The sequence below is a fragment of the Saccopteryx bilineata genome, chromosome 3, assembly GCF_036850765.1.
Source record: "Saccopteryx bilineata isolate mSacBil1 chromosome 3, mSacBil1_pri_phased_curated, whole genome shotgun sequence".
Taxonomy (NCBI): Eukaryota; Metazoa; Chordata; class Mammalia; order Chiroptera; family Emballonuridae; genus Saccopteryx; species Saccopteryx bilineata.
The window spans coordinates 147,201,991-147,490,348 of record NC_089492.1 but is presented as its reverse complement, the minus strand read 5'-3'; the positions used below and the strand labels follow the sequence as shown (position 1 = coordinate 147,490,348).

The 288,358-nt window shown below is 41.5% G+C and overlaps 4 protein-coding genes, 1 long non-coding RNA gene, 1 other non-coding gene and 3 pseudogenes across 13 annotated transcripts; 4 read left to right on the top strand and 5 right to left on the bottom strand.

Annotated features, from left to right (window-relative positions):
- Positions 1–19,524: 19,524 nt before the first annotated feature.
- LOC136330612 (DDB1- and CUL4-associated factor 6 pseudogene) lies at positions 19,525–22,344 on the top strand (annotated as a pseudogene).
- A 7,775-nt stretch (positions 22,345–30,119) lies between these two features.
- ZC3H6 (zinc finger CCCH-type containing 6) lies at positions 30,120–89,736 on the bottom strand. Of its 2 annotated transcripts, none has more exons than XM_066267669.1 (12): positions 89,689–89,736; positions 67,050–67,230; positions 62,203–62,325; positions 53,660–53,936; positions 50,392–50,525; positions 46,223–46,339; positions 45,515–45,626; positions 40,135–40,244; positions 38,922–39,175; positions 37,897–38,408; positions 37,351–37,584; positions 30,120–34,898 (listed from the first exon to the last, which is right to left on the bottom strand). In XM_066267669.1, the coding sequence occupies exons 4-12, from the start codon at positions 53,910–53,912 to the stop codon at positions 33,433–33,435; spliced, it is 3,192 nt and encodes a 1,063-aa protein (XP_066123766.1). In that variant the 5' UTR covers positions 53,913–53,936; positions 62,203–62,325; positions 67,050–67,230; positions 89,689–89,736; the 3' UTR covers positions 30,120–33,432. The 2 variants fall into 2 exon arrangements, with proteins under 2 accessions (XP_066123766.1, XP_066123765.1); XM_066267668.1 differs by lacking the exon at positions 89,689–89,736 and adding an exon at positions 89,358–89,496.
- LOC136332849 (small nucleolar RNA SNORA5) lies at positions 42,069–42,188 on the top strand (annotated as a pseudogene).
- Positions 89,538–136,271, top strand: ZC3H8 (zinc finger CCCH-type containing 8). 4 transcript variants are annotated; one of them, XM_066267676.1, is made up of 9 exons: positions 89,538–89,818; positions 98,886–98,982; positions 114,329–114,563; positions 115,865–115,998; positions 117,956–118,078; positions 119,333–119,446; positions 120,413–120,520; positions 121,711–121,762; positions 135,460–136,271. In XM_066267676.1, the coding sequence occupies exons 1-8, from the start codon at positions 89,538–89,540 to the stop codon at positions 121,738–121,740; spliced, it is 1,122 nt and encodes a 373-aa protein (XP_066123773.1). In that variant the 3' UTR covers positions 121,741–121,762; positions 135,460–136,271. The 4 variants fall into 4 exon arrangements, with proteins under 4 accessions (XP_066123773.1, XP_066123775.1, XP_066123774.1 ...); XM_066267677.1 differs by lacking the exon at positions 89,538–89,818 and adding an exon at positions 92,937–94,697; XM_066267678.1 differs by lacking the exon at positions 98,886–98,982 and having other exon boundaries at positions 114,334–114,563.
- Positions 109,243–109,931, bottom strand: LOC136328826 (large ribosomal subunit protein eL29 pseudogene; annotated as a pseudogene).
- Positions 136,272–152,139: 15,868 nt separating the features above from the next.
- On the bottom strand, positions 152,140–201,937 carry FBLN7 (fibulin 7). 2 transcript variants are annotated; one of them, XM_066267675.1, is made up of 10 exons: positions 201,748–201,937; positions 201,155–201,252; positions 169,807–169,857; positions 168,531–168,690; positions 164,644–164,814; positions 160,587–160,712; positions 157,352–157,489; positions 156,337–156,474; positions 154,688–154,826; positions 152,140–153,140 (listed from the first exon to the last, which is right to left on the bottom strand). In XM_066267675.1, exons 2-10 carry the CDS (start codon positions 201,227–201,229, stop codon positions 152,768–152,770), a joined length of 1,371 nt encoding a protein of 456 aa, XP_066123772.1. In that variant the 5' UTR covers positions 201,230–201,252; positions 201,748–201,937; the 3' UTR covers positions 152,140–152,767. The 2 variants fall into 2 exon arrangements, with proteins under 2 accessions (XP_066123772.1, XP_066123769.1); XM_066267672.1 differs by having other exon boundaries at positions 201,678–201,792.
- Positions 174,372–174,447, bottom strand: TRNAG-GCC (transfer RNA glycine (anticodon GCC)). The gene has a single exon. It is a non-coding gene; the product is annotated as a tRNA-Gly (tRNA).
- Positions 201,198–221,423, top strand: LOC136330611 (uncharacterized). 2 transcript variants are annotated; one of them, XR_010730344.1, is made up of 4 exons: positions 201,198–201,329; positions 217,918–218,088; positions 219,500–219,627; positions 221,168–221,423. It is a non-coding gene; the product is annotated as an uncharacterized lncRNA (long non-coding RNA). The 2 variants fall into 2 exon arrangements; XR_010730345.1 differs by lacking the exon at positions 219,500–219,627.
- TMEM87B (transmembrane protein 87B) lies at positions 220,550–284,722 on the bottom strand. 2 transcript variants are annotated; one of them, XM_066267670.1, is made up of 19 exons: positions 284,450–284,722; positions 280,862–280,922; positions 267,461–267,552; positions 264,243–264,374; positions 263,015–263,068; positions 260,269–260,359; positions 256,874–256,935; positions 256,127–256,310; positions 253,882–253,981; positions 248,927–249,020; positions 246,406–246,476; positions 241,267–241,376; positions 241,121–241,179; positions 237,728–237,831; positions 235,617–235,690; positions 234,235–234,305; positions 231,788–231,840; positions 225,965–225,995; positions 220,550–224,591 (listed from the first exon to the last, which is right to left on the bottom strand). In XM_066267670.1, the coding sequence occupies exons 1-19, from the start codon at positions 284,579–284,581 to the stop codon at positions 224,532–224,534; spliced, it is 1,635 nt and encodes a 544-aa protein (XP_066123767.1). In that variant the 5' UTR covers positions 284,582–284,722; the 3' UTR covers positions 220,550–224,531. The 2 variants fall into 2 exon arrangements, with proteins under 2 accessions (XP_066123767.1, XP_066123768.1); XM_066267671.1 differs by lacking the exon at positions 246,406–246,476 and adding an exon at positions 243,025–243,096 and having other exon boundaries at positions 241,267–241,375.
- Positions 284,723–288,358: the final 3,636 nt, after the last annotated feature.

Here is a 288,358-nt window from a genome sequence, read left to right as displayed (position 1 = left end):
TGATCTGGTCCAAGTCTTTCTTTTTAAATGATAAAAAATATGGCCTAGAAAGATTTAATTTTTTTATTTATCCATTTTTTTAGAGAGGAGAGAGAGAGAAAGAGAAAGAGAGAGAGAGAGAGAGAAGAAGGGTTGGGGGGAGCAGGAAGCATCAACTCCCATATGTGCCTTGACCAGGCAAGCCCAGGGCTTCAAACCAGTGACCTCAGTGTTTCCAGGTTGACGCTTTATCCACTGCACCACCACAGGTCAGGTGAAAGATTAAAATTTCAAGTCAGCTATTAGGTGGCTTCTGCCATCAGCCCATTCATTAACTAACAGTCCCCTCCTGGAAAGCTCTACCTGTGACAGTCCTCCTCCACATCTTTGCTCCAGCCAAGACCCCCACTTCCGACCCTTCTTAGGGGTCTCATTTCTGTCCTGGGCCTGCTGAAAAACAACTCTGAACCCAATGCAGACAATGGCTCCTGTGAGGAAGGGTTAGATCATGACCAGGGGCTAGCCGCCATGCCCTCAGCAACCCCCTCAGAGAGATGGGCCAGGCTGCTTCATTCTGCTGGTTTTCAGGACAAAAGCTTCTTACTAACCCAGGAGTGGCAGCTCTTGATGTTTTTGGACGAGGTTCAGGACCAAGTTAAGCAGTGTTCATTCTGGGGCTAGAGTAAGTCGCGGTAGGCACAGTTTGGATGCTTTACAACTTGCCACCGATTTCTTAGGGGACACTGTGACAACACTGTTTACCTATTCCTCACTCTGTCCTTTCTTTTAATACAGACCAAAGAGCAGCTCATTGCCTCTGCTAGGAAAGTTGCGACTGCTGGACAGAACTTTGCCAGGCTCGCCGGCATCGTTGCTAAGAACTGCGTAGACCAAAGGTGCTCGCGGGAGCTCGCATGCGCTGTGGAGCAGATCCAGACCATGAGCAGCCAGCTCCGCATCATCTCCAGGTAGACACTGCGGTGGGCCAGCTGTGGGGGGACAGCCAGCCTCTGGGTCTTGGGACCTGATAAGAGGCCTGGGGTGGGGATGAAGTTTCTTTTTTTGTTGTATTTTTCTTAATTGAGAAAGTGAGAAGCAGGGAAGCAGAGAGACAGACTGTCACGTGCGCCCGACTGGGATCCACCCGCAAACCCCTTAGGGGGCAATCCTCTGCCCATCTGGGCCGTTGCTCCGTTGCAACCAGAGCTGTTTTGGCGCCTGAGGCGAGGCCATGGAGCCATCCTCAGTGCCTGGGCCAGCTTGCTCCGGTGGAGCCATGGCTGCGGAAGGGGAAGACAGAGATAGAAGGGAGAGGGTGAAGGATGGAGAAGCAGATGAGCACGTCTCCTGTGTGCCCTGGCTGGGAATCAAACCCGGGACTTCCACATGCAGGGCCAACGCTCTACCACTGAGCCAACCGGCCAGGGCTTGAAGTTCCTTTTTTTTTTTTTCTTGTATACTCCTTTTCATGTTTTCTCTTCCAAGAGCTTACATTAATTTCAGGAATTTCAAATGTTGAAAATATACAGAATTAATACAAAGGACCGAAAATACATTTAAGCTGCTGTCGTTTCTCATTTTATGACAAATATATCAAATAATGTACATAAGAAAGAAAGAAAGAGTTAACATGGAAAACTCGGTCCCAAGTGGTTGAGAACATGAAGGAATCAACCATATGGAAGTTTTAGAAACCAACCCCTTCAGGGGTGACATTTCCCTCCTCCCTGCACAGCGTGGCACAGGCACACCAGTGCTCACACATGAGGCTCGATCTACAAACACAAGGGACTGAATTCTGCCTAATAATCATGTTTAAATTTTGGCCATTAGTTTCTATACTAATCATATCTAACCCAAAAAGCCAATTATCTCTAAAAATACATTAATTGGAAAATGATAGCATTTCCAGTGTTATCTGCCTAAGAAAAACGGTGCCAGCACATAGATTATGTTAAGATGAATTCATTTAAGGTGCCCAAACTCTGGAGTTGAGCCAACTCTGCTAGCTGTCTCTCTACCGCAGCCTTCATGTTGATAATACAGAACATTGTCATATAAGCATGGACCGGTTTCATTTCACCTGAGTGCCTTAGTACCTGCCGTGCACGTTGATCAGTAATGACATCTATTAGTAATATTCTGATATTATGGAAAAGCTGATAGTTAAAACTGTTATAAGTTATTGTGAGGCATCAAAAACAACATCACCAGGATCAGGTCACATAAATTGTTTTTAAACTAAAAATAAAACCTGGTTTCTGTATCTAGGAAATAATTTTTTAGGCACATGATCATTTTAAGAGTAGTTACTCAAAGTTCTCTACTTAAACTATAGGAATTTAGTTTGTGTAATTAATTGTAGCATTTCAGGTATGGGTATTGTTGTAAGGGTACTTGGGGTTTGTTTAAATCAAGTATGATAAGACACACAAATGTGGAAATGACTGCCATAAAGGAAGGAGACCCCTTATAGGTTCCTAGAACAGGATGCCATGCAGGGCCATGTGGGGCCATATAGGATCAGTCAAAAGTAGACACAGTGACAGGGAACTGGTGAGAGATTTACGTGCCTTTTGTGGGAAGGAATAGGCAGGGGAGGGTGAGGAGGCTAACTGGGTTTAGGATTGGTTAGTCTGAATAATCTTAGTGGGCTCTGCAGTACAGAGGCTGTTCCTAGTTGTCCCTAGCGTGATCAGGGCAGGGAACAGTGACCAAGTGGAAGAGCTTCACAGGAGGTGGTGGGTGTGAGGTTTGAGTTGGGTAATTTGCATAGGGAAGGTGCACTTGCAGGTGAGTCATTCATTACCTCCAGGAATTGGCTACCTTTTCCAAGGGGCAGACTTTCCAAGATCAGCAAGCCCCTGAGATGTCAGTCCATCAGAATACAGAAAAGAAAAGGGCATAATTCATATAAGTATATTTATCAACTTCAGTCCTTTCACCTGGATCTGAAAGTCCTGAGAGTTTACCAAAGTTCATTACCTAAGTTTCACAGCATCTTCACTTTCAATGGTCAACAGCTTGTCTTCCTGGATTCAGTTACATTCAGTTTTTTAAAATATCACTGAGGTATGTAATTCAATCAGGAAATACCAGCCTGATCTTTGATTAGAACTTTTAAGTCCTGAATACAATTTTATACAAAATGTCCTGCGCCCTTACGTTATATAATGATGTTGGTATTTATTCTGTACCTCTCTTCAGTTATTTTCATTAAAAATATACTTCTTGTTGCCTGACCTGTGGTGGCGCAGTGGATACAGCGTCGACCTGGAAATGCTGAGGTCGCCGGTGCTGGGCTTGCCTGGTCAAGGCACATATGGGAGTTGATGCTTCCTGCTCCTCCCCCTTCTCTCTCTATCTCTCTCCTCTCTCTCTCTCTCTCTCTCCCTCTCTCTCTCCTTTCTAAAATGAATAAATAAAATATATATATATACTTTTTGTTAATTTATAGATACTACCTAAGTCATACTTCCTTAGTATCCAAATGTACATTTTTATTTTAAAATGTCAAATTATACCATTTGAACATTCTTTCTCCAAATAGTCCCCACAAAGGTTCATACTGTAAATGTTCTGGTATCTGGTTATGTGAGTTTGCACCTCATACCTAGTGTACTATCAGCTGCTTTCTTCCTGTAAACCCCAAGTGTGAAGGCCTCCCTAGCAAGAAGCAAGTCCTCTGAGGAGCTCCTGCTGGGAAATGCACAGCAGCTCCTCCATGCCGTTTCCAAGACCGTGAGGGCCACAGAAGCCGCGAGTCTCAGGGTAAGTGCTGATCTGGAGAGCAGGTGCAGGCATAGGGCATGTATGTGGCACTGCATCTTGGGTCACAGTCTGAGAGGAACATGATAAACTTACACATTCATGAGTAAACCCTACCTTCTTCTTAGTTGTTAAATTCAACTTGATTCTGTCCCCGAACCTGCTGCCTGGTTGCCTGTGTTCCAGTTTGGTTCATTTCTGCTGACCTGCCTTCAGCTTCACTGATTCTTTCATAAGCTATGTTCAGTCTGCTGATGAGCCAGTCACAGTATTCTTTCTTTTACCATGTTTTTCTTATTTTTAACAGTTGCAGACTATTATTTCTAATAGTTTTCTTGTCTCTCTGCTAAAAATTCTCCATCTGTTCATGTATTTGGTCTACTTTTCCCACTAAAGTCATTCATATGTTAACCATACTCATTTTAACTTCCTGATAGTTTTAGCAAGTGGCTCATATCTGAGTCTGGGATTAGTTGATTTTTTATTTCTTGACAATGAATTGTTTTTCTGTGTGTGTGTGTGTGATAATATTCCATTGAAAACTGGACTTTGTGTGTAGACTGGTAGAAGTAAACTGAATAATATGCATACCTGAAATGGGCACCCCCCTTCTTTTAGGTCTTCTAGATTTGAGCTGAGTGTGGCTATTATTGTTATAGGCATCCTTGATGCACCACCAGCTTCAGAGTTTCTAGCATTACTGTTATGTATAGTTGGGAATTGGGTTTTTTTTAAATTTTAAATTAATATTTAATCTCATGGGTAAAGGCCTCATCAGGGGTGAGAAGCCCAAGTACAAAGCATAATTTGGTGTCCACACATGCAAGAATTTACATTGGAAAGGCAAAGTCATTTTCTTCCCTAAGATCAATGGGGCATTTTTTTTAAATTTAATTTGTTGGGGTGACATTGCTTAATAAAACTATACAGGTTTCAGGCATGTGATTCTATAATACATCATCTGTATATTGTGTTGTTTTGTCCATCACCCCAAGTCAAGTCTCCCTCCACCACCATCTATTTCCCCACAAGAGATTTATTATTATTATTGATTTTAATTTGTTGTGTTTACATAGTTACAAGTGTACCCTCAAATATATCTCCTTCCCTCCCCACCCCATGTTCCCCTTGATCCTCCCTTTACCCCCCACCCCCACCACCTTCCCTCTTTCTTTCCATGATTTACTATCCTACCCTCTATCTCTCTGTGTTATGTGTATATACTTTCACTAATGTCTTTCCTTCTTTGATCCCCTCCTCTCATCCCTTTTCCCTCTGACCACTTTCCCTCTGGACTCTTTGACTCCTTCTCTGCCTCTCTTCCGTTCCTCAGCTCACATTGTTCATTGGATTCCTCATCTGAGTGATGTCATATGGTATTTTTCTTTCTCTGCCTGGCTTATTTCACTTAGCATAATATACTTCAGGTCCATCCATGTTGTTGCAAAGGGTAAGATTTCCTTCTTTTTCATGGCATGTAGTATTCCATTGTGTATATGTACCACATCTTTTTAATCCACTTGTCTACTGACGGACACTTGGGCTGTTTCCAAATCTTGGCTATTGTAAACAACGCTGCAATAAATATGGGGTGCATTTCTTCTTCTGAATCAGTGATTTGTTATTCTTCGAATATTTTCCTAGAAGTAGGATAGCTGGGTCAAAAGGCAGTTCAATTTTTAATTTTTTGAGGAATCTCCATATTGTTTTCTACAGTGGCTGCATCAGTCTGCATTCCCACAAGCAGTGCAGGAGGGTTCACTTTTCTCCACACCCTTGCCAGCACTTGTTATGTGTTGTTTTGTTAATGAGCGCCATTCAACAGGTGTGAGGTGGTATCTCATTGTGGTTTTAATTTGCATTTCTCTAATGATTAGTGATATTGAACATTTTTTCATATGCCCATTGGCCATCTGTATGTCCTCTTTGGAGAACTGTTTATTCAGTTCTTTTGCCCAATTTTTGATTGGATGTTGTACTTTCCTAGTGTTGAGTTTTACAAGTTCTTTGTAGATTTTGGTTCTTAACCCATTATCAGGCATGTTAGCAAGTATGTTCTCCCATTGTGTGGGTTGTCTTTTTATTTTGTTCATGTTGTCTTTTGCTGTGCAGAAGCTTTTTAGTTTGATACAGTCCCATTTGTTCATCCTGTCCTTTATTTCACTTACCTATGGACTTAAATCAGCAAATATATCGCTGTGAGAGATTTTGGAGAGCTGACTGCCTATGTTTTCTTCCAAGAGATCATGGTTTCACGACTTACATTCAAGTCTTTTATTCATTTTGAGTTTATTTTTGTGAATAAGTTGATGGTCTAGTTTCATTTTTTTTTGCATGTATTTTTCCAACTTTCCCAGCACCATTTGTTAAAGAGACTGTCTTTACTCCATTGTATGATCTTACCTCCTTTGTCAAATATCAATTGACCATAAAGGTGTGGGTTTATTTCTGGGTTCTCTGTTCTGTTCCATTGATCTGTGTGCCTGTTCTTATGCCAGTACCAAGCTGTTTTGAGTACAATGGCCTTGTAGTATAACTTGATATCAGGAAGTATGATACTCCAACTTTATTTTTATTTTTCAAGATTGCTGAGGCTATTCATGTTCATTTTTGGTTCCATATAAATTTTTGGAATATTTGTTCTATATCTTTGAAGTATGACATTGATATTTTAATAGGAATTGCATTGAATTTATAGATTGCTTTTGGTGATATAGACATTTTAATGATGTTTAGTCTTCCTATCCATGAACACAGTATATACTTCCACTTGTTTGTATCTTCCTTGATTTCTTTTATCAATGTTTTATAATTTTCTGAGTACAAGTCTTTAATGTCCTTGGTTAACTTTACTCCTAGGGACTTTTTTTTTTTTTTGTAGTTGCAATAGTGAAGGAGATTGTTTCCTTAATTTCTCTTTCTGATAGTTCATTGTTGGTGTATGTAAATGCCACTGGTTTCTGAATATTGATTATATATGCTGCCACCTTGCTGAATTCATTTATGAGGTCCAGTAGTTTTTTGATTGAGACTTTAGGATTTTCTATGTACAGTATCAAGTCATCAGTAAATAATGAAAGTTTTACTTCTTCTTTTCCAATTTGGATGCCTTTTATTTCTTCTTGTTGTCTGATTGCTATAGCTAGGACTTCCAGAACTATGTTGAATAAGAGTGGTGAAAGGGGGCACCACTGCCTTGCTCCTGTTCTTTTTTTATCTTATTTTTATTCATTTTAATGCAATGACATTGATAAATCAGGGTACATATGTTCAGAGAAAACATCTCCAGATTATTTTGACATTTGATTATGTTGCATACCCCTCACCCAAAGTCAAATTGTCTTCCATCACCTTCTATCTGGTTTACTATGTGCCCTTCCCCTCCCCCCCCAAAAGCCCTCTCTCCTTCCTCACCCACCCCCCAACCCCCGTTACCATCACATTCTTGTCCATGTCTCTGAGTCTCATTTTTATGTCCCATCTATGTAGTTCTTAGTTTTTTCTGATTTACTTATTTCACTCCATATAATGTTATCAAGGTCCATCCATGTTATTGTAAATGATCCGATGTCATCATTTCTTATGGCTGAGTAGTATTCCATAGTATATATGTACCAAAGCCTTTTAATCCACTCGTCCACTGATGGACACTTGGGCTGTTTCCAGATCTTCGCTATTGTGAACAATGCTGCCAAAAACATGGGGGTGCATTTCTCCTTTTGGAACAGTTCTATGGTGTTCTTAGGGTATATTCCTAAAAGTGGGATAGCTGGGTCAAAAGGCAGTTTGATTTTTAATTTTTTGAGGAATCTACATACTGTTTTCCACAGAGGCTGCACCAGTCTGCATTCCCACCAGCAGTGCAGGAAGGTTCCCTTTTCTCCACATCCTCATCAGCACTTATTCTGTGTTGTTTTGTTGATGAGTGCCATTCTGACTGGTGTGAGGTGATATCTCATTGTGGTTTTAATTTGCATTTCTCTAATGATTAGTGATGTTGAGCATTTTTTAATATGCCTATTGGCCATCTGTATGTCTTCTTTGGAGAAGTGTCTATTCAGTTCTTTTGCCCATGTTTTGATTGGATTGGTTGTCTTCCTGGTGTTGAGATTTACAAGTTTTTTTATAAATTTTGGTTATTAACCCCTTATCAGACGTATTGTCAAATATGTTCTCCCATTGTGTAGTTTGTCTTTTTATTCTGTTCTTGTTGTCTTTAGCTGTGCAAAAGCTTTTTAGTTTGATATAGTCCCATTTGTTTATCCTGTCTTTTATTTCACTTCCCCATGGAGATAAATCAGCAAATATATTGCTCCGAGAGATGTCGGAGAGCTTACTGCCTATGTTTTCTTCTAAGATGCTTATGGTTTCACGGCTTACATTTAAGTCTTTTATCCATTTTGAGTTTTTTTTGTGAATGGTGTAAGTGGGTGGTCTAGTTTCATTTTTTTGGAGGTAGCTGCCTAATTTTCCCAACACCATTTATTAAAGAGGCTTCTTTACTCCATTGTATGCCCTGACCTCCTTTGTCAAATATCAGTTGTCCATAGAGCTGTGGTTTTATTTCTGGGTTCTCTGTTCTGTTCCATTGATCTATATGCCTGTTCTTATGCCAGTACCAGGCTGTTTTGAGTACACTGGACTTGTAGAATAGCTTGATATCAGGAAGTGTGTTACCTCCCACTTTATTCTTCTTTTTTAAGATTGCTGAGGCTATTCATGTTCTTTTTTTGTTCCATATAAATTTTTGGAATATGTGATCTATATCTTTAAAGTATGTCATTGGTATTGCATTGAATTTATAGATTGCTTTGGGAAATATAGATATTTTAATGATGTTTATTCTTCCTAATCATGAGCAAGGTATATGCTTCCACTTGTTTGTATCTTCCCTGATTTCTTTTATCAATGTTTTATAATTTTCTGAGGACAAGTCTTTAGTCTCCTTGGTTAAATTTACTCCTAGGTACTTTATTTTTTTGGTTGTAATAGTGAAGGGGATTGTTTCCTTAATTTCTATTTCTGACAGTTCATTGTTGGTGTATAAAAATGCCTCTGATTTCTGAGTATTAATTTTATATCCTGCCACTTTGCTGAATTCATTTATCAGGTCCAGTAGTTTTTTGACTGAGACATTAGGATTTTCTATATACAATATCATATCATCTGCAAATAATGATAGTTTTACTTCTTCTTTTCCAACTTGAATGCCTTTTATTTCTTCTTCTTGTCTGATTACTGTGGCTAGGACTTCCAGGACTATGTTGAATAAAAGTGGTGAAAGGGGGCACCCCTGCCTTGTTCCTGATCTTAAGGGTATTGCTTTTAATTTTTTCCCATTGAGTATGATGTTGGCTGTGGGTTTGTCATAGATGGTTTTTATCATGTTGAGGTATGTTCCCTGTATTCCCACTTTGTTGAGAGTTTTGATCATGAGTGGGTGCTGGATTTTATCAAATGCTTTTTCTGCATCTATTGAAATTATCATGTGGTTTTTCTCCTTCCTTTTGTTTATATGATGAATCACATTGATTGATTTGCAAATATTTTACCAGCCTTGCCTCCCAGAATAAACCCCACTTGATCATGCTGCATAATTTTTTCCATATATTGTTGGATCCAGTTTGCTAATATTTTGTTGAGGATTTTAGCATCTAAATTCTTCAGGGATATTGGCCTGTAATTTTCTTTCTTTGTGTTGTCTTTGCCTGGTTTTGGAATCAGAATTATACTCGCCTCATAAAAGGAGCTTAGAAGTCTTCCTTCCTCTTGAATTTTTTGAAATAGCTTGAGAAGGATAGGAGTTAGTTCTTTGAATATTTGGTAGAATTCACTTGTGAAACCATCAGGTCCAGGACTTTTCTTTTTTGGGAGTTTTTTGATAACTGTTTCAATCTCATTTGGTGTAATCGGTCTGTTTAGGTTTTCTGATTTTTCCAGATTGATTTTTGGAAGATTGTATGTTTCAAGGAATTTGTCCATTTCATCTAGGTTGTCTAGTTTTTTGGCATACAGTTCTTCATAGTATTTTCTTAATATATATATATATATATATATATTCTTTTACAGATACAGAGAGAGAGTCAGAGAGAGGGATAGATAGGGACAGACAGACAGGAACGGAGAGAGATGAGAAGCATCAATCATCAGTTTTTTGTTGCGATACCTTAGTTGTTCATTGATTGCTTTCTCATATGTGCCTTGACCGCGGGCCTTCAGCAGACCGAGTAACCCCTTGCTTGAGCCAGCGACCTTGGGATCAAGCTGGTGAGCTTTTTGCCCAAGCCAGATGAGCCTGCGCTCAAGCTGGCGACCTCGGGGTCTCGAACCTGGGTCTTCCGCATCCCAGTCCGACACTCTATCCACTGCGCAACCGCCTGGTCAGGTTCTTACAATATTTTGTATTTCTGTTGTGTCAGTTGTTATTTCTCCACTCTCATTTCTAATTTTATTTATTTGAGTCCTCTCTCTTTTTTTCTTGGTGAGTCTAGTTAAAGGTTCATCGGTCTTGTTTACCTTTTCAAAGAACCAGCTCCTAGTTTCATTGATCCTCTGTATTATTTCTTTAACCTCTGTGTCATTTATTTCTGCTCTGATCTTTATTATTTCCTTCCTTCTACTACATTTGGGCTTTACTTGCTGTTCTTTTTCTAGTTCTTTTAGATGCAGGGTTAAGTTGTTTATTTGAGCTTTTTCTAGCTTCTTTAAGTGTGCCTGTAATGCTATGAACTTCCCTCTCAGTACTGCTTTTGCTGTGTTCCATAAATTTTGAGTTGTTGTATGCTCATTATCATTTGTTTCTAGGAATTTTTTTATTTCTTCTTTGATCTAATTCTAATCCATTTGTTATTTAACAACCTGCTATTTAGTTTCCATGTGTTTGAGAATTTTTTAGTTTTTCTGTTGTGGTTGATTTCTAGTTACATGCCATTGTGATCAGAGAAGATGCTTGATATGATTTCAATCTTCTTAAATTTGTTGAGACCACTTTTGTGCCCTAACATGTGGTCTATTCTAGAGAATGTACCATGAGCACTTGAAAAAAATGTATAGTCTGCTACTTTAGGGTGAAAGGTTCTGAAGATATCTACTAAATCGAGTTGATCTAGTATTTCCTCTAAGTCCTGTATTTCTTTGTTAATTTTCTTTCTTGAGGATCTATCAGGTAATGTTAGTGGGGTATTGAAATCCCCTACTATTATAGTATTGCTGTTGATCTCGCCCTTTATAGCCATCAAAGTCTGCTTTATATATTTAGATGCTCCTATATTAGGTGCATAGATATTTATAACATTTATATCTTCCTGTTGGATTGCTCCCTTTATCATTATGTAGTGACCTTCTTTATCTCTTACTATAGCATTTGTTTTAAAGTCCATTATTCTGATATAAGTATGGCTACCCAGCTTTTTTTCATATCCATTTGCATGAACTGTTTTTTTCCATCCTTTTTACCTTCAATCTATGTGCATCTTTTGTTTTAAGGTGTGTCTCTTGCAGACAGCATATGTACGGGTCTCATTTTCTTATCCATGCAGCTACCCTATGTCTTTTGATTGGATCATTTAATCCATTTACATTTAAGGTTATTATTGATATGTAGTTGTTTGTTGCCATTTTATTCTTTAAAGCTTTATTCCTCTTTTGCTATATTCTTTTCTCTCTTTGATCTGTTTACAACAGGCCCCTTAACATTTCCTTCAGCATTGGTTTGGTTGTAATAAATTCCTTGAGGTTTTTTTTTGTCTGGGAAGCTTTTTATTTCTTCTTCAATTTTAAATGATAGCCTTGCTGGATAAATTAGTCTTGGTTGTAGGTTTTTGTTCTGCATTACTTTGAATATTTCTTGCCATTCCCTTCTGGCCTCTAGTGTTTCTGTTGAGAAGTCTGATGTCATCCTTATGGGGGCTCCTTTGTAGGTGATAGCCTTTTTTTCTCTAGCAGCTTTTAATATTTTCTCTTTATTGCTTAGTTTTGGTATTTTAATTATGATGTGTCTTGGTGTAGGTTTCTTTGGGTTTCTCTCTAATGAAGTTCTCTGTGCTTCTTGAACTTGTGAGAGTTTCTCCTGCATTAATTTAGGTAACTTTTCAGCTATGATATGATTGAACAAAGTCTCTGTCCTTGTTCTTTCTCTTCTTCTTCAAGAACACCTTTAATGCAGATGTTATTTCTCTTCATGTTGTCACAGAGTTCTCTAAGAGTTTCCTCAGAATTTTTGAGTCTCTTTTCTTTTTTCTTCTCTGCTTTCATGCCTTCATTCCACTTGTCCTCCAACTTGCTGATTTGATCCTCAGCTCCATCTATCCTGTTTTTAATTCCTTCCATTGTGATCTTCATTTCTGATATTGTATGTATATTTGTCATCTCCGACTGGTCTTTTTTAATATTTCAATATCATTTTTATACTTACTATTTCTTTATTTAGGTGTTCGTAATGACCATCCATTGTTGTTCTAAGATTCCTAAGCATCTTTACAATCATTATTTTGAACTCTGCATCCGGAAGTTTGGTTATTTCCATATCACTCAGTTCATTTCCTGGATGTTTCTCTTGTGGTTTCATTTGGATTACACTTCTCTGTCTTCTCATTATGTCTGTGTGTTTGGGTGTTTTGTTTGTAGAGCTTGTTGAGTCTAGGCTTGGTGTTGTCTGCCTCCAGTTTTCAATTGTGTTATTTCTAGGTCTTCTTGGGTTGGTATCAGCTATTATTTGTAATCCACTTTCGGATTTGGGCTGCTTTGAAGTCTTGATTTGTTTGTTTTCTTAACAGGTGATAGTCTTGTTTACTGATCTCAGCAGGGGGCTTATTTGAAATTGTATCCAGGAATGCAGTGGGTGTAACCTGAGACTCTGAAAGCCTCCTCTTCTAGTTACTCTTTCTGGGGACAGGGTGTTTTCCCAGCTTCAGTAGGGAGAGGTGTATCTCAGATCTCCATGGAGACCTGAGTTACTGCCCCTCCTTCCCACTTCTTGTTTTCAGCTGTGTCTTGTTGTGCTGATTGGAGCTGGAGAGATGTCTGGAGATCTGTGACCCAGAAGTACTTTAGTGTTATGTTTTGTGGAAGGGTCAGCCTCACCCCCAGCTATGGCCGCCTCCAGCACTGGATGAGTCAGCTTCTCAGGTCATCTCCTGCATTCCTCTGCCCCTCACGGTCTGTCTCTCTCTCTCCTCTTTCTTTTTGGAAGACAAGCCAGCCCTTTCAACATACCTCATTCCCTGGTCACCAGGCAAGTGGCTGTGAGCAGTATTTTCTGCTCTTTTTCTTGGATTGAGAGCCCTTCTGGGCTCTCAGCCTCAACCTCCCCCCCCCCCGTTCCTGTAAGCAGGGGAGATTCAGGCGCTCCCTACCAGGTTTGTTGTGGCTTCTTTTTTGCTTCTTGGTTTTTGAGAGCTGTTCTTGTAGTCCAGAGTTGGTTTTTTACGCTGATTGTTCATAAATTAGTTTGTAATCCAGTTCGGTGGTGTGAGCTAAGAGTCTGTGCATCTGCCTACTCCACTGCGATCTTCAGGTCTCTCCTTGTTCCTGTTCTTAAGGGGATTTTTTAAATTTTTTGCCCATTGAGTATGATGTTGGCTATGGGTTTGTCATAGATGGCCTTTATCATGTTGAAGTATGTTCCCTATATTCCCACTTTGCTGAGAGGTTTGATCATAATTGGGTGCTGGATTTTATCAAATGCTTTTTCTGCATTTATTGCTATTATCATGTGGTTTTTATCCTTCCTTTTGTTTATGTGATGAATCACGTTGATTGATTTGCAAATATTGTACCAGCCTTGCCTCCCCAGAAGAAATCCCACTTGATCATGATGTATGATTTTTTTCATGTATTGCTGGATGATTTGCTAATATTTTGTTGAGAATTTTAGTATCTAAGTTCATCAGGGATATTGGCCTATAGTTTTCTTTCTTTGTAGTGTCTTTTCCTGATTTTGGAATGAGGATTATGTTCGCCTCATAAAAGGAGTTTGGAAGTTTTCCTTCCTCTTCAATTTTTTGAAATAGCTTGAGAAAGATAGGAGTTAGTTCTTTATATTTGGTAGAATTCACCTGTGAAGCCATCAGGCCCAGGACTTTTGTTTATTGGGATTTTTTTATAAGTGTTTCTGTCTCTTTTGGTATAATCAGTCTGTTTAGGTTTTCTGATTGATTCTTCCAGATTGATTTTTGAATTATTATATTTTTAAAGGAATTTATCCATTTCATCCAGGTTGTCCCATTTTGGGGCATACAGTTCTTCATAGTATTTTCTTACAATCCTTTGAATTTCTGCTGTGTCAGTTGTTACTTCTCCACTCTTATTTCTAATTTTATTTATTTGAACCCTCTCTCTTTTTTTTGGTGAGTCTGGTTAAAGGTTCATTAATTTTTTTACTTTTCAAAGAACCAGCTCTTGGTTTCATTGATCTTCTGTATTGTTTTTTGGGTTTTTTTTCTTTGCCTCCATGTCATTTATTTCTGCTCTGCTCTTTATTTCCTTCCTTCTACTCCCTCTGGGCTTTACTTGCTGTTCTTTTTTTAGTTCTTTTAGGTGCAGAGTTAAGTTGTTAATTTGAGCTTTTTCTTCTTAAGGTATGCCTGTAATGCTATGAAATTCCCTCTCAGCACTGCTTTTGCTGTGTCCCATAAATATTGAGTTGTTGTATGTTCATTTTCCTTTGTTTCAAGGAAATTTTTGATTTCTTCAGTTATCTCACTGTTAACCCATTCATTATTTAATAGCATGCTATTTAGTCTCCAAGTGTTTGAATGTTTTTCAGTTTTTCTATTATAGTTGATTTTTAGTTTCATACCATTGTGATCAAAGAAGGTGCTTAATTTGATTTTAATCTTTTAAAATTTATTAAGACTTGTTTTGTGTCCTAACATGTGCTCTATTCTAGAGAATATACTGTGAACACTTGACAAGAATGTATATTCTGCTGCTTTGGGGTGAAAGGTTCTGAAGATAACTATTAAATCCAGTTGATTTCGTGTGCCATTTAAGGCTGCTGCTTTTTGTTAATTTTCTGCCTGGAGGTTCTATCCATTGATGTTATTGGGATATTACAATCCCCTACTATTATAGTATTGCTGTTGATCTCACCCTTTATGTCCATCTAAATCTGTTTTAGATATTTAGGTGTTCCTTTATTAGGTGCATATATATTTATAATAGTTATATCTTCCTGTTGTAATGCTCCTTTTCTCATTATGTAGTGACCTTCTTTAAAATTTTTAAAGCCTTTGTTTTAAAGTTTATTTTGTCAGATATTATTATTTACCCCAGCTTTTTTTTCCTTTCCATTTGCGTAAAATATTTTTTTCCATCCCTTTACTCTCAGTCTATGTGTATCTTTTGTTTTAAGGTGTGTCTCTTGTAGACAGCATAAGTATGGGTCCTGTTTTCTTGTCCATGCAGCTACCCAATGTTTTTTGATTGGAGCATTTAATCCATTTACATTTAAGATTATTATTGATATGTAGTTGTTTGTTCCCATTTTATTCTTTAAATCTACATTTCTCTTTTACTAGATTTTTCCCCCTTTGTTCTGTTTACAACAGGCCTCTTAACATTTCTTGCAGCATTGGTTTGGTTGTAATAAATTCCTTGAGGTTTTTTTTTTTTTTTGTCTGGGAAACTTTTTATTTCTCCTTCAATTTTAAATGATAATCTTGCTGGATAAAAAAGTCTTGGTTGTAGGCTCTTGTTTTGCATTACTTTAAATATTTCTTGCCATTTCCTTCTGGCCTCAAGTGTTTCTGTTGAAAAGTTGGATGTCATCCTTATGGGGGCTCAACTATAGGTAATGGACTTCTTCTCTCTTGCTGGTTTTAGTATTTTTTCTTTATCTCTTACCTTTGGTATTTTAATTATGATGTGTCTTGATGTAGGCTTTATTGGGTTTCCCTTTACTGAGACTCTCTGTGCTTCTTGAACTTGTTTGACATTTTCCTTCATCAATTTAGGAAAGTTTTCAGCTATGATTTCTTCAAACAGGTTCTCTATCCCTTGATCTTTCTCTTCTCCTTCAGGAACCCCTATGATGCAGATGTTATTTCTCTTCATATTGTTACACAGTTCTCTTATAGTTCCTACAGACTTTTTGAGCCTCTTTTCTTTTTGATGTTCTGCTTCTGTGTTTTTATTTATCTTGTCCTCTAAGTCACTGATTTGATTCTCTGCTTCATTCAGCCTGTTGTGGATTCCTTCTAGTGTAGTCTTCATTTCTGATATTGTAATTGTGATTTATGATTGATTCTTTTTATGATTTCAGTGTCCTTTTTGATGTTTGCAATTTCTTTATTTAGGTGCTCATTAAGTCCATCTATTGTATTTCTGAGATCCATAAGCATCCTAACTATCATTATTTTAAACTCTGCATCTGGTAATTTGGTTACTTCCATCTCATACTTTTCTTTTTCTGGGGATATCTGTGGTTGATTTATGTGAATTACATTCCTCTGTCTTCCTATGTTTTCTGTGTGTGGTTTGCAAGCTTGTTAGGGCTGTGGGTCTAAGGTTGGTATATGGAATGTGGCTTCTTCTCCAAATCTTTATCCCTTAGCCTCTGCTGGTTTTTCAGATTTTAATTATCCATAACTAGTAGAGCCATTTCAAAGTCAATTTCCTTGCTGTTTGTTTGCTGAGCCCAGCAGGGAGCTTCTGTGTTTGCTGAACCCAGTAGGGAGCTTCTGTGTTTAGGATGGGGGTAGTGGGCATATCTTGTTCTTTGACCCCAGTTGAAACTCTATCCAGGAATGTGATGGGTGTGACCTCTGAGAACCAGAAGGTGTGGTCTTCCCAGGTACTCTCTGGGGGGGTGCATTCTCCATATCAGAAGAGGAAGGTATAGCTCAGGTCTCCCCGAAACTTGAGTTACTGCTCCTCCCCTTTACTTCCTCCTTTCTGAATAGCCTTTCATGCTGATTGGAGCTGGGAGCTTCATGGAGGTGGGTCAACTAACTCCATGCTAGGCTTATGCTGGACAGATGAAGGGAGTGACCCCCCAGCTATGGCCACCTCAGTACTGGAGAATGACTCAGCTCAGGAATTCTTCTCCCTGTCTCCATTTGTGTCCCCATGCCTCGATCTCCCCACTTTCCTCATGTAAGACCAGTCCTCTCAGCCTTCCACACCACTGGAGCCCCAGGCAAGTGGCTGTGAGTGATATTTTCTGCACTGGCCCTTAAAGGCTGCAACTTTTTCACCAGCCATTTTCCACAGACAGAAATCCCACTCTTCTCCCCACTCAATGCTGTCAGGCTGTCTCCTCTAGTCTCCTGGTTTCTAGGCTGGGGCTCCAGTCCTGGGAATGAGGACTCCTGCCTCTCAGGGTCTCTCTCTTCACTATGAGAAACCTTCTGGACCCTCAGCCTCCCCTCACTCCTGGGAGTGGGGGAGTCCCCACCACATCCCCATACTTCCTACCAGGCTTGATGTGGTTTCTTCTGTGCTCCTTGGTTTTTGAGCCCTGTTCTTTTAGTCCAAAGTTGGTTTTTCAAAATGATTGTTCTTAAATTAATTTGTAATCCAGTTTGGTCCCGAGAGGTGACAGTCTGTGTGTCTGCCTACTCTGCTGTCATCTTTGAATCTCAGGGCTTAAGTTTTTATTAACATTCCTGCTCCACTTTCAGCTCAAGGCTTGCCTAGTACATGTACACCTCAATGTTGTTCTTCTCCAGGTTCTTGCCTCTCCCATAGCTTGTCACTTTTGACTCAGTACCTGGAGAGGAGAAGGTGGTGGCATTCATTGTCTCCCTCATTTAGCCTCAATTATAAGCAGGCCCACTGTCCTGGGTCTAGAGGCTGGGCCTTTCTCAGTGATCCTGCTCATGAATTCAGAAGGATTTTATTTTTTTTTTCAGGGTAGAGGCCTGTATTATGGCCCTTTCTCTACTTGCAGTGGTCTTGAACAATGCCTGAGGAGTGACAGGGTTGCTTTCCTTCTCTCAGTGACTTTGGGCTTCTGTTTCATAACGAGACAATGTAGGCAGGGCTTCATGCCTTTGTCACAGTGGTGGCTGCCTTCCTCCCCACTATAAGGGAGTCATCCCAATCTCCTGTCCTGTCCCAGATCCTTCTCATGACCCCAGGGGAGGTCCTAGAGAAAGTCTGAGAACAGGCATGGATTGTTCTTGGTTCATGGGTCTCATGGGTCCTATATACTCATGCTAGTGTATACTTGGCCATTAGCAATTTGTTAAGAATTTTAGCTAAAGTTTTCTTATCAGATTTTCTGGTAGCCCATCTTTCTCCTATGCTCTGTCCTAAACAATCCAGTGCTGTGTCCCTGACTCTACTTGGAAGTGTCCATCTTTTCTTAGATTTCAGGCTAGTTAAATGCCCTCCAACCTCCACTCTCTAATGAATTCAAAAAAAGTTACGATTTTGTGAATTATCTGACTTTCTTGTTGTTATAATGGGAGCAAAACTCTTTCCAGCCTTCTATGTCCTAAGTGGAGGCTGGAAATAGGAAGTATTTGAATGCCTAAAAGAACACCTGTCCTGGGCCTTGACCCAGGCTTACATGGGTGTTATTCTACCTGTGAGAAGCATTCCTTCTCCTTAACTTCTGCCAGATTTTCCCATGTCTGGCTTCTACTATCTGTTAGACCCAAACTTAAATTTCACCTCCTCAGAAGAATGAAACACCCTCTATATCTAAACTAAATCACACTCAGTTTTCTCTGGTCTAATGCCTTGCATTTATCACAATTTATAGTTACATATTTGTCTGTTTTTTCCCTTGCATTTCATATTTGTCTGGCTCTTTCATTAGAATGTAATCTCCATGAAGTCACAGACAGACTGGTGGGCTAGTGCATGGAGGTGCTGAGGGCATAAAGGGAGAATTTTCATTGCACAACACAACTAGTGAAAAGCATTTGAAAAATGTGCATATTTTAGCTATAAGTTCTAGAGTTTCTTGAATATAAAGAAGGTTGAGAGAAAAGCTTAGGCCTGGCCACTACAGAGCAGTGTCCCTCCCTCAAGCAGCCACAACCTACAGCCTCCTGCTGATCCTGCAGTGCCAGCTGAGGCTGAGCCAGTTCCCATGTCCCAGTCTCCAGGCCATCTAAGTGCAGGTAAATCTGACAGTGAAGCCAAGTGTACACCTTTGTTCGGCCTCTGCTCAGGCTGCTGGTCAGACCCATGGACAGTTTTCATAAAGCAAAATGAATAAGACACAATTGAAAAAGAAGCATAATTTGAGGTAAAGAGAGAGTTTTTAAAAATTAATTGCAGCCCTGACTGGGTAGCTCAGTTAGTTAGAGCATTGTCCTGATGCACCAAGGTTGTGGGTTTGATCCCCAGTCAAGGCACATGCAAGAATGAATCAGTGGATTTTTTATTGAGGAGGGCCATAGTTAAAATGGGCTGTGGGGGCTTCCAGTGCCTGAACTAAAGATGACGGCGTGCAGCTCTCTCGTTTTGTTTGGAATCGGAATCGTGAGCGACAGACCTCAGATCTCAGCCTCTTCTGTCTTTCTTCTTCATTTATTCATACGGAATGAAGGATTTAGCTACAATGGCCTAAACCCGCTTTTCTAGGCATCTCCAGTGCTATGTGAATACATTCTCCTTGTGAAATTTTAATACAAATGAAGCGAAAGTCTCGGTGATCCCTCCCATTCCAATTTCACACACACATCCTTGGAGTTATGTTTTAGGTCAGTGATTTGCAAATGTTTTAACCATGATCCACAGTAAAAATACATTGATATGGCAACTTGTGATACACACAACTAAAAGAAAAGGTTCTACAAATGGGATTTAGCTTTACTAGGAAGAAGAGAGTTTATCCAAAGATTAAAACTTGAAGCAACCCTGAATGTGCATGATGGCTGTGTTAATACAATCTGCTGGAATGAAACTGGAGAATACACTTTATCTGGCTCAGATGACACCAAGTTAGTAATTAGTAATCCTTATAGCAGAAAGGTTTTAACAACAATTCGTTCAGGGCACCGAGCAAATATATTTAGTGCAAAGTTCTTACCCTGCACGAACGATAAGCAGATTGTCTCCTGCTCTGGAGATGGTGTAATATTTTATACCAATGTTGAGCAAGATGCAGAAACCAACCGACAATGCCAATTTACATGCCATTATGGAACTACCTATGAGATTATGACCGTGCCCAATGACCCCCACACTTTCCTCTCTTGTGGTGAAGATGGAACTGTGAGGTGGTTTGATACACGCATCAAAACTAGCTGCACAAAAGAAGATTGCAAAGATGATATTTTAATTAACTGCCGACGTGCCGCCACTTCTGTAGCGATTTGTCCACCAATACCGTATTACCTCGCTGTGGGCTGTTCTGATAGCTCAGTCCGAATATATGCTCGGAGAATGCTGGGCACAAGAGCTACAGGGAACTATGCCGGCCGGGGGACTGCTGGAATGGTGGCCCGTTTTCTCCCTTCCCATCTTAACAATAAGTCCTGCAGGGTGACGTCTCTGTGTTACAGTGAAGATGGTCAGGAGATTCTTGTTAGTTACTCTTCAGATTATATATATCTTTTTTACCCCAAAGATGACACTGCACGAGAACTTAGAACTCCATCTGCAGAAGAGAGATGAGAAGAGTTATGACAGCCTCCAGTGAAACGTTTGAGACTTCGTGGTGACTGGTCGGATACTGGACCCCGAGCAAGGCCAGAGAGTGAACGAGAGCGAGATGGAGAGCAAAGTCCCAATATGTCATTGATGCAAAGAATGTCTGACATGTTGTCAAGGTGGTTTGAAGAAGCAAGTGAGGTCGCACAAAGCAATAGAGGACGAGGAAGACCTCGACCCACAGGAGGAACGAGTCAGTCAGATGCTTCAACTAGTCCTACGGTCCCGTCAGGCAGTGGTTTGGAAATAGGAGACACTGTGATGGAAGTAGACACCCCAGCTGAGCAGCTTCTACAACCTTCCACATCCTGCATGGCGCCCGCACAGGCACAGTCCGCAGCATCTCCTGCAGAGAGCCAGCCTCCTCCTCTGCTGTCCTCTCCAGATAGTGAGCACAGGCCGCCTGTCGAGGTGTCTGGGCAGCGCGCACATCATCAGCCTGATAACTCTAATGAAAAGCTGAACCCCAAACCAGGGACAGGTGAACCAGTTTTAAGTTTGCACTACAGCACAGAAGGAACAACTACAAGCACAATAAAACTGAACTTTACAGATGAATGGAGCAATACTTCCTCCAGTTCTAGAGGGAATGGGACCCATGGCAAACCTGAGGGTCAGGAGGAGGACCTGGTCCCACAGAGCTCAGAGCCACCTCCAGCAGGAGACAACAAGACAGAAGCTCCTGAGGAGCCATCAGAGGCTGTGACGACAGACCGGGAAGGGGCATGTGCAGAAGACCTGTCTCAGAGCCGCACAGACACAGCACGATCAGACAAGTTCACATCTGAGCCGTCAGATGCCAGCTCAGGAGACAGGAATGACTTCAACCCTGACAGTCCTCCCGGGGTTCCAAAAGATGCCGTCTTGTCTGAGGAAGGCAGAGAACCGGGGACTTCCGACCAAACCAGCACTGAGAGGGCTGCCCAGCACAGAGACCTCGACCCTGAGCCTCTGTCACAGACAGAAGCCAGCAGGCCCGTGCCCCCTGAGGAAACGTCGACCACTGACTCTGCTCTCCAGGACACCGATGACAGTGACGATGACCCAGTCCTCATCCCAGGTGCCAGGTTTCGAGCAGGACCTGGCGATAGACGCTCGGCTATCGCCCGCATTCAGGAGTTCTTCAGGCGGAGGAAAGAAAGGAAGGAGATGGAAGAGCTGGATACTTTGAACATTAGAAGGCCATTAGTAAGGATGGTTTATAAGGGCCGTCGCAACTCCAGGACAATGATAAAAGAAGCCAATTTCTGGGGTGCTAACTTTGTGATGAGTGGTTCTGACTGTGGCCACATCTTCATCTGGGATCGTCACACTGCTGAGCACTTAATGCTTCTGGAAGCTGACAATCACGTGGTGAACTGCCTGCAGCCACATCCGTTTGACCCAATTCTAGCCTCGTCTGGCATAGATTATGACATAAAGATCTGGTCACCACTGGAAGAGTCCAGGATTTTTAACCGAAAACTTGCTGATGAGGTGGTAACTCGGAACGAGCTGATGCTGGAGGAGACGAGAAACACCATCACGGTGCCTGCCTCCTTCATGCTGAGGATGCTGGCCTCCCTGAACCACATCCAAGCTGATTGGTTGGAGGGTGACCGTTCAGAAGGCTCGGGTCAGGAGAATGAAAACGAGGACGAGGAGTAAGCAAGCGGCTCGGAGTGGCCAGCACTTAGGGTGTTCTGACATTTGTACAAGACATTTATTTTTTTTTTTTTCTTCACAGAGCTTCAGTACAATTTTGAGGTTGTGGTTTTTGGAGCTTTCCCTTTTTGGGGGATAAGCGGACATTGGTTTGGAATGATTGTGTGCATGACTTCGGAGCGTGTGCAAAACTAGCAGAATGTTCTAATCCCTAGTTGCCATGTCTGAGCAGTGCTAGCGACGGAGTGCAATACCCCCAACTTCCAGACGGGGGAGCTCGGGTCAGTGTTGGAGAGTAACCCTCACGGTGGTGACAATATTGGCTCAAATAAATTTCTACACTTGCCATTTAAAAAAAAAAAAAGAATGAATGAATCAGTGAATGCTTAAATAGATGGAACAACTAATCAATGTTCCTCTCTCTCCCCTTCCTCTCTCTTTGAAAATCAATCAATAAAATTGACTACATTCTTAAAACATTTTATTGTGCTTCTCCTTTAAAAATGAGTGGGTACTGCCTGACCAGGTGGTGGCACAGTGGATAGAGCATCGGACTCGGATGCAGAGGACCCAGGTTCAAGACCACAAGGTCACCAGATTGAGTGCAGGCTCATCTGGTTTGAGCCAGGCTCACCAGCTTGAGCCCAAAGTCACTGGCATGAGCAAGAGGTCACTCAGTCTGCTGTAGCCCCCCAGTCAAAGCCCATATGAGAAATCAATCAATGAACAACTGTAAAGCCAGCAGCCACGGCCAGGGCCACTATCAAAGCAGCCTCCACGGCCATGCAGGTTTGCATTGGATTCGGACAGTCGGTAAAGAAACAACGGAGCCAAGAACTGATGGGCCTTCATCTTTAATCCTAGCTTGCACACGGCGGGCAAGTAAAAATACACACTGGGCTCCAAAACCCAGTCACATTCAGTGCTCACAAAGCCACTGACTTATCCGAGTTTCCTAGAATCAAAGGTTTCTAGCTCACCAGCCTTATTCTCCTCAGTTCCGCATCTCCTTCCTTATCCCAGATACAAACTGTACAAACTGGCATCTCACTCAGCACTCCACCATCTTGGCTGCTTCTCCTGGCCTCCTCCACATGGCCTTTCTCTGCTCTCCTCTGCTCTCCTCTGCTCTCTCTCTTCTAATGATAATCTCAGGAACCAAGAGGGCAAACTCCCGTTCCGCCCCCACTTTATACTGTAGCTTCACAACCTCTAATCCAATATACGAAATAGGGAAGTCTCTAATACAAAGTCATTTCTCTGAGGCATGATTGGATTGTACCACCCCACATCAAAAAGGGTGGGAAAGGCTTAATCCCAAAACCAAGCCCCAGGCTACAAGGATTCTCAACACACATTAATATCACCTGGGCTACGGCCTCCTCGTGGGCAGCGTAATCTTTAACAAAGTGAGCATAATACATTTTATCTGCCCAACAACAACTAAGGAGCCACAACAAAGAATTGATGTTTCTTATCTCTCTCCCTTCCTGTCTGTCTGTCCCTATCTGTCCCTCTCTCTGACTCTGTCACAAAAAAAAAAATAAAAAATAAGTAAAAATGAGTGGGTACCAACCCAGAGGACCTCTCCAAACACTATTCCTTGAGCTCCCTGAAATTAGGGCCAGAACATCAGAACACCAGCCCAGCCACTCAGAGGAATCCCCCGAGAGCTCGGGTCAGCAGACATTGGGAAAGCATGCATGGTATCACCCATGACTTAACTAGCTCTCTCTTCCCCAGGGTTTGAGGCAGCTGTCCTCAGATCCAGAGGAACTGGAAGTTGCTGCCTTCTGCACTCAGTGGAGAAGGGATCTGCTCCAGCACCGACTTCAGGAAGCCACAAACCTGGACTGCGATGAGCTGGGCCTGCGGAAAACAAGCACGAAAATGCCCCCGACACTTGCGGCCCTGGTTCAGGAAGCATTATGAAAGTTGAGAAAGTCTCCAAGTCAAGCTCTCTGTTGATGTGGGCGCTGGCCTTGAGACTCTGGTCGCCCATAGAGATCAGTTTGTGGAGACACAAGGTGACAGGTGTGTTGGGTGGGTGTTCGTTGCAGTTAATTTTCTATCTAATCTATCTGCATCCACGTTGGCTCAGTTTTGTTCATGTCACTCTTTTCCTTTCACTCTGGGGCGATGCGTTGCCACATGTCCAGTGTCTGCCTTCCTAGAAGAGGATGACTGACACCAGCTTCTAGAATATCTAACGAGATAGCTCCACAATAAATCCTGAGATGTGTATGAGAAGTGCACACCCTTTGGGACATCTGGTGGATAGGAGCCAAGGCCTCAGAGTAAACACTGACAGGTCTGCCATGGTGAGCTCTGGGCACCACAAACCCCAGATGCTTAATGGAATGTAGGCCACTCCTTACAAGAGTCTATGGGGCTGCGGAGTTAGCTCACATTTCAGATGTAGAAAGGAGTGGTTTTTATACCTTGATGGCATTGCAGAAGGGGTAGGGAACACTGTAGCTTTTTTGCTGGTCCTGGGCTGACCGCTTGTTGATACCCATTATTCCAATCATTGACGACAACACCTGCTGGCCTCTCGTGTTACGTCTATACGTGGGTACACTGTAGCCCATTTGTGGTTGTACTCCCTGGGAACACCTACCAAGAAACCTCCCTCACTGACTTTGCTTCTCCTTAATTCTTAATGGCTCAGGACCACTGAGGGTCCTTCCCTGATTTCTGCTGCATGGTCACCTCATTTTGCCAGAGGGCACCCATGCCATGGAGGAACTGAGAATGCCCTGGAGAATCAGGATGTTGAAAAAATACACTCATGTGAGCTCAGCTGCTGCACAGCAGTGATGGGGCCTCTGTACTAGTCTCTACCCTGAATCTGAGATGGGGAACCAGAGCTTGCATTATCCACGACCCCAAGAAGACAATCTGGTCACACAGCTGATTGATTCACTATCAGGATTCTCAGGGATGACAGGAAAGAGTCCTTTACCTTACTCCATCCATCAGCCCTGTCCTCTTCTGCTTGGCTGTCCTTTAAGTAAAACTCCAGTAATGATATATTGAAGGGAGGATAAGGAAATTTAGACAATCATTTCAAATGAGATTATGGTAGGTCCACACTGGATTCAGGCAGATGGCAGAGGAACTGTGGAACCGGAAAGCACTGGGCCATTCCCATTTATTAGATTCTCTCAACGATGGGGCAAGCAAACAGGCAGGAGGAAAAGCACTTCTTATGGCAGTGGCCAAGCCATTGCCAAAGGGCCCCTTGCAGTGACAGGCAAGCAATCTGAGCTGAGGGAAAGCACCTGTAGCCTTACATAGACTATACACATGTGGCTCTGCCATGTGCTCATGCACTAATCATGCAAAGTGTAAGCAAGCAAGCCTAATGCAGCTGTTTTTACACTATCCCTTGTAACAAACTCTAATATCTCTTTCTCTTCTACTGTCCCCATTGGATGGATGTTGCCAGCAGTTAAGACAATAGTTTGTAAACTCAGAAAGAAAAAAGAGAAAGTCCATTAATAATCTTTAAAATAACACACCTTCTAATGACTATTTCTGATGCTACTTTGGGGCCAGAGATGTAGAGATGTAGAGAGGCCTCACTCACTTTTGGGAAAGTGCTCCTAAGACTAGGTAAGGACACTTAGGGACTCTTGCAAGACCTGCTGGGTTGCATGCCTATAAGACCAATGGAAACACTTGCTCATCTTCAGGCATAGCTGATACATCCTCTACTGGAACTGCACTTTGCTCTATAAGAACATGTTGGTCTTGTCACTTCCTTGGGTGCCATCCCCAGGACGGCAGTGCCCAGATCTCACTACTCTGACTCCAACTTCAGCAGTTGACTTACTGTTTTGAAAATCCCAGAAAAAGAACTATCAGCATTTTTTTCTTACTCATTAGGTGTTCTGCGCACTCAATGTCATTAAAAGATAACTGCACGTTTGTGAGCTTTTCCAAGTTGAAAGTAATTTATTCAGTCAAATATTTATTGAGCATTTTATTGAGTTTCCAAGGATATTGTAGTGAAAAAAAGTAGCCTGCATGGAAATGTCACTGTGTTTAATGATGTCTGGTGCTGGGCTGTATTTATTTGATAGAATTAATCTGGCTAGCCGGTCCCTTACCTTAGCTTAAAGTAAAATTGTAAGTTCTTGTGTAAACTTGAGTTCTCTATCTTTTCTAACCTTGATTACCAAACAGGTGTGTTTAAGATGTCTTGTCTGAAGTCCCTATCAACAGTACAAAAAACAAAACAAAAACCATGATTTTAATTCTTATTCACATAAAATTAAAGTTTGGTTTTTTTTCTGCTTGGAAATAACGTCTTGAGTGACCAGAAAGTTTGCTGTAGGTAACACTCTTTGGAAAGCCTGTGAACCTGTGCACTCACCTGAAATGGATCCTAATTGGCCTCCTAGGAAAGGTGGTGTGTCCCCTTCTCAAGTAGTGAGTTGGCCAAGGAGCTACTTACCATCCACTCCACTAAACACAGAATGTGATTCTGAAGCCCAGGAAAGGAGCCTGGTCATTCCCAGTTCTCATTTTGTGAAACCCGAGAACACCATTGTTTGGAAAGTTGTTTGGCAAAATGAAACCAAGTCTGAACTAAGTAACAATCAATATAAACACCTACCAAAAGGCATCTGCAGACAATGAATAAGGTCTTGAGAATTGGAACCCAAGTAGGGGGTCACCAATTTAAGTGGCTGTGGCATTCCTTAGCTGAGTACTGGAAAGCAGGGCATTGTTGTGAAGACCATGAATTTCAGCCCAGGCAGCTGTGTGATCCTAGCACTGAGCTGGGTGACCACAGACAAGCAATACTCTCTACACTGTTTGCTCATCTTTGCGAAGGTGATGAGGGTCTGCTTTCTTGGAGGATAGGTGCGCCCTGAATGCATACTTGCTGATGAATTATGAAATGATACATGCCAGTCCTCAGCACACTTCCATCACCCAACTAGCATGTGTGGAGGATGAAGTCAAGGGGCAGAACCACCTCCAGTGGTTCTGAATAGCAGAGGGTTAGAGAATAGCATGGTTAGATTTGAATGATTAAGTAACACTATGTTCACCATACTTTTCTTTTGTTTCTTAGAATTTCTAAAATGTGTCCTGTGTACTTGGGTCATGTGATATTCACCACAAAGCAGTGTGGTCTCATTCACTTTGCAGTAAGTCACTGAAAAAACAGTCCATCTTATCCATCTGTATAACTCAACACCTGTAGCATATGCTCCATGCTCAAAAGCCATATTTGAAATAAATGATGAGGCCCTAGCCGGTTGGCTCAGTGGATTGAGCATCAGCACAGCATGCAAAGTCCTGGGTTGGATCCCTGGTTAGGACACACATGAACAACCATCTGCTTCTCTCCTCCCCTTTCCCTCTTCTCTCTCTTTTCCCCTCCCGCAGCCAGTGGCTCACTTGGTTCAAGCGCAGGCCCTGGGTGCTGATGATAGCTCAGTTGGTCCAGTGCATCAGACTCAGGCACTAAAAATAGCTTGGTACTCCAGCCTCCACCTCAGACAGGGGTTGCCGGGTGGATCCCAGTTGAGGCGCATGCAGGAGTCTATCTCACTATCTCCCCTCCTCTCACTTAAAAAATAAAAATAAAATAAAAAAGAAGTTATGAGTCCTTGTGCTGGGATGAAGCAATGCTCAGCAATGTCCTGTCAGGTCCACTGCCACACTGCACAGGGGAGACTGTGCTGGCTCTCAGGGATGAAGTGTCCACACTCAGAGCTGCTGGACAATTAAATCGAGTCACTGACTAGACTCCCTCATTCAAGACTAAACATCCAAGAAGAGAAGCCAGAAAACATTTTCTAATGAGGCCTCCTGACCTTTGAGGGAAGCATGAGTCACCTCATTGTTGCTCCTGATCCCGGGGGAAGAATGGCTGGGCTCTCTTATAGCCTTTCCTACGATGAGATCCTAGTTTATTCTGGAGTTCCAGCCCTGCCCTAAAAGCAGCACATTTGCCAGCAACCTCTCAGGTTCAGATCCTCTAATCAAAAATTAATTAAGGCTCATGTGAGAGCTGCTCTCCAGAACAAAGGCAGTGTCGGGAAGTGGGGCTTTAAATGCTGTTAGTCTGTGGGGTATGCACAGCACAGCTCTGGGGGTACATGTGGCACAGCTCTGGGGGGTACAAGGCACAGCTCTGGGGGGTAAGGGTGCACTGAAGGACAGGCTCATGCCACCTTCTTCGTTCAGGAAGGCCAAGAGGGGCTTCCATTTAAAAGCTTGTATATGAGTACATGACTCCTCTACATTCTGTCTTTAAATGATGAATATTTATTAAGGCAAATCAATGCACTGCCAGACAGATATTATTAGAAACATTTTATTTAAAGTCAAGCAATAGAAAGGTGTCACAGAAAAAAAATTACAGGAACTTGCAACAACAGAACATAACCTGGGAAAAGTTATTAGTAAAGGAGAAGAAAGAATAGATTTTCCTGATGTTACCATGTGATTTGTTCCTCTTTAAGCAGAATAATTTATCAATTCAGCAAAATAGACCCATTGCTGGTATTTTTTGAACAGAGAGAAGATTAAAAATTTAATCTAATAAATTGGTATTTACTAAAACCTGCCAAAGAGAAACAATCAGGGTGACATTTCCTCAACATCTGACACACAACTCAGGGAACTGAAATAACAACACGAGGAAATTTTTAAAAATCCAACTTCATTCTGACTAGGTTTAACTTGGATTTCAGCCCATAATGGTGCTTGTAGATCTGACAGAAAACAGGCCATCATAAGTCTGGACACAGCTCCCGCCTACACACACACACACACTGCATCTGGGGACACAAGTGCCACCAGTACCCTTGTCACATGCAGGCATAGAAACCCTAGACCTAAAACAAAGTGACCTGGGCCCTGGCACCATGGCTTGATGCTGAGCCCTTTCTAATCATGGTGGGGAGCAGTGGGTTTAGGGCAAGAAGTGAAGGTATTTTAAAACTTTGGCAAGTTAAGTATACAAACAACTATTTCTTGATTGTCAGTTTTATAAGGAAATAGCATTCTACCTCTTGAAAAGATATTCTCCTATCTTATTTGACTTACCTCTCAAACATCTAGAGGACAAACTCCTATAACACAGAGGGACTAAAACCTCTTACCTGTAATAATGGCTAGGTTATTATTTCTCTATTTAAAAAGCATATACAATGTACAGCCTATCACTGACAACTAACCCTCAGCTATTGCTTGTAATGGAGGCTTGGGAACAGCATGACTAATCTTTTTAAAAAGTTGGGTCTTTATTTAATTCCTTTATAATAAACGATGTATCAGGGCCCTGACAAAATACTGGCTGATACACTCAGTCATCAATTCCAATGGAGACTGTAGCCAAGAAATCAAGAGAAGGCTGAGACTAGGAAGGGCAGCAATGGAAGAAAGGAAAGCTCAGCAAGAGCAAAGATGTGTCACTAGAGACCAAGGCTGAGACCATCCACTCCCTTGTATTCCCAATCATTATGTACAGATACCAAAGCTGGACAGGGAAGAAGGATGATAGAAAACAATTGATTCATCTGAACCACAGTGTTGGAGAACTGCTTCACAGATATCCGACCACCAGAAAGACGAACAAGTGGGTCTTAGAGCAAATCAAGCCTGAAACATCACTGGAGGCAAAAATGAGAAAATTGAAACTGTCCTACTTCAGGCACATTGTGAGAAGGCAGGGTTCTTTGGAAAAGACAATAATTCTGGGGAAAACATAAAGCAGCAGGAAAAGAAGAAGACCAAATATGAGATGGATTGGCTCCATAAAAAAAGCCACATGTGTGAGTCTACAGGAGCTGAATGGGGCTACTGAGGACGCAACACTATGGACATCACTTGTTCATGATGTCACCAGGAGTTGGAGACAACTCAATACTCACCGAGTAGTGAGCCCAGAAGTATGGGGCCCGATAATTCACAGAGCTGACTTTTTTCTAATATGCTAATTAGCTGTATATTAACAAAATAAATTCTAAATAAAACAACAGATTCAAGGATGAACAAAAGTATGATATAAAATACTATTCCAAGCACTCACAATCATATTTGAAGAAACTCAGTTCCATTGTGCCCACAATGATTTTGCCAGCTGTAGCAAGTGATTTTTCTGTTCCCAAGGAATTAGGGGTGTTTAGGGAGCAGACATGAGACCCATGACTTGAAAGGGTAAATTCCTGTTCATGGTGTTAGAAGAAAAAAAATTTCTTAGTTATTGGAAACCCACTAGATTAGGCATATCTTCATAATTTTCATTGATATTTTGAGGAGAAACAAAAGGGAAAATTATGAAATATATTTAAAATAAAAACATTAAGATTCTGGTTATGCAATCCCTTCTGGTTACAGAAGGGATTCCTTCGTACCTCTATAGGAATAAATTATTGATATGATCAAACCTCCACCATTAAGTAGTCAAGTTATCTTGTAGGTCTGGAGGACTCTTAAGAGTTGTGAATTATTGTAGAAACATTTAACTCCTAAGTAAAGCTGCCACAGCCCTACCTTCACATTGTTCAGTAGACAGAGAAGAAGGGAGAAGGCAGGTGCCCTGTGTCTCCTGGAAGAGGTATAAGTTATGAACTGCACTTTCTAATGCAATCACAGAATGGCTTTGCCATGTCTGCACGAATAGTTGACAGCACCTGTGAAACCTAAGCCTGGGTGGATGCTGGGAAGCCATGAGGAAGCAGTTAACAAAGCCCCCACTGTGTGCCCAGAACTAGGCTTGCTGCTGTAGTGAAACAGAAAAGTAAGGAGACACATATGGGTCCTGCCTTCAAAAGTGAAAGACACAGTTTAAAATGTGCTTTTTATTTAAAAATTAGAGTCTAAATATTATGATGATGTTAACTTAATGTCCTTTCTTAGGCCCATTGGGCTTTGTTACTCTAATGGGAGGGGAGTGATTATGTGTATGAAAGTTACAAAACAGTTTTATATTTACAAATACTTTAAAATAATTCATTCATTCCTTAAATCTAATCTGTGAGCAGTCAAAATTATCCCCATTTCACTGAAAAGGAACTAGATATGAGATAAAATGCCTATAAATCATATCAGAACAAAAATATGAATTCATGGACTTTAAACTTCCAGTCCTCATAAGTTCTCCTATCCTCCCTCTTTCTCTTCTAATTAAATCAGCAAAGTGGCTAATATGAATGCCCACAGAGGATTTATTTACTAACCAATCATTCTTCCAGTCTTAAAATAAGTAGAACTAAGGAAACAACTACCATTTGAAGTCCTATGAAAGTCAAAAGACAAACAGAAACCTAACCCAACATCATTTCAAATGTAGGCTGCTTTGGTTGCAGCCTAACTCTGGGGTTTTGCATGTACGGCTGGTCACAGAGTGGTCCTACAGAAACAGAGTTTGCAATCACTCTAACATTTGGTTCACTGTCAAGGTTCAGAATGAGGTCCTAACTGGGAAAGCTCCAGAGACAGGAGTTTGGAGCAAAAACTAAAAAAGACGTGAGAAAACATTTGTTCTATCTAAATTATGAGCATCTAGGTACTGGAAATCTACATCCTCACATATCCTCCTCTATTCCACATCAAAGTGAACAGGGATAAAACTTCTGTCACAAACCAGTATGAATGGTTATGTCACATCTCAACCAATAAATCTATACAGACTCTTTTAAAACATAAGTTACTTTTGTAATGCATAAATGTTTGGCTTCTAAGAACAGGGACATAGCATACTTTTTGGTGTAGTATAGTGTAAATCAAATTACATGGATTCTAAAAATACCAATTCACCTTAAAGAGGAAATTATTCATTGGGGAAAATAATTCTTATTAAATTCTGGCGAGAAAACAGGAAAAAAAGGTTATGAAAATAATCCAGGTTGACAGAATACAGAATATCCCCTAAGCTAATGTTATCGCAATTAAAAAAGCATCACAAATAGAAATCATTAAACATAAATAAGATATTTTCATATAAAATACATTGTTAAATTTGAAAGTAAGTCCAAATTTTCTTATTAAAATAGCTTTAAGGACCCTGGCTGATGTAATAGGGACTCAAGGATACTGAGTTAATGAACACTATAATTTGCATTAATGAATTATAATATATATTTAGATTCCCACAGAAATATCTACCATCACTTCTCAGGGGTAGCTGTTTTCACCCAAAGACTGATTTATCTTTTATGATGAAATGCTCCTTTTCAAGTTACTTCCTAGAACCGTTACCAGCAAACTGTCATAATCCTACAGTTCAAGACATGAACATTAGTGTAATACTTATTTTCCATTATAAATAATAAATGTATAAAACAAATAAGGCTGCCTCATTTTATACTGCAATAAATACACAAGAACAAATATAAATTATTTTTCATAATGCAATTTCTAATCAATTTAGGATATTTCCAAACTATGAGGACATGGAATATTTCCTCAGTTACAGAACACTAGTCATGTGAGATCTGAAAAATCCTTTATTGGTAGCCACACAGCTGACCACAGCATCTCTGTGTTTTCTTGCTACTGAAAAAAAAAAAGGAATCTGGACATTATCAATGCAATAACTACTACAGACTCTCACTAGATCTTTTAGAATTATGTAAAAATTGCCAAGGTCATGATGAACACAAGTACTGTGGCTACATCATTTAAAAAAGTAATATAAATTATGCTGCTAAAGACAAAAACCATTGAAACACATAAACATTACAATGTGACAAAGTAACTGATAATTATTTAATATGAAAAATTAAATTTAAAAAGTTATATTAGAGAACTTGGGAATTTTTCACTTTAACAAAACAATCTATTTATATATCTCTAACTTCTATGATACAGTAAAATACTTTTAAAAGATATGACATTCAAATGCTTCATTTACGCAATATTGCCCACACTAACAAGTGATACCCTTAAACATAAACTGCTTTACTAATTGTGATTAAAAAATGTTTTACTTCATTTTACATTTTTTTTGCAGTCAGCATTACATATTAATCAGTTATGTGTTGACAAATAGAATCCTAGTCAAAATACTGTTTCCCAAAAGTAATGTACATCATATTGCTTGAAACGAACAACCATATAAAAGTGTAATCATTTATCCAAACATTGATTATGAAAGACAACTGGCATATATTCAGGCAGAGTGTTGAATTCATGATGGTTTATTTACAATAAAAGTATTTTTACTGAAGCATGATATATATGTTTCTATGTCAATTGCTACAGTCTCTTAAATTTATAAAAAATATTATATAAAATACCACAGGCTTTAGAGGATATAACTTCATGTGGTTCTGACACTAGCAGCTGAAAAGTGTTTATAATTTAAAAATAAATAAACTATAGAGGTAAACCAGGTACAAAACAGCAGAGTACTGCAATGGTCACAAGACTGAAAAGAACGGCTTAATTACACAGCGGCTAGCAAAATGGTGAAGCAGTTGGATCAAAAGTTTTAAAAACATCTTTCAGAGATTTGTCATCTGTTTCTCCACTGGGGTCATCATCTGGGGTGGGGCTCAGCTGTCCCAGCTGCCTTGACTGTCGTGGATCACTGTACTGGGGTCTAATTAAGCCCGTTAACGCCTGAACAGGAAGGCTGTGCACTGCAGGGCCCTGCGCTGCACAGGAGCTCCTGAGAACATCTGCCTGTGGGTCGGCTGGCCCGTCAACAGTGACTTCCACATCTGGAGTGGTTTTCTGTGGCAGGATTGCTTCTCCAGGGGAAGGCTCATTTTTGTCACTACTTTTTAAATCACCACCTTTTTTCTGGTTCTCTGACTTATCTGTTGCTAGCTCTGGTGTAGATGATGAACCATGTTCTCTAGGGTCATACAAACTGATACCACTGAGGACTGAACTGGGAGTCCCCAGTGGAACACTGGCTGAAGATGAGAGTTTCGGGGCATATGGAGGCAAAGCCCCAGGCCCAGAGTTGCTGGTTACTGGTACCGAGGGCTGCGGTGCTCCAGGGCTTGACCTGGCTAAGTGAGGGGGTCCCTTTGATGCACGTGACTCCTTTGTACCTGCTTGCTGAGGCGCTGTACTGTGCAGTCTGTGAAGTCTAGGATCACTTTTTTTTTGCAGCCTGGGGTCCCCTAATTTACTTGCTGAACTGTGCAAGTCCCCAAATTGTTCCAGATTGCCTTCTCTGTTTGTTGTGTTAATTTTCACTTTGGCTGCTAATTTTGAATCGATGGGCACTGTGCTTTGATGGAGATCACTCTTCTCATTCCACAACCTGCTGAGCCTCTGGTCAGCTATGAGGGGCGGCAGAGGTAAGCTGATTGAAGATACAGGGTCGGGTTTCGGTAAAGGGACTGGAAGTAAGTCTTCCGGAGCCCACACAATGTGTTTTGCAAAGTTGGGCTTGGTGAGTATAATATCCATTTTAATATGACTGAACTGTCTCAACTGCGACCTCGGGTCCTGGAGCACTGCCCCAGGGGGCGAGTCCAGAGGGATTAAGGAAGCCTTCTCTCTCAATTCTCTTTCCGTGTCCTCCTCCTCCTCTTCTCCTCTCTTGTGTCTGACATTAGCACTGGTATGTGCATGTAAATCACACTTGGCTGCACCAGCAGAGCCCATGTGCCCACTTCCATGCCCCCTTAGTTTCCTGGGGTCCCACACAAGTCTGAGACCCTGCGCAGTTGCCTCACAAGATTTTCTAATGTCTTGCCTTGGGATGATCCGAAGTCGAGGGTCAACAACCTGGGTTCCTTTACTCTTTTCTTTAGCAAGTCTTGGATCAGTAGTACTGCCTAGTTCCAAGGAACATTGTTGCTGATTCCTTAAAGTTTCAGTCTGTTTCTGTAATGTTTTCAGTATTGACTTGACACTGCTCCCTTCTTCCTCTTCACTACTGGAATACCAGTTAACAGTATCATCTAAATACAGACAAAAAATTATAAAAAATGAAACATTCAGATTTGGCCTTAATTAAGATTAAAAAAAAGCACATGTTATTTCTAAAATAAGTGTAGTCTAACTTCAAGACAATGTATCATAGAAATGCAGGGTTTCAACACTAGAACAAGATAGGATGTAGTATGACAATGATCAAATCAGTTACTCTAACTCGTCCAGGAGACAGAGCTTTGACATTAGAACATGCTCTATGTCCTTCCAGCCAGAGAAAGGGCCTTTCATTCCAATTGGCCAGAGGGAACTCAGAGTGTATGTGGTATAGCAGAGTTTGGAGAGAAGGGAAAATACCCTGGGAAAGGAATACAGTGGTCCCTCGTCTATTGCAGGGGTTAGGTTTTGCGATAGGCGAAAATCCATGAAGTAGTGACTTTATATTTATTTTATTATTTATATATTTATTTTTTAAGGCTTTATAAACCCTCCCACACTCTTATAAACCTTTCCCACACTATTACTAACCTTTACCATACTTATTTTGCTTATTTTACCACAAAAATAATTAAAATAATAAATATTATATAAAAATATGTAATATATCACAAAATCCCACAATATAGCGGAAAATCCACGATACAAAATTAGATACATACTAACAGTTTGTATCTCTTTAATTCAATCAATCCTTAAGCTCTAAATTTATCAAGACAGCAAGAGATAGATATAAATTATATATCTGGAAAGAAAAAACCCATTAATAATAACAATTAAGAAAACAATGGGAACTGAGGGGTGAGGTGGAGACATTTAACTTATATTTTACTACCTTTTAGATGTTTGACCCATATGTTACTATATTAGTTATTCAAGCATTAAATTAAAAATAACAAACAAAATGAACACCCGAAAGTTTATATACTTGACTTTTATGAGACCATTCTGGGCCTAACTCCTAAAGTCTGTTTATCCCTCAGGTGTCAGACACAACATTAAGAAGCTCAACTCCCAGAGGCCCGCTGTCTAGTTAAATAGAAGGTATGATAGGGTGACTTCCTTCCTCTCCATTAAAATACACACAGGCTGACTCTGAGTTGGATACACACACACACTCTCTAGAATATCCCAGATCAATAAACCATTATAATAAATATTCTCATTTTACCCCCTTGTACTGCTTACTAATGTGATTCTACTACATGGAACACTAGTGTTATACAAGCAGTGCCCATAAAACAAGCTTTGGTATTTAGGGTAGAGATGGAGTTGAATAGAGAACACACAATGGTAAAGATTTTACTGATATCTCAGGATCTGGGAAAATGACTTCTAAACACTATCTCTCTTTCCTTCTTCAAGCTGACCTCTAGGAAGCCTAGAGTGGGGCTTGCAATTCACTTTAAGTATTTCTGTAAAGTAACTTCACTCCTCATAGAATTTGTTACCTGACCCAAATAGGTAACAATTTCATATCAATGTATTTTATAGACAGTCAAATCCCTTTTGGAATGAGAATGAATATAGAACAGAAGGAAAGTGGAACAGCAGAGGCCAACAGAAAGCAGATATTAGATAGGAAATTATAGTTAACAGCGTTTTATCAAAGGAAAGATAAGATTTACAAAAGCATTAACATTTATAAAAATAAACACACAAGAAACCCCCAAGCTGGCCAAGACTTCTCCTGTATACAAAAAACAAAAACAACCCTCATAAAACGTCACCAATTATATAATATTATAGTATAAAATTTTATATCACATAGAAAAGTCTTGATTTTATTTTTACGAAAACATAAAGCTCTGTAAGACTTTATAGAAAGCTTACCATTAAATAGTTGTTTCTTAAAATTAAGTTTTGGCATTTAAAGGAATAAACATAAATTGTATAGGAAATTAAGTTATCAGGAAGCCCTTATTTCCCTGTGATGTTAAATAAGTGAAGAGTTAATGCTACCTTATTTGAAAAGATAACAAATAATGTTTATATAATAGCTTATAGCCACCTAGTAGTATACAGTTTTACATAGTTAGTCATAAGTTTTATATTTAAAAATGGCCAAATATCAATTTTGTAATTCATAAAAACAGTATATAGTCTATGCCCATAAAAATTTCTCTAGTAACTGAATCATTTTAAACTTGGTCTGGAAGTTAAAATTCCTGAACTGGAAGGTGTCCCATTCCTTTTCTATTTCTTTTATTCCAAAGCAGAAAGTCTTAATAGCAAATATGTTTATTTAGGCCTCACACTTAATTTCAGATCTAATCATTGATTCAAGTCAAACCTTCTGAATTAATTGCTAATACACCCATGGCACCAGAAACCTGACAATCCCCAAGAGAGGAGCTACAAAGTAAACTGGAAATAGGACAGACAGTTCAGAGGAATTCATTTTTCAAACTTGAACCTATTCAAGATTGTTTTAGGAACTGAGTGATCCAAATAGGTGAGATGCTAGTGAAACACCTGACATACCTTCTTCCTTGCTGGGTGCCCTGTGAGGATGGGTGCTGCTTGGTTCTTCATCTTCATGGTATTTCTGAGTAAGTCTGACAAAAAGAGCTCTCTGCACCGCAGGGAGGAGACCTGGTGCGGGCAGAGGGTCTTGGCCCTTCACATTGCTGTTGCCATCACCCCCACTCCCACGGTTAGGTGAGTCCGGAACAATGGGAGGCTGATGCTGAGCAAAGTCACTAGGCCACATCCCATCTACACACATAGAAAGAGACAGACATTGATTCAGCCCAAAACTCCACTACAGAGTGCCACTGAGTTATAAGACATTGACACTCTAATAGTAATCACATTTGATTAGTAAATTATGTGGTTGTAAATATTTTTAAAAGTTATCTAAAGTTCTATTGTTAAAAATGTTTGGTTAAATTTAAAACATATTATAAGGTCTCAATTTCATTACATTTTATTTAGCTTTATTTAAAACATACTTTCTTATGCTTCAATAAAAAATAGGACTTTAAATATTTAAAATTAGAAATGAGTTATTCTGAAAGGTATACTTACCACTAGAGTTATTGGATGGCTGAAAATTAGGTACAGCATGCTGTGAATAGTAATTATCATAAAATTCAGCTGGGTTTTGTAGGGACTCATAACTGGTGCTGAGCTGCATTTCTCCAGAACCTTGCAGGTGTGATGATCCTGGAGAACAATGATTCTCTCTGGATCCTTTCATCATGTGTTCTGGAAAGCCTGGGCAATGGTAGGTACCACTCATACCTTGTGCTGACAAAGGTGCATCTGGTTGAACAAGTACTCCAGCTTGGCTGTGAGAACCTACAACTCCATGTGGACCAGGTGGCAAAGGTGGGCTCTGTGGCACTGGTACACCAGGAGGTCCTGCACATGGACGATGTCCAGGGGAGCCTGGGTGCATCACAGGACTACTGTGTCCCTGAGACATATTAGGTCCAGAACCTGGACTGGACCCAGAACTATAGATATGCTGAGGATGCGGGCTGCCTTCCTGAAATTGTGGTCCTGGTGGTGAGGTACTGCTATAAAATGCTGGTGGCCTATAGACAGAAAGAATAATATTTACTAGTTCAAAGAAAAGAGAATGCACATTTCTAAATGGATATTAGTTACATGGAATACTCTTGTTTCTAAGAAGCCATTTATTCCATATTATCTATTAACTAAAAGCACCAACATGTGCACTTGCCTTCATTTTAGCCCACAGTTTTCTTAATTGCTGTTCTAAAAATTACCCATAATTGATATTTTGAAAAATACAGAAAGTACAAGGATAAATAAGAACCACCCCAATCCCACCACCCAGAGATAAATGTTTTGACGGGTTCTCTTCTAGTCCTCATTACTGTGGGGAGAGGTTTCGAAGCTGAGTAAGGGTTCTGTGAAAAAGCCAATGGGAGGCAGTAGAGGGCAGGGACATGAGGAGGAGGTGCACACCAGACAACTGCCATCTCTGCCTGAGCTTACTTGCATGACTAACACAGATACAAGTTAGTCTCTTAATAAGAATTTCTAAGGGGAAAATGCTGCCATTTTTGAAAATTTTAACTTACTTCTTCCCAATCTTATGTGCTAAATCCACAGTAGGTTTTACAACTATTTCAAAAAGAGATGGAATTTTCTTGAAGTCATCAGAAAGATCTGTCTGAAAATCATCTTCAGGATCAGAAAAGGGAAAGTGCTCTGGTGGGGTTGGCAGGAGCCCCACCCCAGGAGGTGGTTTGGGAAGAGGGGTTATGCCACGCTTCCTAAGTTCTTCTAACTCTCTTTCATCCTCATTTGTGGATTCCTCTTCAGCGTTCAACACCTACAATAATTGGCAAAGATTATCACATTAAAACAAACTTTCTTCCTCACATTTAAAACTGTGAAGACTTTAATAGATTAGTTCTATTAATAGAAAAATATTAAGTTGCAATGGGTCATAGCTAACTCATTAAAAATTTTTTTAAAACTATTGATTGATTTTAAAGGAACAGGAAGGGAAGGGAAGGGGGGAGAGATAGAGAGAGATATCAAGTTGTTGTTCAACTTATTTATGAATTCATTGATTTATTCTTGTTATGTGCCCTGACCAGGGATCAAATATGCAAGCCTGGCTTATTGGAACCATGCTCTAATTAGAACATTGAGCTACCAGGCCAGGGCCAGCTAACTCATTTTTGATAAAGAGAATGAGGTTCAAACAGGTAAAGGATATTTCTCAAAGTATATTAGCTTTTTTTTTTTTTAATACAGGGACAAAGAGTCAGAGAGAGGGATAGATAGGGACAGACAGACAGGAAACAGAGAGAGATGAGAAGCATCAATCATCAGTTTTTCGTTTTGACACCTTAGTTGTTCATTGATTGCTTTCTCATATGTGCTTTGACCGCGGGCCTTCAGCAGATCGACTAACCCCTTGCTCGAGCCAGCGACCTTGGGTCCAAGCTGGTGAGCATTTTGCTCAAGCCAGATGAGCCCGTGCTCAAGCTGGCGACCTCAGGGTCTCGAACCTGGGTCCTCTGCATTTCAGTCCAATGCTCTATCCACTGCGCCACCACCTGGTCAGGCTCAAACTATATTAGCTTTTTAATGGCAGAACAAGGATAAGAATAAAAGAGTCCTAATTCCTAGTCTAATACTTCTGTTTTTATAACACACTGAATTAATGAAACATGACATAACAAATCTTTGACTTCTCAACAGTTTTATAAAATATGATTCAAGTCAAATGAATTTGTAGAGAGATCTTACAAATAACCAAGATACAAAAATATTACTCACTTTGTCCAAAAGTTTCTTCGTTTCTTTAGTCAAATCATCATGTGAAAATTTACACTTGTCTCCTTGGTAACATTTTGCTCCACTATGATAGAACTTGCATGGAAATTCATGTAAATAAAAATGTTAAGGAATAGACCAAATAAAATCAAACTCTAATATTTTAAACCAAAAAATGTAACTGCTGAATCAATAAGACTCTATAATTATATATTAAATTTTCTATAATCACGTCAGATAATTTATTCTGATATTAAATGTTAGTTATGCAGCAAAACATTAAAAAAATTTAAATCTCTTACTCTATTAAAACTACAAAACAATTTTGTTTTTTGGTGACAGAGAGAGAGAGAGGGACAGATAGGGACAGAAAGACAGGAAGGAGAAGAGAAGCATCAATTCTTCGTTGTGGCTCCTTAGTCTCCTTAGTTGTTCATTGATTGCTTTCTCATATGTGCCTTGATGGAGGGGGGGGGGGGGCTCCAGCAGAGCCAGTGACCCTTTGCTCAAGCCAGTGACCTTGGACTTCAAGCCAGTGACCTTTAGGCTCAAGCCAGCGACCATGGGGTCATGTCTATGATCCCACACTCAAGCCAGCAACCACACACTCAAGCTGGTGGGTCTTCCACATCCCAGTGCGATGCTCTATTCACTGTGCCACTGCCTGGTCAGGCTACAAAACATTTTTTTTCTTTTTTTAAAAAATTATTTATTTATTTATTTATTTATTTTTGCATTTTCCAAAGCTGGAAACGGGGAGGCAGTCAGACAGACTCCCGCATGCGCCAGACCAGGATCCAACCGGCACACCCACCGGGGGCAATGCTCTGCCCCTCTGGGGCATCGCTCTGTTGCAACCAGAGCCATCCTAGCACCTGAGGCAGAGGCCACAGAGCCATCCTCAACGCCTGGGCCAACTTTGCTCCAATGGAGCCTTGGCTGTGGGAGGGGAAGAGAGACAGAGAGGAAGGAGAGGGGGAGGGATGGAGAAGCAGATAGGCACCTCTCCTGTGTGCCCTGGCCAGGAATCAAACCTGGGACTCCTGCACGCCGGGCCGATGCTCTACTACTGAGCCAACCGGCCAGGGTAAAACATTTTTAAAAAAAATATATTTAATAGTTATGTTTAATGGTTATGTAAGCCCTGTTACTTTCCACAAAAAATAAAATTTTAGATCAACAATTTTTTGTAGCAAGAACTTATATCTCTGAAGAATAGGGGCTTGATATGTCATATTAAAGTCAAACAACCCAACAACGAGAGCTACAGGCTAGTGTGACCTAAAAGCTAGTCTCATTTAAGGTTTGGAGACAAATTTTTTTAAAAATATGTTAAACCTACAAGTATGGTGAAAAATACACCATTTTTAGATGGTGTATGTTCAGAGAGAATTCCTGGATGGTTTCAGGAAAATTATTACTGCAATCATCACACTGAAAAGGTCAAAAGAGGAAAATTACACAGCCATCCTAGCAAGTACAAATGGCAACCGGTAAAATTCAAAATCCTCTTTTGATTTAAAAAACTCATAGTTAAATAAGAATATACTTAACTTGATTAAAAAAAACTATGTTAAAATTATAGCCACAAACTAAAGCAAAAGGACATCATTAAAATGTGTACTATGTCTATTTAACATTATTCTGAACATGTAGCCAATACAATTTTTACTATTTAACATTATTCTGAACATGTAGCCAATACAATTAAAAAAGGAGGTAAAATTATTATTATTCACAGATGGCACGACTGTGGGAAAAAATGTAAAGATAAACTGAAAGCTTTCAGAAACAGTTTAATAAGGTATCTGGTTTCTACATAAATATGTCAAATCTGAAAAAATTGTTCTTATTTCTTGAATAAGACAAATTTACTATAACATTTTTGTCAAGAAAGGAGGATTGTTCTGCAGCCAAGTCAAATTCATAGCAGGGGCTGCAGCCAAGTCAAATTCATAGCAGGGGCTGGCCCAGATGGCTGCTACAGCAAGCTCCACCACTCATGGGCTCCGGGTTCCTGCCCTGGGACCTGGGGATAAGTTTAGCTGTGGACATGGGAAAAGAAAAAAAAAGAAAAAAAAAGAAAGGAGGATTGTTTGCCCTACTAAATATTAAATATATTTTTAAAGAGGGGAATGGTCAACTAGCACCGTGTAGCATAGTTGTATAGAAGCTGAACTGTGCACATAGGAAAATGTAGGAACTGGTAAAGGTGTCATTTTAAATCATTGAATATGACACAATGAGTTAACCAATTCAGAAATAATTAGGTCCTTACTGAACATCATATATTAAAATAGAATCTATATGAAGTAAAGATATAAATGTTAAGTAAAAATACAACCTTCACAATCATAGCTCGATCACATTTTTATAAAAATTAGTGTCAATGTATGCATCCACTTACAAACGTTAGCATAGAAAATAATCTGAAAGACTTTATTCCACATTGTTAGCATAATTATTCCTAAAGAGTGAGACTACTTAGAGTTTTTTAAGTTAGCTTGAAAATTATCAAACATATACCAAAGTAGAGAGAATAATACAAGCAGCTCTCCCATGCTGGCCATGTAACTTCAACAATTTCATCATCTGGCAATTTTGTGAGATCTATACTCTCCTCACAACTCTCCCTCAAAAACCACTGGTGTGAATACATTACACTGGTGTGAAAAGCATATTCCAAATACATTTAATCTGTGAATATCACTATGTTTATTTCAAACACATAAGGAATACTTTCTTTATCATTGATATGAAAAATTAATGCATTAATTTCATCTGCTAACCTGTCAATACATAAATTATTCACCGTTACAACAAAAGGTCTTTTTATAATTGCTTTGTTGAGATCAGGTTCTACAAATTGCATCTAGTTAACATACATCTCAAATTCCTCTATTGATCTCTAGAGGTTGCCCTCTCCTTTGATTTTTATATCATGTTAATTTTAATATTTGTCATAGGTGTTTAAAGAAATACTCCCTACTCTATCACATCAAGAGACATCTAGCCTGACCAGGTGGTGGCGCAGTGGATAGAGCATCAGACTAGGATGCAGAGGACCTGGGTTCGAGACCCCAAGGTCGCCAGCTTGAGTGCGGGCTCATCTGGATTGAGGAAAAGCCCACCAGCTTGAACCCAAGGTCACTGGCTCCAGCAAGGGGTTACTCGGTCTGCTGAAGGCCCGCGGTCAAGGCACATATGAGAAAGCAATCAATGAGCAACTAAGGTGTTGCAATGCGCAATGAAAAACTAATGATTGATGCTTCTCATCTCTCTCCATTCCTGTCTGTCCCTGTCTATCCCTCTCTCTGACTCACTCTCTGTCTCTGTAAAAAATAAATAATAAAAAAAGAGACATCTAATGTCTAGTTGTTTCTGCTAAGACTAATCAGTTGGTGCAGCTGTTGTCAGCCCAATTCATCAATTATAAAGTTTCTCGTCAACTTTTCACCTAATGATTTTAACAGCCATCAGTAATTATTGCTGAAATCCATTAATTCATCAGAATTTGCAAAATGGTAGGACTGCTACTTCAGAGAGTGAACTCATGTGTAATTTTGCCAATACTACCCAACTCCCCTCTGCAAGGGTGCATCACTCAGTAAGGTCTGAGTGTGGCCATTTTTTTCACAGCCTTCTTTGCTAACAAACTTTACTGTCTTTTTTTTTTTTTTGCAAATCTGATGGCTGTACACTGTACAGTATATGGTATCTTGGGCATAAATTAAGTTACATTTCTCTTATTAGAAGTAGGATTAAGCATCTTTTCATATGTTTCGGGCCATGGCATTTCTATGAATTATCTTTATCTCTTGCCCTATTTTTCTTCTCAATTTTTAGAAAGTTTTATATCAAGCTGTTACATTTTTGTAAGTGATATAAGTTGCAAACAACTTTTCCCATTTTGTTATTTGCCTTTTACTTTGTGTAGGTCATATTTTTGTTATGCAAATTTATAAATTTTTATACAGTCAAATTTTTAATCTTTTTCTTTATTGCTTCTGGATTTTAAGTCATATCTCTCTTCTAGATTATAAAGGAATCCATTCAAAATGCCCTCTGGTATTTGTATGATTTTATCTTTACATTTAGATCTGTAAAAACGGAGATTTTTTACTTTCTTGTTTTACATTCATTTTGAACTACACAAGACTATTTTAAAATTTATCTGGAAAAATAGAAGTGAGATTTTACCAAACATCAAGTGTGCTGGCGAGATGGCAATAATCACAGCAAAGCAGCACAGGTATGAAAACAGACCATGGAGCCAAACAGAAACTCTAGAACAAAAACATATATATAATATTTCATCATGATAAAGATGGAGTTTCATATCAGGGTCAGGGGAAGGCTCCATTAGTCATCAGTGGTAGTGAAAAACCAGCTAGATATTTTTGAGGGTGGTTAACATAGAAGGATAGACTATATTTTAGAATTGTGTGTGTGTGTGTGTGTGTGTGTGTGTATATATATATATATTTTAGGACTATAAACATATAGTGAAATACCAATTTGGGTGGCAGCAGGAGTACAATTTAGATATACAGATTTCCAAAGGAAGAAGTGGGGAAGAATATACAGTGATAATTGGGGGTAAGATTTTTATTATTTTTTTATTTTTTAGTGAGAGGAGGAGAGGCAGAGACAAACTCCCGCATTCTCCCTAACTGGGATTCACCCAGCAAGCCTACCAGGGGGTAATGCTCTGCCCATCAGGGGCCCTTGCTCCTTTGCAACTGGGGCCATGTTTTAGCGCCTGAGGCAAAGGCCTAGGAGCCATCCTCAGCGGTGGGGCCAACTTGCTCTAATCAAGCCATGGCTGCAGGAGGGGAGGAAAAGAGAGAGAGAGAGAGAAGGGAGAGGGGAAAGGTGTGGAGAAGCAGATGGGTACTTCTCCTGTGTCCCCTGACCAGGAATTGAACTCAGGACATTCACATGCCGGCCAACCTTCTACCACTGAGCCAACTAGCCAGGGCCTGAGGGTAAGATTTGATGAGACTTTGATTTTATAATATTCAACAATAATCTATTACTTATGAACCTAAGTGAAAAATAATTATCATAAAACAAATTATTTTTCCAACTACTCTTTCAGGAAGCACATGCTATTGAAATATCTCTAAACTGAGCATGTTAAACACAAAGTACATTTACTTCACAGACTTTCCCCAAAAGAATGTTATTTATTTCATTTTCCTAAAGAATAAAATGCTGTGCCCTCTTAAAGTACAAAGGCTGCTAAGACTTACTCTGTCACGTGCTGTTTTTTAAATTTAGACCAAACTAGGCTTTGTAGGTTGTACTTGTGATCTTTAAAACCCTCAATTATGCTTTCAAACCTTAGTATTTTGTTTAATGTATTTTCAGTAAAGGATATTATGCATGTAAATGCAGTTCTCCCCTTTAGTACAATATCCTTGTAAATAAAACTTGCATATCTCTTTCCTCTTCTCCAACTCTGCATCATGATCAAATTTACATTGATCTCCCTGTTCACAAAAGAAAAGACAGGAGGAAACAAAGAGGGAAAAAAGAAACATTGAAATGAATTTCTTCATGGCATTTATTTCATTGTAGAATTATGGATATATCTTCAGTCTTTAAATAATGAGCTAATAATAAGTCAAGAACAATTCCTTAGTGTTTTGCTCAAGATGGTAGGTGTGGCTATGTGGAAAGGCAGCACAGTGCCTGGCCTCACAGGCCTCTGCCCACTTACCACATCTAGTTGAGTTACTGCAGGGACTTATTTAACTCTCTGGAATAGCCATGTTTACAGTGAGTCAGTAATGGTAACTACTTCCTGGGGTTGCTGTGAAGTTTAATACATGTAATATAAGTAATCCATTTTGAACAGTACTTGAAACAGTCAGCATAGTGTTTATTAAATAAAATCTAATTTCAACAAATTATAGTATTGTCCTAAAATATAATTAAATGAGTTCTGATATATTTCCATCAAGATACATTTTGAAGAATCAGTTCTATTACAACTAAATGACAAATGAAAAAACTACTTCCCAAGAAGGCTTAATTTGAAAGCATATTTTGGAAGTAAAATGACTTATGACCCTCATGAATTTACCTTAATACATCTCCCTTCCAGAAAATATTTACAGATTTGTTTTCCTTTGTGTTCCACTGTGTGCTGATTAATAAATTCCTGAGTCATTATCTTCCATTTTTTCCCTGGTTTATTATACTGCAAGAAAAAAAAATTATTTTAGACAACATATAAAATATTAACTAGGTATTAAAATGTCCAGCAATTGGATCTGGAAAGCCATACAAACTGACTATTAAAAGTGGTCAAGAAGAGACATTCTGAGGCTATTAGTTTGCAAAGAATCCTATTTTATTTTAATGAGGATGTATAAGTACATTTAAAAAAAATTATGAAAAGCTTAAAAATGAACAATAATTCCCAGTTTAGGCAAAAGAACAATAAAATATGCACTCTCATAGTGTCAATAGGTATGTTATAAAAGACTTAAAATATCCATATGGTTTGACACAGAATTTGTACTTTATAGAATTATTCCAAAGGACTTATTGGGGAGACTCACAAATATTTATTCATAACAATAACTACTATGGAATTACTTAAATAGTAAAAAACAAAAACAAAAAGCTACAAACATCCTATACATACAAAACCGATCCCAATTTTATAATAATAAAGATAAAAGAATAAAGAATATACCTCCTTTTTTAACAGTATGTGTCTTTAGATGAATCTCTAAAAACTTATGGACTTTCTGGATGTGTGGGTATTTTGTACTTTCTTTAGAAAAATAAAACTCAGTAAGGATATATTACCTTTAATTTATAAATTTTTTAAAAATGAAGGGAAAAATGTATATGATGGAAAATCTCGCAGCCCTTCTTGTTTTCCTTGGTTCTCAGCCCCTCAGCCTGAGATGACTGAGACAACTGAGGCACAATGGCATGGTGCTTGGCCATGCTAAGGACTGTCCTTCGTGAGGCCACAAAATAGCACTGTTCTCCAGCACCCAGCATGCAGTGCCTGGAGCACTATAGAAGCACAGTGACTATTTGCTCTTCTGATTTGATTCCAGTTTTCCCTTTTCTCTCAATTTACTAGAAGACAGAGAACAATGTTGCACAACCTACTGAACATAGAAATTGCCTTACAGCAAACACTTGGGATAACAGATGGCTAGACTTAGATCTGATCCTCAGTGCTCACAACTTAAGTAGGTATTTTACGATAAGAATTCCTTTTAAAAGCACAGTTAATCCTAGAGAATCTTTTAAAAAATATAAGTATACCTAAATTGCCTCAGGAAAGCACAACAAAATTGCTTATACATACTCTTATAGGATTGTTTTAAATATCTTAAATCTATGTAAATTTGACTTACAAGCATTTTCTCTATCTAGGCTCACATAGAAAAGCAGATATAAATGACCAGCTCACATACACTGTCTGTATCAAGAATTGTGGCCATAATAAAATAGCCAAAGAGAGTTCACTATGCAAAGTCAGTGAGCCAACTTGAGCTGTATAACTCTGAAATGAAACAGTAAAAATATCTGGTGATTATCACCAAAAAATCCCCTGAAAAATGCACTAAGTAGCACCTATGTTTTATTAATAACTCACTCTTTGTTGGTCTATATTACTTTCTAATGATATGTCTCAGTGTTTTGTTTTTTTTGTGTGTGACAGAGATAGAGAGACAGACGGAGAGAGGGATAGATAGGGACAGACAGACAGGAAGGGAGATGAGAAGCATCAATTCTTCGTTGCGGCACCTTAGTTGTTCATTGGCTGCTTTCTCATATGTGCCTTGACTAGGGGGGCTACAGAAGAGCGAGTGACCCCTTGCTCAAGCCAGCAACCTTGGGCTCAAGCTAGGGACCTTTGGGCTCAAGCCAGTGACCATGGGGTCAAGTCTATGATCCCACACTCACGCCAGCAACCCTACAATCAAGCTGGTAAGCCCGGGCTCAAGCCAGTGACCATGGGGTCATGTCTATGATCCCACACTCATGCCAGCAACCCTGCAATCAAGCTGGTAAGCCCATGCTCAAGCCAGCAACCTTGGCATTTCGAACCTGGGTCCTCTGCATCCCAGTTCAATGCTCTATCCACTGCGCCACCACCTGGTCAGGCTTCAGTGTTTTAATATAGGATTATGGTTTGTTGGTTTTTTTCACAGCTTAGTTCTACTTAAATGAGTAGAAAGTATCTCAGTATCCATAACTATGAAACCTAACTATAATAAAGGCATTCTAGAAAATATAAGCAACTTTAACAAAATTTTAGGACAAAATTGAGTGCCTAGAAGATGTGATCTTTGAAGTTTGAGCCTACAGAAGAACGACATATGTCCTCTTATTATGTAAGAGCTGGAAGAACCACAGAAGTAATCTGGTTTGTCACCCTCATTGGACAAACATGAAAACTGCAGATTAAAGAAGTTACTGAGAGAATTTAGCAGAGTCAGGATAGAACTCTGTACTCTCACACACATCTTAAGAAAACACATATCAAGAAAGAAAGAAGTGGAAGGTGGAGGGAAAGAGGAAAACCCAAACCACTACTGGGTCATTTTGCTTTATTTACTCTAGAGGATGTATTATGTTGGTACAAGGAACAAGAACATAAACGATTTAAAATATGTACGTAAGGAGAAATGGAAGGATCTGCCAGGAAAAGAACACATATTTAAGAAAATTTAATGCCTACTCTAAAGACTAAAAAAACTTTAAGAATTTTATAGCCAACAAAATTAATTTCTTTAAAATCTGTTAAAAGTTTGCTTGTTCTGTGACTACCCTTGAATTTTCAGAGAAATTAGTGTAGATGTGCAGGTATCCCTGAATTTATCTGGCCTCTGGGGCTCTTCTGTTCCCTGAAGGCCAGGATGAAATGGATCTGTGCTGGCCACTCAGCATGCCCACTTGACCCTGGAAGGGCCTGAACATGAGCACTCTCCACCAAGAACACAAGAACTCCCTCATGACAACACATAATCTGACACAGTTGATGACCTATTTTAATCTTGATAAATAAAAGATAGTCTAAATCAAATTAATGCAAAAGAAATAATTTTTTCTGATTTCCTATTACACAATAAAGAATCTTTTAGTTGCAGCCCAGACTTGTAAAAATGTTAGTGCTTGAAGGGGCCCTTAAGAGTTAATTGAATACCGAATGTGCTCTCATTTTACTGATTAAGCAAACTGAAGTTCACAGACAGGCAGCAACTTGCCTGAAGTCATGCTTTCCTGGAAGTTTCAATGCATGTAAAAGAAAGTATTCATACTAATTTGGTCTAGGGAGAGCAAGACATTCTAGAAGTCTACTGGTATAGGAAGATGGGCAGGCAGGTTAGAATCACCCTGAAATCCTAGACTTATTTCAAGCTGCTATTCCATGGAATGTGCAACAGGCTTTTTTGTGCCTAACCTGCCCAGAGCTTTTAACATGTTAATGCTGACTGAGAAACCCTATGAGAAGAGTGTCGTGCTAGGCTTCACAAATTCATCTGAGCCCGCAGTTCCTTTTTCAGGCCAAACCTAGTAACATTTTCCTGAACAGTATATTAAGGAGTACATATAAAGAAACCTTCACCCATTACCTTTAAGCCCAGAGATCAGCAAACCAAGCATTTATAAGTACAATATATTGCTATGCCCTTAATCTCAAACAAGCTTGCAGCTTTATAACCCATATTTGTTCTGTAAATTCAATCAGGCTTCCCTGGAACTGTGGCAGAATACAGAACTGCTACACAATTAAAATGTATATGTTAGATTTCAATTCAATATATATTTATTTGATATCTACCATACACATGGTTCATAAATTCATATTTCCAACTATTTGTATCTCCTTTTCTTTTCTTTCAATGCTTTCAACTCTAGTAAATTAATCTACCACTCTCTCCTTTCTTGGCCTTGCCACATACTGAGCTATTACCATTCTATTGCCATTGTATCTGGGGAAGATGACTCCTAGGAAAGGAAAGCCCAACAGAGAACACATTTCTGCTTTCAAACATACCTATATTATTCTGAAGTCACCTAAATTTATATCTCTATGTTAGAATCATGACTAAAAAGTAATTCTTTTTTTTAAATTTATTTATATTCATTTGATCCTGAACTGGGAATGTTTCATTTACTAGAAGAGTAGCATTAAAATTATCATACTTTCTTTGTAGCCCAATAGGTTAAAAGATGGAGAAGCTACTCTCCTCATTATGTATAAACTCTCAGTACCTCTTGAAAGTCATCCATTCCTGAAAACATACTGGACCCTTTACTGACTCTTCCACCACGGTCTTTGCATTTGATTTTCTTCGGCAAAACTCGTCCACGACATACATTAAAACTTTTAACTCTCTGTTCAATACCTATAGAAGTTAAAATGTACTTCAAATATTACAGAAAAACAGCATACTTTTCAATATATTAGTTTATAGAAAACAGCTTATTTTAATAGTCTACAATGTACAGTGCATCCTTCCCTCTAAAGTCAATTAAAAAATTTAATTCAATCTTTATATTTTACTTCATGGGTACGCCTTATTCTTTTATTTCCTTAAATATTTTTATTTATTGATTTTAGAGAGAGAAGAGGGAAACATCAATTTGTCATACTACTTATTTATGCATTCACTTGGTGATGCTTATATTTGCCCTGACCAGGTACTGAACCTACAACTTTGGCTTATGGAGATGATGCTCTAACCAACTACCTTCATAAAGGATGTTAACAACATAAGAAAGGCAAGAAACAAGGATGTACATGGCTAGAGAACTCAATTCAGTTTCACACTTTTCAAATTTTCTTAGAACAAGCAATTAATAAGGCTTTCTCTTTTTTAGAGATTTAAATATTATATTCATTTCTATGAAAGATTTTGTAGGTATCAGTGGTTAATTTATAGTGAATTGAGTTTCTATTGATAATTTTGAGTATATAACACATATATCTCCAAGTAAAATTTATACTGTACTTGTCTTTTACTTTTGAACCCCTTGTTATTTAAAAGTATCTAAAAAGATACTCAAATAGCAAAAATTATATAATAGGGTAGGAAGTTAAATGACAACATGACTTCTTATTTACTAATGACTTCTAATTTAAAAAATGACTTCTAATTGAACTAATACATCTTCTAACCATCTTAAATCTACAAGAAAAACTTAAATCAATAAATACATGGAAAAATGTTTTACCTCATTAAAATAAATTAAAATTTAAAAATAACATACCAGCCCTGACCAGGTGGTGGCACAGTGGATAGAGCATCAGCTTGGGACACTGAGGATCCAGGTTCAAAACCCTGAGGTTGCTGGCTTAAATGCAGGCTCATCCAGCTTGAGCATGAGCTCACCAGCTTGAGCACAGGGTTGTTTGCTTTGAGTATGGGATCATAGACATGATTCCATGGTCACTGGCTTGAGCCCAAAGGTCACTGGCTTAAAGCCCAAGGTTACTGGCTTGAGCCCAGGTTTGCTGGCTTGAGCAAGGGGTCACTGCCTTGGCTGGAGCCCTCTGGTCAAGGCACATATGAGAAGCAAGCAATGAACAACTAAGGTGCCGCAACTATGAGGTGACGCTTCTCATCTCCCTTCCTTCCTGTCTGTCTCTCATGTGCTAAAATAATAATAATAATAATAATAACAACAATAACATACCAGTATTCACTTCAAAGAATAGTGTGAGTAGGGACTAGAGAGTTTAGTATTTTCACACACTAGCAGTATGTTATAAAACTGGTATCTCACCTCTTTGGATATCAACTTGATATATGAATCAAAAATCTTCAAATATGTGTCTATGTCTTTTGACTCAATTCTATATTTCAAAATTTATTCTTGAGAGAAACATTTCCCAACCCTGGCCAAGTAGTTCAGTTGGTTAGAACCTCATCCTGACATGCCAAGGCTACAGATTTGATCCCCAGTTGGGGCACATATAAGAATCAACTAATGAATTCATATATAAGTGGAACAATAAATCAATCTCTCTTTCTCTCTTTCTGCCTCTTTCTCTCTCTCCTCCTCTTGCTTTAAGAAATTAATTTTTAAAAAGAAAAAATGCTTACAAAAATGTTTTCTGAGATATATATAAATATGAATGACAGAAATTTTAAAAACTGGGGGCAGCTTAAATCTCATATAATTACTATCAAATAAACCTATCAATTTGTTAGACAAATTATGGTATATCTATTTAACTGAATAGATATGCAGGCATTAAAATCTATTCATTAACACAAGAATGAGATATAATTTGAAGTTAAGGAGAAAACACCAAATTACCACAGTATCAACAGTTTTTCCAAAAAAAAATAATTGTCAGAAAAATTCTGCAAGTGTACACCAAAAATGTTAAAGTAATTATCTCTGGATGTAAGAATTCAAATTATTTTATCTTTGATCTTTACTGGGTTATCTTATCTACACAAAGAAAATGTTTTCTGCATTTGACCATACATTCCTGTCATAATCCAGGGGAAAACAAATGTCAAAAATAAGACGCAGCACTCAGTTCTTTTAACAGCACAAACAGATAAAGCCCGACAGAAAAACCCCAGTAGGAAGGGATGAGGAGGTCTCCACATTCTTGCTACTCTCATGTGGAGTTATCTTCACACTACCGTTTGACTCCAGGAATAGACATAATTACAGTAGCAGATGCACAGGCACATTCCTTTCTCTTCAGCTCAGCAAAGCCTAGCTTCATTATTTTTCAAAGGAATTATGCTAGGAAATCAAAATTTAAAAAACATAGAAATATCCAAATTTACTTACAGCTGACTCCTTTTCTCAACAATAATAAAAGGATGGGCACACAGGGTTTGGGTGCCCACTATTTATCTTCAGCACCATCTTCCTTCAGTTTTCTTGGGCCAGATACACTGACTGGACATTTCTTAAGCTTGATTTGACCCTTACGCGACCCACAGTTTTTATGGCAATTTGCCCTGATCTCTCCAGGGATATGTCTCAACAGAGCAGATGAATAGGTGATGACCATAAATTTCTTTAGATTATGTTCTTATTTCCAATTTTAAAGGATATCCATAGTCCTAAGTACACTTGCACAGCAAAAACAATCACCATATTTTAAAGCCTAACAAAAGAATGGTTCCCAGAATTCTGTCCTTACAGGTCTAAAAACTATAAAGTAATATATATAGTAAGAGCAACAGAGACAATGGGAAAAGGTAGATTATTTTTTTTAACAGTATACTGATAACATATAGAAGGGAAGAGAAAAACATAATAGGAAAACTATTTTATACTTTTATATACTTTTTAAATTCTAAGTTATGTTTTAAATTCAAATATTAAAATATTATAAGATTGAAATATTTGTAGATTCTTGACCTCAAGGCCTACAAAATAAATAAAAACAAATTCAGGAACCACAAAAATAAGCTGATATTGAGAAGGGGCTAAGCAATGAAGCTTTCATTCCACAGCTACCTTTTAATAAGCTCTCATATTCAAAAAGATTGACAATTTCACTTACCTTGCTGGATTCCTTTCATTCTTTGTTTTTTCCCTGTTTCTTTAGAAAATGATGATCCTAAAGCAATACTGGAGGGTTCTTTAGCTTGTCTGTATTGTTTCAGACGACTGGCAAAATCCTCCTCTGTTTCTTGACTATAGTTACCGAAGTTGTCATCACTGTAGTTACCAAAGTTGTCATCACTGTAGGTACTGTACTCACCATATTCTTTACTTTTAAATTTTTTGTTTTGTTGACTCTTCCTCGATGTCATGTAGCTTCCTGGTATATGTCCATGCTAAGTGAAAATGGACAACACTATTAGGATTTTTCAGTGCAATACAGAAACTGACATCTTTCTCCCCCAGAAAGTTAGGAGAAAGAAGGAGATAGTTATTAGTTCTGCTTCTTGGTTACTACTCATCTAGCATACTATTTAAAACTAAGTTCAGCCCTGGCTACACCACTCAGTTGGTTATAGCTTTTCCTAAAGCACAGAGGTTGCCATTTTGATCCCCAGTCAGGGCACATATTGGGAATAGATCAATGTTCCTGTCTCTCTCTCTCTCTCCTTTTCTCTCTCTAAAATCAACAAAAGAAACATTTAAAAAAGTAAAAATAAATAAGTAAAACTAAGTTAAAAAAATAAATCCTACTCAGATATTATCAAATTTCATAATGTTCAACAATCCTTGCTGGTATGTTTTAGTCACTTTTTGCTTTCCATGTCCCATGTCTCAACATTTGTACACACAGGATACTTCAAAAAAATATCCACATCATCATATGTGAATTCATTCCCTTTCCAAAATAATATAAAAGGTCTTTTTGAAAATAAGGAAAAGACAGTAAAATAGCTTGGGAGAAGGGTAGGAAATATATATATAATCTCCTAATATTGAAAAATTCCCTAATTACATGCTTAAGCATATTATATTTAATAAAAAGATGTATGTTTAGAAAATTTTATAAGAAGAAAATGTTTAGGCCTGACCTGTGGTGGCGCAGTGGATAAAGCGTCGACCTGGAAATGCTGAGGTCGCCGGTTCGAAACCTGGGCTTGCCTGGTCAAGGCACATATGGGAGTTGATGCTTCCAGCTCCTCCCCCCTGTCTCTCTCTCCCCTGTCTCTCTCTCTCTCTCTCTCAAATGAATAAATAAAATAAAAATTTTTAAAAAAAAAAAAGAAGAAAACGTTTATATCTGAGGTCTATATACATTGGTTAGTAGGAACTATTACAATATACATTAACTTGATTGCTTCTTTTACTATAAAGCATATGAAAACAAAGAATACACTTTAGTCCTAGAAGTTTATTTAATGATAGTATCCAAGCCTATCTCTATCCACTGAAACATTTTAATTAGTTCTAGCAAATCTTCTGTCAATTTTTTATAAGAAAGCAAGAAAAAGATTGCATATAATTACACTTGAGAATCCAGAAAAACCCAGACCATCATTCATCTTCAGCTTAGTACATTTAAAATGTGATATGTAAATACTGCCCTGGTGGAACACCATCATGGGGCCATGTGTTTTTAATAAAATGTAGAGCAATATTAAGATCTTTTTAGTAATTATAAAAAAAAAAAAATGTAATTAATGCAATCAAGAAAATCAATTAGCTCATCAGTTTAAATTTTGAAGATACTCTATTAGATTTTCACTTGTTTTAATTACTACTTCTAAAGTTTATAAACTGCTCTCAGTCTAGCACTTCAGAAATTTAGAAGTGGAATCAAAATTATAGTCAAAAGGCAGTGTTTCTGATATTTTCTAAAAAACCAATTAAATAAAACAAAAAATAATTGCTTAAATTAAGTTAAAGATTAATTAGTTTAATGGTGCCTATACTTCCTTTTATAAAAATGTAATTAATTAATGCTTTGATAATATATTCCAATGCTTTAAGACTAAAAATTACTTTTATTGGGTGAGTATGAATTTTTCCCTAAAGATCTGATATTTGTGCCTGACCAGGTGGTGGCGCAGTGAATAGAGCGTCAGACTGGGATGTGGAAGGACCCAGGTTCGAGATCCCGAGGTTGCCAGCTTGAGTGTGGGCTCATCTGGCTTGAGCCAAAAAAACCTCACCAGCTTGGACCCAAGGTCGCTGGCTCGAGCAAGGGGTTACTCGGTCTGCTGAAGGCCCACGGTCAAGGCACATATGAAAAAGCAATCGATGAACAACTAAGGAGTCCCAACGAAAAACTGATGATTGATGCTTCTCATCTCTCTCCATTTCTGTCTGTCTGTCCCTATCTATCCCTCTCTCTGACTCTCTCTCTGTCCCTGTAAAAATAAATAAATAAATAAAAATTAAAAAAATTTTAAAAAAAGATCTGATGTTTGTCACAAAAGCTTTTATTAATTCAATTCTGATTTTTCATAATCTTCATATTCCTAGTTTTAAAATAGAATCCTTAGGTCTCAATTTATCCCTTCCCTAGTTTTTCCAATTGCAAATATTCCTAAGAGCTCCATAATCATGCAAACATCCTGTGTCAGGGCTCCTTGCGCACAGGAAGATTCTAATGTGGTTTCCTGAGGGTCAGAATGCCGTCCAAGCTGGCTATAGCGTAGCCCCATTAGTGCTATAGGAAAATATCTCCTTATGCTGCACACATTCATCACCTGAATGAACAAAACACACTCACCAGCAAGGATCTAGCAAGTGTTTTTTAAAGCCCTCCTGAAAAAAAAAAAAAGAAATGACAAAGACTATAAATTCTACCACAGGATATAGTTTCTTCTACCACTATGCTGACTGATTGTTAGGCCGTTTACACTGCCAGAATGTTCTTTTCTGCCAAACAGGAACTGGCCTATGGCAATCTCTGTGAACATGAAGTAAGGGACCAGGAGGCCTTGGACAAAGATAAGGAAAAGGGGAGATATATTAAATCCTCCAATGTTAATACTATATTCTATTTTTGGCCTGTGAATTCATAGACATATAATAGATACCTGTTTTATAAGAAAAAGGGGTTTTTAGGATGTACTTAGGGAATTTTCTAATCTTAGCAGGTCAACTACATATAAAGCATATGTGGATGAAATAAATGGTACTGAACTTTCTCTTTGCCTAATGGCAGACTAGGCAATTAATTTAGAGCAGTCCTCCTCCTAAAAAACATAGAAATGATAGACCATATATTTTTTTCAAGTCCATTGTAGCCATCAGAGAGCTAACAGTTAGTGTATGGGTTGTTATCCATGGAGCAGATGACAGACCCAAGTGAGCAGCATTTATAGCTATTATTGCTCTGAGAGCATCAGCCTATCATGAAATACCAGCTGAAAGGTCCAACAGCATTTCTGATTATTCTTTTGATCCATGGAAACAAAAGGGAGTCCAGAGTCTGGAAAAAGCAGAAGTGTTACCACGACCCCCCCATCCTCTAATTTTAGGAGAATCTCAAAATATGATTCAGAGGCTGCATGCAGTCCAACCTTAATTCATTAAGTCGCCCAGAAAACTCTCAAATCCTGACACTGGAATAAAGTTTTTACAGGCCACTAGGAAGTAACAGGAGCAAGTGAAAAGCCTCTCTGGAGGAAATGAACATCATCCTAAGGCCTGAAAAGATCCCTATAAAATGCATCGTATCAGCACATACTACAAAACAAAAGAAATAACAACCCAGGCATATGAGACATGATCTCATGAAAGAGAACCACAAAAGCAACAGGTTGTAGAAATATAGACTCCAGATATTTGAATTTATATGACATAGATATTAAAATATCTGTGCTTGTTAACATTCAACTAAAAGACATGAGAATTTCAGCAGGGAACTAGAAACTATAAAAATTATTTTGAAGATCTGAAAAGGAATCAAATAAATTTCTGGACTGGAAAATACAAAAACTGAAATGAGTAACCTAACAGATGGGTTTAAAGGTAAATTAGATCCTCTGAAGAGAAGAGGAGAGGAGAAGAGAGAGATGAAGGACAAAGCATCGCATGTGCAGTGAAATGTTAAGCACTGGAAATACCTGGGTGAAAGACACACAGGAGTGCCATGCTGGCAGCTATCCTGTAAGCCTTTATGACAAAATAAAAGTTATTAAAATAGAGTGAAACAATTTCCTAATAAATAAAAGCTGAGAGAATTTATTGACAGCAAACCTGCACTATAAGAAATGCTAATACAAGACTAAAGTGAAGTACTTCAGGTTAAAAGAAAATGATACCAGACTGACACTCAGAAGAGCAATGGAAATGAAATGTGGGTACCCATAAACAATCATCCTTTTTCTTAATTTCCTTAACTGAATTCTTGAAACAAAAATAATTATAGCCTTGGCCTGTTGGCTCACCCGTAGAGCATTGGCCAGCCGTGTGGAAGTCTCGGGTTCAATTCCAAGTCAGGGCACACAGGAGAAGCGCCCATCTGCTTTTCCACCCTCTTCCTCTCCTTCCTCTCTGCCTCTCTCATCCCCTCCCACAGCCAAGGCTCCACTGGAGCAAAGTTGGCCCAGGCGCTGAGGACGGCTCCGTGTCCTCCACCTCAGGCGCTAGAATGGCTCCAGCCACAACAGAGTGGCTCCCAGATGGGCAGAGGCATCGCCCCTGGTGGGCATGCTGGGTGGATTCCAGTCGGGTGCACGTGGAAATCTGTCTGACTGCCTCCCACTTCTAACTTCGGAAAAATACTAAATAAATAAATAAATAAATAAAATAATTACACTGTAACTGTAGGAATATATAGTAGTCAATATAATGACAATAACTATACAGTTTAAGAAAATATGAATCACTTAAAGTAAATATGCTCTTGTTTTTACATAGTCTGATCCTGTCCTTCACAGTGGTCCCAGAGAAGGCTGTGTCCTTATTACAGTACTTCTGCCACTGTTTTAAATATTCTGTATCTCCTCTTTTGAGATTACTTTTAGTGACAGCTTATGAATCAAGAGCTTATAAATCTCATTACCTGATATTTTCTGAAATAGCAATGCCCATCCAGAGCATTTTTCATTCATTGGAAGAGTCTCCAAATGACTTTAGACTATTTGTAAAAAATAAATCCAACTGCAAACAGTGATATTTAGGTACCATATCAGTGTTTGCTGAATTAGGACTAATTTAAAAATTTTGTCATTAGTAGTAAAAATAATTCTAATGAACAATTGTTTACATGTTCTGAGAAATGGCAGTACCATTCACTCCAAAATCACTAGACACATTAAGTATATACGTATACATATACAAATATGTATTCTAATACATATGTACTTAACTAGATAAAATTATTAACAAGGGTATAATTCTTTTCAAAGTTTAAAAGAAGACAATTTTATTAAAACCTATTTATTCAATGGTCATGGAGCAACCTCAACTAAAAAGACAGCAGTAGAGAAATTGAAGACAACAGAAAGAACTCTTAATAGACATAGTGTCGGGAGCCAATCCACTAATGCTGGTTGACAAAGTCACAGCAAAAGAAGATAGAGTCATCGCAGTGAAGACCAACAGCTGCGGGTTGACAAAGTCACCGCAAAGGAAAGGCACAACGATACTTCCCCCTTTAATCTTTTGAATTAATCTGGCCTTATATTCCCCCCTTTTCTGGGTGTGTGCTATTATTTATGGCACAGGGATAATAGTACCATGCTTTCCCTGTAGATCTGTAGTAATTTCTTTGGAAATGAGACAGAAGGTGTAAGTTCCACAGAAAAGCCTGTAAGCCCCTTGAACTGGGCTCATAAACATAAGAGGCTGGCCATGATATCCCTCATAAAGGGTTAAGTTTGTAGGAGAATTTCTTCTTATTAATCATGTTAGAAAGAATAAAGTTAGAACTTAGCTAGTATATGAATATAGTAAATAAATAAAGTTTAACTAGACATTAGAATCTTAGGTAAAGTGTAGTGGAGTGGCCTGTTGCGTGGCCTTGGATAGGAGTGCAGCTGGCTAGTAAAGATTGTTTTGTTAAAAGACTTGTTTTGTCACTGAAGACAGTTGCTGGGCTTTTCTCAGTAAAACATTCTCATGAGATTTTTGCATTTTCTAAGAATAAGGAGAGGAATGTGGTGGGATTCATAGCAGCAATAGCAACTAATGCCTTCTGATATTATGTTGCTACTACCTATCTTGCAGGTGCACTCTATGTATCTTTAAGTAAAAATTACTCTTAATACTATGTCAGTTTCTTAAATAGCAAGCCTTTTGTAGTCTTGTGAAAAAAGAATTAGGACACTACATGAACTCAAGGCTATTTGCCTGAGCAAGCGGTGGTCCTTTGCTAGTCCTTGATGATTTTGTCTGCTATCTCTTTCTGCGCCCTTGACTCACAACAGTAAAATAGAGTTATTAATTAGTACTAATCTTTTAGAAGTTTGTACCGATACTGTTATTACTATTCAAGTTATTGTATAACTGTACTTTGAATGACTTACCACCTGATTTGAAGCTTATAGATATGAATTAACTGTTATCTGGAAATATGTAACCATAGTGAAACTAAAACAATGATGTATTCAAAATACCATGTGATTGTAACTTAGTGTGTGTGCATAAAAAGAAAGCTAGACCAGCATTTAGCGGAGATGCCTGGCAGTAAATGCTAACCAGAGAATAAAGAGAAAGAAAAGAATTCGGCTCTCTCACTCGATTTCGCCGATGCCGTCTCTTCCTGTGGGACCCCTGGACCTCCCCCCCCGGGGCTGGACCCCGGCAACATAGTAATGTACTTTCTATGCTCACAAGAGATTGGAAAACTGAATTAGGTGAAAAAATACAGCACTTTCAGCAAGCATAGACATATTGGCAGAAACTAAACCTAAAAAGTCTGGGGTTTTTCAAATAGGAGCACACTGACCTGAACACTCCCCAGTGCTTCTGAGAGTATCCTGATCTTTCTAGTACAAACTAATTTTTAAACCGAAGACTTTGTTCATACAGCAACATACTTAAGAAAGATACATTTATCGTGTTGTTTTAAAATGTTTTGTTTAAAACACTTCAAATAATTTTTGCTTTTCAAGAGATAGATGTCACAAAACTCTGTTTAAGTCCTAACCCCCAGTACCTCACAATATGACTGTATTTGGAGATTAGGCCCTTAAAGTGTGATTAAGTTAAAATGAAGCTGTTAGGGTAGGCCCTGATCCAGTATGGCTGATGCCCTTATCAGAGGAAATTCGGACCTGCAGAGAGATACCAGGAGTGCATGGTGCACAGAGGGATGGCCATGTGAGGACACTGTAGCAAGAAGGTGGCCATCTCCAAGCCAAGGAGAAAGGCCTAAACAGTTCCTTCCCTTAACCTCAGAGGAAACGACCCGCTGGCACCTTGATCTTGAACTTCCAGCCTCCAGACTGTGAGAAAATAAATTTCTGTTGTTTAATCTACTCAAGCTATATTATTATCTTAAGGCAGCCGAAGCACACTAATACATGATGTATGATATTTTAAAGCATATATCTTATAGTCTGACCAGGCAGTGGTACAGTGGATACAGCATCAGACTGGGAAGCAGAGGACCCAGGTTCGAAATCCCAAGGTCGCAGGCATGAGCATGAGCTCATCAGCTTGAATGCGGGGTTGCTTCCTTGAGCGTGGGATCACAGACATAACCCCATGGTCACTGGCTTGAGCCTAAAGGTCGCTGGCTTGAGCAAGGGGTCACTCGCTCTGCTGGAGCCCCCTGGTCAAGGCACATATGAGAAAGCAATCAATGAATAACTAAGGTGTCACAACGAAAAACTGATGATTGATGCTTCTCATCTCTCTCCCTTTCTGCCTGTGCCTGTCCCTCTCGCTAAAAAAAAAAAAAAAAAAAAAAAAAAAGCATATATCTTATATTTTTTAAAATATCAAGAAGCAAAGAATAAACTTCAAAGTTTAATTTTTTCCACTTTTAAAAAAGCAATAGCTCAACATCATTGAAATGCATACCATTTCATACCCATTAGGAAGGCTATTATAAAAAAAGTATGACAAAAATGTGTAGAAATCAGAACACCTCAAGCACTGTTGGTGGGAATGTAAAATGATACTGCCTTTGTGGGAAACAGTATGGTGGTTCCTCAAAAGGTTAAGCATAGAGTTACCAGGTCATCTATAAATTCCACTCCTCTGAATATAAACCCATGTTCATAGCACCATTATTCAGAACAGCTAGAGGTGGAAGCAACCCAAGAGTAGTGGACAAACAAAATGTGGTACATACAATGGAATATTATTCAGCCTTAAAAAGGAAATTCTGACACGTGCTACATTACAATGTGGATGAACTTTGAAGAAATTATAAGTATGATAAGCCAGATATTAAAAGGACAAATGATTCCACCTATATGAGGTACCCAGAGTGGGCAAATTCATAGATACAGAGAGAACAGTGGTTCTCAGGGGTCGGGGGAAGGGAAATGAGGTTTTACTGCTTAATGAGAACAAAGCTTCTGTTTGAGATGATGAAACATTTCTGAAAGTATATAGTGGTGATGGTTGCACAACACTGTGAATATACATAATGCCAGTGAACTGCATATTTAAAAATGGCTAAAATGGTAAATTTTATGTTATGTATATTTGTTACAATAAAAAAGGCAATACCTGAGAAAATGGAATGTCATAATCCCTGTAAAAACCAGTTCTTTTTTTGTGGGAACTTTCTGCATGTTCAACATCTGAATCAAGGCTGTAGTCTGAACTGTCATCACTAGATGGAGAATTATGCTAAAAGAAGAAAAACAACAAATATATTACATTTGCATATTTGAATATTTAACCAGTAACTAGATAAGCTTACTTTAGCCAGAGGGGCTAACCAATAGATACATTATCCTAGTAAGTTCTGAAGTGTTAATTGAAAATTTCTTGCTCCAAAGGCCACTACCACTCTAATTTATCCATAATTTTCTGAGGAAAAGTGTATCTTCCCCTCATCTCTGAGACTTCAAGGCAGCATTTTTCTTCCTAATCCCTTTGGTCCAAGGATTTCAAACAGGAAATACTAAACCTCTATGCTCTAAAGCAGGGGTTGGGAACCTTTTTGGCTGAGAGAGCCATAAATGCCACCTATTTTAAAATCTAATTCCGTGAGAGCCATACAATATGTTTAACACTAAATACAAGTAAATGTGTGCGTTTTATGTAAGACCAACACTTTTAAAGTACAGTAAGTCTCTGAATTCTTTTTAATAATGTTGTTATGCTGTTTCTAACCAATGATGAATAAAGTACTTCTTACGATTAATGCGACTTCTGGTGCTGCATGGTTTTGCTGATGGCTTTTGTAGTCTGGTTGATATGTGGTGAGGTTAAGCTTCATGCAGGCGTTGAGACTTCCATCCGTTAAATGTGATTGTAGGTTGGTCTTAAATGTTCTTTTGATGTGAGAAAGACTGCTCACATGAATACATAGAGCCAAACGTTATCAGTACAGCAATACTCACATGTTGCAGTGTGTGGTATGTGATAGGAAGTGCTTTCCAAGTTTTGACAATCAGTTGGTCCGTGAGTTGAAGTTTTTTCATTTCTCCCCACTTGTGTTTGCTCGCCAACTCTGCTTGCTGTCGTGCAAGTCTTTCCAAATCTTCATTCAGTGACTTGAACTTATTCATTCACATGTCTGAAGCCTTCAGGTCAGCAGCTTGTAGCTCAAAATCTCTGATGGAGATACCAGGGATGTAACTCAGGTCAGCGCTGTCACTGCACACTCGTATGGATGGGTGATGAACTTAAAAAGACAAGTGTGCTCCCGAAATTCTCCAAAGCGTGCTTTGAATGACTGCAGGAGATTAGATGTGAAGCCCGCTAGCTGCTGGAGATCAAGATGTTGAGCAAGGTCACTTGCTGTGCATGCATCTTTAAACTCTCCCAGTTTTTCAAAGTGTAGTAAATGACCTGTTTCAATGTTGGCGATGAAGAGTTCCAGCTTGTTTTCAAATGCAAACACTGCTTGTTGAAGGGATAAGACTGTATTTCCAACACCTGAATTTTCACATTGAGCTGGTTCAGATGTTCAGTCATGTCCACGAGATAGCAGAACTTCAGGAGCCACTCAGTGTTAGCTAACTCAGGATGCTCGACGTTTTTCATTTCAAGAAAAGTCCGGATTTCGCTCAGACAAGCCATTTTGCACCTTCCCTCTTGACAACCAACGCACTTTGCTGTGCAGAAGCAGACCAGGATAATTACTGCCAACTTCATCCAGCAGTGTTTTAAACTGGCGATCACTTAAAACTCGGTCAACAATAAAGTTGACCACCTGAATGACCAGCGACATCACCTCACTAAGCTGCTCGCCACACATCTGAGCACAAACCGCCTCCTGATATAAGATGCAGTGAAAACTTAGGATGGGTCTCTTTTCATGTTCACTAAGAAGCGCTACAAATCCTCTGTTTTTCCCCACTATGCATGGAGCACCATCAGTACACAACAAAATAAGTTTATCCATCGGTAGATTTTTTTCTTTAGCGAATTCAATGAAAGACTTGAATAAATCCTCCCCTCTTATTGTCTCTTTCATAGACAAAACAGCAAGACTTTCCTCATGTAGTGTGTCACCAACAGCATATCTTGCAATCACGCTGAACTGGGATAAATGGCTTACATCTGTTGACTCATCCAAAGCAAGAGAAAAGAATGGTGCTGCATTTATGTCCTTCACTTGTGTTGCCTCAATTTGATTTGCCATCATGATGGTACGATCGTGAACAGTTCTTGCCAATAGAGGCATGTCTTTTATTCGTTTATCTTGTCTTTATCCGAAAAGTCGTCAGAAAGTTCATTGGCAACATCAAGCATGCATGTTTGGCATACTCCCCATCTGTGAATGGCTTTCTGTTTCTCACAATTGCTAAAGCACCAGCAAAGCTAGCCGAATTCCAGTCAACTTGTTGGGTCCAAACACGGAGTTGCTGCTGACTAGCTTGCACTCTGCACAGTAGCTCTTGACACGCTTTCTTCCTGCTGTCCCCCATTGGATATTCCGATGCAAATGTAGTATGGCATGTGTTGAAGTGCCGCTTTATATTTGACTGTTTCATTGATGCAATTTTATCATTGCATATTAGACACACTGCAGAACCTGCTCTCTCCACAAAGGTGAATTCCTCTGTCCGTTCCTGCTGAAAAGTATAATACTCCTCATCTTTTTTTCTTTTAGCCATCTTCTTCATCAAAAGGGTTTCTGCAATTAGCTAGCTGACTACTTGATTAAAAGGAGGGAAGTTTACTTCCTGACCTCACGACCCATATACATTACACATTATCTAATAAAAATTTGGTGTTGTCCTGGAGGACAGCTGTGATTGGCTCCAGCCACTCACAACCATGAACATGAGCGATAGGAAATGAATGGATTGTAATACATGAGAATATTTTATATTTTTAATGTTATTTTTTTATTAAAGATTTGTCTGCGAGCCAGATGCAGCCATCAAAAGAGCCACATCTGGCTCACAAGCCATAGGTTCCCGACCCCTGCTCTAAAGAGATCTTAGGTGTAATTTAATCTTAAAGGAAATAAAGGTTTCTCATCACCAAAAAGGGTCCCTAGAACATGGATAAAGTATGAATTAGTTTATTTTTACCTAAAATGGCTTACATTATTTTCTGACATAAAATGTTATCAAAAATTTTTATATAAATCTGGTTTCTTTTTTAATAAGGGATTTGATATTTTTTCCTAGATGACCGAGTGACATTCTCCCAAGTTCTTTTTATGCTGTGTGATCATAATTTGTATTGTTTTCTTAAAAATTTTTTTATCACTTTGAAATATTAGGTTAAAGTTTTTATGTGTTTTATGAACATTCTTTTCTGGAAGACTGTTGTTCTCTCTGTTTTTCTCCTTTTATAATATAACTTGTATGGAAATATAATCATGGCCCTATCCTGTTGCTCAGATTAAAAAAAGAAAAGAATGGGCTAGAAAGCTTTCCTAGCTGCTTCTGTGTTTAGCATGAAGCATTACAAAATATAGCTGTGTGTCTTCTGATATACGCCTCCCCTATTTCTTTCCTTGGCCCTGTGTGCTTGTCCTCTCAGTTTAGATTCTACTCCTAGCAGTCACCTCCTCAGTGTGAGACTCTGTCCTAGGAAAGAGATTGGGTTGGTGAGTATTAGGAGTTCATCAGGCCCAGACCATTCCAGCATATCCAATTTATATAGTGTTCTTACACTCACATGTGAAATGGGACTAGGAAGCCCCACTCAGCTTCTGCTGCTGTTCCCAGTCTGGCCCACAGGGTTTCCATGTTCTCTGGGGACTCTGCCATTTGAAGTTTTCTGGAAGTTCCTTGACCTTCCCTCTGCTTTATTACATAGTAGTTTGTGGTTATCTTATCCATTTGTATTTTTGACATTTGTGGGGATAATCTGTTGCTTCATTTATATGTAGATATTGCCAAAGAGTTTTTGGGCTTGCTATCTTAACTGCTTTGTTTTATGGGGGAAATTCCAGGAGTTTCAAAAAGCGAACCCATCCCAAGTTCTCTGTCACTTTAGGTTTCTCTTCTTCTCCGCCCCAATTCCATTATCTATTCAGCACTGTTTTCTTATTAGCATTTGTTTTGCATTGGTTTATTGCCTCTCTCCTTCCATTTTTAATGTAATTTCTGTAAGAACAGAGACCTCTTTACTTATTATTATAACCCCCAGCACACGGCACAGAGACTTCCTCAGAAAGCACATGATATGTGTCAATAAATGGATGGGAGGCCCTGGCCGGTTGGCTCAGTGGTAGAGTGTCGGCCTGGCGTGCAGAAGTCCTGGGTTCGATTCCCGGCCAGGGCACACAGGAGAAACGCCCATCTGCTTCTCCACCCCTCCCCCTCTCCTTCCTCTCTGTCTCTCTCTTCCCCTCCCGCAGCAAGGCTCCACTGGAGCAAAGATGGCCCGGGCGCTGGGATGGCTCCTTGGCCTCTGCCCCAGGCGCTAGAGTGGCTCTGGTTGCAACAGAGCGACGCCCCGGAGGGGCAGAGCATCGCCCCCTGGTGGGCAGAGCGTCGCCCCCTGGTGGGCGTGCCGGGTGGATCCCGGTCAGGCCCATGCGGGAGTCTGTCTGACTGTCTCTCCCCATTTCCAGCTTCAGAAAAATACAAAAAAAAAAAAAAAAAAAAATTAATGGATGGGCAATGCCAGTGCTGTTAATATACATCTGCAGAGAATGAAACTTTCTTTTGTTAAGCTTCAGCATCCTACAAACTTCCATCAACTAAAACAATTTACCAAGTATATATATTTTAATTTGCATCAGAGCTATCTTGATTCTTTTTTAAATCTTTAAGATAATTCATATAATATTCATGTTCAAAATGCATTAATTATATAAGTAGAAATATAAACTCCATGTTTTATAAGAAAAGAGGCAATAATTTATGCTTTCTAATTTTCAGTATTTTACATTTCATAAAAATTTACCACAAAATAAAGAGTAGATTCTAACAAACCTTATGTTTCTCACGTTTTCTCCTTTTGGATTTTTTTTTCTCTCTTTCTTTCTTGTGTTTCTTTCTTGATTTTCTGTAGGCTTTCTCATTTTTCTGCTTCTCATCTTCTTTTGCTTCCTGTTCTTGTGTTTCTTCAAATCCTGCATCATCTATTTCACCATCTTCTAATTCACCATCTTCTCTGTAGAAGAGAATGACCATTTCAATTTTCAAATGTCAATTCTAAAACAAATTTTCAGAAACATTTGCAAAAAAAAAAAAAGCAAGTACCAAGAATTTAAATTATATGAACTTGGATCAGGGTTGGCAAACTTTTTCTATAAATGGCCAGATAGTAAATATTTTAAATTTGCAGGCCAATGTGTTTTGTTTTGTTTTTTTATAGCCCTTCAAAAATATAAGAACCAGTCTTAGCAGCCAAAGTTTGCCAACCTCCGATTTATTTTTTTGAGTTTGTTTTTGTTCTTGCTATTTTTCTTTGTCAACCTCTGATTTAGATTAAGATTACTGACTCTCACAAAATAAATGCATGATGAAGTACCATCCCAACATATTGCAATAGTTACCATCCACTAAAATATCTTTTAAAAATGTGAAACTAAAACACCTTAGGAATAAAATACTCTAACCACAGGAAGGGATTTTTAACTTAGGGACGTATAGACAGTTATAATAGTTTTAAAATAAAAGCAATCTATAATCTATATTAATTCTTACCATCAAAGTAAACTTCAACAAGCAAATTTCAATAGGTAGACAAATAACAAAACCTTAGCCACAAAAGCAGAACAGTAAATTCCTCAACTTGAATCTATAAAAAATATTCATAGTAAAACCATAAATCTCATTCTACTTTCTAAATACCAGTAATCTTTGCTATTACAAAGGCTGAATCCTAGAAATAAACTTTTATATTGATTGACATTCCCAGTTATAGAAATCAAAATGTTCATTAATAGTATTTTATATGCAAATTAACCAACTGGTCTTCATGGGAAGATACATATATAAAATAATTTTAACATTTAATCTGCTTCCATACAGTTTGAAAAAAATGCAACTACAAATAGTAGATGGTAGTTTTTCCAGAAAGGTAGATGTCTTTGTGTAACTGAAAGCAAATGAGAATCACCCAAATTATGCTGGCAGAATTTAAGATACTTTCAAATTACTAGAAATGTGTGATTTCTAAAATACAAAACTAATCGTATCACTCTCCTGCTAAAAATCTTTAGTGATGTCACAATGTCTCACATCTGCCTCAAAATAATCCACTGGGGATAGAGGAGGTGGCCTCAATAAGACCGGCCATGTGCTGTGATTGTTGGATGGTGGGATGTGTTTATGAGGGTTCATTCTACTCTTCTCTTTTTACAGGTAAAGTTTTCCGTGATAAAAAGGCAGTATCAATGACCTGAGGAGCTTGTCAGAACTCCTCAATACTACCAAAAGGCTCTTTATCATCGAGTCCCCCTGCTTACCCAGCTACTCTCAATTTCTTCACTTTCCAAGCCTGAAACATAACTGAAACTATAAAGCAAAAACTAAATACTGCTATACACAATATGAATGAATCTTATGACATAATTATAAACAGAAGAAGCCAGGCACAAAAGACTCATTTGATGCTGTTCGTATGCACCAGGAATCTTTGTTTACATAAGTTAAAATAGTGATGACTTCCTGAAAGATTGTAACCAACAAATATCAGGTAGATACTAAGGAGTCTTCTGGGTGTTGAGATATTCTGTGTATTATCTATGTGGTGATTACTATATACACATATACATTTTTATATCTTAAAAACAGTAGTTCATATTCAGCATTTTAATAGTCATTTGAATACATAATACACTCAAGCTGAAATTGCTGCATACAATTTAAGTCCTCCTACTTTGTATAAATTCTTTCACTGTGAAATATGGGGCATTTATATTTTTATTAGACATAAAACACTGAAAGTTTTAAGTTTTCTTCCCTCTCCCTTATCCTATTTATTATTTCTGCATTCATACAATAACAAATTTAAACTTGTGATTTTATGCCTGGTTACAAAAAAGAAAAGAATAAAGAATAATGACCCATACGTCTATGAACTGCTTCTGAATGTTTTTTAAAAAATCAGCTTTGAACACATATGGAAATGATGTGTGGCATAATAGAAAGAGGAGACTTAATGGGAGGTAAGCTGGATTCTAATACTAGCTCTGTCACCAGAATAAAAAAGCTTCCTTAATTGACACCTACAGATGTATCAGACACTAATCTAGCTCTGTGGGGAAAAAAATGAAAGACTTAACATAAGTAGTCAAGGGTGCTTGCATGCATTCTCTAGAGTTTAAATTAGCTCAACACTATCACAAAAGCTGTTTTTGTTTTTTACTAAACCCAAGGTAATTTTAAAAATTTAATCAAAAAGTTCCTAGGTTAATTACATATGGATGACTTTTTATTAATGTAAGTGATTATGTCCTTTTTAGTCATATTTATGTTTACAGACATGTAAATAATTGTCCAGTTAATAAAAGTATTTTCAAAAGAATTTCTCTCTTAGGCAAATCCATAGACAGAATGGAGATTAGGAACTGCCAGGTAGAGCAGAGGGGAGGAATGGGGAGTGACTGCCAAAGGAATGAGTTTCTATTTTGAGTGATAAAAATGTTCTAAAAATAGACAGTGGTAATGGTTGTGCAACTCTGTGAGTATCCTAAAAACCAATTAATTGAATGCTTAATTTAAATGGGTTAATTTTGTCTGAATAAAGCTATCATTTTAAAAAATAAAATAAAAAAGGTTGTATCTCTTGATTTAAATATCTATATTGGAAACTGAAGAAAATTATAACATTCTATAGTATAAACTAAAGACTGAAATTGGTCAGTATACTCTGTATTGATACATTCCCATTTTGATATCATTACTCACTAAATCCTCATAAGCTGATATGCTTTGGCATACAAGCCTACTTTTCTCCATTCTGGTTTGGTTGACTAGTAAAATAAACTAACTTGAACCACTCAGTGTTACCTCCACAGACAGTTTCTGCTTCTTCTTCATGCTGCCCAAAGGCTCCTGTTGCAAACTACAAACCAGACGTTGAATCTTTAACAGCCTCAATGAAAGACAATACCAGTACTCCTGATGGATGACACTACAAAGACACTACTCATGAATACAAGCTTCTTGGGATAAACTGCTATGATTACAAAAACATTTTTCAGAATGTACTGACTGTGTGAGGCTATCCAGGATCTCTTCACAGTCCAGGAGCAGATAATATAGAGATGGCTTATTCTGAGACCAATGGACACACATTTCCTATGTGTTGGACTATGGCTCTACCACTTTTGTCTTCAGGCCTTGTCCTGATCTACTCTGTCATCGGTTCTTTCTGTGTAGGGGAGAGCTTCTCTGCACCAGCACCCTGCAACCTTTATGTCTCCACATCAGCTACACAGGCAGACCCAACCATAGATGTCCTGAGCCCTGGCAGAGCACCCTGTGCCCCCAGAGTATGGAAAGATAGGTAGTCCTGGTGGTGCTGCCACAAGACTTTCTCACCCCCCTCTCTGCCCTATGGGAGGCTGCAGGGAGGCAGGTTCTCATCCATCTGGCCCACTCTTTACGCTACACCTCAGGCTAAAAAAAAAATGCTTAGCTACAATACAAACTGTCCTTTGTGTTACTTATGACCATCTGGCCGCTTGGGTTTCAGAGTTCTGTTAGATGAGGGACATGAAGATCTTGCACTTGTCTATGTAAGTAATGAACTGGCTGAATCTGTAAGCAGGCTTCAAAGAAAGTTGCCTGGGTCTAGGCTTCATCTGCACCTGCCCTGGTCTTTCCCTTAACCAATGTAGCTTACATGTGACATCGTCTTGATTAAATCGTGACTCAACTCTCTACCTAAGACCTCCCCAAAACTAGGTACTTATCCTGAAGGCAAGTACTGGCTGGTCATACTGAGGTCATGACAGAGCTACCTGACATGAGCCTCTGTGATTTTCTGTTTATCCCCAACTAGCCTTGCACATTTACATCCTAGATGGCTTAGTGTATTTGTTTCAGAAAAAAAAGTTTCTTTACAAACCACCAGTGGTAAAATTTGGGTATCTACAATCTTCAAAGTGCTTTCGTATTTACCCTTTATCCAAAACATTTTGACACCTAGATGGCATCTGGTTAGCTGAAACTCAGTTTATCCCTTTTTGACAGTCTACAGTCATGGAGATTTTTACTTGGTTTGTTTTACTCAAGCCAATATTGGAATTTGTCAAAGCCTCAAGCCAAATACAAATTCCTTCAGGAATGGGACCTTCTTGTTTTTACAACTATATATGGCTCTTAAAGTCTTCATTTCTTGAATCAACATACTTACTCATATTTGCCCCATCAAAACCTAACTGGCATATACAAATAACAGTTATGGGTTAACATGTAATAATTAGACAATTATAGGTATTTCCTTCCTGTGTCCTTCAGGAAGCCATGCTTCTCTAGGAGTATCTAAAGAGACAGTGATCTTCTGGAGAAGAAACTGTTACTCACTTTATGCTAGAATCATAAAGGTCTATTTTCTTTTTTTGTATTTTTCTGAAGTGAGAAGTGGGGAGGCAGAGAGACAGACTCCCGCATGCACCCAACAGGGATCCATCGGGCATGCCCACCAGAGGGCGATGCTCTGCCCATCCAGGGTGTTGCTCTGTTGCAGCCAGAGCCATTCTAGCACCTGAGGCAGAGGTCATGGAGCCACCCTCAGCGATCAGGCCAACTTTGCTCCAAAGGAGCCTCAGCTGTGGGAGAGGAAGAGAGAAAGTAGAGGGGGAAGGGTGGAGAAGCAGATGGGCACTTCTCCTGTGTGCCCTGGCTGGGAGTCAAACCGGGAACATCCATATGCTGGGCCGATGCTCTACCACTGAGCTAGCTGGCTAAGGTCATGAAGGTCTATTTTCAATTATGGGAGTCACATAACTTAGAATTTCAATTTATCAAAAATTGACTATAAAATGCTAGCAGTACAACAAACTAAAGTCATTGATCCAACTGGTGGTAGGTAATAGCATAGCCCTAGATTTCTTGCTGGCAGCTAAGAGAAATCTCTGAAACAATTCTAACCACACTTGCTGCTGCCCACGGAGTAATGAATGCCACAGGGAAAGCTGACCAGTCTATATTCAAAGAAAAGAAATCTTGGCCATCAAAAGTAGACTCAGAAAGTCTTAAGATCTGATCTCCTGGTCAGAAAAGGGAGCTCTTTAGTTATCACTCTAAAATCCTTCCAGCATTTCCTTATAATAGTCATGGCTGCTCTTACTTGTCCTCTAATGCCTGGTCTCCAGAGCCAGATATGCTACTGCATAGCTGTCATTTTGTCAGCTGGCACAAAATTTTATTTTGCAACAGAATGAAAACAAAGGGACTGTGATAGTCAAGCCAAATATCAAGCAAGATCTTTGATGAGAACTCCCACAGAAATGTGAACATGTAACTGCTGCTCTATGTGAGTAGGACTAAGGGGGGACAGTTAAAATAGAACTCTGAGGCCCTGGCCAGTTGGCTCAGTGGTAGAGCGTCGGCCTGGCGTGCAGAAGTTCCGGGTTCGATTCCCGGCCAGGGCACACAGGAGAGGCGCCCATCTGCTTCTCCACCCCTCCCCCTCTCCTTCCTCTCTGTCTCTCTCTTCCCCTCCCGCAGCCGAGGCTCCATTGGAGCAAAAAGATGGCCCAGGTGCTGGGGATGGCTCCTTGGCCTCTGCCCCAGGCAGTGGTAGGGGAGATATACATCAAAGAATTACAAAAATAAAATAACCATACAAGTGTACAAGAAAGATAAAACAGTGTTATGAGCATACAAAGTAGAGGAAAGTCTGAAGGCTTTCCCTGAGGAGGTCATGAATGAACTGAGATGAGGAGTTCGCCTGAGAGATGAAGGATTAGAGTGGGACCTCTGGCAAACAGAAAAGAGGATGAGCAAAATTTGTGTATAGAACTGAGATAGGAACCAAGACAAGGCCAGTATCACTGGATCATAAAGGAAAGGGGGGGAGGAAGATTCAAAATTATGCTGGAGTGGCACTAGAGCATGCAGTTTTGAGCATCCTCAGAGAAATGAAAAAGCAGGAAAGGAGGTGATGTAATTAGGCTTCCGTTCTGACTGAGAGTGAAAAACAAATCTAGAAGGAATAGAACAGGTATAGGGAACCAGTTGGGACACACTACAAAAATCCAGATGAGAGCCCAAAGGAAAAGGCATAGACATGGAGATTCTGACACTTAGACACATCCACTCAGATACACCCACTATCACTGATGGGAACTCTTTTTCCCCAACAGTGTTGAGGTATAAAAATTAGTTAAAAACAACTAATAAAATAAATACGATATTATCCGTAAAGGTAATCCTCCATGAATATTACAAACATTCCCATGATTTATACCTTTAAAATCTTACTTCATTATTACTGCTGAGGCCATTCCTTTTAATAGGGTCAAGATTTTCCTTAAAAATAGTACGAATATAAATGAATAATGAATTTTCTGTAACATAGCAGTAAATAATCATAATCATTTTAGCCTCAAATTTTTCAATGTGAATATGTATACATATACCTGTACATGTGAATATACAAGTAATATATTAATGAAACATCTAAATTCAAGCAAAGTAACCTCCTGGTGGACTTCTCAGTATAAATTTTGTGCAGAGTATACCATTAAGTTATAAAAGGCCTTTAAACAAAGAAAAGAGTCCTTGGAGAAAGATTTACACTTTTATTTAAACACATTCAGAAAATAAAAAAGATTAAAAACAAATGAACTATACATACATTCAACAAAACACCTTGAAAATGGGCAAACCCAAAAGAACAAGAATGAAAATGATAACTATAAGGACAGAAATCAACAAAATAAATAAAACAAAAGAAAATGTAGATAAAATTCCAGGCTACTTTTTAGAGGCATAATCATCCACCACTCACTGTCATACCTCAGTAGTCCTACAGTCATTCTAATATAGATAACAATAGAAAATGTAAATTCCACTTCTGTTGTGCCTTTAAAAGAGGACAAGTTAACTATGCTGTTTTCCCCCACAAAGGCCAAATACTGCCTGGAACAGAACCTTTAAAACCTTTGGGGACATCAGAGGATTATAGATATGTGACTTTAACAAATAATTTAAAAACAATGCTTAACAATATTTATCTACATTTTTATTATCTAATTCTTTCACTATTTGTCTATCTTTGATTCCAACTGTATTCATAATAGAAGTCTAAAAAATAATATCGATTCAAATTTGCAGTAAGAATGTAAAAACTGCCCTGGCCGGTTGGCTCAGTGGTAGAGCATCGGCCTGGCGTGCAGAAGTGTCGGGTTCGATTCCCGGCCAGGGCACACAGGAGAAGCGTCCATCTGCTTCTCCACCCCTCCCCCTCTCCCTCCTCTCTGTCTCTCTCTTCCCCTCCCGCAGCCCAGGCTCCATTGGAGCAAAGATGGCCCGGGCGCTGGGGATGGCTCCTTGGCCTCTGCCCCAGGCACTAGAGTGGCTCTGGTCGCAACAGAGCAACGCCCCGGAGGGGCAGAGCATCGCCCCCTGGTGGGCAGAGCATCGCCCCTGGTGGGTGTGCCGGGTGGATCCCGGTCGGGCGCATGCGGGAGTCTGTCTGACTGTCTCTCCCCGTTTCCAGCTTCAGAAAAATACAAAAAAAAAAAAAAAAAGAATGTAAAAACTAGTGTGATAATAATTAAGAATTATTAAGCACTTACTATGTTGCCAGGCATGTTGGATCAGTTCATTTCATCATCATGTGAACTCTATGAAATACTATTATTATCCCCATTAACCAGGTGAAAAAAGGAGACAAAGAGCTTAATTAACTGCTAGCAGATGGCAAAGCTATAACCCAAACGCCAGGTACTCCGATTCCCAGGTCCATCATTTTAACCAAGTTGCTGTAATAGCTACACACGTCTGTTCTTGGGAAGAATCTGGCAAACAGCCAAATCACCTTATAGCAGCTGATGTAAAGATTACTTAAGAACCTCATCAACTGATAGAACACGGGGGTGTTTATCATAAAGTTCTCTTTTTAAAAAATTGACTGGCCCTGACCAATTGGCTCAGTGGCACAGTGTCAGCCCAGTGTGTGGATGTCCCGGGTTTGATTCCTGGCCAGAGCACACAGGAGAAGCGCCCAACTACTTCTGCACCCTTCCCCCTCTTCTTTCTCTTTATCTCTCTTTTCCCCTCCAGCAGACAAGGCTCCACTGGAGCATAGTTGGCCTGTGCGCTGAGAATGGCTCCATGGCCTCTGCCTCAGGCACTAGAATGGCTCCGGTTGTAACGGAGCAACTCCCCAGATGGGCATAGCATTGCCCCCTAGTGGGCGAGCCAGGTAGGTCCCCGTCAGGCGCATGCAGGAGTCTGTCTCTCTGCTTCTCACTTCAGAAAAATACAAAAAAAAATTGATTGATTCTAGAGAGAAAGAGGAAGGGGGGAAAAAGGGAGAGAGGGAGGCAGGGAAGGAAGAGAGAGAGAAAAAGAAATACCAACTTGTTCCACTCATTTATGCATGCACTGGTTGATTCTTGTATGTGCCCTGACCTGGGATCAAACCTCCAACCTTGGCTTATAGGGACGATGCTATAACCAACTGAGCAACCCAGCCACGGCCTTGATAGTATTTTTTGAAATGCTCAAAGAAAATCAGTCAAAAATATGTTTTAGTCAAAATTTTTATTGTACAGATATATATATTTTTTATTTTATTTTATTTATTCATTTTAGAGAGGAGAGAGAGAGACAGAGAGAGAGAGAAGGGGGGGAGGAGCTGGAAGCATCAACTCCCATATGTGCCTTGACCAGGCAAGCCCAGGGTTTCGAACTGGCGACCTCAGCATTTCCAGGTCGACGCTTTATCCACTGCGCCACCACAGGTCAGGCACAGATATATTTTAAAAGAGGTAAAAAGATTTAAATCATGCAGAGATGAAAAATAGGTCTTCCTATTTCATTTCAGGATCTCAAACAATTTGATAAAGAGTGGTGCAGGGAAGATAACAACCTATTGGGTGAAAGCCTACACATCAAAGTCAGAAAAGGGAAAGAGAATGCTGGAAGAAGTGAAAATTGTTATTATTAAGATTTTCCATTTAATTAAAACAAAAAGGAGCTAAGCACCAATATCCAGATTAGAGAGTGAATACTAATAAGGTTGCCAGAATAGCAACTTCCACCTAAAGTTAAAGAAAACTCAAAAAAAGAAACAAACAAAAAACTCTCAAAAAACAAACAACCCTATTATTTAATGAGGACTCAGGGTTCTGGCAAAGTGAAGTCACCTGACACTGGAAGTTAAAGGAGGAGTGGTAAACAAGAACAATAACCAACAACAGATTTATTTAAAAAGACTAATTAATGCTTTAAATTTATGGCATGTTAAAACTGAATACTATGCCTGACCAGGTAGTGGCGTAATGGATAGAGTGTCAGACTGGGACGCAGAGGAGCCAGGTTCAAAACCCTGAGGTCGCTGGCTTAAGCGCAGGCTCATCCCGCTTGAAGCATGGTCATTGGCTTGAGTGTAGGATCATAGACATGATGCCATGGTTGCTAGCTCACGTTGACTTGAAGACCAAGCTTGCTGGCTTGAGCAAGGGGTCACTCGGTCTACTGTAGCTCCCAGTGAAGGCACACATGAGAGAGCAATCAATGAACAGCTCAGGTGCCACAATGAAGAACTGATGCTTCTGCATTTCTCTCCCTTCCTGTCTGTCTGTCCCTATCTGTCCCTCTCTATGGCTCTCTCTGTCAAAAACAAAACAAAACAAAAAACTAAAAACAAAACTGAATACTTAAGAAACATCGTTCATAGTAGGGTAGAACAAAAGCTCTAGAGCTGGTAAGATCTGGGTTCAAGTCCTGCTTCCCTGTCTTATACTACCCTATATAAACTTGAACAAATTATCTCACAACCAATACCCGGTTTCTCATCGACAAAATAGGATTAATCCTTTTGAGTAGTACGAACGTTCATGTACGTCTTCGTGCCTCCTGACCATCCAGATAACAAAAATTTTTATTTTAAAAATGTGTAAGGCAACATTAAAAAAAGGCAAATGTATGTTCTTGTTTTCATAAATTGGTTATCAAACAAACATGATTTAAGTTAATAAAACTGGAACTGGAACTAATTTCATTTTTTGAAAAAAAGTCTGAGGTCGCCGGTTCGAAACCCTGGGCTTGCCTGGTCAAGGCACATATGGGAGTTGATGCTTCCAGCCCCCCCCCCCTGTCTCTCTCCTCTCTCTCTTTCTCTCTCTCTCTCTGTCTCTCTCTCCTCTCTAAAAATGAATAAAATAAAAAAAATTAAAAAAAAAGTCACTCGCTAACTTTCATGTTAGCAAGCATGAAAAAAACTCTAGTGAGCATGAAAGAAACTCACTACTCAAAGGGTTAATTAATTTACCATTGCTGAGTTAAGGAATAAGTGAGATCAAGTTAGGTAATCACTCAGCACTGTACCTAGCAGATAGCCTTCAACTAAAGTTTCCTTTCCTCTTGTGATTTACTTGAAACAGATAGATGCATTTGAATAAAATGGGTATGTAAGACTACAAGTACTTTCATTGAAATTGGGGAAAGTTAAAAATTCAAGAGACCTATTTTCCTTCAGAGAATAAATAACAATGAAAAACTATACAAAATAAGGAAAAGCAAAAAGGAAGCTACCGTGCACCAAGTTTGAAGTCTTTTCATGAGGGCATTTCTACTATCATTAAGCAACAATTAACAGTGGGTGAAAACTGTATTTCCAAAGTCTCCTGACTGCAACAACAAAACACCATATGGAATGTAACATCTTGAGTTCAGAGTAACTATGGTGACAACAGATTTATGATGACCCAAAAGTAACTTAGTAAAGGATAAACCAATAACTAGTAAGATTGAAAGCACACCATGTATTTTATTTACAAAGAGTTCCTTTGAAAATATTGACAATAAACTCATTTCTCATAAAATGTTATTAATTCTCTACTCCCATTCAATGCCAGACAGAAGATTGCTGTATATTAGGCAACTTGTGACAAAAAAATAAAAATATATCCTAGCCTAACTGTTGGTGGAGCAGTGGATAGAGCTTCAACCTGTGATGCTGAGGTCCCAGGTTTGAAACGCTGAGGGTAGGCTTGAGTGTGGGCTCATATGGCATAAGCAAAGGCTCATCACCTTGGGCGTGGGTCGCCAGCTTGAGTGTGAGATCATCGGCATGATCCCATGGTCACTGATCCCAAAGGTCACTGGCTTAAAGCCCAAAGTTGCTGGCTTGAACCCAAGGTCACTGGCTTGAGCAAGGGAATCATTGGCTCAGACTGAGGCCCCCCCCCCTCAAGGAACGTATGAAAAGCTATCAGTGAACAACTACTGACACAACTACAAGTTCCTGCTTCTCATCTCTCTCCCTTCCTCTCTCTCTCTAAAATACATATATATGTATATGTATTTAAATTTGCATAGATAGTTGATATGAAGGAAAAGAATTCCATTTGTCAAGCATCCTTTATGCCATAAGCAGAGACAGACTATTACATAACTCAAAACAAAACTGTGAACACACTTGCCATAGATTTTTTTTTGAAACTACATTTTAGAAATTCTCTTTATATTTCGTATACTGTCTGAGATACCTCACTAAACTAAAATTCACTTGCTTTCATTCCCTTTCAATTTATCCTCTTGATTTAGGCTCTTCAGTATAGACAGGAGAAGCTAGAAAGTCTACAGAAACATTTAGAATTTGAAAGCCAGAAAGCAATCTTCTAGGTATCACAATGTCAAAGAAAAGTTGAAAAAGTCTTGTTGGAACAATCTATACTATGCCTAGCATAAGTACTTCTGACCCAATATCTACAAAGGACACTTGGTCTGTATGTATCCAACTTCCTAAATTAACTGGTTAACTATAATATGAGATACTGGGACTTTAGAATTTGGGGAGTGTGATGGGATTATTATTTTTAAAAGATGTTCCAAAATTAGGCTTTGGCTTAAGTATCCAGCTAAAGAATATTTCTCCATTATGTCCTGGCTGGCTTCAAGTCACTTTTGGTGTCCCTGAGTGTGACATTATAAGAAATTGCATGACCATTATTAGTTCAATATTATACAATCAGTGTAACAAGGTCATATATGAAAAAGCCATGTCCTTTGTATTTACTGTATTTGCACATTCATTTTATAAGTTAAGAAGGTGTTTTAAGTACAACTTAGAATGAGAATCTGCATATGTGCTTTTATACATACATCCTATCAGTTAGATGAAGTATAAATGTACATTAATGCAAGAGAAAGATGCTGCAATTGATGACTATAAGAGCTACTTTATAAAGAATACAAACTTAAAATTATCAACTAATAAAAAAACAGAGTACTGTAGACTTCAGGAAAAATATATCCTTGAGCTGATAAATGATTAAAAATTTAAATGAAATATACAAAGCCGAATAATATAAATTTTGTCATAATCCTAACTTTGTTCAATTATTTAGCATACTGGTATTTATAACATTCAACAAAGTAACTTCTAAAGACAATGTTTAATTTTTAATTATTTAATTCCATAAATCTTTCAAGAAAAATTTTATTTGGGAATTCGTATCTTTTGTGTATAAATTAAAAACAGTAAGTTAACTTTAACTTTGTTACCTCAAAATTTCATAAGGAGAAATGCTCCAAAGTTATGTGCAACGTATTCAATCATTCTTACTAAAGATGCTTTAAAAACATAAAAAAATATTAGTGAATTAAAGTTCCAACTCTTATTCTACTAATCTTAGTTGAAAGTGGCCCTTCATTCAGTATCAATCACATGCACTACAGTAATCACAGGAGTAACTTAGAAATAGGCAGTGCTGAAAACTGTTACTGTACTGTCATGTCCTATTTTTAAATTAGAACACTAAAATGTCTAATAACAAATAATAATAATTTGAAGAATATTTAAGATTTATTCACATATTCCAGAAGTTTAATATGTGATGAAAATATTGGCTTCAGCTCCAGCTTTGGTCAAATATTGGTTTTCACACTTGGACATTTGGCATTCAAAAAACTGTATATTTGCTGCAATATATTTATATAGCCAAAAGATGTAGGTATTTCTTACTTAAATGCATTATTCACTTTCATTTGCTCACCCAAACTATAATTTTTAAACAGACTCCTGTGTTCTCCAAGGGCATACAAATCAACTCACCACTTCCTTTATGAGCTAAAGAGTAAAGGTTATAAAGAACTCAACCCCACACATGTACCAGTGACCTAACATTTTATTGTCAACTTCCAGTAAGCAAGGAAAATATAAGCAAAAGAAGTATCAGTTCTTCTGATCTCTATGCATTTTTAATGAATTCCCTTAACAGACTGACACTTGTGTTTTTTATAGCTAAAAATTTGGGGATGTAGGTCAGTTAAATTTAACTTATCCCATATTCTCTTAAAATACGTGAAAAATTAATATTCTTTATAAATTCAATTTTTAATGTTTTAGGTTGAGAATAAGCCTGTCATATAATATGAATTTATAATGAACTAGGATGAAATTGACTATGATTAAGTAATACTTCAAAAAAACAAAACAAAAACAAAGAAAACCTTCTTAAGTGTCCAAAACCCAACCCAGCATCTGATACCAGATTTACCATCAGTATGAGGCAATGGAAGCAATGGAGAGTACTGAAACCAAATGCCAGTTTTCATTCAGTTGTTTAGTTACCTTGGACAAGTTATTTACCCTCTGAATCTGTTTTCCTAAACTATAAAATTAAGATATTAATATCTATTCTGTCTTATGGACCAAATAAATTAACGTATGTGAATTATGAACAGCAATATATATCAAGAATTGAATATCATGAGATCTAAACTTAGGTTCTTTATTTTTCTACCACTCTTATAAAAGATTGTGATTTTCATATGGTTTTTATGTATAACTTTAATGATAATTAACTTAGGACTCTCTCTAAAAATTCCTTGGAATTTGCTTTGGTCATTTATTTGCCACTCAAGAATGTGGCTATGATTTATGAAAGTTTAAGTATTAAAACAGTTTATTTAAAGTAGTAAGCCATGAACTCACATTATAAACAAAGCAAAGCATGTGCGCGCGCACACGTATAATTTTACAGTAGAGAAAGGCTGCTCTTTCCCAAGAGTAATAATCATGTTTTGAAGTTGCTTGTGCTAATGTCGTCCTAATGCATGTGTTGGTACATGGCATCAGTGGTAAGTAGTAACTTCCAGGTCCCAAACACCTCAATAAAGATATTGGAAATAAGAATGCCCTCAGTAATTTCAACCATAAAACCAAAACAAGATGAACCAGAACAGAAATTAGGAAGTCAGATACACAGGACCAAATAAAAGATAACTAAATTTAAGATAATAAATAGCCCTAGGCAGGTAGCTCAGTTGGTTAGAGTATCAACTGGCTAAGCCAAGATTGTGGGTTCAGTTTCTAGTCAGGGCACATACAGGAATCAACCAATGAACGCATAAGTAAGTGGAACAAATCGATGTTTTCTTTTCTCTTTTTCTACCTTCCTCTCTAACAAATTAATAATTTAAAAAAAAAAAAAAAAACGGTATTAACGTGCAAAAAGCAATGTATCCATCAGAAAGGAGGGGTGGTTAGCAATGGAAATGATGAAAAAGGAAACATGGAGACACAAATGTGGCCAGTGCCCATGGAAGCACTGCCCAGGAGAGATGATACCTTGTAATGCAGATGGATGCAAGAATCTACTTGGCAGATATATTATGGAGATGGAAATATCACTTTATCTGAGCCTGATATCATTTAAAATTATAGTCATTTACTCAATTACCTTGTTCTAATCCCATGCTCTTGTTTACTAGGCAACTTTTAATAATTTGGTTTTCCAAATATCATTCTACATGAGAATATCCAAACATCTAATCCTCATTTTACATGACCAAATTGGCATTCTGATTATCTATATATATTCTGATACACACACATTAGCATTCTGATTATCTATATATATTCTGATACACATACACACTCTCTCTCAATGGGGGATGTCTACCCTCCAATGAAAGTTTGAGCTCTAAAGTCAGATTATTTTCAGATTATTTGAGTTCCTTTTGATTTAGTCTATGACCTTAGAAAATTTATCAATTTCTTAGTGTCTCCTTCCTAATTTGCAAAGATGGGAAATACTTCTTAGGGTTGTTATGAAGATAAGTGAAATAATTCATGTACAGCATTTAGAACCTGTCATATAGTAAACACCAGATAAATGTTAGCCAGTTATTATTTTTGAGCATAAATTAAAATCTCCAAGTCTTCTGCTCTGAGAATGATCAGTTTCTAAGTATGGAAAACTAAAGTAGGGCTGCTGTTATACAATTCTAGGGGGCATCTATGAACAAAAGACTATGGCTGGCAGCCTTAAAGTCAAAACTTGACCTGGTGAATTCAAAGTCACCATCTCTGTGAGGTTTTTGCTAGCCAGTCTGCCAGTTTGCCCAGGTGAAAACGTAACTTCACTGTGTAACAAGGGGTCACAAACTCAAATTCCTAAGTGGCAAGCCACCTAGTAATTGAAGCAGAACTTGTGGAGAAAGTATGAGTGACAGTACTGAGGTTGGAGAATACAAGTTAAGTCTGATGGCATTCAAACAAAACAGGCAATCCACAATGTGGGCAGATTTTAGGCCTGAAGTCCACCTGTTTGCAAATTCTGCTGCATTCTTTCATAAAAGGTTTTAAATGTCCTAATTTAGTATACTCTTACTTTCCTTTACTTACTTTGTGATCAGCCCTTTCTTAAACTTCCTCCTTTTGCTCATTTCAACTAACATGTCTGCTGAAAACTCCTAGATCTTTATTTCCAGTTCTATCAACTTTAATATATCACAAATTTTGACTTTTGTCTGCTTTCTTATTGCCAATGTTGTTGACCAGGAGTTCTTACCCAATTTTTAGACTTTTACAGTAGCTTTGACTCATTCCTTTCATGCCCAACCTGCACACAGTAGCAAATTCTACTAGTGCCACCTCAAACCATATTCAAAATCCAACCATTCTCACCTCCCTGGCCTAAACTCTGATAACCTGTCACTCAGATTACTGCAGCAGCTTTCTTGTTACCACTCTTACTACAGCATAACCCCTCCTCTGTTCAAACCCTCCAGTGGCTTCCACCCCATTCAGTAAAATCCAAGTTCCTCACAATGGCTTACAAAGCCCTCACAATTGCTCTGTTGCCCATCTAACTTCATCTCTTACTGCACTCCCCCTTTTGTTCTTTACTTTGCTCCCTTGTTTTTCCTTAAATGACACAAGGCTCATTGCTGGCTCCAGGGTTTTTCCAGTCTTCTGTTCCAGTTATCTGGAATGCTCTTCCTCCATATATACTGGCCTAGATTGCTCCCTTGTTTCAGAGCTTTGCTCAAATGTTACTTTTTCAGTAAGTGCTTCCCTAAACACCATCTTTAAAACAGAAATAGCCTCCCACACCCACAGGATGCCCCATCTCCCTTTCTACTTTATAATCATCTAACACATTTGTTTTACACGTTTATTATCTCTCTCCAAAGAAAATGTAAGCTCCATTAGGTAAAGGATTATTTTCTTTACTGTTATCTTCCTTGAGCCCAGACAATACATATTAAATAATTGGTGCTTGATAGTTAATAAAAGTGACTGTGAAAGCTTTTTAAACTTACCTTCACCTACTGATCTCTTTCAGTAGTCCACTTTGTCCTAGCCCCCAGAATATCACACCCAAAAATGTATCTGATCATTCTCCCCCTTAAAAAACTTTGAAGAGACCTTTACATCCTTCAGGGGCTGACCCTTAATTCATTTAAGTCTTTTCCTCATTGCCCAAACTATGTTGTACATGCTCTATATACTAATACTTTTTACCATTCTTGAATCTATTATGTATTCATTTCTTCCATGTATACCTGCCTCTGTTTAGCCAAAAAAAAATTTTTTTTTGAGAGACAGACGGAAAGGGAGAGAAATGAGAAGCATCAACTCACAGTTGTGGCACCTTCGATGTCCATTGACTGCTTTCTCATATGTGCCTTGACCAGGCAGATCCAGCCAAGCCATTGAGCAAGTGACCCCTTGTTCAAGCCAGCGCCCTTTGGGCTCAAGCCAGCAACTATGATGTCTTATGTATGATCCGTTGTTCAAGCCACAACCTTACACTCAAGTTGGATTAGCCCGTACTCAAGCCGGCGACCTTGGGGTTTCAAACTTGGGTCCTCAGAATCCCAGGCCAACACTCTATCCACTGAGCCACCACCTGGTAGGCTGCTTAGCCAAAACTCCTTTTCTCCCTCCAGACCTGGCTACTCACGATGTTTCCCTGCCATGCCCATTTGTGCCACCACTGCACTCAGTTCACAACTCCATTATATGTGGTGCCATCGATGTGCATTTACCAATTTGTTTCTCCTACTGGATGAGGTCCTGGAGAGCAAGTTCAGTGATGTTGTAGTCAAGATTTGTTTCCCCAGGGCTTAACTATACTTGGCACATAAATGTCTGCCTACTAAAAAATTAATGGCAAAAATTTAAAAGTGAATCAAATAATTTGTTTACAAGGCGCTAAAATAAAAATGTTTTCCTAAGAGTCAAAGTGCTTTCCAACATCAAATCTGAACATGATGTCTAATTTGAGTTTCTTCTTCTAGAGAAAAACTCATCTGATAGATTTAATAACAGTCAAATCAGCAGACTTAGGAATAAAAAATAAATTGATAATAATTTCAGTTTTGTAAGAGGAAAGAAAATTTTGGAGACTGGCTGCACAATATGGATGTACTTAATACCAGTGACTGTACACTTGAAAATGGTTAAGATGGTAAATTTTATGTTATATATATTTTTACCACAATTAAGAATAAAATTAATTAATTAATGGCCTAGTAAGGAAAGTCATTTACTTCAGTAAACATACTAATTTACAAACCAGATATTGTATAGAGTAGTGGTTTTCAACCTTTTACACTTGGCAGACTGGTAAAAATAGACTTATTTCAGGGATCCCTAAAGTATAAATCACCATGAGCATAAGCAAATTTGACTAAGATCATTGGGGCTATAGTCTTCATACATCAGGGTTGTTAACTCTTTCGGACTGGCACAAAATTTCTGGCAGCCAGTCCTTGGACTAGCAGTTGAAAATGCTGTAGAATATCACTGGTGCAGAGCATCAAATAAACTGTTGATGTAAGGAACATCTGCAATTTAATTAAAATTACTGACTAATTAAAGTGGGGAGATTAGAAATAATCTGGTTCAACTACCTGATTTCACAAATATGGAAAATAATTATGGAAAAAAGAAGAACATTAACCAAGTGAAAGGAAAAACTAGGATCAGAACCCAGGTTTTATTCAGAATGCAAGTCTCTCTTAAAATATCAGCACATTACAATCCCAAACAATTCAAAGTGAAGCCAAGCACTTACTGCATTACTTCCCTGTGAAAACTTAATGGAAAGTGAAATAACAATTCAGGTAGGAGTTTGCATACATGGGTTCTTATCTAGGTTCTATCAGTGAGAGCTCAAACAAAAATGACCATTGTAATGCTAATAACTCCCTCATGGGATTAATGTGAGAATCAAATGAAAACCCTAATACAAATGGAAAGTAATCCTCTCCTCCACCCTCTTTCCTCCAGATTCTCTAAATCTCTCAGCTAGGTTTCCATCAATCTGTGGGGAAGATGGAGACGGGGGAGAGATATAAACCCCTATTATTTTATGTGGCGTTCTCTTGTTCTTGTTTTCCTTTTTTATTTATTTTTTATTTATTCATTTTTAGAGAGGCGAGGGAGAGAAAGAGAGAGAGAGGGAGAGAGAGAGAAAGGGGGAGGAGCTGGAAGTATCAACTCTCATATGTGCCTTGACCAGGCAAGCCCAGGGTTTCGAACCGGTGACCTCAGCATTTCCAGTTCGACGCTTTATCCACTGCGCCACCACAGGTCGGGCCTTGTTCTTGTTTTCAATGAGGAAGAAAAGCAGAAGAGGAAAAGAAGATAGAAAGGTTGTACACAATAGGCAATAACCTCCTCCCAAAAGAAAGGATTATCCATACCTATCAATAGACTCTAAGAATCATAAATTCTTTATACTTTTCATGTTAAAACTGTTTTCCGCAGTGAGGGCCCTGTAAAACTTTCTATCTTTAGCATATTTCAGGAAATACACAATAGTTACTTGGATGTATATTTATTGTTCCTAGCCTACTGCATGTGTCCAAAGCAAGGCCTAAGTATTTGGCCTGTAAGAGTTGTTTGTGAATTGTCTTAATTGGGTCAATATTCCACTGTAAAATAAAGCTAGGTGGCTGGAGTTGTGCCTAAAGGAACTGGATGGATGGAAAGAACTAAATAAAAAATGAAACAAGAATTTCTAAAGACCTAGGCAGAAGGCTTTTACTAATGTTCTATGTATCAATACATTTATTTGTAAAATACATGTTTTTGGCTCCAGGCATTAAAATATTTAGAGGAGAAAGTACACCAAATGGGTAGATTTTTAAAAAGCTAACTCACTTGACAAATCTTGTGCAAAGATTTATAATATAAAAAATGTGCAAGAAAACATTTTTTTAAAAAGAAAAAACTGTACATTATGTATTTCCATTTCCATTTAGAATCTCGTTTGCATGTAAACTATGAGTAATATTTTAACCTATATAATCAAAGCAGTTATAAAAATCATAGATGTTTTATCCTGCATTCACAATATACTTTTATTTTTAAGAGTATCAGAAGAATATCCTAGACAATGCCTACCTCCAAATATCAGAATTCATATAGCTTCATCACGTAATTTACAGAAACTTCTGTTACAGTATAAAATAACTAACTATAGAAGCAATATCTGCGGATTCCACAGAGTAGATCAATTTTTTCCTAAATTTCTTAAGAATCATATGGGTAGCCTATTAAAAATACAGATTACCACAATTCTCCCCTAAAGACTCTGATTCAGTTTCTCTATGCCGGACAAAAGTTTTGATTCCTCAAGTCTAGAAAACACTGATCTAGTATAATTCTCAAATTAGCAAGTATTAGAATAACTTGAGCTTTTAAAAACTTTAAAACCCAGGCTGAGGTTCAGACATGGAGATGACATCAACAACTTTTAAAATGCTCCCCAGATGGGTGAGAATCAGATCTTGCAGAACTTAGAAAATTCCTGTAGAACCTTATCAATAAAGAAACTATGCTTGCTCAAGTTCACAAAGCTAAATGGTACCAAAGCTGTAGCTATAACCATTTCTTCTGACTCCTAGTTCACTTTGTTTTCTGATGTAGCTGTTTTGGTTTACTCATGTAGGTTGACAAAAAAAAAAAAAGGGGTGAAAAAGATAAACCATTTCTTATTGCTTTAAAATAATACTGCCAACTTAACAACTGAATATGATGGAGCTAACCTTTTTGCTCCATAAACCAGAAAATATTTTCTTAGTCCTAATATAAAACTATAGACTACTTACTTAATCTTTAGTTCCTTCTAAATTGTTAAGATCTTACAAAGAATTCTGTAAAATTTCTTTTTGAACTTGATTCAGTGTTTTATAATTTCAAATTATTTTTAAAGTCTGTCGTCACAGTTCCATACTAACAAAATTACTGTGACACTTGACCCTGGCAACATGGTTTCTTAACTACATAGAACAGATTTCCTTTCACACACATACAAAATGAATTTCAGTCCCCATCAACAAAGCCTCATCATTAGTTTGTCAGATAAGAAGATGGGAAACTTCTCAAGATGTTACTTAATCCACTCCAAGAATTTCCTCATTTTAGTAACAATGTAAAAAATAAAAAATCATGGAAAATATGTCAAGTGCAAGCTAAGCTTGTGTATTCATATTTTTGTTTACATTTAATGCTTTCTGAAAATCTACTTTTATTATTACAGTACCAAAGTTGTCAAAATATCATATTTATCCCTCTCAAGTTTGCCAGATGTAAAGATATTTCAAGTTTCTGTAATTTCTGCTTCTGGGTTGTTGTTTTTTTAAGTGTTTGGAATGCTTTAATAAAAGCAGACCTCATTACTTCACAGGTAGAACTTCAACAATTTGTATATAATTGTACAATGTATACTTTTGATTACCTTTTATCCCAAAGGAGTGATTGCTAGGTTCAAATATTCTATGTAAGAATCAGATGCAATGGACCTTGTAATCACATACAGTGGATTTAAAGTAATTTTAAAGAAGGAAAGCTCTCTTTTCCTTAATCATTAAGATATCAATGCACCGGCATTTGCTGCTTATAAAAGGGAATGCATTCTGAGAAATGCGTGGTTAGGCAATTTCATCCGTGCACTTACACAAACCTAGATGGTGCAGCCTACTACTGTTAATTGTACTGCTATACTTTCATAGGACTGGCACAGAGTGGGCCTACTTACAGAAGCATCACCACAAGCACGTGAATAATGCCTTGTGCTAAGATGTTAGAACAGCTAAACGTCACTGGGCGATAGGAAATTTTCAGGTCTGTTCCTGTGTAATCCTATAGGACCTCCATGGTTTTTCTGGTCCATTGTTGATCCAAACGTCCTTTCCCCCACTTACCCCTCTTAAGTTAAAAAAACTAAAACTTCCGTATGCTGTTTACGCTATTTAAACTCTGTAAATGCCCCAAACCATTAAATGGAACCAAGAGTATCCGTCTAAAAGTACTGCAAAATTAAAAAATCAGAATCTCAGGTAAATGTTCAAGTGACATATAGTATTTAGAACACTGGGCTAAATGGGATAATCCATGGAGTTTCCACTAAGTGCTACACCAAGGCTGGCAAAAGCCTAAGTATTTGTGTTAACATTTTAAACTTGAAACTTGCCATTTCAAATAGATGACCTTCCGGGTTGCTTAAATATTTCCTAAGAAAAGAAAGCAAAGGAAAAAAAAACCCAAACACGTTTATTTTTCGGAGTGTGCCAGGGAACCAGTCAAATACAACACCTGTTATTACCAAGTCGCGGCGGGCCCTGTCTGGCACTGGCCCGCGGCCCCAGCCCGGGGCGAGGGTCGCACGTGCGGCGGGCGGGGCGGGAGGCCGGAAGGACCCGCGCGGCGGGCAGGACGGGAGGGGGCCAGCCTCCCGCGGCCGCCAGCCCGCCTCCCAGGGCGCCGTCCAGCGCGGCGGCCCGGAGACGCCTCGGTCATGCAGGGCCCGCCCGCCCCCGCCCAGCCCTCTCCTCCGACACACAGACAGACAAGGTTCCGACCTGCCGCGCCCTGCGTGTTCACAGTCTGTCATGTTTGGTCAGGAGCGGGGCGGGGCTGCGGGCCGGTCTGCGGGGCACGGGACCCCAGCCGCCCGCCGTGACGAGGCGGTAAAAACTCACGGTTACTAGTGAGCGACACAGACACAGACTTTCCAGTCTGTTAACAACCACGCCAGAGAGATGGGCTCTCTGCAAACACGGGGCGCGGCCGCAGCCGGCGCCTCCGCGCTAGTCTCTATTCGCCGCCGGCGGCCGAGGCTCGGGAGTGGGCAGACGGGCGCGCCGGGACGCGCGGATTTGGACAGTGGCCGTGGCAGTGACTGCTCCTCACCGACATGGCGGCCCTGGGACGGCGTTCGACAAGATGGCGTCGTGCACCAACCCGGGACTAGCGGCGCAATATCCCTCCGCGAGCCCCGCCGTGCCACGCCCACCGACCCGAGAGCGTCGGCCATTGGAGGGTACGGCCGTCAATAACCTGTAGGGGTGGGTCACCTGGCCGCGGAGCGGCAGAGGCGTCTCAGGGTGGGCAGGCGATCTTCGTTGTGTCTGGTGTCTCAGTGCAGTTTGCGGGACTCTGCACGCGGAAGGTTAGGGAGGCCTCTAACAAACGTAATGTGAAGCTGTCCCGGTGTGGAGCTGTCTAGGGTGATAAAGATGGCGCACTGTTCACTCGTGGGTTTTATTTTTTAACTTTTGTTGCTTAAATGATGGAGAAATGCACAGTACTTTTTCCTTAAAGGCTGTAGCAAGCCTCTTTGTGTAATGTTGAATGCTCAGAATCATGTTTTGTTGACACTAGCTTGGTTTTAGTTCTGGAGGGAGTCCCTTGATTTTTAGTAAAGTGATGGACTTGATGGTTGATCCTCCCAAATACGACTTCCTTTGTCTTTGCTTACTGTGAAGGAAAAGGGTCAGACAAGCTCAGGGAGCTACATGGTGGGCCTGGCAGGCTGGGTGACCAAGAGTAATTACCCAAGATGGTCTGACCACAAATTGCTAACTGGGCAGGTCATGGCAAGTAGTCAAGTTCCGGGTCTGTTAGCTTCCTTAGCAATTTCACTCTTTGTCTTAAGTCCTGCCGTTGTTCTTTTTTTTTTTTTTTTTTTAATTTTTATTATTTTTTACAGAGACAGAGAGTGAGTCAGAGGCATAGACAAGGACAGACAGGAACGGAGAGAGATGAGAAGCATCAGTCATTAGTTTTTCATTGCGCGTTGCAGCACCTTAGTTCATTGATTGCCTTCTCAAACGTGCCTTGACTGTGGGCCTTCAGCAGACCGAGTAACCCCTTGCTGGAGCCAGCAACCTTGGGTTCAAGCTGGTGGGCTTTTGCTCAAACCAGATGAGCCCACGCTCAAGCTGGCGACCTCAGGGTCTCGAACCTGGGTCCTCTGCATCCTAGTCTGATGCTGTATCCACTGTGCCACTGCCTGGTCAGGCCTGCCCATTGTTCTTATGCATGTGGAATAACAGACTTGAAAGATCTGGGTAATTTTCCAACCCCTCCAGTGCAGTGGTGGGATTCAAATAATTTAAGAACCGGTTCTCTGCCCTAATGACCATTTTAAGTATAAAAAAAGGCATATCACAAGGTAGTTTATTTCATGCACTTATACTTAAATAAGAACAATAAAAGAGGTACACAAAACTAGATAATGTTGAGTTTTAAAATATTAATGAAAAAATATTAAATAATACCCGATAAAAAGCAATAAAACTCTTATTTAAGATATTTCCATATTGCTTCTTGATTGATGTCTTCACTTGCAATTTTTTTCACCTATGGACGAAATGAACGTCACTATGGGTGTTGTAAGGTACCAAAAAGCTGAAAGTTGATATTGATATTCTGGGAGGAAAGATCAGGCTTTCCTATCAGGCTTTCCTGTCCCATCCCTCCTTTAGGGCAATGGTCCCCAACCCCCGGACTGCGGACGGGTACCGGTCTCCGGAGAAAGAATAAATAACTTACATTATTTTCATTTTATTTATATTTAAGTCTGAACAATGTTTTATTTTTAAAAAAATTACCAAATTCCCTCTGTTACATCCATCTAAGACTCACTCTTGACGCTTGTCTTGTAAGTTTGACAATTATATTTAAAAATACCACAGTTTTTACGCCGGTCACATAATTTTATTTTGTGCATTTATCCGTCCCACCCTAAAGGCCGGTCCGTGAAAATATTTTCTGACATTAAACCAGTCCGTGGCCCAAAAAAGGTTAGGGACCTCTGCTTTATGGTGAGGAGGGAGAAGAATGTAGAAGTTTCTGGCCTGCAAGAACAATAGGTCATTCAGTTTTAAATCTAAAATAAAGATTAACCGAGAAACTTCTTCTCTTTCAATAGGAGGCAGAATTTACATACCACCTTGCATTGACTGTAGTTCCTCCCCCTTCCTGGAATCTTGAGGGTAAAATACCTCTAGGCTAGTAAAGGAACATGAACCCTGAAAGATTTGTAAACATCTTTGTGTTACCTTAAAAGTCTTAACGTTTCTGTGTATCCCCTAACAATTGTTGCCAGTTTGTACCATGACGTCATGCTCTCCCCAGTCTATGTGTGACCAAGGGCATATAAGCAGCCCCTGAACTATTTTTGGGCTTGCAGATGTGTCAGCCATATGTGGCCGGCATATTAATAAATCTCCTCCTCTAATAAAACCCTTCAAAATTCATCCGGACTGGGTGTCTGTAAAGCCAGTATCCACGGCCACCGTTACAGCCGCCTGGCCCATGCAGGTTCGCATTGGATTCAGACAGTCGGTAAAGAAACAACGGAGCTGAAAACTGATGGGCCATCATCTTTAATCCTAGCTTGCACCCGGCGGGCAGGTAAAAACACACACTGGGCTCCAAAACCCACTCACATTCAGTGCTCACAAAGCCACAGACTTATCCGAGTTTCCTAGAATCAAAGGTTTCTAGCTCACCAGACTTTTTTTTTTTTTCTTTTTTTTTTTTTTCAGAGAGAGAGGGATAGACAGGGACGGACAGACAGGAACAGAGAGAGATGAGAAGCATCAATCATTAGTTTTTCGTTGTGCGTTGCAACACCTTAGTTGTTCATTGATTGCTTTCTCATATGTGCCTTGACCGCGAGCCTTCAGCAGACCAAGTAACCCCTTGCTGGAGCCAGCAACCTTGGGTTCAAGCTGGTGGGCTTTTTGCTCAAACCAGATGAGCCCGCGCTCAATCTGGCGACCTCGGGGTCTCGAACCTGGGTCCTCTGCATCCCAGTCCAATGCTCTATCCTCTGTGCCACCGTCTGGTCAGGCTCACCAGACTTATTGACCTCTGTTTCCCATCTCCTTCCTTCTCCCTGCACAAACTCTGCCCAAACTAGCTTCTCACTCAACACTCTGCCTTCTTGGCTGCTTCTCCTGGCCTCTTTCACGTGACCTTTCTCTGCTTTCTGCTCTCTAATGGTAATCTCAAGAACCAAGAGCACAAGCTCCCATTCTGCCCCCATTTTATAGTGTAGAAATCAAAACCTTTAATCCAATATACAAAATAGGGAAGTCTCTAATACAGGGGTCCCCAAACTACGGCCCACGGGCCGCATGCGGCCCCCGCTGCACACCCGGAAGGGGCACCTCTTTCATTGGTGGTCAGTGAGAGGAGCATAGTTCCCATTGAAATACTGGTCAGTTTGTTGATTTAAATTTACTTGTTCTCTATTTTAAATATTGTATTCGTTCCCATTTTGTTTTTTTACTTTAAAATAAGATATGTGTAGTGTGCATAGGGATTTGTTCATAGTATATGTGTATTGTGCATAGGGATTTGTTCATAGTTTTTTTATAGTCCGGCCCTCCCATGGTCTGAGGGACAGTGAACTGGCCCCCTGTGTAAAAAGTTTGGGGACCCCTACTCTAATACAAAGTCACTTATCTGAGGCATAATGGGATTGTACCACCTCACATCAAAAAGGGTGGGAAAGGCTTAGTCCTAAAACCAAGCCCCAGGCTACAAGGATCCTGCCTGCCCAGAGCCCACCCCCAACACACATTAACATCACCTGGGCAATGGCTTCCACGTGGGCAGCGCCATCTTTAACAAAGTGAGCATAATATATTTTATCTGCCCAACAGTGTCTCAACGTGAACCTGATGAAATGAGGAACAGTGCCTTTTAGAATCTGGGGTGCGGTACTTTATAACATGGGCACTTAGAATACGTTGTTGTGCAGACGAACATTAAGAGTAAGGAATGTAAATTTGTGATTCCCACATTGGGCAGCTGCCCCCTCAGAGAAAACCCTGATTACAAGTGCCATTTTTACAACTGGTTTGCGGAAAACAAAAAATTTGGTGTTGGTTCTGCCAAACTGGTACAAACCCTCCACTGCTTCAAAGCAGATCATGAAACTTCTCATTGTTATCTTGTTACCTGCTTATTTACTGTAAATGGTAAATGTTAATTATCCCATGCCCACTAAGTAAAAGGAGTTATCTATTTTGCCTTTTACCCAATTCTAATGATTTCGATGCTTTGCTTTCCCCCATTCCCCTAATCTACCACCACCAGTGGATTTCATGCACCTTCCTTATCTTACCTTTGAGTCTAAAGCATGAAGGGACTGGAAAACTGCCATTCTCCAGAGCCCATTTACACTCCTAGCTTCATCTCTTGCTGTGGAAATGACATCAATGCTGAGCTGAAATATGCCCTTTTCAAGACTTCCCAACCACAGGTTGTCTTTTATGTGAAACCTCTTAGTTCTTGGTACTTAAAAATGAACTTTATGCCCAAGAGGTGTGTTTAATCCCGTTAGGTAACAACACTCTACCGTTCACATAAACTACCCGCATCTGTTTCCTCAACTAGAAAATATGGAATAGCACCTGCAGTAGTATCCTGGGCTCTTGTGGGCATTAGGTGGGCTGAATATGAAACATGCCTGGTGTCCAGCTAGCGCTCAAATCAGTGTTAGTTGCTGCCAGCACTTCTTAGAAACATTGGATTTCTGATCCAAAGCCGAATGCTAAGGATCAAGCCTAAAAGCTGAAGTAAGTATTTGAGATAACAGGCTGCAAACAGCACCAAGAAGCATAAATTTATGCGGTATCCGCGCGGAGGCGCGGGGAAATGGGAAAGCGCGTGCGCAGTGGGGAGACAAGCGTGTGCGCAGAGGGGGCAAGCGACGCATGCGCAGGCGGCCTGCGTGGCTCCGGGTTCCTCCCTTTTCAGCTCCCTGGTTGGCCGTTGTCCTTAGGCAGCTGGGGAGCTCTGGACTCCAGGATGGACTTTGAGAATCTTTTCTCCAAACCTCCCAACCCGGCCCTAGGCAGGAAACCTGCCACGGACTCCGACGCCACAGACTCCGATGACAGGTGATGCCCCGTGTTTTCTTGCTCTGAGAGCCGGGGCCCCAGCGGGTTCCGCCCCCCGGCACCTTTAGGAGGCCGCCGGCTGCGTCGGGGCTGCAGGTCGCTGGGGGCGATGGTGCGGATTGGGCACGCGGTTAGACGCCGGAGGTGCGGGGTCTGGGCAGGGCCAGGGGTCGCAGGGATGCTCCCATTCCTCAAGAACCGTCTTTGTCCCTATAGAACATGTGAGCTCCTGGAATACAGAGGTCATCTGTCATTTCTCACTGACACGTGCTAGGCACTTTTCTGTAAAAACTGCGAATCCATGAGTTCACCAGGAGATGAAGGATAGGGAGTGAATAGTCTGCTTTTAGACTGGTAATTAGCATCAAAAGGCCCTAAAAACCATCAGAAAGCAGCAAACATCATTTGGGTATATTTCCTTTATGTTGAAAAGGGAACTGAGGCCGCTGGCCGAAGGGCACTAATTTATTCATCTCATTCTTGGAGACCTGAATAATGTATATAGTTTATTTACATTCAGATATTCATTAACTCTTCTCCCTGTGACTTTGAAATGCTAAAAACTCATCTTTCTTCTAAACCTGCGTATTTGCCCCAGTTTCCCTATTCCTTTATTTCTCTCATCCGTGATAAATCTTGTTCTGGTTGACTTATCTCAGTATTACTCAAGGCTGTGCATTTCTCTCTGTCTCACATCCCTTAAATGGAACTATTGCTTTAATTCAGACTACCATCAAGAGCTTCGCTATAGTGCTTTACACAAAATGTCATTTAATTTTTACAACCTTTAAAAGAAGATATCCTCATTTTTGTAGATGAGAAAGTTGGTGCACAGAGATAATAACTTGCCAAGATTCACAGTGTAAGTGACAAAACTAGGATTAAATTACTTAGTCTTACCCTAGGATCCATGATGTATTCTCCATGCTTCTGAGGCATGACTAAAATAAGACTTGTAAAGCTTAAAAAGAGACAAAGATACTAATTACTTGCATATCATCTACAAAGAAAAAGAAGTGGAATCGATTAAACTATTAAAATACTTAAGAAATCAGTATGGTGAATCACTACAGAAGAGACAGCAACATGTAAAAAAACAATAATAGCCAATAGTTTGAAAATTTTACTGAACTACTTTTATGTTGTTCTTGTATGACACTTAGATTTTGCCAAAATGTCAGGGAAGAATGTTATTGCATAATGGTTATGGTGAGCATCTGTGAACTGTTATTTTTATCCTCTGCCTATCTCTCTCTTTAAAATTCTAGTATCTCTAGTATGCAGATATTTTACCTACTATTTGTTGTCTTTTGACTTTGCCTATGATGTTATTTTCAATGCATTGAAGTTTTTGTTTGTTTTAAATGCAGTCATATGAGTCAATCTTATATGGTTTCTGGAACTTTTTTCCTAGTAATTTTATTATGGAACTACTCACTTATTGAGCACCTGTATATTAGAGACATTAGTCTAGGCCCTGGGAGTATAGCAATAAATTAAAGAGATTTTAAAAATCTCATACTCGGACAATATGTAAATAAACAACAGGTCCTTAAGTAATGTCATTTCATTCAGCATCATTTTGTTTTAACCTTGATGGGATGCATTGGAACCTAACTCCTTGTGTTTATCAGTTAGCCTGTAGTAAAATTGTTTTTTTTATACACTTCACTGCAGTTCCAAGAATCTATGGATGATGTTAAGTGAGGACGTACAGTATGGTAAGTTAGGTGATAATCAATGCCATAGAGAAAATAAAAGAAGGGTGGTTGGATAAGAAGGGAGGATGGGATAGTGGGGAGGATGTAGATATTTTAAAGACAGTAATTAAACAAAGTCTTACTAATAACATTGGAAAGTAATATTTAAGTAGGTACCTGAAGGAGGTGAGGGAGCTTTGATATGTAGCAGGAAAGTGTTCCATATAAAGGTCCTGAGGTGCAGTAACCTTAATGTCATTGGGTGGTGGGAGCAAAGTAGCCAGAATGACAACTGGAATAGAGTAAGAATAGTCAGACTTGAGTGGTGTTGGGTAGGGTGGGAGAAGTTGGATCATGTAGGGATTTGTAGGTGTAATAAAGACTGGCTTCTACCCTGAATAAGGTGAGAAACCATTGGAAGGTTTTCAGCAGAGAGTGACAGTTTAGCTGGGTCATTCTGTTTGTGTTGAAAGTAGAATGTGGGGAGGAAAGAGTAGCTTTCATCATAGTATAAATATTAGTGGCAAGAAGTGGTCAAGTATGGATAAATTTTGAAGATAAACTGGATGTCCTCATGGATTGGATGGGGAATATGAGAAGAGTCAAGGTCAACTGCAGGGGTTTTGGTCAATATCATTAGAAGGTTGGAGTTGCAGTTTAAGATTAGATCAAAGTTCAATTTTAGATAGATTAAGGTTATGTCTAGTAGATACTGGGTGGATATGGTGAATAGAGAGTTGGCTCTGTCTGCCTGAGGTCCAATCTGACCTCCATTTACTAGGTCTGTGACAAGTTACATAAACTTTCCGTAATTCTGTTTTCTCGTGTGTAAAACAGTGTTTTAAACAGTAGTATGTATGTCATAGGGTTGAGATATATGTAATGTGTATGGTACAGTACTTGGCACAGAGTAATCATAATGCAAGTGTTAGCTGTTGCTGTAACTGCTGTTGTCATCATTATTTTGCCCAAAGATAGATTACTTCCTGCTCCCCATGATTTATTACTGAAAACCAGAGCAATGAAGATCCACAGTATTTGGTCTATTAGCTCTTGCAATGTAGCTTATTTAGAAGGCCCAAAACTTGGTACCTTATCTGATGGGTATAACTCTGAAGCTCTGACTGGAGACAGATTAGTGGTAAACTGTTGGAATGGATGGAACTGTGAAACCTGAACTCCTCCTGTAACTTGGAAAGAAGCACAAGGCCATTATTCACATTCATATATTTTGTTTTGAGTAGATGCACATTGTTTGGTCCTTGCCGTTATCTGGCGTGTAGCACATATCTTTACCTTTAAGTGGTCACTATTTTCTGAAACAAGATGTGTTCAGTGACCCCATATTTAGAGCATCAACCGTTATTTAGGTTTACCTATAAATTTCATTGGCTTCTTTGCTCACCAGTTTTTTGCATTTCCCTTTTTTATATTTTTTTGGATTCACTTTTAGTTTTGCTAGAATATCCTCAGGTAATTGTCTCAGACAGTATGTGCATGTTCAATTTCTCAGTGTGGAAAAACTTATCTTTTTCATCTTCCCACTTGAATATAAGTCTGGGGCTTTCCTGACCTGGGAAGATCCATGCATTCTACCCAAAAGACTGTTCTCCCTTCATCCCTCTTTGTTTGCTAACTCTTTTTTTTTTTTTTTTATGAGACACAGAATCAGAGAGAGGTATAGATAGGGACAGACAGGAACAGAGAGAGATGAGAAGCATCAATTATTCGTTTTTCGTTGCAACACCTTAGTTGTTCATTGATTGCTTTCTCATATGTGCCTTGACCGTGGGGCTACAGCAGACCGAGTAACCCCTTGCTCAAGCCAGCGACCTTGGGTCCTAGCTGGTGAGCTTTGCTCAAACCAGATGAGCCCGCGCTCAAGCTGGCAACCTCGGGGTCTCGAACCTGGGTCCTCGGCATCCCAGTCCGGCACTCTATCCACTGCGCCACCGCCTGGTCAGGCTGTTTGCTAACTCTTGCATGTCTTCTAGGTTCAGAAAACCTCTGTCCCCCAAATCGAGATTGTGTTCTTCATATAAATACCTGTACTTATCATACCATGTTGAAGTTGCTTTTCTTCTTTCTCCCAAACAGAAAGTTCTCAGAAGGCAGGGACAAGGTCTGTTTTGTCCATTATTATATCCTAGGATTTAAAGCCCTTAGCCTGGTATATTGTAGATACTCAGTATTTGTTGAGTGAATGGAATGATGAATAAATGGGTATATTACAAAGATGTTACTACTTGAGCATCAAGGTTATATAATCTAAAATTTCAGCTTTACTTTCTACTCATAAACATGTTGCCATTTGCTGCTCATCATAATTTGTACAATATTTCTCTAGAGTATTTGGAGTAGAGTTTTAATTAGGAATTACTCTGAGGGCAAATTGAAGATAAGCCAAAGCTGTGGGTTTTAATGCTGTGGTATGGACCCTTTTCAGGTTGAAAAAATCCTCTTGTGTTATTTGATATTTTTGCTACAGAATCGATGATGAAATAGATGATACAGAAGTTGAAGAAACACAAGAAGAGAAAATAAAATGGGAAGTAAAACTGGAATGTGAGCATATTCCCAAAAAAGTAAGATTAAGTTGGCATGTTGGGAAAACAGGCATGATACAAGGAATTTTTTAGGGATCCTGTTTGTCTCAATTTAGTTAGCATTAAAGACCAAGTTACTTATATCAGACCTGGTTATACTTTTGAAAAAGTTATCATTTAAGGACTTTGTCATTTAACACCAACCATTTTTTAATACATTGCTTTTATTTTTGTTTTTCCTATTTTTGAAATGGGTTGTGAAATGTTTCAAAAACCTCTTTTCAAATTAGATAAAAATTTTAAGGGTCTTGATTTGCTAACTTGGCTAACCGTAGTGACTTACCATATTCCCCATGTATAAGATGCACCATTTTTTCAAAAAATTTGGGGTCTAAAAACTGGGTGCGTCTTAAACAGTGGTAGTAGATTTTTTTACTTGCATTTCCCACTTTTTCACACTTGTTACTGGTATATTATGGTAGGTTATGTTTTGCCACCTTCTGCCCAGAAATGGCTCAGAAAAGATTTTCATACAGTGCTGAGTTCAAGTTTAAAGTGATCCAGTTTGCAAAGGTGAATGGAAATCGTGCTGCTACACATAAGTTTGGACCTCTTCCAACTGGGAAATCAATTCGAGACTGGCTACGGGAAGAAGAAACCCTACTGAAAGCACCATGTCAGAAGAAGTCCATGAGAGGCAAGTCAGCAAAATGGCCTTATTTAGAGAGGGAATTGAAGATACGGATTGAAGAGCAAAGGGCAATTAAAATTCTTCCTGTGTCCTCAAAGATGGTTCAGCATGAAGCAAGAAGAATTGCTGATGAAAAAGAAGTTACTGATTTCAAAGGAGGACACAATTGGTGCTTCAGGTTCATGAAACAGAATGGATTAAGTATGTGTACACACACCAGACTTGCCCAAAAGATGCCTGAAAGCTGTGAGCAGAAGGTCCTTGAATTTCATTGTTTTGTCATTTGATGTCAGAAGATGCATTAGTTTGAGTTGGGATGGATTGCAAATATGGATGAAGTCCCCCTTCAATTTGATGTCCCAAGTAACAGAACTATTGATAAGAAGGGGTGAAAACTGTAACTGTGAAGACAAGTGGACATGAAAAGAGCCATTATACAGCTGTTCTAGCTTGTTGTGCTGATAGAACCAAGCTGCCTCCTTTGCTGATTTTCAAATGCAAAACAATTCCAAAAGACATTCCTCGAGGAGTGATTGTCCACATTCATGACAAGAGTTGGATGGATCAGAATGGGATGAAGGTCTGGTTTGAGAAAGTTTGGAGAAGGAGACCAGGTGGGCTCTTACACAGACCTGCCCTGTTGGTATTTGGTCAGTTCAGGACACACATAACAAAAAACACAAAGAAGATTGCTGCAGAGCAGAAAGCAAAACTTGCTGTCATACCTGGAGGCTTGACGTACCAGTTCCAACCATTTGATGTCAGCATTAACAAACCCTTCAAAGCTGCCATGAGAGATTAATGGAACCAATGGATGGTTTTCTGGGGACAATTTGACACCAGCAGGAAGAGTGAAGAAACCAACTATAAGAGAAGTTTGTATCTGGGTGAAAAGATCCTGGGATAATATCAAGATTGAGACCATTGTCAAGTCATTTAAGAAGTGTGGCATTTCAAATGCCATAGATGGAACTGAGGATGAGTCAATATATAAAGACAGTGATGAGGAGTTGTATGAATTTTATGATAAATAAAACTTGAGTTCAGTAACTATGTAATACTTTTTTTTTTATTCAAATTTTGAGCCCCCAAATTAAGGTGTGTCTTACATGTGGGGAAATACCGTAAAGCTTAAAGCATGTATTAGTTTGCTAGGACTGCTATAACAAAATACCACAAACTGGGTAACTTAAGAAGTAGAAATTTATGGTCTCATGGTTCTGGAGCCTAGAAGTCTGAGATCAAGGTGTTGGCAGGGTTGGTTCCTTCTGAGGGCTGTGTAAGGAAATCTGTTTCAGGCCTTTCTCATAAGTTCTGATGGTTTGCTAGCATCTTTGGTGTTCCCTGGCTTGGCTTCCAGAAGCATCACCTTGATCTTTACCTACATGTTTGAATAGTGTTCTTCCTGTGTACATGTCTGTGTCTGAATTTCCCCTTTTCATAAAGATATTGGTCTTATAAGATTAGAGCCCACCCTAATACCTTATTATACCTTATTAAGTTAGTTACACATACAATGGCTCTGTTTCCAAACAAAGTCACATTCTAAGATACTGAAGTTAGGACTTCAACTTGAGAGTTGGGGAGGACATTCTTTTTTTTTTTTTAATTATTTTTATTTATTTTATTTTATTTTTTTACAGAGACAGAGAGAGAGTCAGAGTGGAGGATAGACAGGGACAGACAGACAGGAACGGAGAGATGAGAAGCATCGATCATTAGTTTTTCGTTGCGCATTGCGACACCTTAGTTGTTTGATTGCTTTCTCATATGTGCCTTGACCATAGGCCTTCAGCAGACCGAGTAACCCCTTGCTTGAGCCAGCGACCTTGGGTCCAACCTGGAGAATTTTCACTCAAACCAGATGAGCCCACGCTCAAGCTGGCGACCTTGGGGTCTCGAACCTGGGTCTTCTGTATCCCAGTTTGACGCTCTATCCACTGCGCCACCACCTGGTCAGGCTGGGGAGGACATTCTTAACCCATAACAAAGCCAGTTTCTGCTCCTCTCTTGCCTCTTTTTCTGTTCTTTTTATTTTTAATTATGAATTTTAACACGCTACAAAAGAATGGGTTTTAACTGGCAGCGAGACTAACGACACAAATAGGCTTTACTATGATACTCTTCTTAGCTTTGTGAAAGTATATAAGACAGAAAATACAGCAGGTACAGCATCGTCAGCTCCTCAGAAAGCCTCTCAGCTGCCCAAGTATATGACATCTTTTGCCCTTTGGGGCATGTTTGGCTGCTATGGATGAGAGCCAAAATCGACAGGGAAAAACCACAAATTATTTCTACTATTTTAGTCATTTGGGCCCCAGTCCTGCATGCCCATTTAAAGTCCCCTAATCCAGTGGTCCCCAACCTTTTTTGGGCCACAGACTGGTTTAATGTCAGGAAATATTTTCATGGACCGGCCTTTAGGGTGGGATGGATAAATGTATCACGTGACCGAGACAAGCGTCAAGAGTGAATCTTAGACAGATGTAACAGAGGGAATCTGGTCATTTTTTAAAAATAAAACATCGTTCAGACTTAAATATAAATAAAACGGAAATAATATAAGTTATTTATTCTTTCTCTGCGGATGAGTACCAAATGGCCCACGGGCCGATACTGGTCCGTGGCCCAGGGGTTGGGGACCACTGCCCTAATCCATATATAACCCCATACAGGAGATAGGGAAGTAAAACCTTCTAGGATTATCTAAGAAACAATACCATAAGAAGATGGACTCCTTGATTATTCCTAAGGAGGTTTGCTTTAGCCCAGGCCCTTTACTCACATGCATGTAGAATGTGAATGTATCACAGCTAATTGAAAAGAGAACACCCAGATCAGCACATTGGAAGTCAAGAAGAATCATTACCATCAGAGCCTCTGGTCCATACCCTTTGTTTCTTCCTAGAGATAAAAGTACAGTTCAACTTGTGTATTAATCACTTCCTTGTTCTTTAGTTTTACAAAGGCTATCATCCATAAGAATAGTTTTTTCTTGCCCATTTTTGCACTTTATAGAAATAGAATAGTGCTGTGCATGTTCTTTTTCTTAACGTTATATTTGTAAGATTCATAGATTGGATGGTGTATATTTGTTTGTTTATATTCCATTATTTGAACATAGTAGATTCTATTGTTGGTAGACTTTTGGTCTGATTACCATTTTTGGAAGTTATGGGCAACTGCTACATTCCCACTTGTATCCTGCTACACGTGTGCAGTGTCCCCCTTACCCACAATTTTGCTTTCTTTGGCTTCAGTTAGCCCCCATCAGTTATGGCCTGAAAATATTAAATGGAAAATTCCAGAAAGAAACAATTCATAAGTTTTAAATTGCACACTGTTCTAAGTAGAGTGATGAACTCTTATGCCATCCCGCTCCATTCCATCTGGGATGTGAAGTGTCTGTTTGTCCAGCCTGTGCACATTGTAGACACATCCTGCCCGTTGATCACTTGGTAGCCATTTTGGTTATCAGACCAATTGTTGTGATATCACAGTGCTTGTGTTCAAGTGATGCTTATTTTACTTAATAATGGCCCCAAAGTGCAAATGTAGTGATGCTGGCAATTCAGACATGCCAAAGAGAAACTGAAAGGTGCTTCCTCAGTGAAAAGGTGTGAGTACAGTACAATAAACTATTTTAAGAGAAAGATCACATTCACATAACTTTTTTTTTTTTTTTTTTTTGTATTTTTCTGAAGCTGGAAACAGGGATAGACAGTCAGACAGACTCCCGCATGCGCCCGACTGGGATCCACCCGGCATGCCCACCAGGGGGTGACGCTCTGCCCACCAGGGGGCGATGCTCTGCCCTTCTGGGGCATCGCTCTGTCGCGACCAGAGCCACTCCAGCGCCAGCGCCTGAGGCAGAGGCCAAGGAGCCATCCCCAGCCCCCGGGCCATCTTTGCTCCAATGGAGCCTCGCTGCGGGAGGGGAAGAGAGAGACAGAGAGGAAGGAGAGGGGGAGAGGTGGAGAAGCAGATGGGCGCTTCTCCTGTGTGCCCTGGCCAGGAATCAAACCCGGGACTTCTGCACGCCAGGCTGACGCTCTACCACTGAGCCAACCGGCCAGGGCCCACATAACTTTTATTATAGCAAGTATGTTAGAATTGTTCTATTTTATTAATTATTGTCATTCATCTTTTACTGTGCCTGGTTTACAACTTAAACTCTATCGCCTGACCAGGTAGTGGTGCAGTGGATAGAGCATCGGACTGGGATGCAGAGGTCCCAGGTTCAAATTACTGAGTCACCGACTTGAGCACGGACTTACCAGCTTGAGCATGCAGAGTGGCTTGCTTGAATGTGGGATCATAGACATGACCTATAGACATGCTGGCTTGAGCCCAAAGGTCACTGGCTTGAAGCCCAAGGTCGCTGGCTTGAGCCCGGGGTCACTCGCTCTGCTGGAGAGCCCCCCCTCCCCCCATCAAGGTACATATGAGAAAGCAGTCAATGAACAACTAAGGTGCTGCAACGAAGAATTGATGCTTCTCATCTTTCTCCCTTTCTGTCTGTTTGTCCCTGTGTGTCCTCTCTCTGTCTCTGTCATACACACACACAAAAAACACTTTATTATTAGCTATGTGTTTATAGGAAAAAACTATATAGTGTGTGTGTGTGTGTGTATATATATATATATATAAAATTTGATACCATTGCAGTTTCAGGCATCCAATGGGGGTCTTGGAACAGCTAAGTGGGGACAACTATTCTGCATTTACCTAGGAGTGGAACTTCTTATGCTTCATGTCCCATCATTGGAATGGTAGTGATGGAGTTATTTATATCATACTGCTCAAGGTCATCGCTGAGGTCTGATTTTTCACACATCTGCCTCCTGAGGGGGTATGCACAGTTAGTCACTGCTTCAGATACTGGCATGCTGGAAGCTTGTCAAAAAGTGATGTGAATTTTTGAAAAACTGAATTTCAAAAATTTCAACCTCCAGCATAAATGGATTAAGCATCTTTAGCTTTACCATAATGGCAACCTGTCTTCCACAGTGGTTCTGAGTTTTATTTCCAAATGCGGTGTTTGAAGGGCTGTATTTCTACTACTCCACACTTGATATTGTTACCCTTCTAACTTTTGCCATCTGGTGAATTTAGTTTGTATTTTCTTGAATATTGCTCAGATGGAGCATCTTAGCATATGTTTGCACATTTGGATTTCTTTTGTGTGTGTGTTCACAAGTTCAAGTCTTTTTGTCCTTTTGGTTTGTCTGTGATTGTTTTTATCTTCATTTAGAGTTCTTTGTTGTGGATATAAAGGGGTTTTCCCCTTCATTGTGGATTATGTGTTGCAAATATGTGCTCATTTTGTGGCTTGCTTTATATATTCAAGGGTTTTTTTAATGAGATCATAATTTTAATGTATTAATCTTTTCCTTTAGAGTTAATGCTTTATATGTATTATTTAAATATCCTGAGGTAAAAGTACTTTCTTACAGTCTTTATTGTTTTACTTTTCATGTTTAAGTTTATAAATCACCCAGGATTGATTTTTGTGTATTCTATGAGGTAGGGGAAACAACATACTTTGTTTTACTTTTCTTTCTTCTTGTCATACCCAGTTGTTCTGGCATCAGTGATTTGGGAGGAAGGACTGTTTTTCTCCTCATAGGTCTGCAGTGTCATTGTTGTCAAAATCAAGTGTTCATGTTCAGATGGATCTGTGTATAGGCTATTTTCTTCCACTGGTTTATTTGTAATGAGTTTGGATATCAGGTACGCAATTTGCCATGTTCCACAGAAAAAACCTGGTAGAAATTTTACTGGGAATGCATTGGATCTGTAGATCATTTAGGGCATTTAGGGGAGAATGGACATCTTCAGAACATTGAGTTTTCCAACCTTAGGTTCTCTTTAATTTCTCTCAACAGTGTTTAGTATTATTTTTTAAATTGGTTTTAGAGAGCGAGAGAGAAAGAAATTTGTTGTCCCACTTATTTATGGATTCATTGGTTGATTCTTGTATGTGCCTTAACCAGGGATTCTTGTGAAAGGCTTTTTTTTTTTTTTTTTTTTTTTTTTTTTTTTTTTTTTTTTTTTTTTTTTTTAGAGAGGAGAGAGAGACAGAGAGGGAGGGAGAGAGGAGAGAGAGACAGAGAGAAGGGGGGAGGAGCTGGAAGCATCAACTCCCATATGTGCCTTGGCCAGGCAAGCCCAGGGTTTTGAACCGGCGACCTCAGCATTTCCAGGTCGACACTTTATCCACTGCGCCACCACAGGTCAGGCAACCAGGGATTCTTGTATGTGGCACAACCTTGGTGTATTGAGATGATGCTCTAATCAACAGAGCTACCCAGCCAGGGCCTCTCAACAGTGTTTTATAATACTGTACCTTGGCAGATGTCTTCCATCTCATACCCCTTTTCTTAGATTTATTGCTAGGTGTTTGGTGAGGCTATTGCCAATCACATCTTTTTTTATGTTGGTTTCTCATTTGGCTGGCATATATAGTAATGCATGGGATTAAACTCTTTAGTTCTTATTATATTAATCTTTCTGGAAATATCTTGAATTTATCCTAATAAATCAAATCAAATTTAAGGTTATTGCTCTATTTTCTTCTATCCAGTGTTGCTAATGTGAAGTGTTGCCAATCTGATTCTAGTTCCATTGTAAGTATCCTGCTCTCTCTAGAAACTTGTAGGTTCTTCTCTTTATTTTTTGGTGTTCCTAAAAATTGTGAATTTTTTTTCATTTAATATGCTTAGTAGTTGGTGAGACTATTCACTCATACCCTTTATATATGAGGCATATCTTGTCTTGCATTTATTGTCTTTTATATTCTAAGAAATTTCCTCTAGTTCTCTTTATCTTTATTTCATAAATCATAATTTAACTTTTCAATATTTATTTATTGTTCTGTTTTGTTGCTGCATTCTAGCATTTTAAAAAATATAATACCATCTTGAATAGTTTTGTGTATTTATTTTTTATTCTTAAGTCCTTTTTTCCCCTTGAATCATATTTGAGTATTCTGGATCAGTTTTCTCCTTTTTCTGCCTTATTGTCTTATTTTCTGCATTAGGAGTCAGTAAACATTTTATGTTAAAGACAAAACAGCAAGTATTTTAGGCTTTGCAGGCCAAGAGCAAAACTGATGCTATAACATATGGTACCAATATAATGATAAAGATAAAGCAAATTTCCGCAACTTTTTTTATCAACGTAAGTCAACATAATAATAATAATTGAGTTTTTGTAATACAGATTCACTAGTGAGAAAATGAGATTCTTCTTTTTGGAATAATTTTTTGCTTAATTGGAATTTGGAGTTAGTGCTCCTATCAAACTTGATTGTAAAGATTTTTCTGTTAATACTGATCTGTAATTAGATTCTGTACCTTTCCATCTTTGAAGATGTCTTTTCACCACAGACAGGTGCTGCCAGTCTACAGCATGGTTTTCACTGGGCATTTTTATTGCTTGGGTGGCATTTGTAGAACTTTATTAGATGCTTTTCTTCAAGTTTGTCTTTTAGCATGGTGTTACATTGAAGGTTAATCACGCTGTTTTAAGGTTAGCTGATAACTTTTCAGCTGCACAGTTAAATGGATTTTGAAATGCAATTTTTCTTTTCATTTGCATTTAAAAGTTTGAAAAACACTGACAGTAGAAAGTAGTTTGAGCCTGGAAAACATACCTGCTGCAAATTAGTGTGAATGCCCTGGCCGGGTAGCTCAATTAGAGTGTCATCCCAACATGCCAAAGTTGGGGTTTGATCCCCAGTCAGGGCACAAACAAGAAATCAACCAATGAATGAATAAAGTGAAACAGATTTCTCTCTCTCCCCCCTCCATTCTTCTCCCCTCCCACTTTCCCTTCCTTTCTCTCTCAGTAAAAAAAAAAAAAATTGTGTAGAGATAGACATCTTGCTTCTTGTTTTATCTTTAGAGCCCAGTGATACTGAGCAGTATCAATAATATCTTGTCAACTCATCAAGAGCCAAGGAAAGCCACTTGATAGCATTTGTCTTATTTTTTTATTTGTTTGTGGAAGTTTCTCCCAGTTTCCTCATGTCTGTGAGCAGCTGTTCTTTCCAAAAGGCCGGTTATCTTTAATAACTTTGTTTTCTCTGGCCACTTTCTCAACCACTGTAATCAAACAGGATTTCATTAATGCACCCTCAGCTTTTTTTGATGGCCAACAAGTGACCCATTCGGAAACTTACTTTGATTATAATCTCATTTTTGCATTTTATTTTTGTGAAGAAAGAATTCTTGTGATATTTTTGTTACAAATTTTTTAATTTTTCTAACTATTGAGTTGGGACTATTGTGATGAATTTTTGATACTTTAATGTTGGCATATATGGTGGGGGTTTTTTAATTTTTTTTTTTCTTTACAGGGACAGAGAGAGAGGGATAGATAGGGACAGACAGGAACGGAGAGAGATGAGAAGCATCAATTATCAGTTTTTCGTTGCGACACCTTAGTTGTTCATTGATTGCTTTCTCATATGTGCCTTGACCGCGGGCCTTCAGCAGACTGAGTAACCCCTTGCTTGAGCCAGCGACCTTGGGTCTAAGCTGGTGAGCATTTTTTTTATTTTGCTCAAGCCAGATGAGCCCATGCTCAAGCTGGCGACCTCGGGGTCTCGAACCTGGGTCTTTGGCATCCCAGTCCAACGCTCTATCCACTGCGCCACCACCTGGTCAGGCATATATGGTGTTCTTTAAGCATTGAAGTATTGTTACATAATCACCACAATGTTTTGCCATCTAATTGGACAATAAAGTATAGGGGTCATTGGGTTACGATAACAGTTCTGTTCCTATGACAATGATGTAACCCGAATTTTGATGTAAGTTGAAACACACCCTAGCCTAAGTCACTTACCTATTCTAACACAGTTGTAAAATCATAATCTAGAACATAAAAACACAACTAAGCCACAGAAAAAGGAAAGTACATAAATATACTGTACTGTACACTATACTGTAGTAACAGGAAAAAATGTCAAAAAATGAGTGTGAAAAAAATTCTTACCTTTATCCCTGTGGTTGGCTTGCACACTGGAAGAGACATTGCAAGGTGGGAGAGAGTGACCTATAGGGAAGAGGAAGCTGGAGAGGCAATAGAACCTGCAGAAGAAGGTGCTGGAGATACTAGGTTATAGGGACTGATCCCTAGGATACGTGTTACTGCATATTCTTCTGCTTCAGATAACCAGACTAGTTCGTCCAAGTAGTCCATAAGTACAATGCTAACAACGTAAGCCAAAACACTCACATCTCAATTTTTTAAGTTTTTATGGGAGTTACCATCATAAATGTGAAATGTCTTGTGTTGAGACTGCCATAAACCCAAGGACTTACTGTAATCCACACTTCACTTTGCCTTAAATACATGTCATTCAAAGTTCACTTTTCATGTTTTGACATGATGGGTATGAACTGGTGATGAAAAATATATCATGGTTTGGCAGAATGCTATCAAGTTATAACTGTCACTGAAATTGACAGTGCACTGAGGTGATCCCAAATGCCAGAATTGGAGAATTGATTCTGGGGTCATACTACCCACATAAGGAGTCTTGGCTTTTTTTTTTTTTTCCCTGCCTCAGGTTTATTTGTACAAACAACAGGACACCAGCTTCCACACAGACAGCAGCCCAGAGGTCAAACCAGTTCTTCTGTCCTCACATAAGCAGCCAGAGACCTCTACTGCAGAGCCTTTGTGGGGGCCTGGGCACCTTTGGGAGCCAGAGCCTGGGCACCTTTGGGAGCCAGAGCTTGGGCACCTTTGGGACCCGGAACTTGAGCTCCTTTGGAAGTTGGTGCCAGAGCTGCAGCCTGAGCAGCAGCCTGAGCCGCAGGCTGGGGCTTGGTCTGAGCCTTGGTCTGAGCCTTGGTCTGAGCCTTGGCCTGAGCCTTGGCCTTTGGCCGGGAGAGCCTGAGACCCTTGGTGATGCGGGCACGAGCATGTTTCCCGAACTTGGGGTGAGCGATGTAGGCGAGTTGGCTGAGCTTGCGACTACCGCCCTTGGGGATCTTGCGCTTGACCTCCTTGGGCTTGACAAGGGCCTTGATGGCCTCAGCATGTGCAGTCATGGCCTTGGCGTTGTTGGCCTGCATCTTCTTCAGGCCTTTCTTATTGTGGCCTTCTTGGCAAAGCGCATGTTCTGCAGGAACTTGAGGTCTACCCCTTTAAGAGATTCGTATCTTTGTGACCGGGGTTTCTTGATGCCATTTCCGTGCCATTTTCGGGACTGGTTGTGCATGGTGTGGTTCTTGGACTTGGCCATATATCTACCAAAGCCGGCAGCTGCCGAAATGCCTGCAACCGGAAGAGCGAGTCTTGGCATTTTATTCTATTTCTTTAGAGAACAGTCCTTTCTTTTCTTTTTCTTTTTTTTCTTTTTTTTTTGTATTTTTCTGAAGCTAGAAACGGGGAGAGACAGTCAGACTCCCGCATGCGCCCAACCGGGATCCACCCGGCACGCCCACCAGGGGTGATGCTCTGCCCACCAGGGGGCGATGCTCTGCCCCTCCGGGGCGTCGCTCTGCTGCGACCAGAGCCACTCTAGCGCCTGGGGCAGAGGCCAAGGAGCCATCCCCAGTGCCCGGGCCATCTTTTGCTCCAATGGAGCCTTGGCTGCGGGAGGGGAAGAGAGAGGCAGAGGGGAAGGAGGAATGGGGGTGGAGAAGCAAATGAGCACTTCTCCTATGTGCCCTGGCTGGGAATCGAACCCAGGTCCCCCGCACGCCAGGCCGACGCTCTACCGCTGAGCCAACCGGCCAGGGCCGAGAACAGTCCTTTCTTTTTATGCCCAGAGTAAACTTCTTTCTTTTTTTTTCTTTTTTCTCTTAAGTGAGAAGAGGGGAGATAGACTCCTGCATGTAGCCTGACCGGATCCAGCCAGCAACCTCCCCCCACACCCCCATCTGGGGCTGATTTTTGAATCAACTGAGCTATCCTCAGTGCCTGAGGCTGATGCTGGGACCAGCTGAGTTATCCTAAGCACCCAGGGCTGACACTCAAACCAGTTGAGCCACTGGCTGCAAGAGGGGGAGAGAGAGAAGGGGTAGATGGAGGAGAAGAGAAGCCAGTGGTCGTTTCTCATGTGTGCCCTGACCAGGAATCGAACCCAGGTTGTCTGCACTACAGGCTGATGCTCTATCCACTGAATAAACTGGCCAGGGCCAGTAAACTTCTCTTTGATTGTGTTCTGGTGAGAGGTGGGCAGAGGGAACTTGTCATAATAGCTTTGTCTGGGGTTTTTTTTGTAGAATTTTAATTCATCCTCGGTTATAGTCTCATTTCTCACATTCAGCCTAAGCCTAGCCTCCAGTTTAGAACTTGCTTTTTGTTGTCCTGGCTTGTTGGTTCAGTGGTAGAGAATTGGCCTGGCATGTGGATGTCCCACGTTTGATTCTCAGTGAGGGCACACAGTAGAAGCAACCATCTGCTTCTCCACTCTTCCCTCCTCCCTTCTCTGTCTCTCTCTTCGCCTCCCACAGCCATGGCTCAGTTGGAGCATGTTGGTCCTGGGCACTGAGGATGGCTCCATGGCCTTGCTTCAGGCACTAAAGTAGCTTGGTTTCCGAGCAATGGCGCAGTGGCCCCAGATGGGCAGAGCAGTGCCCCATAGAGGGCTTGCCGGCTAGATCCTGGTTGGGGTGCATGTGGGTATGTGTCTCTCTGTCCCCCCCCCCCTTCAATTCTTACTTAAGAAAAAAAAAAAAGGCCTGACCTGTGGTGGTACAGTGGATAAAGCGTCGACCTGGAAATGCTGAAGTCGCCGGTTCAAAACCCTGGGCTTGCCTGGTCAAGGCACATATGGGAGTTGATGCTTCCAGCTCCTCCCCCCTTCTCTCTCTCTGTCTCTCTCTCTGTCTCTCTCTTTCTCTCTGTCTGTCTCTCCCTCTCCTCTCTAAAATGAATAAATAAAAATAAATAAATAAAAAATTTTTAAAAAAATGAGAGACTTCTTTTTAAAAAAAAAAAAAAAAAAAAGAACTTGCTTTTTGTTTATCAAAAATCTGCCAAAAACTTGTTGTGTTCTTCTCAGTTACTGATGAGTGTACTTCATGGCCTCTCCTCTACCCTACCCTACTGTGGAAATATGAATTTTTATATTTCTGTACTTTATTTAGTATGGAACCAACCATACTACTTCAATAAACCATCCTGAATCAAAAGCAGGAAATTTTTGTACTTGAATCTGCTTTATTTAGACTCCTTTACAAAAGAGAAAAAAGTTGTCATATCATGTTTTTAACTTTCTAAATTATATAGAGACCAGCAAACATCAAAGCAGTGAGTTTATAGCTAGTTGTGTGCAGTATTTAAGCAATCATTTGTATTGCCATCTGAAAAGAATCATGTCAACTAGTAATACTTATCTCTATTGTCTAATAAAACAACGTAGTTGATGATTGTCCTGGTTTTATTTACGGTGCTGATTCATCTCATCTTTTTCTTCAATGCAAATAAATCAGGCATGTTATTACTTGCAATAAAAGGGGTCGGATTCTGTACTGTAGACCTGAATGTTTTGTGCAAGGGAGCACTTAGTCACTCATTTGGATTGGAATATTTTGATTCAGATACACTGAGTGGAATTTTATCTCCCTGTGTGTTTGATTATGCTGAACTTTGTGCGAGCTGTGACATACTGAATGACTTTGGTTCTCTCTGTGCTCATTTAAGATAAAATGAAAATTAGTGAGCACAGAACCACGGTAAACACAATCATCATCACAGAAGTCAGCCAACTTTTTCATAAAGGACCAGGTAGCGCATCTTTTCCACTTCATGAGCCATATTGTCCCTGTCACAATTAAGCAGCCATAGATAATAGGTGATAAATGAATGGATGTCACTGTGTTTGAGCAAAAACTTTATTTATAAAAACAGGAGGCCAGGCAAGTGTTTGCCAACTCCTGACTAGAAATTCTGTTTAAAGTCTTTTTTGTATGGCATTTGTTGGGAAAGGTGCTCTTTCTTGGGGACATGAAGACAAGGAACTTGGTGGCCTTAAGACTGGTGGATTGGTTGGTAGTCTTTAGTTTGGTGTAATGAAGACAAAGTGAGCATCGAAGCTCTTGTCAGGTTAGGAAACTTTCTCAGTTTGAATTCTTCAGGGAAGAACAGATTCATTTTCTAGGCTTTAGTTGGAAGACCTTTAAATTGGACTATCTCTAATAGATTATAATAGTGATTCTTCTGTTTTATTTGTTTTGAGTTCTTTGCCTCCATCGGTTATGAGAAAGTAGATAAGAGACCAGACCTAGAAGTGTTCTCTGGAGCAGATCTTTGGCCAATTTAATAATAGCTGTCATCTCTTCCTGACATCAAAATAGGAGCCCTTGGACACTTGGATTCTTTTTTAAAATTCTTTTTTTTTTTTTTAAATACAGAGACAGAGCGAGAGTCAGAGAGAGGGACAGACAGACAGGAACACAGAGATGAGAAGCATCACTCATCAGTTTTTTGTTGTGACACTTCAGTTGCTCATTGATTGCTTTCTCATATGTGCCCTGACCATGGGCCTTCAGCAGACAGAGTGACCCCTCACTCAAGTCAGCGACCTTGGGTCCAAGCTGGTGAGCTTTTGCTCACACCAGATGAGCCCTCGCTCATCTGGTGTCTCGAACCTGGGTCCATCACATCCCAGTCCTATGCTTCTATCCACTGCGCCACTGCCTGGTCAGGCAACACTTGGGTTCTTTTAAGTGAACTTTTTAATTGAAATGTACATAATGATTATAATTATAGAGCTGGGTACAGCTGTGTAACCAATACTTGGAAACTTTAAGTTGTTTGCTGTGATTACCCCAAGCTCTCCAGGGTTAGCCACCAGCCCTGGGCTTGGACACCTATGTTTATAGCTGTCATCTCAGAACAGTTCCAACAGCAGTTAGAAAAGGATTTCTGAAAGTAAAGTTAACCTGATTAAAGAGAACCAGGCAGTTCTCTTCCTTGTCATCATGGCTGCCACCTTCTCTGCCACCAGTGCTCTAAATTATGGGAAAAAGAATAGGCTTTAGTAGTAGCTATGATATATCTTAGTGTAGTGGATTTAAAAAAAATTTTATTGATTGATTTTACAGAGAGGAGGGGGATGACAAGAACTATCAACTCATAGTTGCTTCACTTTAGTTGTTCATTGCTTGCTTGTTGCTTGCACGTGCCTTGATTAGACAAGCTTAGGGTTTCGAACAGGCATCCTCAGCATTCCAGGTCAACACTCTATCCACTATGTCACCGTAGGCCAGGTTAGTGTAGTGGATTTTTAATTGGGCCATTACCATTTACTTTTTTGAAGTCATGAGTTACTGAATTAAACTATTTAAAAGTGTAGTCAATGCAAAGGGAGAAATAAAATGTGAACTATACTACTGTAATTTCTTTATATCAAATAGTTAACATTTGAGGGCTTACTCTTTTAATTCAGCAAACTACATAGAGTGTACAAATTCAGAATCTTCCCCCAAAGATTTGGATGACTATGTCAAGCTGTTTTTTTTTTTTGGGGGGGGGGGAGGGTGTTGTTTTTAATTCTGGAAAATTTCAAATACATAACAGTGGAAAGAATAGTATATGATATCTCATGTGCCTATCACCCAACCTCAGCAATGGTCCATTTATGGCCAGTCTTTGTATCTTCTTTATAACCATACTGTTTGGAATCATGCTAGGTTTTTAAAATTGAAAGTTTTAATTTTTACTTAGTTTAGGCACTTTGGAAACTCTTCAACATCACCGAAGACTTTGCTACATAGAAAATCAAGAAGTAAGGACTATGATGTATACAGTGATAATGATATCGGCAATCAGGACTCAGAAGATAGTTTTGCTAAGGAGCTTCAACAGTATATTAAAGCCAAAGAAATGGCAAATGCTGCTCAATCCTCACCATTTCCTGAAGAATCCATGAAGAAAGAAGAAGCGAAGTGTACACAGAAAGGTAAAGGTCAAACTATTTTGTCATTTAAAGTCTATCTAGAAGAGCAGTCACAGTTGTCCATGGATGAGGGTGGGGGTTCTCCTGCATTTTATGATATAAAGACCTGTACACCATATATAAGCCTGCATGACCCATGCCAAGACCTGGTCACTCAGGGTGCAATGCTGAGTTTGTGGGAGGAGCTAAGAGTTCAAGAGGGTTATCAAAGGCCATGACTACTTTGAAAGGGAGAATGTGAAATCCCGGCCTCTGCATGAAAAGGACAGGATGTGCCTGTTTGTATTGCTGTCATCTGAAGACAGTTGACTTAATGTCAGGGACGGTAGTGTGTCATACTAAACTCAGACATCTCTCTTAGATTGCTAAAGTGAAATATAATCATAGATAAGGAGGACAGATGAGAATTATAAATGAAAAAATTTTTAAGGCTTATATTTGTTTTTTTAATTTTTTAAAAATTTTCTCGCCCGACCTGTGGTGGCGCAGTGGATAAAGCGTTGACCTGGAAATGCTGAGGTTGCCGGTTCGAAACCCTGGGCTTGCCTGGCCAAGGCACATATGGGAGTTGATGCTTCCAGCTCCTCCCCCCCTTCTCTCTCTCTGTCTCTCCTCTCTCTCTCTCTCTCTCTCTCTCCCTCTCCTCTCTAAAATGAATAAATAAAAAATAAAAAAATAAAAAATAATAAAATTTTCTGTTACAGTTGACATACAATTTTATCTTAGTTTCAGATGTACAGTATAGTGGTTAGACATTTGCATAAAGTGAATTATATAAATAAGTCTAGTACCCATCTGATACCATACATAGTTATTACCATATCATTGTATAAATGAAATTCTTAATCCTCTCATTTTACTGCCTTCCCCTCTTAAATGTTTTTCTGTTTATAATGGGTCATAAATTTAATCTGTATAAAATGTTTTCAGTGACAGATCCAATAGTAATATATGCAGTCAGTTTAAACAGTTGAATTTTTACTCTGAAGGTCTGTTGCAGTTCCTAATTAGATTCATCATACTCTGAACATTTAAGAAGGATCTGGCTTGTGGCTAGCAAGACTGATTTCAGTAATTATCTTGCCTTTTTTGACAGTACTGTTTGTGTTTTCACAGAGAATGAGTTGGGATCCAGAATGTATTGATTTTCTCTTTGATCTCTTAGTCCCACAGCATCTAGGAAGACAGACTAGCATCATGCCTATTTTATTCATTGAGCAGGACTTCTGTATTATTATAGAATATACTTTTTTAGAGTAAACTGTTGTTTTATGTCATCATTAAAATTAACTTTCTGTTTTTAGCTGTTAAACAAAAAAATAAAAACCTTAAAGCTGCCCACAAGAATGGTAAACCGAAGAAAATGAAGCGGAAATGGCCTGGCACTGCGGACAAGGGTTCAAGTGCATCATTGAGGGACAGTGGCTCCCAGGGACAGGTACAAGGACGACTTCTGTCTTACCCTCAGTGACAAGCCACAAAGTGAGGGTTATCAACAGTGAAACCTGCAGCTGCAGTGGGCTCCATCCACATCCTCTCTCATGCGGGAACTGCTAGCACTTACTTTCAGCCTTAGTGTTGCACCTGCTGCCTCAAATACAATACATGCTTGTGAGCCCCTTGCTTTTTGAGTTGTGCTGTCAGCGTCTATGGAAAAACAGACTGATGGGGAGAAGATGCAGTGAACACTAGCACATTTCAAAGGCCACAGAGTCTTACAAGGTTTCAGCTGTTGCAGTCCCTGGCCTACTGGTTCTTGACTCCCTCTGGAAATTAAAAATGATTTTCTGAGCATTGGTCTTTGCAACCATCCTCTACCCTCCTCATAATTTGATTTTGTTTATAGAAGCTCCTTCTTCCTTGTTCTGCACGTGTAATCAGGGTGGACAATAAGTGACTTCTCTTGACTTTGCTTTTCTGAGGGCTTCTAGACTGGGTGGCAACCACTTTTATTATTTTTGGCCATAGGGGATAAGTGGTAAAATACTAGAAATACCAAAATAGTATGGATTGAAACACATGTAATATCTTGCCCTGCCTCCATATTTTACAAATGAGGAATCTGAGGCCCCAGGATTCTGGTGACTGCCAGGGTCACACAGGGCCAGGCCAGCGCTGGGACTTTGTGCTTGACCCCCCAGATGAGTATTCCCTTATATTTGGTTTACATTGACTTAAAAAGTTATTCAGGCCTGACCTGTGGTGGTGCATTGGATAAAGCGTTGACCTGGAAATGCTGAGGTTGCCGGTTCGAAACCCTGGGCTTGCCTGGCCAAGGCACATATGGGAGTTGATGCTTCCAGCTCCTCCCCCCTTCTCTCTCTCTGTCTCTCTCTCCTCTCTAAAATGAATAAATAAAATTTTTTAAAAATTAAAAAAAAAAGTTATTCAAAGCTGATAGCTTTTCTACATGAGAATCAAATTCTAAACATATGTTATAATTTAATAACATAACCAAGTAAAACCAAAGATTTCAGCTGACACATTTATGAAACAAATTTGATAGTGCTAAGTGGAAATTGGACATTATTGTGAGACAGACATATAAATGTCCAGCTAGCTCCCTTCTTTGTACATCCGGTATTTCAAATTATTCAGCAATGTGGTATGCAGAAGCTAGAAGCTGTATTACAGGTTTACACTCTTAACTGTGGTGTATGCTTCCAAAGAGCTAAAATGTATTATGAAATTCCCCTTTTGTTTTTATACCTTTATCATCATCTTTGAAGGTATATTTCTAATTACATTTGTTCATTTGAGCTGGTTAATAGAGGCCCCTCACACCCAGAGGGCATCTCATTGAAATGAAACATTACACTGCTTCCAGTTCACCTTATGACTTGCAGTTTTTGTCTCCATTGTTCTAAAGAGCCTTATTCTTACCCTTCGCTTTTTATCTCTCTTTTTAAAAAAAGTAGTAGCACTTTTTTTTTTTCATTACTTAATTCATTTTTTAAAGTAGGGACAGAATATAATAAAATAATCAAATTTTATAAATACTAATGTTCAGTGATGGAATGCTGTTGAAACTGACAAAATATTTTTCAACTGGTGTTTAAAAGGACAAATCTTATACATGAAGGTCAATTTAGAGGAGTCACTTATTTTTTTTAAGATTTATTAATTTTAGAGAGAGGAGAGAGAGAGGAAAAGGGTGGACAGGAACATCAACACGTACTAGTTGCTTCTCATATGTGCCTTGATTGGGTAAGCCCGGAGTTTCGAGCCAATGACCTTAGCGTTCCAGGTTGATGCTTTATCCCCTGTGCTACCACAGGTCAGGCAGAAGAGTAGCTTCTTAATGTTTTATAGATGATTTAAAATAATTTTGTGCAATGTAATAAAATATTTAATTTTCTGTTTCTCACATTTAGTTTTTTTGTTTTTGTTTCCAGGATGGTAAACCTAAGGAGAAGCAGCAGCATGTGCGAATGAGTCAGGGGTTCATCAACCAACACACAGTGGAACACAAGGGGAAACAAGTTTGTAAATATTTCCTAGAAAGGAAATGTATTAAGGTATGAAAAATGTGTAAGCAAAGATATACTAAAATGTAAGGTATAGTAAAAACACTAAAACCAACTCCTCTTTCCATTAAATATTCTAAAAACATACCTGTTTCCTCCTAGAAACAGTTCACTTAGAAAATTTTACTGAAACACTGTTTTATATTTCAGAAAGATTTTTTTTTTTTTTGCAAGAGAGAGAGAGGACAGACAGACAGGAAGGGAGAGATTAGAAGCATCAACTCATTGTTGCAGGACCTAAATTTTTCATTGATTGCTTTCTCATACATGACTTGACAGAGGGGCTCCAGCTGAGCCAATGACCCCTTGCTCAAGCCAGCGACCTTGGGCTGAAGGCAGGGACATTGGGTTTCAAGCCAGGGACCATGGGGTCATGTCTATGATTCCATGCTCAAGCCAGCAACCCTGCACTCAAGCTGGTTAGCCCACGCTCAAGCAGGATGAGCCTACGCTCAAGCCAGCAACCCTGCACTCAAGCTGGTTAGCCCACGCTCAAGCAGGATGAGCCTACACTCAAGCCAGCAACCCAGGGTTTCAAACCTGGGTTCACAGCATTTTAGGCTGACTCTCTATCCACTGCGTCATCACCTGGTCAAGCAAGAAAGATAATATTTTAAAAATCTATTATAAATGTTTAGTACTTAAAATTTTAAGTAGATGAATGTGATGTGATCATAACTCATTAACAATTAGAGTATATAGCTACTAAGACTTTGGTATTTTTCTGAAGTTGTTTGTTTATCTAAAGTTTAGTAGAAATTTTAATTACTTAACTGAGAAATAATGACTTTTTCTTTTTGTGTGTGTGACAGAGACAGAGAGAGGTTGGAACAGACAGGGACAGACAGATAGGAAGGGAGAGAGATGAGAAGCATCAGTTCTTTGTTGCATCACCTTCGATGTTCTTGATTGCTTTCTCATATGTTCCTTGACCCGGGGGCTGTGGCAGAGCCAGTGAACCCTTGCTCAAGCCAGCGACCTTCAGCTCAAGTCAGTGACCTTGGGCTTCAAGCCAGCAACCTTTGGGCTCAAGCCAGTGACCATGGGGTCATGTCTATGATCCCACGCTCAAGGAAGCAACCCTGTGCTCAATCTGGTGAACCCATGCTTAAGCCAGATGAGTCCACCCTTAAGCTGGCAACCTCGGGGTTTCAAACCTGGATCCTCTGTGTCCCAGTCCGACGTCTATCCACTGTGCCACCACCTGGTCAGGCTGACTTTTTCTTGTTGCTTCTTTTGGCTCAGGGAGACGAGTGTAAATTTGATCACGATGCAGAGATAGAGAAGAAAAAGGAAATGTGTAAGTTCTATGTACAAGGATATTGTACCAGAGGTGAAAACTGTCTGTATTTGCATAATATCCTTTCTCACAAGATATAACTTGACTCCTCATGAGTACTTATATGAACATAGGTTTTATTCCCTTTTTAGGAAAAGAGGGATTCTTAGAAATTTTCTCAGTTGAAGTATAGCAGTCATGAGACTGGTCAAGTCCCAGAAATTTCTGGTATGACATTTACTTGTTGAATGTACATTCATGTAAGCTCCTTCATAAGAAGAGGCAGGGATAGCATAATTTGGGAATGCTTGTTTGCTGTATTTTCTGTACTCTGTAGAGGTTAGCTGTCCCTTATTTGAAGAATAACCCTCACATTAATGCACATGGTACGAACATGTTGTAAAAACATGGAACATGAATATGTTCCTTTGGTCACTTTCAGTCATTCAGTTTTTTTTTTTAATTTTTATTTTTTTATTAATTTTAGTGGATTGACATTGATAAATCAGGGTACATATGTTCAGAGAAAACATCTCCAGATTATTTTGACATTTGATTATGTTGCATACCCTTCATTAAGTCATTCAGTTTTAAGAAATTTTAAATTCTCACTTGAGAATCTTTTCCTAGGAAACAACGTTGACATTGTATAAATTGATCCTATTACACAAAGGATCCAAATTTGTAAAGACGTATCATTGTCATTAACTTTAATTCCTCTATCCCAAAACAATTTTTAAACATTATCATACGTCTCAAGGTATTTAAAATATTGTACACATCTCTTTCTTATATCAGTGAGATGTGTTTGTATCAGAGAATGGATATGAAGGCAGAAAGTATCCTGTGATAGCCAATAAACTTGATTTATATAATCTCCTAAAAGTAGATTTTTTTCATGTAATCCAATTAGTAACTTATTGTCTTAAATGGGAATTCAGTGTTTCTACTAGTTAGAAAAGCCTTTAGGTAGGAAAAAGTCATTAAATGAATAAGTTATTTTAGTTGGGTTAAGGTTGTTCTTTTCCTTAACATTTGGGATACATGAATATCCTTGCAAGTTCTACCATACAGGAACAAAATGTTATCAGGGAGAGCACTGCAAGTTTTCACATGCTCCTCTGACTGCTGAAACGCAGGAACTGCTGGCTAAGGTAAGTATAGTTTTAGTCATCTTTTGTTGTTTTTTAAAGAAAATGCTTGAACTGAGGGTTAGAATTTGAAAAGCTACTGGTCTTGAAGAAAATGCCTCATAGGTTAGCATATGGCATATATTAGGACTGATAATCTAAGCATTTACTTCAGTTTAGAATATCATTATTCATTTTTATATTTTTCCTTGTAGCTTAAAGGAAAATTCACATTTGTTTTGTTCTCAAAACCTTGAAGGCAGTTAGAAATGTTAATAGCTAAACTAAAAAAGGGAAACAGCAAATAGTAGAAAGGTATTTCTGTTACACTTGTGGAAGAATAATTAAGGCTCATTGGTTGACAGACATTTTTTTTTTAATTAAGTGATAGGGGAGGAGGCAAAGAGACAGACTCCCATGTGCACCTCAATGGGGATTTGCCTGGCAAGCCCCCTACTGGGCAATGTTCTGCCCATCTGGGGCTGCTGCTCCGTTGCTTGGCAACTGAGCTATTTTAGTGCCTGAGGTGAGGCCATGGAGCCATCCTCAGCACTCGGGGCCAACTTGCTCAAACCAATTGAGCCATAGCTGCAGGAAAGGAAGAGTGAGAGAGAGAGAAAGGGGGGAGGGGTGGTGAACCTGTTGGTCACTTCTCCTCTGTGCCCTGACTGGGAATTGAACTTGAGACTTCCACACATTGGGCTGACACTGTACCACTGAGCCAACTGGCCAGAGTTGGTTGATAGACATTTTAGAGTTATATCACAGAATACTCAGTTATTTCAAAGTGTTTTCTTCAAATATTCTTTCAGTCTATGAGAAAGGATGATTAAAAAATAATAGTCATTTATATTCTATCATTTCCCGCATTAACTGAAACAAGTTTCTCCAAAGTAAAATTGAGATATAAGTGAAAATAAAATATTATTTTAAAACCAAGCCATACCATCTTGTGGCAGAAATTTTTTTGAGTACATGCAAAATTAGAAAGTCAAAGTGCTTATTTCTAGATATTTTTAGATTTATAAAATTTGAAAGGCTACTGTAGAATCAGAAGTCATACCAAGTATTTGGTTTGTTTCTTCAGTTTCTCTTACAGTCAATATTATTAGATGATTACTAGGTGGATGGATATTATCATGTGAAAATTACAAGAGTATGATGATATATGTGATAATGCATAAAAATTATTATGCTACTTTTTTACTTATTAGGTTTTGGATACAGAAAAGAAGTCATCATGAAAATAAAATATGTTAAAAGAAGGTAAAATTAGGATTTAGCACATTTCCTTTTTCTGAAACATTTCTAGAACTTGGCATGGAAACATGGCTTTTTCTGTTTTTTTCAAATAGAAGTCATTCTCTCTCTCTCCTCCCCTTGCTAAAAAAATTATAAAATATTTGGTACATATGCATATATATATTGTGGGTCTCGATAGACCTGCTTCCTCCTCTTCATTTGTCACTATCTTTATGTTTTTATTCTCCTCCTCTGTTTCTTTGTAAATTTACCAAAGGTACATACATGATGCACTAAATAGTATTTTTTGTTGTGTTTGTATTTGGATTTTATATAAATGGTATCATACTCTGTATTAATTAGTGACTTTCTGTTTTCACTCAACATTACCCTGCTAAGATTCATGTAGATGCATGCAGCTGTCATTCATTCATTTTTACTCCTACATAGCATTTCAATCATAGTTTATTCACTTATTCTACCATTAATGAACACTGAGGTTATTTTCAATTTTTTAAATACAAACTGTTACTACAAATAATCATTTTCATGTCTTCTGATATAAATGTGTGTGTTATCCTGGTATATACCAAGGGGTAGAATTGTTGCATCATCTTAACAGTTAAGATGATACCAATCTTCTGCAAAGTAGCCATAACTGTTTATACTCCCACTAATTGTGTACAAGAACTGTTAATCCATTTGCCAATATGTTTTATTAAGACTTTGTTTTACCAATTTAGTTGGTGTAAAAATGGTGTCTCATAGCTTTATTTTCATGAAGTTCAACATCCTTTCTTATGCTTATTAGCTTTGGAGTGTCACCTTTGGTGAAATGCCTATTGATGTCTTCCATAAATGTTTCTATTGGGCTGATTGTCTTCTATAAATTGGTTTTATTCCTGATAGAATCTTTTGTGAGGTATGTGTGGCAGTTCTTTCATTTTGTGGGCTGTCTTTTTACTTTTTGAGGTGTCTCAATGAGCAGAATTGCTTATTTTGGCAATCATTTTCTTTATGGTAGATTTTGTGTTTTGTGTCTTATTTAAGAAATCTTTCCTATCGTAAGGCTATAAAAATACTTTAATTTTTTTTAAGTTTTACTTATTCATTTATATTTTAATCCCTTGGAAATTTTATTAGTTAACATTTGCCGTAATAACAGTGTTTAACAACCAACTACGAACTCTCCATACCATGTAAAAATAAAAAGTTTCTTTTTCTTGCATCTGCAGGTTGGCTGGGTTGGCTCTACTTTATACAGCAGTTTGAATAGGATGGTTCTGCCCTACATTTGTTCTCCTGGAACCAGTGGGCTATCTAGGCATATTCTTTTTGTAGCAACTCAAGAGGCCCGTTTTGCATCACATTAACTTAGAATCCATTTGCCAAAGTTAGTCAAATAGCCAAGCCCAAATGTCTAGGAATAGGAAGTACACCTTTTGTACTTTCCATGTAGGAGGAACTGCTAGATTACATGAAAAATAGTGTGGCTATGGCTATAGGATGAAAGGAACAATTACAACTAGTCATTTCTTTTACTTAATGGTAAGGCTGAATAATATTCCATTGTATGTATATATAGCACATTTTACTCATTCATCTGTCAGCAGTCAGTTGAGTTGCTTTCACATTTTAACTATTGTGAATAATGCTGTTACAGACATGGGTATACAAATATCTTTTTGAAATCCTATTTTTAATTCTGAATATATACCTAGAAGTAGAATTGCTAGATCATATGGTAGTTCTAATTTTTTTCTGTGTGGCGGGGGGGCGGGAGAGACAAAGAGAGGGACAGATAGGGACAGACAGACAGGAAAGGAGAGAGATGAGAAACATCAATTCTTGGGCTTAAGCCAGCGACCATGGGTCATTCCTTAGTTGTTCATTGCTTGATTTCTCATATGTGCCTTGACTGGGGGGCTACAGCAGACCGAGTGAGCCCTTGCTCGAGCCAGTGACCTTAGGTGCAAGCTGGTGAGCCTTGCTCAAACCAGATGAGCCTGCGCTTAAGCTGGTGACCTCGGGGTCTTGAACCTGGGTCCTCCACATCCCAGTCCGGTGCTCTATCCACTCTATCCACTATGCCACAGCCTGGTCAGGCAGGTAGTTCTAATTTTAATTTTTTTGAGGAACCATCATACTGTGTTCTCCAGCATCAATGCTAATTTTCATTCCCACCAACAGTACACAGGGCTCCAGTATATCCATGTCCTCATCAAAACTTATTTTCTGTTGTTGATTTTTTGTGGGGTTGTGGGTGTGTATGTATGTGTGTTATTTCATAGTTGTGATTTGCATTTCCCTAATCATAGTGATATTATTTTTCATGAGCTTATTGGCTATTTGTATATCTTCTTTAGAGAAATGTCTATTGAAGTCCTTTGCCAATTTTTGAATTGGATTAATTAAATTTTTTTACTCTTTAAGTTTTAGGAGTTTTCTTTCTATTCTGGATATTAGTCACTTTTGATTTATATGATTTACAAATATTTTCTCCCATTTTTTTTTTTTAAGTAGGAGTAGGGGAGTTAGACTCCTACATGTGCCTCAACTGGAATCCACCCAGCAACTCCCAGTTGAGGCCAGTACCCTAATCAGTTGAACTATCCTAAGTACCCAGGGCAATGCTCAGAAGCTGTGAGAGGGGAGGAGAAAGAAAAGTGAGAGAGGGAGGGGAAGAGAAGCAGATGGTTGCTTCTCCTGTGTTCCCTGAATGGGAATCAAACTTGAAACATCCATACACTGGGCTGGTGGTCTGTCCACTGAGCCTATCGGTCAGGGCCTTTTTCCCGTTCTTTGGGTTAACTTTTCACTGTGTTTTGATTGTGTCCTTTGATACATAAGATTAAAAATTTTTTATGAAGTCTGATTTGATTATTTTTACTCTCTGTGCCTTTAGTGTCATATTCAAGAAGTCACTGCCAAATCCAATGTTGTGAAGCTTTTATCTTATGTTTTCTTGGAAGAGTTTTATAGCTCTCTTATGTTTGGGTCTTTGATCCATTTTGTGTTAATTTTGTGAATAATGTTATTTAAGGGTTCAACTTCATTCTTTTCCATGTAGATATCCAGTTTTTCAGCACCATTTGTTGAAGACATTGTCCTTTCCCATGTTAGATGATCTTAGCACCTTATTGGAAATCATTTGGCCAAATATATGATGGTTTATTTCTGGGCTTTTTATTTTATTCCATTAGTCTTTGTTTTGTGTTTTTTTAACTTTGTTCTGGCACATTAGGGCCCTTGAGATTTCATAGGACTTTTAGGATGGATTTCTCTCTTTCTACAAATCATGTCATTTTGATTTTGATAGGGATTATATTGACTCTGTAGGTCACGGAGTATGGTATTGATATCTTAGCAATATTAGGTCTTCTAATTCATGAACATGGGCTATCTTTCCATTTGTTCGTGTCTTCGTTAATTTTCATCAGCAGTGTTTCATAATTTTCACTGTAGAGTCTTTTACCTTGGTTAAGCTAATTCCTAAGTGTTTCAATTCCTTTGAGATAAATAAATGGAATTGTTTTCTTACGTTCCTTTACAGATTGCTTATTGTTAGTGTATAGAAATGCAACAGATTTTTGTTGACTATATCCTACTGCTTTGCTGAGTTCGTTTATTCTAACAGTTTTTTGTGGAATCTTTTAAGTTTTCTACATATGAGATCATTTGATGTATGTTTCCTTAACATGATATAATATGTTATACTTAGTGGGAAAGTTAGCGTCATACTTATGGGCAAACAGTAAAGGCATTTCCACTAGAAGAGTCCAGTGGGACTGAGTTTCCGAAAGTTGAAGCAAGTTCATCTCATTGGGCGCAGGTTTTGTTTAGAAATGCCCTTGATAGCGTGCGGAGGACCTGGGTTCGATTCCCGGCCAGGGCACACAGGAGAAGCGCCCATTTGCTTCTCCACCCCTCCGCCGTGCTTTCCTCTCTGTCTCTCTCTTCCCCTCCCGCAGCTAAGGCTCCATTGGAGCAAAGATGGCCCGGGCGCTGGGGATGGCTCTGTGGCCTCTGCCTCAGGCGCTAGAGTGGCTCTGGTCACAACATGGCGATGCCCCAGAGGGGCAGAGCATCGCCCCCTGGTGGACAGAGCGTCGCCCCATGGTGGGCGTGCCGGGTGGATCCCGGCCGGGCGCATGCGGGAGTCTGTCTGGCTGTCTCTCCCCGTTTCCAGCTTCAGAAAAATGAAAAAAAAAAAAAAAGAAATGCCCTTGAGGAAGCAGTAAAGCGTATTCATGATTTTAAACCTTAGTTCTTGAGTGCTTGTCCTCAGTATTATGTCTAGCAAAATGGGAAGATGTGTCAAGTATTTCTACACACTAAGGAGTATTCTAAGGAAGAGCACTTGTGTTATTATCTGAGTTCAAGCTGAATTGGCTGCATTTTTTATGAATATTCTTTACTTGACAGAGCAACTGTGGGCCAACTGGTGTCTTCTGATGTGGAAATTTGGCAGGCAGTTTTCTACCAGTGACTGCAGTGACCCTGTCACTTCAAAAAAAACACCTGAAAATATTTGTTTTCACTGATAAATTTCTGGCTTTTGAGCAAAAAGGGTAATTTCAGACATTTCATCTGCCTCTGTGAGCTTGAAAACTTTCCTGTACTTAAAAGATATATATATATATTTTTTTATATTTTCTGAAGTTGGAAACAGGGAGTCAGACTCCTGCATGCGCCCGACCAGGATCCACCTGGCATGCCACCAGGGGGTGATGCTCTGCCCATCTGGGGCATTGCTCTGTTGCAACCAGAGCCATTCTAGCGCCTGAGGCAGAGGCCATGGAGCCATCCTCAGTGCCCGGGCCAACTTTGCTCCAATGGAGCCTTGGCTGTGGGAGGGGAAGAGAGAGACAGAGAGGAAGGAGAGGGGGAGGGGTAGAGAAGCAGTTGGGTGCTTCTCCTGTGTGCCCTGGCCGGGAATCGAACCCGGGACTCCTGCACGCCAGGCCAACGCTCTACCACTGGGCCAACCGGCCGGGGCTTAAAAGATATTTTTGATGAGGATGGTTGGTGACATTAAAAAATGTGAATTTTTAAATACCATATAATAGAACATTGAAAGATTTACATAAATTAATAAGCTAACATTTTTCAAATAATGCATGACATTACAAAATTATACATGGGTAAAACATCCATACAACCTGCAGTATAAACTAATGGGTTTTCATGTAACAGTGCAGAAAGTTCCTTGATGTGTATTCATATTCTGCATTGCAACTGGAAATTTGTTTCCATTTACTTTATTTTTATTTTAAGAAAAAGCACTTTATTTTTAATTTTTTCTAGTACTTTTATTATTTTTAAATTTATTGTGGTGAACTCGGGTAATAAAATTATATAGGTTTCAGGTGTATAATTCAGTAATAAATCATCTATACATTGCATTGTGTGTTTAATACCCAAAGTCAAATCTCCTATCATATATTTGACCCCTGCATTTGTTTTTTAATATTCATTTCCCCATCACATTATGTTTAGCTTTTCTGGGTATGTTTTAGTTCTATTTCTTTTTTTCTTTTTTAAATTTATTTATTGTGCTTACATAGATTCAAGTGTCCCACTGATATATCTCCCTCCTCCATCCACCCCCATGTTCCCCTTGATACCCCCTTTGTCCCCTCCCCCCTACACCCTCCCCCCCTTCTCTCCAGGATTTGCTGTTCTCTCTATAACTATGTTATGTATATAAAATCTCACTAATTTCTTTCCCTTCTCTGCATCCTCTCATCCCCTTTCCCTTTGACCACTTTTCCTCTAGTCTCTTTGATCTTGACTCTACCTGTATTCCCTTCCTCAGTTCACATTTTTCATTAGATTTCTCATATGAGTGAGGTCATATGGTATTTTTCTTTCTCTGCCTGGATTATTTCATTTAGCATAATAGTCTCCATGTCCATCCATGTTATCACAAAAGGTAAGATTTCTTTCTTTTTCATGGCCACGTAGTATATTCCATTGTGTATATGTACCACAGCTTTTTAATCCACTCGTCCACTGACGTACACTTGGGCTGTTTCCAAATCGTGGCTATTGTAAACAATGCAGCCATAAACATGGGGGGTGCATTTCTTCTTTTGAATCAGTGATTTGGTGTGCTTAGGATATATTCCTAAAAGTGGATAGCTGGGTCAAAAAGCAGTTTCATTATTAACTTTTTGAGGAATCTCCATACTGTTTTCCACAGTGGCTGCACCAGTCTGCATTCCCACCAGCAGTGCAGGAGGGTTCCCTTTTCTCCACATCCTCGTCTGCACTTATTCTGTGTTGTTTTGTTAATGAGTGCTATTCTGACAGGTGTGAGGTAGTATCTCATTGTGGTTTTAATTTGCATTTCTCTAATGATTATTGATGTTAAACATTTTTTCATATGCCTATTGGTCATCTGTATGTCCTCTTTGAACAAGTGTCTATTCAGTTCTTTTGCCAATTCTTTGATTGGATTGTTTACCTTCCTCGTGTTGAGTTTTACAAATTCTTTATAAATTTTGGTTATTAACACCTTATCAAACATATTGTCGAATATGTTCTCCCATTATGTGACTTGTCTTTTTATTTTGTTCATATTGTCTTTAGCTGTGCAAAAGATTTTTAGTTTGATATAGTCCCATTTGTTCATCCTGTACTTTATTTCACTTTCCCATGGAGATAAATCAGGAAATCTATTGCTACAAGAGATGTGAGAGAGCTTACTGCCTATGTTTTCTTCCAAGATGATTATGGTTTCACGACTTACATTTAAGTCTTTTATTCATTTTGAGTTTATTTTTGTGAATGGTGTAAGTTGGTGATCTAGTTTCATTTTTTTGCAAGTACCTGTCCAATGTTCCCAACACCTCCTTTGTCAAACATGAATTGTCCATAAAGGTGTGGGTTTATTTCTGGGTTCTCTGTTCTGTTTCATTGAACTGTATGCCTGTTCTTATGCCAGTACCAACCTGTTTTGAATACAATGGCCTTGTAGTATAACTTGATATCAGGAAGTGTGATACCCACTTTATTCCTCTTTTTCAAGATTGCTGAGGCTATTTGTGTTCTTTTTAGGTTCATATAAATTTTTGTAATATTTATTCTATATCTTTGAAGTATGTCATTGGTATTTTAATAGAAATTGCATTGAATTTATAATTGCTTTGGGTGATACAGACATTTTAATGATGTTTATTCTTCCTATCCATGAACATAGTATATGCTTCCACTTGTTTGTATCTTCCTTGATTTCTTTTATCAGTGTTTTATAATTTTCCAAGTACAAATCTTTTACCTCCTTGGTTAAATTTACTCCTATGTACTTTATTTTTTTGTTGTTGCAATAGTGAAGGGGATTGTTTCCTTAATTTCTCTTTCAGACAGTTCATTATTGGTGTATAAAAATGCCTCTGATTTCTGAGTATTGATTTTATATCCTGCCACCTTGCTGAATTCATTTATCAGGTGCAGTAGTTTTTTGACTGAGACTTCAGGGTTTTCTATGTACAGTGTTAGGACATCAGCTAATAATGATAGTTTTACTTTTTTTTTTCCAATTTGGATGCCTTTTATTTCTTCTTCTTGTCTGATTACTGTGGCTAGGACTTCCAGAACTATGTTGAATAAGAGTGATGAAAGGGGGCACCCCTGCCTTGTTCCTGCTCTTAAGGGAATTGCTTTTAATTTTTGCCCATTGAGTATGATGTTGGCTGTGGGTTTGTCGTAGATGGCCTTTATCATGTTGAGGTATGTTCCTTGTATTCCCACTTTGCTGAGAGTTTTGATCATAATTGGGTGCTGGATTTTATCAAATGCTTTTTCTGCATCTATTGATATAATCATGTTATTTTTCTTCTTCCTTTTGTTTATGTGATGAATCACATTGATTGATTTACGAATATTGTACCAGCCTTGCCTCCCAAGAATAAATCCCACTTGATCATGATGTATGATTTTTTTCAAGTATTGCTGGATCCGGTTTGCTAATATTTTGTTGAGAATTTTAGCATCTAACTTAATCAGGTATATTGGCCTATAGTGTTCTTTCTTTGTAGTGTCTTTGCCTGGTTTTGGAAAGAGGATTATGCTCGCCTCATAAAAGGACCTTGGAAGTCTTCCTTCCTCTTGAATTTTTTGAAATAGCTTAAGAAAGATAGGAGTTAGTTCTTTGAATATTGTTAAGATTTGCCTGTGAAGCCATCTGGTCCAGGATTTTTGTTTGCTGGGAGTTTTTTGATAACTGTTTCAATCTCATTTGTTGTAATCATTCTGTTTAGGTTTTCTGATTCTTCCAGATTGATTTTTGAAAGATTATGTTTCAAGGAATTTGTTCATTTTACCTAGATTGTCTAATTTATTGGCATACAGTTCTTCATAGTATTTTTTTACAATCCTTTATATTTCTGCTGTGTCAGTTGTTACTTCTCCACTCTTATTTCTAATTTAATTTATTTGAGTCCTCTCTTTTTTTTTGGTAAGTCTGGTTAAAGGTTCATAAATTTTGTTTTCCTTTTTAAAGAACCAACTCTTGGTTTTATTGATCTTCTGTATTGTTTTTTAGCCTTTATGTCATTTATTTCTGCTCTGATCTTTATTATTTCCTCCTGTCTATTTCCTCTGGGCTTTACTTGCTGTTCTTTTTCTAGTTCTTGCAGGGTTAAGTTGTTAATTTGAGCTTTTTCTGGATTCTTAAGGTGTGCCTGTAATGCTATGAACTTCCTCTCAGGACTGCTTTTGCTCTGTCCCATAGATTTTGAGTTGGTGTATGCTCATTATCATTCGTTTCTAGGAAATTTTTTATTTCTTTTTTTATCTCATTGTTAACCCATTCATTATTTAATAACATACTATTTAGTCTCCAAGTGTTTCAATGTTTTTTAGTTTTTCTATTTTAGTTGATTTTTAGTTTCATGGCATTGTGATCAGAGAAGATGCTTGATATGATTTCAGTCTTCTTAAATTTATTGACACTTGTTTTGTGTCCTAACATGTGGTCTGTCCTAGAGAATGTACCATGAACACTTGACAAGAATGTGTATTCTGCTTTAGGGTGAAAGGTTCTGAAGATATCTATTAAATACAGTTGATCTAGTGTGTCCTTTAAGTCTGCTGTTTCTTTGCTAATTTTCTTTCTTGAGGATCTACCCATTGATGTTAGTGGGGAATTAAAATCCCCAACTATTATAGTGTTCCTGTTGATCTCACCCTTTATGTTCATCAAAATGTGTTTTATATATTTAGGTGCTCCTATATTAGGTGCATAGATATTTATAATGGTTATATCTTCCTGTTGGATTGCTCTCTTTATCATTATGTAGTGACCTTCTTTATCCCTTACTATAGCCTTTGTTTTAAAGTCTATTTTGTCAGATAGAAGTATTGCTACCCCAGCTTTTTTTTCCTTTCCATTTGTGTGAAATATTTTTTCCATCCCTTCACTCTCAGTCTAAGTGTATCTTTTGTTCTGAGGTGAGCCTCTTGTAGTATATGAACAGGTCCTGTTTTCTTATCCATTAGCTACCCTATGTCTTTTGATTGGAACATTTACTCCATTAACTCTTAAGGTTATTGATATGTAGTTGTTTATTGCCATTTTATTCTTTAAATCTACAATCCTCTTTTTCTAGATTTTTTTTTCTTTGCTCTGTTTACAGCAGGCCCCTTTCCATTTCTTGCAGTATTGGTTTAGTTGTAATGAATTCCTTTAGTTTTTGTTTTGTTTGTTTTTTGTCTGGGAAGCTTTTTATTTCTCCTTCAATTTTAAATGATAACCTTGCTGGATATAGAAGTCTTGGTTGTAGGCTCTTGTTTTGCATTACTTTGAATATTTCTTGCCATTCCCTTCTGGCCTCAAGTGTTTCTGTTGAAAAATCGGGTGACATCCTATGGGGGCTCCTCTGTATGTAATTAACTTCTTTTCTATTGCAGCTTTTAGTATTCTTTCTTTATCTCTTAACTTTGGTATTTTAATTATGATGTATCTTGGTGTAGGCCTCCTTGGGTTCCTCTTTAATGGGTCTCTCTGCTTCTTGAACTTGTGTGACTTTTTCCTTCATCCATTTAGGGAAGTTTTCAGCTATGATTTCCTCATTCAGGTTCTTCATATTGTCTTAGAGCTCTCTTAGGAGTTTCCTCAGACTTTTTGAGCCTCTTTTCTCTTTGCTGCTCTGCTTTCGTGTGTTTGTTTATCTTGTCCTCTAAATTACTGATTTGATCTTCTGCTTCATCCAACCTGCTGTTAATTCCTTCTAGTGTAGTTTTCATTTCTGATACTGTATTTGTCATTTCTGATTGATTCTTTTTATGATTTAATTGTCATTTTTGATGCTTGCTCTCTCTTTATTTAGGTCCTCATTATATGTCCATCCATTGTTGCTTTAAGGTCCTTGAGCATCCTAACAATCATTATTTTAAACTCTGCAGCCGGTAATTTGGTTACTTCCATCTCATTCAGTTCTTTTTCTGTGGATTTCTTTTGTTGATTCATTTGGATTGCATTTCTCTGTCTTCCCAGTTTTTCTGTGTATAGAGTCCTCCTTCGGGTGTGCTGTTTGAATAGCTAGCTGGGTCTAGGGTTTAAGTTGTCTGCCTCAAGCTATCAGTTATGTTGGTTTTAGAACTTTTTGTGTTGGCATCATCTGTTGTTTGTAATCTGCTGTGGGCTACTTGTCAACAGCTACTGCTTTTTTTGCTATTTATGTTGGTGATTTCTGTGCCCAGGTAGTGTGGGAAGGGTCAACCTGTCTGTGAGGATCAGCTTCCTCCTGCTTTGGGCTGTCAGTAGATCCATAAAGCTGCAAGCTCTGAAAGATTTGCCTCCGCTTTTCAGTTTTTCCACCTCCTCCTGCAACTGCCTCGTCTTTCCAGAGTCTTCCTTTGAAAGACTATAGTGTGGACCTGACTGGCCTTACCTAACCAACTCCTGTACAGATTGCAAGCTTGTCGGATTAGGGCTGTGGTCAGCAAAATCATTAGTCAACAGAGCCAAATATCAACAGTACAATGATTGAAATTTATTTTGAGAGCCAAATTTTTTTAACTTAAACTATATGGGTAGGTACATTCCTTATCGAGGTAGCACCCGCACATGGTATTTTGTGGAAGAGCCACACTTAAGGGGCCAAAGAGCTGCATGTGGCTCGCAAGCCACAGTTTGCTGACCACTAGGTTAGGGCAGCTGAGGTTGGGAATACAACATTAGTGTGATCTCCTACTTCAGGGGTCTCGGGCAGTAGCTCAATATAGGGTTTGTAGACCCTACTCCAGGGCCCAATCCTTTAGCCTCTGTTGGGAACTCGAATTTTATTTCTCCCCGGTATGAGAGTCACAGAAAAGTATGAATTTCCTTGAGTTTCTCTTACTGCTGGCTTTTTGCTGGGCCCAGCAGGGGTAATCTGCTGTGGGCTACAGGATGGGTAGTGGGTGTGGCCTCTGAGAATCAGAGGTGGGGTCTGCCTGCCAGCTCTCCCAGGTCGTGGTGCGTTCTCAGCAGTGTAGGGGGGAGGTATAGCTCGAGTCTCACTGGAAACCTGAGTCACCGACCCACCCCCGGCTTCCTTGCCCTTCCGAAAGACCTTATTCCCTGGCTGGAGCTGGAGAGATTTCTGGGGGTATGGCAGCTGCTTTCCCCAGGCTGGTGTGGGACAAAGGGATTGCCCCTCCCATGAAAATGTCCACCTCAATATTGGAGAATGACTCAGCACAGGTCTTCTAGTCACCGTCACTGTGTCTTTCCCTGGGCCTCCAACTTTACACTTTCCTCACATAACTCCAGTCCTCTCAGCTCTCCCGCTCCTGGAGCCCTGGGTAAGTGGATGTGAATGAGGTTTTCTGCACAGGCCCTTAAAAACGGAATCTGCGTCCAAGAGGTGTGTCTCTTTCTTGTGTACAGAAACTCGGCTCTTTTCACAGCTAAATACTGTCTAGTCACCTCTTCTAGGCTTCGGGGCTCAGTCCTGGGGCTCTGGGCCCGGGGCTGAGGACCCACACTTCTCAGGGCAACCCCCCCCCCCCACCATGAGAGTCCCTCCCAGGCTGCTGCTCACTCCAGGAGCAGGGCAGCCCTTTCCACATCTCCACACTTCCTAGCAGACTTGATGTGGCTTCTGTGCTTCTTGGTTATAGAGTCCTCTTCGTTTAGTCCACAGTTGGTTTTTCAAGATGTTTGTTTTAAATTAACTTGTAATCCAATTTGGTCTGGGAGATGGCAGTTGGAACGTCTGTCTACTCCATTGCCATCTTGGAATCCTAGTTTTATTTCTTATATGGAGCATATTGTTGTATTCTGCTTGAGCCAAACCAAAAATTCATTTCTTCTTTTGACAAGTGAATCATTCCATCCACATTTACTTAAATGACTGAATGTTAGCTTTAGCTCTGTCATTTTTTATTTTAGTTATTGTGTATGTTATATATGGTTTCCCTGTCTATAATTTCTTTCTTTAATAATATTACTTTCTTTAATTCATTTTTAGTCTTTTCCACTTTAGTCCAATAACCCTTATTAAGTTTGCATTCAAATATATCTTATAGTCTTCATTTAAAAATTTTTAATTCGGCCCTGGCCGGTTGGCTCAGCGGTAGAGCGTCGGCCTGGCGTGCGGGGGACCCGGGTTTGATTCCCGACCAGGCCACATAGGAGAAGTGCCCATTTGCTTCTCCACCCCCCCCCCCTTCCTCTCTGTCTCTCTCTTCCCCTCCCGCAGCCAAGGCTCCATTGGAGCAAGATGGCCCGGGCGCTGGGGATGGCTCCTTGGCCTCTGCCCCAGGCGCTAGAGTGGCTCTGGTCGCGGCAAAGTGATGCCCCGGAGGGGCAGAGCATCGCCCTCTGGTGGGCAGAGCGTGGCCCCTGTTGGGCGTGCCGGGTGGATCCTGGTCGCGTGCATGCGAGAGTCTGTCTGACTGTCTCTCCCCGTTTCCAGCTTCAGAAAAATACAAAAAAATTAAAAATTAAAAATAAATAAATAAATAAATTTTAAATTCTTATTTATTGATTTTTAGAGAGAGAGAAAGGTAGAGAGGTAGAGACAGAGAGAGAGAGAGAGAGAGAGAGAGAGAGAGAGATCAGTTTGTTGTTCCACTTATTTATGCATTCACTGGTTGATTTGGGAATGTGCCCTGACTGGGGATCAAACCTGCAACCTTGGCATGTCGAGACAACGCTCTAACCAACTGAGCCAATGGGCCAGGGCTTAGTCTTTTTTTTTTTTTTAAGTGAAGAGGAGGGGAGATAGACTCCTGCATGTGCCCTGACCCTGATATACCCTGCAACCACCGTCTGGGCCCCATGTTCAAACCAGTCGAGTCAATGGCTGTAGGAGGGGAAGAGAGAGAGAAGGGGAAGAGGGATGGGAGAGAAGCAGATATTACTTCTCATATGTGCCCTGACCAGGAATTGAACCCAGGACGTCCATATGCCAGGCTGATGCTCTACCTACTGAGGTAACCGGCCAGGGCCTAGTCTTCTTTTTAAATAATTTTTTCTTGTGGTATTTCTAAGGTCAACTCTTGTTTCATTACTTCTGGATTTTTTTGTACTGTTCTGTTCTGCTCTTAGTTTTTGAATTTCAATTCGAGTTGCTTTTTCAGATTCCTGAAAAGGGATAGTTAATCCAGTTTAGATTTTTGTGTTACAGTTTTCTACTGCTGCATGTTTTGGTGGGGAAGGGAGCAGCATGGCTATGTTGATAATTTTCACCAGCTGAGATGTTTTTGTTTTCTGTTTTCTTCTGTAGCTTTGTATAAATGAAGAGTGTTTATGCCTGTATTCAGGACTGTTGAAGACTGGTGATTCAGAGTGGTTTACTAGGTTCCTTGTCTAAAGCACCTTCTTGCATCATTATGACGACATGCACTTCTTTAATGGATGGCGCAGAGGGATAGAATCTAGTGTCAAAATGAAGGGGCTGGTTCCCCGAGCTGCTCGGCTGTTGGTATAGAAGAAGAGATCAACAGCAGAGCCACTATAAATGTGGTAGGAAACTGCAGAAGTCTGTTCTAGGGTTGTTGTTGTATTTTTTTACAGGTATAAAATCTTTTAATTTATTTTTTTTTATTGAACTTATTGGGATGACATTGGTTAATAAAATTGTATAGGTTTCAGGTACACATTTCTACACTACATCATCTGTATATTGTATTGTATGTTCACCACCCCAAGTCAGGTCTCCTTCCATCAATATTTATCCCCCCTTTATCCTCTTCTCCCTCCCCCCATGCCCCTCCTTCTGGTAGTCAACATACTATTGGGAAGTCTGTTCTGACTCAGCTAATTTTCTCAATAAAATAGGCCGAGTAGGGTGCATAAAGGTGCAGGACTGAAAGAGGAAACTTGGGTTTCTATAGGAAGACCTGGAAGAATAGGAGATGGGTGTACAGTTAGAACTTTCCATGTCATTCAGTACTGTTCACTATTTTAATGGTTTCTTACAATTCTGTTTTATGACTTAAATTATGGTTCTGTGATTTTTTTAAACCAATTTCCTGTTGTTGGACATTTAAGTTGTTTTCAATTTCTTGCTATTAAAAATAAAAGTGGAACAATGTCTCTCGCTGTACCATTTCTAAACTTGGAGTTCTTAATTTTTTTGTTAAGATATAAAAATGGTTATCTTACTCATTGGTTCGTAAATCATAGATTATTCACTTATGTAAAAATATAAATTTTAGGGCCTGACCTGTGGTGGCGCAGTGGATAAAGCGTCGACCTGGAAATCCTGAGGTCGCCGGTTCAAAACCCTGGGCTTGCCTGGTCAAGGCACATATGGGAGTTGGTGCTTCCAGCTCCTCCCCACCTTCTCTCTCTCTGTCTCTCTCTCTCTCTCTGTCTCTCTCTCTGTCTCTCCCTCTCCTCTCTAAAATAAATAAATAAAAATTTAAAAAAATTTAAATTAAAAAAATAAAAATATAAATTTTAGGAGTGTGATGATGTCTCTAACATAATAATCAAATACAGAATTTTCAAGCGCAAATAATGAGATTCTAAATAGCACTTGTATATAGTGGTACTGATTACTGTTGGAAAAAATACTGTGATACTGAAACTATGATCATCATATTGTTTTATTCTGGGAAAAATAATAGCGTCACAACCTTGCTGTATAGAGTATACCAAAATTAGTGATACTTCTTAGCAAAGTCCTGTTTTAAAATATAAATCAAAGTGATTTGGTTGTAACCTAATCCTACTAAAACAAGAAAGAAAATGAAGATGTGAACATATGCCCATGAAATGTCTTAAATTGTGTTAAGTCAAGTTAAAGGAGGGACATGCTCTTAAATGTGCCCTGTGTACTGGAAGCAGCCATTTAGGCCATGGGTCTCTTAGAGCAGGATTATTACAGCACCTTCCAACTGACCTACCTCCATTTCTCACTTTCTTTCCTCCAGTGCACTTTCTGTTCCTTAAAGCATATTTTCCAGTGTACTGGTTCAGCTGTGTCTCTGCTGGCACAGGACCTGTTCGTCTGCCTGATTTTACATTCTCTATAGTCTGGCCTTCTTAGCCTGCTGAGCCTGAGTTCCTTTCCTCCTCTCTGCTGCCCTTAGTTTCCTCCTATAAACTAAACCTCACTGGCTCCTGCAGCGCCAAGAGACCATATAATGAAACCATAGTTGTTTAAAGAATCTGGACCAGCCTGACCAGGCAGTGGTGCAGTGGATAGAGTGTCAGACTGGGATGTGGAGCACCCAGCTTCGAAACCCTGAGGTCGCCGGCTTGAGTGCGGGCTCACCAGCTTGAGTGCAGGGTTGCTGGCTTGAGCCCAAGGTCAAGGCACATATGAGAAAGCAATCAATGAACAACTAAGGAGACTAATGAGCCACAATGAAGAATTGATGCTTCTCATCTCTCTCCCTGCCTATCCATCCCTCTTTCTGTTTCTCTCTCTGTCTCTGTCTCTGACACACACACACACACACACACACACACACACACACACACACACAAGAATCTGGACCAGAAGATATAAGTAAGAAAGCTATAATGGGAAAGGCTGTATGTGGATGTATATGCTGTGGCTGTGGCCAGTGTGGTTATCATGGCTATATTAAATTTATGTCTGATGTTTTGGAGCCAAAACAAAGAGGATGAAAAGGTCATCTATATATATTATTATCAGAAAGGTAGGATGCAAAACATCTAACAATTTTATAAAAACAATTCTTATGTAGGTCTTCATTATGGAAATAACTGAATGCAATCAACCAAATTCTTATTTCTAAGATTCTTTGTGACAGGTTTCATGTAACTCTGTGGTCAGTTACTAAAAGCCATGTAACAGTAAGTTTGTAAGATAAGTATGTAGCCTTTTGGTGTTTCAACTTGATCCAGTTGTAGAACTTAAGTAATTCAGACCCAGAGATGTTAAGTGACTTGTCCCCAATCTCTATAGATTTCCTGATTTCCTATACAGTTGTCTCAGATCACTGACTAGTTTCTGATAAAGATTACAGTTCTGGATTTCTTCCAAGGTTGCTTGTAGAGATCAAAGTACTGTGATTTGGTGGTCCAGCCTGAATAATTGAGATCTTGTACTGCCAGTCAGATGCACCAGCACCACAGTAGGGGTTCAGTGAGATCAGGGTCTCTGAAGGTGAGCACCTGCTGAATGAAGGCTAGGAGCATATATACCAACTCCTTCTCAAACCCTATCACAGTTCTGTCATGGGAATTCTGATGGTAAAATCAGTTGTTACTATTCACAGATGAAACCATATCTATAGAAGGTCTCCTAGCTCATCTTCTTAGTTGTGTGCCATCACATGTGTACTCTCCTTGCTAACAGAATTCTAGTTTTGCTGAGGCGCTCTTCCTCTTCCACGGCATGGTCTGTGCTTTGTAGATGGCAGACCTGGGCCCCAACCCTTAGGGTTGTATTAACAAGGGTCTTAGAGCTGTGGTTCTCGACCTTGGCTTCACATTGGGTTCACCTAGGAAGCTCTGTAAAAGCTACTGATGCCTGGAGCCCACTCCCAGAAATTCTGGTTTGGGGTGGGGAGGCTGGGGTGTGGACATGATATTTTCAGTAGCTTCCAGGTAATTCTGAAACACAGCCAAGGTTGAAAACCACTGGTCTTAACAAATATTGGAGGTACCACTCTGCCAGCAGTCAGTTTAGGCTTGAAATAGGAATACTTGTCTTCTGGTACATTTCTGGAAAAGTGATCATCTCTTGAGATATACAGGAAGAGGCTAAACATTGCCATGTCTGAAGATAACACCCAGAACGGACGCAGCTGTCTTATGACTTCAGGGGAGCTAGCAAACTAGCTGAAGGTGACAGAGAAGAAAATTTGGAAGAAGCTGGGTCCTTGATGACTGAGCCATGAAATTCACCAACTGTAGAGAGGAGCCAACCTTCAGATTGCATGTTACACCACGTGAAATAAATTTTTTAATGTTTAAGCCATTTTGATTTGAGTTCTCTGTTATCTGCAGCCAAAGGCAAGACATTAAATGTGAGCCAAGAAGCAAACCTATGCTTGTCTGTCTATCCACATCCACATTTCTGCCTCTTACCCTTCTTTATGGAAGGTTGTGTTCACAGTTGGGTCCTGTTGACAACACACAGTAAGAAACCAGTGTAAGAGGAGAAAATGTAATGGTGGCGAGGAACAGACCTACCTGGAAGGCTAAGAGAAAAGGAGAGAATGTACATGTTGTGTGGGGAGGGTTAACTGCCCAGCTTGCCTCCAAGTGGTGGTGATTCCTATGAAATTTGCAATATTCTTTTACCTTATTTAAAAATGTGGGAAAAAATAAACATTCTTCTTTTTTTAAGTACACATTTGCATAGCTAACATCTCTCAGATGAGAGTGTCTTTTATAGTTGATAGAATGTCACATTTTAATTGGCAGTTTATATTTTGGGAGTACATAAAAATGGTGGGTCTTGGTAAGTTAGTGATGTATTTAGATTTGAATATAATTTTAAACAGGTTATGTATACAGTGTATAGTCACAAGTTTAGTGTGAAATAAAATTTGTTATGAAATTTACTTTGAATTAATGAATTTTGAAAACAAGAAGGTTTTCTATGAAAAGGAGTAGTTTCTGTCTTTACCCTTCTCCCACCCCTTTTGCGGTAGGCAGAATTCTAAGGTGGCTACCGTGACTCCTTGACGTGGTGTACTCAAACCCTCCCTTTGTGAATTACTGTGAGTGTGATGGATTTCACTCTCAGGATTAATTTACAATACATGTCAAAGATGAAGCAATTTTACCTTTGATATAATTAAGGTCTTAAGTTAGTTGGTCTTGAGTTAATCAAAAGGGAGATGTTCCTGGGTAGGTCTCAACTGAACAGATGAACCCTTAAAGATAAACCCTTCTGAAGTCAAAGAGAAGCATCGGGAGTTCTAGCCTTGAGGGAGTTGCTGTGCTGTGTGAGGGACATGGGAACATCAGTCTTACAGCCACAAGTTACTGAGTTTGCCAGCAACCTGAATGAACTTTGGGAGAGGGGCTCCAGGCTCATTTTGTATATTCCCACCTCAGCGCTCAAACCAGCCATTTTGCAAAGGAGGCTTTCTTTCTTTCCTTCTTTCTTTCTTTCTCTCTCTCTCTCTCTCTCTCTCTCTCTCTCTCTCTCTCTCTCTTTCTTTCTTTTCTTTCTTATTTTGTGTCAGGGACAGAGGAGCAGATAGTGATAGACAGGAAGGAAAAGAGATGAGAAGCATCAATTCTTTGCTGCGCACCTTAGTTGTTCACTGATTGCTTTCTCATATGTGCCTTGACCAGGGAGCTACCACAGACCCAGTGACCCCTTGCTCGAGGCAGCGACCTTGGGTCCAAGCTGGTGAGCCTTGCTCAAACCTGATGAGCCTGCGCTCAAGCTGGCGACCTTGGGGTTTCTAACTTGAGTCCTTTGCATCCCAGTCTGACGCTCTATCCAGTGTACCACCGCCTGGTCAAGCCAGAATTTTTTTAATTGCTATTGAGTCTGGTTAGATGAAGACACCTGGGGAATAGAGCTTCTCAGTGAGCTGTCGTATTGATCAAAAGTGACAGTTCGGGCTTTTGAACAGCTCCAAATCTGTTCTGCTTACTGGTGACTCCTAGAGTGCTGGCTTTTACAGATACTGTTGTGGTAGGTTGGGGAGAGGAGTGAGATCGGGCAAGACATTGCCACCAGGCATTTACCAAGACTCAGCTGTTTTTCTTGAGTAAATTCACTTTGAATTCATCTTTTTGAACTTAGTTTCCAGAGTTCTAAAAAAAATGGCTTTAGACTGTTTGGCCAGCGTTGTCCCATAACTTTTGTGAAGTGGATTTTCAGATAGTCACCATTCCTTACGTGGAAACCGGGTTCACTCTTAAGCATTGTTTGACATCACAATATCTTTTTTTAAATTTGTGTCTGCACTTTAGAAACATTTGTGTCTGGTGGGAAGACTGAGGGGTGCCATCTTCAAGCGCTTTCCTCTCAGCGCCCCCGCTTCTCGCCTGGCTGTCCAGGACGCATCCCTGGCAAGCTGCTCCTCCTCCCAGGGGGTTCAGTATGTTCGCTCAGCTCCAAATTTTTAAACTACATTTTTAAGGAGTTCCATAGAAGTGGCCTTATTTATTATTCATATAAGTCTTAAATAAATATGAGTTTTGTATCCCAGCTGTACTAAAAAATACTTCAAATTCATTTGCTTGGATATGTTGCTTGGCAGGTATATCTGTTACATAATAATATAAACTGGCCTTTAATCTTGGACTTCCTGAACAAATTTGTGATTCAGTCCCACATCTGCTGGCACGCCAGCCCTTTCAGCTTTCCATGCGCCTGTGCACTGTGAGCCAACTTAAACTTCCTCCTGTAGCTGCACTCAGTTGGGTAAACCCAGAATCAACAGAAGTGCCCCTTATTTCAGCCAAATGCACATAAAACAGTCATTTCAGTCCATGAAAAAGGAAAACCTGGTCCCAGTGAATTCCTGATTGTCTCCAGGGCTGAATGCCTGTCCTTGTGCTGCCGTGAAGGGTCCTGTGTTCACGAGCTGGGGAGGTGAAGTGAGCAGAGGCCGCTTCCCCAGACCCTGCTGGTCTGGCTGCCAGCGGTTGTGCAGGCTGTGTTCTTTGGGACGCACACTGCAGCTCGATTTGTACCAGGGAAATGAAAGAGGGAAAAAATGACCTTGACTTTTAAGATGGGATGTGCAGGACCCTCCATCTGGTGGGGAAGGGGCTAAAGGCGGGACAGGGAAGGGGAAGGGTGAGGAGCTGGGTGACCTGAGAGCAGCCTGGCCAGGAAGACACTGCTGGAGCCCTGACGTCTCAGCAGGAGCGCCATGGCGTGGGGGCTGCGTGCAGGACCCTGGACCCGCCTCTCGGGCCCACCCACTGGTCAGCAGGCTGTTCAGACCCTGCAGGCCAAATCCCAGGGTTGGGAAATGGGGTTTTAGGACAGCCTTCACCCGCCGCCAGCCTCATGTTGGCCTCCCTCTTCCTCTGAGGTCTCACACACATGTCCTCTGCTGTCAAGACAGCTGTCATGAGAATCAGGCAAGGTACCCTCTCTCTCCCCTCTTCTGGGCTCCACAGCCCTCACCCAGGTCTTAAATTGTCCTCCCGTAGGTCTGGAAGCAGCACAACGTCTTGTTCAAGGCTGTGTTCCTGCAAAGATTGGATGCATGAAAGGCCCTCTCTCAATAGTTAATTAAATCATTAAAGTATTAAACATTAGAGAGGAACTGCTATTTTCCCCCAATGAAAAGTGGTGGACCTCTAGGTGAAAGAATGAAAAGGATTTTTAATGTTTCTAAGCTTTGCAGTGGTAGAGGCACAACCAGGAAACAGTGCAGATGGAATGGTGTGTCTTTCTGCTCAAGTAATTCAAGAAGTCCCCAGACAAGGGCAGAAACAAATGACGGGAGATAAGAGAGAACTGAGAGAGGGAAAGAAAGAATGTGAGGAAGCATCCAGTGGATTCCCTACACACAAGCCAGGGGTGTGCACACCGCCCTCTGTGACAGTCATGCACGTGAGGGGCCCTTCAAGGCTTTGAGCAGCTCCTCCTGAGCAAGCCCTCAAAGGAGGGCCCTCCTATCATTTCTAATCGTGGGACAATCAGTCCCAGTCACTAAATACATAGTTCACACCTCACAGTTGACTGCCACACACCAGTAGACCCAGGGACCATGGTGGAGACCACTGGCTGCTCAAGCTTAGAGTTGAGACACATCTGTCAAAGACCATCTATACCCCACTTACAGCCAACAAAGTCAGGTAGATGAGTTGCTGCAACAAAAAGAGATGGCATTTCAGGGGCAGCTCAGCAGGAATTCCTCAGGGAACAGTAATTATGGAGCTTTTGAGACTAAAGGAAGTCATGGAGTAGTCTTGGCAGGGGTTGGTCAGGCTGTATCCACTAGAAAGTGACTGGCAGGGTGAGGGGTCTTGTCTTCCTGAGTGAGCAAGTGTCAGGTGTTAATATTTAGCGGTGTGTGATATAGGTACTCTAAATGGTGTGTTTATAGGTTGTGGGAGGCCTGAGGCAGACTCTGAAAAGTTTTACAGAGAGGGTGAGGGAGAACAGCTGGGAAGGCAGTTCTGGACCTTGCAGAGCCTGAGGGGAAAGTGGCTCTCTTCCTGTCCCCTGTCCTCTAGGCTAATCCTTCCTTATCCCAGAGTCAGTCTCTATGAAACATGTTGACTGACCCTTTGCTTCAGCTTCCACTGCTGACATAAGTAGAATTATGTCACCTGACCAGGTGGTGGCGCAGTAGATAGAGCGTGGGACTAGGACGGGGAGGACCCAGGTTTGAGACCCCAAGGTCACCAGCTTGAGCATGGACTCATCTGGTTTGAGCAAAGCTCACCAGCTTGGACCCAAGGTTGCTGGCTTGAGCAAGGGGTCACTCGGTCTGCTGTAGGCTCCCGGTCAAGGCGCGTATGAGAAAGCAATCAATGAACAACTAAGGTGCCGCAATGAAAAACTGATCTTTCTTATGTCTCTCCCTTCCTGTCTTATCTGTCCCTGTCTGTTCCTCTCTCTGTCTCTCTCTTCGTCTCTGTCAAAAAAAATAAAAGTAGAATTATATCATTACCTGTTATTAAATTAGCTAACTTCTCTTTCAAAAAAGAAAAAAGGCCACCATGTTTGGAAATCAGCCTCCTGAATGTCCCTAGTGTGGCCCTGCCCTAATTGCAAGATGGCCTTTTTCTCTACTCTAATGTAGCAGCACTCACATTCATAGTGATCTAGGATTATTGACAAAGAAGGACAGCCGGGCTGGGAATGGGCAGAGAAATGTTGGCAGGGATGGAGATGACAGACCCCCAGGAAGGGAGATTGGGGTACAAAGTATATTAGTTTCCTGGGGCTGCTGTAACAGTACCACAGACTGGGAATCTAGAAACAACGGATGTTCTCTCACATCTGAGATCAAGGTGTGGCCAGGCCTGTGCTCCCTCTTCCAGCTTCTGGTGATTGCTGGAAGTCCCTGGCATTTCTTGCTGTAACAGCATTAACTCCTGTCTCTGCATGGTCAAGAATGTGATGGTAACAGGGGCTGGGGAGGGGGCGAGGAAGGAGAGGGAGGGGGTGGGGGGAGGGGAGGGGCACAAAGAAAACCAGATAGAAGGTGATGGAGGACGATTTGACTTTGAGTGAGGGGTATGCAGCATAATCAAAGGTCAAAATAATCTGGAGAGATGTTTTCTCAGAACATATGTACCCTGATTTATCAATGTCGCTGCATTAAAATTAATAAAAATAAGAAAAAACACATATAAAAAAAGAATTAAGAGTACAGAAGAAGTTCTTTTAACCAACTTCCCTGTAATGGATCCTGATTTAACTAATAATGATCTTTATTGACAGGACATCTTGTTATAAGATGCAAAATAAAGACATTGCCATCCCACCACCTCCACACAATCACTTCAGAATAACAAGGAGCACTTAAAAAATAAAATAAAAAAACCCTCCTGTCTCTGCCTTCAGAGTCTGCCTGCATGTTTGTGTCTCTGTTTTCTTATCAGGACACCAGTCATTGGATTAAGGCCCACCCTAATCTAGTATGATCTCACTGTAACTTTTCTAATTACATTTGCAAAAACTGATTTCCAAGCAAGTTCAGCCTATTATGCTCCTAAAGCAAGAGCTTGGGACAGAGCTGGGTTTGCCTTTAGGCTCTAAAGCTCCTCCACGTCACTGGGAAGCCAGCCTCAACCTTGAGACCTACCATTCTGGCCTGGTTTGGCAGTTGCAGGTATCAGTCATGTGTGGATGGTTCTCTGGGTTTTTTGCTTGTTTTCTGTGAAGCTGGCACAGGAGCTGAGTCCATTCTCCTGCACGATTTTACCATCAATGGTGAGGGTGTCTCTCATTTTTATCTCTTATTGCCCTGAATCACACAGGGTGGTTATGCTGGAGTAACAAGCAATGCTAAAATCTCTATGGCCTAAACAAAGGATGGTTTTTCACTCACTCTGCTCATGTCCTGCTTAGCAGCTTGCTGTATCACTTGGTACCTGAGCTGACAGGGCGGCCTCACCTGAGTGGGACAGTTGCCATGCTGGAGGGGCAAGAGTGCAGGCAGCGCCACTGTCACCACCCAATAGTACAGCAGATCCTTGAGTAAAGTCTCATTATGATGTTGGTGAGATGCCACATGAACTTAACTGCTGTTTATATCAACTAACCTGTGGTAAACTGGTTTCATTATATGTTGTTTCATTGAAGTTGCAGAATGCACAAGGATGTTAGTGAAGACTCACTATATTTGGCCCTTGAAGATTGTACTCCTTTTTAGCCAGAACTTGGCCCATTGGGCCCAGCCATGGGGGCAGAAGTGCCGGTCAACCAGGGGCCCAGAGTGGGGACAACAGGAAAGATTTGACCAAATTCACCAGTATCTACCACGAATGCCATCTGTTTTGTTTTGTGGCTTGTCGGTCACTTTGTCCATGGTTTTCATTAAGAATTTGTATACTTAAGAGGCCCTCACTCCTGTTTTCTTTACATTCGCCTTTCTAATATACCCTTCCCCAACACACTATTTTACCTCTTTAATGATCCCATCTACTCTGAAGAAGCTAATCCGCATGAGGAACCCAAGGAAAGCTGTCCACTTGTCTGTCCCAGGCCAACGACCCTGCAGGTAACCTGGCCCCTGGCCAGGATGCTCCTGGCTGAGGTGGGTGCAGATGTTGTATAGCAAATGTGAATCATCTCCCTGCGCTTCATTGAATTCCTGATCCCTAGAGTCCCTGAGTGTGACAAAATAATTGTTTTAAGCTGCTAAGTTTGGGATATTTTATAACAGCAGTAACAACCAAAATAAAAAATTAGGCTTTGTCCCTGTCCCCCATGGCCTCCCGCTCCCTCTTTCCAGGTCAGCATCATCGTTGTCTCCGTGAAGCTGCCTTTGCTTTGTGCACATAAACCAGAGTGCCGTCCCAGGCCTTCTTATGTCGCTAATACATTCACACACTCAACATTCTGAGTCACAACCCAAACACCAGGAGCTGCGATCTGTCACCACACACGATGTCAGTGCACAACACCCAGGCTATGTGGATGGTTGAGCTGTGCACGTTGCCCGTGCACGGACCACACTCGTTTGCTGCTTTCTCAGAGCAGCAATCACATTCTTTTGTTGTTTACAGGTGCGTTACCTTCTCACTTGCTGAAGGTAAGCGCCATGAGGTTAATTAAGGTCCCTGTCAGTCTGGTCATCCATTATATCCTAAGCAACTGAAACAGCACCTGGATGGAACACAGGAGACATTCAGGAATTTTTTTGGCAGCTTCTAAAACCTACAGATTTTCAAATGTTCAGGGTAAAAGTCACACTCACTTTCCACTTCTGCAGTGTGTGCTTGGTAAGAGCTGAGGCAGTGGCCGGTGCAGCGTGCCCGCTGGGTCTGGCTTCACGTCCCTCCCGGGCACTTGCTCAGATCCCCATAAACCCATCATATTTATGTGACTGACTGCAGTGATATTTGTTTTAAACTTATTTTCTTTTTTGTTTGCTAGTGTTGGAAATGTTACACTTTGAAAATAAGATGATTTTTTAAAGTTATCCAAAAAGCTAGCTAACTTTCCATCATCACTGAGAAGCCAGTGATCTAGTTGGCTTGTCTCATCTCTTCCTAGTGGCTGTTGACCGCCACTCACAAGCCCAGCAGGAGCGGGCAGGCTGTGAGACAGCCCTCTTCTCAGGCCTCTCTGTCCTTCCGGGGGCGGGGGGGACCAGGGGCGTCCCTGGGTTTCCTTTGGTGTAGGAACATGATTATCATACATTGTCGTTGGGGAGAGAAAATACTAGAATCCTTACAGAGGAAACACTGGCCCCACAGATACAGAAACAAAAATACAAAAGGACAAATGCATATTGCTGCAATATTTTTAATATGCAAGGACTGGAAATAACCCAAATGTCAATCAACAATGACTGTTTGGATAAACCCTGGTATGTCCTTATAATGGAGCATGTTATAGAAGGTTCTGGCTGGTTCTATAGAATGATGTCCAATATATTGTTAAGAAAAAAGCAAGATCAAGGAAAGTGTGAAATAGTATGCTATCATTTACCATTTGCATGTGTGTGTGTGTGTATTTGTATTTTTCCGAAGTTAGAAGCAAGGAAACAGTCAGACAGACTCCCGCCCTGCATGCGCCTAACCCGGATCCACCCAGCATGCCCACCAGGGGGCGATGCTCTGCCCATCTGGGGCATTGCTCCGTTGTGGCTGGAGCCATTCTAGCGCCTGAGGTGGAGGCCATGGAGCCATCTTCAGTGCCTGGGCCAACTTTGCTCCAATGGAGCCTTGGCTGCAGGAGGGGGAGAGAGAGACAGAGAGGAAGAAGAGGAGGAGGGTGGAGAAGCAGATGGGCGCTTCTCCTGTGTGCCCTGACAATGAATCGAACCTGGGACATCTACATGCTGGGCCGAAGCTCTACTGGTGATCTAACAGGTCAGGGCCTGCTTATATTTTTTAAATGGAAAGGTAAAATAGAAAAAATGATTATTTCTGGCAGGAAAAGATAATAGGATGGAGGGAATACAGAATATAGACCTCTCTGAATATAGCTTGTTTTGTGGATTTGACATTGGAACCATGTAAATGATTTACCTGATTACAAAAATAATAATAAAATAAAATAGCAGTATCTAAAATTTTAAGCAAAACCAAGTGAATAACCATACCCTAATTCAAGTTTGGAGTATATAACCACAGAGAAAGGAACTATTCCAGGTGATTTTAAAACTGTAAGTTGAGGCCCTGGCCGGTTGGCTCAGTGGTAGAGTGTCGGCCTGGCGTGCAAGAGTCCCAGGTTCGATTCCCAGCCAGGGCACACAGGAGAAGCGTCCATCTGCTTCTCCACCCCTCCCCCTCTCCTTCCTCTCTGTCTCTCTCTTCCCCTCCTGCAGCCAAGGCTCCATTGGAGCAAAGTTGGCCCGGGCGCTGAGGATGGCTCTGTGGCCTCTGCCTCAGGCTCTAGAATGGCTCTGGTTGCAACAGAGCAATGCCCCAGATGGGCAGAGCATCGCCCCATGGTGGGCATGCCAGGTGGATCCAGGTCGGGCGCATGCGGAAGTCTGTCTGACTGCCTCCCTGTTTCCAACTTCAGAAAAAAATAAAATAAAATAAAATAAAACTAAGTTGACTATACATCCCTAATGCAAAAACCATAAGGATAATCAGATTTCAAAAGAAAACTGTAACTGTTTTTTAGTAATTATTTTTGTGATAATTTTTACATTGTTATTCTGAGAATTTAAGACAATGTGTGATTATTTTGGTGATATTTTCAAATGAGAGAAAGAAAAGCAGGTGAGCCTGACCTGTGGTGGTGCAGTGGATAAAGCGTCAACCTAGAACACTGAGGTTGCCTGTTCAAAACCCTGGGCTTTCCTGGTCAAGGCACATATGGGAGTTGATGCTTCCTGCTCCTCCCTTCTCTCTCTCTCTCTCTCTCTCTCTCTCTCTCTCTCATTCTCTCTCTCTCTCCTATCTAAAATAAGTAAATAAAATCTAAAACAAAAAGAAAAGAAAAGCAGGTGAAACGTCAATGAGGTTATATTAAAAACACTGTAGTCCTGAGTTGAATTGAAAATACCAATATAAACTCATGTAGTGTTTTTTCTTTAAAAAAAAATAAAGCTAAAAGTACATATTTCCTAGTTCTGTCCACTAAAACCAAGAAACAACGACCAAACCAGTACCATTGAGCACCGCTAAAAGGGACCAGGGTCCCTGGGGACATGAATGACATCAGGGCTGGGCACAGAATATACAAAATAAGCTTGAAACATCTCTTAAAGATAACTAGGAAATTATCAAAGACCATCAGGGTCATGTCAAAAGAAATTAGCCAACTTGAGTAATTCCCAAGAACCTAAGATTGCACCATTTGTGCAACAGGAAGAATAGTAACTGCAATGGATCCAAACATACATCAACTATGTTTAAACCAGGAGTTCATTGTGTACTCAGCAAATAAGACAACTCTCATTGTATCCACCTTGGAAACTGACAAAGGAGAAAAAGTCAAGGATTGATCTTGCCTTTCCCATACAGACCAAACCTCAAGATAACCAAATAATTGATGAGAAGAGGTTTCTCTTTACAAAGTATGCCAGCTAATAAAAAAAGAGACAACAGTACTGGAATATATTTGCAACCCCTAGGAGTCATGGGTCTATTAGTAAACATCAATGGCTGCTGCGGGATTGCCAACTTGAGCATGGGATCATAGACATCCCAAAGATGCTGGTTTGAGCCCAAAGGTTGCTGGCTTGAAGCCCAAGGTCGCTGGCTTGAGCAAGGGGTCACTAGCTCCCTGGTCAAGGCACATATGAGAAAGCAGTCAATGAACAACTAAGGTGCCACAGCAAAGAATTGATGCTTCTCATGTCTTTCCCTTCCTGTCTGTCTGTCCCTCTCTCTGTCTCCCTCTCTCTCTTGCTAAAAAATAAAAAATAAAATCAATGACTGCTACCATCAGAAAAGAAGAGTCAACAAGAGATTCTATAGCTTCCACTTAGAAGTACCAATTACCACCAGGAAAGTAGTCTTGTAAAACTAAGCCTAACTGGACACTGAATAAATCTCTAGCTATAAATATTGCTATATAAAAAACAGGGAGGACAGAGGAACATGTTAAAAGACATAGCAGATGCACTAAGGAAAACCTAGACTGTGAGAAGTTCTGTAGGACAAACGGCCCAGTGGTTTGTCTTCTAACATATGCTAAGATGTGAGAACCAGAACCCCTGTATGGATTAAAGCAGGGGTCCCCAAACTTTTTACACAGGGGGCCAGTTCACTGTCCCTCAGACTGTTGGAGGGCCAGACTATAAAAAAAACTATGAACAAATCCCTATGCACACAGCACATATCTTATTTTAAAGTAAAAAAGCAAAACGGGAACAAATACAATATTTAAAATAAAGAACAAGTAAATTTAAATCAACAAACTGACCAGTATTTCAATGGGAACTATGCTCCTCTCACTGACCACCAATGAAAGAAGTGCTCCTTCTGGAAGTGCAGTGGGGGCCGGATAAATGGCCTCAGGGGGCCACATGCGGCCCACGGGCCATAGTTTGGGGACCCCTGGATTAAAGGATACTTAAGAGGCATATCAACAAATTACAAATCCTGGACCCAGTTCAAACAAACATAAAATCATAAGCCACTCAGAAATATTTGAAGGTATTAAGGAATTACTGTTAATTTTTTAGGTATGATTGGTATTGAGGTTGTGCTTTTGAAAAAAGTACTTATGGTTAGAGAAACACGCTAAAATATTTACAGATGAAACGCTATGATTGATGTCCAGGACCTACTTCAGAATCATAATGGGTGTGGTGAGAACAGAGATGGGACAAGATTAGTTTAGCCATGTGTTAGTGACTGAAGCTGGTGATTCAAACCTGGTCTCATTACACTAGTCTCCCCGCTTTTGTATGTGTTTGCACATACACAACTGTGCATGGTAAAAAGTTTTAAAGCCTGCTGCCAAATACTATGAACCCCTGTCTCCTGGAAAGGGGTACAAATTAACACCTGTAACTATTAGCCACTCTGACCTGGCACAAATTGGAACTGTGAAAGGACAGAGGAGAGTTGGCTTCCACAAGGAAAGTGAGGTGTGAGAAGAGACAGAACTTAGGTTACTACCCAAGCAGGAGGCCCAAGCATAGTCCACGGGCAGCCCATCCTTCTACACGGGCAGTGATGGCGGGTCTCGGGGATGCATGCCTCTGCTTCCACTGGGCCTGCAGGGCACCCACATCCTCATCATACACCTGGGTGGCTGGGAGGCCAGTTCTGTAGAGCCTCTACCTGCCTCACTTGGGAGAGAGGCTTGTCCCTGGGAGCCACCCCTGCCCCTGCAAAAAGATGCACACAGCTGTGCCATCTCCCTTTCAGGGACATGGCCAGGTCCTTGGTCTCTCCCACCTGGCATTATGCATAGGTGGCTGGGTGGCCTGCAGGTTTCTGATTCGTCACAGCACCATTTGGAAACAAAAGGCTGTGGGTAACACTTTTTTTGTTGTTTTAAATTTTTTTAATTAATTAATTTATTTTAGAGAGAGAGGTAAGAAGAGAGAGGGAGATTGTAACAACCTGGAAAATCAAAGTTTGCTTGTTGGAGAGATGATGGCTAAGCCCATGGGCGGAGGATAAAAACATCAAAGGCAGCTCTTGATTGCGTCTCACTCTTTGCTGACAAAATAAGACAGAAAGAGTATCCCAGAAACAGCCAGATGTGGGCTTGATCACTAACCTGGCAACACAAGTCCTCTGGCTCCATCTCAGACCAAGACAAATACAAGGAGTTTTTAAATAACACATCTGTGCTGAAACCTCAACTATCTATTTTAAACATGTATTTGGAAACTAAAACCTCCTCACAGCTCTGCCAACTTCTAAGTTTTACCCTGAACAGTGCCCACTCCACCCCTCACCAGCCAAGCTGTCACTGGACTGCATCTCCCGGGCTCTTCCAGCAGAAGCAGAGGGCCTGGGGTCAACAGCAGTGCGAGCATCTGCCCACACTCCCCGCAGCCAGTCGCCTCACCAATCTTCCATGTGGCCAAGCCATACTTCTACTGGGGCAGTGGTCGACAAACTCATTAGTCAACAGAGCCAAATATCAACAGTACAACCATTGAAATTTCTTTTGAGAGCCAAATTTTTTTAACTTAAACTATATAGGTAAGTGCATTCCTTATCAAGGTAGCGCCCGCACGTGGTATTTTGTGGAAGAGCCACACTCAAGGGGCCAAAGAGCCACACGTGGCTCATGAGCTGCAGTTTGCCGACCAGGGTACTGGGGGAACAATCCCACATTCACCTGTGCACTCTTCTTGGTCATTTATCTTAGTGGGTGCAGCATAGACAGGACGAGATCTAGGTGTCCCCTCCTACACAGAACAGAGACAACTTGTGTTCAGGGACAGGCCAGGTGGGCAAAGAGAAGCAATAAACTTTATTTATTCAGTTAGAATATGAGGTCATGTTTTGAGATATGATCTCAAAAGGAGTTAATTCAGGCAGAATCTATTCTTTAACATTGGTCTCTTGGTCTAGCAGAATCTGTGAGGGGGTCTCAGGTCCTACACCTCTCTCTGGTGAGAAGGCTGGCAGGCTTGTCACAGATGAGATGCAGACAAGAGCAGAACACTGGGCTGGGGCCGAGGACCCACCCCTATGCCACACACTCAGGGCAGTTTGACCCTCAGCATGACTAATAACACAAGACTAACAGACACACGCCATTAACTTTCCCTCTCTGGTTAGTTCAGACTCACTATGCTATTCAATGGCATTTTCAAAAGCTTCCCATTCCCCTGGAAAAGAGATTTCAGGGGGAACAAGCTTAAAGCAGAAAACAAAAGTGATGGCAGCAGTTTGGGTTTTGTGGCTGTCTTTCTTGTGCGTCCCTGTGGGCGCGCAGAGCGTAGTGCTGCCCTAGACACCTGAGTGAATGGGCAGGTGGGCAGGGAGGGGAGATGTCTCGCAGTCAGTGCCCTCAGCTGAGCCTTTGAAGATGAGACATGAGCCCAGATCTCCACACCCCTCATGCACCCTTAGAAGTCATACGGGGACACAAAGATGGTGACCTTGGACACATGGTTGGCCTGGAAGGAGCGGTCCAGGTATTCTGACATGTCAACGTCCACCTCCAGTGTCTGAGGCCCCTCCAGGCTCTGGACAAGGATCAGCTCCCCAGTCTGGCGGTCTGCACGCTGCATCACGAAGTGGCCGCGGCTATTCCCACCCACGATGCCAAACCGCAGGCTGTTGGGTCCAGGTCTGCCAGGCACCGAAGCCATGGCCATGCGGAAGAGTGTGATGGGCGTTGTCAGGTTGGAGGGCAGAGACAGGTAGTGGAAGGAGATGGTCTTGGGCAGGTGACGACAGGGTCTGCTTTCCATGGGGCAGGGGTTTCGCTCACACTGACTGATCAGAGAGGCAAGATGAAGGCAGTCAGCCTTGGGGAAATGCAGAGGGCTGCCCTGACCTAGCTTGTCCCCTGCCTGTCCTCTTGCTGAGGCCACCGGAGTGACCTTTTCCAGCCACTGGTTCCTCACCACAGGTGCCCAGAGCTACAGGCAAGTGTGTGTGGCTGGAGTCATGGTGGCCAAAGAAGAGGCACTCCCCTAACCCACTTGTGTCTGTATGTGCGTGCTCTTGCATGCGTGTGTGCATGTATGTGCATGAATGTATGTGCATGAGTATGCATGGATGCAACTACTATAGCTTTTACAGAAAAATAAAGCCAGGGAAGATAATAATGGTGATGCTGGTATTCAAACTAGATACCCCTCTGCACAGGCTGAAACCTCCATTTAACAGTGGAACCCCAGCAGGTAGCAGGCAACATATGAAATATGGCACTCCACACATACTAAACTTCTCAAACCCCCAGGATCATTCATTCTGAAAGCAGGAAACCCAGTTTACCTTACCCATTTGGGGCCAGGGCCAGGAGGAAGGGCTTCTGATATTTCCCAGATGAGCTAAACTAATCTGGTGAGTCGCATTGTCATGGTAATTAATGCAGGTCAAATATCACATCTGGTTGTTAATCAGGGATGCCTTCAAGGCTATGACATGTAGGTCCCTCTGTCCCTTCACTCAGTGGTTCCTGAGGTCTTCAGTCTCCCTAATAGCTGCCACTCTTAAGACACTGCCTTTCTGCAGCTTCCACTCTGCTGTACCCCCCAGAGCAGCTCAAGTATCTAAACTTGGGAAGTCGATTCATCCTAAAGACAATGCTAGAGCTCTTGTGATCTTTTTCAGAAGAAAATGCATGTACTTTGTCATAGGTGTAATTATTCTCCCTTAAAGGCCTGTCTCTCACCTTTTGAAAAGCAAAAGCTCTATTAAGAGCTGAAGTTCCTAGAAGCCAAACCTTCTAGCACCAGTGGGAAAGCCAGGTGATACAGCAATAGCAAGTGTGCAGGGTGTGTTGTGTGAAAATGAGGTGATCCTCTCCCAAATCAGTGTGATGTACACCTGCCTCCTGGCCATATCACCCAGCGGCCTTCCCCCCATGAAGTGCAGCACCAGGGTAGCTAAGTGCCATTATCCTCCGTGTCAGCAGGCAACACTGGAAAGTTACTCCTGTCGCCTGACCTGTGGTGGCGCAGTGGATAAAGCATTAACCTGGAATGCTGAGGTTGCTGGTTTGAAACCCTAGGCTTGCCTGGGCAAGGCATATACTATAAGAGTTGGTGCTTCCTGTTCTACCCCCCTTCCTTCTCTCTCACTCTTCTCTGTAAATCAATAAATAAAACTATTAAAAAAAAATGATTCCTGTCAGGGCAAACTAGGTTCTGACTGCACAGAGCAGCAATGCATGCAATTCAAGCACTAAAGGGAAACAGGAGCTCAGAGAACCCAGACTCCCAGCTCTCTGCCTTTCATCTTTCCTCAGATGTAACTGCACTTTCTCCCAAGATCCCTTGGAAAATCCAGCCCAACCCCTGCCCCGGGATACTCACAAGGGAGACGTCTTCACATAGCTCACATTGCCGCTGCCCTCAGGGCACTCAGGGCTGACACACTGGAAGCCTCCACCAGTGTTGATGCACATGGTCCCCCGGGGACACAGGTGCTGTGGGCTCACACACTCATCAACATCTGAAATATCGGCACCCAGTGAGGGCGAAGGTCCCCGACATCCCCTCCATCACTAACAAGGCCTCTGGAATGTGGTGTCCCCACATATGGCAAGCTTTCCAAACACTCGCACTACTTCTCATAGTGGGGAACTCTTCTCTTCTCTCTGGGATCCTGTCCTCCTCCTGTGTACAACAGCTGAAAGAGGGGCTGGACAGCACAAAGGAGTGTTCTCACTGCAGTGCTTCTCTCAGACCTGCCTCCTCCTCAGCCACGGGGCCCTTTATGATTAAATCATTGAAAGTTTCCTATTCAGTCTCACCCCATGCCCAGTGCAGATGGCCTCACTCTCCTTTGTAGGAGTTCTTTGCTCCCTTCACAGGTAAGTTTCCCTACTGAAGTCTGTTTCTTCCCAACCCTGCACAAACACTGTGGGATGAAAAGATGGACAAATGGATGGATGAGAGATGTGGATAGATGGATGAATGGATACATGAATGGATGAGAGAGATGGATGAGTGAATGGATAGATGAATGGAAGGAAGGAAAGATGGATGGATGGATGGATGGATAAATGGATAAGTGGATTGGTAAATGAGAGATAGATGGATGGATGAGATGGTTAAATGGATGAAAGATGGATGAGTGGATGGATGAATGGATGGATAGATGGGGGATGGATGGTGGGACAAATGTATGACAGAGATGGAGTAATGTGTAGATAGACAGATGATGGCCATCTGGATACCTTCTCATACTCCAATCTAGGTTACCCATTCATCTGGGTCCTGCAGTGGAGCCTCAATAGGATGTTACTGGGGCATTGCCTCCTCTCATTTCCACAGCCTGTAGGGGAGCCCTCTGCCCTCTCTCCTCTCTCTCCCTCAGCAACTCAGAGCCATTGTCTAAGACAAGCTGGGCTCTCTTCTCTGTCTTGTCTCCATGGATGACAGCAAAGGGTCACAGGTCTCTCCCTCCTCTAATGTGAGGTAGGCCCAGTTTTCTAAACACCAGACACCCTCTATGGCATCAGGGTTCCAGGGCTCAGATTTGAGGTGATCACACTAGGTAGGTCATAGTTGCTGTAAGGTGCTTCCCTTTCAGATGTAGACATAGGCCTACACGGGCCATGGAGAAGGCACATTATGCCAGGAGCCTCATGCCTCCTCCAGATTGCAGGACATGGGGATCAACTGGCTGCTCTTTCTTTGGATCCAACCCTGGCTAAAGGCACTGCTGAGTGGGAGGACATGACCTGATCTTGAAAATAGTTACTCGCATAAGGTCAGAAGAGATTATTTGCCAGGATGGTTAGACAACTTGCTTTCCTACTTATGTCAATGACAATGTAGCCTGATTTGAGAGGTCCTTTTGTTGATGGTTTTTAAAAGATTGAATATAACTAACACCTTGACTCCCCTAACATCCACTGCATCCTCATCTGAGATCCTGGCAGGTCACAGGAGCAGCAGGTGCCCAGGTGCAGAGAGCCCCTCTTGAGCCCCGTAGCACCTGGCTCTGGTTCACTCACCCTCACAGCTCTTCCTGTCGGGCAGGGTCCGATACCCGCTGGGGCAGGTGCAGCGGTAGGAACCAGGTGTGTTCACACAGGTATGCATGCAAAGCCGGGGGCGCCCTTCCTGCCGGTAGAGCTCACACTCATTCACATCTGAGGAGAGAAGTGCCTGCTATGATTCCTGGAGCCAGGCAATTAGCCCTGTCCCCAGCAGAACATGAGAAGAGGGGCAGGCACACTCCATTATCCTGAGCCGGGTGCCCAGAGCGCATAAGGGAGGAGAGGGAGCTGAGCAGGCAGCTTCCCAGGGTCCTCTGTCTCAGACTGAAGACAAAAGGGAGATCACCCCAGAAGCTGGCCAAGCAGGCCCTTCAAGCAGCTCAGAAAGCCAGGCCTAGCTGCAGCCCCAGACTCTGGACCTGGTTCATGGCTCCATCTTTGAGAATGGAGTAAGAGGGTCTTGTTTCTGCTTTGTAAAACGAGGCTGTTGGCACCAACTGACCAAGCTCAGGTCTAAACCTCTGGGCTGAGTTGTTTTCAGAGGAGCTTTGCTTATCAGGATGTTTACTAGAAGTAGCCTTGTTAAAACTAAGTCCAGAGGGGACAGAGATGAGGGCCAGGCACCTGCCCAGCTTAGCATGTCTACCAGCCCAGACTCCACCCCTGTGATTCCAGCCAGGATGCAGAGACAAGGGGCTCAAGGTTCTTTCAGACTTGGGTGCAGTGCTTGGGTGGAGGCTCTGCCAGGTTCTGACTGGGGAGGAGCCTGGGATCGCCTGGCTAGTCTCTCATGACCCTCCCCCGTGGAAATGTCTAGGTGATAGCTCTGCCTCGCAGCCACCAGGTCAGCACTGACCTAAAACCACAGTGGGCCGGCTCTTAGACTGTGCTCCTGTTCCCATAGAGCTTTGTTCCCTGGGTGAAGGCTGGGTGTGCCCACTGGGGAGGGGGGCAGCGGTAGGAGTCCTGTGTCTCCCCTGATGTGCTCATCCCTAGTAGGTGGGGGACACTTCGTAGTCCATCTACCTACCCTGGCAGACACTGTCACCACTGGCTGTTCTGCTCAGCTGGAAGCCGGCCTCGCAGCTGCAGTGCCTAGTCCTCTCCACCAGCGCGCAGCGGGGCGCGCGGCTGAAGGCAGGGTCGTCCACCAGGCGCTCGGGGATGGCTGCGGGGAGAAGACGCATCAGGGCCACTTCCCTGCCGGCCGGGCCGCGGGAAGGGTCAGGGAGCCAGACGGGCAGCCTCTCAGAGCTCACTCTGCAGGTGGAGGAAGAGGGATGGTGATTCACCAAAACCCCACATGCCAGCCCAACACGGGGCGCGCCGCACAGTCTGGCGGGCACACGCTGCGCCCTGCGCCAACCGGGGCAGGGAGGCGACACCCACGTCTTCGTTCAGAAAGGCTTAACACACACACCCAATGCTGTTCAAAGCACCACTTTTCTAAAGTGTCTAAGCTTTTTGTTTTTAACCAAGAACAGAAATAAATTTTCAAACCAGAACAAAGTGTTCGTTTTTTGGAAGTTTTCAGACTAATTTTAGCTCTCACACGGGAGATCATAGAAGACTGGGGGTAAAAGTAAGGAGGTGCACAGGACCCACACTGCAATAAGAACCACTTAAATGGTTCTTAGAGGAGTCTGATTCAGAGACAGTGGCAGGGTTGTCAGGGGAGGGAGAAATGGGCACAGAATTTCAGTTTTGCAACGTGAAAAATGTTTTGGAGATGGATAGTTGCACATAATGTGAATGTACTTAATGCCATGGAATCATACACTTAAAATGGTAAATTTTATGGTATTTACATTTTTGCACAATACCAAAAAATGTTAATAGATTTAAGAAAAAGTATTGGGAGAAAAACTCCCCCCCACAGAGCTGGAAGGACACAGGTGAACAAGCACTCAGGGTTTGCTAGGCGGATGCTGTGAGGACAGGAGCTGGCTTTGGAGCACCTATCACCCCCATTCCCTTCCTGGGGGTGCATCCTGCATGGGATACTTCATATATAAAATGCCCCTTAACCTGAGGGACAACTGCCTAAAGGTCCGGGACCAGCACATTTGGATTGGAAGGTGACCCATTCCTTTTTCTGTCCTGTGTGTAAGTAGGAGAGGCAGTGGAACTGCCAGGAAGGGTCTGCTTCGCAGCTTCGCAGGCTTAGAAAGCAGCCCCTGGGGGCAGGAGCTGGAGGGGCCCCTGGGCTCCCTGGAGGGCAGCCTCATTCTGAGAAATCTCACTGCAGGCTGAATAGAATCATATTCTATCAAGACACATAAAGCAGCAAATCTCTGGGGGCAATGCTTAAAGATAACTTTGGTCCTGACCAGGTGGTGGCGCAGTGGATAGAGCATCGGACTGGGATGCGGAGGACCCAGGTTCAAGACCCTGAGGTTGCCAGCTTGATTGTGGGCTCATCTGGCTTGAGCAAAAAGCTTACCAGCTTGGACCCAAGGTTGCTGGCTCAAGCAAGGGGTTAATCAGTCTGCTGAAGGCCTGCAGTCAAGGCACATATGAAAAAGCAATCAATGAACAACTAAGGTGTCGGAACGAAAAACTGATGATTGATGCTTCTCATTTCTCTGTTCCTGTCTGTCTGTCCCTATCTATCCCTCTCTGTGACTCTCTCTGTCTCTGTAGAAAAACAACAAATAAACCCCTTGGGCTGGGTCCAGTGCAAGGACATCAAGTATTGACAAAGCTCCTTGTTGGGCAAATAAGTTTGTAAAATCTGTATTTTCTGGTTTTGCTCACTTTTATTGTAAAAAATGGCACTGCCCATGTGAATGGCTACTGCCAATCACCTTCCTGTTCGGGAAGGGTCTTTGTTATGCTAATCTGTGCTAAGGAGGGGTATTCACGCCAAAAAGTTTTAAAAGGAGAAAGGGTAGAAGGCCACGTTTTTGCAGAGAAGCAGCCAAGATGGCGGGGTGCTGAAGGAGAAGCCAGTGTGTTCAGAGAGAAGGAGATAGGGAACAGAGGTGAGGGCTCTTGCGAGCTCCACTAAGACTGGTGGGGGGCCTTTGATTCTAGGAAAACCTGGATGTGTCAGTAGCTTTGTGAGCGCTGAATGAGTGGGTTTTGGTGCCCTGTGTGTTTTTACTCACCTGTGGGGTGTGAGGCTAGAATAAAAATATGGCCTGCCAGTTTTCGGCTCCACAGTTTCTCTACCATCTGTCTGAATTCAATGTGAACCTGCATGTGCATGGCTGTGATGGCCGCGGCTACTAGCCATATACACTCCTACTCTCCAGATACTATGCTAACCACCCGTCCCTCCTCCCCACACTAACATGCCACACAGAAATCCAGGCTTTTGGGGCAAAGGACTAGGGCATCTTTAGTATTTGATCTTTTTATAAGGGACATTTTGGTTGCATCACAGTGGGAACCCCCATTCACCCGTATAGATTCCATGTTGCATTTCTTGCCATCTGCACACAGCCACTGTGTGTGTCCAGACCTTCTGGCTAAAGATGTTGGGACTCTATGTAGATGATCTAAGCACCAGTCAGATGAACAGTCACCTAGCTCTAAAGACGCTTGGCCTCTAACAGTAACTATGGATTTTGTAGATGTGATGGGAGCATTTGAAAGGAAAAGCTACTGTGCTGATCTGCAGAGGAAAAACTGACATGTGAAGGTGGCAGCAAACAAACACCTTGGGCCCAGCCCTAATCTGAGGAGTTTTCAGGTTGTGAGTCCTGCCACTTGAATTTTCTTTCATAAAAAGGATCAAGGCTCTGGCCAGTTGGGTCAGCGGAGAGTGTTGACTCGGCTTATGAAAGTCCTGGGTTTGATTCCTGGCCAGGGCACACAGGAGAGGTGACCATCTGCTTCTCTACCCCTCCTCCTTCTCTCTCTCTCTCTCTTCCCCTCCCGCAGCCATGGTTTGATTGATTTGAGCATGTTGGGGTTGGCTGCTGAGAATGGCTCCATGGAGCCTCTGCCTCAGGTACTAAAGTGTTTGTGAGTGGCCCCAGATGGGCAGAGCATTGGCCCCAAATGTGGGTTGCCAGGTAAATCCCAGTCAGGGCACATGCAGGAGTCTGTTGCTGTATCTACCCTCTTCTCACTTTAAAAAATAAGGATCAAAACTGGTTACACAAGAGCTAAACTCCATCCCCAAAAACCTCCTCAGGGAACTAGAGAGATGTTACACAGAGATGAAGAGCCCATTCTCTGACCCACCTGCCTCTGGTGACCCCTGACCAGTGCCCCCTGCAGCAGATGTCCTCGCCCACCCCTACACAGCTACATACCAGTCTCGGTCTGGTGCTGACAGCGGTTCCCAGTCCTTCCTGGGAGGCAAATGCATGTATACTGGTTGACTCCTTCTAAACAGGTCCCACCATTTTGACAAGGCTGGCTGGAGCATTCACTGATATCTAAGAAAATAAATAATTTTGAAACCCAAGTGTGTGAGTTCTGATTCTTAAACAAACAAAACACAACGATAGATGAACTTTCTTTATATTGCAGTTTGACTCTAGCACTCTACCTCGCCACTGTGCCCATGCCACTACCCCACTGCAAGAGCTGAGACGCAGCCCTCCCTCTACTCAGCAAGCCACATACCCACGCCAACCTGGAGCTCTGCTGGTGGGTGCAGCCCATCATCTGCCTCTCTCCGCCAGCACCCAGGTAAGACTGCCCCCAACTATGCTCTTCTCCACCAGCACCCAGGTAGAATGGCCTCCAAATCTGCCTCTATCTGCCAGCACCCAGGTAGAACACCACTGGACAGGAATGCAGTTCAGAGAAGCCATAAGAGGGAGGGAGCGTGGCCCATGGAATGTGCAGAGATGGGGAGATGCACTCTTTCCAACCCCGCCCAGAAGCTTTCTTGTGCTCCCATTTCTTGTGCCACCCTTGACTGCTCCTTAACGTTGGGAAAGAGAACTGTTTCAGGCTAACCTACACAACAGTCCTACAGAAAAGCTATGTATACAGAGATACATATTTAAAAAGTTTAATAGGTTTTTCTCTGGATGATAATTTCTCTTCCTTTATGCTTTTTGGTCCTCTTCCATTTTTCCATTATGAACGTTGACAAATTTCCTAATTAGGGAAAAACTGATCTTTTGAAGCCCTCAGATCCTGTCTCTGTGTTGTGAATTCCATAAGCCCAGTTCTAATGGTGGCATTTAGGCCCCAGGAACAGGTCTGTGGGTTCACTGAGTTCACCAAAGCATCCTGGGATGCAGTGGATGTCCCAAATGGTGCCAGAGCATCCTTTCCAGCATGTCCATCCAGAAGAAGGAGAGGTCCTTACTCCTGATGAGAACAGCAGCGTCATGTGTGTGGGCTGGCCTCCTCAGGACTGGAGTGTCAGGTAGACTATGACATGTTTATATTCATCATGGAAAGGCCCTTCCATCCAGATGCTGCTTGTCCTGGTAGGAGCCATTTCAATTTCTCAGTAACCTTAACCCGACTGTGCTCTCCCCACAGGTTCTTTCTCAGACAACCGGTTTCCAGGAAAGTGTCTGGAACGGCACTGCACACAGAGCCACAAGACTTGGGTTTCCCGTTTCCACCTGTTGTCCAGCCTATCATTTCTCACCAGCAAAGTGAAAGCAGCAGACCATGAGGCCATAAAGCTGTGGGCTCAAAGCCAGGGTTCAAACACTAGTACCTTTCAGTCTGGCACTGGTGGGACTGGCGCCATGTTCCGCCCTGGCTGTGGCCCAGCAGAAATCACCAAGCCTAGTCGCACCTGGACTGTGGGGTGCAGGTGGGGTGGGGATTGTGTCCAGAGGTCCCAGGCCCCTGTGTGCTGTTCCCCTCTGGATATTGTGGCCCAGAGTTTTCATTTCTAGACGAGATCCACACAGACTCTTTCTTATCTTTATTCTCTCTTGGAGGCATGCCACAGCCCGGTGCCCAGTCTTGGCTTCCCATCTGTGCTCTGACTGCAGTATGGGTATCATCACATCATGTCTGGCTCAGGCAGTGGCACTTAATTAAGCACATGGTGCTGGAGCAGCTGTGGAGAGGCTGGTGGTGGCTCTGCTGACCCGCTTACTGTTCAGTGAGCACGTGCTAGTTCCCCGGATCTGACTCAGTGTTTCACATGCATGATTGACTTCTTGTCCCTTTATTTCTAACTCTTTCCTGTGTTCTGTTATCTAGTTTCAAACTTTCCATTTTTCCAATCCCCTCATTTCTGAGGTTTTCTAATATTTATTTATGCCACCCTTCCATAGTTTTTATCTTTTAAATTTTTTCTTGCTGTTTGTTTGGAAATAGTTACAGCTTTCATCTGTTTTATGGGTATGTCCTTCTGGCATTCATTCATCGTCTGCAGACTTTCGTCTCTGTTTTCTTTAATGGTGTGTATGGGATTGGACAAGTCCCTTCCTATTACTCATTCAGAGGAAATAAGTTTTCCTATGAAGTTTTCCTAATTTCCTAATTCCCGATGTCACAGTTCCACTGTTTTCAGCATGGGTCACACGTATACTTGCTCAGCTTTGCCCTTTTCAAGCCTCCTCACCTCTTCTCTGCACCGTCTCTTTCATTTGCACCGGTTTTCCTTATTGGGCTCAATTTGGATTCTCCTCCTACAGTCTCCACAATATTGGGGCTTGTCCTGGAACGCCCTGAGAGGTCCAAGTGGCCAGACTGCTCCAGAAATAGAAATTTCCAGTTTCCCAGGAAGGCCAGTACTTAGATGGAGCCCAATAAAACTATTATCTTAAAAAAATCCTTTGGCCATTCAGGCAAAAAGATTTCTTAGTCATGATGGCCACACAGTATCGGTTAAAACAGAAGACATGGAGGAATGTATTAAATATAACAAGGAAAGAAATGTGAGATGGGTATCTTACAGTGCAATCAAAATGACAGCCAGTGGTAAAGCTACACCTTTTTTGAAAGTTGAACTCAGAGCTAAGGAACTGACTGGAGTGATGGCCACATAAAGATGGCGGGTGTCACCAAGGCTCAGTGTCACAGGGGGAGAGAATGGGCAGCAGCGGACATTTCCCAGCAGAAGTCTACAGTTTATAGTGTTCAAACAGAACAAAACTCTCACCTGAGTCTGGTCAAGCCTCTGGAGTTAGCTCCCAGTTTACAAGGAATACAGAGACAAAGGCACAGACTTCCATTTATAAGTAAGTACTAGGGGTGATTCAAAACATGACTGTGGTTAGCAAGGCTGTAGGACACATAGGAAAGTGATTAAGAATGTAAATCTTAAGAGCTCTCATCATAAGGAAAACACTTTTTCTTCTTTCCCTTGTATCTATATGAAATAATGGAAATCCTTCAGGATAAAGGGGAAATCAGATCTCAGCATGTCCCCTAGTATGTCTGTGTGACACAGGGCTCGTATTTCCTAGCTATCTTCTGGGTGGTACCTGTTACCACCCTTCAGACCATGTTCACCCCAGGAGATGGGAATCGAAGTCTAGCTCCACAAACATAGAGCGGCTCGCCCATACTTCCCATGTCTGCCCATGCTCGTCTGGGGCTGGTGTATTTTCTGATGAGCCTGTTTGCTTGCAAATTACTTAGGCATTCAAATGCAGCTCTTCAAAACTTACTTATTTATGTAATATTTACATTTCCCCTTCAATTCTTGGGCTAACATCATGGACATTCTGACTCAGCAGATGTACTATGACCCCTGCCCTGAAAATGACTGGTATACATGAAGTTTTGACCATACATTTTTGAAAAGCCAGCATGTAAAGCGTGCCAGGTCTGACTTTCCTAGACATCAAGCAAGTACTGTTTTCAAGCCCAACAGAGAGAAGAGGAGCCTTTCATGCCTCCCTCTCTCCCAGTGGTCCCACCGGAGCTGATCTGCACCAAGTCCCAAAACAGACATAAAGGACACCTAAGGAATTTCTTCAGTCCTACTGGTCACCTACAGCCTCGCAAACAAGCTGAAGCCCCAGAATGAGTTAGCCACAATGCATGTCTGTGCGGCATCTCCCTCTTGTCCTTCCCCACAACCACAGAAGCTGTCTTGCTCCAGTGTCTGTAGGAACACAGTGAGGTGTTGAGGAAGAGACTCTGGAGTCAGAGTACTGTCTGGATGTGAATCAGTTCAGCCTGTCCCCCAGCTCTTGGGCACGTTCCTTCTGTGCCTCAATTGCCCCATATGCAAAACAAGACTAAACTGTTGGGAGGATTCAGGGAGCTCACACAGATGAGGCTGATTCATTAGACACAGTGGCTGCTGTCCTGAGGTCAAGAAATGGTGGAGGAATCAGGCAGAAACTGTCCCAAGAAATGACCCTTTTTCCCCAGCAGAGCCTTGCTGGCTGCACTGGATCCAGCCCTGGAGGAGGGTTAGGAAGGACTGACCTCTGCAGTGGGGCTGCTCCCCTGTCCAGGTACCGTTGGGAAGACATACCACGCTGCTAGGCCCAACCAGTTGGAACCCAGGGTTGCAGGTAAAATGGACTTCGTGATCCACTAAGTACTTGCTTCCAAACTTTCTGCCATCTGGAGGGGCATTCAGAGCAGGGCAGGAAACTATAAGGAGAAAAAGAAGGACCATAACAATTTAGACATAACTCAATTACCAGGCTTCTTGTCTTCAGGCGTCTCTTTGTTGAGTGCCTACTCCTGGCTGTACACCAGGCTGAACATTTTGAATGTTGTGTCTCATTGAATCCTCAGGGCATACTTGGCCATGGGTGCTCACTCAGTGAAAGAGGAGGAGACCGTGGCTCAGAGACACTGAGTGCTATGTGCGAGCCTCGCCATGTGGGAGGGTCAGGGTGGGATTCCCCTGACATCTGTGCCTACCACCTAACATCTCGGAGTTACAGGGGGGTTTAGCCCTGTGTCCAGGCCTCCCTGCTCCCTCTGCCTAGAATGTTCTTTCCCCAGAACGTCCTATCTCTGGTTCCTTCTCACTCACATGAGTCTTTGCTTGAACACAACCCCTCCTAGAGTGTTCTCTGACCACCTCGCTTCACTAAAACCTCCCAGGGCACCTGCTAAGCCTGAGCTCCCTTTGCTTTCTCCCTGGATTTGTACCCCCTGGAGGCTCTTTATCACCATGTTTGTTTCCACATTTGTTGTCAGTCTCCCCAGGATGCAGCTAGAGGACGAACCATACTTGGCCTGTGTCCCCACTGCATGCCCGGCCCAATCCAGCGCCTGCTCCATAGTGAGCATTCAATAAAGAATCCTTGAACTTATAAGTGAACAAATGAAAAATTATATATTGTGTTCTTACTATGTACCAGGCACTATATTAGCCACTTGGAATCATCAATGAATAAAACGAACAAAACCCTGCTCTCAGAAGCCCTTTCCATCAAGAGAGACCATCAATAACTGAGACCCACGAGCCAATGGCAGAGTGAAATAAGAGGTGATAAGTGTCATGTAGAAAATAGAGCAAGGGCCCTGGCTGGTTGGCTCAGTGGTAGAGCATCATCCTGGCATGTGGATGTCCTGGGTTCAATTCCAGTCAGGGCACACAGGAGAAGCACCCATCTGCTTCTCCACCTTTCTCCTCCCCTTCTATCTCTTCCTCTCTTGCAGCTATGGCTCAGTTGGAGCAAGTTGGCCCAGGTGCTGAGGATGACCCCATGGCCTCGCCTCAGGTGCTAAAATAGCTCAGTTGCCAAGCAACAGAACAAAATCCCCAGATGGGCAGAGCATCGCCCCATAGGGGCCTTGACAAGTAGATCCTGGTTCGGGTGCATGTGGGAGTCTGTCTCTCTGCCTCCCGCTTCTCACTTAAGAAAAAAATATAGCAGGGACTAGTCCTGGGTTGCACAGTTAAAGGGTGTAGTAGTGACCACTGTGGTCAGAGAAGGCCTCCCTGGAACCAAGAGTTGAAAACGATGGAGGCATACCACACAGAATCTGGAGGACAGAGGGGATAAGTTGGTGCCTGGTAGGTTTGAGGACTGTCAAAGGGACCTCTCAGGAGGAAGAGTGACCTCTTTGGGGTAAGAAGTCTTTAAAACACTCATAAAAAGGAAAACCGCCTGCTGGAGCAACTCACAGGTAAAGCTTACTTGCACAGATGGAACAGTGCTAGCATACAGTAGATGCTCAATAGACGTCAGTGTAATTAAAGAATGGATACAGATGAATTAAAAATCAATTGGCAGTCACTTCCCAAGTGGGAGGGAAAGCTCTCTGGTAGACGGCACACCCAGCGGACCATGTGCCCCCGGGAGGGTTCATTTCACTACAAAAGTGTCCCAGGCAGTCTGCAGGCCACAGATCAGCCCTCTGCACCTTCCCCAGTGAGCTCACTGTGAAGGGAAGGGAATGAGACCAGCAGGAAGCAGCCATGATGATAAGCCCTGAAGCTGATAGGTTGTGATAATGTTCCTAGAAAGGAAAGGTGGAAAAACCACGGGGGATACTTAGGACAGAAGCCATCATAGGAAGGCCTAGGATTCTACAAGATGAGAAATTATTCTTTCTAACTCCCAGAAAATGCTCTTTAAAAAAAGCAAAGGGCCTGACCTGTGGTGGAGCAGTGGATAAAGCGTCGACCTGGAAATGCTGAGGTCGCCGGTTTGAAACCCTGGGCTTGCCTGGTCAAGGCACATCTGGGAGTTGATGCTTCCAGCTCCTCCCCCCTTCTCTCTCTCTCTCTGTCTCTCTCTCTCCTCTCTCTGTCTCTCTCTCTCTCTCTCTCTCTCTCTCTCTCCTTTCTCTCTCCTCTCTAAAAAAATGAATAAATAAAATAAAATTTAAAAATTAAAAATTAAAAAAAAAAAAGCAAAGGCTAGTTATCCTCTACCTGCAATGAAACCTGGTGTGAGCTCCTGGCTCCACCCCGCAGTGGGGATCCTGACAGCTGCCAGCCCCCTCATGTCCAACACACGGAAAGACAGAGTTCATGGTGGCAATATTTTAAAAAAGAGAGTTGGCCAATTAAAAAATTCTTGCATGTTTCAAGGAAGAAAGACCCTGACTGTGGCGATGACAGGATTAGTAATTTAACAATATACCGTTCTGTCTGTACCAGTGAACAGAGAACTCTTAACGCGAGCCAGTGGTTTTATTAATTATTTGCAGCAGGTTCTTCTTTGAAATTCCCAGCAGCTGCAGGAGCTCTGATCCCGTGAAAACAGAAAGAATCTGTGGAGTTGGGTCTCTAGAAGGAAAAAGAAATCACTAGATCTGGCCCTGCCACTGCTAACTCAGTTCTCTTGGCCTTGGTCTCCTCATCTGTAGCAGAAAGGACAGACACATTTGCCTGCCTCTCGGAGTCTGGCTGTAAAGAGCCCCTAAGGAGCCCAGGCGCCTGGGAAAGCATGAGGGGTCTGGCTGGTAGGTCTGGCTCTGCACCAGGGGACCAAGGAAATCAGGAGTTGACTCAGAGCTGTGAGACTCGACTCTATCATCTCTGAAAGGGTAGGAAATCCAGCACCTTCCTCAGGAAACTTCATCTCACGCAATGAAGAAGGCTCTTTATACATCACATTAAATGCATGGATGATGTCAGATATGCCTTGGGCTCGTGGCCCTGTTCTCCCCCGACCCCCCAAGACACCACCAATCTGACAAGAGAGCAGAAGAAATCCAGCCACCCACTTCTGGGTTTTGGCAATGGGAAAGTCATTACAGTACTGAGACAAGCAGAAACACCCCAGTCTGTTGTAGCCCACCCACTGTAACCTCAGCAGACAGACGGACGTGTCCTCAGTAGCCCCTGCCAGCCATTCCACTTCACTAATGAGGGACTCCCATCGGAGGTCTAGTTTTCATGCCTGAAAAACCACAGCCAGTGTTGGCTCCTGGAGGGTAACAGGCATGCTGCCCTGGCGCAAGCACTGATGATGAGGATATTGTGTGTGTCCCGGGAGGGCATACACGAGAACTCTTTCAGTTTGGCTGTGCATTTAGCAGTGCTCTAAAAATTAGCATTAAAATTTTAAAAGCCTAAAGTGGAGCCCAGTGGAATCTACCTCAGTGGGGACGGGGAAGGGAGAAGCAGCTCTTGTTCCAAAAGTGGTGCCTTTGAAGGACTCTGTGAACATAACATGTACACGTGAGCACTGTGAAGCCTAGAATGAAAAGATCTAGGAGGAAGCAAGTGACATTCCAACAGAAGAGGGGGGTGGGATGGAGGGAGCCGGCAGGTGAGGCAGGAAGAGGCCTGGCAATCCACTGTGAGACACAGTGAAGCGTGGCACATGGGGACGGGAGAGAACCCACAGGCGAAGGGCCTGAACGTCCTGGGTCTGGGGGCCGACATAGGGACCCACCTGGGGCGCCGTCCAGTTCCACTCGGCCCGCAGAGCTCTGCAGTGCGGCCAGCCGGCTCCTCACGTTGCGGAGGCCCTCGGTGAAGCGGGTCTCCTGGATCCTCAGCAGCTGCTGCAACTGGCGGATGGCCGTGAGGACCTGCTGCTTGTTGAGGCAGTTCTGGGGACAGAAAACCACCGCCACCACCCACGATGGCTGGTTCACTCATGCTGGGCTTTCAGAAGCCACCCAGACCCCTGACCCAACAGGATAATATGAGTGACCTCATGGGTCTCCTTTCCTGCCCAGTTCCCACTGGACCAAATGGTGCCTGAACCACACGGTTCATAGCCCCCGGCTTACCCTTCACCAAAAGCAAAATTTCCATCTTGGCCCTGGCCGGTTGGCTCAGCGGTAAGAGCGTCGGCCTGGCGTGCGGGGGACCCGGCTTCAATTCCCGGCCAGGGCACATAGGAGAAGCGCCCATTTGCTTCTCCACCCCCCCTTCCTCTCTGTCTCTCTCTTCCCCTCCCGCAGCAAGGGCTCCATTGGAGCAAAGATGGCCCGGGCGCTGAGGATGGCTCCTTGGCCTCTGCCCCAGGCGCTAGAGTGGCTCTGGTCAGAGCATCGCCCCCTGGTGGGCAGAGCGTCGCCCTGGTGGGCGTGCCGGGTGGATCCCAGTCGGGCACATGCAGGAGTCTGTCTGACTGTCTCTCCCCGTTTCCAGCTTCAGAAAAATACAAAAAAAAAAAAAAAAAAAAATTTCCATCTTCAGGGCAAAGAGCAAAACTGATGATTCCACATGATTGGGTGGGTGAACAATGATTTATACCCAAAGTGCCTTATAATCAGTAATCTTTATCCTGAGACTTCCCCAACCCTTCATTCTAAGTTAATACTCGGAATCTGGGCCTTTCTTTTCCCCTTGGACTTTTTAAAAGCAGGTGAGCAATACAACCTATAAAGCAGGCAAAACAGAAGTGCCCCATAGTTTCCATACTTTTAAAAATGTAACAGGGCAGAAAAAAGAAAAACTCAATAGAGTTAAAGAAGCATTCAACAACAATCAATGTCCAGTTCTGATGATGTTTTAAAAGCTTAAAAAATAAAAAAAAGGAAGCTTGTGCCTTTCGTGATAAACTAACTTAAAGCAACACCTAGTATCATACTTGGTGATAAAAGTTTTGAGGTTCCCACTCTCAACGGTCCGTGAGAGCCAGAACAAGAGAAGCAGTGAGGTGGAGGGAGGGGTTGAATACAGTGGGTGGTGACAGGGCCTTGGTCCTGGGGGCTCACCTGGGGGCTGTGTGTTACCTCTGCATGGCCGCGTCTGACCTGACTCATTACCTGCACGGAACAAAGGAGAATATTAAGAAAATAATAAAGGCTTTTTAAAAATTTTCATTTTTTACACTTAATTTATTTTCTACAATAAGTATTAGTGTTATAATTTAATTTTTTTTCTAAAAAGGCAGCAGGGCAGCTGGGAGTCACAGGGCTTCCAGCCTGGCCACTATGGTGGAAGCAGCCACCAGTGCTCTCCCAGGGAGCCGGGCCACTGCGCCAAACAGATGACTCATCAACCTGATTCTGTGGGCCCTTTTGATGAAGCTGAATCCCCAGTTGCCCCTGGAACTCATTAACTCACGGGGAACCCTTGGCTCCATCCCCCCTGACCAGGGTTTCACTGGGCCTGGCCCCTGACACAGCTGCTGGGAAGAGAAGCTTTGTTTCCTTCTTCCTCCTCCATGTGTCCTTCCCACTCAGGCCTGGGACACCTGGCAATGGCCTCCTGCAGCCCCTACCTGCCCAGCACTGCACAGCCATCCCACCAGGGCCTCATTTCCCACATCCACATCCCTCCCTTTAAAAAAGGAGCTACTTTTATAGATAGCTTCATGGCTTATGTGTGATTTACATTTGTGAAGTTTACAATTCACAAAGCTATTGGCCACTTCAAAGAGTACTATTGGCTGGAGCAACCCTTGAGGAGGCTTGAGAGTGTGCTTTTCACAGATGAGGACACAGAGGCTGTGGAGCTGAGGCCAGAGAGTAAGAAGCTAGGAAAGCTCATTGGCAAGTACGTAGACTGGGAAGACGAGATTGAGCTGAACAAACTGGCCAAGCAATTTACAGCCTGATACTGAAAACCACCTCCCTAGAAATAACATCTAGGCCTCAGCTGTCTCTCAGCTCCAGGCCCCAGAAGAGCAGCAAAACCAGGTGGGTGACACCAAGATCAGGTGCAACGACCAATGAGCCCCTGTCCTGGTGCTGACCAATCAATTGCTGGCCTGGCGACCACCACCCTGAAAGGGCAGACATGGCAAAGCTGATGAATATTCTACTGAGATCTCCCCTACGACCTTCCCTAAAGGCCCAGCCTTCAAAACTCTCAAAACAAAGGACCCAGCCCCTGCTCTCCCCGCTGGGAGCATGCCATTTCTTTCCCTCCCCCTCTCCCTCTTTTTCCCCCTCAGGTTTGCATCTCTTACACTCTAAGGTTCCCCAGAAGACTTGCAACCAGGGGAGCAGTGGGAAGTGGCAGCCTGTCCTAAGCTAATCCTCTGAACTTGTCTCCAAGGCCCCCCTTTTCTTTGACTTCTCAGTGGAGGCTCCTTTCTTTCCTATCACATTTTTAGAGAGCCAAAGCAGCCCCGCCTAGTCTCTCTCCTGTTGCGTCTTCTATCCTAAGCCCTTCACTTCTTCACTGTCCCCAGATTTAATAGGTGTACTCTCAAAACCACCTGGACTCGTGTTGTGAAATCTTTCCTGTGTGAAGTCAAGAACCCACACACCACGGGCTGGCCCTAGGCAGACCCACTGAGGGCCAGGTCCCCTTTCCTGTAACAGAGCCAGGCTGGGAACCCTGCTAGTTCCCATTCCGGGCCACCTTAAGCTGTCAGTGACCCTCTGAATTGTTTTATGCCGTCTCATTTGTTTCTCACAGGCCCCTGTATGGTGAGTGGTCTTCTTGATCCGTTTGGATTAGGAATTAGTAACTTGATAACCCGAGCAAAATACCCTACAGTAGTGAGTTTCTAACATGCGTACAAATTTGAGGTTGGGTGGCCTAGATGGTGGGGCTGGAAGCGGAGAGGGAGTGGAGGAAACATCCCTCTCCACACTGAGCCAAGGGAGCAGCTGCCTCTATCTGAGGCAAGGGCTCACTGGGCTGGGGCTGCCCCAGGGGACATGGAAGGGCTGATCTGAAACTGGGGAAGGAAGATCAGTGCCAAGACCTCTGTTGAGAACCTGGGGGTGACATGCAGCCCCAGGAAGTAGAGAAAGAAGGGGAGCATGTGTGGAAGGAAACAGGCCCAACAGCCGAGTGTGTCTAACCCAGTGCTCCTAGGTCCAGGCACAACTATCTTCTGAGTCTAGGGACTCTTCCCAGAGCCCTTCTTAGCATCCGGACCATGGAAAATGGGCACCAGCTGCTTTTCCCCCACGTGCTTATTAGGGGTGAGATGGGCTCATCCAGTCATCATGGAAAACCTTTCAGACCAAGCACACTAAGGCCACAGGCCAAGCAGGGAAGATGAGGGAAGAGTTGTGGGTAGATGTGCTGAGGGAAGGCTGGGAAGTCCTAGCTCATTCATTTTGTCTCCAACCTCATGGGATGATGCTGAGAGAACATGGTATGGTCAAGGAAGATCCTTGTAAGCCTAGAAATAAATCCATACACAGATGGTCAATTATTTATGACAAAAGAGCCAAGAATATACAGTAAGGGAAGGACGACAGTCTCTTCAACCAATGGTGTTGGGAACACAGGACAGCTGCATACTAAAGAATGAAACTGCCCTATCTAACAACACATGCACAAATCTACTCAAATTGAATTAAAGACTTGAATGTAAGATGTGAAACTCCTAGAAGAAAACATATATAGTAAACTCCTTGACACTAGTCTTGGTTATGACTTTTTTTATTTGACACCAAAAGCAAAATAAACAAGTGAAACTACATCAAACTAAAATGCTTTTTGCACAACAAAGAAAACAATCAACCAAATGAAAAGGCAGTCTACTAAATGGGAGGAAATATTTGAAAATAATAATCAGATAAGAGATTAATATTAAAAAAATATTTTAAAAACTCATACAATTCAAGAGTAAAGAAACCCAAACAATCTTATTAAAAAATAGGCAGAATATCTAAATAGACATTTTTCCAAAGAGGACATTCAGATAACCAAAAAGTACATGAAAAGATGTGCAACATCACTAATCATCAGGGAAACGCAAATCAAAACCACAATGAGATATCACTTCACACTTGTCAGAATGGCTATTGTCAATAAATCAACAAACAAGTGTTGGCCTGGATGTAGAGAAAAGGGAATCTTCTTGCACTGTTGGTGGGAATGTAATTGGTACAGCTGCTATGGAAAACAGGCTGGAGGTTCCTCAAAAAATTAAAAATACAACTACCTCATGACACAGCAATTCCACTTTTGGCTATTCATTTGAAGAAAATGAAGACATTAATTCAAAAAGATATATGCACCCCTGTGTTCACTGTAGCATTATTTTCAATAGTCAAGACATGAAAACAACCTGAGTGTCCACTGATGGATGAATGGAAAAATAATTCAGCCATAAAAAATCCTGCCATTTGCACCAACATGAACGGACCTTGAAGGCATTAAGCTAAGTGAAATAAGTCAGACAGAGAAAGACAAATACTTTTATGATCTCACTTGCATGCGGAATCAGCAGGATGACTTTAGTCAACAATACTGGATTGCATATTTGAAAGTTGAAGAGAATAGATCATAAAAGTTCTCATCGACCTGTGGTGGCGCAGTGGATAAAGCGTCAACCTGGAAACGCTGAGGTTGCCGGTTCAAAACCCTGGGCTTGCCTGGTCAAGGCACATATGGGAGTTGATGCTTCCAGCTCCTTCCCCCTTCTCTCTCTCTCTCTCTCTCTCTCTCTCTCTCTCCCCTCTCTATAATGAATAAATAAAATCTTTTTAAAAAAAGTTCTCATCACAAGTAAAACATAATTTGTAACTATATGAGATGATGGATGTGAACTTATTATGGTGATCATTTCACAATAGATATATTATAAATCACTATGTTGTTCACCTGAAACTCATATAATGTTGTATGCCAATTATAGCTCAATAAAACTAGAAGAAACAAAAAACAAAGTACCCAAGAGGGAAAAAAGGAAGATCCTTATGGTCTTGGCAAGCCAGCATGCAGGGTCAGGATCAGGTGCCAGGGACACAGAAAGATGTAGTGCCTGTGGACATGACGTCTAATGAATTGGCTGCAGCTCTACGACAGAGGTGGCTCCTTGATCCGGAAGTGCTATATGGAGCCCTTGGGAGCCATGTTCAGAATCTGTCACCTGTCATCAGACTTAGGTGCAGGCATAACTAAATTCATTTTGCAGAGCCAGGCAACAAAGTTGAAAGCCTTATCAACAAAGTTAGGTGCTTGAGAGGTCTTCATTATGGGTACAAATGGTGTCATAGAGGGAGACTGAAGACCTGTGTGTCTCCTTTTCAAACTGAGAAGGCATTTTTTTTTTTTTTTGCATTTTTCTGAAGCTGGAAACGGGGAGAGACAGTCTGACAGACTCCCGCATGCGCCTGACTGGGATCCACCCGGCACGCCCACCAGGGGGTGACGCTCTGCCCACCAGGGGGCGATGCTCTGCCCCTCTGGGGCGTTGCTATGTTGCAACCAGAGCCATTCTAGCGCCTGGGGCAGAGGCCAAGAAGCCATCCCCAGCGCCCGGGCCATCTTTGCTCCAATGGAGCCTCGGCTGCGGGAGGGGAAGAGAGAGACAGAGGGGAGGAGAGGGGGAGGGGTGGAGAAGCAGATGGGCGCCTCTCCTCTGTGCCCTGGCCGGGAATTGAACCCGGGACTTCTGCACGGCAGGCCGATGCTCTACCACTGAGCCAACTGGCCAGGGCTGAGAAGGCTTTATCACTTCACTTGATCATAAAGATAAAGCACACTCTCTACAAAACATCGAAACAGAACCGATCCCGTGGCTAGAGACACCACTGCTAGCTTCTGTTTGGTTTTCACTTTAGGATGAGACACACAAACACACACGCACACACACAACACACAAGAGTCATCCTCATACGCTGGACCACGGGATGAAGGTTCCATCAGATTTCTTGTCGACACTGGCTTGTGGCATCGTTGCACACCCTCAAGCAGAGCAGCTCGTCAGACCTGGGCCTCGATTTCACTCCTGTTCCCCCACTCTTTTCAGTCTGGGGAGCAGGCTCCTTGCTCCTTCCATCTATTACCCATTTACCTTCCCACACTCACCTCATATCCTACTCTGGGTGAGGGAATAAACCAGTTCCTTCTTTGTAAATGTGGGCTTGATGAGGTAAGCCGAGGGGCTGACAAGGCTTCCAGGTTCAGGGACAGGAAGCAGGCTTGACCCTCAAGTGTCACCACCTACATTTTAGCCCAGCCCTGACACAGCAAAGGGCTGGCTTTGGGCAATCCCTTCCCATCTCAGGGGCCCAGACCCCAACTGTATTAATCAACCACAGGCTCTACTCGCCTGCCCTTTCAGCGCTAACCTCCCTGCGGGCAAAGGCTCCCCATGGCTGTGATTGGGCAAAGGTCAAAGCCACAGGGGAAGGCATGTCCCCGAGGCTGAGGAAGCACTGTGTCAGCACCCCCATCACCTTCTTCCAGGGCCCTCAAGGGCCCTCATTAAGTTTCCATCCCTTCAAAATCTGGCTCCACACCTGGCTTACTCCATTGATGATAATAATGACAAATAGTTTCCATTTCTTTGAATTGACACTTATTTAAAATGGAACCAAGAAAGGGCATTTAGTGAAAGCTTTCCATCTGTGAGGAGTAAACAACTGAGATTTACCATTCCTATCACCAGACTCATCACAGGGATGGGCACTTGTTCTGACTGGACACCCATGGCAATGTCTGCAGAGAAGGCCCACACCAGTGACAGAAATAGAAACAAAGTCATCCCATCCAGCCCTTCCCATGCTGGGATGAGGCTGCAGAGATGGTTTTGGAACACAGGCCAGTGGTAAGAACTGTGACGGCTGGTCTGAAGGTTCTTGTGAGCAGTAAGGCCACAGAACAACACTCCACCTGCCTCATACCACCCCAGGGGAAAATCGTGTCCATCTCCCCCCAACTTTTTCTCACAGCACCTACTCTGGTGGACCCGATGGGGCTGCCCCAAACCTATAGCACTCCTGCTGTCTCTGAGCCCGGCCAGCGCCCAGTAGAGTGGCTTCCAGAGCCACTTCCTACCCGGGACCCTACCTGCTGGCCCAGGGGTGGATGAGACAAAGACAGTATGTGTGTCTGCCCACCCCACCTTGTCACCATGCCAGAACTTGGTAGGCCAGGCCCCTCCCACCCCATCCAGGCCTCTGGATTTGGGTTCAATTTACAAATGAAGTTTAAGGCACCCCTTTTGTATGCCTCAAGGCACCGAAGGGAGTGGGTAAAGCATCAAGAGTGTGTGGGAGGCTTGAGGGGGGTGTCTTTGAGGTTTCTGTTCTGACATAACTTGGCTCAATGGTTTCCTCACTATGATAGTCTTTGAACAGAAACTCTTTCCAAGATCAACCCCAGTGACAGTAGAGCTCCATGAGCCTTAAAGTGGTCACGATGACCCCTTAGACCTTGAGGGGCCATCTCCTGAGCTGGTTTCCCTGAGCCACAGATATGAGTCATGTCAGCATTTTGCTAATGGGAACACAGATGTTTTGGTACTGCTCGGTCTGAGAGAGGGCCATGCATCCTTGCCAAGTGTGTGCCTGCTAGCCAAGGCTTGCGGCCCTTGGCGTCTGAGTCATGTCAGAGCTGTGTGTGTTTTTCTCCAGAAGCTATTTTCATTTGAGACCACGCCAGAGGTGGGTTATAACTCCAACTTCTCCCATCCTGTGACCTCTGCCCAGCACCCATGTGGAGGAGGACAGAAAGTGGGGGAGGCCCTGTGTCGTCAGGGTTCTCTAGAGAAACAGAAGCAACAGGATGTATATGGCACACATTTACACGTGAGGGAGAGACAGGGCGAGGCAAGACTTGTTCTAAGGAACTCTCGTGCAATTGTGGGGGCTGCAAGTCCAAGTCCGCAGGGTAGGCGGCAGGCCGGAGGCCTGGGAAGAGCAGAGGCTGCAGCTCAGGCCAGGGCACCTGAGGAGGGCTCCAGCCTCCTCGGGGATGTCGGTGATTTGGGAAAGACCCACGCACATTATGGAGGGATACCTGCTTTATGATCTCATGCTAATCAGGTGTAAAAAATACCTTCACAGCTATACCTAGACTGGTGTTTGACCAATAATGTGGGTACCATGGCCCAGCCAGGTGAACACATAAAGCCAGAGCCCCCTCTAGGGTCTGGACCCGAGGTGCTCAGGGCACTTTGGGCTCTTACCACCCGTGTTGACCATGATTGTATATTTATACCCCAGGCCCCCTTCTTCTCTGCTTTTAAAATAGCCATGACAGCAGTGGGTGCCAAGAGTCGGTACTGTGACTGCACTTCCCACCAGTCACTCAGGACATGCTCACGTCAACCATGGGAAGCAGCATTATTGTGCCCACTTCATAGACAAGGAAGCCAAGTAGTCACCGTGACACATCCAAGACTTAAATCCCAGCATGCCTTTTTTAGACCCTGATGTGACAGGACGGCTGGCCTATGTTAGAGGGGTCCTCAGAGAACCCCCATGAGCCCACCTCTGCCCGCCTTTTGACTCTTTTGTTTCACAGAATCCTCATGCAGCTACCTCTGGTCACCTCCCCCCAACCCCTCTGCATGCCTGAAGGCAGAAAGGGAGCTCTAGACAGCTTTGAACCCTCATCACTGCGGCTAGGCTCTGTGTACACTCCAGATGCCCGTGTGAATGAACCAACAGATACACCAGATACACAATGAATGAGGAGTGCAGGACCCAACTATGAGCCCAGGGCAATCATGTTCGTCTCATGACCCAAACCCAGTTGATTCATTCATCTACTTGCTGCCTAGCTAAGTTCTGTACAGTTGACACATTCACCTGCAGATTTGTTGTACCTTTAACAGCATCAGTGTTATCTTCAGTCAATACCTTCCCTAATGTCCATCCATTCGGAGGGCATGTTCCCCAGTGGGAATCAAGATGAGGGGCTCAATGTAGACCCCCAGGTTTTGGGGGGCCCCTCTGAGTCCCCCCGCTGCCTCCCCTGACATATACAGACCCTCCTAGGAACATTCGCACTGGTGCTGGTTGTTTTAGTGTACAGCACACGTGTGTACATCCCCACAGGAGCCAAGGTTTATGTGACCACGAAAAACTCACATCTGGATTTTGCTGGAAAGTCAGAACTTCTGTGGTCAGCTCTGAGGCGGTGAGGGGTGTGTGAGAGGACAGACAGGGGGTGAAGGGGGGCTGGTCCTTGCAGGAAGCATGGGCAAACCCAAAAAAGAGACGATAAGTGCCATGCGCTTGGCCATGGCATGGGTTCCGAGCCCGGAATCCTTATTCTTAAGAGTAACTAACCTGGGGCTGTGAAGGCTAAATAAAATATGTGGTGCTTTCAGATTGGCCTATGGAGCAAAATCCCCAGTGTTTATGGGTGCAATTGAAACTGTCCTGTCCTGGACCACAGCATCTGTGTCCCACCCGCTCTGCATGTCTTCACATTACCTCCTAGGATCTATGAGGTCAGAGGCCAGATGGAATCCCTTTCTTGTTAAAACTGCACCAGCGGCTCCCCACCCAGGGGCATTTAAGCACAGTCCTCACAGTGCAGCTGTGTACTCGGGCCTGATGCTGCTGTAACTAATAAACATAAACTTGACAAATTACACCACAAAATTATCTCAAAGTTTTGTAGGTCAGGCATCTGACATGGGTCTCACTGGGTTAAAATCAAGGTCAGATTCCCAGGTTTCTGGGATAAGAACACAAGTATTTGGGAGGGCATTATTCTCCCTACAGAGTGATGAGTGGTTGAGCCCTGACATCTTCCACCAGTGCCTTCCTCTCTGCTCTGAACTCGCTATTTGGACGCCCTGTTTCTCTGCACACTTCAGCAAGCTCATTTCTACCTCAGGGCCATTGCACGGGCTGTTTCCTCTGCCCAGAAAATCTGCCCTTGCTCCTCGAAAGTCAGGCTCCCGTTTTTCCACTTCCATTAGAAGTCCCATTCTCAGAGAGCTCTGACCTGCCTACTGAGTGAAAAGTAAGCTCCCTTCAACATGGCGCCTCATCCAGCTGTCAGCTTGTGATACTTCTCAGGTTTGTGTCTTTCTCATCCTGTCTGGTAGCTATGTGACAGCAGGGTCTGGGTCTGCCTCATCCCTCCCTGACATGCACCAAGTGCTCATTGTAGACCCTGTTCTCTGAATAACATTCATTTCCTCTTTTGTAGGACCCCATGAGAGGGGTGTGTCCATTATTCTCACTGGTCATAGCAGGAAACTAAGTCACAAGAAGCAGGAACTTGTCCCAGGTCACTCAGCCAGGAAAAGAGGGGCCGGGCCAGGACCAGGCACTGGGCATCTTCTGCACTTGCTGCAGTGCTTCCCAGGCTCAGAACAGCACCAGGCCTAGCGGCAAGACCGTCTCAGGATGTAGGTGTTGAGTGAGCATATCATCTTCTAACTAGACTCCTGCAAGAAGGGTGGAATCTCTAATTATGCATCAGAGAAAAGGTCTAAATGGCTGGAGCCCTGAGGTATCCAGGTGATATTCACATGTCTGTGTGTGTCCTCATGACTAGACAGCCTGGTATCTGGTGCTGCTCTGTAAACAGTTGTGCTTGTCTGCCTATGACACTGGAGACACCCCACCTCGGAGCGTGGGATGCTTTCTTTTTCTTCCAATTAGCTAGGATCACCTGACTCTCTCAGTTCCCTGGGTAGCACGTCTTGTACCAGTCAATCTCAGGCCCCAGCCCCTCTTGTACAGATGGGCGAGCAGAGGGAAGGGGCCCTCCTGGACTGTGGTGCACCCTCCCCTTTGGTAAGGTTCCAGAGGTAATGTCACCTCACAGACCAATGTGGCTCAGTGGGCCTGGAATCAAGTCTGATGTCCACAGGATCCTCCAGGGTGAGCAGGCCTGGGAGTAAACTGCATCCTGACTCCAAGACACAGGCCTGACCGGAGAAACCACAGCTGGCAGCTCTTATCCACACCCGTAGTTCTCACTGCCCAAGGCCCAGGAGCTAAAAGCTGCCCCAAGGAGCAAAGAGGCCTCCCCTTTTCTCTGCAGTCAGGGCAGCCTGTGACAGGACTTGAGTCCCCTTCCTAAAAGTGCCAGGAAAAAGTAGAGACAGCTGGAGAAAGCCCACCACATGAGCAAGGCCTCTCTTCGCCCATCCTCACCCTGACTGCACCCTTTTGTCTAAATGCAAGGGCCTGCGGAAAGTAAATCTCTAGATCTCTGTGATGGAAGAGTTGCAGAAATAGCCACAGGCCTCATGCCCCACACCCATACCATTTGCAAAGAAACTGCTGCTTTTCCCATACAGAGGAAAATCTGTTTCCCACCTCCCGGATCTGGGCCGGCCTTGTGACCTGCTTTGGCCAACAGGACCCGGTAGAAGTGATATACTAGTCCCAGGACTGGGTCTGTATTAACCACATTGTCTGGTTTCTGTATCTGATGTTTTTTGGCATCTGGGCCCTTGTAGACTCAAGCCAGCCAATTGCTAGAGCTATTGGACCACTGAACACCCTCCCTACCCACCAGCACACCTTTTATGTGCAAAGCAGCCCATCCAGAGCCTATTGCCCCCGCTTTTTCTGCTCTTACACTCATGAGACACCAACCCTACACCCACGCACCACAGTCCACCCACACCAATAGCCCTGGGTCAGGCACCAGACAATAAGGGCAGCCCACTGTGCCCCTGCTATAGTGACTCAAACTAGCTGATCGTAACCTAGTTAGTTTCCTTACCTTGTCTCACCCATTTCTTCCCTCAAAACTCCAATAAAAACTTCCCTGAAGTTTCCCTTCCTGTCTCTGCCTACTGTTGGAGCCTGTGGCCCCACTACAGCCTGGCATGCCTCCACCTCCTTGGAACTGTAACAAACTGCCTTATCGACAGCAGATATCTTCTGATCTGTTGACCTCACCACACCTGCACAAAGCTTAAAATCCAAGTCTATTTTCAGACAGGGTCTCAAGAGGCCTTGTGCATTCAGCTCAGTCTTGGCCCTCTGCACCGTGTGCCATGCAAGCCCGGGCTGGCCTGCTGGAGGGCAAGAGGTTGCTTAGAGCAGAGCCCACATGTACCAGCCTAGACCCCAAAGCCCCAGCCAACCTGGTGGCTCTGCACAGACCACAGAAGCCCATACAGTCCAGCTCAATATGGAGCAGACCAGTGGAACTGTCTGGCTACGCCCACCTCAAACTAGCCCAGTATGCCTACTCCAGACCCACAGCAGCTCTTTCAAAACCAAAGGCAGAGCCCTTGTCTGTTTTGTTTCTAGCACCTAGGCCATCACAGGCACCAAATACCGTATTTGTTTTATGAGTTACCCACATTTTAGATCTGGAGGGTTCACATGTGTTGATTCAGCGGCTGGTGTATAAGAATCCCCACTGCAGGGCTGACCAATACTCCTGGTGCCGCACCCATGACAGACAGCTCTGTCAATCCTGGTGACCTTCATGCTGAGCTCTAAAGTGAGCACCCATCTCACTGAGACACCAGGCCGCCCACCCAAATCAGCAGCTAAACCGACGTAGATAAGCTGAGAATGAACACGCTTGGGTTTTCATTTGTCCTGCTCTCCTGAGCTGGAGTCTGTGTTTTCTATTTTCTAGATCACGTCTTCCTCTTTCTTGACTTATGCTGTTGTTTTTTTAAACGTATTCTCAGGAAAATGATATTTTAATCTGCTATCATTAGACTTTCCCAAATCACTTTCCTGCTGTAGATATTACACTTTTTTGACCCTGAACTTTGAAGCAGTCGGTGGTGGTGCCATTATCCCCACACTGGAGATGGGAAACCAGGCGGGGAGGAAGTGACAGGAGGGGAGTTGCCCCCCAACTGCCCCTCCAGACTGGGAGTCGGGGGGGGGACTCTAAATCCATTCCTTGTACTGAGAACATATGAGAAAGAAAACCCATGTACTACAAATACACACCAGTGGAAATAAAAACAATTTAGAAACAGTATAATTTTTAAAACTCCAAAAATGAGATACTTAAGTATAAATCTAACAAAGTATGTTATGTTGAAACTAAAAAATGCTGATGAAAGAAATCAAAGTTCTAAATAAATTGAGAAAGGCATGTTATGTTCACAGATTGAAGGACTCAATATTGGGATTTCTGGTCAAGATGGTGGCGTAGGTGAACGTGGTACTTGAACCTTCCCACAACCACATCAAAATTACAACTAAGCAACAGAAAACTATCATCCAGAACTGCCTGAAATCTAACTGAAAAGAAGTCCTACAACTAGGGATTTAAAGATGAGCCATATTGCTGTAGCCAGTTTGCTCAGTGGATAGAGCTTCGACCCAACATGTGGCCGTCTTGGGTTTAACCCCACCCCCACCCCGTCAGGGCACGCAGTGAAAAGCAACTATCTGTTTCTCTTCCCTTCCCTCTCCCCCTTCCCCCCCTCTTCCCCTCTTGCAGCCAGTGGCTCAGTTGATTCAAGCATCAGCCCCAGATGGGGGTTGCTGGGTGGATCCCAGTTGGGGTGCATGTGGGAGTCTGTCTATCTCCCTTTCTCTCACTTAAAAAAAATCCACATGGAGACTGATAGGTGGGGTGGAGACATGGAACGGGCTCGTCCCATATCCACGTGTGGTGGTTTAAAATTGGGAGAAATAGCTGCCATGGTGCCCCCTGAGGAGTGAGGGGTCCCAGTCCCACACCAGGCCACCAGCCCAGGGTTCCAGAGGCAGGAAGAGAAGTTCCCATAACTTCTGGCTGTAAAAACTTCTGGCTGGAGATTGAGGCTGAGGGAGACAGAGGCTGTAGGAGTCCCAGGCAGCTCCTCTTAAAGGGCCCACTCATAGACTTACTTAGACTCTCTCTGAGCTCTAGCACTGAGACAGCAGCTTGAAAGGAGCCAGGAACATATAGGGAGGAACTGGATTTTGGGGCATCAAGGCAAGAGCTAGAGGGGGGAAGCTCCTGCTAGGCAGAAGTGCTGGCAGAGGTCATTGTACTTTTTCTGAGACACCCCCCCCCCCACAGAGCTGGCAGGCAGGCACCATATCTGAGTCTCCATCAACTTGGCTCACATTGTTCTCCCTGCCCAGGTGATTCCCTGAGACCCCATGCCACCCAACTTGTGAGCTCACCCAAGCCATTTCCAGTGGCTTTTTCATACAAAGAGCATGTCTTGACTCATGCATTGAACTTTCCTAAAATCTCTCAAACAAACAGCATCTGGCCTCTGAGTACCCTGCTAAGTGGCCCCAGGCCTGGAACTAGTGGCACTCAGCCTTAGTTCACAGCTTGGCTTCTCCTGGGCACAGGCAGTGGGTGACCCTGCACCTCCTAGGTAGGAGGTTCCAGAGCTAGTGCACCTGGTAGACAGCTTCAGATCACATCAGATTACAACCTTACCACCTCCCCGAGTGACATACTGAAGGAGCAGACTCCGTGAGCACCAAAGCTTCAATGAAGCGAGTCTTGCTCTGTAGGGTTGAATCCTGCACAGCAGCTCCTCTGCTGTAGTCAGAGCCAGTCCTCAAAGCACATCAGCTTGCGTATCAAGTCCTCCTGGTGATATGAACAGCAATCATGGCTCAACTAAAATAGGGCAGTATACACAGTCCATACAGGGGCATATCTGTGGTACGCAGCTCAGGTGACTGGGGAGGCTGTGCCTCTCGGCCCTACAGGAAACTACTCTACCAAATCTGGGAGACATAGCAGCCCTACTTAATAAACAGGACCTAATATATTGGGGACTGAAAGCCAACATGGTCTTTGCAGTTTAGATTTTTGGGAGGACAGAAGTGTGGGGAACTGGCTATAAGCTGAGAGTCTGTCCAACCCCCCACCTCACTTGTCTGTGAAGTTGCTAAAGGCTGTTAAACTGTGGTGCTAGATTGTTTATACTCATCCTACCCCCCATATTCCTCAGAAAGACTGGAGACAAGTTTCTTTTTATCCTTTGTTTTGTGAAGTTAAGATGTTATGTATGGTGGGGGTTTCTGCACTTGGGAGAATTCTTGGGATGCCTTGGAAATGTGACTTTGCTTTATCAATTTCTTTGATTTGCTAATGGCCTTACTTTACCTTATAAATAAAGCAGGTTGGGGAATGGTGCTTTGCTTTTTGCAAGCTATCTCTTGCGATGCAAAGAGATCCCTCCAGCACATCCATTTTCTCTAAGCCTATTTTCTTTCTTTTTTTTTTAATTAAATTTAATGCAGTGATATTGATAAATCAGGGTACATATGTTGAGAGAAAATATCTCTAGATTATTTTGACATTTGATTGTGCTGTATACCCCTCCCCCAAAGTTAAATTGTCTTCTGTCACCTTCTATCTGGTTTTCTTTGTGCCCCTCCCCTCCCCTAACCCCTCTCTCCTTCTTCACCCCATCCCCCCTCCCCCCACCCCCCCACCCCCTGCCCCTGTTGCCATCACATTCTTGTTCATGTCTCTGAGTCTCATTTTTATGTCCCTTCTATGTATGGATTCATCTTAGTTTTTTTTCTGATTTACTTATTTCACTCCGTATAATGTTGTCAAGGTCCATCCATGTTATTGTAAATGATCCGATGTCATCATTTCTTATGGCTGAGTAGTATTCCATAGTATATATGTACCAAAGCTTTTTAATCCACTCGTCCTCTGACGGACACTTGGGCTGTTTCCAGATATTCGCTATTGTGAACAATGCTGCCATAAACATGGGGGTGCATTTCTCCTTTTCTTTTCTTTTTTTTTTTTTTTTTTTGCATTTTTCTGAAGCTGGAAACAGGGAGAGACAGTCAGACAGACTCCCGCATGCGCCCGACCAGGATCCACCCGGCACGCCCACCATGGGGCGACGCTCTGCCCACCAGGGGCCGATGCTCTGCCCATCCTGGGCGTCGCCATGTTGCAACCAGAGCCACTCTAGCGCCTGGGGCAGAGGCCACAGAGCCATCCCCAGCGCCCGGGCCATCTTTTGCTCCAATGGAGCCTTGGCTGCGGGAGGGGAAGAGAGAGACAGAGAGGAAGGCGCGGCGGAGGGGTGGAGAAGCAAATGGGCACTTCTCCTATGTGCCCTGGCCGGGAATCAAACCCGGTTCCTCTGCATGCTAGGCCGACGCTCTACCGCTGAGCCAACCAGCCAGGGCCATTTCTCCTTTTCGAGCCGTTCTATGGTGTCCTTGGGGTATATTCCTAAAAGTGGGATAGCTGGGTCAAAAGGCAGTTCGATTTTCAGTTTTTTGAGGAATCTCCATACTGTTTTCCACAGTGGCTGCACAAGTCTGCATTCCCACCAGCAGTGCAGGAGGGTTCTCTTTTCTCCACATCCTCGCCAGCACTTACTCTGTGTCGTTTTGTTGATAAGCGCCATTCTGACTGGTGTGAGGTGATATCTCATTGTGGTTTTAATTTGCATTTCTCTAATGATTAGTGATATTGAGCATTTTTTCATATGCTATTGGCCATCTGTATGTCCTCTTTGGAGAAGTGTCTATTCATCTCTTTTGCCCATTTTTGGATTGAGTTGTTTGTCTTCCTGGTATTAAGTTTTACAAGTTCTTTATAAATTTTGGTTATTAACCCCTTATCAGACGTATTGTCAAATATGTTCTCCCATTGTGTAGTTTGTCTTTTTTATTCTGTTCTTGTTGTCTTTAGCTGTGCAAAAGCTTTTTAGTTTGATATAGTCCCATTTGTTTACCCTGTCTTTTATTTCACTTCCCTGTGGAGATAAATCAGCAAATATATTGCTCCGAGAGATGTCCGAGAGCTTACTGCCTATGTTTTCTTCTAAGATGCTTATGATTTCACGGCTTACATTTAAGTCTTTTATCCATTTTGAGTTTATTTTTGTGAGTGGTGTAAGCTGGTGATCTAGTTTCATTTTTTTGCAGGTAGCTGTCCAATTTTCCCAACACCATTTGTTAAAGAGGCTGTCTTTACTCCATTGTATTTCCTTACCTCCTTTGTCAAGTATCAGTTGTCCATAGAACTGTGGGTTTATTTCTGGGTTCTCTGTTCTGTTCCATTGATCTATGTGCCTGTTCTTATGCCAGTACCAGGCTGTTTTGAGTACAGTGGCCTTATAGTATAACTTGATATCAGGAAGTGTGATACCTCCCACTTTATTCTTCTTTTTTAAGATTGCTAAAGGCTATTCGTGTCCTCTTTTGGTTCCATATAAATTTTTGGAATATGTGTTCTATATCTTTGAAGTATGTCATTGGTATTTTAATTGGTATTGCATTGAATTTATAGATTGCTTTGGATAATATAGACATTTTAATGATGTTTATTCTTCCTAACCATGAGCACAGTATATGCTTCCACTTGTTTGTATCTTCCTTGATTTCTTTTATCAATGTTTTGTAATTTTCTGAGTACAAGTCTTTAGTCTCCTTGGTTAAGTTTACTCCTAGGTACTTTATTTTTTTGGTTGTAATTGTGAAGGGGATTGTTTCCTTAATTTCTCTTTCTGACTGTTCATTGTTGGTGTATAAAAATGCCTCTGATTTCTGAGTATTGATTTTATATCCTGCCACTTTGCTGAATTTATTTATCAGGTCCAGTAGTTTTTTGACTGAGACTTTAGGGTTTTCTATATACAATATCATATCATCTGCAAATAATGATAGTTTTACTTCTTCTTTTCCAACTTGAATGCTTTTTATTTCTTCTTCTTGTCTGATTGCTGTGGCTAGGACTTCCAGGACTATGTTAAATAAGAGTGGTGAAAGGGGGCACCCCTGCCTTGTTCCTAATCTTAAGGGGATTGCTTTTAATTTTTTCCCATTGAGTATATGTTGGCTGTGGGTTTCTCATAGATGGCTTTTATCATGTTGAGGTATGTTCCCTGTATTCCCACTTTGCTGAGAGTTTTGATCATGAATATGTGCTGGATTTTTTCAAATGCTTTTTCTGCATCTATTGAAATTATCATATGGTTTTTCTCCTTCCTTTTGTTTATGTGATGAATCACATTGTTTGATTTGCTAATATTGTACCAGTCTTGCCTCCCCAGAATAAATCCCACTTCATCATGGTGTATGATTTTTTCCATATATTGTTGGATCCGGTTTGTAATATTTTGTTGAGGATTTTAGCATCTATATTCATCAGAGATATTGGCCTATAATTTTCTTTCTTTGTGTTGTCTTTGCCTGGTTTTGGAATCAGAATTATGCGCGCCTCATAAAAGGAGCTTGGAAGTCTTCCTTCCTCTTGAATTTTTTGAAATAGCTTGAGAAGGATAGGAGTTAGTTCTTTGAATATTTGGTAGAATTCTGTTGTGAAGCCATCGGGCCCCAGACTTTTCTTTTTTGGTAGTTTTTTGATAACTGTTTCGATCTCATTTGTTGTAATCAGTCTGTTTAGGTTTTCTGATTCTTCCAGATTGATTTTTGGAAGATTGTATGTTTCAAGGAATTTGTCCATTTCATCTAGGTTGTCTAGTTTTTTGGCATACAGTTCTTCATAGTATTTTCTTACAATATTTTGTATTTCTGTTGTGTCAGTTGTTATTTCTCCTCTCTCATTTCTAATTTTATTTATTTGAGTCCTCTCTCTCTTTTTCTTGGTGAGTCTACTTAAAGGTTCATCAATCTTGTTTACCTTTTCAAAGAACCAGCTCCTAGTTTCATTGATCTTCTGTATTGTTTCTTTAGCCTCTATGTCATTTATTTCTGCTCTGATCTTTATTATTTCCTTCCTTCTACTACCTCTGGGCTTTACTTGCTGTTCTTTTTCTAATTCTTTTAGATGCAGGGTTAAGTTGTTTATTTGAGCTTTTTCTAGCTTCTGAAAGTGTGCCTGTAGTGCTATAAACTTCCCTCTCAGCACTGCTTTTGCTGTGTCCCATAAATTTTGAGTTGTTGTATGCTCATTGTCATTCGTTTCTAGAATTTTTTTTATTTCTTCTTTGATCTCATTCTTAATCCATTCATTATTTAACACCCTGCTATTTAGTTTCCATGTGTTTGAGAATTTTTGAGCTTTTCTGCTGTGATTCATTTCTAGTTTCATGCCATTGTGATCGGAGAAAGTGCTTGATATGATTTCAGTCTTCTTAAATTTGTTGATAGCACTTTTGTGCCCTAACATGTGGTCTATCCTAGAGAATGTACCATGAGCACTTGAAAAGAATGTATATTCTGCTGCTTTAGGGTGAAAGGTTCTGAAGATATCTATTAAATCGAGTTGATCTAGTGTTTCCAATAAGTCTGCTGTTTCTTTGTTAATTTTCTTTCTTGAGGATCTATCTAGTGATGTTAGTGGGGTATTGAAATCCCCTACTATTATAGTATTGCTGTTGATCTCACCCTTTAAATCCATCAAAGTCTGTTTCATATATTTGGGTGCTCCTATATTAGGTGCATAGATATATATAATAGTTATATCTTCCTGTTGGATTACTCCCTTTATCATTATGTAGTGGCCTTCTTTATCTCTTACTATATCCTTTGTTTTAAAGTCCAATTTGTCTGATATAAGTATTGCTACCCCAGCTTTTTTTTCATTTTTACGTTTGCATGAAACGTTTTTTTTCCATCCTTTTACCTTCAATCTATGTGTGTTTTTTGTTCTAAGGTGTGTCTCTTGTAGACAACATATGTATGGGTCCTGTTTTCTTATCCACGCAGCTACCCTATGTCTTTTGATTGGATCATTTAATCCATTTACATTTAAGGTTATTATTGATATGTAGTTGTTTATTGCCATTTTCTTCTTTAAAGGTATATTCCTCTTTTTTGTTATATTCTTTTCCCACTTTGATCTGTTTACAACAGGCCCCTTAACATTTCCTGCAGCATTGGTTTGGTTGTAATGAATTCCTTGAGTTGTTTTTTGTCTGGGAAGCTTTTTATTTCTCCTTCGATTTTAAACAATAGCCTTGCTGAATAAAGTAGTCTTGGTTGTAGGTTCTTGTTCTGCATTACTTTGAATATTTCTTGCCATTCCCTTCTGGCCTCAAGTGTTTCTGTTGAGAAGTCAGATGTCATCCTTATGGGGACTCCTTTGTAGGTGATAACTTTTTTCTCTCTTGCAGCTTTTAATATTTTCTCTTTATCGCTTAGCTTTGGTATTTTAATTATGATGTGTCTTGGTGTAGGTTTCTTTGGGTTTCTCTTTAATGGAGTCCTCTGTGCTTCTTGGACTTGTGAGAGTTTCTCTTGCATTAATTTAGGGAAATTTTCAGGTATGATATGATTGAACAACATCTCTATTCCTTGTTCCTTTTCTTCTTCTTCAGGAGCCCCTATGATGCGGATGTTATTTCTCTTCATGTTGTCACAGAGCTCTCTAAGAGTTTCCTCTGATTTTTTGAGTCTCTTTTCTCTTTTCTTCTCTGCTTTCATGCCTTCATTCCAGTTGTCCTCTAACTCGCTGATTCGATCCTCTGCTCTATCTATCCTGTTTTTAATTCCTTCCATTGTGGTCTTTATTTCTGATATTGTATTTGTCATCTCCGACTGGTTCTTTTTTATACTTGCTATTTCTTTATTTAGGTTTTCACAATGACCATCCATTGTTGTTCTAAGATCCCTAAGCATCCTTACAATCATTATTTTGAACTCCGCATCTGGAAGTTTGATTATTTCCATATCACTCAGTTCATCTCTCAAAGATGTCTCTTGTAGTTTCATTTGGGTTGCACTCCTTTGTCTTCTCATCATGGTGTTTTATTTGTAGAGTTGGTTGAGTCTAGGCTTGGTGTTGTCTGCCTCTAGTTTTCAGTTGTGTTATTTCTAGCTCTTCTTGGGTTGGTATCAGCTATTATTTGTAATCCACTTTTGGATTTGGGCAGCTTTGAAGTCTTGATTTGTTTGTTTTCTTAACAGGTGATAGTCTTGTTAACTGATCTCAGCAGGCGGCTTCCTTGAAACTGTAACCAGGAATGCTGTGGGTGTAACCTGAGACGCTGAAGGTCTCTTCCACCAACTAATCTCACTGGGGGCAGGGTTTTTTCTCAGCTTCAGTAGGGGGAGGTGTATCTCAGATCTCCATGGAGACCTGAGTTACTGCCCCTCCTCCCCACTTCTTGTTTTCAGCTGTGTCTTGTTGCGCTGATTGGAGCTGGATATATGTCCGGAGATCTCTGATCCGGAAGCACTTCAGCTCTGTTTTGTGAAAGGTTCAGTCCCTCCCCCAGCTATGGCCGCCTCCAGCATGAATGAATCAGCTTTTTTATTTCATTTCTTGCATACCTTAGCCCCTCACAGTCTGTCCCTCTCCCTGTCCTTTCCACTTGGGAGATAAGCTGGTCTTTTCAACCCACCTTGCTCCCTGGTCGCCAGGTAAGTGGCTGTGAGCAGTAGTTTCTGCTCTTTTTCCTCTGTGAAATCCTCTCTGGGCTCTCAGCCTCACCCCCCCCCATTCCTGTAAGCAGAGGAGATTCAGGCAGTCCTTACCAGGATTACTGTGGCTTCCTCTTTGCTCCTTGGTTTTTGAGAGCTGTTCTTGCAGTTCAGTGTTGGTTTTTCATGTTGATTTTTCCTAAATTGATTTGTATTCCAGTTTGGTGCTGAGAGCTGGGCGTCTGTGCGTCTGCCTACTTTGCTGCCATCTATCTAAGCCTATTTTCTTAATTCTGCACTGTTCCCACTCAGGACCTGGAATTACTAGCTGTGCTGGTTCACAGCACTAATACATAGAAACAAACACAAAGAAGAAGCAGCAGGAAATGAGAAGACAAAGAAATAAAAGAACAGAACAAAACTCCAGAAAAAGAATGAAACAAAATGGAAGGAAGCAATCTACCAGATACAGAATTCAAAATACTGTTTATAAGGATGCTCAAGAAACTCAGTGAGAACTTCAACAAAGAAATAAGCATAAAAAGGATATAGAATCATAAAAAAGAACCAATCAGAAATGAAGGATACACTAACTGAAATGAAGAATAATTTATAGGGAATCAACAGTAGAGTAGATCAAGCTGAGAATCAAATCAGTGATTTTGAATATAAGGAAGCAAAAAACACCCAATCAGAACAGCAAAAAGAAAAATAATTTAAAAAAATGAAGATAGTGTAAGGAGCCTCTGAGACAGCTTCAGGCATACCAACGTTTGCATAACGAAGGTGCCAGAGGAGAAGAGAGAGAGCACAAAATTGAAAACCTATTTCAAAAAAAAAATGACAAAAGACTTCCCTAACCTAGTGAAGGAAATAGACATACAAGCAGCAAGAGAAAAGTAGTTAGTTACCTAAATGGAAACTCCCATAAGACTGTCAGCTGATTTTTCAACAGAAACTTTGCAAGAAATATTTAAAGTTATGAAAAGTGAGGACCTACAACCAAGATTACTCTTCCCAGCAAAGCTACCATTTAGAATCAAAGGACATATAAAGAGCGTCCCAGACAAAAAAAGCTAAAAGAGTTCATCACCACCAAACCAGTAATTTTAAGAACCATCATCTGGAAAAACCAACTTTAGACTAAACTAAGAGGAAATGCAAAGAGGGCTGCCCAGCTCCCCGGAGCGAACGGCAGCCAGGAGAGACTCGCATAGCAGGAAATGAGTTTAGCGGAGAGGGGAGGGTTCTGAGCCCCTGGAACAAAGCCTCAGCCTGCAGCACCAGAGCCTAGAAGAGGCGTATGGACAGTATTTAGCTGGAAACAAGACAGGATACTGTTTGTGAGAAAGAGACTGATTTCTCAGACCCAGGATTCTTCTTAAAGAGACCGCACAGAAAACCTCTCTCACAACCACTCACCTGGGGCTCCAGGGGATGGGGAGAGAGGAGAGGACCAGAGTAGCAGGAAGAGAGTGTAATCTGGGAGGCACAGGAAGAAACACTTTGAGAGACAGCCACCCTAACCTCTGGGACGAGTCACTCCCCAAATATGAAGTGAATATTTCCCCTGGAAACAGCAATACCAGCAAAGGGAAGCAGGACACCAGCCAAACAAACTCTCCCGTGGTACTCGGAGCAGAATTGCTTAGAAGGAGGGAGCTTTTGGGACTACAGTAGTGAGTGTTAGGGTCTGAGCTGCAGCACCCGCACCCACACAGCTGAGGGCTCCCCCGAGGGCAGGCAGCGGCAGGACATGGAAGCACAGTTCTGTTGGCAAGGGCGGAAGCTGGCTGGCCATCACTGAGGCCCAGGTGTGAGCTCAGTCTTGCCCGGCTGGGGAGGGGATGTGCGAAAGTGGTCAAGCCCAGCTGCGGGCCACCTGCAATCCAGCCTGTGGGGGAAGGGCAGGAGCCCTGGAAGCGGTGGAGACTGCCCTTGAGCAAGGGCGCAGGAGCACAGCCCTGCCCCGCTCACAGAACCGAGGCTTGTGGCTTGACTTGGGAGCCGGCTCCTCCCACAGAGGTGGAACCAAAAGCCCAGAACAGGCGGAGTCCCGCTACTGAACGTGGGCACGCATTCCTGCCCAACCTGTGGAGCCAAGGTTTGCAGCCATCCAACGAGCGGGCTCATCCTGCAAGGGTGGGGCCAAAGCCCAGAATCAGGTGGAGACCCACAGCTGAGCAAAGGTGCTCACCTCTACCCTCATGGCTGAGCATAACGCCACCCACAGGGGCAGTGCAAAGGCCAAGGCCACCAAGGCTTGTACACTCGAGCACGTAATCACAGCCACTCCCGTGAAGGAGAGGCAGAGACCACAGCAACAGCCTCAGTGGGCAGGCACTGACAATGCCCATACCCAAACTCCCTAGGCAGCAACAGCCGAGGGGGTGGTGGGCCAGCAGACAGACCACACCTAGGGAACACAGAGGTCACACCCAGTGGACTCCAGTGGCCAAAACCTTCTTTACACAGATAAAATGAGAAGGCATAGAAATGCAACAAAATTGAATGAAAAGAAATCCCCAGAAAACGACCTGAATGAGTCAGATATAACCAAATTACCAGATGCAGAGTTTAAAATAACAATTGTCAGGATGCTCAAAGATATTAGAACAATAGATGGTCATTACAAACACCTAAATAAAGACATAGCAAATATAAAAAAGGACATTGAAATAATAAAAAAGAATCAGTCAGAAATGACAAATACAATATCAGAAATGAAGAACACAATGGAAGGAATTAAAAGCAGGATGGATGAAGCTGAGAATTGAATCAGCGAGATAGAGGATAAGGTAAATGAAGGCATGGAAGCAGAACAGAAAAAAGAAAAGAGACTCAAAAAGTCTGAGGAAACTCGAAGAGAGCTCTGTGACAACATGAAGAGAAATAACATCCGCATCATAGGGGTTCCTGAAGAAGAAGAGAAAGAACAAGGGATAGAGACTTTGTTCAAAGACATTATAGCTAAAAACCTCCCTCAATTAAGTCAGGAAAACATCACATAAGTTTAAGAAGCACGGAGAACTCCATTAAAGAGAAACCAAAAGAAATCTACACCAAGATACATCATAATTAAAATGCCAAAGCTAAGTGATAAACAGAAAATATTTAAAGCTGCTAGAGAAAAAAAGATTATCACCTACAAAGGAGCCCTTATAAGAATGACTTCTGACTTCTCAATAGAAACACTTGAGGCCAGAAGGGAATGGGAAGAAATATTCAAAGTAATGCAGAACAGGAGCCTACAACCAAGACTACTTTATCCAGCAAGGCTATCATTTAAAATTGAAGGAGAAATAAAAAACTTTCCAGACAAAAAAAACCCTCAAGGAATACACTACAACCAAACCAATGCTGTGAAAAATGCTAAGGAGCCTGTTGTAAACAGATCAAAGGAGAAAAAGAATATAGCAAAAGAGGAATACAGTTTTAAAGAATAAAATGGCAATAAACAACTATATACATATCAATAATAACCGTAATGTAAATGGATTAAATGATCCGATCAAAAGAGATAGGGTAGCTGCGTGGATAATTGTAGGCTGGTACAATATTCGCAAATCAATCAATGTGATTCATCACATAAACAAAAGGAAGGAGAAAAAACACATGATAATTTCAATAGATGCAGAAAAAGCATTTGATAAAAATCCAGCACCCATTCATGATCAAAACTCTCAGCAAAGTGGGAATACAGGGAACATACCTCAACATGATAAAGGCCATCTATGACAAACCCACAGCCAACATCATACTCAATGGGCAAAAATTAAAAGCAATCCCCTTAAGATCAGGAACAAGGCTGGGGTGCCCACTTTCACCACTCTTATTCAACATAGTCTGGAAGTCCTAGCCACAGCAATCAGACAAGAAAAAGAAATAAAAGGCATCCAAATTGGAAAAGAAGAAGTAAAACTATCATTATTTGCAGATAATATGATATTGTATATACAAAACCCTAAAGTCTCAATCAAAAAACTACTGGACCTGATAAATGAATTTAGCAATGTGGCAGAATATAAAATTAATACTCAGAAATCAGAGGCATTTTTATACAGGAACAATGAACTGTCAGAAAGAGAAATTAAGGAAGCAATCCCCTTTACCACTGCAACCAAAAAAATAAAGTACCTAGGAATAAATTTAACCAGGGAGATTAAAGACTTGTACTCGGAAAATTATAAAAAATTGATAAAAGAAATCAGGAAAGATATAAACAAGTGCAGCATATACCGTGCTCATGGTTAGGAAGAATAAACATCATTAAAATGTCTATATTACCCAAAGCAATTTGTAAATTCAATGAAATACCAATTAAAATACTAATGACTTACTTCAAAGATATAGACCACATATTCCAAAAGTTTATATGGAACCAAAAGTAAACACGAATAGCCTCAGCAATCTTGAAAAGGAAGAATAAAGTGGGAGGTATCACACTTCCAGATATGAAGTTATACTACAAGGCCATTGTACTCAACACAGCCTGGTACTGGCATAAGAACAGGCATATAGATCAATGGAACAGAACTGAGAGCCCAGAAATAAACCCACACTTTTATGGACGACTCATATTTGACAAAGGAGGTAAGAGCATACATTGGAGTAAAGATAGGCTCTTCAGCAAATGGTGTTGGGAAAACTGGACAGCTACCTGCAAAAAATGAAACTACACCACCAACTTACACCATCCACAAAAATAAACTCAAAATGGATAAAAAACTTAAATGTAAGCCGTAAAACCATAAGCATCTTAGAAGAAAACATAGGCAGTAGTTCTCTGATATCTCTTGCAATAATATATTTGCCGATTTATTTCCATGGGCAAGTGAAATAAAAGACAGGATAAACAAATGGACTATATCAAACTAAAAAGCTTTTGCACAGCTAAAGACAATAAGAACAGAATAAAATGACAAACTACACAATGGAAGAATATATTTGACAATACGTCTTATAAGGGGTTAATAACCAAAATTTATAAAGAACTTGTAAAACTCAATACCAGGAAGACAATCCAATCCAAAAATGGGCAAAAGAAATGAATAGACACTTCTCCAAGGAGGACATACAGATGGCCAATAGGCATATGAAAAAATGCTCAATATCACTAATCATTAGAGAAATGCAAATTGAAACCACAATGAGATATCATCTCACACCATTCAGAATGGCGCTTATCAACAAAACAACACAGAATAAGTGCTGGCGAGGATGTGGAGAAAAGGGAACCCTCCTGCACTGCTGGTGGGAATGCAGACTGGTGCAGCCACTGTAGAAAAAAGTATGGAGATCCCTCAAAAAATTAAAAATTGAACTGCCTTTTGACCCAGCTATACCACTGTTAGGAATATACCCCAAGAACACCATAGCACTGTTTGAAAAGAAGAAATGCACCCCCATGTTTATGGCAGCATTGTTCACAATAACAAAGATCTGGAAACAGCCCATCAGTGGACTAATGGGTTAAAAAACTTTGGTACATATATACTATGGAATACTACTCAGCCATAAGAAATGATGACATCAGATAATTTACAACACCATGGATGGACCTTGATAACATTATACTGAGCGAAATAAGTAAATCAGAAAAAACTAAGAACTATATGATTCCATACATAGGTGGGACATAAAAATGAGACTCAGAGACATGGACAAGAGTGTGGGGGTTATGAGGTGGAGGGGGAGGAAAGGGAGGGGGTTGGGGGAGGGGAAGAGCACAAAGAAAACTAGTTCGAAGTTGACAGAAGACAATTGGACTTTGGGTGATGGGAATGCAGCATAATCAAATGTCAAAATAACCTAGAGATGTTTTCTCTGAACATATGTACCCTGATTTAACAATGTCACCCCATTAAAATTAATTAAAAAAAAACTATGAACAATAAAGTAGCAAAAAATACATCTTTATCAACAATTGAATCTAAAAAAATAAATGAGCAAAACAGAAACTGATTCATAGATACAAACAACATTTTGACGGTTGCCCGACAGGATGGTTGAAAAATGTGAAGGAATTAAGAAGTACAAATTAGTACTTACAGAAGAGTCATGGGGATGTAAAGTACAGCATAGGGAATACAGTCAATAATATTATAATAACTGTGTATAGTGTCAGATGAGTACAAAACTTACTAAGATGATCACTTTGTAAGTTATATAATGTCTAATCACTGGATTGTATACCTAAAACTAATATAATATTGTATGTCAACTATAACGGAAAAATAAAGAATGATTAAGAAAAAGAAGGACTCAATATTATTAGGATGTCAATATCCCCATAATTGTTCCATAGATTTAATGCACTTTCAATAGAAATCCCAGTAGAATTTTTTTGTAGATAAAGACAAGATGACTCTAAAGTTTTAGTGGAAAAGCAAAGAACCTAGAATAGCCAAAACAATTTTGAAAAGTAATAATAAAATCTTCATCTGTACCTGATATTAAGTCTTCCTATAAAGTTACAGTAATCAAGGTAGTGTGTTATTGGCAGAAATACACCTATACATGTATGATGAAGTGATTTTTGACCATGTTGCTGAGGCAATTCAGTGGCAATTCCACAATCTTTTCAACAAATGGTGCTGTGACAATTGTAAATTTACATGTAAAAAGTGATCCTCAACATTAACCTCATACTTTAAACAAAAATCAACTCAAATCGGTCATAGATAGAAATATAAAAAAGCAAAGAAAATGTTTATGACCTAAGGTTAGGCAAAGACTTGACATCAAAATCATGATCCATAAAAACAAAAAAAAACAACTAGTCAGTTGAACTTCATCAGAACATAAAATCTTCTGGGGAAGAAACTACCAACTGGGAGAAAATACTTGCAAATCACATCTGAAGAAGAACTTGTATTTAGAATTTACAAAGAATGCTCAAAAGTTAAGAAAAAAATTCCATTTTTCAAGAAGGCTTGAGCAGATACTTCACCCAATAGACTACTCATCTAACAAATTACCACATGAAAAACTTCCCAAATTAATTACTCCTTAGGGAAATGGAAATCAGAACCACAATGAGCTACCCTGACACACCTATTAGAATGACCTGGTAACAAACAAATCCGACAGTACTTAGTGCTGCTGGGGATGCAATAATGAAGTCGTTATACACTTTGTTGCGGATGTAACATGACACAACTAATAGGGAAGACAGTTTCGCAGTTTGTTCCAAAGTTAAACATACACTTTCCATATGACTCAACAATCCCACTCTTAGATGTTTACCCAAGAGAAATGAATATTCACATTCACACAAAGAGCTGTGTGGGAATGTTCACAGCAGCTCTATTCATAATCACCCCAAACTAGAACTGACACCACGGGTGTCGTTCAGTTCAGTGGAGGCATTGATCAGCAAACTGTAGTGCGTGCACACAGTGGAATACTACTCAGCAGTAGTAGAAGAACGTGCATATTTGTAACAACATGGAAGAATCTCAAATGTGTTGTGCTAAATTTGAAAAGCCAGACAAAAGGCTATGTACTCTGTGATTTCATTCATGTGACACTGAGAAGAAAAACTGTAGAGATGAAAAACAGATCGGTTTGGGGGTGGCAGCACTATCCAGAATCCCGACTGTGGTGGTGGTTACCACATACAGAATATGGTTCTGTGATTAAAATCATGGGAATGAACACCAAAAGCATTTTTTTCCATTACACTATAAAAGGCAACATTTCAAATGGGAGGAGGAACCAGAAAAATGAACCTTTAATGGTGGAATTTGGAGCTGTGACATTTGATCACAAAGAGAGGTTCTGAGGAAGGAGAAGCCTTCTGAAACACCATAGACCCCTACCACAGCAAGAAATATGCTGAGACCCTGAACTCCCTGTTCACCCAGTGCAAGGGCTTGTTCAATGTTCTTCCTTTCAGAGTGAGCAGCAGTTTTAAGAAAGAGCCCTCAGGCCCTGGCGGTTGGTTCAGTGAATAGAGCATCAGCCTGGGTCTGGATGTCCCAGGTTTGATTCCTGGTCAGGGCACAAAAGAAAAGCGACCATCTGCTTCTCTCCCTCTCCCTCTCCTCTTTCTTTCCCTCTTCCCCTCTCACAGCCAGTGGATCGACTGGTTTGAGTGTTTCAGGCACTGAGGATAGCTCGGTTGATTCAATCATCCAGGTGCCCAGATGGGAGGTTGCAGGGTGGATCCTGGTCAGGACATGTGTGGTAGTCTGTCTCTATCTCCCTTCCTCTCACTAAAAAGAAAAGAAAAGAAAGAGAAGAAAGAAAGAAAGAAAGAAAGGGAAAGAAAGAAAGAAAAAGAAAGAAAGAGAAATGAAGAGAGAGAAAGAGCCCCCACTCGTGGGATCCCCACACTGTTCAACCTTCCCTCCTTCCCCATGACCACTTGCTCTCCATCAGCCAGTTACCTGTAAAGTAACTCAGGACAGATGTGCTGACAGGAAGGATACAAGTGGAAAGTCATGTAGAACTGTAGGGAAGCAAATGAGACTGCCCATCTCCACAAGATTACTGGGGAGACCCTTCCAGAAACAACCTCCCACTACCCTGTAACACACATGTGCATGCACATACACAAAGACACAGCATAGATATGCACACACACACACACCATCACACACATAACCAAGCATTCACTCAGACACAAAGACATGTGCACACAGTCTGTGTACACACATACACACACCATGTCTTTCTTGGGCTGCCACCTGATAACAATAAAGTGAGTACATACAGGGAAACAAAGGCACCCCAGACAGAGCTGTGCGCTGCTGTTCCTAGGGGCCCTTGGGTTATGTGCACCCCACTCATCTCTCTGTGGCAGGAGATGGTCCCACAGGTACAAATCATTCTCCAAACACCTGCTGAGTCTCTATTAGCCGACAGGTCTAGCCTCTGGCTTGTCCTGTGTTCAGGTGAATTCCAAGTACACAAAGTCATCTCAGGTCCCCATAAGTCTAATCCTTTGTCCATTCAAATTTTTCTGCCCTTGCCCCTTCCTAGATCCACAGCTTTTAACTAAGAAAACTGGAGTTCCCCTAGGTTTCAGGCAGCTGCTTGAGTAAAAGTCTAGGGACAATTTTTAAAATATTGATATCTCAGCCCCAACCCAGACCAACTGAGTCAGGATCTTGGGCTGTAGCAGGCATCAGAATTTCTAGAAGATCGTTGGTGACCTAATACGCAGCCAAGATCTGCCCAGAGGCCTCCCAGCCCAGTCCTGCTCAGACCAGAACCAGCATGACCAAGCTCCATTCATCCCTCTGAGCTCCTACAAGGTGCTAGTCCCTGCTCCTGTAGTGGGGAAGACAGACAATAACCTGAAAACTATCAATGAATCATTATAAATGTCATCGGTCTTGTGCTGGACTTGCAGAGGCTGATAATGAACACACAAAGACAGGAAGGGACCTACTTAGAGTGGAGTTGGGGAGGCCTCTGTGAAGAGGTACTTATTCTATCTAACAGAGATCTGAAAGATGAGGAGACATGCTGAGTGTACCTGAGGCCTTCTTTATGGTGTACCTCTCAGGCTCCTCCAGGCAGGCTGGGAGAGACCTCCAACCACATAGGACTTAGGATAAAGGACAGTTCTACCACAATTTTTAAACCTATTTCTGTGGACAACCTCTTTGTTCCCATTCCCCCTCACAAAGCCCAGTAAGTGGGACAGAAGTTCATGCAGGTAAAGAAACAAAGATTTATTTTAGAGGATAAGGACTTTGAGAAAGCCTGGAAGTGGCAGGGCCAGGATCAGGCTACAATTCCTGGGAACAGCCCCAAACTCTAAGAACTGCCAGGGTCTCACCTGTTTTTCAAGTAACCTGGAGAGATAGAGAGAGGCCCCACAAAATCAGATGACAGCAGACAGGGCTCCCAGCATCTCCTTGTGCATCCTGTTCAACTGACTTTCCCTTGACCCTGGCTTGGAGACCCATCTCGCTACACTCTGGCCTTGGGTCTGGGCTTGATGTGTTTTGTTTGTAACCTGCAGGTAGGCGTGAGACTCCCTGGTCTGCTGGGTGGGTCCACTGTGGCCCCACACTAGGGCCCTGCTGTTAGCTTCCTGCGTGCCTGCAGACTACTCCTGCAGTAATAACACCTCTCCGGCCTAGTCTGAGACTGGGTTCTCCCTGACAGGCAGACATGGGAGCAGCCATCTGGTTCAGGAACTGAATGCAGGCAAGAGAGTCTGTGAGGAAGGGGCAAGGCCGGGAGCCAAGGAGAGAGACTACGTTTACTCCACTCCTGGCTATGTGATCTTGAGTGAGTCACAATCTCCCTGGGCCTCAGCTCCCTTATCAGGAAAATTGGGGTGACAGTAGTTACAGTCCTCTCCCACAGGGCTGCTCTGGTCAATGTTTAGCAGAGACCCCACAGTCATCAGGGTGCAGTTAGAGTGTGCAGGCTTTCCTTCCCAGGGTTACTGTTATTGCTGTGGGCAGTATTGTTGGGGCCAACCTGCCTCCTAGGTCAGCTGAACCTACTCTGGCTGCCAGAGATCATCTGTCTGGGTTGGCTCTGAATTTGGCACTTCCATCCTCAGAAGAAGCATTTCTATCTGCATTTTTTTTTCTAAACTAAATTTATTGAGGTGACATTAGTTAATAACATATTAGTTTTAGGTGTATGATTCTATAATATATCTTCTGTATATTGTGTTGTGTGCATTCTTATCTTAATTTTAATCACTGGATCTTACTGGTTAATATAAAAGTGAATCTGGTCAAATACACCCAGTGAAACTCCAACACATACAAACCGAAGGAGGGAAAGTGAACAGCGAGCCCGCGAGGGTGGAAAAAGACACGCAGCCGGAACCCAGCACTGCGGGGAAGCGCCGAGAACGTGGGAAAGTCGGCGGCGTGTGGGAGCGATGGAGTTAAAGCCGGAGATGGGAAGTGAGAGGGCGGGGACACTCTGATCCAGCTGGTAACCAGCACTTCTCTTGGGGACCCAGGAGAGACCACCGTCTCAAAACCCGGAAAACTTCCCCAACCCCGACCCCGCGGGCCGCAGCGCACGAACTGCACGGGAACCAGCGGATCCAGAGCGCGGCCCGCGGTGCTTCTGACGGACTGGTGGGTCCGACGCCTCTCCCCTAAAACCCGACCCAGTCCGATTGTCCCAAACCCCCCGCCCACGCCTCCAATGGAGCGTGGCTCAGGTCCTGCGCGCCAGCCAGGAGGCGGGAGACACTGAGCTGGGCACTGACCTGGGCACTAAGCTGCACGGGGCCGGCAACGAGCAGCAGCAAGAGGAGGAGCGCGCGGGGAGTGCGGGGCTGCATCTCGCAGGTCCGGACCTCTTTGCCTGGGAGAGAACCACGCTGCTGTCCGACTGCTGCCGAATGTGTCCAGCCTTTGCCCAGTGTGACCAGCTGATGCCCAGTATGTCCAGCCCACAGGGTCAGGGAGGTGGGAGCACAGCCGGCTGCCCGGGAGAAGAGGGGAGGGGAGCGCAGTTCGGTCGGTGCGCGAGGCCCTGGGCGCCTGCGGCCACCAGCGTCCGTGGCCCGGCGCTGGGGGTGTAGGGGGGGGGAGGTGCCGGCCCCCAGGCTGGGAAGAAGGAGGGGCCGCCCGGCCAGGAATGCGCCTGGAGCGCGCCCAGCCTGGGCCCCGTAAGGCGTGAAGCCAGGACGTGGACGGCGGGGAATCCGCAGGGCCCCCGGGGTAGGCGTCCGAGTCTCACACCAGCACGAGGCTGGGCGCCCACCCGCGCGAGGCCTCCCGACCCACCTCTTCCAGCGAGGGAGACTGAAGCTGACACCCGGGACCCCATCAGCAAGTGACATAGTGCGACTCCCACCTAGGTCTGTCCACTCCACAGCCACACACGGACACCGTCCTCCACTGCAGTGTGACTAGGAGGTGGCCTTCACAAACTAGACAGGAGGCTGACTAAGTTCTCCCCTCCCAGTAGACTAGTGTCCTTCTAAATAATGCTGTTGGGGTCCAGGGACTCCATGCACCGGGACTAGGAACCTGCAGGTTCCCACCTCCCAGACGGAAAGAGAAACAGTTTAGAGGCGAGTTATGAGGGCACTGGACACTGTGCTGCAGCCAGTGGGACGCAAGCAGAGCAGGGCAGACAAGGGCAGTCTGAAGTCCCCTGTGCCCCCCGGGCTGTGGGAGGAACCGGATGGCCTCTCCGTGCTCCTGGAAAACATTATCTAAGTTCTTACTGGAAAATGTTTCAGAGGCAACGCTGCAGATGGCACAGTTCACACAACGTGTGCCAAGCCTCAAATATTGTCCTTTTCCGCATGTCACTTAGCAGAGCCCACTTGGCACTCAACAGGCTACAGCCTCCCAGCAGGAGCTGTTTTCCTTGGAAGCCAGAAAGGGGTTTGGACGCCCCTGGGGAGTGTGGGGCACCCCTCAGGGTGCACTACCTGAGTGTTCACTACCCAGAAAACCCTATGGTGCCTCTCTGGCCACCTTCCTGTGAGAGGAAGTGGAGCGGCTGTGTAAGTGCACTTTGCATTCCTGGTGAGACATCCTGACGAGAGATCCAGTCAGACATTGCTGCTCCCTTGTCCAGGTGGAGGGGCCAGGCAGCCTGTGGAGGTTGTGGTTTACTACTGCCTTGGTCTCCTGTGTATACTGTCTAGGCCCAAGCCCCCTTTCTCTCTGTAGCCCCTTCTCCCCACTAGTGAAAGGTTTGTTCTGGCCAGTGTGGTCCTGTTTACTTTGTATTCTATCCCACTTGTGTTTTCCCAGCAGCCTCCCCTGGAAGGCCAAGCTTCTGGGGTCCAGATGCTGGCTGCCTTTCTTCTCTTGCCCTCTCTATAGGTTTATAAAGCTGGAAGAGACCTCGATTTCATGATTTCACAGACAAACTGAATCTGGTGTGGTTAAGTGACTTGCCCACCAGATACAAACTCAGATGTCAGGGCTCCTCCCAGAGCCATTTGTGTCCAGAACAGGCTGCCTTCAGTCTCATCCTACCTGTCACTTAAATATACGATCACAGGACTCCAGGAATTTTATTTACGGGAACTGAGGTTTGGGGGTTATTTTTGGGGGGGGGGTTGTTTTTTCCTGCTTACTAATTTCCATTTGATACCCTTGTTCTATGGCCACCTTCCATTTAGTGCTCTGCCATCTGTTCTGATTCAGCCTTCAAAGGTCCCCCTGGCCCAGCAGTGCTGGCCTATCTCTGTCTTCACTGCCCTTGAGTCACAGTGATAAGGCGCAGGCCCTGCACAGCCAGACCCTGTCAAGTTTGTCTAAATACAGACAGACCATGACAATAAGCCAAGTGCCCTGTATTTAGGGCTCTCAAAATTAACCTTTCACTTAATATAATGGGTCTGTCGACTGTCCACAAAAGAACATTCAGCCTAAGAAAAGGAGGTCTTATACGAATTCATTTGAGCTAAAGTAATGGAAATTGCCAGGAAGCAAAATCTCAACAGATTGAGAAAATGCTCTGGAAAATGGCAATTTTACAGTTATTTTATACATCAGAATCAAAGGAGGAGCCATAAGGTAGGTTACATGAAATCCTTTACTGGTAGATTAGGGGGGCAGTAGAAAGCAAAGTGGGAAAATCTCTGGGATTGGATAAAAATAAAATGGAGAGATATATTCTTCCTTTACATTGGTGGGTACAGGAGAGTCAAAATTCACAGCGCACACGTATTGGGGAACAAGGTGACAGTGACGGTTTCTATAGTCTCATGTTCTGGTGTGTGGGCATGCCCTGAGGAGTCGAGATTACTCTGACATTTCAGAGGTATATTATTTTAGATACAAAGAGACAATAGACAGGCTCACTTAAGGTAAAGGTTGACATTTGTCAAGGAAGCTATAGGCCTGGGACATGACTACTTGCCATGACTACTTTTAGGTAGGGACTTTTATGTTCAGACCATCCTATGTGGTTACTTTGGTCTCTCATTTTGTAAGGCCCGCCACTCAGGGTCCCCTAAGCTTGTTAGGTTTAGTATGTGGCCCTTTTTTTCATTCATACTTCTGTTTCCTCTATATTTTGTTTTCAAAGGAATGTTCTTTAGTGTTGGGGGAATTGGTGGGCATGGGGTCTACACACCTAAAGAACATATTTTTAAAGGTTTTGGCAAAATCAGTTGCCATCTCCTGAGCTCAGCACTCTCTTTGATATACTTGTGCTCCTTATATAATGTGGGAATGCAAAGCAAGACAGGAGGATTTGCTGTGGAAACCTAAGACCTAACCAGAAGTGGCACCCAGGTAGAAATAGCCTGTCCAAGCCCTAGCCGGTTGGCTCAGCGGTAGAGCGTCGGCCTAGCGTGCGGAGGACCCGGGTTCAATTCCCGGCCAGGGCACACAGGAGAAGCGCCCATTTGCTTCTCCACCCCTCCGTCGCGCTTTCCTCTCTGTCTCTCTCTTCCCCTCCCGCAGCCAAGGCTCCATTGGAGCAAAGATGGCCCGGGCGCTGGGGATGGCTCTGTGGCCTCCGCCCCAGGCGCTAGAGTAACTCTGGTCGCAACATGGCGACGCCCAGGATGGGCAGAGCATCGTCCCCTGGTGGGCAGAGCGTCGCCCCTGGTGGGCGTGCCAGGTGGATCCCGGTCGGGCGCATGCGGGAGTCTGTCTGACTGTCTCTCCCTGTTTCCAGCTTCAGAAAAATGAAAAGAAAAAAAAAAAAAAAAAAGAAATAGCCTGTCCCGCAGGGCCCTCTGGTCCTGTGGTGGCCCCCTGCCACCTGGCTCACCCTTGGAGTTTCACTGGCTTCTTATCAACTTACCTGGCTGAATCCTGCCTGGCAGCTCATTTGGGGCTGCTTCTCTGCCTTTAGCTCCTTCACCCCACACCCATCTGTGCTTCTAAATGTCTCCAGCCCCCACTGACCACCTACAAGGGTCATAGGAATAGAGCCTGTGTGTTAGCCTGACCCAATACAACAGGGTAGCATGGGGCAAGGGGGTGGTCAAACAGGAGTTCAAACCATTCATTACACAAACACGAAATGTAAGACAGCCCTGGGCCAGGTGCTACATGAGTCTCAGTAAAAAAAAAAACCGTGCAGTCATGTGTTGAACTTTCAAGACACTATCTGCCCATGTATGATGTCACGACTAGGAGAGACATTTCCCCCCTATAAAATGTTTCCAATGTTATAAAATGAAAATCTGTAGAAGAACAGGTTTACTTGTGCCACGATTAAACACCAAACCCTGTTACTGCCTGCTAAAAGGAGAAAAATGTTGCAAGTCCATTAATGCCATTCCAAATACCTCTGGATGTGGCAGAGTGTAGGATGCAGTCAAGGATATACCGCCCATGAAATCAGACACTTCTGGGCCAAAGCTTACCCACTACATGCTGCTGGAACAGCCTCACAACTCGTCTAATCTTTGCAGGCCTGTTTCTTCATCCCTATAACGAGAACAGCATTTATCTGAAAAGTTATTATGAAGTCTCAAAATAATGAATATAAAGTGTCTAACACAGTGTCTGGCATACAGCAGGTGCTTAATTAAGGAGGTATGTTTAAACTGACTCCGAGGGTCTTTCATATGGGGACAACATAAGAAAGGAACCAGTATTTCAAGAACACATCACATGTCAGGCCTTTTGTTAAGTAAATCACAACAAACCCAGTGAAATGGCTACCATTATTATGCCCATTTTGTAGATTGGGAAACTGAGGCTGAGGCTGCTTCAGTAAGTTGCTTGAGCAACAAACCTCAGGGTGGTAATTGGGAGAGATGGGATTTGTGCTGGGTGTGTGAATCCAGGGACCGTGCTGTCTGCCAGGCCATGCTGCAGGAGACCCAAACAGGGTGTGCTCCTTGGCCCATGTGCAACAGTTTCTAAGGTAGCTATATCAAAATTAACTTCAGGAGAAACTTTCCAGGGTATGTTTTGTTTTGTTTTTTTACTATAAACTGAGATTACAACTACACAGGTTTGGCCTAATTACAATAATCTCCAAGGAACTGTTGAAATTAATTCCTGAGTCTAGCATTTTATATTCGGTATGTTCAAAACAGGTGGCTTCCACTGGTGACTCTAACTGGCCCTCAGATACACTCTGCGTCTTTTCCCAACTGTCTGCCATGGAGGCCAGCCTGTGGGGACCACATCAACTGGCAATTGGCCCTCTGTCCTCCAGTTGGGTGTGGCTAGTGGGAATGCCCAGAGAGAGCACTTGGACAAGGGTAACGTCATGAGGTTGAGTCAAGGTAGCTGTGTCCCTTGATAGAAGATCACTACTCTTTTCAAGGTCACCTGTTCTCCACAGTCTCTCTCCTTGGGGATTCTAGTGGCCACTCTCTCTCCCATCCTCCTCAGCCTCAGACTGGTAACAGTGCCTAGATTAGTAGCCCAGGGATAGGGTGTTCCCTGGTTGGTGCTTCTACCAAAGATATGGTCCTGTCCATATCTTTGTAAAAAGGTCCTCTTCAAATTATCTTCACTGGAGCAAACTGGCTTTTGATTCAGAGTGACCATCAGCAATAGATTGAAATATGTTTTACCTCTAGAATGGTGGCTCTAATAGGAAATGAGGTAAAATACACATTTGATCAAGCTAATAATTTTTCTGCATCTATTAAGATGATCATGGCATGTTTTCTTAGGATTTCCTATTAATATAATGTATTATATTAATTTATTTTCAGATGTTAAACCATCCATGCATTCCTAGGATAAATTCTAGTTGGATTTTAACTTCCTTGCCATTTCCATACTACATATTTTTTAGGTATTTTCTTAGTGGTTGTCTTGCATTTACCATTAACATCTTAATTTATAACAATTTAGTTCTGATTAATACAGACTTAATTTTAATAATATTCAAAACTTTGCTTCTACATAACTCCTTTCCCCCTATTTTATGCTGTTCTTACATCTTAGTTAGATTTTTAATTTTTTGTATATTATGTGTCCATTAACCTATATTTATAATTACATCTTTAATAAAGACTTCTTTTAAGTCTGATAGGAGGGGGGGAAAGGAGTTACAAACAAAATAAAAACATTTATACTGTCTTTTATATTTATCTACATATTTATTTCTTTATGTGAATTTGAGTTACTCTTTAGTGTTCTTTTGTTTCAGTTGAAGGATTCCTTTTAATATTTCTAATAAGGCAGAATTATTAGCAACAAAATTCTTTGGGTTGTTTTTGTTTAGGAGTGTCTTTATTTTTTGATTTTTGGTGGATAGTTTGCCTAGATATAAAATTCTTGGTTGATAGGTTTCTTTTCCCCTTTCAGTACTTTGGACATATCATTCCATTGCCTTTTCCCACCAAAGTTTCTGATGAGAAATCAGCTTTTAATCTTATTGAGTATCCCTTTCATATGATGTCACTTCTCCCTTGTTCTTGAAAAATTCTTTGTCTTTGACTTTTGACAGCTTGATTATGATATGTTTTAGTATAGATTTCTGAGCTTATTTAACTTGGAGTTTGTTAACCTTCATGGATGTATAGTTTAAAGGTTTTTTAAAATATCAAATTTGGAGAGTTTTCAGCCATTACATCTTCATTGTTCTTTCTCTTTTCTCTATTATGCATATGTGGTATGTTTAATGGTGTTTCAAAGATCTCTGAGGCTCTGTTCATTTTTCTTTACTCTACTAAATAATCTAAATTGCCCCCATTCAAGTTCAGTGGTTCTTTATTCTGCCTGTTAAAACTGTTGTTGAGTCTCTCAAGTAAATTTTTCATTTTTTATTGTACTTTTTAACTTAAAAGTATTTCCATTTTTACTTTCCATTTTGTTCATTTTTGAAATTGCTATCTCTTTACTAATATTCTCTATTTAGTAAGGCATTGTCCTCATACTTCGCTCTAGTTCTTTAGACAGATGTTTTTCTTTAGCTCATTAAATATATTTAAAATAAGTGATTTAAAAATTCTTGTTTAATAAGTCCAACATCTGTGCTTTCTCAGGAACATTTTATATTGTTTTTATCCGGTATATGGACCATACTTCCTTATTTCTTTGCATGTGTGTATGTATGTATGCATATATATATGGGGGGGTGAAAACTGAACATTTTAAGAAATATAACATGGTAACTTCTTTTTCATTGATTTTAATTTATTGTGTTTACATAGATTCTAGTGTTGCTCAGAATGCATCCCCCCTCCCCCATATTCCCCTCACCCTTGCACCCCTCCCCATAGCGCCCTCCCCCCTTTCCCTTCAGGTTTATCTCATTCTATCATCCCCTTTCCCTCTGTTCTCTTTTCCTCTGGTCCCTTTGATCTCTCCTCTGTCTCAATTCCTTTACTCAGTTCACATTGTTCATTGGATTCCTCAAATGAGTGAGGTCATATGATATTTTTCTTTTTCTGCCTGGCTTATTTCACTTAACATAATAGTTTCCATGTCCATCTATGTTGTCGCAAAAGGTAATATTCCCTTCTTTTTCATGGCCCCAGAGAATTCCATTGTATATGTGTACAACTGCTTTTTAATCCACTCATCCACTGACGTATACTTGGGCTGTTTCCAGATCTTTGCTATTGTGAACAATGCTGCCAGAAACATGGGGGTGCAATTTCTCCTTTTGAAACACTGCTATGGTGTTCTTGGGGTATATTCCTAAAAGTGGTATAGCTGGGTCAAAAGGCAGTTCGATTTTTAATTTTTTGAGGAATCTCCATACTGTTTTCCACAGTGACTGCACCAATCTGCATTCCCACCAGCAGTGTAGGAGGGTTCCCTTTTCTCCACATCCTCACCAGCACTAATTCTGTGTTGTTTTGTTGATGAAGGTCATTCTGACTGGTGTGAAGTGATATCTCATTAAGGTTTTACTTTGCATTTCTCTAATGATTAGTGATATTGAGCATTTTTTCATCAACCAATTGGCCATCTGTATGTCCTCTTTGGAGAAGTGTCTATTCATTTTCTTCCCCTCCTTTTTTTTTTGTGGCAGAGACAGAGAGAGTCAGAGAGAGGAACAGATAGGGACAGACAGACAGAAAGGGAGAGAGATGAGAAAAGTCAATTCTTCATTGCGGCTCCTTAGTTGTTCATTGATTGATTTCTCATATGTGCCTTGACCAGGGGGCTACAGCAGACTGAGTGACTCCTTGCTTGAGCCAGTGACTTTGGGCTCAAGCTGGTGAGCCTTGCTCAAACCAGATGAGCCCGCACTCAAGCTCGTGAGCTCAGGGTCTCGAACCTGGGTCCTACACATCCCAGTCCAACGCTCTATCCACTGTGCCACCGCCTGGTCAGGCTCTGCCCATTTTTTGATTGGATTGTTTATCTTCCTGGTGTTGAGTTTTACAAGTTCTTTATAAATTTTGGTTATTAACCCCTTATCAGACATATTGTAGAATATGTTCTCCCATTGTGTAGTTTGTCTTTTTATTCTGTTCTTATTGTCTTTAGCTGTGCAAAAGCTTTTCAGTTTGATATAGTCCCACTTGTTTATCCTGTCTTTTATTTCCCTTGCCTGTGAAGATAAATCAGCAAATATATTGCTGTGAGAGGTGCTGGAGAACTTACTGCCTATGTTTTCTTATAAGATGCTTATGGTTTCACAGCTTACATTTAAGTCTTTTATCCATTTTGAGTTTATTTTTGTGAATGGTGTAAGTTGGCGGTCTAGTTTCATTTTTTTGCAGGTAGCTGTCCAATTTTCCTAACACCATTTGTTGAAGAGGCTGTCTTTACTCCAATGTATGCTCTTACCTCTTTTGTCAAATATCAGTTGTCCATAAAGGTGTGGGTTTATTTCTGGGTTCTCTGTTCTGTTCCATTGATCTATATGCTTGTTCTTATGCCAGCACCAAGCTGTTTTGAGTACAATAGCCTTGTAGTATAACTTGGTATCAGGAAGTATGATACCTCCCACTTTATTCTTCCTTTTCAAGATTGCTGAGGCTATTCTTGTTTTGTTTTGTTTTTTTTTTTGGTTCCTTTAAATTTTTGGAATATGTGTTCTATATCTTTGAAGTATGTCATTGGTATTTTAATTGGTATTGCATTGAATTTATAAATTGCTTTGGGTAATATAGACATTTTAATGATGTTTATTCTTCCTAATCATGAGCAAGGTATATGCTTCCACTTGTTTGCATCGTCCTTGATTTCTTTTATCAATGTTTTATAACTTTCCGAGTATAAGCCTTTAATCTTCTTCGTTAAATTTACTCCTAGGTACTTTATTTTTTCAGTTGCAATAGTGAAGGGGATTGTTTTCTTAATTTCTTTCTGACAGATCATTGTTGGTATAGAAAAATGCCTCTGATTTCTGAGTACTAATTTTATATCCTGCCACCTTGCTGAATTCATTTATCAGGTCCAGTAGTTTTTGACTGAGACTTTAGGGTTTTCAATATACAATATCATATCATCTGCAAATAATGATAGTTTTACTTCTTTTCCAATTTGGATTTCTTTTATTTCTTCTTCTTGTCTGATTGCTGTAGCTAGGTCTTTCAGGACTATGTTCAATAAGAGTGGTGAAAGGGGGCACCCCTGCCTTGTTCCTAATCTGAAGGGATTACTTTTAATTTTTTCCCGTTGAGTATGATGTTGGCTGTGGGTTTGTCATAGATGGCCTTTATCATGTTGAGGTATATTCCCTGTATTCCTACTTTGTTGAGAGTTTTGATCATGAATGGGTGCTGGATTTTATCAAATGCTTTTTCTGCGTCTATTGAAATTATCATGTGGTTTTTCTCCTTCCTTTTGTTTATGTGATGAATCACATTGATTGATTTGCAAATATTGTACCAGCTTTGCCTCCCCAGAATAAATTCCACTTGATCATGGTGTATGATTTTTTTTCATGTATTGTTGGATCCAGTTTGCTAATATTTTGTTGAGGATTTTAGCATCTAGTTTCATCAGGGATATTGGCCTATAATTTTCTCTCTTTGTGTTGTCTTTGCCTGGTTTTGGAATCAAAATTATGCTTGCCTCATTAAAGGAGCTTGGACATCTTCCTTCCTCTTGAATTTTTTGAAATAGCTTGAGGAGGATAGGAGTTAGTTCTTCTGTGAATATTTGGTAGAATTCACTTGTGAAGCCATCAGGCCCTGGGTTTTTGTTTGTTGGGAGGTTTTTGATAACTGTTTCGATCTCATTTGCGGTAATCAGTCTGTTTAGGTTTTCTGATTTTTCCTGATTGATTTTTAAAAGATTGTATGTTTCAAGGAATTTGTCTATTTCACCTAGGTTGTCTAATTTTTTGGCATACAGTTCTTCATAGTATTTTCTTACAATTCTTTGTAACAACTGTTGTAATAACAACTGTTGTGTCAGTTGTTATTTCTTCACTCTCATTTCTAATTTTATTTATTTGAGTTCTCTTTCGTTTTTTCTTGGTGAACCTGGTTAAAGGTTGATTGATCTTGTTTACCTTTTCAAAGAATCAGCTCCTTGTTTCATTGATTCTCTGTATTGTTTCTTTAGCCTCTATATCATTTATTTCTGCTCTGATCTTTATTATTTCCTTCCTTCTACTACCTCTGGGCTTTACTTGCTGTTCTTTTTCTAGTTCTTTTAGATGCAGGGTCAAGTTGTTTATTTGAGCTTTTTTAGCTCCTTAAGGTATGCCTGTAATGCTATGAACTTCCCTTTCAGTACTGCTTTTGCTGTGTCCCATAAATTTTGCGTTGTTGTATGCTGATTATCATTTGTTTCTAGGAATTTTTCTATTTCTTCTTTGATCTCATTGTTAACCTATTCATTATTTAATAACATGCTATTTAGTTTCCAAGTGTTTGAGTATTATTCAGTTGTGGTTGATTTCTAGTTTCATGCCATTATGATCAGAGAAGATGCTTGATATGATTTCAGTCTTCTTAAATTTGTTGAGACCGCTTTTGTGCCCTAACTTGTAGTCTATGCTAGAGAATGTACTATGAGCACTTAAAAAGAATGTATATTCTGCTGTTTTAAGGTGAAAGGTTGTGAAGATATCTATTAAATCCAGTTGATCTAGTGTGTCCTTTAAGTATGCTGTTTCTTTGTTAATTTTCTTTCTTGAGGATCTATCTAGTGATGTTAGTGGGGTATTGAAATTTCCTACTATTATAGTATTGCTATTGATCTCACCCTTTATATCCATCAAAGTCTGTTTTATATATTTATGTGATCCTATATTAGGTGCATAGATATTTATAATGCTTATATCTTCCTGTTGGATTGCTCCCTCTATTATTATGTAGTGACCTTCTTTATCTTACTATAGCCTTCGTTTTAAAGTCCATTTTGTCAGATATAAGTATTGCTACCCCAGCTTTTTCTTCATTTCTATTTGCATGAAATATTTTTTTACCTTCAGTCTATGTGCATCTTTTGTTTTACGTTGTGCCTCTTGTAGACAGCATATGTATGGGTCCTGTTTTCTTATCCATGCAGCTCCCCTATGTCTTTTGATTGAATCATTTAATACATTTATATTTAAGGTTATTATTGATATGTAGTGGTTTATTGCCATTTTATTTTTTAAAGCTGTGTTCCTCCTTTGCTATATTTTTTTCCCACTTTGATCTGTTTACAACAGGCCCCTTAACATTTCTTGCAGCATTGGTTTGGTTGTAATGAATTGCTTGATTTTTTTTTTTTTTTTTGGTCTGGGAAGCTTTTTATTTCTCCTTTAATTTTAAATGATAGCCTTGTTTGATAAAGTAGTCTTGGTTGTAGGCTCTTGTTCTGCATTACTTTGAATATTTCTTGCCATTCCCTTCTGGCCTCAAGTGTTTCTGTTGAGAAGTCAGATGTCATCCTATGGGGGCTCCTTTGTAGGTGATAGCCTTTTTTTTCTCTAGCAGCTTTTAATATTTTCTCTTTATTACTTAGTATCTTTGGTATTTTAATTATGATGTGTCTTGGTGTAGATTTCTTTGGGTTTCTCTGTAATGAAGTTCTCTGTGCTTCTTGAATTTGTGTGACTTTTTCCTGCATCAAATTAGGGAAGTTTTCAGCTATGATTTTATTGAACAAAGAGTCTATCCTTTGTTCTTTCTCTTCTTCTTCATAAACCACTATGATGCAGATGTTATTTCTCTTTATGTTTTCACAGAGCTTAGAGTTTCCTGAGACTTTTTGAGTCTCTTTTCCTTTTGCTGCTCTGCTTCCATGCCTTCGTTTATCTTGTCCTCTAACTTGCTGATTCAATCCTCAACTTCATCCATCCTGCTTTTAATTCCTTCCATTGTGTTCTTCATTTCTGATATTGTATTTGTCATTTCTGACTGATTCTTTTTTATTATTTCAATGTCCTTTTTTATACTTGCTATCTCTTTATTTAGTTGTATGTTATGACCATCTATTGTTGTTCTAAGATCTTTGAGCATCCTAACAATCATTATTTTAAACTCTGTATCTGGTAATTTGGTTATATCTGACTCATTCAAGTCATTTTCTGGGAATTTCTCTTGATTCATTTGAGTTGCATTTCTCTGCCTTCCCTTTCTGCCTTTCTGTCTGTATATAAGAAGTGTGTGGCCACTGGAGTCCAATGGGTGTGGCTGTGTTTCCTAGGTGTGGTCTGTATGCAGGCCACCACTCCCTCTGCTGCTGCCTCTGGCATTCGGGTATGGGTGTTGCCGGCACCAGCCGGCTACAGCTGTAGCTGCAGCTTTAGCCTCTCCTCCACAAGAGTGGCTGTGTTCACATGCCTGGGTCTACAAGCCTTGACCTTTGCCCCGCCCTGCGGGAGGAGCTGCGTGCCGCACCTGGGGCTGCAAGCCTGAGCACTGCAGGCAGTGGTGAGCACCTTTGCTCAGCTGCGGGTCTCTGCCTACTCCCAGGTTTGGTTTTTTTTTTTTCTGTATTTTTCTGAAGCCGGAAATGGGGAGAGACAGTCAGACAGACTCCCGCATGCGCCCGACCGGGATCCACCCAGCACGCCCACCAGGGGGCGACGCTCTGCCCCTCCGGGGAGTCGCTCTGTTGCGACCAGAGCCACTCTAGCGCCTGGGGCAGAGGCCGAGGAGCCATCCCCAGCGCCTGGGCCATCTTTGCTCCAGTGGAGCCTCAGCTGTGGGAGGGGAAGAGAAAGACAGAGAGGAAGGAGAAGGGGAGGGGTGGAGAAGCAGATGGGCGCTTCTCCTGTGTGCCCTGGCCGGGAATCGAACCCGGGACTTCTGCACGCCAGGCCGATGCTCTACCACTGAGCCAACCAGCCAGGGCCTACTCCCAGGTTTTCACCCCGCTTCTACTGGCAGAGCTGTGCTTGCATGTTGGGCCACAAGCCCAGGCTCTGCCGGCTGGGCGGGGCTGCACACCTGTGCTCAGCCGTGGGTCTCCACCTGTTCCTGGGCTCTTGCCCCACCCTTGTGGACAGAGCTGTGCTCAGTAGTCAGGCTGGGTGGGGCTGCATCCTGGTGGTCAGTCGCAGGTCTCTGAAGTTCCTAGGCTTTTGCCTTTCTCCAGCAGGTGGGAATGCTGCCCGCTTTCCACTTTCATGCTCCCCTTTCACTCCCTGTTGGGCGAGACTGAGCTCATGCAGGCCTCAGTTGTGGCCGGCCTGGCTACCGCCCCTGTCGCGGGACCACTCTTCCATGTCTAGCTGCCATCCACCCTCCAATGAGCCCTCAGCAGTGGGTGCTGCAGCTCTGATCATAGCACTCAATACTGTATTCCTTAAGGCTCCCTTCTTTTAAGTGACTCCGCTTTGAGTACCATGGAAGAGCTTGTTTGGCCGGTGTCCTGCTTTTCTTTGGTGGTATTGCTGGTTCCAGGGAAAATATTCACTTCAGATTTGGGGAGTGACTCAGCCCAGGGGTTAGGGTGGCTATCCCTCAAAGTGTTTCTGCCTGTGTGTTGGGCAGATAAACTATATTATGCTCACTTTGTTAAAGATGGTGCTGCCCACATGGAAGCCTGTCTCCCAGGTGATATTAATGCTTGTTGGGGGCGGGCTGTGGGCAGGCAGGATCCTTGTAGTCTGGGGCTTGGTTTTAGGACTAAGTCTTTCCCACCCTTTTTGATGTGAAGTGGTACAATCCCATCATGCCTCAGATAAGTGAGTTTGTATTAGAGACTTTCCTATTTTGTATATTGGATTAGAGGTTTTGATTTCTATACTCTAACATGGGGGCAGAACAGGAGCTTGCTCTCTTGGTTCCTGAGATTATCATTAGAGGAGAGAGCAGAGAGGAGAGCAGAGAGAGGCCATGTGGAGGAGGCCGGGAGAAGCAGCCAAGATGGTGGAGTGCTGAAGGAGAAGCCAGTTTGTGCAGAGTATGTGCAGGAAGAAGGAAGGAGATGGGGAACAGAGGTGAATAAGTCTGGTGAGCTAGAAACCTTTGATTCTAGGAAACTCGGATAAGTCAGTAGCTTTGTGAGCACTGATTGTGAGTGGGTTTTGGAGCCCAGTGTGTGTTTTTACTTGCCTGCCAGGTGCAAGCTAGGATTAAAGATGATGGCCCACCAGTTTTTGGCTCCGTTGTTTCTTTACCGACTGTCCGAATCCAATGCAAACCTGCATGGGCCAGGCGCTGTGATGGTGGCCTTCGATACTGGCTTCACACTGTGCCTCCTAGTTTACACTCTTCCTGCTATTCCAGTCCTGTCCTCTCTCCCTGTCCCCCGGAGTCCCAGGTGAGTGATTGTGAAAGAGGTTTCCTGCACGGTTCCTTTAAGAAGAATTCTGGGTCTGGGAAATATGTCTCTTTCTCACAAACAGTATCCTGACTTGTTTCACAGCTAAATATTGTCCGTACGCTTCTTCTAGGCTCTGGGGCTGCGGACTGGGGCTTTGTTCCTGGGGCCCAGGACCCTCCCCTCTCTGCTAAACTCCCTTCCCGCCACATGAGTCTCACCGGGCTGCCGTTCGCTCCAGGGAGCTGGGCAGCCCTCTCCGCATTTCTGCTTTTCCTACCAGTCTCAGTGTGGCTTCTTCAGTGTTCCTTGGTTAAAGAGTCCTCTTAGTTTAGTCCAAAGTTGGTTTTTCCAGATGATGGTTCTTAAAGTTAGTTTGTAATCCACTTTGGTTCTGGGAGGTGGATGTTGGTATGTCTGCCTACTCCATTGCCATCTTGCTGCCAACATGGCAACTCTTAAAACCAGATCCTCTCCACTCCCAGAGCTTTTTGATATCATTCCTCATTGTGATAGTTTGTTGATTTCTTTGAACTAATTCTGTAAAGTCTGTATTATTTGTAATACATAGTGACTATGGAAGTTTCTACCCAGTTATCTACTAGTCAGCTAATTATTGATTTCCTTACTCTTGGAACCAATTTATCTCCTGGTGCCTGCCAGTGTGTGTGTATATGTGTTGGGTTGCAACTCTGCCTTAGACTTCACCTCCTACTTCCTGCTGTCTTTGCTGAATATACATAGAGCTCTATGCATGCATGTAGCTTTTTAGATTCCTAGAAATATGCTAATATTTTTCAATGTTTCCAAATCATTCCTTTCATTATCTTTTCAAGTTTTCTTGGTTAGTCCATTTGTCTCAATTGTTATTTGTTACCTCAGGAAGCTGCAGTATTGAAACACCTGACTGCAAATGTTTTTTAACAACAAAGGAGAGGCTTTTAGTACTGGGCAAGCTCTCACCCGGGTCAAATAAAGACAAGTTGGGTTTTTTTGTTTTTTAGTGGGTTTTCCAAGGAAACACTAGACAAGTGAAATAATGGCATTTTCTACTACTGAATTGGCATTCCAGGTAAGGGAGTAGGGCAAATTAAAACATCATCAAGTATGGTCTGACCTGTGGTGGTGCAGTGGGTAAAGCGTCGACCTGGAAATGCTGAGGTCGCTGGTTCAAACCCCTGGGCTTGCCTGGTCAAGGCACATATGGGAGTTGATGCTTCCTGCTCCTCCCCCCCTTCTCTCTCTCTGTCTCTCTCCTCTCTCTCTCTCCCTCTCTCTCCTTTCTAAAATGAATAAATAAAAAAAAAATCATCAAGTATGGCGTTCTTTCTAAAATGCATTTTTCCTGAGTAAATGCTCCTTAAGTTATTGCAAGACTGGTTTATTTCCAGAGTTCTAAAAAGGAGAATTTTGAAAGTTTTTATGAGGTTTTTATGATTTTTATGAAAGGACAAACTTTCAGAAGTCCTTAGTCCCCCATTTTTTTGTTACTCCCCCAATTATTTTTTAAGCAGGAAGCTTACATGGTTGGGCTCAATATAAACTATTTCTCCTATTAGCAGAAATCTCAGCTTCCCATTTTCAGCCTTAGATGGGTGTGTGGAGTCTGTACCACATACACATGGTTCAGTGAATTGGGAGGTTTATAGGCAGAATGTTGTGCTTTCCTTCTTTGGTTTTCTCATTAGTAATTCTTTCAGTTTCCTTCCAGCTGCTGTGGTTCTTCTAACCTCTGTCTTCCAGTTCAACAAGATAGCAAGTTTTATATCTGGTTTTTATCTCCCCACTTGGCACAAACTATAGCCTGCTATCAGTTAATAAATCATAAAAATGGGAAATCCATCCAGTGCAGTTCCCTTCCATAAGTGTTCAGTACCTTCCAGTGTCTTCCTGCTTTTTGTCTCTCTTCAATATCTTCAACTAGTTATTTTAATTTTGTATAGAGCTGTATATGGGGCAGATTGATACAATAGAAGGTACTTCTTCATTGTCAGAACTTGAAATCCACAAATGCATTATACAGTAAGTTCATTCTTTAAAAAGCAATTTCATAGTTAATGAAAAGGCCAACTTGCTCATTCTCCCAATATACATGTCTGAAATAATTATTTGGAAGCAGATATACTAATACCCAAAGTTTTTTGTTTGTTTTGTTTTTTAATGGAAAATAAAATAATATGGAATAGATGGTCTTATCATCAGTAATGGTCATAGTGGTAAAAATAGACACTGTCCATAACTCTCTGGACTCTACTTTGTCCTAAAGAAATCTCCACTTATCAATTAAGCAGCAGAGAATCAGAATTAGAATTATTTATGGAGAAATAGAATTTGGAGGCTAGATTGAAAGACAATAGTCACATAAGATGATGTAACAAGGGATAACCAAAGCATATACCATGTATTTCAAGTTTGGCTGTGCACTCAGCCCTCACATAGTACCTCCCCCTCTGACCCCAAGGACCCAGAGGTGAGAAGAGCAACCTAGGAGACAGATGTCAACTCTGGCCTGAGGGACCTGGGGCCAAAGAAGCTTTGTGGGTGCCCATTTTCTCATCTGTAAGATGATCTCAGAGGCCCCCTCCAGCTTTCATGTTCTAATTGTGAGGGAGACTGGAACTATACCCAAAAGGTAAGTGTTTTGCTAGGATGGTGGTATTCTGTGTGTACATTTGGGATTTTTAATTTCATCTCTAAATTCTTTTAATGGCATTTTAGGAATTAAATGTAAATTTATAAGTTTTTAAAATGAAAGAATTAGAGACAAGATGTTGAAAATAGATCTCTTCAGAAATGTTACTTTGGCACCATCAGCTGGGAAGTGTTGAAAATCTTTCCTGTACATAAACTTTCTTACTACTTTCCTGAAATGTTTTAAAGAAAACATTTATATCTGAATTGAGTACCTTGTCAGCTTATGTTAGTAGGAATTTAGGTGTACTTAAGGGGCACCAAACCTGCCCCTTAAGTAACTTCATTCATTTGTATTTTACCTGGCGGCCTATGTTCCACCCATCTCAGCAGCACCTGACAGCTACTGCTGCCCCTTTCATAATAACCTTGGCTATCTTTTGAAAGATTGTGTACCAGGTACTTGAGACGTATTATCTTACTTAATTCTCTAACAAGCAAACACATATTTATTAAATGAAACTCCCTCATTCTCGGGACTTTGACAACTCTTCAAGGATGCTTCCCAGCAGTATTATACCAGCTTGTCACTTGCCAGAAGGGTGACCATGGGCAAATTATTTAACCACTGTGTATCCTTATCTATAAAATCACTGGCTGACCTATCACATTGGTACCATGAGCCCACAATGGTTAACAAAGCCTGGCACTAAGCACTCCCTAAGTTACCATCACTATTATTCCAACAGACCATGCTTTTCCTCTGGGAATACCCACCTTGGCCACCTCCAATGCTGGCAGAATTTCCACGAAGAATTCTTGTGTCCATCTACTTGGGACAGGATGGATTTTATTCATTAATGGATTAGGCTGTGATCTGAGATCATGCTTGTTTCTAGAGTTTCTGATATATAGCCTAGTTATGGTATCATCACTTTTTATGGAATTATTTCTCAATATTACCTAAGAAAATCAGGAAGACATAGGCTTTTAAGTCTCCCCTAGTCCACTGTCACAAAATAACCTGTGGTAGAAGTCATGGGTTGTCCATCCAAATCCATCCTCTCCTTCCACAAAACTAGAATAGCAGGCAGGTGCAGAGCTGTTGACATTCCCAGGTTAAATGGCAGTCTGATGTGGCCACGTGACTAAGTTTTTGCCAATGGAATATGTTGAGAAGGGATGTGCGTCACTTACAGGCTGAGCTCCACAAAACCCCCAGGATAGATCAACTGTCCCCTTCTGCTGGAGGGATGCAGGTTACAGGCCCAGGAGATGGTGGCCAATAGAGGGAAATAAATCTTGGGTACCTGAGGGACTCTGGCTGGGGGGGGGGATTTCCCTGCCCCCCAGAACTGCACATCCTAATAAACATCTTTTTTCTGTCTTAACTACTACTGAAATGTGATCAGGTTGTGACCACAGCCGAGCTGAACCTAAACAACTAGTCACAGGTGTCATAGTGAGGCATTTCCACTAAATTCTTCCTGTTTACATGGAAAACAGTTCACATATGTGACTTTGTATCATATTACTTACAGTAAGTATTTTTCTGTATATTGTATAGTCTTCATAATAATTTAAAGGTTGCAGAGTATTCCACAAAGTAGCTGGTTAAACCAGGGGTCCCCAAACTATAGCCCGCAGGCCGCATGCGGCCCCCTGAGGCCATTTATCCGGCCCCCACCGCACTTCCGGAAGGGGCACCTCTTTCACTGGTGGTCAGTGAGAGGAGCACATTGACCATCTCATTAGCCAAAAGCAGGCCCATAGTTCCCATTGAAATACTGGTCAGTTTGTTGATTTAAATTTACTTGTTCTTTATTTTAAATATTGTATTTGTTCCTGTTTTGTTTTTTTACTTTAAAATAAGATATGTGCAGTATGCATAGGGATTTGTTCATAGTTTTTTTATAGTCCAGCCCTATAATGGTCTGAGGGACAGTGAACTGTCCCCCTGTGTAAACAGTTTGGGGACCCCTGGGTTAAACTGTAAGTTACTTTCTACTCTATTGTTGACATTTGATTTCTAATTTTATCTGTAAAAAATGCTATAATAAGCATTTTTGTGCAGAAGCCTTATTCTATATTTTGAATCATTTTTAAAACATCAGAATTGGCATTATTCACAGATTATAAACACATCGTTGAACTTCTTTTCACAAAGACTGAATCAATTACATTACCATCATTAATGTGCTCATTTCATCAGGCTTTGAAAGCAAAAGGATTTTACAAATATATAATAGTATAAACTTAGGTCAATTTAATTTCTAGAAATTTCCCCATCTTTTATTTTGCATTGTTTTGATTACCACTAAGGTTGAACATTTTTCCATGTTTGCTAATTAGATCTAACACCTCTTTAAAAAATTTTATGTCCTGCCATCAATTAGAGCCTACATTTTCTGTAGATTTATATAATCCAGGACTAATAGATATTATGAAGAATTAGTCATACAAAACTTCAAAAAGCAATTTATTAAAAGTCAGAACAAATATTAAGGCACAAAATACATCAATTTTTTTCAAACAAAAATCTTTGAAATAGTTTTATCCTACATCCAAAGCAACTTCTTCCAAAGGATACAATAATTTAACCTTTTAAAATAGAAAAATATAACTTCTTAAGCCCCTAAACTTTCTCCCCAATACGTTTCCTAGTTCTAAAGTGGTTCCTTAGTGTGTAGTAAGCTCCTATATTACAATGTATACTTCCTTAAAAGTTTCGTTTGTCACTTACATACATTTGGCATGTTTAGGACTTTAATCATTAGTATAAAGCCTGTTGCTTTGTATTGCTTATTGCATGCTGTTTATCATACAAAGACACAATACCAAGACCAGTGACTTATAAATCTAGCATAAAATCATAACTTTAAACTAGTCCTGTGTAGCCCAGCACAACAGACTCAGACCCCTTTTTAAAAAAGGATATAAAAATCAACCTTTATGTATGTTTTTTATACTTTCAGTCTTGATATTCTAGTAGTGCAAACATAATGCACCATATTTTACAGGAGGAAAGTCAATATTCTTTATAGTATATGGAAGAAATAAAAAAATTATTTTTTTTACAGGCAAAGTATAGAAACATCTCAGCCTTAAAAATTCACATATTCTGCCTGGCCTGTAGTGGTGCAGTGGATAAACCTTTGGCCTGGAATGCCAAGGTTGCCAGTTCGAAACCTTGGGCTGCCCTGGTCAAGGCACATACAACAAGCAAGCAATGAACAACTAACATGAAGCAACTATGAGTTGATACTTCCCATTCCATGCTCCCCTTTCTCTCCTGTCTCTGTAAAACCAATAAATAAAGTATTTTTTAAAAATTCATATATTCATCTATATTTTCTTATTTTTTGAATGAAACAAACTTAACTATTCTTTAAAGCAGATACTAATACTAATCTAACTCAAATCATGAAAATTCCCTCTTGAGCAAATTTCACACATCATATAAATCTAATATGAATTGCAAAATGCTAGAAAAACAAAACTGGACTCTTCTCCCAGACCCCTTCATTAATAGGAAGACCTATCTTGACAGCATCCTAAGAGTAGATTCATCTGACCTGGATGACCCGTTTCTGGGCCATGCAGAAGCAGGATGACAGCTGCCCTGTGGCTCTGGCTGTTACTCTCCCCATGTCCTTCGTGTAAACTACACTCCACCATAGGGCTTCCCTCCTTTTTATGTGAGGCTCAGAAGGCACTGCACAGGAATCCTCAAAAAATTCAGGTCACATGGCATCAGCAGAGGACACAATGATCACTGACACTAACAGACACAGGGCATCATGCCCTTTGAAGAAAAATTCTGATAGGTTATCAGAAGGGAACCCTACCTTTTCTGGGTGACGAGGGAAGCCTGCCTTTCAGCCTGCAGTTAAGCCACCCAGGTGCCAGCATTTCCTTTTCCAGCTGCAGAAAGTGGGTTTTTATGAACCCTGCCGAGGTTACGTCGGAGGCCGTTTCTTGTCCCTCAATGACCATCTGTTCTACTACCTGGCCACGAGCTGGCAGCTGCTACAGGCTGGATGTCCAGGATTCTACATTCTACATTCAAACCTCAGCCACAGTGGGGGTGAATCTGTCTCAAAATCCAGGCAGTGGATAAAAATTTTAGGAATAAGAGGACAGTGGTCACCTCCAGGTAAAAAACAACCTGAGCTGAGGGCTAAACACAGCAAAACCAAAAAGGTCACAGAGGCTGGGCAATGCACAGGGTGGCGCCCAGGACTGCGGCAGACACTGAGAAAGGAACACAGCTCACACTGTAAACTGGACACCCTTCTCTAGGAAGCATGTCCCAGAGTGACACTATCTTGACCACCATATCCTATTCAGTAAGTACAACACTATTTAATATTCACAACTGAAAGTATCTTTCAAGAGACATTACTACTAGAAATAAATCTTTTTCACTAGACTTTGTGAAATAGGTAAATAAGAAATAAATTCCAGGGCCTTGGCTGGTTGGCTTAGTGGTAGAGTGTCGGCCTGGCATGTGGAAGTCCCAGATTTGATTCCCGGCCAGGGCACACAGGAGAAGAGCCCATCTGCTTCTCTACCCTTCCCCTGCTCCTTTCTCTCTCTCTCTCTCTCTTCCCCTCCTGCTGCCAAGGCTCCACTGGAGCAAAGTTGGCCCCAGAAGCTGAGGACGGCTCCATGGCCTCCACCTCAGGTGCTAGAATGGCTCCGGTTGCAACGGAGCAATGGCCCAGATGGGCAGAGCATCACCCCCTAGTGGGCATGCCAGGTGGATCCCGGTCAGGTGCATGCAGGAGTCTCTCTGCCTCCCCGCTTCTTACTTCAGAAAAATACAAAAATAAATAAATTCCAAAAAACTTTTTTGAAAAAATTTTGTTTTCTATCTTCACAATGAAAAAAATGAAAGGTTATATTTAAGTGTTTTTACTGGTGAAGACTTTAATGCTTCTTAGTCAAAATTCTCTGAAATCATTCTTCACAAGGTTAGAACTCCTTCTAAGAAAGATACACAATTCTAACTTTAATTCCTACTCTAAATGTCCACTTGCTCTGCATCTTTGGTCATGAAAGTAGCAAACATTCACATTCCCATCAATATTTTCAACTGCCTTTCAAGTTTAGAATGCTCTGCATTTAAAAACAAAGTTAAAACAAAAAATTTCAAATCACATTATTATAATGAAATAAAATAATGTATTAAGAAATTAATTATAAGATTAGCAGTGCAGTTAAGAATGTTTGTTTGGTTTTTTTCCCAAGTTAGAAGCAGGGAGGCAGTCAGACAGACACCTGGATGTACCCAACCAAGATCCACCCAGCATGCCCACCAAGGGGGTGATGCTCTGCCCATCTGGGGCATTGCTAGGTTGAGGCCGGAGCCATTCTAGCACCTGAGGTGGAGGCGATGGAGCCGTCCTCAGCATCCGGGTCAACTTTGCTCCAATGGAGCCTTGGCTGTGGGAGGGGAAAAGAGAGAGAGGGGAAGGAGAGGGGGAAGGGTGGAGAAGCAGAGAGGCGCTTCTCCTGTGTGCCCTAACCGGGAATTGAACCCGGGACTTCCACATGCTGGGCAGACACTCTACCACTGAGGCAACTGGCCAGGGCCTTAAGTATGTTTTGTTATGAAATCAAATATGCCAAGATTACATAAGAGGTAAGGTCCTAGTGTCCTCCAAGGACAGCAGCTTGCCAAGAGGACCTACTCCGGGGAAGCAGACAGGGAAGAATCCACCACCTGCCCCAAGCAGACTCAGGAAGCAATACATGCACATACAGCCTGAGTGAGGGGACAGTGGCAGAGTAAATCTTTGGAAGTGACCTTCAAGACCCTCTCTCTCCACATACTTGTGTCCACTAAGCTCAGAGAGTGAAGACATCCATGATTTGATGTACACGGTGATAATGACAGAGCTTTGTGCCAATGTTTGCACTCACACACACAGCACTGAGCCACATCAAAATCTTATGTCCCAACATTAACTTGTTCTACTGATTATCCAATTATTTCTGTATAAAAGTCAAAGGGAATCATTATTGCATCTACTGACTATACCCCAAGAGATGAAGAGTGTCTGACCACGCTTCAAATACCTCAATGGTCAGTGAAAGAACACTGGGAGTGTTTATGTAAAAACAAAACAAAACAAAAAAAACTTTATATCTGAAATTGCCATATTTTCCAGAAAAAAGAGACAACCCAGTCCACAGGTCTGCCACCCATCAGCTCAGGGTATTTGGGTAATACTTTTCTCAAGATTACTTCCAAGTTCAGCCAATTTAGTGGCTATTAAACTGACATTCAAGAGCCAGCTTAAAAAGTGTAAAACCCATCTACCACCTGAATTCTTAACTTTAATACACAGATTTCCAAGATAATAAAAACTTGTTGCATGACCTCGGTTAGTCCTGGGGGGTCTGTCACCATGAACTAGGTTCATGTATATGGTCCAATCACATCATCTTTTCTGAAGAGAACATTTTTTCTGCCATTTCAGATCTGGTCATGATTTCCTTTAAAAAAAAAAAAAAGAAAGATACTCATTCAAATGTTGATGCTTCTTCCAGAATCTAACAAAATTCTCTAATCTATCAAGAGTCATAATTTTGGTGAGGAATTAAGTATGTTCAACAGTATACAAAGAAGTATTAGATGCAGAAAATGAAATCACATAACGCACATTTCCCAGTATGTATAGTCAATTACCTGCTGAGAAGTTCAGGAAATGTTAACGCCCCACTAGCTAGAACACATCTTGAGTTCAATGTCACCAGGGAAAGGCAGGGACAGGAGTTCATCTGGGAATTGGCCTCATTTTATCAATTAATGTACTTCTAAACTATAAATGAACGATTTATCAAATGAATACTATAAATGTCCTTTTAAGAATCATTCCACGGGAGTTAAAAATCCTGAAGTGTGACTTTTGTATCCAAGTACGTGTACTCTACAGCAGTGGTCCCCAACCCCCAGGCCGCAAACCGGTACCGGTCCGTGGGCCATTTGGTACTGGTCCGCAGAGAAAGAATACTTACATTATTTGTTTTATTTATATTTAAGTCTGAACGATGTTTTATTTTTTTTAAATGACCAGATTCCCTCTGTTACATCTAAGACACTCTTGACGCTTGTCTTGGTCACATGATACATTTATCCGTCCCACACTAAAGGCCGGACTATGAAAATATTTTCTGACATTAAACCGGTCTGTGGCCCAAAAGGGTTAGGGACCACTGCTATACAGCCTCTCAGACTCCCCATTCCATGGTAGTCAGTCACCACGCTGGGCCAGTCACTGCCATCGCCTTTCAGTGAGCAGACTGCAGCTTCCCTCATTCTACAGCTGCCATGCGAGTTCCCCTTCAGCACCGCCTACTGCCCTTGGCTCCTCGGCACATAGCCCATGCTCATGCATGCAGCCCTCCTGCACCTCTTCACTTCAGCCTCATGACTGTCCTGTGCCATTTTCCAATGTCCAGATGATCCAGAACTATTTTTCCCCAAAAAAACCTTCCTAAATTCACATCCTCTATTCAAATTTTTGTAGTAAATGGAAATCACTTAGAAACTCTAACAACCCAACAAAATATCTACAAGTCTGAGATTAGACAAACCACCAACTTCTAAACACTACCTATATATATGACATTTGAAAATCAGACTCATAAAATAGTTCTTCCCCTCTTTTACCCCAACAAGCATTTATCTTGCTCCCGTTTTAAATGAAAACCCAGTCCCTTTAAACTTTACCCACAAATCAACGCAGTGTCTTTCAACCTGCTCAATCTGCAACTGCTTTAAAAAGTAGTTTTAAAATTCTTTTCTGAAATGCATTTTCACTTTGTGAAAATAACAACCCCAAGGAAGTTAGCAAAACTATATTTACCTCATCTGAATCTACTAACACTGGAAGAGCTCTGAAAGAAAAGGAAAAATGACAATGTTAGTCAAAGGCTGGTATAAGTTAGGCTTTGGTGTGAGCAAATCCTACACCCTAGCAGGTGTTCTCCTGGACAGACACTGCCACAGCGATGAATGGCTGGGCTCACCAAGAGACACGGAGAACTTTTATAGCAGTATTGTTCTGAATACTCCCAAACGGGAAAACTGGCATATTCATACAATGGAATATTATACAGCCCCCAAAAGGTATGACCGATTGAGGGATAAAAATTTAAAAACTAATACAAGTAATCTACAGATACAGATGTCAGGATAGCAGCACCTTTAAGAAAGTGAGGTCATGACTTGGGAAGAAAACAAGGTGGTTCTAGGACGGGCCATGTTCTACTTTATGATCTGGGTGCTGGTTATGTGAGCATGCTCATATTAAAAATTAACTGAGCTATAGTTATTTAGAATTTGTACACTTTCAAGAGTGTGTGCTGTACTTAAAAAAATTAACTAAAACATGAAAATAAGGGTGACTTCAAAATGGAAACAACAAGAATAGAAACAAAGAGAGCCCAGTAATGCAGGAGGCTAATGTGCCAAAGGCATATCAATGACTAAACCACACAAACAAGTGATTCCAAACACACTGATTCCAACTACATATCTACTTTCTTTCTGTTCCTGATTTTTTTTTTTTTTAGAAACTAGAGAGAGAGAAGGGGGCAAGAGCAAGAAGCATAAACTCCCATATGTGCCTTGATCAGGCAAGTCCAGGGTTTCGAACTGGCGACCTCAGACTTCCAGGTCATTTTTTTTTTTTTTACTTATTTATTCATTTTAGAGAGGAGAGGGAGAGAGAAAGAGAGAGAGGAGCTGGAAGCATCAACTCCCATATGTGCCTTGACCAGGCAAGCCCAGGGTTTCGAACCAGCGACCTCAGCATTTCCAGGTCGATGCTTTATCCACTGCGCCACCACAGGTCAGGCCCCAGGTCGATATTTAATCCACTGCACCACCACAGGTCAGGCACCACATATCTACTTTCTAAGCCCTGCTATTTTTTTTCTTTGACTAGACAGACAAGTATCTGAGTGGCGATGTGCTGTCTAACCTGAAAAACCACATGCTTCAGTGAAAACTTGGGAATGAACAAGCTAGACTGTAGTCATCATTTCACTATGTATCTATATATTAAATCATGTTGTACACCCTCTATGTACACAATTTTATTAAAAATATATACATAATTTAAAAAGAGGGATGAGCAAACATTATAGAAGGTGGTATTTATGGAATTAGGTATTTTTTTAATTCCCATGTCTTTATTATCATTGACTGGGCATAAACCAACAGAGGGAACTAAAGAGAGAAAAAAATTATATAACTCAGCCTTTGCTTGGGAAAGACAATATGATAAAAAGACAAGTGTAGCGTTGTTGTGTGAGAGAGCTTTGAAGGAGCACCTGAGGGTTGTGCAAGTCCCATCCACACACAGCCAAGGATGCATGCAGTCCCTGGCGACAGCGGAAGGAAGAGACTGGGAAACTAACTGATGTGAGAAGGAGCTTGTTTAGAACAACACTACTGAGGAAAATCCAGGGGAGAAGACAGCCTCCAGGAAACATGAACCAGACCCCAAGAGGATGAGGACAGTCACCGGGCGCTTAGCACCTTGTTCACAAATAAACACTAGCTACCTCAAAAATGGGTCCATTAGGCAAGTAACTATTTAAAACCTATTAAGATGTATTTGGTGCAGTGAAGAGGAAGGTGACTTTTAGGCCAAACAGAGATAAGCAAAATACATAATAAAGATGAATACATATGAATATGTCATAATGCACCAGATCACATGGTTATTCATCATGTTTAAAATGTCCTAGGACTTAACAAAATTTTTGTTTCATTTTTATAGATGTATAAAAAAGGGTTCTCTGTGTACAAAGTCTAACTTCCACACTTGCTATATAAAGTATCCACTAATTTTGGGGAGCACTATGCTAAATTCTTATTAGTTTTCAGAAGTGAACACACAAATTCCCAAGAATCTAAAATGCTGGGAACTAATTTAGACTATATAGCTCTACTCATTTCACATAAATTGTTCATGAGAACATATGAGATAATTCAGTCTTTTGTAGTCCAAAGGAATTTTTGAATTCAAGCAGATATTTCTATTTGTAGGAAGAAGGAATAGAGTGATGACTTCCTAAGACACAAAGCCCCACTGCTTTCCACCGAGTGGGGGGTCTAGGGAGATGATTTCCTTTCAATGTACTTAGTAATGAGTTGCCAAATCAGGAAGATAATGGTTGCCACATAAGCTGAATCTCTCCACACACCGTTGCTCAAAAAACCATGAAATCCCTAAAGACTGCAAACAAAACCACACACTATCTGTGGGCTTCAGCATTTCCCAAACACTACAAATGTAAGTAACTAGGATATATGTAAGCAGAAATAAATGCCAGTTCTGACAGGTTCCCTGTTGTCATTCTGAACTCATGAGCACAGGGTGGGGAAAGTGTGGGACTGTGTGAAGAGCAGAGGGGAGGGAAGACCCAGGCAAAACAACAACAAAACCAACCTCTGCAATAAACCCAACACTAAGTGATGAAACACTGAGTAAAGGTTGGTGACCTGGTGGTTGGTGGTTCACCTGCTAGAGGGAAGGGGCTTAAAGTGAGCAGAATCAAATGGAGTGGCTGAATAGTCATGGTTTTCAGGGGAGACACAGATACATAAAGGAGACATAGCCCTTGGAGACATAAAAACACATCAAATAAAAAGAAGGAAGGAAGCAAAATTATAGATTGTGCAAAAATAAGACAACACCAACCTCCCTCTCTTCATACCTCTCATTCCACAAATTATCCGTAAATGAAACTATAATCATGCAAACGGATGGAAGAAACCACTAAACTAGGTACTCTCACCACAAAATACCTAGGAATAGGAAAACAAATAAGACCAATTCCATATAATGGTATAGGAAGAAAAAAAGAAAAATCAAAACATTTTACAGTAGAAGAGAACTATAGCTATAATACAACTGTTCAAATTAAATAAGTTAAAAAACCATTTGGTGATATTAAAAACAATAAATCTAATTTTTAAAAAGCCGTAATTAAATTTAAATTTCTGTAATAAGGAATTTAAAATCCAAGAACAAAAATGGATAAAAACAAAAGATGAAGAAAATCAATCAAACTCAGGAAAATAATTTTTAAAAAGACAAAAATCATCCCTATGGTGAAGAAAGTAATTTCAAGGTACCTAAGGGAGAATAAAGTTAAATAAAAATTTAATATGTGGCAAAAAAAAACAACTAAGAGAATGAAAATCATATAAAGAAAGAAGTAAAAAAGGGTCACAGAGTAACTAGGAAAAATGGAAGACAGTAGATAAAGGTTGGTGTATGACCATTCCTCTCACAAAAACATAAAAATCAGAACAAAATTATTAAAATAATTTTTTTGCCATTGATTTGAGAGTGAGATAAAGGGAGAGAGAAAAGTATCAACTGATTGTTCCATTTAGTTGTGCACTCATTGGTTGCTTCTCATATATGCCCTGACCAGGTTTTGGACCTGTGACCTTGGCATGCCCAGACAATGCTTTATTCACCGAGCCACCCGGCCAGGGCCTGGATAAAAGTATTAAAAGTAAGTATTTGAAGGCACTGAGAAATGACTGAGGGGAGTGGAGATATGGATCTGAGTAGCTCAACAAGTCCAAGGAGAATATACAAAAAGAAAACCACAGAGAAACATAGCATACAGACATTGTAGAAAGTCAAATATAAAGAAAAAAATCTGAAAAGCAGTAAAATAAATGACACATTACACACCTGAGAACAAGAATACAACAAGACTTACTTCTCTACAAAAACAACAGAAACAGAAGGTACTGGAAGGACATGCTGGAAGTGCTCAAACAAAAGTCAACCAAGATTTTTATATCCAGCAATACTACCCTTCAAGAAATAAAGGCAAACAAACCCACTTTCATGTAAGTAAAATAAAGACTTTGTTTCTAGCAGAGCTATACTACAAGAACTGCTACAGAAAGACTTACAAGAGGTGGTGATAATTCAGATATACAGGAAGGAAAGAAGTACTAGTAAATGCATGGGTAAATTAAAAATATATATATACAGGTATACACCTATTTTCCTTTTCTGACTATTAAAAGGAAAAAGTATAAAAGTGTATTGTTAGTTTCATAATATATAGGCAGTCTCCACTGTTGTGTGAATTTCAATATATATATATATATTTTTTTCTCTTTTATTTTTTTTTAGACAGTGAGTCAGAGAGAGGGACAGACAGACAGGAATGGAGAGAGATGAGAGGCATCAATCATTAGTTTTTCATTGCGCATTGCAACACCCTAGTTGTTCATTGATTGCCCTCTCACATGCGCCTTGACCGTGGGCCTTCAGCAGACCGAGCGACCCCTTCCTGGAGCCAGCGACCTTGGGTTCAAGCTGGCGGGCTTTTTTGCTCAAACCAGATGAGCCTACTTTCAAGCCAGTGAGCTCGGGGTCTCGAACCCGGGTCCTCTGCATCCCAGTCTGACGCTCCATCCACTGCGCCACCGCCTGGTCAGGCTGTTGTGTGAATTTCAGTTACTATACTTTAGTTCAACAATAGCAGTCCCTCAATAGGACAATTCAAATTTCAGTTCCTAAAAAGCACAAGATACCACTTCATAACCACTAAGAGAGCTAAAACTGAAAAGGTAAGCAATAGCAAGTGTTGACACAGATGTCAAAACTGAAAGCCTCATCGTTACTATAGGATTAAAAATGGTTCAGCTGCTTAGACAATAGCCTGGCACTTCCCCATATGATCTAGCAATTCCATTTCTAAATATATACCCAAGAGAAATGAAAGTATATGTCTCCACACATGCTTAGAATCATCATATTCATAGTGATAAAAACCAAGGATATGAGAGAAAATTCTGAAGGCAACTAAAAACGAAACAACCAAATAAAACACAAGTAACACATGGAGGAACAAAGAAGTAAACTAGACTTCTTTCCAAAACTATAAAAGCTGGAAGTTTACATCAAGTAACAAACTTTGAAGTGTTAAAAGAAAAAAAACTAAGAATTCTATACTCAGCAAAAATACCTTTCAAAAAAGCTAAAACAAAGACTTTTTCAGATAAATAAAACCTGAGAGATCATTGACGGATACCTGTCCTACCATAAAGGGAACTAGAGTATCATACTACACAGAAACTGTCTAAATAGGAAGCAGTGGAAGCAGGGAAAGGAAGCAACAGTATTTGAAAACACTGTATCTGCCTGACTACTCTCCACTGTGGGAATAGCTCTGGAATTCTAATGTCAAATAGAACATTGATAAAGAAAACCCTGAATAGCTCAAAGTTCCCAGTGGGACTTCCACTGTACCCTATTTTTCCTATGCTCACATTTTTAATCCAAAAGCTTCCCCACCATAAACGATAGTGCAGTTACATGTGTTCAAGTGTTTTGCCTGTGTTTGAACTTTTCCATGATAAAAAGCTAAAACAAAATTAAATGATTCTGATCCTAAAAAGTTAGATCAGAAAAGGCTGGAGTTGGTAATAGGGCATTGAGTATTAAAATAGTCATTGAAAAAAAGGGAGGAGAAAGATCAAGGCAAGGCTGGTTTTCCTTGCAACTCAGTGTGAAGTAAATCAGTCATTCACTAGTGAAAGGGGCTATAAAAACATATGAAAGTGTGAGGTCTGGAAAGCACATAACAAAGTATGAACCTATCCCTTCACACTGGAGACTAAACTCCAACAGGATATTTACACGTCTGTGAATGAAGAGGGAATGTTTTCTTCCACCCACTTCAAATCTTCATCCTGTAGAAACAAATATTTACATGTTAGCATTTGCTTAATATTATTTGAAAGCAGAATTTTTAAATAAAATGTATATAAAATTTAAGCATTTAAATTCAAATGCATGACATTTTTAAAATTTCTATATATCCAAAGAAGTTGGCACTAATGCCACAAAAAAATTATGCCAGCCTGACCAGGCAGTGGCGCAGTGAATAGACCATTGAACTGGGATGCTGAGGACCCAGGTTTGAGACCCCGAGGTTGCCAGCTTGAGCGCAGGCTCATCAGGTTTGAGCAAAAAGCTCACCAGCTTGGACCCAAGGTCGCTGGCTCGAGCAAGGGGTTACTCGGTCTGCTGAAGGCCCGCAGTCAAGGCACATATGAGAGAGCAATCAATGAACTAGCAGGGGTCTCCAAACTTTTTACACAGGGGGCCAATTCACTGTCCCTCAGACCATTGGAGGGCTGCCAAATACAGTGGTCCTCTCACTGACCACCAATGAAAGAGGTGCCCTTTCCAGAAGTGCAGTGGGGGCTGGATAAATGGCCTCAGGGGGCCACATTGCGGCCCACAGGCCGTAGTTTGGGGATGCCTGAACTAAGGTGTTGCAACGAAAAACTGATGATTGATGCTTCTCATCTCTCCCCGTTCCTGTCTTTCTGTCCCTATCTATCCCTCTCTCTGACTCTCTCTCTGTTCCTATAAAAAGAAAGAAAGAAAGAAAGAAAGAAAGAAAGAAAGAAAGAAAGAAAGAAAGAAAGAAAGAAATTATGCCAGTATTTTCTTAAACAGGCAAACAAATAAAAATATGGACTTTTATTTTAGTATTCCTGGTTTTAGTTAGATGCACAGGTGTTATTTTTTTGTCCTGACAAAACCACATAAAAATACAAAGAATTGACTTATGCAATAGAAAATAGCAAAAATGTTAATTTATATTGATCTTTTGCTCCCAGCATTCATTATGCCTCTTAATTTGTTCAAGTTTTTAATATTATGAATTTTCAATTTTTCAACAGAAACAGAAGATGGTACAAAATAGCCTAACTTTATAAAAGCCTATTTATTTTTATCACTTGTGTTTTTATTCTCCTCTCCGAAGACAAGACAAGAAAAGCTGGTCATTTAGGGTATCTAATTGTTCTTTAAACAGAAACTTGCTTATAGTTACCTCACTGGGATAAGGAAAAATAAAAGGCATAGTGACTATTTTGGCTTATAATATAAAACAAAATGTTTCTTTGTGATCTATCTGGATACATGTACTACTCTGGTTATAGTATTAATTACATGGACTATTCTGGTTCTAGGGTTAATAATATCTTGCATACCTAGAGAGAAAGATAAGGCAGTGGGACACTATTAACAGGAATCCCAATTCTGAGTCTCAAGTAGAAATAAGCCAATGAGAGATCAGGCCCCGGCTTCTGATCAAGAGCTGACGATACTTTAGAGACGTGAAAAAGCTCTCTACTGATGTAGTTATGAACACTGAGCTTTTAAAACAAACTGAGATGGAGCCCTAAAGCGGAAAATACCTTAACATATTGAAAGTTCAAAAGCTGTTAACACAAGATAATTAAAACTGTTGTAAATCCTTGAAAGCTTATTTAAATTACCATAAAACTACTAAAATAGTACTTTATAATTTTTAATTACCAAAAATAAAAATTAGAGACTTTACCAAATCCAGCAAATAAAACTGTTCTCATATCATGACCTATCAGAACTCACAGGCATACATGAGATTTTTACACTGTGCTATTCTCACATCTATAATTGTAAGAAAACCATATAAAACTATGATAGGCATTTTCCTTTTGCTTAATTACTTTCATATTTATATCACTTTTAAGCATAAGTATACATGAAATATTTAAAACTCATCTCTACACATATTTTAGCATTTTACTCAAGCTTCTACAATTTTTTAAATGCTAATTTTGTTAACCCCATAGGTATTACATATAGTAAAGTCCTTTACTTATGATAGGACTTTACTATATGTACTTAAAGATAACAAATGTTATCAAAATGTCTTCAAAATCACTTTTAAATGCTAAAAAATTAACACAAGCTTTTATTCTAACAAAGCTTATCCATCTTTAATGCACAGAGGAATCACCTATGGAATCCTGCTAACAAGCATATTCTGATCCAGGAGGCTGGGGCAGCCCTGAGACTGTGCACTTCTAACACGTTCCCAGGTGATGCTCATGCTATTGTAGGTTGACGCCCAGCACGTTCATGTAAGAAGCAGGTTCTATAGCAGTTATGGTTACTACTTGCTAACATTTATTTTCATATAAAAAACCTTAGTAAAACATGTTCTCCTGATGGTCAATGAATATGACACTCATAAATTTCTTAAGTATTAAAGACTGAGACTATTAAAAATGTACATTACTCACAAAATTATCAGAAGTAGGTTTAGCTGTTCCGTTAGAAACCGTTTTTGAGGTTCTTAATTTTATTCCTTCAGCTAAAATGAGAAACATTATAGAGATAAATATATAAAATTATAAAATATTTTCCTTTATAGTCTCATATTTAATTACCCAACAAGGAATAATATTATATATGTTTTTTAAAGGTGAATTAACAGCATTTCTACTTGGTTCTTTTTCTTCTTTCTTCTTTTCCTCCTCCTTCCCCTCCTTTTACTCTTCCTCTTCCTTTGTTTTAAATTTCCATGCCTTCTGAAACTTACCTTGTCTTCACCAATCTATTCCTACAGATTCTTTAATACATTTGTAATAATTATTTTTAAAGTCTTTCTTGCTAAATGTAATATCTGGGCCACTCCTGATCTCTACTATTGGTCACAGTGTCAGTCTTATCCCATGTCTAGTGATTTCTCACTGCCCACTGGATGCTGACAATGGTATCATACAGACTCTGGGTTCTCCCATCTTCCTCTGGGAAGTGTTGCATTGTATTCTAGCAGGCATTCAAATACTGATTAAAGTATTATGGTAAAATTAATAATATGATAAAATATTGTGTAGAACAGAAAGATGAAATTAGCACTAAAAACATCATCAGAAATACTTTGGGCATGACCAGAAAATTACAGATGTGCCTAATTTTAAAGAGCAAGAATTGACTCAAAGAAATTGAGTGATCACCAAGAAAATGAATATATACTAAATCATTCTGAAAAGCAGTGTACCTACCTCAATATTTAGAGCAAACCAGTAACAAAAGCTCAAACTACATTAATAATCTTGAAATCTTCATTACGGACTTCTCTTCTTATGAGTATATAGCATAATAGAAGCTTCTATAGATATAGTTCTAAAAATATTTTATAGGAAGGTCCTGGCCAGTTGGCTCAGTGGTAGAGCATTGGCCCAGCATGTGGATGTCCTGGGTTCAATTCCTGGTCAGGGCACATGGGAGAAGCAATTCTGCTTTTCCAACTCTCCCCCTTCTCTCTCTCTCTCTTCCTCTCCTGTGGCCATGGCACAATTTGTTCAAGCACACTGGCCCCAGATACTGAGGATTGCTCTGTGGATCCTCTGCCTCAGGTGCTAAATATAGCTCAGTTGTGAGCATGGCCCCAAATGAGCAGAGCATCAGCCCTAGACAGGGGTTACCATGTGGATCCTGGTCAGGGCGCATGTGGAAGTCCCTTGCTATCTCCTCTTCTCTCATTTGGAAAAGGAGAAAAAATGTTATTAAAAAATGTATAGGGAAAAAAAGTGCCTGACCTTGCATCACAGGTAAAGGTACAATACTTCTTTGTTACAATATATACAATGGTCATTCAATAAGAAAACATATCACTCACTTAAATTTTCAGATGTTACCATAAATTCTTCAACTTCATCATCAGAATCATCTATTAAGGGCATGAAGGCATACCTATGTCAAAAACAAGTTGTCGTTTTATTAGTGTGTCGTTTTACTAATGTGTTTCCTAGTGTGTTCAATTTTTAGTTTTATAGGTAAAAGAATCATACAAAAATATCTACAATTGTAAAAACTTCTCATAAATTAAAGTAAAAATTTAATTATTTTACTCTCATTAGAAAGGCTATTATTGTCAAGAAATTGTGAACCTGAAACCCCTCACCCTCATCCCAACCCTGCTGGAAAGAGCAGAAATGGGTGAGATCTGTCTGGAAAGCAGTTCTGTAATATGTCACCTTCAGGGAGGTGGCTGCCTGCTTTACTCTTCTCCATGTTGGGTCTGCCTCCCTGCCCACTCCTTTTAACTCATGTCCTAACAAAAGAGAAATTGCTAATCTGATTGGTGAAAATAAAGCACAAAACCGAGCTACATTTACCAGGTCCAAAAGCATTCAGAAAGCAACGCTGATTTTAAAAAAAAGCAAAAAAACCTGCAAAGTGTCTAATATTCAAGGACTTTTTTTTTTTTTTTTTTTTTTTTTTCATTTTTCTGAAGCTGGAAACAGGGAGAGACAGTCAGACAGACTCCCGCATGCGCCCGACCGGGATCCACCTGGCACGCCCACCAGGGGCGACGCTCTGCCCACCAGGGGGCGATGCTCTGCCCATCCTGGGCGTCGCCATGTTGCGACCAGAGCCACTCTAGCGCCTGGGGCAGAGGCCACAGAGCCATCCCCAGCGCCCGGGCCATCTTTGCTCCAATGGAACCTTGGCTGCGGGAGGGGAAGAGAGAGACAGAGAGGAAAGCGCGGCGGAGGGGTGGAGAAGCAAATGGGCGCTTCTCCTGTGTGCCCTGGCCGGAATCGAACCCAGGTCCTCAGCACGCTAGGCCGACGCTCTACCGCTGAGCCAACCGTCCAGGGCTTATTCAAGGACTTCTTACACAAATTCTGCTACTTTCACAACACAAAATGATATACAGCATTAAAAGTAATGTGGTACAACAGGTGATGTGGATACGTTTTAACAAGAAGGTGCAGAATAGTGTATGCATGTGTGTATGTATATATTATTGTTATTATTGTATAATTTTTTTAATTTTTCTTTTTGTATTTTTCCAGAGTTAGAAGCTGGGAGGCAGTCAGACAGACTCCCACATGCGCCCAACTGGGAGCCACCCAGCATGCCCACCAGGGGGCGATGCTCTGACCATTGGGAGGTTGCTCCATTGTGGCAGAAGCCATTCTACCGCCTGAGGCAGAGGCCATGGAGCCGTCCTCAGTGCCTGGGCCAACTTTGCTCCAATGGAGCCTTGGCTGCAGGAGGGAAAGAGAGAGACAGAAAGGAAGGAGAGAGGGAAGTATGGAGAAGCAGATGGGCACCTCTCCTGTGTGCCCTGACCGGAATCGAACCCGGTACTTCCACATCCTGGGCCAATGCTCTACCGCTGAGCCAACCGGCCAGGACCTGTATAATTTTTAAAAGAGAGAAACACAAACTGGTACATACTTCTATATTTTTCCCGCATAGTGCTGTTCTTGGGGAAGAGGAATGAAAGGAGGAAAGATGGGGCTCCCCATTACATGTGATCTAAAAAGATGGGGCTCCCCATTACATGTGATCTAAAGCAAAACCTGAAGTTAGCATTCAAGCTTTTAGGATTTTGTCCCATCTTCCTTTGCAGCTTTATCTCTCTCCAGTATAAGCAGTGTTAACCAAACTGCTTGCTGCCATGACTTCCAACACATACCTCATTTTCCCCACTACCCAGAATGTACAGTCCTTCCCAGCTCAGTCTCTCACTGCCCTGCTCCCTTCCTTAAGGCAGAACATACCTGCCACCTTTCAGAGTCTTCCTCGCCCCCTCCTCCCGTCCTCTGAACTTACTTCACATCTCTGATTTCACTGTCTTGCAGCTGTTGCGTCTCCCTCTTTGGCTGTATACTGCTCACAGCACAGACTACTTCCCCACAGTCTCTATAAACATTTAACACTGCAGCAGCTGATCAACAAATGCTTGCCAAACTTGGACTTCCCTATGTTAGGTACCTTTGATTATTTGCTGATGGTCTCCATAGAAACATTATCACAATAAGGATAAGCGAAAAAAGGAAGCTCCAAAATGCACCATCAACCCAGCTTTCCATCCAATCCTATGATAAGGACAATTAAAACACAAAACGTTAATCTTCTGGTAAACATAAACATACAGACTTTCGATTCAAAAAGTTTACAATGATAAGTACTAATTAAATCTTTCCAAGCAGTTGTCTTCCAAATAAATAATTACACATTTTTGAAAAACATAAAAACTAAGAAATGGGGGGAGGAGAGGGAGGGGTTGGGGGAGGGGAGGGGCACTAAGAAAACCAGTTAGAAGGTGACGGAAGACAACTGGATTTTGGGTGATGGGAATGCAGCATAATCAAATGTCAAAATAACCTAGAGATGTTTTCTCTGAACATATGTACCCTGATTTATCAATGTCACCCCATTAAAATTAATTTATAAAAACAAAAAAAAACCAACTAAAGTGAAGCAACAACAAAAAACCCACTAAGAAATGCTATCTTTACAAAATCGATATTAATGCTTTCTTCAGTCTTATAACCAATCAGATGAATAAAATCATAACACAAATTATATAGTATAGTATCACATAAAGAATTAAGAGTTTAAAGGCATTTCAGAGATTATTTCATGTATTTTCTACATGAAAACAGACATGAGACAGATTAACAACAGAATAAAAATCAAGTTGAAATGGGTACATTAGTCCTTATCTATGGTTTTGCTTTCCGTGGCTTCTGTTACCTGTGGTCAACTGTACTCCAAAAATATTAAATGGCAAAGTCCAGAAATAAACAATTCAAAAGAAATTTTGGGAGAGACCATGTTCACAATACACACACACAAACACACATGGTTTTTCCAATACATATATATCTATGATAAAGTATAATTTATAGTATAACTTAAGAATTAGGCACAGTAAGAGAATTAACAACGATAACTAATAAAATAGAACAATTGTAACAATATACGGTAATAAAAGTTAGGTGAACGTGGTTTCTCTCAAAATTTCTTTAGAATTGTTTGTTTATGGACTTTGCCATTTAATATTTTCGGAGTACATGGAAAACAAAACCACAGATAAGAAGGGCTATATAAATGGTTTGGTACTATTGCAGTTTCCGGTGTCCGCTGGGGGGCTTAAAATGCATCCCCTACAGATAAGGGGGCCTGCTGTATTTTTACCCATTTAAAAAAATATTTTATTTATTGATGTTAGAGAGAAGAGAGAGAGAAGGAGGAGCGGGAAGTATCAACTCTTAGCAGTTGCTTCCCATATGTGCCTTGACTGGGCAAGCCCAGAGTTTTGAACCAGCAACTTCAGCATTCCAGGTTGATGCTTTATCCACTGCGCCACCACAGGTCAGGCTGTTGTATTTTTGACATTAGTATTTCTGACGTAAAAATCTCAATGCAGCCCTGGCTGATGGCTCAGTAAATAGAGAGTCGGCCAGGTGTGTAGACATCCCAGGTTTAATTCCCAGTCAGGGTACACAGGAGAAGCAACATCCGCTTCTCCCCTCTCCCTCTCCTTCTCCCTCTCCCTCTTCCTTTCCCACAGCCAGGGGCCCAATTTGAGTTTTGCTCCGGGACACTGAGGATAGCTCTATTGAACACGATAGCCTCAGGCACTAAAAAGAGCTTGGTATTAGAGCATCAGCCCCAAATGGGTTTGCTGGGTGGATCCTGGTCAGGGCACACGTAGGAGTCTATTTCCCCTCCTCTCACTTGGAAAAGAGGAAAGAAAAATCTCAATGCAGTATTTTTCCCAATAGGTCATTCTGCTTTTAGTGAGACAGCAGATTTTTATCATATATTGTTTGAAACATTTCTAAAGGACTGTTTAACTTTATAAACACGCCCTTCCATAAAATTTTAAGGTTACCAGAAAGATTTACAAAACAAAACTAGGCCCTGGCCAGCTGGTTCAATGGTAGAACATTAACCCAGTGTATGGATGTCCTGGGTTGGATTCCCAAACAGGGCATACAGGAGAGCAACCATTTGCTTCTCCTCCCCTCCCCCCTCCTTTCTCTCTCTTATTCTACAGTCATGGCTCAGTTGGTTAGAGCATTGGCCCCAGGCACTGAGGATGGCTCCATCGAGCCTCCATCTCAAGTGCTAATAATAGCTTGGTCATGAGCATCGGCCCCAGGCAGGCAGAGCATCAGCCCAGATGGGGGTTGCCTGGTGGATCCTGGTTGGGGCATATGCGGGAGTCTGTCTCACTATCTCCTCTCCTCTCACATAAAATAAAAATAAAATAAAATTAAATTAAATTAAATAAAAAATAAAAATAAAAATCCAAAAGATATCCTTAGAACACCAAATGGAAAATACTAAGGTGAGGGAAGGAGATAAAAGAAATCCCAGAAAGTTAGTCTTCTATCTCATTAACTCATCCCTATGGCAGTAGGGGTCTAGGACTGTCAGAGGCTGTTTACAGCAGTCCCTCGTCTGTTGTGGGGGTTAGGTTCTAGAACCCCCCATGATAAACGAAAATCCACAAAGTAGTGACCTGATATTTATTTTATTATTTATATCAATATATATTTTAAAGCTCTATAAACCATCCCCACACTCTTATAAACACTTTCTATGCTCTTAAATACTTTCTACACTCTTAACCCTATGTAAAATCCCGTAAGATAGCAAAAAATCCATGATACAAAATTAGATCTATACAATTTAAAAATCCATAATACAGTGAGACTGCAAAGAGTGAACCGCAATACGGTGAGGAATGACTGAACACCATTCATACAAAACTAGAGACAGCCCCTAATTAAGATGCCCCCCAACAGAGAGCCTTTTAGAGTATCTTATTCTAACTTGAGAACTCATGGTGAGCATCTCCTGAGTGTTCATAGTGGTGTAACATCATAGAAACTTGTCAGACTTAAGGTTTACAGTCCCATTAGCTACAGAACAGCCCAAGTTCAAGTGTGCTGGAAGAAAAGATAATAAGAGAGGGTTTTCAAAATCTATGAAAGGAAGGTAGGGAAAGGGCATAACCGGAAAAGCAGATTTAGGAGAAACTTCTTCATATTCATTGAGGGAGACAAACATTTTTATAATTCTACATAAAATAATTCAAGGTAACAGAAAATCTCCACTAGAATTACCTCCATTTACAAAGATAAACTAAAGCCCTGGCCAGATAGCTCGGTTGGTAAGTGTTATCCCAATATGCAGAGGTTGCCAGTTTGATCCCCGGTTAAGGCATATACAGAAACATACTGATCTTTCTGCCTCTCTTTCTAAAATCAATAAAAAAATTTAAAGACTAACAAGAAAACAAAGTCTTCAAAATTACACAAAACAAAATAGCATAATTAAAAACAAAAACTATTTAAATAGATTACTTACTGATTGACATTTTGCAAATCTAAATGTTTTAGTTCTCCACACCATAAACACTACAGAAGCTGAAAGACACCAAAAAAGTCACTTTTGAAGGAACTGTGATCTTGAAATAACTTACTATATAGTAATTAGAAAAGCTTGATACTTACCCAGCACGGCAAAAATCAGAGTATTTGTAAAGTGTCTATATAAAGAGAATTTCACCATGTTCTTTCTTAGCCTCAGAGTCTTCATAGTTTGTGCCAAACTTATAAAAATGTTTAAAGGTTAAGGAAAAGCATTTTAAGTAGTAATAAACAGTTAAAATGAAAATCAAATTAAGAATTTTCTACATTTCTGGTACTGCTAAATATAGTTCCATTACCTTAAAGGTAACAAAAACACAGAAAATGTAATTTTAGCCAATACTGTATAATCATGATAATGATTTATCACAGATTTTGCTTTATAATCTACCACTGTCAGAACTAAATAATCTCAGAGGGAAACATATAAGCAAGAAGCCCCACGCCTGCCGTGCCACTAGGAGCTCTCAAACCACAGCACAGCACGGCACGGCACGGCACGGCACCGCACGGCACGGCACGGCACGGCACGGCACAGCAGAGACCTGCCAGCCCCTCAGGTCACGCTCTACGGATCCCACTGTCATTTCCTACTTGGCTTGTGCTTTTCTGTCTCTTTCTTTCTTTGTTTTTTTTTCTAGTCTATTCTTATTTTTTCTTTTCAGTGACCATAATTAAGAAATTAGATCATCTGTCAACTCCATTTTATCAATTAAAAACTGAAATATGTCAAGTAAAACAAATCTGGACTTAGGTAAGAAGAGACTTCATTCAAAAGACGACTGCAGAAAGGAGACTGTCTCAATGGTCACACACAAAGGGCTTTGTAATACAGGGAGGAGGAAACAGGACTAGAAAGCTCAGGTGTGAGAAGTAGGTGGCATGAGGGGACAGTCGATCAGGGAATGACTTTGCTGAGGCCGCAGATTTCCAGGAGGGGCCATTCCAGAGGGCTTGGGTGGATAAAAAGCTCAAAAACAGGGTGGGGGAGAAGATGGCTTATTTTATTTTGGTCCAGATGGGTCAGTCAGGAAGTAGGTCTGAGCCTGGCCTTGTCACAGATAAACCAGGGGACATAGGGAGTCTCATCTGAGTCCTACAGAAGAAGGGGGCTCTCTGTAGTAAGCCTTTTCCTAGAAGGCAACAGGGTGGGGGCTTTCCTCACCACAGTGGTTCTCCAGGAGCACAGGCTCTGGGGAAGTCTAACACTTGGGCCTGAAGAAGCAAGAAGGCTCCTCTGCAGGCCCCTCAGCAGTGAGGCTGATGCAGCCAGAGCTCGGTCTGCAAATGGGAGCTGCTGCTCTTGTCCATGACCCACATGTGGAAATCACAGAGCTGAGCAAAAGAATGCAAGTGGAAAACTCTCCATTTATGCCTTCTATTTTAAATTCCAAATACTTACTAATCAAAAACTGCTTTTTTAGTAGCTAAAACTACTAAAACTGCTTTTCAATTTTTTTAAAGGAGCAAAAAGGTTGCAAAAGGTCAATGTCTAAAATAGAGCAATCTAATCAATTCAGGCTACTGTCAGAATCTACTAGAATGCAAATGTGCTGTATTCCTTAAACATCACCAAAACAAATACTTATTAGAAATTCTTGACTAAAGCCAATTTTCCATGCTAAAAATTCTGCTCAAAAATGTTTTTTAAAAGCCAAGAAATAAAAAGATCAAAAGCGAATTCAGACCTGCCTAAGCCCACACTTATAAGATCCTGCTAACTCAGGGAAAGTTTAAATCATTTCTCACATTATAAGTCAGATTAGAGGTCAGTGGTTAGAAAAGCAGAAGGCCCATTGTCCCAAGTGGCACCCGCAGGGCCCCCTGCACAGGAAAGGATATCCACCAGCACAAGCCAGAGTCAAGGAGAGACAGAGGGAGGCTGGCCAGAAGCACAAGATCAGAGTCATTTGCCTGCAGCAAAACAGCAAATAAATAAATAAATAAATAAAACAAGCAGAGAAAAGGGGTAAGGTCTTGAGAAAGGTGGTGGCTTTGACTTTTTAAGGCTATTTCTATTACGGCTATATTCTATTCAGAATTAGATTTGTGCAGGATTCACTGCATTGAGTTCATCAAAAATCAGGAAGCGTGAGTCCTGATGTGAGCGAGCACGTGATTCTCTAGGAAGTCCTGTTTCTTTGCTAGCCATGTGTCACTAAGGAAACCTACTCTTTTTTCACAGAGAAAGCAGACTTTTCACTTGAGTATAAAAATGACCAAACAGCAGTCTAAAAGAAAGCCTCAGGAATTCACGTTCAAGCAGAAAGGGATACTAAATTTCCTTTTCTCACTGTGAAACACTCACTAAAATAATTTTAGTTTCTGGGTTTCTTCATAGCTTTTTCTTCAAACATCTTTATTAAAAATATTAATAATTAATATCGTTACTTATTAAGCTTTCATCTTGTTTTCTATTTTTTAATTCATTTTAGAAAAATGAGAGAGAGAAAGAGAGAGAGAGAGAGAGAAAAGGGAGGAGGAGCAGGAAGCATCAACTCCCATGTGTACCTCAAAGAGACAAGACCAGGGTTTTGAACTGGTAACCTCAGTGTTCTAGGTTGATGCTTTATCCATTGCGCCACCACAGGTAAGGCCTCATCTTGTTTTCCTTATCTTCCCACCCCAATCTGGCTCCTTCTGTGTTGGAACAGACCTAAGCCAATGCTGTCCATGAAGGTAAGAAATGACCCTCATTCAAATCCAGATGAAATTAGAGTATGCAGAGCTACAGTCCTGCCTCTCCCTGTGCCAGGTGTGCACACACTCTCCGCCTCTCTCCTAGGGCTGGACAGCAATCTCTGCAGTGATGCACCTGCCGGAACAGGACCCGCAGCCCTCAGCTGGAACACAGTGCACATGCAGAACTGAGGAACATACTTCACTTTCTTAACAGCCAATTATGTTCAAGTGTATTTTAATGCAGAAAATATCAAAGTTACTAGATAAGCTGCTTATGCCACACTCTGAAAAGATCAGATTTATTTGACTATAATTGTATTCAATAAGCTTGGATTCTAAGTAGCTCTGGACAGATGTATAAAATGATTTTCAATCTAGTTCAGTCAGAAACAACTCGGTCAGAATCAAGTTATTATTTCTTAACTGGACACCGCTTAGACACTAGGGAATCCACGAATATAATTTGAAAGGTTTTTAAATGCCCCACTGTAGGCAAACACCAGTGTGGGTGGGGAGCACATCTATGATTGGTGCAGAGACGCTCTAGGTTTCATTACATTTCAAAGGCATCTCTGACCCCAGTACCAAGCAAGGTTGAGGACCACCGCGTTAAGAGAATAAGGATAATAAATTTAAAGGTTTTGTTTTATTTTAACTTGGAAGCAAACTTAGAATTCACAAAGGGAATGTAAAGAATACATAGACCTGGTTTAGAGAAAAACTACTCGCAAGTGACTCAGAAAAGCTAGTGCCACATTTGCTAGTGCAGCTGCTTCCTTGTGGAAAAGGGATACAGGCAGACCTCTAACCCTTCCCCTGAGAGACAAAGATGAAAAAATGAAAGAAATACAAGGAAAAAGAATGAACATTTAATGTTAAAAGCTAAAATATAAGTATCAAAGACAATGGAAACAAAAATACTTGGTAAAAATAAAACGTACCTATAGGAAAGAGTTTCAGAGAAAACACAAATGTAGAAGAAAGAGATGAAAATACTGCTCTGGGATCTGCAGAACCCTGCCTTCTGTTCTGACTAGGCTACAGTTTCTTTAGAATGCCTCCCGTTTCTGTGAATGTATGTGAGGCTCTACCAGGCAGAAAAACACATTGGGGAGCCCCAGACTCAAATGAGACCTCTACTGGTGAGGGGTCCTCAAGGATCAACCCACACCGCCTGAAAACTTCTGCTGTACTATGACTTCGGCCCCCACCTTCTCCGACCTGCTCTTCTCCTGTCTCACGGCAACCTCTACAACGACAGAAGCTGGTGTGCCTTGAGAACTCCTCTCTGTGGGGCAGTGGCCACTGCTGACCATGCCTCCTTACCAAAGCTGTCCCCGTCTCCACTCCGTGACAATTCCTGCTTCTCTACCTCCCTTCACCCTGGTGCTCTTTCCTCGCATGACCTGCCTACCAGGCCATCCTGGCTCCTCTCCTCTCACTGGTCTACGTGTTCTCCTGTGTCTCTTTCACAGCGGTCACCCCCTCCTGCATAAAGGTGATCTCCAACCTGCACTACCAGTTCTGACTCCTCTTGCAAACTCAGGCTGGGATCTAGGACTCTCTTCCTCATACTAATACCCTGGTATCTCAACCTCATTCATTATGGTCCCTTCTCCAAGGTCACCTCCTTGAGAATAGTAACACTGACTCCAGACATCCAAATAAAACCTGTAGGATTTCTCTGGATCCTTCTCCCCTTCTTCTGCCACCATTTCTAACAAGTCTATCACATGGAGTTTTTTCTTCACTTCCGGTACCCTATTTCTAACCCTCACCACCTCTTCCTTGGACCATTGCAAATGACTTCACACTAGACTTCCTATCTCTAGTCTCTCCTTTTCCAGGTTACCTTTCTATGTCATCCTTGAGTTCTTTCTAACATAAATTTCATTATTTTCACCTGTGCATCTTCAATCCCCTCTACTTTCTACCAGAAGGAATTCCAGACACTTGAGCACATCATTCTGTCCTTCTCTCTGGCCCCACCTTCCATGACTCTCCCACATGTGTTCCACAACAGGTAGCCACTTTGGGACATTCTCCACTGTCCCTGTATTTCATGCTTCCAACTATTATGTGTTCCCCTCAATTCCTCCCAGAATTCTGTTCTCTTCCTTCTAACCCCTATTTTGCTTCCAGTCTCAATTTCAATGTCACCATCTCTATGAAGTCTTTCCTGATTTCACGTTGGAATCACTTTTCTCTTTCCTCTGTTAGCATACCACCTCTCTACAATGGCAGTGACTGTCACTATACTCCTAGCTCTGTGTCTGTCTCCTCTAATGCAGACAATACCTTTTCTCCCTTGATTCCTCAGTACAGGGCACACAGCAAGTACTTATGTTTGCTGAACTAAATAGCAAATAAAAAAGACGTTCTTTGATTGGGGAGTTGTTACTTTTTTACCTTCACCTAAATTTCTACACTGAGGTAACAATAATACAAAACTATATTTCTTTATATTATTATTACAAATTAAAAGTAATATGATTTTAATGCTATAATAAACTATTTCAGAAGGCCACAATAAAGGATATGAACCATACAAAAATGGAGTCGATAACTGCTAAAATAATTTCACCAAAAACAACAGCTAAATGGCTAGAACCCTGAAAGATAAAAATGGGAAAAACCCTGAAAGTACAAGTTTCATTATGTTACAGGAATTATCTGATAAAGAACAACAATTCAGCTCACAACATCACTTGACAAAGGCCACATAAAAGATTTTTACTTCCTAATAACTGTCTTTAAGCACATGGAAATGATCTATTTTGTCAACAACTTGTTTGAGAACAAGGTCAAACTGAACTATGGAATGGCAAGTAACAAGCACCATGTTCCCGGCCCCACCAGGGCAACTGAGTTAGCTTCCCCTCTGCACTCCAAACCTAGAGTCACAGCCACTAGTGAAATGGTCCCTCCTTTCCCCAATGCATGCAAAGGACATGGGAAAAGTAAATAAGGAAAAGGGAAGTAGTGGAAGGGAAAAACAAACTGTAGATTAGCCAGTTACTCTAATCAAGAGCTGACAGAGAAGTATATGTAAAACACATATCTACAATACTGACTATGTAAAATTTTAAGGAAATATAATGTATATACTATACCTATATGTGAAATATTTATCTTTTCTGGGGGGTTTTCTATAGAGATTTGTCTCCTGTGAGTGATACATAAATGCAGATATCTTCATTATTTTATAAAGGTAAATATAAATACCCTTTCAAGAGTCAAAGTTGAAAACAGCAGGTGTACCTAACACAGAATGCAGATGTATCAAGATAACAGGAAGAAGAATGAGGCTTTTTTTTTTTGACAGACAGAGAGTCAGAGAGAGGAACAGATAGGGACAGACAGACAGGAAGGGAGAGAGATGAGAGGCATCAATTCTTTGTTGCAGCTCCTTAGTCATTCATTGATTGCTTTGTCATATGTGCCTTGACCGAGGAAGGGGGCGCTACAGCAGAGCGAGTGACCCCTTGCTCAAGCCAGCAACCTTGGGGCTCAAGCCAGTGACCATGAGGTCAGGTCTATGATCCCCCGCTCAAGCCAGCGACTCCTCATGAAGAATGAGGCTTCTTAACATTAGGGGACGAGTGTCCTGCTTTAAGGGTCTGACCATGTAACATGAACTCACAGCCAACATACAAATGAACCACTCTGTGCAGTAACCTGATTCACACATTAAGCCAACATACTGTAGGCAAAAATTATAAGGTTCTTTAAATCCAGTTGAAAATAGTTTCTTCATCACTCAGTCGTCAATCATACAACAATGGTACCTTGACACATGAGTTTAATTTGTTTCATGGCCGAGCTCGTGACTCAGTTTGCTTCTGTGTCAAATTGAATTTCTCTATTTAAATTAATGGGAATGCAATTAATCTGTTCTGGCCCCCAAAACCACACAAACCTTTTGTTTTATATGCTTTTAAATAAGAAAATGTACTTTACTTATTGCACACATAATAAGAGAGAATGTAAAGAAATAAACTGGTTTATGAAGTGTATATACCTTCAAGGTCAGGTAAAGATGCTGGTGGAGGGGAAGGAGGCTAGTGGAGGTTTTCATTTGGTGCACCATTGCTTAACATAACTTACTCTCTACACACTTAACACTACATTTAATTGCAAAATTTAACTTACACACTACTATGATATGTAACTTTATTGCTAAACTTAATTGCTATTTTTTTACTTTGCTTAATCATCATTTTCTTCACTGACTTTTGGCTTTTTCACCACACTTTCCTCACTTTCACTTAGAGGCCATTTCAACAAAAACCTTTTCATGAAAGCTTGTTTCTTCCTCCCTTTCAGAACGTTCGACAGGCCACCTAGTGGAGGGTGGCGGAAGCTCGTGATTCAAATATCTGCTCGTGACTTAAAGCAGAAAACCCTGAGAGACTGCTCGTATCTCAAATTGCTTGTGATTTTAAAATGCTTGTGTGTCAAGACACCACTGTATTAAGAAAAACTGAGTGAAACTCAGGTTCCTCAGACATAAATATCTTGACTTCTCTAGAAGAAGCAGTGCCGCCACACCACCAGTTTATTAGTGAGCACTACCCGCTCCTGTTTCTTCAAACAGTGGGCTCTACTGAATCCCCAAAATACTGCAAATACAGAGTCAGAGAAAACTCGTAACAAATGAGACTTCAGAGTGAGATATAATGTCTCCATGTGTACAGGGTACATCTGACTTTCCGCTAACCTGATCCATGTTTACATCCAGGCGTAAGGAAGAGCTGAATGTGTACAGACTGGATGAGGACAGAGATGAGCGTCTTTCCTGAGGAATAACTACGAACATCTCTGATGCTGTGTGACTTGGCTGACATCAGTGCTGCCTTCAGTCAATCACATCAGTTTAGGACGTGCTCTGTCTTGCCTTTTACTTTCAGGAAGTATTAAAAAGGAAAATATTCCATAGGAAACAAAGCTCAAATGTGGCCTTTTTCATAAGTTTCCTATCTTTAAAAGTTCACCTCAGGAGATATAAAGTCATATTTCATAGCAACAACAAAAAAGGGTTGTGGAATTATGTAGCTTTTACCCCAATGACTCTCATCACGCCTTCAACTGCTGCAAAGATAAAGTAGAGAAGCCCAAGTCCGATCACCCGGTGCATGACTGTCCCCAAGCGAGGCCTGGAACAGGGAAGAGAAAATGAGGGGGGAGAAAAAACAGCACAGGTAAGTCAGATGCATCTGACTATAGTCACTGTCCCCATTTCCAATACAGAGAAGTTACCGCCTAATCAAATCAGTCTGCTCCCACCCAGAGGTGCCTTGATTTAGGACAGCCCATTTCCTGGGAACAAGGCAGCAGGCTCAGAAAACAGGCCTCCTTTTCTTGCACTGGAAGCAACAGAGGGTTTTGCTGCTGACATGTCAGTATATGACTCACTATCACATAGCCAGGTATGGTTTCAGAGAATGCAAGAGCAGACCAAAGAAACCTGGGAAGCTAAGGGCCAACTCTTGAGTGTCATTGACAGAAACACTAATTTAATTCTTTTACTAACATTAATTAAAAACAGTTCTGCAACAGTTTTGTTAGAGATAATCTGCTAATTTGACTTAGAGCAGGGGTAGTCAACCTTTTTATACCTACCGCCCACTTTTGTATCTCTGTTAGTAGTAAAACTTTCTAACCGCCCACCAGTTTCACAGTAATGGTGATTTATAAAGTAGGGAAGTAACTTTACTTTATAAAATTTATAAAGCAGAGTTACAGCAAGTTAAAGCATATAACAATAATTACTTACCAAGTACTTTATGTCGAATTTTTGCTAAGTTTGGCAGAATAAATCTTTATGAAACAACTTACTATTGTTAAATCTCTCTTTTTATTTATACTTTGGTTGCTCCGCTACCACCCACCATGAAAACTGTAATGCCGACTAATGTGCGGTAGGGACCAGGTTGACCACCACTGACTTAGACTTAGGAAGAGAAAGAATTAAAATAGCAGTTTGAATCTTTCAAACTATAAGTGAGTTTGGAAAATATAAAGGTGGTGATTTTTGCAATGAGTAATATGAAAATACAATTAAATTTCAATTATCTATGTTGGGCAAATTAGTTTATAAAATTTGTTATTTGATTTTGCTCATTTTTATTGTTAAAAATGGCTGCTGCCCATGTGAAATGGCTAATTACCTTCTTGCTTGGGAAGGGGCTTTGTTATGCTAATGTGCACTGGAGGAGGAGTTTTCGTGCTAAAAAGTTTTAAGAGAAGGAGGAGAAAGGAGGAGGAAGGAGACCATGTGTTTTGAGGAGAAGGCAGCCAAGATGGCTGGGTGCTGAAGGAGAAGCCAGTTTGTGCAGAGAGAAGGAGATGGGAACTAGAGGGGACTGAGCTAGTGGAGGCCTTTGATTCTAGGAAAACCTAGATGTGTCAGTAGCTTCGTGAGCGCTCAATGAGTGGGTTTTGGAGCCCTCTGTGTGTGTGTGTTTACTCACTGGCTGGGTGTGAGGCTAGAATAAAAAGTATGGCCCACCACTATTCAGCTCTGCAGTTTCATTACCGTCGGTCTGAATCTAATGGGAACCTGAACCTGCCTGGCAGCTGTGATGGCCGTGACTACTGGCCATAAAATCTGCAAGTCAGAATTTATTGCATATACTTTAGCTCAAACACCCTCTCCTCATAGTTAATGAGAAGAAAAAAATGGTTTAAAAAAATACTTAAGACTGTCAACTTAAAACAAAAATCTAAGTAAAAAAACTACTATCCATAGCTCATATAAAATATATATTATATATATGGGCGTCCTCGGGTTATGAGTTTCAACATACAACGTTTTGAGTTTACAATGCTCACTGCCATAAAACCTTTAAAAAAAATTGAGACCTGAGTGTTTTGGCTTACGCCATCAGTGTCATACTCACAGACAATGTGGGCAAACTAGTTTGGGAGAAGAATATGCAGGACAGTATACAGTACAGTATATTTATGTCCTTTTCCTTTTTCTGGCTTAGTTGTGTTATGTTCTAGATTATGATTTTACAACTGTGTTAGGATAGGCTAGGTTGTGTTTTGACTTACAGCAAAATTTGTGTTACATCACTGTCATAGGTTCGGAACTGTGTAGTAACCCGTGGACCCCCTGTACATAAAAATAATATCGTTTGAGAGATAGGGATAAAAAGAGACAAGAACATCGAGCGGCTCCTGTGTGTGCCCTGACCAAGGAATCAAACTCAGTAACCTCTGTGCTCTGAGATAACACATAACTCATATTTGAGACTAGTTATCTAATTTAATCTAAATTCTCTCTCTCTCTCTCTCTCTCTCTTTTTTTTTTTTGTGAGAGACAGAGATAGAGTGAGGAGACAGATAGACAGGAAGGGAGAGAGATGAGAAGCATCAATGGGTAGTTGTGGCACTTAAGCTGTTCATTGCTTTCTCATATGTGCCTTGACTGGGGACTCCAGCTGGGCCAGCAACCCCTAGTTTAAACCAGCAACCTTGGGCTCAAGCCAGAAACCTCTGGGCTTAAGCCAGCAACCTCTGGGCTCAAGCCAGCGACCATGGGGTCATGTCTATGATCCCACACTCAAGCCAGCGACTCCACACTCAAGCTAGTAAGCCCATGCTCAAGCTGGATGAGCCCAAGCTCAAACCAGTGACCTCTGGGTTTTCGAACCTGGGTCCTCAGTATCCCAGGTCAACCCTTTATCCACTGCACCACTGCCTGGTCAGGCTAGTTAATCTGAATTCTGACTCATTACAGCCAGCTAACTGGAACCGTCCAACAGCCAGAAGTGTTACTGCCTGCATTCTATGAGAGCTGACATGATAGCTGACAGTGAAGGATGCACTCACAAAGTGCAGTGCCGTGCACACCAGCTCACTCTTTTGTTCCTTCATAGCAACACACCCCGCACCGAGCACCTGGCACTCATAACTAGAATTAGGAGGTACCCACGGTGCCTCGGGGAGAGGGGGATATGTTCTGTATGCTGTATCAAGACTCCAACTCCAAAGCAAAGCAGTTGAGAAGGACTCTCAGTAGGAGTCCAATGAAAAGGTCTCCTGGCTAAAATCTTGCTAAGTATACCAACCCTGAGCTCACACGCACACATGTGCACATTCAGGGCTATGTATTGAAAGCCTGGTCTGTGCCCAGGACAGCTCTGACACAAAACAGGTAGAATTCCTACTCCACTCACATGGGGAGACAATACTAATGCATGCAGCAAAGGTTCTGTGACAGAAGATGTGTGCTGTGCACGTCAGGAATCCTGGCAGGGCTAATTTGCTGCAGAGATGACAGAGGAAAAGAGGCTGGGAGAAAAGAAGGACAAACCATGTCGGGTGTTGGGAAGGAGCCTCCTGTGAGGATGTGTCTGTGTTTAAGTAACAGCAACAGCAAGACAGCCAGAGGATGGAGCAGTGTTCAAAGGGGAGGCAGGACAGCAGGTCAGCCATTAGAAATGCCACAGAAGGAATTTGGGTTTTACTGAGTAAAATGAGCAGAAAAGTTATAACATCTGAGTTATATTTTAAAAAGGTCACCTTAGGCCAGGGGTCTCAAACTCGCGGCCCGTGGGCCACATGCGGCCTGCCGAACAATTTTGTGCGGCCCGCAGACTAATCTACGAAGTTCAAAATATTTTGGATAAAATTAAGTAAGCCTAGGGGCCTACTTGTATTTTTCATTTCTCTAGCATCCTAGCTAGATATTAGCCTAGTTAACAGCAGTTGTGATGCGAACTACAGTTTCTGGTCGTTTTGTGACACTGAGTAAACTGCATGTACGATTGTGCTTGTTGTACTGATTTTTTTTTGTTTTCAACTGCAGTGAGAAAAGTGTTGCATAACAGTTGCCTTTTGTAGACCTAGTGCGGCCCGCCGAAGGGCTGTGATCTTGCTCTGCGGCCCACATGCTGAGTTGAGTTTGAGACCCCTGCCTTAGGCACTGCTGTCTGAACAGACTGACAGGCGAGCATGGCAGAGGCAGGGAGACTGCCCCAGGTGTCTGCAAATATGTCAGTGCCCAGCTGGCTCAGGAACATACACTGCAGGAGGAGGTGAGCATCTGAGAGGGAGACCCAGCGCAAGGTGAGGATCAAAAGGCCAGAGGCCACACCAGGGTCAAAGGGTAGCTGGAGTTGACATAGCAGAGAAAGTGACGAGGAAAGAGGCAGTGACAGCAGGAAAGTGGGTAGCTTAACACTGTGGTAACAAAGAGGGTGCAGTTGTACAGTGTAATAAAGTCTAGAATATGGCTTTCACTCTCAGCTGAGGTGAGGTGAAGGGCAAGACAGCTGAGGTGATGAGGTGAGATCGGGTGCTTAAAGGATCAGCCACAAGGACCCTGAATGCACAGGGAATTCTGAGGGCTGCCATTCTGAGGGCACAGGGGAGCAAGTGCTCAGGGAGCTGAGCTGAGGGAGGAGGGGAGAAACCTGGACTCGGACGGGGCCACAGTGAGAGAATGGAGCAGGTGGTCCAGCCTGAAAGCCTGAGCTCTGGGTGTCGGAGGGTTTTAGAGAAGAAGGAAGAATGATTTGAAGAGGATCAAGAGGGGAAATTTCTTCATATTCAGGTCCCATGACTCACAGGGATGACAGGAAAGACTTGCCTGAGAGGCCTGGGGAGAAGTGGAGCTAAGGGGACAGGATTTCAGTCAGAACTCTTGCTGACGGGGTGGTGATCGTCCTTCTCTTATGATGACCAAATACAGTCATAAAAGCGTAACTACGCTGTTTAGGAAATATAAAATGGTTTGAACTTCAAGGATCATTTAAAATTTTCCATGTCCTTGAAGTTAACTATTCATCAAACTATAAAAAGTTACTGGAGTTTCAATTCACGGCCCTGATTTCAGGATTATCTCAAATAGTGCACAGACATCTATCAGGGACACGTTCTCGCAGCTACTTTCCTGTGGGGTTTGTACACCAGTCCCGAGAAGCGTCCAGCCTTACAGAAATCACAGTGCAGATGGCAGGTGACAGGACTAGAGACAACACATCCTTCCAGCACAGCAGAACTTACTTCACAATGCCATATCCCAGGCTCATGATGATCACCAGGAGGCGAGCCAGTGTCCTCTTAACCGCAGATATCAACTCCGCAAATATCAACAGACCTTGGGCTGAGAAGAAAGAAATCAGCTCACTGTGTTACATCTGGAGGCCCGCCACCAATTCTCAACATGCATATCTGACCTTAGGCAGATTACCCATATTTGATTTCAAAGGTACCTAATCCAACTGATGCTGGAAATCTCAGTGCAGGGGATTCATGACCTGCTAAAGAATTCACTCCAAATTTCATCAGCTCTGATGAGCACAGCTTCCTTGTATCATCATGACTCTGTCTACCTGAATGTCCCTCCATGTTCACTCTTTCTCCTGGAGAGTCTCCTGGACAACATCCCTCTTCTTGTTCCATAAATATCTAAAACATACAATGCCCCCTCGTCTTTTCTCATGATGTCTTCATCATTTATTCATTTTGTTTCCACTGTGTGGCTATAATTGTAATAGAAACACCGTGGTTCCTGCATCATGGAGCTTATACTCTGGTTAGGACAAGTCAACAGATGCAACGAGGTGATACAGTCTCTCCCGGACTGTGAAGAAAGCCAACCTAGTCCACACATGGGGAGGTGCACACGGGTCCAGATAGGTCTCTCAGAGGAAGTGACATCTAAATTAGGATCTGAAGATGAAACAGGAGTGAACTCTCTCATGGAGAGACAGGGAAAAGCAAAAGGACTGTCACAGGTGAAGGCACAGAGGAGATAAGAGAAAAAGCGAACTGTGTTCCAAGAAGGAGATTCAGCATGTGTGCAGTGGAGTGCAGGAGGGAGCCGAGAACTGAGGCTGGGACAGAAGAAGCCATCACACAGGCATGGAGGCCATGTTCTGAGTCTGGACTTGAAGCTAAGCACAGTACGTAGACAGAGTCAGTAAACAAGGGAGTAAAAAGGGAGCCTTAAACTACAGTCCATGGGCCAAATTGGGCCTGTTTTTTATAAATACTTAAGTTTTATGGGAACACAGGCACGCCCACTTATTTGTGGCTGCTTTCTTGTTACAAGGACAGAGTTGGGCAGTTGCAACAGAGAACATATGGCCTGCAAAGCCTAAAATATTTACTATATGGCAGAAACAGTTTGCTGACCTTTGGAATATAATGGACAGCTTTATTTTACTTTGTAAGTACAGGACTGCTGTACTTCATGGCTTAGACAGGAACTGGACTTCAGGTGAGGAAATTCTCAGGAGTTACTCCAGAAACCCAGGAGAGCGACGGGAGTGCTGGCAGTGAAGATGGAGGGAATTAGATAGTATTCGGGAACGGGGTGTGGATCCACCTCATCAATCTGGTTTCAGCTCATTTTTTCCACCTTATCTACAAGAAATTACGAGAGACCTGCCAAGTACCCTGAAGAGGTACAGAGACGCAAGTTTACTATACCTTCCCATGACCTATCTAGAAGCACAACAGAAGGAAGTCAACCTGATGACCTACTCTTTTTTTTTTGTAAGTGAGAGGAGGGGAGATAGAGACAGATTCCCGCATGTGCCCTGACTGGGATCCACGCCACAACCCCCTTCCAGGGCTGATGCTCTCGATTTAACTGAGCTACCCTCACCGCCTGGGCCAATGCTCAAACTAATCGAGCCACTGGCTGCGAGAGAGGAAGAGAGAAAGAAGAGGGATAGGGAGGGGGAGAGAAGCAGATGGTCACTTTCCTGTGTGTTCTGACTGGGAATCAAAATCAGGACATCCATATGCTGGGCCGACACTCCATCCACTGGGCCACTGGCCAGGGTGGTCCCTGGCTTCTTGCCATCTACCTGCTAGCAGTCTAGGCACACACTGTGGGTGTCCAACCACCACCCTCCCTGCCTGGCACATAAATTCCACATGAAGGTCTTTGCACAAGAGGAGGTTTTATGCCCCATGAGAATTTTTTTTCTATTTTTGGAGAAAGGGGTGGGGGTAAAACAGAGAAATATGTTACAAAACTGGCATAACCTAAAGCTCCCCATCCAGATGCTGTGTTGTTCTAATCCAGTCATGTAGCTGAACTCCAGGGAATGGGGTTTTCTTCTCCCCGGAGGAGAGTGAGGGCAGGTCAGAAGAACAATGAAGACAACACACGTGTTGGCCCACATCAGAGTCCCACTCTGACAGTGTCTTCACAACCACCCTCCATCCACCTGCAATGTGGCTGTGCCCAGAGCTCTGCTCAGACCAGGTGTTTATGGGGACGGTCACAACTTACTTGACAACCCAGTGCTGTTGATGTGTTGGTATTCAGCGTAAAAAACTGCCTTTTCAAGCATTCCCAGGAAAATTACAGCCGCAATCCAGAACTGGATTCTTAATATATCTTTCCAGTAACAGGCAGACCACATCAGCCAGAGCACACCGTATAAAATATAGACAATGCACATCACCATGTAAAACTGTAGGGAGGGAAGCAATTTGAATCAGGTAAGCCTTCCTATCATTTAAAAATTGACATTTCTATATTCAACTATCAATCCTTTATTTTCCAGTCATTCTGGAAATAGAGGGCATGTCAGGGCACTAGCTACTAAGGGATTACCATCACTGAACTCTTAGAATTTTTTTTTTTTTTTTACAGAGACAGAGAGAAAGTCAGAGAGAGGGATAGATAGAGACAGACAGGAACGGAGAGAGATGAGAAGCATCAATCATCAATTTTTCGTTGCGACACCTTAGTTGTTCATTGATTGCTTTCTCATATGTGCCTTGACCGCGGACCTTCAGCAGACCGAGTAACCTCTTGCTCAAGCCAGTGACCTTGAGTCGAAGCTGGTGAGCTTTGCTCACACCAGATAAGCCCGCACTCAAGTTGGCGAACTCGGGGTCTTGAACCTGGGTCCTCCGCATTCCAGTCCAACGCTCTCTCCACTGCGCCACCGCCTGGTAAGGCACTCTGAGAATTTTTTAATTTTCCAATTAGAATACAAAATTCATTTTTTAAAAAATGAAACATACTCACAATCATCAGGGGCCAATCTGATGCAGAGAGATATCCTTTTGGTCCCATCATAGAAAGAGAAACTGGTGAAGGTGCGAATGGAGATAAAGAAAGTAAAGAGTTAAATTAACAATCAGTTTCTCTTAAGTTTTAAACGTAAGCTCATTTCCTAGAGACTCCAAGAATACTAAGCAAGCTAACAAATGCTGAATTTTTACCTAGCACACACACATATTGAATACTTACTAGTTGTTTGATCATGTGACCTTATCATGATACCTACACTTGGTTGTAAGACTGGGCCAAATCTCACCTTGAGGGAGGAAGAACTGGAAGGACTGAGTTAGTTTGAAAAAATAACAAACCCAGCTGTGAAGCCCTTTATCAGCTCCCTGAAATAACTTGCAACACTGGCAAAAAAACAAGATATGTGAACAGTCAAGGACAAACGGTTTGAACCTACCCTCATACCCCCTCCCCTCCCGGACAAAAGTCAGGTAAGTCTACACATAAAGAGGTCAAAGAAATCAGGCACCTGTCACGTGAAAGCTAAAGCTGTAACGTATATAAGACTTAGAAAAGCTAACTTCGGGGAGCTCATGTTTTTGTTGCCTTTTTTGGGTCACGCTGCTCCGCTGGCTAAAATAAACCCCCTTTCCTCCAGCACTGTCTGAGCGTCTTTGTCCTCCTTTGTTTCCTGCAACAACCTCATGCAGACAACAGAGTCGCACTGGCCATGGTCTGATCCCTGCTGAGTCACCAACCTCCTGAGGATTTTGTCTCCCTGCCTGTAACTGGGATAAATGACTGATCTCAAGTATCTAGTCTGGGTTGTCTACTTTTTTGTGTGTGTGTATTTTTTTTTTCTGAATCTGGAAACGGGGAGAGACGGTCAGAAAGACTCCTGCATGCACCCGACCAGGATCCACCCAGCATGCCCACCAGGGGCCACGCTCTGCCCACCAGGGGGCGATGCTCTGCCCCTCCGGGCGTCGCTCTGCTGCAACCAGTGCCACTCTAGCGCCTGGGGCAGAGGCCAAGGAGCCATCCCCAGTGCCCGGGCCATCTTTGCTCCAATGGAGCCTTGGCTGCGGGAGGGGAAGAGAGAGACAGAGAGGAAGGAGGGGGGGGGTGAAGCAAATGGGCGCTTCTCCTATGTGCCCTGGCCGGGAATCGAACCCGGGTCCCCCGCATGCCAGGCCGACGCTCTACCACTGAGCCAACCAGCCAGGGCCTGGGTTGTTTTCTAAGACAGTGATAATAAACAATATCCAGAACAGGGCAGAACTTGCGCTCCAGTTTCTAACTAGCAGGGGTTCAACCCTGCCTACTAGTCTGCTAGTGTCACAGAAATGCATGCTCCTGGAAGGATGGGGGCACCAGTGAGGTAGCAGAACGGCATCAGGTCCCTGTTCCATGTAGCATGGCCATGTAGCACCTCCTGAGGAAGCCCTTCTTCACATTCCTCCAGATCAGCTACCTCTACCAGCTTCCCCCACAGGACACCAGCCACCCCCACAGGACACCAGCTGGCCCCACAGGACACCAGCCACCCCCACAGGACACCAGCTTCCCCCACAGGACACCAGCTTCCCCCCCAGGACACCAGCCAGCCCCAAAGGACACCAGCCACCCCCACAGGACACCAGGTCCCCCCACAGGACACCAGCTGCCCCTACAGGACACCAGCTCCCCCCACAAGACACCAGCTTCCCCCACAGGACACCAGCCAGCCCCACAGGATACCAGCCACCCCCACAGGACACCAGGTCCCCCCACAGGACACCAGCTTCCCCCACAGGACACCAGCTTCCCCCACAGGACACCAGCCGGCCCCACAGGACACCAGATGCCCCCACAGGACACCAGCTGCCCCCATAGGACACCAGCTCCCCCCACAGGACACCAACTCAGTGCCTCTCTACACTGATGCCTCCCTCCTTGCTTCTCAGAGGCAGAGTCTGGCTTCTCCTGTGTCCCCAGGGGATGAACCAGAGAAGAATGCAAATCCTCAGGACCCTCACATGCTTTTGGCTACTGTCAGGCCAACAGACGCCCGCTCTGGAAAATGACAGCCAAGGCAATTCTAGGATATGTGAAGGCATTCATTCCCTTGCAAACTGCTTGTTGCAAGGATGCTCTTGCCTGGGGACCGAGAACTACAGCTTAATGAGTCACAAAGGGGCTACCTAATGGGGGACAGGTGAGCTCACACACCCTAGAAGCCTCAGTTGCCAGACCTGCTACTTCTACTCCTAAGCCATAAACTGATGTTTAAAAATTTTTTTTTCAAAAAACAATTTTCGCCTGACCAGGCGGTGGTGCAGTGGATAGAGCGTTGGACTGGGATGTGAAAGGACCCAGGTTGGAAACCCCGAGGTTGCCAGCTTGAGCGCAGGCTCATCTGGCTTGGGCAAAAGCTCACCAGCTTAGACCCAGGGTCGCTGGCTCCAGCAAGGGGTTACTCAATCTGCTGAAGGCCCACTGTCAAGGCACATATGAGAAAGCAATCAATGAACAACTAAGAAGTCGCAACACGCAACGAAAAGCTAATGATTGATGTTTCTCATCTCTCTGTTCCTGTCTGTCCCTGTCTCTCCCTCTCTCTGACTCTCTCTCTGTCTCTGTAAAAAAAAAAACAAAAAACAAACAAACAAACAAACAAAAAAAAACAATTTTCAAACCCTGATAATAGCCATTTTCATGAAACAGAATATAATCTACTTCAAATACAAATAAGATGTTGCCTGCCCATTTTTTTTTAATCTGGAAGGATGAATAATTTTTTTATCCCACTATGAAGTTTAAAAACTTTTAATTTAACTTAATTTAAAATTTCCTATCTGGCACTGGCCAGTTGGCTCAGTGGTAGAGTGTTGGCCTGGTGTGTGGAAGTCCTGGGTTTGATTCCAGGCCAAGGCACACAGGAGAAGCACCCATCTGCTTCTCTACCCTTCCCTCTCTCCTTCTTCTCTCTCTCCCTTCACCTCCCACAGCCATTGGAGCAAAGTTGGCCTGGGTGCTGAGGATGGCTCCATGGCCTCTGCCTCAGGTGCTATGGCTCCGGTTGCAACAGAGCAATGCCCCAGATGGGCCAAGTATCGCCCCTTGGTGGGCATGCTGGGTGGATCCCTGTCGGTCACATGCAGGAGTCTGTCTCTCTGCCTCCCCGCTTCTCACTTAGGAAAAATACAAAAATACAAAAAAAAAAAAAGAAAAAGAAAAAAGAAATTTCTATCCATTAAGATAAACATAAAATTTTAAGTCTCCCAAATAAACATATTATTCATTTTTTTGTGATTAACAGGAATTCATTTTTGACTGTTGTATTTCAACAAACAATAGATTTGGGTCAATGACAAAAATACAGAATAAAGCAAAAGTATACAATAAACATTCACGCAGTTTAACCGTACCATTCAAATTCCAGTTTGCATCAGTTATTTCTGTTTTAATCCAAACAACAAGGATGTGAAACCCATCTCTCTGTGTTCTTGCAACAACATCCTGAAACAGGAAAAAATACCCTTTGTTATTTTTTAATTGCTATATAAGATAGAGCTAAATAATTGTTTACCACATTTTAAAACAATTTTTGTTTTGTTTTGTTTTGCATTTTTCTGAAGCTGGAAACAGGGAGAGACAGTCAGACAGACTCTCGCATGCGCCCGACCGGGATCCACCCGACACGCCCACCAGGGGGCGACGCTCTGCCCACCAGGGGGCAATGCTCTGCCCATCCTGGGCGTCACCATGTTGCGACCCTCCTGGGTGTCGCCATGTTGCGACCAGAGCCACTCTAGCGCCTGGGGCAGAGGCCACAGAGCCATCCCCAGCGCCCGGGCCATCTTTGCTCCAATGGAGCCTTGGCTGCGGGAGGGGAAGAGAGAGACAGAGAGGAAGGCGCGGCGGAGGGGTGGAGAAGCAAATGGGCGCTTCTCCTATGTGCCCTGGCTGGGAATCGAACCCGGGTCCTCCGCACACTAGGCCGACGCTCTACCGCTGAGCCAACCGGCCAGGGCCTTTAAAACAATTTTTAATAAGTAAATTGGGTTACTTTTATAAAACACAAAAAGATAACAGAGAAAACAAATGGTGGGCAGTAGGAACCCACCCCCCTTTATTTCACCACCATCCTTCCAAACACAAAGGGAAGAGGAGAAAAAAGGAAGCCTTTTCCACCTTTTAATGTTGTCCACTTTTTGTATTTCTATGGGTTTTCCCTTACTGTTACCCTTCTATGTTTTATTTAATACTACCATTCTCCTCCCATATTTTATCCAAATATCATCAAGCATTTGGCTTTTCAATGTGCTTTTTAATTGAACCATGGGAAAAAGAAGTCAGATAACAGTGTCAGAAATGACTCAGATTCCAGATACAGGCTAAATTATTTAAATTCTTCAAGGTACTAAGTTACTTGCAGTCCTACTGCGGACTATACCTGCTGCTGTAATGTCTATGACCCCATTCAATGCCCCATGTAACTGGACCAAACTTCTCACATTCCTCCTTGCTGAATATTTCCTGTCCTTTCCTCTTACTTCCCTCTCCTCCACCTATGACAGCTTGTGCAGAGTCTGTGTCCCCCACCTCCCTACAGAGTGAATGCCTTTCTACTACCAGGCTACTCTTTAAGATAAGATAATAAAATAAAGAATGTGAAGTCACAGTATAAAAGCAAACATTAAGTTCTCTTAAATCTGTTCTCAGTCCCTACATATAACTCCTTCTAACGCTTCTCTTAAATCTGTTCTCAATCCCTACATATAACTCCTTCTAACGCTCTTGGCCTCCCCTCTATGCTACATTTGTGTTTTCTACATATTGTGTGTGTGTGTGTGTGTGTGTGTGTGTGTGTGACAGAGAGACAAAGAGAGTGACAGACTGGGACTAAAAGACAGGAAGGGAGAGAGACGAGAAGCATCAATTCTTTTTTTTTTAATTATTTTTATTTATTTATTCATGTTAGAGAAGAGAGAGAGAGATAGAGAGAGAGAGGGGGGGGGAGGAGCAGGAAGCATCAACTCCCATATGTGCCTTGACCGGGCAAGCCCAGGGTTTTGAACTGGCGACCTCAGTGTTCCAGGTCAACGCTTGATCCACTGCGCCACCACAGGTCAGGCCGAGAAGCATCAATTCTTCGTTGTTCATTGATTGCTTTCTCATATGTGCCTTGACCAGGGGGCTACAGAAGAGTGAGTGACTCCTTGCTCAAGCCAGCAACCTTGGGCTTCAAGCCAGCAACTTTTGGGCTCAAGCCAGCAACCAGGGGGTCATGTTTATGATCCCATGCTCAAGCCAGACAAGCCCGCACTCAAGCAAGCGACATCAGGACTTTGAACCTGGGTCCTCTGTGTCCCAGTCCGATGCTCCATCCACTGTGCCACTGCCTGGTCAAGCTCTACATATTTCTTTTCTTTTTTATTTTCTTCTCTTCCAAGTGAGAGGAGGGGAGATAGAGACAGATTCCTGCATATGCTCCAACAGGGATCTACCTGGCAACCCCCATCTGGGGCCGATGTTCTGCCCATCTGAAACCATGCTTGCAATTGAGCTATTTTTAGCGCCTGAGGCAGAAGCTCTACAGAGCCATCCTCAGCACCAGGGCTGATGGGCTGATGTGCTCAAACCAATCAAGCCATGGCTCCGGGAGGGGAAGAGAGAGAGAGAGAGAGAGAGAGAGAAAGAGAGAAGGGGAGGGGGGAGAGGTGAAGAAGCATATGGTTGGTTCTCCTGTGTTGCCTGACTGGGAATCGAACCCAGATCATCCACATGCCAGGCCAATGTCTACCACTGAGCCAACTGGCCAGGGCCAGGTTTCTACCTATTATTTTACATCCTTAATGATGATACACACTAGGCCACTGCTATGCTGTCTTGAACATTGAAAAAAAATTTTTTTAAAGAAAAGAAAGACTGCATAGAAGTTAACCTTAAATTATAACTTTAAAGAGATTTTTTAACACAAACAAGTCTATACAATATTCACAAAGACATATGCAAGAAAATATACTGTTTAAAATAAAGGTTCTTTTTTCTTTCCCAAGTCTAATAACTCTATACTTTATATTACTCTCCACAAAATCTATCCATCAGCAGATTCTTTTTAGTCTTACTATACTTGTATATATTTGGTTAAAGACAAAAAAAATGACTTACCATTGATTCTTCCTGGTTTGAAACATTTCTGAGATTTGTAATTAGCTGTTTATTCTGGAAAAAAAGAATAAAATAATTCCATGTTATATTGCTGCATTTCTATGGGGATAAATAATCTTAACAAGAACAAAAAATAAAAGTGTTATGAGAAAAGTGAAAATTTGAAAGCTGAGCGTCAGAGAACATATTTCACTGTAGCCCAAACATGAGTAACAAAATCCTGCTTTGCAAAGATTACTTCCCTAATCAGGCTAGTGACTGCGGCTGGTGGGAGGGTACCGGGAACTAGAAGGGAGCTCCAGGTGCTGAAATAGTCATCGAGTCACATATTCTGACATGCATACTTTACCGTGTTTATTACACTTCACAAACTGTTTTTTCTTCTTTTCCAAGTGAGAGGAGGGGAGATAGAGAGATAGACTCCCGCATGTGCCTCAACTGGTATTCACCTGGCAACCCTTGTCTGTGGCTGATGCTCTGCCCATCTAGAGCCATGCTCACAACCGAGCCAATAGAGCCATGGCTGTGGGAGGGGGAGAGAGAGAGAGACAGAGAAAGAGATAGAAACAGAGAAGGAGGAGGGGAGGATTGGAGAAGCAGATGGGCGCTTCTCCTGTGTGCCCTGACTGGGAATCCAACCAAGGACATCCACACGGCAGGCTGACGCTCTACCCTTGAGCCAATCGGCCAGGGCTACACTTCACAAATTTTTTATGTAATCCCTTTAAAGTTTTTACTAACAACATATTTCATTTCAGAATTTATAGAAAAATAAGTTAATTGACCCATAGCCTCACCACTCAGGGATGATGCTGTTAACATTTTAGAATCAGAGCTTCCACATAGGAGGGAACAAGTGCTTACAAAAGGAGAGAACGTCCACATGTACTAAATGCTGGTAGACCAGTGGTAAGAGGAGCAGACCCCTGGACTGAACGGCGTGGTCACTGGTAACCTTGACCAGCGCTATTTTGGGGGAATGATGGATGGGAGAACGAGAGATGATCTTATAGCAGATCATGAAAGGACACTGCCACAAAGGGTACAAAGAACATGACAATGGTGCCAGCATCTTACTGATTATAGACTACTGCGTTCACAAATATCTAAGCCTAAAAACTAACCCATGAAGCACGTTCATAAAAATTTTGGTAAAACAGAATTTAAGCTGATACTTGCATGCACTGGGAGTAAAATAAGTTCTGTTTTAACATAGCAAGATACTCACGTATAATGAGGGAAACACATGTGAATCACTGTTGCAGTCCAAGTTTTCATTTTTTGTCATCCAACATTCACTGTTCATGAAATATTTACTACAAATGTCTTCACCTACATTTAAATGATTTTGTAGCTGCTCCTACCAAAGGTAAAATTTTGTTACAATTTATTTCCACACTTCTAATTCATGAAGATAAGTAAATTTTAATATCTAATACAAAAAATTTATTCAGTTTGAAACACTTGAAAATATGCAGAACAAAATACAGAAAATAAAAAGGTCTGACTATAATTTTAAGTAAAATTAAGGAATCATAACATTTTTGCTATTCCAATGTGCTCAGAGATAGTAATACAAAATAAAACCATAATCTTACAATAAGAAAGTGATTATGGCGTTTTGAAATACACAATACTTTTTTGTAGGATTACTTCCACCTTATCCTGAGTATAAAAGATGTCAAGGAAAGAAAGCAGCAGCATTTAACCAGGAGGAAAGAAACCAGACACTTAGCAACATAGAGCAAAGGTGAAAACCCAACTGAGTGCAGGGACACAGTTGTTTACACATCAGGATCTGGGGTTCTTCCCTCCTAGATGTGGGAATAAAACCTAATGGCAGCTCCCACCATCCAGAAAAGGGTATGTGGGCTTCCACTGGCCAACTATTGAACAATTTGAGCAAAATATGTAAAAACAGCAATAGATTACAATCTATAACAAAGTAAAAACCAATGAGGCCATACTGATTACTGACTGACAGAGAGAACTCATTCTCGTAGTAGGGTGCTAATAAATGTAGAAAACACAGATCAGACAATCACCACGTAGCACACATCAGAGGAATAAACCGATCATTGGGCAAGAATCAGACATGAAAACAAGGATTGATGAAGAAACAGGATACATATTTACATACAAATACAAAAATATTTTCTCATAAATTACTGTCAATAACAAAGAGAAAAGTACCTAGTAACTTCACAGTGGAGAAACCTGGCAGAAACTTCCCTAACTGACGAAAAATGGGACAAACAAGGATTTTCTGGTATGCCTGCCCAAAATATAATCTAAATCTAAGCATGAGTAAACACCAGAAACAGTGAAATTAAGGTACATTTTATAAAAATAAATGGCTTGTTCACTTTAAACATTCAATGACATGCAATGAAAGACCAAAAAAAAAAAAAAAAAGCTACAGAAATGCTACATGATCCTAGATTGACTCCTATACTAAAAAAAAAAAAAAAAAACTTGCTAAAAGAGATGTTATTGGGACACTGGCAAAATTTTAATACGTTCTGTTTATTAGATAAAAGTATTGTTATCAATGCTAAATTTCCTAAATTTGATAATTATACTGTGTAATCTAAATCAATATTGTTGCTCTTAGAAAATACATACTATAGACTGACCTGGCAGTGGTGCAGTGGATAGAGCATCAACCTAGGACACTGAGGACCTAGGTTTGAAACCCTGAGGTTGCCAGCTTGAGCACAGGGTTGCCAGCTTAAGTCCAAGGTTGTCAGCTTAAAGCCCAAGGTTGCTGGCTTGAGCAAGGGGTCACTTGCTCTGCCATAGCCCCCCCCCCGGCCCCCCCCCCACTGTCAAGGCACATATGAGAAAGCAACCAATGAACAACTAAGGTGCCGCAACAAAGAATTGATACTTCTCATCTCTCTCCCTTCCTGTCTGTCTGTCCCTTCTAACTCTCTCTCTGTCTCTTGCGCTCTCTCTCACTAAAAAAAAAAAAGAAAAGAAAATACACCCTATAAAGTATTTAGTGTGAAGGAGTAAAATATTCAAGGACAAAGGCAGTATTCATGGAAAACAGGAAAACAGTATCTCTCACCTCAAGTGAGAAGATAATAGAAAGTGGAAACCCTCACATTATTCAAATGAGGAGCAAACAGATCACAGATCAGCTGACAAGGAACTATGGGGAGTGTCTCTGAAAGAAAGAGCCCAGCTGTAGGGCCAGGGGCAGGACAAACCTTGCTCCCCCCTCCACTCCCACCTTTCCACACCTTTCTACCCACCTTTCCCTGTGGCTCCTCTCCCTCCTCACTTCTTTCTGAGATCTGTTCATTCTAAATCTACCTGTACTCATAAGTTCTAGGTGCCCTATTACTAATTTTATTTAATGAAGTGAAACTTTTACATATCTTTCTTAAATTAACTTGATTTTTGTTTGTATTTGACCTGCAGCCATTTTATCAATGGTTCCTACATATCTGATTTAAACATTTACTAACATTTTTTTGTAAGATTCAAGAAAACTAAAAGATTTGTAATCTTCTCAGAGAACATATATTTTGACAGAATGAAAGTATGTGTTACCTAAAAACCAAAATAAATCTGTGGCACTTCTAAGTGACACTACAATCCATATTTCCAGCCTCCTCATCTGATGAACTAATAAATCATTATACTTGAAATTTTCCTTCACAACTTTACATACATTAAAAATTTGTGTTAATGAGATATTGCTTACACCTGTTAGAATGGCTATTATCAAAGAAAAGACATAAATGTTGGCAAGGATGTAGAGAAAAGGGAAGCCTTGTATACTGCTGGTGGGATTAAAGTGGTGTAGCCACTGTAGACGAGTATGGAGGTTCCTCAAAAAATTAAGAATAGAGTTATAATATGACCCAGCAATTCCTCTTCTGGGCAATATATCCAAAAAATATAAAAAATGCTATCTCATAAACATATATATTTATTGCAATAATAACCCCTATGTTTATTGCACCATTCATTATTCACAATAGCCAAGATATGGAAACAACTTAGTATCCTTCAATGAATGATTTGATAAAGAAGATATGGTACATACATTCAATGGAATACTGTTCAGCCATAAAACAGAATGAAATATTGCCATTTGCAACACACATGGATTGTGACAGTACTGTGCTAAGTGAAGTAAGTCAGTCCAAAAACTGCATGATTTCACTCATGTGAAATAAATGACAAAAAGTAAAAAATGAACTAACAAAACAAACAAAAACAAACTCATAGACAACAGTATGGTGTTTACCAGAGGTGAAGGGAGGTGGAAGAGGGGCAAATTGGGTAAAGGGGGTCAAATCTAGACTTTGGGTGGTAAGCATGCAATCAAGTACACATACCAAATTATAACATTCTATGCCTGAAATGTATATAATATTAACCAGTATACCTCAATAAATATAATTTTTCAAAAAATTGTGTTTTACTTACATCCAGACTAGAATATTCATTTTGACAGGTATAATGCTTCAAATACCACTCTATGGTAAACTTCACAGACCCGGAACAATGGAATGACTTAACTGTTTAGGAAAAGAAAGTCTCAATTTTTAAAAATAACATACTTACTCCAACATAAACTTCAGGTTTCAAGAATGTAATTTAAAATAGGCTACTTCAATGAAACAATGAGTAAAACATTACCTAATTTCCCCAAAAGTCACTGCAAAATGATAGGCAAATTCATTAAATTATCACAGTTAACTAAAAGTTGCTATCCTACTGTTCATTTCACCTGTCCAGTGTTAAATCAGCTGAGTGGCCAGACATGTCAACACTGCTTCCTTCACTGAGTATTCCCTTCACTGACTCACTCATTCAGAACATACCAAGCAAGTACCCCTTGCATGCAAACAAGGGATATAATAGGAATCTAGACTACTAGTCCCTGTCCTTTACTTTTTTTTAAGATTTATTTTTAGATTTTTATTTATTCATTTTTTCAGAGAGAGAGAGAGGAGAGAGAGAATGAGAGAGAGAGAGAGAGAGAGAAAGGGAGGAAGGAGCAGGAAGCATCAACTCCCATATGTGCCTTGACCAGGCAAGCCCAGGGTTTTGAACTGGCGACCTCAGCATTCCAGGCTGACGCCTTATCCACTGCGCCACCACAGGTCAGGAGTCCCTCTCCTTTACATAGGAGGTATTGGGGAAACGGAAGCTTAACAATTAAGAGGGCCCCGGGAGGGTATGAAGAATGGGGTGCTGGCAGGCTTGCTAGAAGAGGAAGAGGAATAGGAGTTAGCCAGGTAGAGAGGAGGGTAGGGGAGTACATGCAAATGCCCAGGGTAACTGAATGCATGGCATACATAGGCCCATCTGAAAATAGTGTGCTGTGCTTAGAACACAGATTGGGGAGGCTAGAGAAAATTCATAAGGCCTCTTATGCTCTGCTAGGGAGTCTTCCTTTATTTTGAATATTACAAAGGACCACCAAATGTTTCAGGTAGGAGGGTAACAATATTAGACAGACTGAAAAGAATTAAGTCTAGAATAAGACAAAGCTCTTTCAGGAGTGTTGTCACAACATGGCAGTGAGTCATCAAAGAGGACAAAGAAGCCATAGTGTCTTTTATGACCTAGCATCATAAGTGACATACCCTTCATTACTTATGCCATTCTACTGGTCAGACCAACGTTGCTATAATAATGTAAGTGACTACACAAGGTCATGAATACCAGGAGGCAGGGACTATTATGAGCCATCTTGAAGGAAAACAAGGGAACCCAAACTGAGACCAGAAAGTGACTTTCAGAGGCTGAGATTAGTAGAATTTCTGGGACATAGCACCGAAGAGTTGGGAGCTACCCAAAGAAGGAAGTAAAGAACTCTGCACAGATATCCCCTTGAGTCTCTGGCTGCACAGCAGCCTGCCCATACACAGGGAGAAGCCCAACTATTCTGAGTTCACACAAGGATGGAACTGTTTGAGTTTCCATGAGCCAGAGTTCAGAGGCCTCATTTATTACACCAAGCACTGGGGAGAGACATAGAAGGGCCACACCCTGGAAGTAAGTGGTACTGAATCAGTCCTGGAGCAAAAGCTACTTCAGATCTATCCTAAAAGAATTAAAAATAAAATTGGAGTGGATTGAAGTGACCCAAAAGGAACCTGTCTGCCAGAACAAAGCTATTATGTTAAAGGAATACAACATCACAGCACTCAATAATGCAAAATTCACAATATCCATAATCAAAATAAAAACACTAAATATACAAAGCAAAAACAATTTGACTCATATCCATGATATGAAATCTATCAATATGACAAAGAAGATGGAAACGATAAAAATGACAGAATTAGCAGATAAATATATGAAAACAGCTATTATAAATGTTTCATATGCTCAAATATGGAAAGAAAACTACTAATAAGAGAACTGAGATATTTTTAAAAAGAACCAAACTTCTAGAGATAAAAGAAATACAGTATCTGAAATGAAAAGTTCATTGTATGAGATTAACATCAGATTAGATACTGCAGAAGAAAAAGATCATTGAATTTGAAGACAAAGCAATAGAAATAAATCCAAAATGAAGCATGGAAAGAAACGAGACTGCAAAAACATTAACAGAGCTGTGAGACAATATCAGTGATCTAAAGTGTGTATAAATAGGGCCCAGGTACAGAAGGAAGAGATGGGGATACAGTGTCTCAGTCCACGATCCAAGGTCAGACTTGAGATGTTTTCAGTGTGGATATCCAGTTGTTCCAGCACCATTTGATGAAAAGACTGTCCTTTCTCTAATGAGTTACCTTTGTATCTTTGTTCAAAATCAACTGGGTTTATTTTGGGGTCCTATAATCTGATCCCTTGTTTTATATGTTCTATCCCTATACTAGTCCCATAGTACCACACTGTTATGATTACTGTAGCTTTATGTAAGTTTTGAAATCAAATAGTAAAATCTCTTCAACTTTGCTCTTTTTCAAAGTTGTTTTGGCTATTGTAGGCCCTTTGTACTTACATATAAATTTTAGAAACAGCTAATCATTTTCTGCATAAAAGTCGACTTCAATTTTTATTAGAATTAATTGAATTTATAGATCTGGGGAGAACTGACAGCATGTTAGCCATAGATTTTTCATAGATGCCCTATTATCAGATTAAGGAATTTTTATGGTGTTATGAGAGTTTTTATCATGAGTGCATGTTGAGTTCTTTCTAATGTTTTTCTGTATACATTGAGATGATTACATGACGTATTTCTTTTATTCTGTTAATATGGTGAATTACATTGAGAGAGCTTCAACAGTGATTCCACATAACTGCATCTTGAATGAGGCAGCAAAAAAGTGGTCACCTAAGAGAAAGCCAGATGTCTGATCCACCAAACAGCATGGCCACATACCCAAGAAACAAATTCTTAGCTTGCAGACACTAAAAACTGGTTCTGTAAGAACATGGAGACTCTGTCTCACGCCTTCACCATACCACCAATGTAGATATATGTATAAAAGAGAATGCCCAATCACTCACTCAAAATGAACAGTAACTGAAAATGGATGAGTAATAATCTATTAACTCTCTCCCTTCAGCATGCCTTCCTGCATGCCCAGTGGTGAAGAGAAGACTGCATGGTGAGCATGGCAGCTGACAAGGAGGCTCGGGCTCAGATGGGTGCTCTACCCACACCTGCCAGTCACGTCACAGATATAGTCAGAGTTCACCAAGACCTCTCTCCGCTAGAACTGTTGGACACTGCCAACTTTTGCCTGACTAAATCCTCATTTACTTATACCTTTGTTCCTAACTCCTTCTGCTGCTCATTCTTTCTTTAGATGTCTTGACTGTGGTCTACTCTGAGGCTGGTCTCTGATATTACATATTGACTTTTATAAGAATTAGGTTTTGTGTTTCACTGCTCCACATAATGCCCTCTCCCACACATAACTTCTTTACCTGCATCAGTCTATGGAATCTTATTTGTCTAGACACTGAGAAATGAATTCATTAAAGCAATCAGATGTCAAAATTTTTTCCTCACCCATCTTGGACTTCAATTTCCTCTTACCAAGCTCTTATCACCACTTAAGATCTGATGTCACTGGGCTGCTTTGAACCACCTCTGCTTCCTAGCTGATGGCTGGCCCACTTCCCTCAGCAAAGACTTGTATATGGCAGATTCACCCAACAAAAGATCAGAGCATGGCGTGACAGAGAAAAGGGTCATGGGTTTTGATCTCAAGGAAGCCAGTCTGTGTTACCCAACAAAAAATTACTGCTTATCCCAAAAGTTTAACCCCTGCAAATAACTTACCCAGTCAAACCACAGGGAACACTAACAGGAGTAAATGTGTTATAGTGTAAACCCATTAAAAATACTGAAAACATCAAGAACTATGAGTTGGTAATGCTTCCACATCAATATTTAAGAATATTTAGAAATATTTTCACTTCATAAGCCCTAAAATCTTAATTAAAATGTTAGCATCTTGGAGAGAGACAAGATGGCGCTGGAGTAGGCGGATGTACCAGCATCTACCTCCCAGAACCAAAGTGGATTACAAACTAATTTTATGAACTATCATCTGGAAAAACCAACTTTGGACTAAACTAAGAGGACTCTTCAACCAAGGAACACTGAAGAAGCCACACCGAGACTGGTAGGAAATGCGGAAATGTGGAGAGGGCTGCCCAGCTCCCCGGAGCGAATAGCAGCAGGGAGAGACTCGCGTGGCGGGAAGTGAGTTTAGCAGAGGGGAAAGGATCCTGAGCCCCAAGAACAAAGCCCCAGCCTGCAGCCCCAGAGCCCAGAAGAGGCGTAAGGACAGTATTTAGCTGGAAACAAGTCAGGATACTGTTTGTGAGAGAGTCTGATTTCTCAGGCCCAGAATCTTCTTAAAGGGACCGCGCAGAACATCTCTCTCAAAAACAATCACCTGGGGCTCCTGGGGATGGAGGAAGAGAGGAGAGAACCACAGTAACAGGAAGAGAGTGTAATCTAGGAAGCATAGGGAGAAACATTTTGGGAGATAGCCACCCTAACCCCTGGGACGAGTCACTCCCCAAAGCTGAAGTGAATATTTCCCCTGGAAACAGCAATACCAGCAAAGGGAAGCAGGAGAGCAGCCAAACAAGATCCCCCGCGGCATTCAGAGCAGAGTCGCATAGAAGGAGGGAGCTTTCGGGTCTACAGTAGTGAGTCTTAGGGTCCGAGCTGCAAGGCCCCCACCCACGCGGCTGAGGGCGCACTGGAGAGCGGGCGGCAGCAGGAGACAAAAGCGCGGTTCTGCTGTTAGGGGCAGAAGCCGGCTGGCCACCACTGGGCTCAGGTGTGACCTCAATCTTGCCCAGCTGGGGAGAAGGGGGCGTGCAAAAGCAGTCAAGCTCAGCTGCCGGCAGCCTGTAATCCAGCCTCCGGGAGAAGGGCAGGAACCCCAGAAGGGGTGGAGACCAGCCCCAGAGCAAGGGCAGAGGAGCACAGCCCTGCCCTGCCGTGCAACCCAGGCTTGCGGTCTGACTTGGTAGCCGGCTCCTCCCGCGGAGGTGGAGCCAAAGGCCCAGAAGAGGCGGAGTTCTGCTACAGAGCTGAGCTTGGGCACACAGCCCTGCCGGGAGGTAGAGCCTAGGCTAGCAGCTGTTCTTTGAGTGGGATCCTCCTGCAAGGGCAGGGCTAAAGTTCGGAAACAGGCGGAGACCCACAGCTGAGCAAAGGTGCTCGCCAGTGCCCTCAGGACCAAGCATAACGTCACACACGGGGGCGGGGCAAAGGCCAAGGCCACCAACCCGTGTGCACTGAGCAGGTGATCACAGCCACTCCCATGAAGAGAAAATGTGGAGGCAGAGAAATACAACACAAATAAACAAAGAGAAATCCCCAGAAAAGGACCTAAGTGAATCAGATATAACCAAATTACCAGCTGCAGAGTTTAAAATAATGATTGTTAGGATGCTCAAAGATATTAGAACAACCATAGATGGCCATTACGAAAACCTAAATAAAGAGATAACAAATATAAAAAAGGACATTGAAATAATAAAAAAGAATCAGTCAGAAATGACAAATATAATATCTGAAATAAAGAATACAATGGAAGGAAATAAAAGCAGGATGGATGAAGCAGAGAATCAAATCAGTGAGTTAGAGGACACTATAAATAAAGGCACGGAAGCAGAGCAGAAAAAAGAAAAGAGACTCAAAAAGTCTGAGGAAACTCTAAGAGAGCTCTGTGACAACATGAAGAGAAATAACATCCGCATCATAGGGGTTCCTGAAGAAGAAGAGAAAGAACAAGGAATAGAGACTTATTCAAACATATTATAGCGGAAAACTTCCCCCAATTAAGGCAGGAAAACATTTCACATGTTCAGGAAGCACAGAGAACTCCATTAAGGAGAAACCCAAAGAAACCAACACCAAGACACATCATAATTAAAATACCAAAGATAAATGATAAAGAGAAAATATTAAAAGCTGCTAGAGAAAAAAATACTATCACCTACAAAGGAGCCCCCATAATGATGACTTCTGACTTCTCAACAGAAACACTTGAGGCCAGAAGGGAATGGCAAGAAATATTCAAAGTAATGCAGAACAAGAACCTACAACCAAGACTACTTTATCCAGCAAGGCTATCATTTAAAATTGAAGGAGAAATAAAAAACTTTACAGACAAAAAAAAACTCAAGGATTTTACTGCAACCAAACCAAGGCTGCAAAAAATGCTAAGGGACCTGTTGTAAACAGATCAAAGGAAAAAAAGAATATAGCAAAAGAGAAATACAGTTTTAAAGAAAAAAAATGGCAATAAACAATTACATATCAGTAATAACCTTAAATGTTAATGGATTAAATGATCCGATCAAGAGACATAGGGTAGCTGCGTGGATAAGAAAGCAGGACCCATACATATGCTATCTACAAGAGACACATCTTAAATCAAAAGATGCACACAGACTGAAGATAAAAGGATGGAAAAAAATATTTCACGCAAATGGAAATGAAAAAAAAGCTGGGGTAGCAATACTTATATCAGACAAAATGGACTTTAAAACCAAGACCATAGTTAGACATAAAGAAGGTCACTACATAATGATAAAAGGAGCAATCCAAAAGGAAGATATAACCATTATAAATATCTACGCACCTAATATAGGAGCACCTAAGTATATAAAGCAGACTTTGATGGACTTAAAGGGTGAGATCAACAGCAATACTATAATATTAGGGGATTTCAATACCCCATTAACATCATTAGAAAGATCCTCAAGAAAGAAAATTAACAAAGAAACAGCAGACTTAAAGGACATATTAGATCAATTCGATTTAATAGACATCTTCAGAACTTTTCACCCTAAAACAGCAGAATATACATTCTTTTCAAGCGCTCATGGTACATTCTCTAGAATAGACCACATGTTAGGGCACAAAAGCGGGCTCAACAAATTTAAGAAGATTGAAACCATATCGAGCACTTTCTCTGATCACAATGGCATTAAACTAGAAATCAACCACAATAGAAAAATTGAAAAACATTCAAACACTTGGAAAATAAATAGCATGTTATTAAACAATGAATGAGTTAACATTGAGAACAAAGAAGAAATTTAAAAATTCCTAGAAACAAACAATAATGAGCATACATCAACTTAAAATTTACGAGACACAGCCAAAGCAGTCCTGAGAGGGAAGTTTATAGCATTACAGGCATACCTCAAGAAGCTAGAAAAAGCTCAAATAAACAACTTAACCCTGCATCTAAAAGAACTAGAAAAAGAACAGCAAGTAAAGCCCAGAGCTAGTAGAAGGAAGGAAATAATAAAGATCAGAGCAGAAATAAGTGACATAGAGGCTAAAGAAACAATACAGAGGATCAATGAAACCAGGAGCTGGTTCTTTGAAAAGGTAAACAAGATCGATGAACCTTTAACAAGGCTCACCAAGAAAAAAAGAGAGAGGACTCAAATAAATAAAATTAGAAACGAGAGTGAAGAAATAACAACTGACACAACAGAAATACAAAATATTGTAAGAAAATACTATGAAGAACTGTATGCCAAAAAACTAGACAACCTAGATGAAATGGACAAATTCCTTGAATCATATAATCTTCCAAAAATCAATCTGGAAGAATCAGAAAACCTAAACAGACCAATTACAACAAATGAGATTGAAACAGCTATCAAAAAACTTCCAAAAAAGAAAAGTCCTGGGCCTGATGGCTTCACAAGTGAATTTTACCAAATATTCAAAGAAGAACTAAATCCTATCCTTCTCAAGCTATTTCAAAAAATTCAAGAGGAAGGAAGACTTCCAAACTCCTTTTATGAGGCGAGCATAATTCTGATTCCAAAACCAGGCAAAGACAACACAAAAAAAGAAAATTATAGGCCAATATCCCTGATGAACTTAGATGCAAAAATCCTCAACAAAATATTAGCAAACTGGATCCAGCAATATATGGAAAAAATCATACACCATGATCAAGTAGGATTTATTCTTGGGAGGCAAGGCTGGTACAATATTTGCAAATCAATCAATGTGATTCATCACATAAAAGAAAGGAGAAAAACCACATGATAATTTCAATAGATGCAAAAAAGCATTTGATAAAATCCAGCACCCATTCATGCTCAAAACTCTCAGCAAAGTGGGAATACAGGGAACATACCTCAACATGATAAAGGCTATCTATGACAAACCCACAGCCAATATCATACTCAATGGGCAAAAATTAAAAGCAATCCCCTTAAGATCAGGAACAAGGCTGGGGTGCCCCCTTTCACCACTCTTATTCAACATAGTTCTGGAAGTCCTAGCCACAGCAATCAGACAAGAAGAAGAAATAAAAGGCATCCAAATTGGAAAAGAAGAAGTAAAACGATCATTATTTGCAGATGACATGATATTGTATATAGAAAACCCTAAAGTCTCAGTCAAAAAACTACTAGACCTGATAAATGAATTTGGCAAGGTGGCAGGATATAAAATCAATACTCAGAAATCAGAGGCATTTTTATACAGTAACAATGAACTGTCAGAAAGAGAAATCAAGGAATCAATCCCCTTTACCATTGCAACCAAAAAAATAAAGTACCTAGGGATAAATCTAACCAAGGAGATTAAAGACTTGTACTCAGAAAATTATAAAACATTGATAAAAGAAATCAGGGAAGATACAAATAAGTTGAGGCATATACCGTGCTCATGGTTAGGAAGAATAAACATCATTAAAATGTCTATATTACCCAAAGCAATTTATAAATTCAATGCAATATCGATTAAAATACCAATGACTTACTTCAAAGACATAGAACAGATATTCCAAAAATTTATATGGAACCAAAAGAGAACACGAATAGCCTCAGCAATCTTGAAAAGGAAGAAAAAAGTGGGAGGTATCACACTTCCAGATATCAAGTTATATTATAAGGCCATTGTACTCAAAACAGCATGGTGCTGGCATAAGAACAGGCACATAGATCAATGGAACAGAACAGAGAACCCAGAAATAAACCCACAGCTCTATGGACAACTGATATTTGACAAAGGAGGTAAGACAATACAATGGAGTAAAGATAGCCTCTTCAACAAATGGTGTTGGGAAAACTGGACAGCTACCTGCAAAAAAATGAAACTAGACCACCAACTTACACCACTCACAAAAATAAACTCAAAATGGATAAAAGACTTGAATGTAAGCCGTGAAACCATAAGCATCTTAGAAGAAAACAGAGGCAGTAAGCTCTCTGACATCTCTCGCAATATATTTGCTGATTTGTCTCCATAGGCAAGTGAAATAAAAGACAGGATAAACAAATGGGACTTTATCAAACTTAAAAGCTTCTGCACAGCTAAAGACAATAAGAACAGAATAAAAAGACAAACTACACAATGGGAGAATATATTTGACATAGCATCTGATAAGGGGGTAATAACCAAAATTTATAAAGAACTTGTAAAACTTAATACCAGGAAGACAAACAATCCAATCCAAAAATGGGCAAAAGACACTTCTCCAAAGAGGACATACAGATGGCCAACAGGCATATGAAAAAATGTTCAACATCACTAATGATTAGAGAAATGCAAATTAAAACCACAATGAGATATCACCTCACACCAGTCAGAATGGCGCTCATCAATAAAACAACACAGAATAAGTGCTGGCAAGGATGTGGAGAAAAGGGAACCCTCCTGCACTGCTGGTGGGAATGCAGACTGGTGCAGCCACTGTGGAAAACAGTATGGAGATTCCTCAAGCAATTAAAAATCAAACTGCCTTTTGACCCAGCTATACCACTGTTAGGAATATACCCCAAGAACACCATAGCACTGTTTGAAAAGAAGAAATGCACCCCCATGTTTATGGCAGCATTGTTCACAATAGCAAAGATTTGGAAACAGCCCAAGTGTCCGTCAGAGGACGAGTGGATTAAAAAGCTTTGGCATATATATACTATGGAATACTACTCAGCCATAAGAAATGATGACATAGGATCTTTTACAACAACATGGATGGGACTTGATAACATTATACTGAGTGAAAGAAGTAAATCAGAAAAAACTAAGAACTATATGATTCCATACATAGGTGGGACATAAAGATGAGACTCAGAGACATGAACAACAGTGTTGGGGTTACAGGGTGGGGGGAGGAGAGCGAGGGGTTGGGGGAGGGGAGGGGCACAAAGATCATGGCTTTTCAGCATTTGCCATATTCCCCCCTTAATCTATAGACAGACAGCAAATATTTACGTATGGTGTTCCCACTATAAAGACTGCTGTCTTAGGGACAAATGCTGATAAACTATTTCAGCAGTTCCTCCTTCTTCAAAGACTTATATGTCAACATAGAGCTCCATGTTTCATAGGACATACTCAAGCTCACTCCATGCTCCCTGGAGCTTTAGCACAAGGGAATGCCCCCCCCCCTTTTTTTTGTAGTATTTTTTCTTTTATTTATTTATTTTTTGTATTTTTCTGAGGATGGAGATGGGGAGGCAGTCAGACAGACTGGGATCCACCTGGCATGCCTACCAGGGGGGAATGCTCTGCCCATCTGGGGTGTTGCTCTGTTACAACCAGAGCCATTCTAGCGACTGGGGCGGAGGCCATGGGGCCATCCTTAGTACCCAGGGTGGCTTTGCTCCGGTAGAGCCTTGGCTGCGGGCGGGAGGAGAGAGACGAGGAGGAAGGAGAGGGGGAGGAGTGGAGAGGTAGATGGGTGCTTCTCCTGTATGCTCTGGCCAGGAATCGAACCTGGGAATCTTGCACACCAGGCTAATGACTCCAATGATATGATGGGTCTATCATATCATGCTTTTTACTTAAAAAGAAATAAAAATTTACATTTCTTTTGAATGCTGATGAACAGGAGACACCAAATCTTTTTCACATGCAAACTACTACCTTCCTTATTAGATCTAGCTAATAACACTGTTTTGTCTTTTTCCAAATAGCTCCAGATATATGGAAAAGATTTATATAGGCAGATGGGGATCCTCAAACCCCTCAGCGAGATCTTCTGAGAATGGCTTTTAAGATACCTAGAGGCAGAGAAAGCCCAACAGAGATCAGGGGAACTACCAGCTTTTAGGATACACCCTTAAAGGCTCCAACGCCCCAAAAGGGTCTCATAGGAATCCATCTGGGTCCTGTTTCAATAGTGGAAAGGAAGGTCATTGAACTAAAGCCTGCCAGGCTTACACGCCTCTGCTGTGAGGAAACAGGGACACTGGAAGGTGGGCTTCCCCCTCGCTCCTCTAAGGGAGGGTTCAGTCTCTTCCAGCCCTGCTCCAGCCACCTATGACCTAACCTTGCCCAGAAAGCTGGGGTTTGCCACTGAAGGCTGAAGGTGCCCAGGGCCGTCGGCCCCATCTACGACACTGTGGACGAGCCTAGGGTATTTCTTCCAAGAAGCAGGTAAACTGATCTCATTTGCACAAGGGCCACTTAACTATGTTTTGCCTGAATAGTCAGGTTTTTTATTCTTCCCTCAAAGATCTCTGTTGTGGATGTTGATAGTCCTATTTTCTGCTGTTTTGCTTAATATATAGTGTTTCCTTTATCCCTCCTACCTCAATGCCCCACTCATATTTCAGGCTGGGACCTACTCCTAATTTAGAGCTCTCTTTCCTCCTTTTGCCAACTTGTATTATGAATTTACCTTTGCCACCCAGCTTAGTGTATCCCAAGGTTCTCTTTACCATGCCACAGTCACAGAGCTCCAGTGAAAAGCAACCTGGTCTCAACTCTCCAGGCAGAGGAGAACAGAAGCTCCATATCCACGCATGCTGCAAATGGCTTTTTCCAGTCTACGTGAATCATTACCAGCTAGAAGCAGTGGTCATTGGGACTTGGACATGAGCTGCAAAGTATAGAATGGTGACAATTCCAGTGCCATGCGGACTTTTCCTGTGGGGAACTTTCCTGGACTCCTGCTCCCTGTGACAGCTCCTAACAGACTGAACTGTGGTTGGGTTGCATTTTTCAGGGATTTGGCATGGTGATGGGGCCAACTTGGACTTGGTGAACATGTTAAAGACACTACTCTTTTATGGATTCTTGCTGTAGTGGCCACGAGTTTGCTTAAAGGCTTTTAATCACTGTAAAAAAAAATAGAGGACTGGATGAAAAAGATGGGGCACATTTACACCATGGTATACTATTCAGCTAGAAGAAATGATGACATCGGATCACTTACAGTGGAATGGTGGAGTCTTGGTAGCATTGTGCCGGGTGAAATAAGTGAATCAGAAAAAAAGAGGAACTGCAGGATTCCATACATTGGTGGGACATAAGAGCGAGACTAGGAGGCATGGACAGGAGTGTGGTGGTTACGGGGGGTGGGGGGAGGGAAGGAGGGAGAGGGGGAGGGGGAGGGGTACAGAGAGAACTGGATGGAGGGTGGCAGAGGACGATCTCTCTTCGGGTGATGGGTATGCAAAGAACTAAATGACAAGATAACCTGGAGATATTTTCTTTGAATGTATGTACCCTGATTTATTGATGTCACCCCATTAAAATAAAAATTTATTTATAAAAAAAAATGTTAGCATCTTGTGATTTTTATTTATACTATGATCATATATTTAAAATTTTTTGAGGGGCATAAAGGTTTTATTACAGTCATAACATTTCATATACTCATAAAAGGAACTTATTTAGTTTTAAAAGCTGAGATCTAGAGTCAAATTTCATAAAAGTCAAAAACTTTTTTGGTCCCTGGCCGGTTGGCTCAGCGGCAAGAGCGTCGGCCTGGCATGCGGGGGACCCGGGTTCGATTCCCGGCCAGGGCACATAGGAAAAGCGCCCATTTGCTTCTCCACCCTTCCCCCTCCTTCCTCTCTATCTCTCTCTTCCTCTCCCGCAGCGAGGCTCCATTGGAGCAAAGATGGCCCGGGCGCTGGGGATGGCTCCTTGGCCTCTGCCCCAGGTGCTAGAGTGGCTCTGGTCGCGGCAGAGCGTCTCCCCGGAGGGGCAGAGCATCGCCCCCTGGTGGGCGTACCGGGTGGATCCCGGTCGGGCGCATGCAGGAGTCTGTCTGACTGTCTCTCCCCGTTTCCAGCTTCAGAAAAATACAAAAAAAAACAAAAAACAAAAAAACTTTTTTGCTAAAGCATACTTCATTAGACTTTAATTACAGTTTTAAAAAATGATCATATTTTCCAAGACAGAAAAATCTATTCTTGAAAATAAGCAACTTGACAGAAACAAAAGGATCCTTTAAAATGTTAATCAGTTAAAAATAAAACATATGCCTAGTTTACAAAATAAAATACTACATGTTATATTAGATTACATTAAATTAATGTATTAGTTTATAATATATTAATACTCATTTATAATATACTGTTATGTTAGTATTGTTAGTTTATAAGACTTACCCGAAAACTTGATCTCAGTTGAGTTAAACATAATTTTCCTAAATATCAAAGGTCCTGATTTCTAAAATAAAAAATATTAAAAAATCATGTTAAAATTTTTTCTCTATTGTTTAAGACTATAACTTTACCCTGAAAAGCATATAGTTTTAACTTTCTATCCTTCCTATGACCAGAGTAATTATTTTTTAAAAACATAAATCTGATCACATTACTCATTTGCTTAAACCTTTGCCTGTGTATTCCCTCCCTGCAGTTGACTGGAGGCTCTGGAATGTCTCTGCCACCAGGGTCCCAGCCAGGGCCCATAACACCTAGAAGGTGAGGGCTGCTGCCACTGCATCCATGTGCTGCAACAACACGGGACCTGCCTGTGCAATGTACTTGTGATGAAACAACCAGCACTTTCCCTACACTGTGATGGCTCACCACTGCGCCCTTACAGCAGACCAGTTCCCACTGCAGCTCCTAGGGCCCCTTCTCATCAGGGCCACTGACCTCTCTAGGACCTTTCTTTCAGCTCCTCTAAAGCATGATACTCCTTCTACCCCAGAACTTACTTAAAAACCCTTCCTGTCACTCTTTCTTCACTTCATCAATTCCTTCTTAACATTCAAAGCCTACTTACAAAGTCCCTTCCTCAGAAGCCTTCCACCATGTACCTGTACAAGGCCAGGCCCTCCCTTAAGTGTTCTCAGAGACTCATTCGTCTTCACAACCCTTTCCACAATTAAAACAAAATAATATATTATTTATTTATTAGGTATTGGCCCTCACCAAGAATAAAAACGGTATAGGAGGGGACTGCGTTAAAGCAGTGGTAGTCCCTACGGCCCACTAGTGGGAATTCCAGCTTTCATGGTGGGCAGTAGCAGAGCAACCAGAGTATAAATAAAAAGATAGTAAGTTGTTTTATAAAGATTTATTCTGCCAAACTTAGCAAAAATCGGACATAAAGTACTTGGTAAGTAATTATTATTATATGCTTTAACTTGCTGTAACTCTGCTTTATAAATTTTATAAAGTAAAGTTACTTCCCTACTTTATAAATCACCAGTACTGTGGAACCGATGGGCAGTTAGAAAATTTTACTACTAACAGAGATACAAAAGTGGGCGGTAGGTATAAAAAGGTTGACTACCCCTGTGTTAAAGGAATAAGTGGTTAGGAATGAAAGAAAAATAGGAGAGGCAGCTCTTTCCTGAAAACCCCATCCACCCTCCCCAACATAGTTTCAACAACAATAATTATAAATAATAGAACCCTTAGCCTGGATCAACAATAAAACACACAACCCAGATCCCTCCTCTGAGCACCAGATATACATACCCCACCTAAATGTCATTCACTGGGATGTCCAGCACACAGTCCACACCAACCTTCCCTGAACCAGACACACTTCTCTCCGCCCCTCACCAACTCTTCCTGCACTGTCCACTTAGCTGTGGGTGCTGCTATCCAGTCCCCCAAGCCTTGGCTCCTCCCACTCACCTCACTGCCATCGCCTATCCACCAACATATGCCTACTTTATCTCATAAACACTCTCCAAACTTAGGTCTTGCTCTCCATTCCTGCTACCACTGCCCTCAGGCCCTCAACATTTTCTGCCCACACTTCTGCAATACCTTAACTGGTACCTCTGCCTCCAGATCTGAGCTTAAAATTCATCCTTAGATACCAGCCACAGTGATTAGCATTTGTCTAAAATCCTTCAAAGGTACTCACTCATTCACACCCAAAAGTTGTTACTAACAGCCTAGAGGCATATTCCAACTTATAAATGGGGTTTGTTCAGCCCACAAGGAGTCCTTTTTTTTTTTTTTTTTTTTTTTTGGCAAAATTTGAATCAATTGACATAATAAAAATATGGATTCTGACTTTGAAAAAAATAGACCTGGCAATTCTGTGCCTAGTCTGCCATATAGTATGCCAGCGGAGTCAAACAGCAGCTACCCTCTTCATAAGGGGCATGTAACCTGTAGTCCACTGTACCTCCAACCCCTCTAGTCCTGAACCCAGTTCACTTCACTCACTGATATGACTTGTCCTAGACCCCACAGATCCTTGAGTTTAGACCCCTGGAATAGGCTCAAAGCCAAGCTCAGACACAGAAGGCTTACAGTGGCCTGAGTCCCCTGTAGCACTCCTGACAGAATGTCAGAACACTACCAATTTCCTTCACTGCTGCTGCTCTTCTCCCTCCTTCTTCACCAAGAAGGTACCGCCATGTATATGTAATTACTACTCAGGAATCTGCTGTCACTACTGTGTGCTCTCAGAGACTCATTCTTGACAGAAGGGGCTGTTGTCTGAAATTCACCTTTGTGAGAGCAATGGCCAGTGCAGTGTGCATGGCGCATAGTAGGTGCTCAAACTATTTGCTGAGCTTTACAGTTAAAACAACCATCTCTTGACAGATTTGTAGTACAAATGAAAGAAAGCCCCATTCTCCGTTCTGAAGGACAAGTTCTGATAACTTGAAACGGGAAAAAGCCTGTTCTTTGCAAAGAAGGACTTTATGGACTGCTCCTGGCCTTAGTCACACAGGACAACAAATTATGCGGGACCCAAGGAAAATCGTCTCTTTTTCAGGCGGGAAGCAGTCTTTCTTCACCACGGCTTTTGGAGTCTCACCATCCAAAGTATACTTGACAAAGTCCTCTACAGATACAGTTAAATCATTTAGTAATCTGCACGCAGCTGATTCACTTCCAACATTAACTACTTAGTTTATGACACTGCCCTGAGCGTGGTTCTTCGAGTTTTGCTTCTTACTGAACTCAGTAACAGAGACACGCAGGCTCTATCCCTACCACACATAAGGGGGCACTAACCCACAGGGGTCCTGGAAGAAATGGTTGCCCTGGTGGTGAAGATTCAGAAAGATAGCTACTTTCATTCCTCAGTGCAGCTTCTATGTATTAATAGTAGGAAGCATAGCCTCTGGCACTACTTTCTTTTTCTGGTTGAGAAAATCAAAATATAAGTTTTGCTTTTAGAACTTGGACATTATTTACAAGGGCATGGAAAATACTCCTGTCAAACAGAGCCGGACGAGTCATCTCATCTAGAGATAACACTTCTCGATTTCCTGTCCCTCATTAGCAAGACTTTCCAAAATGCTACCTCTGCACTTCCCCACATCCATCCCTACATCGTGTTGTGTAATTGCTGGACGCAAGTGCTTAGGTGGTTCGTGGAAGGAAGTTCTCACAGACTGCGGCCTGCAGGCAGACTAACCCCCAAATGCTCTATCTCTGTAAATGAGCTCCTAGAACCGCGGAACTCCGGGGCCCACGAAGAGGGAAGGAGGGTGAGCGGCCCCTGCGCGTCCCCCTCCCATTCACAGAGAAAGCGGAAGCGGCACTCCCACTTTCTCCTTCCTGCCGGAACTGAACCGGAATCCTCCGCATGGCCTCGCCGTGCTGCCTGGGGACGGCCCGGAGCAGCTGAGCGCCGAGGCCGGGCTCGGTCCGCAAACGGGGCCTCACGGGGTCACAGACAGCCGCCTCCATTCTGTGGCCAGCAGAGGAGGGGCGGCCGCAGAGCAGAGCCTGCCCGGGGACGCCAGGCCGAGATGCGCCACTTACGTCGCTGACCGTAGCTGCCCAGCGCCCGGGCTCGGGAATGGCGCGCACGGCCGCAGGGGCCCAGCACAGCAGGCAGAGCGTGGCGCCCAGCAGCCGAGCCCCGGCCGGCGGGCGGTGGCGCACGGCGGCCATCTTGACGCGGAAGCCACCTATGCTGGGATGTCCGTTCGCCCGCCGCACCTGTGCAATCCGCCCAGAGGCGAGGGTGTTTAGCCGGAGGAGCTGGGCCCGGCGGGAGCAGGAGGAGGAGGAGCTGGAGCGTGGGAAGCGGGACCAGGGTGGGGCGGGGCCGGAAGGCGGGGCTCGGGTAAGGCGGGGGCGGGTGACTGTGGGGGGCGGGGCCAGGGGGGCGGGGGCGGCCCAAGAGGGAAAGCAGGACCTCGAGTCTGCCTTGCTGTGGTAGGATGCCCAGCGTGGGGTATGGGATGGAGTTCCGGGTTAAATTTCTGCGCCGTGTGCTTGACCTGTGGTGGCGCAGTGGGTTAAGCTCGACCTGGAGCTCGTAGGTCGCGGGTTCAAAACCATGATTTCCCCCGTCAAGGCACATATGGGAGTTGATGCTTCGTGCTACTCCTCCCCTTCTCTCTCTCTCTCTCTCTCTCTCATCTCTAAAATGATCTTAAAAAAGAAAAATTTCTGCTCCATATGTGCCAGTTTCCTGAGTCATGTGCACGTTCCCCTTACCCAACCCTGTCAGCTCAGTGGAAACATGGTTCTGTAAGTTCATGAGATCAATCAAGATCAGTTGAATCTAAGGCACGTGCTGTGACCAGAACATTTAATCATTTCAGAACACAGAAGTTGACTTGTCACTTTAAAGTTAAGATGGGCAGGGCTTGGGTTATTTTCCCAGCTTTTTTTTTTTTTTTTTTTTTGTGAAAGCTGAATAAAGGTTTTGTTGTCAAAGTTTACTCATCACTTTAAAGTTAAGACAGGCAGGGATTGGATTACTTGCCCAGCATTTTCAGTTGTGAAAGCTGAATAAAGGTTTTGTTGTCAAAGAGAACTACCTTTTTAATTGTTATTGAATGTAAACTATGTCAAGAGGGTGAATACAAACCTGGATTAACAATTGTCAATGTAAACTAGGATCGATTTATAGTTGAGTCCCCAGCTACCTTATCAATCACCCCAGCCACTTTCAGCCAGTAATTGTTGAGGGTCTAGTGTGTACATATTAGAAAGAGATTGCGTGTGCATCCGCCTTTCGCAGTAAGCAGGGCGATGGTTACTATGTCATGGGAGTAAAGGTGTCAGAGGAACAGCCATCACCTGTTTAGAGGGTAGATCAGGTGAGAAAAGAGGCCATGAAGTGATACTACAAACCTTGAGAAATTGGCTCTGGCCCCTGACTCAGTGGATAGAATGTTGCCCGGTGCATGGACCTCCCCAGTTCCAGGCTGGTTGGGGCACACAGGAGAGGCAAGCATCTGTTTCTCCCCACTCCCACTTCTCTCTCTCTTCCCCTCTGACAGCTAGTGGCTCCATTGGTTCCAGCTTGGTTCACTGTGGCCCTGAGGATAGCTCCCTTGGAGCACATCAGCCTCTAAAAATAGCTCATTATTCCAGCATTGGCCCCAGATGGGATTGCCTGGTGGATCCTGGTTGGGCACATTCGGGAATCTCCCTCACTATCTTCCCTCTTCTCACCTAAAAAAAAAAGAAAAAAAGAATCATACAGAAATTAAAGGTGAGTTAGCCATGGTAGTCAGGAGTAGGTTTGAGGGTGTTTTGGTTAAGAACAGCCTCGTGGAAATGAAAGACTTCTAAATGACTAGATTTTGGTCTGCGATGGATGGGAAACACTGGGAATATTTAAACAGAACCAGAACATACAGGTCCTCATAAGCCATGTTAGAAAGATAGCGCTTTAGTTAAGAACATGAGTCAGGCAGCTGTGGTTTTTAAACAAGGACGATGAGGTGACCAGAAAGGTAATTTTTGCTGTCCTATGAAAACTGCAAAAGTGAGCAACAGGATGACTAGTTAAGAATATTTTAAAATTTTTATCACCAATTAAGAATAAGTCACTAATTTAGAGATGGTGATCTGAACCACAGAAGTAGCCATGAGGATGGAGAATTGGATGGATTCCACAGACATGGAGGGTGGAGATTTTAAGTAAGAAAGCCTGTTGGTTGATTAGTAATTTGGGCTTTGGAACAAGAGGAGTTGATGTAGATATTGTTATGCTTCACGTCCCAAAGGTCCCTTAAGCTATCTTTTTTTAAAAATTATTTTTTGTCTTTGCTGCTCTGATTGGGTGTTTTTTTCTACCTTGTCTTCCAAATCGCTGATTCAATCCTCTGTTTCATCAACCTACTTTATTCCTTCTAGTGTATATTTCATTTCTAACTGGTCCTTTTTTATGGTTTCTATGACCTTTTTCATGCTGTTGAACATCTTTATAACCATTGCTTTGAACTATATATCTGATAACTTGTTTGCCTTCATTTCATTTAGCTCTTTTTCTGAAGATTTCTCCTGTTCTTTTATTTGGGGCTTGTTTCTTTGTCTCCACATTCTGGCTGCATCTTTGTGTTTGATTCTATGTACTAGATAGATCTGCTATTACTCTCAGTCTTCATGGAGTGACCTTATGTAGTAGGTGTCCTGTGGGCCCAGTGGTGTAGTCTCCCTGATCTCCTGAGCTGGGTGCTCCAGGAATGTCCCTGTGTGAGCTATGTGGGCCCTCCTGTTATAACTGAGTCTTGATTGCAATTGGTTCTTTTGTGCATGGGATTGAACCTCAGACTATCTGACTATGAGGCTCAACCCTGACCATGGAATGCGAGCTGCTCTGCAGGTGCTGACTACACAGAGCAGAATTCTCAGCAGGGTCTGGTTTCTGCTGAGATCTCCCTTTGGATATACCACTTGTTAAGTTTATTGGATCCTGCTCTGATGTTGTCTGAAGCTGACCTCTAGGTTTGCTGGTTCTGGGCTTTCTTGGAAAGACTCTGGTGTGGGCCAATGTCAGATGCTGCTGTGACTGGATCTGGACAACCTCTTTAGAGTTACAAGCAATCCACAGTTTGTGGCTGTCTCTGCTGGGCGTGGTTGCAGGTCAGAAAGACCAAGCTGCACACCAAGGCTGGCTTTTAGAGGTGCCAGTCCTGGGGCAGGTCAGCAAAAGTCCCAAGGTACCCTGAAATCTGCATTTGCCTGCCTCTGCCTATGGTTGCCTGTTAGACTCAGTCCCTGAAAGAGCCTTTGCCAGTACTCGAGTTGCATGAGGTATGTTCTCATTGAGTCACTAAGTAGGGGCAAGTGGTGTTCACCAGATTGATACAGGTTCAGATTTAATCTCAGTGCTGGGCCTGAGGCCACTCGGCAAATGTCCCAGGCATATCAAGTCAAGCTGCCACCAACTGGGTGCTCACACACCTTTGTGGGGGGCGAAGTCTCGGAGTCATCAGGGGGAGGCCAACAGAATTTATCAGGCCCAAAGAGAACAAAAATTGGACATGTGAGGGGAGGGCTGTGCTCTGATCGGGTGTGCCAGGGTACAAGCAAAGAAACATTTTGAACACAATGTTTTGAGTCTAAAACTTCAGACTATAAAATGACAAAAAGAACTATAAATAAATACTAAACTCTAGATAGTATATTTGTCTTTTATAGTGATATAATGTAGCAATTCTGAGATAATTTCTTGAGAATAATAGGAACCAAGTTTCCTACTGACAAAGAAAAAAGGTCAAATGTGAAAATGAGAAAGGTGAGAATGAACCCTGTAATGCTGGCTTGTAACTGATGATATAGATGAATTCATCTTTTAGAATTAGATGTATAAATCGATGTAGATGTATATGTATAGTTATTTATATTCCCTTGCTTTGATTACTTATGTGACCTAGTGACACCTCAGTAGGAGTGAGCATATCTAGCAGTGGGTCTTGGTTTACA

What these genes read in the sequence shown, in the direction of transcription:
- ZC3H6 (XM_066267668.1), bottom strand. Translation starts at nt 89,389, where the DNA reads ATGACAGACTGTGAACACGCAGGGCGCGGCAG. An exon ending in GAACTGCATTTACATGCATA is followed by an intron (nt 40,245 to 45,514) that starts ATATCCTTTACT and finishes ATTTTTATTTAC; the next exon opens with ATGAATTTCCATGCAAGTTC. An exon ending in GGCACCCAGCAAGGAAGAAG is followed by an intron (nt 34,899 to 37,350) that starts GTATGTCAGGTG and finishes GTCTGTATTTAG; the next exon opens with ATGATACTGTTAACTGGTAT.
- FBLN7 (XM_066267672.1), bottom strand. Translation starts at nt 201,720, where the DNA reads ATGGGGTCCCGGGTGTCAGCTTCAGTCTCCCTCGCTGGAAGAG. An exon ending in AGTCTCCCTCGCTGGAAGAG is followed by an intron (nt 201,253 to 201,677) that starts GTGGGTCGGGAG and finishes GTTCTCTCCCAG; the next exon opens with GCAAAGAGGTCCGGACCTGC. An exon ending in AGGTAACACACAGCCCCCAG is followed by an intron (nt 168,691 to 169,806) that starts GTGAGCCCCCAG and finishes TTCTGTCCCCAG; the next exon opens with AACTGCCTCAACAAGCAGCA.
- TMEM87B (XM_066267670.1), bottom strand. Translation starts at nt 284,581, where the DNA reads ATGGCCGCCGTGCGCCACCGCCCGCCGGCCGGGGCTCGGCTGCTGGGC. An exon ending in CAACAGCACTGGGTTGTCAA is followed by an intron (nt 253,982 to 256,126) that starts GTAAGTTGTGAC and finishes CTTTCTTCTCAG; the next exon opens with CCCAAGGTCTGTTGATATTT. An exon ending in GACTCCATTTTTGTATGGTT is followed by an intron (nt 241,377 to 246,405) that starts CATATCCTTTAT and finishes TTAACCTTTAAA; the next exon opens with CATTTTTATAAGTTTGGCAC.
- ZC3H8 (XM_066267676.1), top strand. Translation starts at nt 89,538, where the DNA reads ATGGGCTCTCTGCAAACACGGGGCGCGGCCGCAGCCGGCGCCTCCGCG. An exon ending in ACTGTCTGTATTTGCATAAT is followed by an intron (nt 119,447 to 120,412) that starts ATCCTTTCTCAC and finishes TTTGGGATACAT; the next exon opens with GAATATCCTTGCAAGTTCTA. An exon ending in CGCAGGAACTGCTGGCTAAG is followed by an intron (nt 120,521 to 121,710) that starts GTAAGTATAGTT and finishes TTTACTTATTAG; the next exon opens with GTTTTGGATACAGAAAAGAA.